General features: G+C 34.3%; 9 protein-coding genes across 15 annotated transcripts in view; 3 read left to right on the forward strand and 6 right to left on the reverse strand.

The window, feature by feature from the left end:
- The window catches only part of LOC111054970 (liprin-beta-2), a 192,933-nt gene extending 156,504 nt beyond the window's left edge, over positions 1–36,429 (reverse strand). For all 3 annotated transcript variants that reach the window (XM_039424869.1, XM_039424868.1, XM_039424866.1), the window contains exons 1-2: positions 36,226–36,429; positions 32,693–32,798 (exon numbers count right to left, since the gene is read on the reverse strand). In XM_039424869.1, coding sequence (XP_039280803.1) covers positions 32,693–32,798 — 106 coding nt within the window. In that variant the 5' untranslated portion in view covers positions 36,226–36,429. The remainder of the gene's footprint in view (positions 1–32,692; positions 32,799–36,225) is intronic.
- Positions 36,430–39,417: 2,988 nt separating this feature from the next.
- Positions 39,418–112,838, reverse strand: LOC111054972 (transmembrane protein 198). 2 transcript variants are annotated; one of them, XM_039424870.1, is made up of 7 exons: positions 112,236–112,838; positions 72,696–72,912; positions 66,001–66,111; positions 62,289–62,507; positions 53,918–54,196; positions 52,762–52,901; positions 39,418–43,853 (listed from the first exon to the last, which is right to left on the reverse strand). In XM_039424870.1, exons 2-7 carry the CDS (start codon positions 72,901–72,903, stop codon positions 43,677–43,679), a joined length of 1,134 nt encoding a protein of 377 aa, XP_039280804.1. In that variant the 5' UTR covers positions 72,904–72,912; positions 112,236–112,838; the 3' UTR covers positions 39,418–43,676. The 2 variants fall into 2 exon arrangements, with proteins under 2 accessions (XP_039280804.1, XP_039280805.1); XM_039424871.1 differs by having other exon boundaries at positions 112,436–112,835.
- A 464-nt stretch (positions 112,839–113,302) lies between these two features.
- LOC111054479 (caspase-8) lies at positions 113,303–125,260 on the forward strand. 3 transcript variants are annotated; one of them, XM_039424873.1, is made up of 7 exons: positions 113,303–113,458; positions 115,248–116,290; positions 118,168–118,384; positions 120,601–120,738; positions 121,350–121,529; positions 123,188–123,353; positions 125,159–125,260. In XM_039424873.1, the coding sequence occupies exons 2-7, from the start codon at positions 115,259–115,261 to the stop codon at positions 125,238–125,240; spliced, it is 1,815 nt and encodes a 604-aa protein (XP_039280807.1). In that variant the 5' UTR covers positions 113,303–113,458; positions 115,248–115,258; the 3' UTR covers positions 125,241–125,260. The 3 variants fall into 3 exon arrangements, with proteins under 3 accessions (XP_039280807.1, XP_039280806.1, XP_039280808.1); XM_039424872.1 differs by having other exon boundaries at positions 113,311–113,477; XM_039424874.1 differs by having other exon boundaries at positions 113,311–113,371.
- Positions 125,261–125,758: 498 nt separating this feature from the next.
- Positions 125,759–148,790, reverse strand: LOC111054478 (vacuolar protein sorting-associated protein 26C). The gene is made up of 6 exons (XM_039422919.1): positions 148,529–148,790; positions 144,828–144,971; positions 142,798–143,028; positions 133,429–133,645; positions 129,640–129,765; positions 125,759–126,175 (listed from the first exon to the last, which is right to left on the reverse strand). The coding sequence occupies exons 1-6, from the start codon at positions 148,601–148,603 to the stop codon at positions 126,096–126,098; spliced, it is 873 nt and encodes a 290-aa protein (XP_039278853.1). The 5' UTR covers positions 148,604–148,790; the 3' UTR covers positions 125,759–126,095.
- A 397-nt stretch (positions 148,791–149,187) lies between these two features.
- Positions 149,188–176,046, forward strand: LOC111054482 (aspartate--tRNA ligase, mitochondrial). Of its 2 annotated transcripts, XR_005570939.1 has the most exons (11): positions 149,189–149,586; positions 149,939–150,120; positions 153,847–153,948; positions 159,139–159,210; positions 160,127–160,193; positions 161,852–162,021; positions 164,534–164,632; positions 166,315–166,571; positions 167,833–167,962; positions 171,391–172,871; positions 173,031–176,046. XR_005570939.1 is itself a non-coding variant. In XM_039424875.1 (10 exons), the coding sequence occupies exons 1-10, from the start codon at positions 149,493–149,495 to the stop codon at positions 172,507–172,509; spliced, it is 2,292 nt and encodes a 763-aa protein (XP_039280809.1). In that variant the 5' UTR covers positions 149,188–149,492; the 3' UTR covers positions 172,510–176,046. The 2 variants fall into 2 exon arrangements, 1 of the variants encoding a protein (XP_039280809.1); XM_039424875.1 differs by having other exon boundaries at positions 149,188–149,586; positions 171,391–176,046.
- Positions 176,047–177,713: 1,667 nt separating this feature from the next.
- On the forward strand, positions 177,714–200,166 carry LOC111054483 (sodium channel protein Nach-like). Its single transcript, XM_039424877.1, has 10 exons — positions 177,714–178,135; positions 179,581–179,781; positions 182,042–182,198; positions 183,102–183,253; positions 185,167–185,266; positions 187,217–187,493; positions 189,349–189,402; positions 192,058–192,142; positions 196,661–196,752; positions 199,758–200,166. Exons 1-10 carry the CDS (start codon positions 178,014–178,016, stop codon positions 200,141–200,143), a joined length of 1,626 nt encoding a protein of 541 aa, XP_039280811.1. The 5' UTR covers positions 177,714–178,013; the 3' UTR covers positions 200,144–200,166.
- Positions 193,206–194,451, reverse strand: LOC120350610 (alpha-crystallin A chain-like). The gene has a single exon (XM_039424878.1). It carries the CDS (start codon positions 194,312–194,314, stop codon positions 193,727–193,729), a length of 588 nt encoding a protein of 195 aa, XP_039280812.1. The 5' UTR covers positions 194,315–194,451; the 3' UTR covers positions 193,206–193,726.
- Positions 200,164–226,905, reverse strand: LOC111054485. Its single transcript, XM_039424876.1, has 8 exons — positions 225,833–226,905; positions 223,223–223,832; positions 220,713–220,978; positions 217,029–217,206; positions 214,037–214,190; positions 211,757–211,865; positions 204,948–205,222; positions 200,164–201,903 (listed from the first exon to the last, which is right to left on the reverse strand). Exons 2-8 carry the CDS (start codon positions 223,746–223,748, stop codon positions 201,663–201,665), a joined length of 1,749 nt encoding a protein of 582 aa, XP_039280810.1. The 5' UTR covers positions 223,749–223,832; positions 225,833–226,905; the 3' UTR covers positions 200,164–201,662.
- An 823-nt stretch (positions 226,906–227,728) lies between these two features.
- The window catches only part of LOC111050565 (zinc finger protein 264), a 73,738-nt gene continuing 13,108 nt past the window's right edge, over positions 227,729–288,358 (reverse strand). The window contains exons 3-20 of the mRNA XM_039422920.1: positions 285,703–285,843; positions 284,114–284,231; positions 280,995–281,229; positions 278,195–278,394; positions 270,817–271,021; positions 267,137–267,243; positions 257,660–257,781; positions 255,888–256,029; positions 253,417–253,594; positions 252,414–252,574; positions 249,337–249,514; positions 248,334–248,494; positions 244,174–244,313; positions 241,950–242,219; positions 237,865–238,128; positions 233,938–234,105; positions 231,705–231,836; positions 227,729–228,742 (exon numbers count right to left, since the gene is read on the reverse strand). Of these exons, the coding sequence (XP_039278854.1) occupies positions 228,590–228,742; positions 231,705–231,836; positions 233,938–234,105; positions 237,865–238,128; positions 241,950–242,219; positions 244,174–244,313; positions 248,334–248,494; positions 249,337–249,514; positions 252,414–252,574; positions 253,417–253,594; positions 255,888–256,029; positions 257,660–257,781; positions 267,137–267,243; positions 270,817–271,021; positions 278,195–278,394; positions 280,995–281,229; positions 284,114–284,231; positions 285,703–285,843 (3,075 nt within the window). The 3' untranslated portion in view covers positions 227,729–228,589. The remainder of the gene's footprint in view (positions 228,743–231,704; positions 231,837–233,937; positions 234,106–237,864; positions 238,129–241,949; positions 242,220–244,173; positions 244,314–248,333; positions 248,495–249,336; positions 249,515–252,413; positions 252,575–253,416; positions 253,595–255,887; positions 256,030–257,659; positions 257,782–267,136; positions 267,244–270,816; positions 271,022–278,194; positions 278,395–280,994; positions 281,230–284,113; positions 284,232–285,702; positions 285,844–288,358) is intronic.

Consider the following 288,358-nt stretch of genomic DNA (forward strand, 5'->3'; position numbering starts at 1 on the left):
ACTCGTCACAAACACATACCTATCTAAATAACGAGACCATAGTTTCAGTTGTTACAACGCGTACCTTCATTTCAGAATGATATTGTAGTTAAAAAGATCGACAATTTTTCCATGTGTTTCTTAATAAATTGAGAATGAACTTGTCACAAACACTCATCAAAATAACGAGATAATAGTTTCAGTTGTTACAACGCGTACCTTCATTTCAGAATGATATTGTAGTAAAAAAGACCGACAATTTTTCCATGTGTTTCTTAATAAATTGAGAGAATGAACTTGTCACAAACACTTATCAAAATAACGAGACAATAGTTTCAGTTGTTACAACGCGTACCTCCGTAATACCGGGAACCGATTACGCAGCCCTCGAGAACATCAAACTCCATCATCATCATCATCATCATCATCATCATCATCATCGTCGTCGTCGTCGTCGTCATGGATTGATCTTTTCGAGCCTGTTCCGGCGTACACCTCTTTCTCGGTCTATCTACATCAAACTTTCGACTGAAAATTAGCACTAATAGCCAAAGTATAGCATCATCCTGTTAAATCCTTCTCCACGATGAAATCAATTGTTCTTCAGCTGATAGCTGACCACGTAACAGAGATTTAACCGATAACAGAGATCTAACCGATAACAGAGATTAGCATAACAACGGCCTTTCCAAGATAATCCTAAAATCGAACCAACAGTGCCAACCAATCTAAAACAAACTCGAGTTTCCATGAAAAGCGAAGGCATGATGTGAGAGCCAATCAACAGCTACAGAGCGAGATTTAAACCAACAGCGATGCTACGAATGTAACCGCCAACTCATTAGTCGTCCTATAGAGAGAGAGATTCAGCAGCATTCGTCCAATGGGATGCATTGAGGTACCATATAAGGAATGCTGGCGGTTTAAAGTTAATATCACTGTAGAGTTTCAAAAGAGTCGCTCGTTTCAAATGAAGGTACAACTTCGGTGAGACTCACTTTCATCTGTCAGTATAGGTTCAATGAGAAGCATTGATGCACTTCCTATAAGGAATACTGACACAGGTGAATCTCACTATGATGGCATACTGCTTGGTTTCAAGAGTGGCTTTTCTCACAGATCTCTTTCACTGTTCCATCTCAAAAGATTTCTTTTCGGTCTTGATTTAGCGCAGTCTAATTTTAGCAGAATCAATAATCATCATAAAGGAGAATTTGAAAGTAGTTTCAATACAGTGACCTCTCAGGCTGGCCACTAACGACAGGACATGCATGATGAACATGAGTGTACATTGTTGTGTCATCACAGCGAAATGCTTCGAGAAAATTTTGAGTGACAGTGATGATGATTATGTTGTTCGCCGATCTAGATAGATAACAGAAAGGGTTGATAATTTTAATAATTTGAATGAAATCGACTTATTACTATCCTTGCCCTATTACCATAGGTAAGGAAAGTAATGCTTTCCGAAAAAAATTAATCTACCCAATTTCTAAATTTCTATACGTTTCAAGGTCCCCTGAGTCCAAAAAAGTGGTTTTTGGGTATTGGTCTGTGTGTGTGTGTGTGTGTGTGTGTGTGTGTTGTGGTGTGTGTGTGTGTTGTGGTGTGTGTGTGTGTGTGTGGTGTGTGTGTGTGTGTGTGTGTGTGTGTGTGTGTGTGTGTGTGTGTGTGTGGTGTGTGTGTGTGTGTTGTGTGTGGTGTGTGTGTGTGTGTGTGTGTGTGTGTGTGTGTGTGTGGGTGGGTGGGTGTGTGTGTGTGTGGTGTGTGTGTGTGTGTTGTGTGTGTGTGTGTGTTGTGTGTGTGTGTTGTGTGTGTGTGTGTGTGTGTGTGTGTTGTGTGTGTGTGTGTGTGTGTGTATGTATGAGTGTATGTGCGTCTGTGTACACGATATCTCATCTCCCAATTAACGGAATGACTTGAAATTTGGAACGTAAGGCCCTTACATTATAAGGATCCGATACGAACAATTTCGATCAAATGCGATTCAAGATGGCGGCTAAAATGTCGAAAATGTTGTCAAAAACAGGGTTTTTCTCGAAAACGGCTCCAACGATTTTGATTAAAGTTATACCTGCAATAGTCATCGATAAGTTCTATCAACTGCCACAAGTCCCATATCTGTAAAAATTTCAGGAGCTCCGCCCCAACTATGCAAAATTTGATTTTAGATTCTCAATTATCAGGCTTCAGATACAATTTAAACAAACAATTTCGAGTGGAAAAGATTCAGCATGAGAATCTCTACAACTAATGTTCAGTAACATTTTCAACTAAAATTGAAAATAAGCTCGAAATTCGAGAAAATGTGATTATCCAATTGCAAGCTGTTGGCAACTGTTGATTCTATTAAATGATTCACTATGAAGAGATAGCACACCTCGCGTGTCTTCAGCGTTATTGCCCTGTTACCAGCTGGCTCAAATATTTGAATAGTAGACTTGAGATGCGCGGGAACACTAGCGTTAGGTGATCAATTTTCATAACGGCAAGGAAAGTTGTGTGAGTGCGCTACACCAGATTTTTTTCAATAAGATTGACAAGATGCCTTCTTTTACTGTTCGTGAATGTTGTTTCCCTTTTGATAGCTTTAGGCAACAAAACATTGACAGGATGGCTACAAGATATCCTGTGAGATTTGAAATTCTACTTATTTACAAAAAAACAATCTTAAGAACAATATTATTAAAACTCTACAGCCTAAATTGAATTTAATAAACCATACAACTAAAACAAAATTGCACTATAATTATTATTGATTACGAAAATTTGTAGGCTAATCTCCACTCAATTTGGTAAACAAAACTTGTGTTTTCGGAATCTACTTGGATTTTCTAAGTCAGGCGGCTCAATGCCACCCTGATCTACTCTAATCTGTCGTTTCGTAACGTAACATTAGTTTTTGTTGGTGAAATCAAATTTCTTAAACTTTCGTTGAAGTCATCAGTTAGTATCAACTGGAGATTACTAAGCGAAGCATTAATGTGATTTTGGTGAAACTCACCCTTAAGCCAGTTACACACACATCGATTTTTGTTCGTACGATATTTTGCAGTCCTTATGAATTCTATCAGATTAAACGGAACTTGACAAACATCATCTGTTTGAAATCATCTGTTTAATCTAATAGAATTTATAAGGATGGCAAAACACCGTACGAACAAAAATCGATGTGTGTGTAACTGGCTTAAGGGTGAGTTTCATCAAAATCACGTTAATGCCTTAGTGTATTATCCTCATCGAATCAATATCCCTCATAGAACTTATCAATTTTTTGAGACATACAACTGACGGAAAGAGACAATGACATGCAATGATACACATCTTCGCCAGAAAATGAGACTCACTTCAAACTCATTCTTATGGATGAAACATCGATGCTTCTCATTCTACAAACGCTGACGGTCTCACTTCACGTATCAGATGATTGGATGGGCGGAAAGTATTCTCCAATGGATTGAAACGACACACCGACAACAGCCGCGGATTAATGAAGCGCCAAACCTTCCATCAGCAAAGACAGGAGCGCCAGATTTAATTAAAACGGCTGCAAATGGGAACGAGGTGGAGTGTGAGAAAGAGAGAGTGAGTGAATAGGCCTAGGCTACGGGTGCAAACGAGATGGTAAGAGAGCATATGAGACAGACCACCTCAATGTGTGACTGACTGTAAGCCTATATAAGTGGATGAGTTAGAATATAACCCTAAATAAGTGGGTGAGTGGGTGAGTGAGTAAGCCTGAATGAGTGATTGGGAGAGAGAAGTCCATATTAATAATTATCATCGAAAAACTCGTTATAGATGGCAGTAGAAAATGATCGTGCCAATAGCACTGGACAAAATCCCTTCTAAGTGGACGTCAATCCTATCCCAGTCATTAGCTGTGGAGTGGATCTTCAGTTTGCTAATGGAACATGGAATAATCTATAGGCCTTGTGATTAAAGTATATGCTTACATGAGTTGCATGTGAGATAGGTGAGTACTTATTGATAATTGGCATTAATTTTCAATATTTAAAATGCTAATATTCAATAGTAATGCAATAACTGTTTATTTATTTAAACATTGATAGATACAATATCATTCTAAACTATGAATGATTGGAAAAGGAACAACAGGCTTGTAGCCCAAAACTGTTTCTTTCCCAAATTTGAATAGAAATTGTCCTAAAAAGGTTATGTTTATCACTTCATAAGTTTTGTCCAATTTTGATTCCAAAATATACAGGATGATTCTCAATTATGGTAAAATAATTTATTAATACGTGAAGTCTGTGTTTTTCTACTTAGATTTTTTGCATATTTCAACTTTTTTCTTAAAAACTACTCACACTACAGCTTCCAGACTAGTTTTATTCAATTTTTCAGATATTTTTCCATATGAATCCAGCATAAGTTTTTCAAAAACTAGTCCCCAAACAATTCAGCATCGGTGTATTTCACCAGAGGAACTGAATTCCGGGCGAAATCTTTCACTCTGTATAGCTCGCTAATGAAGCGTTTATGGATATATGTTTATGAGAACTTTTTTCTTATTTTTACCTCTACTATCACGTATTAAATTATTTTACCATAATAAGGACTCACCCTGTATATAAACTAGGAATTTAGATAAGTTGAAAACCAAATTAAATGAAAATATTTCAATAACCATCACTGATAACTGATCTATATTCTAATAATTTGATTCTATGGTATGAGATGTGATATTTCTCCGTAATTGAAAGAATAAGACGTTGATATTGTCGATACCACTATATTATATTATTTATTCACAACTTAATTCATATTACAGAATCAGGTTTTATGGTAACACCCTACCACATATTCAGCTGAACTAATGTGTTTGTTATTTTTGAAGGAACAGGAAATTCAATTTTAGGTTATGTGTTGGAGTTGTATATTTTATTTGATGATGAATATTGTGGAAAATATGTGGAGGAAATGTGGTAGATAAAAAGAGCCAGAGCTGGATTTCCTAATAGGCCTGTTTCCCAATAGACCTGAGGGCGTAACGTCCTGGAGGGTACAGGGCTGAGAGTAAAAAGTGAGAAAAATGTAGATGAAAAGTAAATAGCTACAACTACCTAAATCTACACTGAACATAGCCAAATATATGTATTCTTCTGTGAAGATCAATCTATGTTAATCGTCTTCATTACTGGTTTTTCAAGTCCAGAACTGAAATAATTCTTCCAAAAAACTTAGTAATACCATAGAAAGACTACCAGCGTCATAAAGCTCTTTCCTGAGAAGCTTTATGGCGCTGGTAGTCTTTCATATTGTGCCGTTCATACACTCTTATCCAGTCAAAACAGTAAAATCGACAGTAATCGGCTTGAGATAACAGTAAAAGTTGCGACATAAACGCCCTATACCATGGGATATCTACTTACGCTATTGTTTCTCTATGGTAATACTGAATGAATTCTACCAAACATTAGTGATAATAATAGCAATGAGAAAATTATTCATGAAAATTCGAAGTGATAAATTTTTAAAATACTAAAACATATGTGATTTGCCATATTTTCCAGTATTCAATTCACACTTACTGTTTCCAATATTCAATTCAAATAATTATTGTTGCTGTAACAACAAAACTGCAGCTCTGATAGATCTTAGATTATGATTCTATTCTATATAAAATTGTATTGTCCTATTGGTCAGCTTATGCCTCGTTAATGTCTATAGGTGCGTACAGACTTTCGCTCTGCTCCGCAACCGAACGTCACTCCAGCAGAGCGATTGATGATCGACCGGGGAGCAAGAGTGGATCGACCGGGGAACGCGAGAAGAGCTAACATCTTCCGTAACGTTCATGATGGGTGCAACTGCCGAGCGGGGGCGGAGCGACTGCCGAGCGGGGGCGGAGCGACTGCGGTGCGATGGAGGAACGAGGGCGGTACGAGAGCGGAGAGTGCTCGGTGCGGGTTGGAGGCGCGTATATGTGTACGCAGCTTTAAACTTGACGCCCATCAACACCCACGATATAAACGAAATTGCTACTGATTTAACGACTAGGTTGAGATATGTGATTGAATGTATTATTTCTCCTACTCAAATTTGACAACAAGATTGTTACTTTCTCATAAGTTAGCTTGTGATGTTTGTTTATCTATCATTCTTAACTCTCATTGGTTGTTGCCATGCCAACGAAAATGCTACTCCACTATTGGTTAGTTTTTGATTGGTTGAATTCTCAGCAACTAAACTCCTATTGGCTGTTGTCAGAGCAGCATCTCTGCTATCCTAATGGTTAACAGCAGGTGAGCTCGTTCTTCCTTGCTGGCTTGTGATTCGCTAGGGGCGGGGCCAGGCCCCTCTCCAACATCTGATTCTCCGCCAATTGGAAGACATTCTGGGTGTAGAGATGATAAATGTCAGTGTGAAAAGGGTCATTCACATCGTGGAATGGTTTCAAGCATTCGACACAAAGGCCTCAAATAATATTTTTATAAAAGTTTCAAGGGAAGCAAGTAACTCTAACACTAATGAGGCTAAAGAACAGGAAAGCTATTGGCATAGGGGCAACAATATGCTGAATCCGCCCTGAATAGAACTCGATTTGATTGGACTATGGTGGGAAGCATCATGAGAAATGATTTTCAATCAACAATTCAGTGCAATTGAGCTACCAATCCATATGGTTCTGTTCAAAGATAGTTAATTATTTATTAAAAAAACAAAACAAATAAATTGTTATTTTTTAATTATTCAAGTTTAAATTCAATTTTTCAAAAATTCCATTATTTTAGTAGCCTACAATATTTGGAGTTAAAGCAATATTGATTATTGAGGAGCTCTCGACTTGAAAGCCCCTAACTCAATTTACTGCTTCAAAGGAAGTTCTCCCACAGGCATAAACAGGTTACAACACACAGGCTCATTGCAATATGCTTTAGTGAGATTCACTCTAAACTGACAGTATTCCTCATAGATAACAGCAGTGCAACCCATTCTAACAATGCTGACAGTTTGAAGTGAATCTCTCACTGTACCATCATGTGTTTCAACCAGAAATGAACTTCAGTTAAAAGCCACGGGAAATAAATTACTGTACCACCTAAATAGATTCATTACATCCTAGCACAGATTTAAGTTGATTATTAAGTCTATGATCCTAGATAATATTAACAACTGTTCAGTCTAGCAAAGACCAGACCACTTTGATATACAATACGCAATTGAGACAGTAATTAGTGAGTGGATTACTCTAGAATTACAAAGGTTTATGAGGGAGGTACAATGCCCGAATTAGATCACTGTCTATCAAAGGAATTATTTGATATCCATGGAGTATTCTATTACCAAGCGGGTAGGAGCATATCGTTAAATATTGACAGAATCTATTCCTTTGAAATATAAATGTATTATCCAACCAAATTTTATAAGAGGAAATTGTAGCTGTTTCGTTGGCCAGTTTGTTATTAATCTATACTCAAATTATCAGGGTGAAATTATTGGATGGAAGAGAAAGATGAGAAGGGTGAGGGGGTGAACAAGGAGGAGAAGAGGGAGGAAGGAGGAATAGAAAATTTCAAAATTTAGTATTTTGAATTGAACGAATAATAGGCTACATTTAAAAATTAATTTTGGAGCAGCTGTGAGCAGCTGTGTTTTCACAGAAAACATTCATTCATAGGACATAATAATAATGGGCATAGATTTATACAAATTCAAGTTCATTCAAACCAAATGTTAAAAATCTGGTGTGGCGCACTCACACAACTTTCCTTGCCGTTATGAAAATTGATCACGTGACGCTAGTGTTCCCGCGCATCTCAAGTCTAATATTCAAATATTTGAGCCAGCTGGTGACAGGGCAATAACGCTGGAGACACACATGAGGTCTGCTATCTCTTCATTGTGAATGATTTAATAGAATCAACAATAATTTGCAATTGAATAATCACATTTTCTCGAATTTGAAGCTTATTTTCAATTTTAGGTGAAAATGTTACTGAACATTAATTGTAGAGATTTTCATGCTCAATCTACTCCACTTTTTGTTTCAATTGTATCTGAAGCCTGATAATTGGGAATCTATCTGCATTGATTGGGCGGAGCTCCTGAAATTTGTACAGATATGGGACTTGTGGCAGTTGATATAGCTTATCGATGACTATTTTAGGTATGAATTTGATCAAAATCGTTGGAGCCGTTTACGAGAAAATCACGAAAACCCCTGTTTTTGACAACATTTTCGCCATTTTAGCCGCCATCTTGAATTGCATTTGATCGAAATTCACACACACACACACCACACACACACACACCACACACACACACACACACACACACACACACACACACACACACACACCACACACACACCACACACACACACACACCACACACACACACACACACACACACACACACACACACACACAACACCACACACACACACACACACACCACACACACACACAACACACACACACACACACACACACACACACACACACACACACACACACACACCACACACACAACACACACACACACAACACACACACACACACAACACACACACACACACACCACACACACACACAAAAACCAGTTTTTTGGACTCAGGGGACCTTGAAACGTATAGAAATTTAGAAATTGGGGTACCTTAATTTTTTTCGGAAAGCAATACTTTCCTTACCTATGGTAATAGGGCAAGGAAAGTAAAAATCTGGTGTGGCGCACTCACACAACTTTCCTTGCCGTTATGAAAATTGATCACGTGACGCTAGTGTTCCCGCGCATCTCAAGTACTATTCAAAGATTTGAGGCAGCTGGTGACAGGGCAATAACGCTGGAGACACACATGAGGTCTGCTATCTCTTCATAGTGAATCATTTAATAGAATCAATCATTTAATAGAATCAATAGTTGCCAACAGTTTGCAATTGGATAATCACATTTTCTCGAATTTTTTCGAGCTTATTTTCAATTCTAGGTGAAAATGTTACAAGACATTAATTGTAGAGATTCTCATGCTCAATCTTTTCCACTAAAAATTTTTTGTTTAAATTGTATCTGAAGCCTGATAATTGAGAATCTAAAATCAAACTTTGCATAGATGGGGCGGAGCTCCTGAAATGTTTACAGATATGGGACTTGTGGAAGTTGATAGTTCGCATCGATGACTATTTTAGGTATAACTTTAATCAAAATCGTTGGAGCCGTTTTCGAGAAAAACCTGTTTTTGACAACATTTACGCCATTTAAGGCGCCATCTTGAATCGCATTTGATCGAAATTGTTCGTGTCGGATCCTTATATTGTAAGGACCTTACGTTCCAAATTTCAAGTCATTCCGTTAATTGGGAGATGAGATATCATGTACACAGACGCACATACACTCATATATACACACACACACACACACCACACACACACACACACACACATATATATATATATATTATATATATATATATATATATAATATATATATATAATTATATACAGACCAATACCCAAAAACAACTTTTTGAACTCAGGGGACCTTGAAACGTATAGAAATTGGGGTACCTTATTTTTTTTCGGAAAGCAAATAGGGCAAGGAAAGTAAAAAAATTAAGATTGTTTGGATATCAAACCAGGAACAAAATTAAAGATAGAATTTCTGCTTCTCCCGACTTACAATACAATATTGATGAATTCATAATCAATATAATGTGATTTCCGGCTCAAAATTTTCTATTCTATTCAGGCTTTTCATAATTTTCAGTTCATTTCTCTCTTAATCTTGGTTCATCTTAACTATTTCTTGATACAAAATTTGTTGTTGCTCTCGTGGATTTATTGTAAAAAATTGATCATTTAAAAATATGACTCTCATGATCAATATTTTTGGACTGGGTGTTGTTAAAATTGTAATAGGAACTCTGTATTTTAGACTTGAGCCAGTAGATACTTTCCACAAGTGATTTTACTTATTGTAATTTATATTATAATAGAGGAAAGAACTGGCTTATACACGTACGGGATAGGAAATTCACGAATGACGCATCATCACGTCTGAACTACTGGACTGATCAACTTGAAATTTTGCTTAAAGATTGTTCATTTACCTAGAATGGTTAAAGGTCTATTTTCAATTCTTCAAGATCCTTGCGGAGCAAGGGTTACCAGCTAGTAAATAAATAAATAAACAATGATTAATACATTGCATTGCATAATGCATTTCTCACAAATAGTATCGTTATTGCAATCAAACCTCAATAACTGCTTTCCAAACCCTATTCTACCAAGGAGTTCACAACAGAAATTTCATAATTTCTCCAACGCTTGCATTTCAGCACGACCACAGATTCATAAAAAACCAAAAATAAAGAGAAAAATAATGACACTATGTGCAGAGTTATACTACAAGAGAATAGCACAATTCAGAGGAATGCGTTCACAATAGGTGTCACAGATGAAGGGGGAAATGAAGAAGGGTGGAGGGGATGGAATGAAGAGTGGAGGGGTGGGAATGAAGGGTGGAGGGGTGAGAAAGAATGGTGGAGGGGATGGAATGAAGAGTGGAGAGGATGTAATGAGGAAGGGTGGAGGGGTGGGAATGAAGGGTGGAGGGGAGAGACCGAAAGGTGGAGGGGTGAGAACGAAGGTTGGAGAGGATGTAATGAGAAAGGTGGGAGGGGGGGGAATGAATGGCGGAGGGGAGAGACCGAAAGGTGGAGGGGTGAGAACGAAGGTTGGAGGGGTGGTAATGAAAAAGAGTGGAGGGTAGGTAATGAAGGATGGTGAGGATGTAATGAGGAAGGGTGGAGGGGTGGGAATGAAGGGTGGAGGGGTGGGAATGAAGGGTGGAGGGGTGGCAATGAAAGAGTGGAGGGGAGGGAATGAAAGATGGAGGGGTGGGATTGAAGGTGGAGGGGTGGGAATGAAAGGTGGAGGGGTGGGATTGAAGGGTGGAGGGGGGGAATGAAAGGTGGAGGGGTGGGAATGAAGGGTGGTGGGGAGGAAACGAAGAGTGGAGGGGGGAATGAAGGGTGGAGGTGATGGAAAGAAAAAGTGGAGGGGATAGAATTAAGGATGGAGGGGAAGAAGTGAAGGGAGGGGAGGGGGTAGTTTAAGGGGTAGAAGTGTGGCATAAAATGAGTAGAAGAAGAAAGAAGAGCTGATGGCTGAAGGCTGGCAGTCTGAATCGAGGCGTGGCAAAGAAAGAAAACGCCGAAGGGGAATTTCGTATCCGGAGTGCAGAAAACGGCAAGGCGTTTTCCATTCTCTGGTTGGATTCACTTCATATTGGCAGTGTTTCTCATATAATAACACCAATGCCTCCCATTTGACCAATGCTGACCGTCTGGAGGAAAGCGCTCACTACGGTCTCTTCAGGCCGGAGCAGACAGAAAAGTGTCAGCGGTGGTTGAATGGAAATTATTGGTTTTGGATGTTAAGTAATTCTGACAGTTTGAAGTGAATGTCAGTGGAGTCTCTCAAGGCCAGAGAAGAAGATGAAGAAGAAGAAGATGATTATGATGATGATGATATTTGATGATTATTATGATGTCGAATGATGATGATGATGATGATGATTATGAAATGATGATGATGATGATGATGATGATGATGAAGAAGAAGAAAAAAGAAAAAGAAGAAGAAGAAGAAGAAGAAGAAGAAGAAGAAGAAGAAGAAGAAGAAGAAGAAGAAGAAGAAGAAGAAGAAGAAGAAGAAGATGGAGAAGAAGAAGAAAAAGAAGATCATGATGAAGAGGAGACAAGAAAAAAGAAGGAGAAGAAGAAGAAAAAGATGGAGAAGATTATGATGATGAAGAAGAAGAAAAAAGAAAAAGAAGAAGATGATGAAGAGGAGAAAAGAAAAATAAGATGAAGAAGAAAAGCGTATCTGCATATCTGTTAAAGCAGCGACGGCTTCTGTCTAAGGGACTGACTATCCGACAGCCTCGTTTTAATCAAGTTTCGCGGTGAGTGAGGTAAGCTGTGGGAGGAGGAGGAGGAGGAGGAGGAGGATGAAATGTTGGAGGGACAGGAGGGCGTGGAGGAGAAAAGGTGGAGATGGCGGTAAGAAGAAGAGGTGGAGTTGGAACTGCAGTACGGTGAGGATGAGAAGGAGGGAGAAGGAATGAGAAGGAGAGTAGGTGAAAAATGTAGGGGATGTGTGGAAAATAGGGTGAAGGCAGAAGAACATAGGAGGAGGAAGAAGGACGAGGGATGGGTGGAGTTGGAACTGGAATAAGAAGGAAGAAGAAGAGGTAGGGGATATGGAGAAGATAAGGTGAAAGTAGAAGAACATAGGAGGAAAAATTGGAGGTAGAGGAAGGGGTGTAGTTGCAACTGGAGTGAGGGAGGAGGAGGAGGAGGAGGGGAAATAAATATGAAAACAAACAGGAAAGGATGAGGTGTTGCAGAAGGAGGATAATATTTTTTGACAGAATTTTTTTTCGAAATCTAAGACATAACCTCATTTCGACTTTTAATGTTACCTAAATTTGGGAGAGAAATAGTACAAGGTATTCTTAGTTTTTCTCTCTCGATCAGTGCTTCATTGAAAAAAAAGAATGAATAAAGAATAAAGGATTTGGAAGGAAGAGAAGGAGGAGGATCAAGGAACAGCAAATAGAATGGAAAGTAAGAAAGTAAAATTAATATAAAAGGACTTGCTACTTTTACCTTTTGTGTAGTTGAGAAGTTGATATTGTGGTAATTATTCATATTGAATGAGAAAGACTAAGAAATTGACAATGGTGTAATAATCGAAACCGGTCCTTCTAAGTATCAATAAATATGTGGTTTTTTGACAATTTCTTAGTCTTTTTCATTCAATAAAAGGAGATGCTACTTTTACCTTTTGTGTAGTTGAGAAGTTGATATTGTGGTAATTATTCATATTGAATGAGAAAGACTAAGAAATTGACAATGGTGTAATAATCGAAACCGGTCCTTCTAAGTATCAATAAATCTGTGGTTTTTTGACAATTTCTTAGTCTTTTTCATTCAATAAAAGGAGATGATGGTAATAGAAAAACTCAAAAAGGAGGAGGTAGAGATCGAGGAGGATTGAGAGAAATGGACGGTAAAGTGAGAAAAGTGAATAGAAAAAAAGAAACTGATGTTAAAAGGAAATCAAGAAGGAAACGTGAGGTAGAAAAACATATTTAAGAAAGAAGATTAAGAAGGAGGAGGAAGGAGATGAAGGAATGAAGAGAGAAGAAATAGATGAGAGAAAAAGTATAGCATACAGGAGGTGAGACAGAAGGGGGAAAAGGGACAAAGAAAAAGAAAAAGAGAATACTTAGTGGAAGGGTGAAAATTAAAGAAAATAGAGGTAGAGACAGACTGTGAGGAAGGAATTTAGAAAATGTAGAAAACAAGTGATAAAGTAGTATAGCCTCGAAGGAAAATTAGGGTTTAAAAATAAATCGGGGAGTTATTTTTATTTAAATAGAAAGGGTGCGAGAAACGGAGGGTTGACATTGGTGGAAATAACAGAAAAACAGAGAGTGACATGAGATACGAGGAAGAAATACCATTCTACATTACGGAGGAAAAATGATAAAGAATTGTAATAACAGCAAATCATGAGGCACATTGAGAAAAGTTGAAGAAAAATTAAACGATTTGAGTGAAGCAGAGTAGAAGAAAGAAACAAGAATGACGTCTAGTGCAGTCTGTTCCTGCCAGTTTGGAAAAATTCCTGCACTTCAAAAGAGAATTCAGAATGCCACAGCTCTGTGCTCGCTCTCAACTGCGAAAAGATTCATTCTTCTTTCAACAAACAAAACAAAACACTTCCAACGAGAATAATAATTGTTTCGCCAGAAGAAAATCTATAGGCAAGACAACGTTTCCAAAATTAAAATTGTTCGCCAAAAGTTGAGATGATGGAGCGTTAGCATACTTGTTGAATCTATATCAAGATTTTATCACGTTTTTCTCAAAGTTTTTCAGGTTTTCAAATCAGGAAAAATTAGTTGAAAATGTTGATAAGTTACACACTACTATCAACTTATCGCAATTATAAATATCGGTGCACCGAGCTTCGCTCATTATTTATTTATTGATAAACAGAACACAATTCTTCAAAATAATTGGCGAAGGACTAACAGACACAGCCCAATACTGTTTCTTCCTCGAATTTTGATTTATACACTATAAATGGTCCAAAAAGTAGGTTATATTCCATACACTTGAATTCGGGTCCAATTTTCAGTCCAAATATTAATTGAAAACAGAAAAGTTCTAATTTAGATTGTTTACAAACCAAATTGAATAACAAAATAACGCTCACTAATCACTTAAAACTGTAAAAAATAATGATTAACTTTGAATATTATGATATACCATGTCATGTCAACAAATCAGATTATTTTGATCGAGTCTATAGAAATTTCTAGATTTCTGGCGAGATACGGGAAGCTGATTGATTACACAGCTGATCACCACACAGGCACAAGCACCTTCTGTTATCGACAGACGACGAAATTATCATCTGTTTTTCCAAGGATGAATTATCCTTTTCATGACCTCCAGCAAGTTTTCCCAGGGATGAGACCTGATGCAATCGAATTTTTATATCATAAACCTACTATGTTCCATATTTCGTGAAAATCGTTAGAGCCGTTTTCGAGATCCGTTGAACATAAATAACCATAAATATAAATAACCTGCTAATATAAAAATATATACAGAAATTGCTCGCTCAATATAATAGGATTCTTCAACTAGTTAGTTGGTAGAAGTATAATCTACTTGTTTTCATCCTTGTTAAATCAATACAGTATTTAAATAGAGTATATTAGAAAAGAGTAGAAAATACTGATTGTAATTAAGAAAACAATTACTAAATACCAAATAAGTAATACAAGTCCTGAAATAGTAGAATTGCACAATAACAGCATTGGTGACAAAGTAGCCTACTGTACTCATCGTTCCGACTCCATTAGGCTAATACATATCATTCTCAACTATGAATAATTGGGAATGTAACAACAGGCTTAAAGCCCAAAATTGTTTCTTCCCCAAATTTGGATAGAAATTATCCAAAAAAAGGTTATGTTTATCACTTTATAAGTTTTATCCATGTTTGAGTCAAATGTTATTGTAGATATGTACAGTGTGCGTCCCGTAGCTATGCCTCCATCACTTTGAGACGGCATATAGACAAGGTATGGTTACAGAATACAGCAGAATTATGTAGGCCTATTATACAGGGTGATCTGAAAAAAGGTGCCCATACGTCGGGGCCTGATTCCTCTCATCAAAAGAAGAAAAAGTCCTCATTAACATAGGTCCGAAATTGCTTAGTGACCAAGTTGTACAGGGTGGAAGATTTCAGTTCCCCTGCCGAAACATTGCCCTACGGGTATTTGTTGGCTGTTAATTGTAATTGTTTTGTACTTCTTCTTCTAGTGCGTCTCCAATCGGAGGTTCGCTATCAGCACAGCAATCCGGATCTTATTCACTGCCGATCGAAACAAGTCTTTGCTGCTGCAGTCAAACCAATCCCTCAAATTTTTGAGCCAGGAAACACGTCGCCTTCCAACACTATTTCTGTTTTGTACTATTGTAGTCTAATAGACAAATTCTATTTAGCTCTCTACTTTTCATGCGTTTTGTATGTAATTAAGGATTATTTTTTTTCAAGGTTGCGTTTGTCTATTATAGACTTATTCTGCATCTTTCTCTTCGAAATTAAATTTCATACAAGTTCTGTAGAAATATATTTTGTGTTTATTGTACAGTACATTTAACATAATAAATCTGCTTCAAACATTAAAGAAACTTGTTTTTCGGGACCAAGTTTATCTTAAAAAAAGACCACATATCTTAAAAAAATTACTGTAGGTACAGGTCTGGAAACGGGTTTATTCAATTTTTCAGTTCATTTTATATAAAGTACGCTAAATTGTACATCTTAATTAACAGCCAACAAATACCCGCAGGGCTTCGTTTCGGCAGGGGAACTGGAATGTTCCACCCTGTATAACTTGGTAACTAAGCATTTTCGGACCTATGTAAATTAGAGCTTTTTTTCTTCTTTTGATGTCAGGAATCACGCCCTGACTTATAGGCACCTTTTTTCAGAGCACCCTGTATAAGTTTAAATACAATTATGGTATACATATAGGCTTATACATGCATTTGCAAGTGTAAATGCAGTATTATAGAAGTTTTCTCTGGTATGTTTTGCGGGGTAATATTCGCGGCTTTGCAAACACATCAGTCTCCAGAGACCCTAGACTCTATTACTATATGGAGGAAGCTCCCTACAGATGTTCCTTGAAGAAAGCTCCCTACACAGAGAGATTCTTCATGAATGATAGAGTTGCAACGTTCACCAACAACGGAAAGAGCATGTTGAAGGAATGTCAGCTGATAGGCTCTGTTGTGCTAAAAGGACGATGTAACTCCAAAAAGCTCCTTATGTATCTTTTCGGATGCAACTCGTTGCTTTAGAGAAGATACAAAAATCTGTTGCTTATGGAGAGATATATTTTCAAAAATGTTCAATGTTTTTGAACAGGTAGTAGTGTAGTCTAGTGGACCTCCGCTGATAGGCAAAGCTACAGGACCCGGACTGTATATGGTATATATTATATGTGTATCATAAACGGTCGGGTATGCCGAGGTGATAAGCAATTTCGAGATTCTACGTTTATGTAATAATTGTAGGTATGTATATGAAGTGGGGTCCCAATCGACCGAATCTCAAACGACCGAAAGTGACAGGATTCCCATCCAGCCGAAATAGTTATTTGTATATCTAGAGTGAAAAGTACGACTTTTTCTCCCTGAGGGAAAAAGTTTGAAGCCCGAGGCGAAGCCGAGGGCAACAATTTTCCTGAGGGAGAAATAGTTATTTGTATATCTAGAGTGAAAAGTGCTGTTTTTTCTCCCTGAGAGAAAAGTTTGAAGCCCGAGGCGAAGCCGAGGGCAACAATTTTCCTGAGGGAGAAAAAACATTTTTCACTCGTGATATACACAACATTTTTCCTCCACCTACATTTTTATAAAAACTGCTAATAAAATAATTTTTAAAAACGTATGTGACCAAACAATGTGTTACAACATAATCTAAAAAGTAAACAGAAACAGCTGGCTTGTAATCACAGTTCTCCTCCGACAGCACTATCTGTCGGCTAAAGTTGTAACAACAATGACAGCCAAAACTACAGCTATGATGTAGTTCCCGTTTCAAATTTGATTAGTTAATAAGTAATATTCGTTGGCTGATATTTTGAATAACATGGAATGAAAGAAAAAATATATACATTTTTTTTAGTATAGTGATATGAAGTTTGTAATCATAATTTCAGCATACAAACATAAATTTTATATATCGATCTGGTTGAGGTATGGAATTTAGTTGGTTTAATGACTACTCTATATGCTTCCTCATCTGAGCTTAGACCTTCTGACCTATTCCAAATGTAAGTTTTTAAAATAGAGATGCTTCCCATGTTATTTAAATGGATTCACTTTTACTCCCTAGGGAGTTTTTCTGTTTTTTAGTACCTAGAGCGAAAAAGTAACACTTTAGTATCATGTTTCAGGGAGTAAAGTAAGTACTTTTGACAGTAGGTGGAGGAAATAGTTATTTGTATATCTAGAGTGAAAAGTACGACTTTTTCTCCCTGAGGGAAAAGTTTGAAGCCCGAGGCGAAGCCGAGGGCAACAATTTTCCTGAGGGAGAAAAAGTATTTTTCACTCGTGATGTACACAACATTTTTCCTCCATCTACATTTTTTTATAGAAACTGCAAATAAAATCATTTTAATAACTTACGTATTGGTGACAATTTTTCCTAACAACATAACCTAAAATCTAAAACCTAAAAACTGGCCCTCTGATTGGCACTGCCGGTTGCGCTATCTACCGGCTAAAGTTGTAACTTTAAATTATATCAGCTGGGTGTTTACCAAAAATGGCTGACTCCAGTTCACGCGGTTCAGATTTGAATAAATTGCAGATCAAAAATATTTGTTGGCTGGTATTTTGAATAGAATTAGATATTTTAAAAATTGTATAAATTTTTATCGTCTACTAATATTAAGAATATAATATCATACAAACATATATTTCATGAGTTGATCAAGTTTCTGGTTGTGGTATTGAATTCAGTTGACTCAATGACAGACACCTCTTTATGCTTTCTCATCTGAGCTTAGACCTTCTAACCTATTATAATGTAAGTTTTTAAAATAGAGATGCTTCCCATGTTATTTAAATGGAGTCACTTTTACTCCCTAGGGAGTTTTTCTGTTTTTTACTACCGAGAGCAAAAAAGTGGCACTTTAGTATTATGTTTCAGGGAGTAAAGTAAGTACTTTAGCCAGTAGGTGGAGGAAAAAGTATTTTTCGCTCGTGATGTACACAACATTTTTCCTCCATCTACATTTTTTTATAGAAACTGCAAATTAAATCATTCTAATAACTTACGTATAAATTGGTGACAATGTTTCCTAACAACATAACCTAAAATCTAAAACCTAAAAACCGGTCGTCTGATAGGCACTGCTGATTGCGCTATCTATCGGCCAAGTGTAACAATTATGTCAGCTGGGCTACCAAAAATGGCTGACTCCAGATCACGCGGTTCAGATTTTGAATTGCAGAATGCAGATCAAAAATATTTGTTGGCTGGTATTTTGAATAGAATAAAATATTTTAAAAATTGTATAAATTTTTATCGTCTACTAATATTAAGAATATAATATCATACAAACATATATTTCATGAGTTGATCAAATTTCTGGTTGTGGTATTGAATTCAGTTGACTCAATCACAGACACCTCTATTACGCTTTCTCATCTGAGCTTAGACCTTCTAACCTATTACCATGTAAGTTTTTAAAATAGAGATGCTTCCCATGTTATTTAAATGGAGTCACTTTTACTCCCTAGGGAGTTTTTCTGTTTTTTACTACCTAGAGCGAAAAAGTGACACTTTAGTATTATGTTTCAGGGAGTAAAGTAAGTAGGCTACTTTAGACAGTAGGTGGAGGAAAAATTCATTTTCACATTTGGCCGAATGCTTTCGGTCATTTGTGACAAACTAGAGAAATTTTCGGTCGTTTGGGAAACCTATCACTTTCGGTCGTTTGAGAAACCTATCACTTCAAGTCGTTTGGGAAACCTATCACTTTCAGTCAGTTGGGACTCTCGACACTTTCGGCTCAATGCGACAAACAACGTTTTCTGTCGATTGGAAAAATTCTTGAAAGTTTTCGGTCATTTGGGATTCAGCTGAATGAGAAAGTTCCAGTTTCAATATTTCATTAATTCTGTCGAATGGGCAAAAGTAGTTTTTCGGCTGTTTGGGAAAATATAGCGTTTCGGTCGTTTGGTATACGGTAGAGTAGAGTATGAGTACGAAAATACGCAAGGTAATATATACATGTATATTCGAGGGCAACGACCGGACTTGTTCTGAAATATTGAGCAAGTAAATAATTTCAGAGCCCTGCTATGTATACGTACGTCACACAAACATACAAACACATTTCAAATCCTACTAATACACATAGTAACAATACACAACGTCTGCCGTGCACTGGTTTTGATTCGCACTAAATGATAAACTGTGTAGCCGTCAATCAAACTCCACCCAACATATTACTCTACCTATGGATAACTCATGTAGTCCAAATCTATCTAAACTCAGTCACAACTCTACCTATAGATGTACAGCTCTACAGTTCGCTTACCTATACAGTTCTATGGATGTAAAGCTCTATAGTTCTCATACCTATAGTGAGGTCCATGTTATAATGGCAGTGGATAAAGATAAAAGAATAGCGATGCCGATTCTCTGCATCAAGTAATTATATTTTTACACTGTCAAAAAAAAATTGCATCGTTGTGGACCTAGAAAAGGATAGTACCACCAGCTTTGTTGAATGATAGACAAGGATAGCAAAGCCAAAGTTGATCAAATACTGTCATTATAACGTGGACCTCACTATATACAGTTCTATGGTTGTACGACATTACAAGGTTAGCAGACAACGTTTCATGTGCAAGTCAGTCAATGGAATCAACCGATCAAATTCAGTTAGTCTAGGCTATCATAGATCGGCTACCGAAATAACAATGATTTTGGTGAAATTCACTTCAAAACGGTCAGCATTGGTTGAGTGTAATGCATTGCTGTCATTTGCAAGGAACGCTGTCAGCATGGAGTGTGGGAAACTAAGCAGATTGATCCACTATAGTGAAATCCACTTATGACTGTCAGTGTTCTGTATATATAACATTCATGTTTCCCATTCAACCAAATGCTGACAGCTATGTATACAACTATAGATAAAAAGGCTGTGCAAAGGCTAAAAAAACTTTCTACTGGTGAGAATTTTTTTCATTTCCTGAGAATTTCTTTTTCCTGAGAATTTTTTTCATTTTGATAGCTTGATAATATAGAAATCGAAAAATGTCACCAGTGGATTTTTTTCTCTAGCCTTTACACAGCCATAAACTAGAGTGAATCTGGCTATAGATCTATTTTAATTCAGATCTAGATAATTTAATAATTGTAATAAATAATTTCTGATGGAATTATTCAAGTTCATGACTAGTAGGAAGAAAGGGTAACCACTTAGGCCGAGCGAATCTCAATCAGTTTAAATCAAAGTGTAGAGGTTTTCACGGGACAAGTGAACACACCAAAGAAAATGATGAATTCCCACATATTATCAGTCACGGAGTCCGTGTCCGGTTCAGTACAAAATTCTTCTCCTGAGTTCTGATTGGACTATTCCCACTCCATCCGGCCTTGCGTCGATGCGTGCATGAATGATTCCTTAAGAACTTATGTGAAGAGTATTTTCACTGAACCGAACTCCGACACTGGAAGGAGATTGAGATGAAGGCCAAGATTACGATGGATCGATGACGTAGAGGCTGACCTGAGGCAGATGGGCATCAAAGGATGGAGAAGGAAGGCACAGGATCGAGATGAATGGAGAGGCGCATTACGGGAGGCCAAGACCCTAAATGGGTTGTAGAGCCAAGGAGTACGTAAGTAGTAAGCACTCGGACACTGATACTCTTCAAGTGGGAATCCGGTTTGCGCGAAAAAATTAGTAAACTTTCGTACATTTAACACTGGGAAGAATGGAACTTTAATAGGCAATTCTAATTTAATAGGCAATAAAAATGTTGAATAGCTGGTTACCGTCCCTACTTGTAAAAGTAGGGTTTATAATAGTGAGTCACAAACCGGGTGACCCAGAATAACGGGAACATTTAAAAACGCCATAAAACATTAGTGGGAAGGGCAAAAATGATTTTATTCAAATTAATATAAAGTTCAAGACTTGCCATTTGAGGATTATTAGTAACATCTATCACTTTTTGACAATTACTTCTTCAAGATGGCTTCCTGCACGAATACACTCTTGAAATCTGTGTTGAGACTCCTGAACGATTGCTGCAACATTTCAGCTGGGATATTGTTAATTTCATTTTTGTTATACTTATCTGAGAAAGAATAGTGCTGAGAAACAGAAACCATTACCTGCTGCTGCTCGAGCTACTGCATTCTAAACATGACCTAGCCCGTAGCGCCTAGTTCATAACAGAAAGACCCTTCGAGCTCAAATAGAATAATAAAGGCCTAAAGTATAAGATTTCAGATGAGTTCTTATAACTTGAAACTCCTTAAATGAGTTCTTTAATTATTTGATTTGTAAATTATTAATTATTGAACTCAGATGCTTTTAGGACTCAGTAGGGTTCTAACATACTCGACTGTAAAGAGAACATATGATTTATTTACAGTACAGTATGCTGTAATGAAATTAAAATAATAAAGGCCTAAAGTATAAGATTTCAGATGAGTTCTTATAACTTGAAACTCCTTAAATGAGTTCTTTAATTATTTGAGTTAGTATATTATTAATTATTATTTAACTCAGATGTTATTAGGACTCAGTAGAGTTCTAACATACTCGACTTTAAAGAGAACATATGATTTCTTTACAGTACAGTATGCTGTAATGAAAATCACATATTTCTTTTTCTGAAAACAGCTGTTTACCGGCTTGATTTGATGCATGACAAAAAATATTGTACGTAACTTGTACGGTAACGTATTTATCGCATTCGTATGATAATTCTGCACTCAACTACGTTTCGGGCTGAAACAATCATACTTATGCGGTAAACTATCGTTACCGGACTTCTTGCGTAAAGTACTATTTGAATTATCTGTTATCATCCAACCACAGTTATTGGTCAAGTTGTGAAAACGTTTGATTTGAGATAGCTCCACAAACAGAAAATTGCAGGTGGACAGATCATGGGACCAGGAAACGCAGATTTTGCAGCGATCAATGAGGAATCGTCAACACAGATTTCAAGAGTGTATTCGTTCAGGAGGAAGCCATATTTAACAAGTAATTATCAAAAAGTAATAGATGTTATTAATAATTCTCAAATATCAAGTCTTGAAATTTACATTAGTTTGAATAAAATCATTTTTGCCCTTCCCACTAATGTTTTATGGCGTTTTTAAAAGTTCGCGTTATTCTGTGTCACTCTGTATTTAAAACTTTCTGTCCCTATCCCTAACCATACTACTGAGAAAGAATATTGTTCCGTACAGGAGGACCGTACTCATTTATTTACCCAATAGCAAGCCTGGACTATTCAAACACAAACGCTGGGAAAAAATCAATCTAATTCGAATTTGAATACGGAAATCGAGTTGAGGAATACGATGGAACACATGCAAAAGAGAAAACAATGTAAAATAACATGCTACCCCTACAGTAACCGTAGGTTCTATTTATGATAAAGGGAGAGAGAGCGAAAGAGTCATGAAAATGTGAGGGGTTGTGGTTCTGAGAGATAGACTATTAAATAGATAGATATTGAGCCTACTAAATAATATCTATCTAAACTATTCTATCTAGAATATTCAAATGTGACTAAGTTAGGGAGAGAAAAGATAAGAGAGATTGTGAGGGTGAGTGGGCTATTAAAAGGCAACTTTTCAAGGAAGAGAAGATAGAAGGGTGAGAGAGAGGAGGAGGAGAGATTGATTGATTGAGTACTTTATTTATGTAGATTATACACTTATATACAATAGCTTACAATACAGCAAAATTATAGATGAATTTACATAATATAGACTAAGAAAATAATTATTGAACTGTATATGATATGAAAAAGCAATTTGTAATATAATAACTATAGATAATAATCATATTGTTATGCATCTACATAAATTGGCGGAACTTTGGACATATCAATGTCCATTCTTCGGAAAGAATATTAAAAATATCCTCCCCACTCAGAGAGAGAGAGAGAGAGAAAGAGAGATAGTGTGTGACGCGAGATAAAATGCGTAAAAAATAACTTACAATAAGATCTAAATTCAGTTGACGGTGTTCTCTCGATACACGCATTCGTCGGTGTTGACTACCACACGTACGGTATGAAACATTTTTTCACAATTCTAATTAACTACTTTATAGAAAAAAAACACTCATCGATAACCACGAAACAGGCCTGACGTGTGACGCCGTTTACAGGAAAACTGCTGACGCTAAATGACTGAATGACAACACATTCCATTACTGGTCTCCTCTCTCTCTCTCTCTCTCTTTCTGTCGCTCTGTCTCTCTTAGTTGGGGACCGATCGAAAAAGGAAATTGAAAGGGGATAGCGCCTATCTGATGCTGGCTGACATTTTACTAACTGACGCGCGACTCACAACAATCAGCTGACGGCGCGTTTTTTAGGAAGCGCGCAAAACGTACACAGACAGTCTGCAAATCAAACTAAAATACCTCAAGATTTCATGCGATTCAGAATAAAAACTCGGTTGTGAAGAACTTTCTTGCCTACTTGAATATCAGTACAATTTTAGTAATTGACCGAGCGAAGTGAGGTCTAAGATTCAAGTCGACGGTTTGACATTCTCTTAATGTTTAAATGTTTATATGTTGCGTATTTACGGCGAAACGCGGTAATAGATTTTCATGAAATTTGACAGGTATGTTCCTTTTTTATTTGCGCGTCGACGTATACACAAGGTTTTTGGAAATTTTGCATTTCAAGGATAATATAAAAGGAAAAAGGAGACTCCTTCTTTCGCCAATATTAGAGTAAAAATCAGACTATAGAATTATTCATCACTAGCCGTCAGGCTCGCTTCGCTCGCCGTATCCGTCTAGCCAGAGGGCGCCCCCTGGACCCCCGACTGGATCGTCCGAGAATGAGATCAGCAGGCTCGCTTCGCTCGCCTGCATTTTCCGTTTGAGCATTTTTATCATTTGGTAGGACGATCCAGTCGGGGGTCCAGACTAAACGTCTGGCTAAACGGGTATGGCGAGCGAAGCGAGCCTGACGGCTAGTAATATAATATTCCCAGGAATAGCTCTGATTGAAGAAGCAGTGCCCAATCAATTTTTCCGCGATAAATGAATTTCAATCTTCAACTTGGTGCCAACCTAACAAAGTCAACTCAACTTAATGCCAACCTGACAAAACTATTAATTTAGTTACCAGTTAACAACTGTTTCGAAGAGGTACTCTCTCTAGATTATACTGTAGTTCTATATTAACATATGGTATGAGCATTTTTCAATTGAGGCACTTAGAACCAGAGGGATGTAAGTGACATTTTCTAATAATATGAGTTAAAATAGCAAAATGCGAAGATGAAACATATATTTATTTGGTGGCAAAAGGATTTAAGTGAACTAAGTAACAGATGCTGCATTCTGGTGGAGAAAAGAAATACTACTCACAGAAATGGCCCATCAGCTGAGTGGAAGAAGGATGCAAGCATGCTTACATCTCTTTGGTTCCAAGCAAACCCACGTTCAGCTGATATTATTGTTGCTTCAAGTTGACTTTTTACGTTTTTTAAATATTTTTTGACTTAATTGAAGTTTAATCTCTAGTATTTGTATTTCGTTTTCAATTTTTCATCTTTTTTGACATAATTACAGTTTTTTTATTCAAATTAAGATTTTTTATAACCAACCCATAATAGTCTTGTCTTTCAAAGCCAAAGGGGTGTAAGTTACAACTTGGAAGAAAAAAGATGTAAGTGCATGTAAGTTTTTTTTAAAATCATTATTATAAAAACAAAAAAATTGTCAAACAAATATTAATTACTGTAAGAAATAGAGGAAAAGTTTGTAATTATCTACCTAATTTTACTTAATTTTTCTCATTATTATGGAATTTTATATTAGGCTTCAACTTTACAGGCTTTTTTCTCAAAACTTGGTTTGGATCACTTACATCCCTTTGGTTCTTACATCCTCAATTATAATTAAGAGACTAAGAAGAAGAATATACATGCTAAAAGACGAACTTTAAACCCTTAAAAACCACCCTTAGAGTTAAAATATTGCCAAAAGATTTCTTAGTGCTCCTCTAAAGGGCCAACTGATCATACCTACCAAATTTGAACTCTTTTGGTCCAGTAGATTTTTAGTTCTGTGAGTGAGTGAGTGAGTGAGTGAGTGAGTCAGTCAGTCAGTGAGTGAGTGCCATTTCGCTTTTATATATATATAGATAGATAGAAGATAAATCAGCTGACAAGTGATTACACAGATGTGTGGAGAAGTCAGTCCATTGCTGTATTTCCATAAGATCTATACTATAGTTTCAATCAGGTACTTGTGGATGAGAATATTGCGTGAGGTCTACTGTTCACAGAACTACTAGTTAATTGCTGAGCAAGTAAAAAATGTTTAAATATATTTCAATCTAAAAATCGTTCATAAATACGACCCTGAAAATTTCTTAGGCCCGGTTTCTAAGACGCTTATTCAATTTAATGAAACTATGAATCATTGATGAATAGGTTTGATGGACCGCTTTAATTATCCAGCATCATGCTCTCTGTTGAATTCCTTCTTTAGGAGCTCTCCACTACACAAAGGCCCCGTTGCACAACAGCTGGTTAAATTTTAACCGTGATTAATTTCACGAGAACTAATCAGAGAAGGCGTTTTGAAAAGACGGCTTCTCTGATTGGTTCTCGTGGAATTAATCATGGTTAAAATTTAACCGGCTGTTGTGCAACCGGCACATAGTCATGTAAATAACAGATCCAATATTATATAAAATCTCTGTCATTGGACAAGCATTACTTCATTACGTAATATACAAATACAATAACATAAGTGATTCCTATTCAAACGAAGCTGACGGTTTCAAATCAAATCAAATCAAAATCCATTTATTGCCAAATACAAATTACAATTTGTATAGGCCATGTCATGAGAAAATTATATAAATCATTACATATATAATCATACAACATAGAAACAACAAGAAATCATCACATCAATTCTTAAAAATTCTCCATATTGAAGGCAAAATATTCATCATTGTTATAAAAACAGTTTCTTATTAGAAAATCCTTATTTTTAAGTTTATATTCACTCACTAGTAAGCCTCTTATATGTAACTGTAACTGATTATAAAACCTAAATGCACAAGCCCTAAAACTAATATGACTAGATTTATACCGACAATATTCGTTTCTAAGGTTTCGAATTTCCATCTAGCTGTTTTCCCTGTTGTCAATATTTGCAGTAGCAGAAGTCTTCGGGGTGAATAACAGCATTTAATTTGGATTTTCGTTTAATCATAATTATTAATTGGATAGAGGGTGGATATTCCAATTCATAATTTCACAATCTATATTCATTTCAAACTTGGTTAAACTTGGTAAACATTCATGCTATACATGAAATTATTGCTACCAGTTACAAGTCAATTTCACTACAATTTCACTACAATAAAGATGGAATCAGATAAAACTCAAACAATCAACAGTGACCGTTTGCACAGCGTGAATTGCTCAACAACTCTAACCAAGCCAGAGCTCTAGCAATATTTATGAAACCACAATTTAAACAAACCTCGCAGCTCAAACTTCATAGCTGTACACTAAATACAAATCTGGATTAAATTGGAAACAGATTTGATCGAGTAGAAATTTACACGTGAACGCTCGAGGCGTTACATATAACGAGGAACAATGATACTGTAATTAAAACACAATAATCATGTTTTAGACTCACCAGGTCTGAACTAGATTGTTCAGAAATTGGATTTGACAAGTGATTAGTAATTGAAGTTTCAACCTAAGTTTTCAACGGAGGGAAAATTGAAGGATAGCTCTAGATAACACAATCGTGCCGGTCGCACAAAAGCCGGTTAAATTTTAAACCTGATTAATTTCACGAGAGCCAATCAGAGAAGCCTATTTTTCGAAAAAGTCGTCTCTGATTATTGGTTCTCATGAACTTTTATTTTATTTTTTTCTTATTTTTTATTGTGCAAAATACTACAATCATAATATAATTATGACATTGGAGGAAAAAATAGGCTGAGCCTGTACTATTTCTCTCCAAAAATTTTGATAAAAGTTAATGTTGTCCAAAGTTTGAGGTTATGATATCACACACTGCTTCTTTACTTGATTTTCGATCCAGGAATAATATTTGAAGATTTTGAATTATGAAGGTTGACATAATACTTCAAATGAATCACAGAATGTATCACAGTGAATAAAAACCTTTAGAAATATTACACTTACTTGAAAAATTTGAATACAAAATCACAAACCTACTCACTATTAGTAAGTTAAAGCTGTAACTAATCAGTATTAAAATTTAAACGGCTTTTGTGCAACCGGGCCAAACAATCTTTATGACTATTTTTTGATCAAACATTAAAATTGAAAAAGAAAAACTATAAGGTTTAAAAATTAATTTAATATGAACTGCCGAAATAATATAAATTCTAGACAAGGATCAAGATTGATTGTAATCTGCTGCTTTTATAAACTGAGCCAAGAATTTACAACAATAATTTAGATTAATCGGTCACTTTTTTAATTTTTAAGATTTCAGTTATTTCCGCCAAATCTAGTAATCAAACAGAAAAATTTTCTCTTGCCTTTTATTTATATAATTTAATTCATTTAAAAATGAGTTCATTCGGATCTTTCAATGCGTACTAAGTTACAATTTTTCAAAAATGAGAATTTCAAGAAAAAATCAATTTTGAAGAATTATGGCCTACAGAGAAAAATTATCAATATTTATGGATAGTTATCAATAGATTCGTAGATCAAGAATAAAGTTCAAGCAAAAGGGACTGATGCAAATAAATATCCAAACCGGAATCCCAGACTACACAAAAAACTTTTGCGGCATATTCAGTGGAATAAAGTAGCACTTTAATTGATTGCACTTTGTGTTGAAAAATACAGCCAAGTTAGTGACCCTAGATAAGTTCTAAGTGCAAGCTCAAGATATCAGGGACAGTAATTACTTATGAAAAGTAATCATATGGGGACAAGGCAAAAACCAAGTAGCTTAAATAGAGCTCCAGGTGGGTATTTGAAGATTTAATTCATTTTTCGAAATAAAAAAAAATCAAATAATCTTTTAATTCCGTTAACTACTTCTGTTCAATCCAATAATTTTACGTTCTGTTTGATTTTGTTAAAATTGAGCTCAGTTAAATACTTGAACGGCTGTCTTTTCAAACCTATCATGTTATAATAAGGTTCAATCTGTTAAGTTAGTATTTCATAGGTGAACATGGTTGTAACGTTTCCTTTTCCACCGCTTTCTGTAGTGGATAGTTGTATTCAAGTCATCCCCCTGTATCTGATCTAATATTAATTGTTGAATCACGTTGAACATGATGAATTCTATCTCAAATATTTTTTCCCATCAAGCAAATATAATAAATTTGACAATACAAAATCATCGTAATCGAGATTACGAAATGGAAATATGGAGAAATGGATATATCCATTTCCTTTCCTATCCTATATCCTGGATATAGGGAGGAATTTATTGCTCATAGTTCATTATATTTCTTCATTGACTACAAACATCCCTAGCAGTTTGGCAACGGTGCGGAGTTGGAAAAGAATAGAGCTATCTGCTCTGTCTAATGACAGACAAGGATGACAAACCAATGTTAGTCAGATTCTGACTTTGAAACTTAAATCTCACCATGCCCAGACCTTTCGAATACGGCTCAAATGTTAATTTTCGTATAAGACTGGACAAATTAATCATCTAGACATGAAAAACAAAAACCAGGAAGCATTACATAACCTATATTATAAAGCCTATACTTTAATGTATTGTAAAACCTTTGATTGACTCTAGTCATTGCTCAACTCATGTGTTCTATTGATTTTCAGTCAAAGATAAACCTGAATATTTGAAAATACTGTAGCTTATCTGATCTTTGCTTTCTATTAGTTGAGTCATTACTTTTCATAAAAATACGGGCGAAAGTTTTACGTGACAACGACTTTGAGTGGGAAGTAGTGGCGCAGTCGCAGGAGATTGCTTGCAGCGCCTGCGCAGGTTAACTGCTCCGTTTCACTCTCTCTCCAGGTGAATGCCTTCGGGTTGCTGTTGCTGCTGCATTGCTCGCCACTGCTCCTATTCGTGCTCTTTCCAGACGACCGTGAACCGAAATGAACGCTCTCACTCGCTCTCATTGTGAGCGCATAACGCGGAGCGTAACGCAGTTTCTTGAAGTGTCAACCGGCAAACCAATTTATAAGACGTTGTCACGTCAAAATGTGAGAGCTCATTCAATACGGGAGCATTATTCCATAATTATGAGACAAGATACAGGCGAAACTTAAGGGACGATGCCCAACATACGATTCTATATGAGCGAGGTGTAAAAAGCTCTGGTATAAGATTATATAATACAGGGTGATTTTTTAGTCATGTTACCCTATTTTTAATACATGGTAATTTTTCCCTAATAAAGGGAAATTTTGTTTTGTTGCACGAAGTTGGTAGCCCTACTCACTCAGTATACACAAGGCAGTGCGAGTTTATTATCCTTAAGCTGTGTAACATTTTGTGATGATTCCGGTCGTGTTATGAACAGAATGTATTTTACCATAGAACAACGGGTTTTCATTCTGAAACAATATTTTGCTAAGAAATCGATTACTTTTTGTGGGGCTACATTAAGTCTGAGGTCTTCAAAAACAATCCTCACAATATTGATGAACTGAAAGCCAATATTACAGACTTAATCACGAATATTTCCAATATAACTCTGAAAAAGGTTTCTGCTAATATGGTGAAAAGAGTCCGAGCGTGTATAACCTCAATGGGTGGACATTTTGAGCATATGGTGTAATAATTTTAAGTAACTAAGAAATGTGAGTAATAAAATATCAATTTTCTTTTGTAAATAACAAATATTATTTTTTTTATTAATACCCAAATTTCCGTTTATAAATTAAATCAAAAATTGGGTAACAGGACTAAAAAATCACCCTGTATATTGCCACGACGTCTGAAGGAAATCACAGGTACGGAGTTTAGAGCTCAACTGAAGAGGGAGTTACTGGATATATCTCCATATTCGAGGGGAGGAATTAATTGCTCATTATGAGCAACGTTTGGGAAGTTAGGTTAAAAAATATTAAAATAGGACTAGTTAGATAATGGACTTGAATTTTGACGAATCCGCATGCCCCCTCCATGGGCGGTCAATGGATGATTGATTAATAATAATTATAATTACTCTAGAGAGGAAGCAGCTAAAAACTTTACAAAGTTTGTGAACTTAGACAAGTTTGTTCCAGGTTTCCAGACACATGTGAAAACGGTCAAGAATTATTTTCAATCAAAAGACAACGCCAAAATAATTGATGGTGAGATTCACTTCAAATTTTCAGAATACCATAGAGATAACATCAATGGTTCGCATTCAGCTAATGCTGACAATGTTTGAAATGTATTCCACTTCTCACTATAGTAGAAACAAGTTTATTTTATTCATTTTTTTAGAGTTATTTGAAAAGTTAAGAAGCTAAATCCATGTAAATTAGTTCTACACAAGATTTTCCAGACATAAACCTAGTCTTGGGTTCATGGAAATTCAGATCGGCCTAAACTGTAATGGTAGTTATTCAACCGCACCGATTATAATTTAAAATCTAGATTAATGCATGGAATAGAACTCAAATCACCATACTACCTAGCTCAAATTATCTATAGGAATTTGCCGGACGTTGTCAGGGAGGCTGAGGATTGCAGCGACGTGGTGTATAAAAGTAGGTTGGCTTTTTGGCATAGGCTGGATTGGAACTGAGGAACTGCTCCATTCACCGTACATCTAGTATAACTTACCAGCTCAATTTAATTAAAATATAACTTTTTCGCTTCATTGCTGGTCTTAGGTTCCCTTGCTCTCCCACTTGTAAATTTATAATCAACTCTGCTCTGCTATTGATCACGTATTTTTTTGAATAAACTATAAACTGCAGTTACATTTACTTATATAGGTTGTATAGAACATAAAGTTAATAGTTCATAGCACAGATAAAGATACATGTTACTCTATTTTCATGCAAGAACTCTCCCCCATTCACAGACGTAGGTTATAGTCTTCTTGGGGAAATTCCACGCCATCTATATACTAGCATTAATGTAATAATGTATCATTTTCTATTTCAATTGATGTATTCTATTTATAATTGAATTTATGAAATTTTACATTTTTTGTAATGCTATGTGGAAAATAAATTGATTTGATTTGAAAATTTTCAGGACGAGTCAGCAACGGGGTACTGCATGAATTAATGCATCCATTGTAATGCGTTAGTACACAAATCTACGAACAGGTCCTCAAAACAACCTCAACGAGTTTAATAATTTTCAATTTTTCTTGTAATCAAGATACGCTAAAAATGGCACCTATTTCAGACGTGAATCAATCTCACTGTAGTATAAGGCTCAACTCACTCTTACGCGACTCGACTCTAGTCGAAAGCATGCGTTTTCAAATGGTGACGTCGCGGAGACTAGAATCGACTGGTCTGAGTGTCACCATTTGGAAACACATGTTCTCGACTAGAGTCAAGTCTCTTCTCGACCTGAGATGCGTAAGTATGACTTGAGCCTTAGTCATGAGTCAAATGTCAAAGTCTAAAAGAACTGAGTCAAGTCAAGTATCAAAAACGTTTAAGAATAAAAACGAACATAGCTAGTAAACTACATAACCATTAGTTTATACAAATACTTTTTGTGTAGTTGAGAAGTTGATATTGTGGTAATTATTCATATTAAATGAAAAAGACTAAGAAATTGTCAAAAAACACAGATTTATTGATATTTAGAAAGACCGGTTTCGGTTATTACACTATTGTCAATCTCTGATAAACTAAAACTAAATACAAGAGCAGCAGAATTTATACTAGTAGGCGAGTACTGCTATTGGTCAAGGGCATGAACGCCTGCCATTGGCCCAGCTAGACAAACTCCTCCCACTCAACGGTGTCACAAAATGGCGGCTTAAGCAACAGACTCTCCATGATTACAAAATTTACTTTCAGTAAAAAATAAGAACCAAGAAATTATCTTTCACTTGTTTCCTTGGTTCTTATTTTGTACTGAAAGTAAATTTTGTTATCATGGCGAGCCTGTTGCTTAAACCGCCATTTTATGACACCGTTGAGTGGGAAGCGACTGTCTAGCTGGAGCAATGGCAGACGTTCATGCCCTTGATCAATAGCAGTACTCGCCTACTAGTATAAATTCTGCTGCTCTTGTATTTAGTTTTAGTTTATCAAAAATTGACAATAGTGTAATAACCGAAACCGGTCTTTCCAAGTACGGTATCAATAAATCTGTGATTTTTTGACAATTTCTTAGTCTTTTTCATTTATACATGAACCACATGATAAGAAACTTGTTAATTTCAACTCACCCGATATAATGCCATCCATTTGCTGCAGCGCCGCCTCGAGAAGTTTACTAGCTTCAGTATGCGGACTATCAAGCTCCGCCGCCGTTTGATCCTCTGCTTTGCCCATCTGAGGAAAATATTGCAACCAAAAATGTATTTCTTACTCTGCCATGTACATATAGATGTAGTACATAAAGTTTTAGTAAGTGTAGTTTAAAAATGAAAGTAACGGGTGACCCAGTATAGCGGGAACTTTTAAAAACGCCATAGAACAAACGTGGGAAGAGCAAAAATGATTTTATTCAAACTAATGTAAAGTTCAAGACTTGTCATTTGAGAATAGTTAATAACATCAATCACTTTTTGACAATTACTTTATTTAAATGGCTTCCTCCTGAATACATTGTTCAAATCTGTGTTGACGATTCCTCAGAGATCGCTGCAATATCTCATCTGGGATATTGTGGATTTCATTTTGAATTTGTTTTAATTTTTAATTAATTCAAAATTATTGATCAAATTGTGAGCGAAATCCACACTACACGTCAGTGTTAATGGCAACTATGCGAGTGAGTATTGTTTGGTAACCGTGTAATCGATTAGGTTGCGTTTCCTGGTCCACGGATCTGTCCACCTGCGATTTTCTGTTTGTGGATCTCAAATCAAACGTTTTCACAACTTGACCAATAACATTGGTTGAATTATAACAGAGAATTCAGAATGGAATTAACAAAATCCCAGTTGAAATGTTGCAGCTATCATCGTTCAGGAATCTCAATTCCCAAATCCCATCTCCCATGAATCTCAGGAATCTCAAATCCCATTTCCTGGTCCACGGATCTGTCCACCTGCGATTTTCTGTTTGTGGATCTCAAATCAAACGTTTTCACAACTTGACCAATAACATTGGTTGAATTATAACAGAGAATTCAGAATGAAATTAACAAAATCCCAGTTGAAATGTTGCAGCTATCATCGTTCAGGAATCTCAACACAGATTTGAAGAGTGTATTCATGCAGGAGGAAGCCTCCACCAATAAAGTAATTGTCAAAAAGTGATATATGTTATTAAAAATTCTCAAATGGCAAGTCTTGAACTATACATTAGTTTAAATAAAATCATTTTTGCCCTTCCCACTTTTGTTTTATGGCGTTTTTAAAAGTTCCCGTTATTCTGGGTCACCCGTTATTATATAATATGACCGGAAATCTTGTGTACATCAATGCGGGATGAGTGAATATGACAATTTCCCTGACAATCGACTGTGGTGAAGAATAAACTAAACTAAGTGTTGGGGACTCTAAAGTCGCTCCCGAGTCAATAATGAGGTTCACGTTATAATTCCAAGTTATGAAGCCAGACACAACTACTGTTCATTCTTTCTTTTCAATATTCTTCTTCACTTTGTTATGTGGAATAAGTTGGAATTAATAAGCACACTTCAACAATACGATCTTCTTTATTTACAACATAACAAAATTGGTTCTAATCATTTTATTATTTAATCATTGAAAAATATATTTTCTTGATTAAATATTTCAAATTAATATTTATTTTACAGTTTTGAGCACCAAGTAGAAGGAATTTTGTTATCAATTCGGATCTTAATCTTTCTAAATTCAAAATTAATTGTTTCAAGTGTTTGTGTTTTGTTTCAATGTGGAAATTAGTGAAGAATAGGAAAGTCGCACATAACCTTTATTTGGACAATTTATTTTATGAAATTGGGATGAAAAGAAGTTTTGGACTGAAGTCTGTTTCTTTGTCCTTAAGTTGATTGTAAATGATAAATAAATAAATAATGGCAGTATTTGATAAACAGTGGTGTTGCTGTCCTTGTCTATCATTCGACAAAGCAGATAACGCTATCCTTCTCTAGATCCGCAACGTTGCCTGATTTGTTTCTCAACAATGTAGAAATATAATTAATCAACAAATTATTAAATCTCAATAAATTATGGAAATTTATTATTTAATCATTGAAAAATATATTTTCTTGATTAATTTCAACAATAATTATCAGTTAATATTACATCAAATATACCGGTATCACTTATCTTCTATAGAAGGGCATTGGCAACGTTGTTATACTATCTTTCTCCTCTCCACTGTCGTTATAACGTGGACCTCACTATAGCACTCATTCCGTGACGTGGGCAAGTCATAATTTATTAAGATAACTGTTCCGATATATGACCCCAGTTTTAGCAAACGTTAATAATAAAATTATCGAGAGTGTGGATGCGGTATAATACCTAACAGATAATTTTTTGATTTGAAAAAAAATATATATATATAATTTTGACGAAATTAGTACTATGATAAAACTGGAACTTGGTTTGTAATAATAAAAACTAATATAGCAATTGTGACTGTAATGCCAGCGCCACACTCTCGAAGTCCCTTTCCAAACGTCTCGCTGTGTGCGGGCGGAGTGAATTCGAGTTGCCATCCACAATAAAGCGCTAAGTTGGTCAAAATTTTCACGCACTTGGCAAGAGTGTGGATGCTGTATAATACCTAACAGTTAAATGTACACCAAATACACAAGTAAAGTAGAGCGTTAAACAGTAAAGTATGCTTCAGAGTAGTATGTCTAAATCTGATTAACCACTAACGTACAGACACTCATTCTGATTCTGGTCATATTCTGAGTTTGTTCGGTAGATGTGGTACGTGGTGGGGCATTGATACATGGAGATCAATGGGCAAACATATTTTTAACAATCTCCTTCAGCTAGACTAAATTTAATCTTGGACAAGATTAAATCTTCAATTTAATCTTGGTGTTCATACTATCAATCGGTAGCCCAAGAACTGCTAGAATGTACTATGAAGACAAGAAGTACCTTAGTTAATAAACTGTGATGAAATCAGTAAAATCAAATAAAACTATCTTAGTTATTAACAATTTATTATGATAAATAATACGGTTTAGAGTGATAACTGTTAGAATATACCTGTTAGAATACCTATACGGTTCCAAAGTATGAAAGTATCAACAAAAGGATGTCTAAATCATACTACTTATTTACTTCCCAAAATCAAACTAAATTTAAATAGGATATTTATAGCTAGCTATATGTCGTCCTTTATTTGTTGAATTGAAACTGTTAACTGTGCATAGTCTTTATATTTTATCAGCTTTAATAAATGTCAAGAGAAATCTGTTACAACATAATGAAAGAGGTTCACTTCACGGGTTTAAAATTTACAAAACAAATAAAAATTATTTGGTATATTGAGAGGTGAAATATCACACTATTTATTGAAAAATTAGTGGCAGAATTAAAAATAATAGACTTACAAGGTGCATTTGAACGTAACTAATTCATTGGAAACTGTAGTGAAACTTCAAAATAAAACTTATAACTTTTAATGAGTTACTGGTATTGATTGGCATCATCAGTTTTAGAATGTTTGGAAAACAGTTTAAATTATGTAATTCTATTAAAATTTTTTGTTTAAACGGTTGGATATAAATAAGAAAATAATATTTCTTAATAAAAACTAAACCTTCAAAGTTTTGTGAGGTTAACATCCTTGTACTTACCTCAACACTTTCTTGATTAGTTTTGTTGCGCTAAAAACCGAGTTGTTTTACCGAAACAATTACAAACATCGAGTTGATAACTTACAATAAATTATTTTATCATTTTTATTTTGAGAGAAAATTGAAAAAAGTAAACTAAGTTACACCCACAATCACATTCTCAATAAACACACACACACACACACACGAAAAACTTCCCAACTTGCAGAACAATAAAGTCACTGCCTTCAAGATATCGTATGCTTGCAACAGGTTGTCAAAACTTTATCAAAGTTTTATATTGTAATAGAATCCACAAACTCATAATTATTACAATTACTTATTCTTATATTGTATAGTTATTCCTTTATTACTTACCAAATTCGCAATATCAAGCTGAAATGCCATCATAGATTCATAGGCCATGATGGGTCGATTGTTTAGCGCGCTTTTCAAAGTTTCAAACCAAAAGCCCAAAATTTCCAGTACGGTACTGTAGTCTTAAAAGGTTTAAATTATTTCTCAATTTTCTTAATCATTGATATATATTATATTTATTGTGGATTTTGAACACATGGTATTTTCTAATTTGAATACAAATTACGATTAATGGAATGGATAAAAAATTAAAATCACTCAAACACTCAGGAATGATGGTAGGTAAAAAGAACAAAAGGAACAATAATAATGTCTCCACATTGGCGAAATTCAATCCTAAGTGTAGAGGTGAGATTTTATATGTTTCAGTGAATAACTATTTGAGTGAAACATCTCATTATAACACAACACTTGTTAGGCCAATCCCCTCTATTCAGTGAGTTATTCACTGAAACATGCAAAGTCTTACTTCTACTCTCAGATCAGAAAAATCACTCACCTTCAAATGCTTATAACTCAAGAATAAAAGTGAATTTAGCCAATGTGATGATATTATTGTTCCTCTTGTCAAGTACTATCATTCCTCAGAGTTTGAGCGATTTTAATTTTTACCATTATTGCAAAACCTCATGATGGTTATTTAATTTATGGATTTCTTGAAAAACGCAAATCTCACAGATTTGGTTGATATTTGGGTCATGGATAGAGACACCTAACAAGTGTCATGCTATAATATTTTATAAAATATTACAAAAATGTTCCAATTAATGGTGATTTGAGAGTGATATTTTTTATTTTTATTCTGTTTTCAACCTTCAAAATTCTTAGTTTGTCGTTGTTTTTTAGTGAAAATGGACTAGATTTTAGAAAAGTGAAACCATAACCCTATTTCGGACTTTTAAAATGTTATCTAAATTTGGGAAAGAAATAGTACAAGGAGTATACTTAGTTTTTCTTTCCCAATCAGTGCTACTTTGTGAAAATTAAAAATAAATAAATAAAATAAAATAAAATATGATACATTTCGCTACAACATAAAGTCTTTTCTCCACTCATAGATAAGAGAAATCACTAATCTTCAAATGCTTATAACTCAAGAATAGGAGTGAATTTCACCAATGTGATGACATTATATTGTTCCTCTCGAGAATTACTATCATTCCTGAAAGTTTGAGCGATTTTGATTTTTAACCATTTTTGCAAAAATCCATGTTTATTTAATTCATGGAGTTCATTGAAAATGCAAATCTCCCAGATTTGGTTGATATTCGGGCTATGTATATAGGTTGATACAACAAGTGTCGTGCTATATATGAGACGTTTCAAACCTAAAATCTTATCTCCACTCTCAGTTTGAGCGATTTTAATTTTTGCAAAAATCTATGATTCATGCATTTCATGAAAAATTCAAATCTCCAAGATTTGGCAAACAGATTCGTGTTTCTCTAATAAAGTAAATATCACGCCGGTATGATTCCTGCCTCAACTCTACCATGGACAATGTCTGGGTATCTAAGCGTGCCAACAAAATCTATACTACAAATGATTAATTGCTAAATTCACTAGAAAATGGTAATTCACAATAAATGAAAAAAGAGACTATGATGATCAATAATAGTTTTATTCTCATCTTTGTACAATATATTGCTCACTTTTGCCTGAAAGAAAAAGCTGGAGCAAGGTATTGAATAATTCAAGATTATCGTTTTCACTGAATACCAATAAATAACATATTTCTGAACAATACAAAATTAATATGCATGCATGATGAAAACAAATCGGTCAGTTTTCAACAATATTATCAGACATTAGATGCCATCGAAACAATGGTGTTATTGATTCGGTTTAACTGAATTATAATAATATTATGTTTCAGAATAAAGAAGTTTCTAAATCCATGCATCATAATATACAATCGATTTATCTTATTTTGTTCTTCTCTTCAACAAAATTACAAGTGTTGACAATTCAAAAATCGAATAATAATATTCTATGAATTAAGAAAGCACACTACAATAATTGAACATACAGTCTCACATAAAATACTGTGTTTCATGATGTAAAAACAATTATTTGGCGATTAATTAAAATATTAGCAACGATAGTTTTCGCTCAAATTTATAAACGAGTTCATCTGACTAGATTTTATTCTAGATGGAATGCTTGGAGAAAGGAAACATCTACCATTAACCAAGTATACTGAATACATACAATTTATCCTTGAATAAATCAAGGATCACATTTGACAAGCCAGATAGCGGTCTGTCAAGCAAGAAGCAAGGATTCATCAAACACAAAAAGGTACAAGCACTGATACATTTTTCATCATTTGAGAAGATAATGGAGAGGATAAGATGACATTGGCATTATGTTATCCCTTTTAAATGAATTTTTGAAACATTACCTACCAAATACAGTTTTTCTTCAAAGGTTATTGTCAAAATTCTTATAAATGTTGTAATCTATTCAGTAAATTATAATTGGTCAAAGTAGAAACTAGAACAAACCTTGTTTATAATTATCTAGATCTTTCTTCTAGGTAATAATTGTTGGCCGGAAATGAGAAGCTAATACAAGGCTACTTGAAAAATTGTTCAACCTCTGATCAATAAGAAAATGAACAATGTTTTTTTTTTTTAAGAAATATTGAAAAATGTCAATGGAAAAAGTAAGAATTGCATGTTTTACAAAAACTAATATGAGAAAAAGCTTTACAATTATAGCGACAAGCTGTACTGTAATTCAGAATTGAACTGAATCATACAAACACTTATTAGTTAATTGAACTGTTTGGAACTATATAAACTATTACTTTTCCAATTCTCTATATAAAAATCACAGATAAACAATTAATGAGTTACATATTATAACTTGTACATAGTAAAATATTTAATACCTATTTACATTATTATATCATATACACAACTTGCATACAGATTATTATAAGAATACATCCATAAATTCAACCCCATTACACAACCTGCCTGCCGCTTAAAGATTCAATCTCCGAATTACAAAAAATAAGCTATATGTGATGTGCTGAAATTAATAAAATGAACACACTACTCGAGGTTGGAGAGTAATCATAAATTAAATTGGATATAGTCGACGTATTATGTGGAAAATCGTGTTCATTACAAAATGATTTCAATTCAAAAAGAACAATTTAAATAATTACATTTATTAATTCAAAATAAACAGGCCGTTGTGCCTCGATTACAAATAATTCAACAATTTTGTATACAATGATAATATCGCACAGAAAATTCCAAGTCCGTGTAAAATAAGTTGAGACTTGGCTCTCCATTCGAAGAAATTGCAGGGTTGCCAAATGGTGTAAAATTGCAACAATCTCAAATTTCCAATTTAACATCTGAATTGGATGTAGAATATCATTCCTGATATCCCAGTAGTGTTAAAAAAGTTTTAAGGTTGAAGGATTAAAAGGAAATTCAACTCTCTGAATAAAAATTACACAGACACCAATAGAAAGGAGACATTCTCCCCATTATTTTGATATAAGTCTTACACATCACGACGCCCCATGATTCTGAAGGAAGTGACATTCAAAAGATAAACATTGGATGTTTCCAATTTCATCAAAAAAGTGGAATTTTCTATTAATCCTTCAACCCTAAAACTTTTTTAGCACTACTGGGATATCGGGGATGATATTCTACATCCAATTCTGACGTTAAATTGGAAATTTTACACGATTTGCCAACCCTGCAATTTCTTCGAATGGAGAACAAGGTCCCAGCTTATTTTACACAGACTATAAGTTTACTACTGTATCAATATTGAGTTATTAAATTAAGAAAACCAATATCGAATAGAAAAAAATATTTACTTTTTTCAAGATAACAAAAATTGATGAAAATAACGATACAACAAAAAATGAACAAGATTTAAAAATCGATCGTGTTCTTCAATTTGTGATTTCATATACAGTAATCCAGTGCAATTTCAGCATAAACACTCCATCAATTCCCACTTTACTGAAATCCGTATCGAGATAACATATCACAATCACAATTTTCAACAGCTTGGATTGGAATGATTGTCAAATAATTTAATTCATTAAATAACTAAAATCGCACAATAGTTGCAAACAATTGGAATAATTTTTAAGGAATAAAATGGAAAATCTTAAAGAAACTCACAACTATGAATAGTTTGAATCTCGGAAAGTGGTTGTGAGACTAACACGACTTCTAGCAAAACAATAACTAACATTGTAAAACTAATTAATACACCGATTTTCAATCATAAATCACAACAAAAGCATGAAGGTGATGCATAAAACACATGTAACAGAAATGACATTAACTACAATAAATAATGTCTAAATTATATAAAATAGCATTAGGTTACTAGTAGAATCAGAATAATTGTGTCTTTGTATGCAGAGATCACGTTCGGTCTCCAGAGGAGTAGTATTTGAAATCGACAATTTCATAATAGATTGTGCTAAAGAATTTTTAAAATAGTGTACAACTTGAAATTCATCAACTTGGATGAGCGCTGAAGAAAAAATTGGGGAACATAAAAGAGTTATTTTTAATAATTAATACCTAACAATTATTGTTAGGTACGTATTTTTGATTTGTTCAAATTGGAATCAACAAATAGTAAACTAGTTCACTTAAAATTAGGTTTCTTCAATTTTCTTTTGTCTGAACTGATCGTTATTTGTGCGATTATTCATTTCAGAAATTAGTTTGCTCTTCCAGTCATACATTGCTGAGAAACAAACCCCACAAAAGTTACAAAAAATAATAAATTCAAGGCTTTTAGGGAAATTACATAATAGGACATGTCATACTTTCAAAGAATAGTACCGTAATATTAATATGTCTAACAAAAATAATTTACCTTATCAAGGTAAGAATCAGTCATTTCAAAGATAATGGTACTATCAATGAAAAAGGTTGAAAATGGAAATACAACATAATGATTTGAAATTGAAGATTAGCACCATGAAATTAAAAAAATACAGTACATTTCAACTGAAATATAATTAAATCTGTCTTTAATAATAATTTAGGAGTAGGGGGATTATTGAATGAATAGTCTTGACAAAGTCTTGTATAACTTATGAACTTTCGCATATAAATTTCACGAATAGATCTTACAAACTTTAGCACAATCATAGATTTCATGTTTACTCGATAAATAGAGCTTATGAAATTTCAAGTATGAATTCCATGAATAGAACTGATGCGCTTTTACATATAAATTCCTTGAATAATCAAAAGTAGCAGCAAGTATAATCACTAGGTAAAATGGCAGTATAGAGTACCAAATATCTGTATAATAGTGATTAAGGATAATTATACATGAACATTATTCTTTACAAAACATGTTTTGCTTGAAATCGTACAAAAATCAAAAGCCTTCCATTAAAGACAATAATCTGGGAACCATCCCACAAAAAAATTGGCTGCCCTGGGCTAAAAGGGCTATCTATTTTCTTGGCAAAACAATGAGTTTTGAAAAATTTGAGCTCAATATTCGAGAAACAAATAACCTAGGTTTGGCTACTGAAAGTTATGAGCAGTAATGGTTTGCCCACTCCAATTGTCACACAAAATCGTCGCACATTTTGTTTTGAAACTAAAAGTTTCAAACCAGATTTCTTCAAAGCGCCCCGAAAAGATTTACAACCAACCACAATCACAGTCACGTTTTAGCACCACAATTATACGCGCAATATAAATCCAATCACTCATTGTTTTCCTCTGAGATAAACATTATTATTAAGATACATATTTAATATAATACAGCTACAACTATTTATATATATCCATATAAATAGAATGGACTTGAAAATACAGTATTATCATCACAAGTGTGCTCAATTATGTGCGAGCTGTCTACGTCACTAAAATAAATAATATATTCAACACAGCACAGTCACGGTATGTAGTTGAGTCACTCTCATTTACACGACATCAAATCAGGGCCCCAGGGCCGTATGCCAATCAGTTTTAGCTGAAAAGAATTCTGTACCAGGTTCAGCTAGAATCAATATTAGATAATACACAAAGTTTGGCTTGAAACAGTAGTTTAGTTAAACAAGTATTACTTGAACTGACTTTGGCTAAAATAAAAATGTAGGTTAGACTAAACTCAGTTTGGATTGAACAAAAATCTTGTTAGAACCAGGTAAAGCTTGAACCAAGTTTAGATTATACACACCTAAAATGAGATTGACTGAAGCTAATTGCCAATTTCACCAAAACGAAAACTAGGTTTGAACGGCAGTCGGTTCTAAACCAACAAAAAATCATATTAAAAGTCCAGTTTCAAAGTCTGCCTATTTCAAATGTCTGCTAACCTGGTTTTCGTTTTTTTCTGAAATCAGACGAAGTATGGCTTACACCAAGTTTAACTTTAACCAACTTTGGCTAGTCAGATGTAGTTTTGATACCAGGTTTGACTAGTCAAAGCAAGTTTGAATTGAACCAGGTTTTACTAGAACCAAATGACTAAAACCAATTTTGGAATAAGCCTTTGGATAAAACTAAGATTGGGTTGAAACTAAGTTTGGCTAAAACTAAGGCCCAAATTCACCAAAAACGGAAACTAGGTTTGTGCGAAAGTTGGCTCTAAGTTAGATGATTTTGAATTGGTTTTGTTATATGATTTTTTATTTATTTAGAATCAACTGACACTCAAACTAAGTTTTAGTTTTGGAGAATTCGGTCCTAAGTTTAGGTTAAAACCAAGTTTGACTTGAACAAGGTTGAGATCAATCCAAGTTTAGTAAAACCAAGTTTGGAATAAACCAAAGATTTAGTAAAACTAAAATTGGGTTGAATCTGAATATTGAGATTAAACCAAGTCTAGATATAACCAAGTTTGAATGAAACTAAGTTGTAATTGAACCAAGTTTGGATTAAACCAAGTTTAGATTAAACCAAGTTTGGATTAAACCAAGTTTATATTAAACCAAATTTAGATTAAACCAAGTTTAGGCTGAACTAAATTTAAATTAAACCAAGTTTAGCTTAACCCAAGTTACGGTTGCACATAAATCGGCACATTCTGAGTGTTAACAGACCAACAACACATGAGTGATGGAGCCGGGACTATCGATAGTGTATGTCGTCGTCATGCGGATATGGCATGTTGGAGTTGGGGTGGTGCTCGCCAGGCAATATGGTGAGATGTGTGGCATCCGACTGCAGGGTTGAGCTCTCCCCTCCATTGCATCCGTTCCCCCCTGGACCAGAAATCACTTTCCGCTGAAGAGCCTGTACGTAGTTCTGAAAACAAAACATTGCAAATGTTAGAAAATCGACACAAAATTACACTGACAATCCAAATGAGCAGACTAAACTTGTAATAAAGAAGAAGAGTATATATGGAACTGCCCTGTAGATTTACTGTGAAATTTTGCCCACTTGGGCGAGGGTTGCAGTTAAATTTTGACTTTGATAGTTTCCGTTGACAGTTCGTTCAAATCAGCAGTGATCATGTTATTTTTCCCTTGCTTGCTGCAATTTAAAATGCCCAAATTGACTTGAATTAGAACTTGTTGACTGGTGCTTATGGAGACGTGCTTGGGATAAGGAAGAGTATATATGGAACTGCTCTGTAGAATTGCTGTGAAATTTTGCCCACTTGGGCGATGGTTGCAGTTAAACTTTAACTTTGATAGTTTCCATTAGCAGTTTATTCAAATCAGCAGTGATCATGTTATTTTTCCCTTACTTGCTGCAATTTAAAATGCCCAAATTGAGTTGAATTAGAACTTGTTGACTGGTGCTTATGGAGACCTGCTTGGGATAAGGAAGAGTATATTATATGGAACTGCCCTGTAGAATTGCTGTGAAATTTTGCCCACTTGGGCGAGGGGTTGCAGTTAAACTTTGACTTGGTAAACATTTGATAGTTTCCATTGTCAGTTCATTCAAATCAGCAGTGATCATGTTATTTTTCCCTTGCTTGTAGCAATTAAAAATAAATACCCAAATAGAGTTGATTTAGAACTTGTTGACTGGTGCTTATGGAGACCTCCTTCCTATTATGGGCGAAGCCTAATGATTACTTGTCATCTCACACATGTGACACTTGGTACTTATTTATAAGCAGACGGTGAGACAAATAAATTGAAAAGAGAAACATTGATGAAAAAAAACATGACATATCATCACAGTATACATACGGGGCCGCGGAATTGGAAATATCTGGAACTCAAAATGTCAATGTTAAATTAATGTCCTATGCTTGAAAACTGTTGCTGGGTGGAACTCCGAATATTTGACAGACAGCGGAATTGGAAATATCCGGAACTCGAAATATGTTGCTAGGCGGAATTGGGATTATCTGGAACTCAAATTATTTGTTTGTCACATGGCGGAATTGGAAATATCTGGAACTCAAAATATCGGTGTCAAAGTGGGAGTACAAGTAATGTGTTTGTGATTGAGAAATGGTTAAAGTCTGACTTATTTTCTGGAATGTTAAGGACTAATTAGCTGACTTAGCGTAATATTCATAGCTCATTATATATTACTTTTGGACGGAAATATTGGACTTGAACTTTAAACAGTAAAAACAACTTGGTTGTATATTGGTTTATCAAATAATAGTCATGTACATATTATGCAAGTTTTCAAAACTCTGTTATCTGTTTCAAACAAGACTGACGACTGTTGATGAATTTATTTAAGGTTAACACTATATAGAATACGGTACTTCATATTTGTTTCATCACACATTTACACAGTCTCGCTAATAAAGATCGATATTGTGATATATATTTCCAATTCCACATACTTCCAATTCCACCAGCTGACAAGATATTTTGAGTTCCGCCGGTCTGCACGATATTCGGAGTTCCGCCTGTCAACATATTCGGAGTTCCATATATTTCCAATTCCGGCTAGCTGCAAGATATTTTGAGTTCCAGACATTCCCAATTCATGCGACCCATACATACAGTATGGAAACTCGGCACAAAAATCCGCCATCTTGTTAGAAAGTTCCGCATTGTAATAGTATTGATGGGAGGTTCTTTACTGATCCGGATCAATTGATCTCGTTCACTGCCACGAGCCAATCAAAATACCAGGATTGGAACTTTCTAACAAGAAGGCGCAGTCACGTGACGTGTCTAGTATTTGTGCAATGTAATAAGCATTGGTTGGATAGGCGTTTGATTGATAGTTTCCATTCTGTATCTATTCTGTGGTATCATGTAGAGGTTTGAAGGCGTTTACATCTCATGAAACACTCTTATTATCAATATCTTTTATATCAATATCTAATACAATTTGGAAAGAAAAAAATATTGACAAACAGGTCTAGATGGTTACATAAAGCTTCGTTTACACCAAAGTTATTAACAAAATGTTTGTTTTTCCATCCACATAGATTCTATTAGATTGAACGGAACTTGACAAACACATATGTTCATCATGTGTATGATAGATTATGTTCAATCTAATAGAATCTATAAAGACGGAGAAATAAACATTTTGTTAATAACTTTGGTGTAAACGCAGCTTAAGTTATTCATAGTCAGGAAACTAGAACTGACACACAACGCATCTCAAAGCACAAAGTCTAATAGCTCACTCACAAAAAATAAAGACATTAAATATAAATAAAAATATAAATCTGAGTACGCTTTTTAAATTATTTTGTCACGACATGTTTTAGCTACTAATGCCATTATCAAGTGATTGGAAAATAAATAAATAGTATTGCAAAATTCTTATTTTTACTTTCCTTGCCCTATTACCATAGGTAAGGAAAGTATTGCTTTCCGAAAAACATTAAGGTACCCAAATTTCTAGATTTCTGTACGTTTCAAGGTCCCCTGAGTCCAAAAAAGTGGTTTTTGGGTATGTGTGTGTGTGTGTGTGTATGAGTGTATGTGTGTGTGTGTGTGTGTGGTGTGTGTGGTGTGTGTGTGTGTGTGGTGTGTGTGTGGTGTGTGTGTGTGTGTTGTGTGTGTGTGTGTATGTGTGTCTGTGTACACGGTATCTCATCTCCCAATTAACGGAATGACTTGAAATTTGGAACTTAAGGTCCTTACAATATAAGGATCCGACACGAACAATTTCGATCAAATGCAATTCAAGATGGTGGCTAAAATGGAGAAAATGTTGTCAAAAACAGGGTTTTTCGCGATTTTCTCAAAAACGGCTCCAACGATTTTGATTAAATTCATACCTAAAATAGTCATTGATAAGCTCTATCAACTGCCACAAGTCCCATATCTGTAAAAATTTCAGGAGCTCCACCCCATCTATACAAAGTTTGATTTTAGATTCCCATATCAGGCTTCAGATACAATTTTAACAAAAAATTTTTAATGAAAAAGATCGACCATTAAAATCTCTACAATTAATGTTCAGTAACATTTTTACCTAAAATTGAAAATAAGCTCAAAATTTGAGAAAATGTGATTATCCAATTATTGCAAACTATGGGCAACTGTTGATTCTATTAAATGATTCACTATGAAGACCTCGTATGTCTCCAGCGTTATTGTCCTGTCACCAGCTGGCTCAGATCTTTGTTTATAAGAAGACTTGAGATGCGCGACAACACTAGCGTCAGGTGATCAGTTTGTAACGGCAAGGAAAGTTGTGTGAGTGCGCCACACCAGATTTTTTTATCATAATGTTAGTATATTCATATGATTTTAAAAACTAGGACTGTAAATTTTAGATTTGAATATACATGATTCATGTCGAAACATGTCGTGACTAAATAATTTAAAAAGGGTACTCAGATTTATATTAATTTTCATTTATATTCAAAAGTAGCCCTAAAGAAAAAAATACATTAAATATAAGTATGGAACACAGAAAAATAAACTAAAAATAGAAGATAACAATTATATTTTTATCCCTTTTGAACATGGAATCAGCTACCCAAAACTATAGAGATTACTATCAAATTTTGAAACGGTGTGTTCTAAAATTCTGATCATCTCGTTCTTATAAACGTTGTGGAAAGAAAATACTTGATCAATTCAAATAGTATTGGATTTTTTTAGTATGATGCCCACATAAGTCCAATAATTGTACGTGGGTGATGGTGGATTTATGAATTGACCTCAAGTTCTAGCATGAAATTTGTAGATGGGTTGCTACATAGCACTGTAAAAGATCAATTATATGAACTTTAAACCAGAAAACTGGGAAAGCAGACGCTTTCAGATTACTCGAAATATTTCCTCAATTATATCAAATCCTGGGAATTAAACAGAACAATTAAGCTAATTAACAGAACAAAATGTTAATAACTTAATCCTTATAAATTCTATTAGATTGAACGGAACTTGACAAACACAATGAGCGATATGAATAAAACCAAAGCATATGCTCATGAGGATGAGCATGGAGCATAAGGTTTTGCTCATGAGCATTAGGTAGAAGCATAAGCATTTGCTCATTTTTATATGAATAAGCTTTACCTTACACTCTTACCTTATGCTCCTGAATTCTGGAGCAAATGCTCAAGTATTTTAAGATTTTTCATCAGCTGATTCGACTTTGTGGCCTTACTTTGTTTTTATAGCTAACGTAAGCGCTAAATATGCAAGTATAGACACCGCTTGTGTTTGCGTCGTCTGCTCTGTTCTCTATCCATGAATTGTGTTTTAGATTATGAGTTATGAATTTTGAAATAACTGCGTGAAAAAATGTCACCTCTATAATAATTTTCAGCATAATCTTATAATCTGAATAGTCTTCTTATAGTTGTCTACACTCTCATCTTCTTAAATGCATATTTCCTATTCTGTGATAGCTATCTTTATATCGGATGGGTATCTTTTGTAGGAATAATGGTGATATTATTTTTCATGGTTGAATCTAAAAAGAGTTTTATAGTCCTCAACTGTTGGTTGTGATCGTATCTGGCAGAGTTTCCTCTTACCCACACGAATTAGTTGAGCCATTTTACTATGAGTAAAAGGTGAAAAGCTGCTCCAGTGTAGACTCACCTTTTGTGAAGCATTTGCTTCAAAAGTTGAGCAAATGCTCTAGTTTTTATTCATACACTTTTGAGAATAAGCTTTTACTTTTGAGCAAATGCTCAAACTATATTTTGATGAGCATGACCAAAAGGTTTTGCTCACGTTTATTCATAGAAAATGAAGCATATGCTCCATATTTTAGAAGTATGAGCAACTGCTCAACTTTATTCATATGGCTCATTATGTTCATCATGTGTATGATAAGTTATGTTCAATCTAATAGAATTTATAAGGATTAAGTTATTAACTTTGGTGTAAACGCAGCTTAAGTTGTTTACTAACATAAGCAGCATAATACTTCCTTGTGCCTTCAGACAATAATTCAATAGGAAGGATAAAAATAATTTAAGTAAATTACAGACCACCATTAAACGAAAACGTTTCGCTAAGAAGAAAAAGCAAAATAAACAAGGATAACATTTCAATAAAGACACGCCTAGAGCAAGACAACTACTCAGACTCATGAGCAAAATTCACAATACAGGAAACATCAAGAGAATGAAAATATGTCAACAGATCGAGAAATAAAGTAGCCTACACCTTGAAATAAATTTTGCAAAATATACTAAACAACACACGAAGAAATGGAACTTCGTCTGATAATAAATTTGTGAACTCCTAACCTGGGCTTCACATTGACAGCTTCATTCAACTGCCTTGAGCCACCCACTAGGCACGGATGGCTGAAAAAATCATTTCGATAATAATTTGGTCCATACTGTAGGCAAGATTTTGCTTTTTAGAACAATAAATACACCCAAAAACTTCAAGAAAAACTCCAAAATGAACTAACAAAATGCTGTACTTCCAGTTTTTATTACGAGATTGTTATTTAAACTTGTTGATTTATAGCCAGTGCAATGACTAATTTGTAAAAGTAAATTTGAATAGCTTTTTGTTGGTGAGGAGTCCCCTGCGGGAGGTTCCACCTCGTCTGCTTATATAATTTTAGCCGTCAATGGGCCTTATGACTGTCATACTTCAGCCGGGACCGACATTTATTTTTTTTATTTATACGTTTATTATTTAATTATTCGGTATTTCCGGCTGATTGTCCTAGACCAAGCCGTAAGCTATAGTGTGAGCAATATTTTAATTAATACTTCTTCTAAATAAAAATGTTGTTTTTTTTTCAATAAACAAGGTTTTATCTCTATCCATATCTCTTTAATAATTTATTCAAGTCTCACAATAAAGGTGGTTCGTGCAACCGTGTCAAGATGGTTGGGGCTGTTAGCGATATCAAACATACTTATTTTCTTCATAGGTATCCTATACTATTAAACGAGCAATTTCTGTTTATATGTTTAGATGTTTATATATCTGTATGTGACCGGATCTCGAAAACGGCTCTAACGGTTCTCACGAAATTTGAAAGAAAGTAGGTTTATGATATAAAAATTCGATTGCACTAGATCTCAACCCTGGGATAACTCGCTGAAGGACATTAAAAGGATAAATATGTCCTTGGAAAAACAGCTGGAAATTTTGTCGTCTGTTGATGATGGAAGTGAGTGGGCGAGTGCATGTGTTTGGAACTGAGATAAAATTATGACTCAGCTGTTGAACTTTTGTAATCATTCTTTTGTAATCAGTGCCGGTTAAATTTCAATCCTGATTAATTCCAGTAGAACCAATCTGATAAGCTATCTTTTTGAAATGGTCTTCTCTGATTTGGATTAAAATTTAACATGCTTTTGCGAGAGAAATTTTTGCATTCCTCTGGGAATTAATCTCAATCCACTGTGATCAGATAGAACCTTTCTGTATGAACTATAAATATACTAGTAGTTCTGTGAACAGTAGACCTCACGCAGTATTCTCATCCACAAGTACCTGATTGAAACTATAGACCTTATGGAAATACAGCAATAGACTGGCTTCTCCACACATCTGTGTAATCGCTTGTCAGCTGATTTATGATGACTAATTCTACATTCTGATTTTTACTCTAATATTGGCGTATGAAGGAGGCTCCTTTTTCCTTTTAAATTATCCTTGAAATGCAAAATTTCCAAAAACCTTGTATTTACTTCGACGCGCAATTAAAAAAGGAACATACCTGTCAAATTTCATGAAAATCTATTACCGCGTTTAGAGAAATGCCAAACCGTCGACTTGAATCCTAGACCTCACTTCGCTCGGTCAATTATAATTTCTTCTTTCGTAATAAATTTTATATGCTTTTGTACTCCATAGCGGAGCTCGGTGCCCCGATATTGACCCTGATGAATCGTGTAGCTATAGCCATACAGTTAATATAGTATATTGCTATTGCATAGCTTGTAATGCTATCTATATAGCGCTGTAGCCTGTAGCATATTTTAATGAACAAAGATGTTTGCACTATGAACTGTTATAATTATATATCAATGACATCAGCCTACTAAGCCTGCTTGAAATAAGTCTACTAAACTATTAAAAGAATCAAGCCTAAACATATAAAATTAGAAGTTTGTTTAATCTTCAAGGCAGCCAAAGAAAGGGTGTATATTCGTAAGTGCGAGTATTTCAACTTAATGTTTATTATATTATAGAATTATCAACACATTTAAAAATAATATTTACATAATGCCATTTAAAAGCCAAAACCTATCCTTCCCTTTTAATGATTTATATATAATTTATATAATATTTGCAATATTATAATCTAACTGAACAGAAACTTTCAGGTTATGTAAATTATAGTGAACACCACGTTATAATGACAAGCAAAGTCGCCGGGTCTCTTAAATTGACTCCATCTTTGCCACTGAGTGTACCAAAGACCTTATAGATGCATCTCTTTACACAGCTGTTACTCAATTCATCCCATTAAATTTGATCTAAGTTAAGTTGGTGTATCACAGATTTTTAAATTAGCCGCCATTTCTGGTTTGTATGAAAATATAAATCTAATCTCAGTTATGAAAACAAAGTTTAGAATCAAAATATGAAAAAATATATTTTATTGATAAATTTAATTAATATGACATGAAATTGATTATTTTATCAAGGACATGGAAACTAAAATTACATCAAATTTAATGGGATGAATTGAGTAACAGCTGTGTACACTCAGTGGCAAAATGCAGTCAATTTAAGAGACTCGGCAAAGTTTTTCTCCTATCTTTCTTCGCTGCCATTGTAACGTGGACCTCACTATAGCTATAGCTTGAAGTAGCAAGTCTTGCCCCATTATGACGTCACGCATCCATTTCATGTTGGCTTCAGAGGTTAGACTTTCCAACGTGTCTATTCTATAACTGGTCTAAGATTACAACAACATACTTATTACCATAGCCACCTCTAATAAAAGGCCCTGGCCTACGATGTTGCAACGTCGCAGAGTAGGATAGAATCTAATACATGATTGATGAAAAAATTGAAAAGAATACCAGCTGATCTTTTTCACCAATCATTGTATTAGATTCTAGGCCTACACTGCGACGTTGCAATATCGTAGGCCAGGGCCTTGTATTAGAGGTGCCTATACTACCCTGTACTATTAAACGAGCAACTTCTGTTTATATTTTTAGATGTTTGGATGTTTAAATGTTTGTATTTCACCGGATCTCGAAAAAGGCACTAACTATTCTCAAGAAATTCAGAACATAATAGGTTTATAATATAAAGATTCGATTGCACTAGGTCTCATCCCTGAAAAAACTCATCTCATCGCTGAAGGACATTAAAAGGATAATTATTATTCATCCTTGGAAAAACATCTGATAATAATTATTTCGTCGTCTGTTGGTGATGGAAGTGAGAGAGCGAGTTCATGTGAGTGGGACTGTGTCAAAATTATGACTCAGCTGTTGAACTTTTGTAATCATTCAATCAGGTACTTAGTGCCGGTTGCAAAAAAGCCGGGTTATTTTCAATCCTGATTAATTCCAGTAGATCCATCTTTTTGAAATGGTCTTCTCTGATTTGGTTCACGTGAAGTTAATCAGGATTAAAATTTAACCGGCTTTTGTGCAACTAGGCCTTTGTGAGGGGAATTTTTGCATTCCTCTGGGAATTAATCTCAATTTAATGTTATTAGATGGAACATTTCTGTATGAATGTTATTATAATTAATTCTTTCGTAATAAATTTGATATGCTTTTGTACTCCAGAGCGAAGCTCGATCCCCGATATTTACTATAATTTTGTCAATATGCTTTTGTGTTAATTGAATGGGGGTAACTTACCTGACTAATAACATCGCCGTGGGCTGTTCGTATTTGGTATAGGTAACGATACTTCTTCTGCCTGAGTTCGGCCCTCTGTTCGCGTGTGCGCACCCTCACCCGGTTGGGATTCGTGTGGTGATGTCTCTTCACGTGCACCACTGCAATACATCAAAAACACCAACATCAAACACTATTGCGAGCGGATCAAATAAAATTGAAAAACAATTCAAATTCATTAACATTATTGAAAGAAAAGTTTCTAATTCCTTGCCCTATTACCATAGGTAAGGAAAGTATTGCTTTTCTTAGGCCAAAATACGCTCTTCCGAGTACGTTTGACAATTGGAAAAATAATTTCAATTATTTCTGGGAAACTTTCTCGCTTTCACCAAAACTTTCGCTTTCTAGCATGTCGAAAATTTCATGTTTTCTGCTCGAAATATCTCGACATTGACGAACATAATCATCAATTAAAAAATAACTATAAGTCGGATAAAAATGATCCAGACACCAATAGAAAGGAGACTTTCTCCCCGTTAATTTGATATAATGTTTTATTACGCATTACGACGCTCCATGATTCTGAGAGAAGTGATATTTAAAAGAAAAACAGATCTTCTCGATGTTTTCAATTTTATCATAAAAGCTAAATTACCTTTTAATCCTTCAACCCTGAAGATTTTTTTAGTACTACTAGGATATCAGGGATGATATTCTACATCCCATTCTGACGTTGAATTGGAAATTTGAGAAAGTTGCAATTTTACACGATTTGGCAACCCTGTAATTACTTCAGATGGAGGGCCAAGTCTCAACTTATTTTACACAAACTATAGATAGAGAAGGCTTGCAGTGGTGTATTCTCAAGGCGGCTAGATGCGAAGCCGAACTAGGTTTAAGAAAAGCCAGTTCTTTCCTTTATTATATTATAGATAACCCTTTGGTAAACATGAAAATTATTAATATGAATTTACTATCCAAGTTGTCAGACTTAATGTCTATGACTCGTAGAATGATGGTTTTTTTTATTTTTGAAAGGTAATTTTCAAATTACTGTGTGGGGGGTTGATTGACCAGGTCGGAGAGCTAGTTCAAGGTAAGTGTTGAGGCTAGGCCTCTGAAGGCTTGTGTCCAGCAACATTTTTCACAGCAAATAAATCAGTGTTGTACTTACACTGTTGGTGATGTATGCCTCGCCCAGTGATGGAGCACTGTACGACCAAGCCGAGCATGACAAGCGCCGGCCAAAAGCCAAGTATCAGCCAGCCAAACCAGCAGGGCTCGGAGGCGGCAGAAGCACTGGAGGCGCTGGCAACACTGGAAGCGGCACTCGACCGCCTCTGCACCACCCGCCCCCACAGCCAGCCCACCATCGCCAGGTTCTCCACAAAGTAGTCCATGACGCCAGACACGATAGCACCCCCGTACACGCATGTGCCGATTATCGTCAACACTGCAACAAAATCACAAACATTTATTTGAAAAAACTCAAGATTGCAACACTGAAACGTTATTTTTTCAATCTCCGATTGGCCATAAATAATAGGCGAATGTAAACCGTGTCCCACGGAGAGGTTTACACGTTTGATTTTATATTACGTGCCCATTCATGCACAGAACTTTTTTAAATTTTACACAGTTTACAAAGTAGGTTCTGAAAATAATCTGGGAAAATTTCAACACCCTAACATTCGTAGAAACAAAAAGGCGGCATATTGAAAAACGATACTTTAAGAACATTAAAAAGGTATATTTGGTTTTATAAAATAATTTTATTTATGCACTTAAGGACAATATGACTTTCAAATAAAAAACTAGAACATAGACTAATAAAGAACATTCAAGTCCAAAATCATTCAAATTCAAATGATTTGTAAGCTCTTACAGAAACTCCGCAGTTTTCGGAGACGTTCCTTTCTATTGATCGTTTTAGTTCCTCATAATAATTGTAAAGTGTAAGTTACCTACTTGAAAAGATACTGCATTATAATACTCATAGGTATTTTAGATTTTATTACCTATAGGTATATTGTCGCTTGTTATTTATCATTAATTCTAAAAGCTAAAATCTTTACTTTTCTATGATTTGTCTTTATTCTTACAAGTATAGAATACTCAATTGTATTTGGAACTCGCTCCTCACTCACAGGCATTTGCCCATATGAGGAGCCTTCTTCACATTTTATATTGTATATAATATATATATTGTATTTTTGTAAGAGAAGAAGAAAATGAATCAATTTCAATGGAAGCTATGGGTATAAACTTTTTCCTTCAAGTAACCCCATAAAAAGAAGTCACAAACAGTTAAATCTGGTGATCAGGGTGGCCAATCTAAAAAATCACTTCCACGACCAATCCGACGGCCATGAAGTTTGTCATTTACTAATTGCTTGACATGATTTGCAAAATGAGGTGGAGCACCATCTTGTTAGAAGATTGCTTGATCCATTTCTGGTACTATCAAATGAGCCAAGACTGCAGCAACTAAGTAAACAAATCAGATAATAACTCATAAAAGTAGTTTTTATAGAAAGTGAATTGGTAAAATTTTCAAAATGCCGCAATTTTTTTCTACGTAGGTTAGGGGGCTGAAATTTTCCCAGAATATTTTCAGAACCTACTTTGTAAACTGTAAAAAAGTTCGGTACATGAATGGGCACGTAATATAAAATTAAACGTGTAAACCTCTTCGTGGGACATGGTGTATAAAAGAATCAGTTTTCACTAAACGTTACTTATGAGTATTATTCAACTTAATTTCCGTGTAGGTTGAGTCATTTATCATACCAGTGGACCAGCCTACCAAAACCCTCTTCATGAAATTCTGCCGCTAAATGAGTTCAAGTGGGCTATGACGTTGTTGTGGAGCTTTTAGCTAGTTAAGGTGCGTACAGATACACGCGCCCCGAACATGAGCAATTCACTTTTAATCAGCTGATTATATCTGTATTTTTACAGAAACGGTAAGATACAGATTGATATAAAAAGCTTGGCATCAGCTGTTTAAAAGTGAATTGCTCATGTTCGCGGCGCGGAAATCTGCACGCACCTATAGAGAGCTCTGCCCTCAAAGTCATGACTTGAGTTTGTGGAAAGGTTCAAGTTAATAGTGGCCAAGTCAGGTTTGTATGGTGAGTGTTCGAAATAACACCTACCATTTGATTTGCTGGAGAAGCTATTTGGTTACACCAACACTGTAAGACCAATTGTCATGGATTACAACGATTCTGGAAGATATTTCAACTGACGTCTTTAAATTTCCAACCCCATTCACGCACAATATCATCACTCGTCACTTATAACGTTTCCTGTGCAAATTCGAATGATTCCTCGTTAGATTTCTGCCAAACAATTGGCATTTGCTTGCAAAAACAATTAACGCTACGCGACTAGCACTTGACAGCAGATTCAAGTGAGGCGGCCATGTTTCGGGATCTATAACTCGTCAACAGTTGACGTTCTGGCTGCACCGATCGAAAGGCGATTGGTGGGGATGACAGAGTTCTGTAAAATTCATTCCTCTACCACCTGTCTATGCCTTATTATACAGAATTATAATATTATATATTCAATTTATTGTTTATCCATTTGTAGGAAGATCATTTTTCAACCTTCGAACATATAAAGAGTGAGTCATATGTAAGGGAAGTCAGCGGTTAGACACCGAAGTGGTAACATGTAGAGAGTGTTTAATAGTATTTCAGTAATAGTATACATAGTTATAGTAGTGTCGTTTAGTGTAGTTTAGTGTCGTTTACTATATTCAATAGAACAATAGGTTTGCTTACGCTGGAAAAATAGAGCCGGCTGTGAGTGGAAGTAGTACGCATGTGCGCGCTCGCGTCCGTACGTTCGCGTCGCCTGCCGCGGTCGGTCACCTCGCGAAAAACCAACTGGCGAGAAAAAACTGCTGAGCCGTCGTAATAGTTATATTAATCAGAATAATGAATGGAAAGGAATGGAAACTAGTTAAACCTTCGACTTTCTTAATTCCAGAATTTGAAGAAGTTGAAGATAATAGCTGCAATTCATCACCACCACCATCAATCACCATGAATGAAGGAGATACATCACCAGAAAAATTCATTCAACCAGACCAGCATAAAACTCCGGCAGAGCAAATACTATATAATGCATGGAAGGAAGCTGACAATAGGATGCGAGTAGCAGAAAGTAAAAACAACATGTTTGAAAAAAAACTGGAAGAACTTCAAATCAAGCTGTGTCAGTTAGAGAGCGCTAATTTCAACTCGGCCCCTGCAGCTTCCAACAATTTGAAAGTTGTAGAGAGTGGTAAGTCGGATCAACACCAATCAACAACAATGAAGAAAAATCAACCAAAAGGTGGAAAATCTGATAATGTTAAAAATGCATCACGTAGTACTAGTTACTGTACAGATGAGGAGGAACTTGCCAAGGAGACGGAGTGGATGAGAGTGAAAAATGGGAGATCTAAGAAGAGGAAGCTGAATACTTCACTTTCGCCTCCATCACAAGAAAAATCACCTCCACTCTATTCAAGAAATAAGCGAAATGCTTCTTCAAATAAAGAGAATAAATCGAAAGATGACACTGGACATGAACAGTTTTCCACCAACAATCAACAGTCAAATAAAATTTTGAAACCACCACCCATCATAATATACAATATTAAAAATTATCAAGTTATCTATAAGATTCTAAATAAAAAAATGGAGAAAAATTCTTACAAGGTGACTTTACTGAATAATGATAGTCTAAAACTCAATGTTAACACAGAAGAGAATTACAGATTAGCTACGGCAGTGCTGAACGAAGAAAATATGAATTGGTCTTCGTTTGAAAACAAACAAACTAGACCTATTAGAGTAATTGTTAAGAAATTGCATAGCACTTGCGATCCAGGTGATATAAAAGAAGAACTTCAAGAGAAAGGATTTAAAATTCTGGATGTTGTAAACATACTGCAGTGGAAGACTAAAGAACCACTTCCAATTTTCATGCTCACTTTTGATAATTCAGAGAATATAAATAAAATTTATGAAATCCATGCAATCATGGGCATGAAAATTGAGGTTGTGCCAATTAAGAAGCCGAAATTCCTACCCCAATGCAAAAATTGCCAAGCCTGGGGGCATACTAAAAAATATTGTAGGAAAGATCCCAGGTGTGTGAAATGTGCCGGTCCCCACCTTACCACCAGCTGTACAAAGCCAAAAGAAGAAAAAGCAAAGTGCTACAATTGTGGAATGGAACATCCAGCTAATTATAGAGGGTGTCTAGTGGCACAAGAACTGCAAGCACTTCGGAATAAGAAGAAACAACCAAAAACCAATGAGGGAAATAAAACTACTGTGCCTCAAAGGGTATTAAGAGATGCTCGAGTTATTGAGAATCAGTCTTATTCGGATAGAGTAAAACAAGTCCCAGTTAACAAAATGAATGAGAAAACCCAACTTATATCGCAGAGCTTAGGTGAAGATTTAGGATTGAATATAGCCTCTCAACTCCAATTAATTCTTGAAAAGCTAGTTAGGCAGGAGCAATTCAATAAAACAATTCTTTCTAGACTAGAAAAACTAGAAAATACTACAGTGAAAGAAAGCACTTACAAGAAATATGGAAGGTAGATTTAGAATAATGACATGGAACGCCAACGGTATATTACAGCATAAAGATGATCTATTGGCAATTCTAATTGAACAAAAAATTGATGTTTGCCTAATTTCAGAAACACATTTCACAAAGCAATCATATTTGAAAATGAGAGGTTACAAAATATATCATGCAGTACATCCCCAGAACAGTGCTCGTGGAGGAAGTGCGGTGATGGTTAAAGAAGAATTAATTCATCATGAGTATAAGAAAATAGAATTGCAAGAGTTCCAGTCGATTTCTGTAAAAGTGAAACTTACATGCCATTCGAGTGGAATGATAACGATCGCAGCTGTCTACTGCCCTCCTCGATTCAGCTTAAAGAAACCAGATTACTGTGATTTTTTAAGAAATTTCACAGGAAAATTCATCATCGGTGGAGACTTCAATTCGAAGAATACTAGATGGGGCTCGAGACTAACCACAACCAAAGGGAAGGAGTTACAACTGGCCGTTGATGAATACAACTGCGAAGTACATTCGACAAGGAAGCCAACTTACTGGCCAACAGATAGAGCTAAGATCCCAGACCTGTTAGACTTCTTCATCACAAAGTACATATCACCCAACACTATAGAGGTTGAGGAAGAATTTGATCTTAACTCCGATCATTCACCAATTGTCCTTACAATCCATAGCTCTGCTGTGAAAAAACCCGGAGCACCACAACTAATAAATAAATATACAGACATAGAATCATTAAAGCACATGATAGAAAATAAAATTGATTTAGACACATCTCTACAAACGACTGAAGAGCTGGAAAATGAAGTACAAGAGTTTGTAACGAGCATTCAACAATCTGCATGGGAAAACACTCCCCCACTTCAGAGTAAAATTAAAGGTAATTGCTACCCCCAAGTAGTAAGAGAGCTGATAGCAGAAAGAAGAAGAGCTAGAAGAATCTGGCAAACGACAAGAGATCCAAGAAGTAAAATAGAACTGAATAGAATTACACAGAACTTGAGAGGAGCAATACATGAAATAAAACAGCAAGAGATTAACACTTACCTGGAGGAACTAAGTAATGAGGCCAGTACCAACTACTCACTATGGAGAGCGACAAAGAAAATAAAGAGACCAGTGGAATAAGTGGCACCAATAAGAAAAGAAGATGGAACATGGGCTCACAGCAGTAAGGAAAAAGTGGTTTTGTTTGCAAACCATCTTGAGAAAACATTTACTCCTCATGATGATAGAGTGCTCAATGATGGAATAAATGTAATCATACAGCCAAGACTTTTGGATAATATCCCTCCAACATCGCCAAGAGAAGTTAAAAAAGAAATAAATAATATGGCAAAGAAGAAATCACCCGGATATGACCTCATAACAGGAGAAATACTTCAACATCTTCCTAGAAAAGCAATTGTGAAATTGAGTCATATTTTCAATGCAGCTTTCCGTTTAAAGTACGTGCCAAGTTTATGGAAAGTAGCCGAAGTTATAATGCTACCTAAGCCCGGAAAGTCACTAAATGAAGTAACCTCTTATAGACCAATATCACTCTTACCGGTACTATCAAAACTTTTTGAAAGATTACTGTTGGCAAGATTAAAACCAATTCTACAGGATAAACAACTTATACCTTCTCACCAGTTTGGATTCCGTAGTAAACATTCAACAATTGATCAAGTACACAGACAAACAGATGTAATAGAAAGATGCCTTGAGGAGAAAAAGGTATGTTCTACTGTCTTCTTGGATATTGCCCAAGCTTTCGACAAGGTTTGGCATGAAGGCTTGTGCCATAAATTAGAACAAGTCCTACCCGCAGCATATAGCCAATTATTGAAGTCCTACCTGGACGAGAGATATTTCAGAGTGAAGCTGGATGATGAATACTCTACACTAAGGCAAATTAAAGCTGTTGTACCCAAGAAAGTGTGCTAGGACCAGTTTTGTATACACTGTACACTAGTGACATTCCAAAGCCAGCAGGAGTCACTATAGCTACATTTGCAGATGATACTGCTATTCTCTCAGTCGCAGAAGATATTGAGGAATCTACAGAAAAGTTACAAAGAGCAGTTAATGAAGTAAACACATGGACAAATCATTGGCTAATTAAACTAAATGATACCAAGTCTGTACATGTGAATTTTACTAATAAAAGAATTCAATATATTCCAGTATATATAAATGAGAAAGTCATTCCACATGCTAATACTGCCAAATATTTGGGTATGACGCTGGATGTCAAGCTCAAATGGAAAGCACACGTCAAGAAGAAAAGGGAAGAACTAGGAATTAAATTCAAAAAGATGTATTGGTTGCTGGGAAGAGGATCCAGGCTGTCCATATACAACAAGATTCTACTATATAAACAGCTACTGAAACCAGTATGGACTTATGGCATTCAACTTTGGGGCTGTACTAAACCATCCAATGTACAAATTATCCAACGATTTCAAAATAAGGTACTAAGAAATATTGTTGACGCTCCTTGGTACATCAGAAATGCTGATCTTCATCGCGACCTTCAATTGGAGACAGTCACGAAAGTTATTGAGCACTTTGCGGCCAAGCATGAAGAGAGACTCCACCAGCACGACAATATAGAGGCAATCCAGCTGCTTGATGTTGATAGTCTGGTCAGGAGGCTCAAAAGAACAAAACCGCATGAGTTAGTGAAGTGAAATTTGTGTTGTGAATTGATGGCTTGAAGCTGGTGTTAGTGATAGTGAAATGTTCATCCCTTCAAACCAAACAAATTATTATTGGCCTACTAAGTTGATTGTATGAAACTATTTTATAGGATACAAACTAGACTAAGTAATTGTAGTCAAAAACTAGACAAACTGAATCATAGGATGAGGTTTGAAAAAGTCCATTTAGTAAAATTAGGATAAAATAAATAGCTTATTAGTCTCAGACTAGGTGCTAATTTTTAAATAAAAAAAAATGTAAGGGAACCCTTCAATAAGTTGGAGACTGTTGTAGATATAATACTGTAACTTTCAGGATAAGTTATTGGTCATATTCTCTACCTTTTGACGTACAACTGAATTTCAACCTCTCATAAGGGGGTGACTTAGGGGCTGTAATTCGAATATTTTAAATGTAAACACCCATTGTGTAGTACATCATTTTGAAGGCCTTTTTAAAACAAGAGAGATGGCATCGATAAGAATGTTCTATGATACTTGTATCCAAAATGGCGGCTGATTGAAGTTTTAGTTTTTAAGGAAATGAGAGATTGTAACTCATACATTTTGAATGTAAACACCATTGTATGATACATAATTTTAAAGGCCTATCTAAAAAAAGGAAGATGACATCAATAAACATTTTCTATGATAATTTTATCCAAAATTGCGGCTGATTGAAGTTTTAGTTTCTAAAGAAATAATTGTTCAAGTTCAATCAGCCGCCATTTTGGATAAAATATCAAAGACCATTTTTATTAATGTCATCTTTCTCATTTTGAAAAGTCCTTCAAAATTATGCATCACACAATGGGTGTTTACATTCAAAATGTTTGAGTTACAACCCCTCATTTCTTTAAAAGCTAAAACTTCAATCAGCCGCCATTTTGGATACAAGTATCATAGAACATTTTTATCGTTGCCATCTTCCTTGCTATAAAAAGGCCTTCAAAATGATGTACTACACAATGGGTGTTTACATTTAAAATATTCGAGTTACAACCCCCAAGTCACCCCCTTATGAGGGGTTGAAGTTCAATTGTACGTCAAAAGGTGGAGTATTTGACCAATAGCTTATCCTGAAAGTTGCAGTATTATATCTACAACAGTCTCCAACTTATTGAAGGGTTCCCATACATATGACTCACTCTGTATAGATGTAGTACATGAAGTATACTCTGTATATGATCGAAGGTTGAACAATGATCCTCATACAAATGGATGAACAATAAATTAAATTAATATATAAATGTTAGCTACCTTTCTGGAACTGCAAGTTTAGTATGGCAAACAGTAGTCCAGAACCAAGCAGTGATCCAATGACAGCGAGCAGAGTGGGTGGCTTGTAGTAAGGCTCAGAAAAAGCCAGCGCAGCAATTCCAAGCAGCAGTCCCGTGTGGAAGCCGGTCATGAACAAGCCTACGTACTGCACGAGCATCGTAATCAGGCCCAGCAGCAGACCGGCTGATAGCGCCACACCTGAAACAAACATTGACAATTAACCAGTTATTCTTGATAACTCAATACTAAAAATACTACAAACCCACGCACACGTCTAGAGCTCACCCTCAGCAAGAAAGAAAAAAAAATACTTGTAACATAAATCTTTAATTTGTGAATTTAAAGTTTGTTTCATGTTTTTACGAAAGTTTTATTATCAATCTATCCAAATTTAAAATTGTTTGTTTTATTGTAATTTATATTTTCAGATTGTGATTTGGTGTTGAAATTGAGATGGACATAACCTATGTATGAACGTTTGACAGTAGAAACATGACCTATTTTTGGGACATTTTATCAATTTATCAAAATTTGGGAATGGAATAGATTTGGGCCAAGCCTGTTGTTCCTTCCTAATCATATTTATATGATTTGTGATTCTTTCCACGAATAAATAAATAAATAAATAAATAATATTTGGACAATAAATTTGAAACTAAATTAGGAAATTGAAGAAGTTTTGGGCAATAGCCTGTTTTTTCTTTTCCGATCATTGTATTGTTTGTGCTAACTTAATAAATAAATAAATATCAAACTGGTTCCATAATTCGTACTAACCCTGTATAAATACATCTACAGAGTGGGTTAAACGTTTAAGAACGGCAATTTGCTTTGCAGTCAGCTTAAGGAGAATGTTTCATTTGGATTCCAATATCATTATCAGTCCCCGGCTTGGTAAGAGTATACTTCTAAATTCATTTTTATTTATTTATTCAATTATTTATTTAAGATACACAATTATTAATTAGAATAATTGGGAAAGGACCAACAGTCACAGCCCAAAACTGTTCTTCTACCGAATTTTGATTAATAGTTACTAGATTACTAGTCCAGAGAGAAGGTTATGTTTTCCACTTTATAAAATTTGTGTCCAGTTTACGGGAACGCGCCAACTAAGCTCCCCGTCAGTAAAGCTCCTTTTAAAACCACTCTCAAGGGGATCTACTGACGGCGTCAACTGAGCTCCTGAGAGAGCAGCTTCACAGACGGGGAGCCTGGTTGACGTCAGGGTCCGAGGAGCTTGGTTGTCGTCTATGGTCCCGACAACTAGTCCCCTCTGAACTAGTTGGGAATTTACTGTCGGGGAGTCTAGTTGACGTTAGCGTGCAAGGAGCTTCTTTTGCTAGTATTTTGCGTTGTCGTTCAAAAAAGTTTAAAGAATTTTCAGTGTCGAAAATGTAAATCATTGTTACATTTTAAGTTGTAATTTATTTATCTCGTTCTCATTCCTTTACTTCTTTGGATATTTTTCATGCAACATGATTCATATTAATTTAAAGGTGCGTACAGATTTACGCGCGGCGAACATGAGCAATTCACTTTTAATCAGCTGATGCCAAGCTTTTTATATTTGTATCTTACAGTTTCTGTAAAAATACAGATATAATCAGCTGATTAAAAGTGAACTGCTCATGTTCGCGGCGCGTAAATCTGTACGCACCTTAATGCTGATCTGCGTTATCTGTAGTTATATGCTATGAATAATTGAAATAATGAATTTGGTTTCACCTATTACATGATTGGCATACATTAATTAATAGTTGGAGCATTGTCATCTTACCAATCTTACCCTATTTGATCTTATTTTTCTGTACGATCACGACAACCAGACCCCTCATATCCAGCAGGGGATCTACTGTCGGGGAGCTTAGTTGTCGTGAGCCTGTGAGGAGCTTAGTTGTCGCCGACAACCAAGCTCCTTCGTTCTAGTTGGGGTGTCGAGGTGACTAGTTGACGGCAATGGTATATTTTGCCAGGGGATTTACTGACGCCTGTGATCAAAATAGCGAGGAGCTTAGTTGTCGGGGAGACAGGTTGGCGGCGACCCGGCGACCCTTTGCTACTGAGCAAACACTTATAAACAAAACATTTGAATTTAGAAAGATTGGAAAACTGATCAAACAACAGAATAACTTTTAATAAACTCTTAAAAATGTTAAATATTGACGAATTTGGAAAATTTTGATCCGAAAATTGAAAACAAACCTCTTCACTAAATTGAAAGTATTAATCATGCCATTCATATTCTTTCAAAAAAATGCCCAAAAGTACCTCTTTACTTTTGAAGATGACTTCAGAAAGATGTACCTACTCCCAGTTGGCATTCACAGCCTGTTATGGGTGGTGCAAGGTAACAAGATATTATTAAATACTTTTATTTCCACCGATAAATGCATGGAACTTGTGAATGACATGTATTCATCATGACATTTTTGATCCTGCAAGCATAAGTACTTCTTTAGCATTTATTAATTGCATCAAAAAGAGGCGCTCTCATTCACCGATCTAACCCTGCTTTCTGTATTGTTGTGGAGGTCATCCATAACAAGCCTTTGAAACTCTGGGCCCTGTTTCATAAAACGTATAAGTCATGTAATACAGGAGAATCACCATTCCAATTACATGCTCAATATAGCCGATAAAATCAGCTGTTCCTGTATTACAGGACTTCTAAGTTTTCATGAAACAGGGGCCAGGAATCAGTTTTCAGAAAAGTCTATGAAATCTTGGATAATGTCAGTGATTTAGTTTTTAATGTTTTTTTTTTCAAGTTCATGCATTGAATACAGGGAATACTTCGCCAGATAAGAGATTCTGAAACTAGTTTGGTGGATTTTTCCGTGATAAATTTAATTGACGAAAGGTTTGAAATTATCTATTTTATTACCAAGGGCCGTTTGCACAGTGAAAGCTTATACTGAACTAGCCGTCAGGCTCGCTTCGCTCGCCATACCCGTCTAGCCAGGGAGCTCCGCCCCCTGGACCCCCGTAAAAAATGAGATCAGCGGGCTCGCCTCACTCGCCATATCAGACGATATAATATTCCCAGGAATGGCTCTGATTGAATTAGCAGTGCCCAATCATTTTTTCCGCGATAAATGCATTTCAATCTTCAACTTGGTGCCAATCTAACAAAGTCAACTCAACTTAATGCCAACCTGACAAAATTATTAATTTAGTTACCAGTTAACAACTGTTTCGAAGAGGTACTCTCTCTAGATAATAGTTCTATTATTACTATTATTCTATTATACTATTAACATATGGTATGGACATTTTTCAATTATAATTAAGAGATTGGAATAAGAAGAATATACATACTAAAAGACGAACTTTCAACCCTTAAAAACCACCCTTAGAGTTAAAATATTGCCAAAAGATTTCTTAGTGCGCCTCTAAAGGGCCAACTGAACATACCTACCAAATTTGAACGTTTTTGGTCCGGTAGATTTTTATTTCTGCGAGTGAGTGAGTGAGTGAGTCAGTCAGTGAGTGAGTGAGTGCCATTTCGCTTTTATATATTATATAGATTCAATCAGCTGTTGGCTTAAACTCAAAATGAATCACATTATACATAATGAAACTTGATATAGATTTAATCCAGTTTAAGATGAAATTCAGTTTAAACTGGCACTGTGCAAACGGCCCTTAGATTTTTATCAAATATAAGAATATTCATCATCAGACTTACCAACATTACAATAGGGTGGCATCATTTTGTCTTGTATGCAGATCAGGTAGACAATCCCAGAACCGAACACAAAACCAGTCAAAAACATAACAGCCTTAAAACAACGGTAACCTGTAGACACAGAAATTAGATGACAATGATACAATTGAAACATTTTACTTCTATAGATACTTATTGTAATGAAAATTGCCAATACATAAATCCATTCATCACGTTATTCTTACACTCGTTCATTGATGTAAAATTCAACAATATAAATCTATAATATGATAAAGGAAATAATTGGTACGTACGGGATAGGAAATTCACGAATGACGCATCATCACGTCTAAACTACTGGACTGATTAACTTGAAATTTTGCATATCCTATACTATTAAACGAGTAATTTCTGTTTATATTTTTAGATGTTTGTATGTTTGTATTTCACCGGATCTCGAAAACGGCCCTAACTATTCTCACTAAATTCATAACTTAGTAGGTTTATAATAAAACAATTCGATTGCACTAGGTCTCATCCCTGGGAAAACTCGCTGAAGGACATTAAAGGATAATTATTATTCATCCTTGGAAAAACAGCTGATAATAATTATATCGTCGTCTGTTGATGATGGTTCATGTGTGTGGGACTGTATCAACATTATGACTCAGCTGTTGAACTTTTGTAATCATTCAATCAGGTACTTTAGTGCCGGTTGCAAAAAAGCCGGGTTATTTTCAATCCTGATTGATTCCAGTAGATCCATCTTTTTGAAATGGTCTTCTCTGATTTGGTTTACGTGAAATTAATCAGGATTAAAATTTAACCGGCTTTTGTGCAACCAGGCCTTTGTGAGGGAAATTTTTGCATTCCTCTGGGAATTAATCTCAATTTAATGTGATTAGATAAAACATTTCCGTATGAACTATGAATGTTATTATAATTTCTTCTTTCGTAATACATTTTTATGCTTTAGTACTCCAGAGCGAAGCTCGGTCCCCGATATTAGATTCTTAATTCACTGAGGATGGTTAAAACTATTTAATTCTTCAAGATTTCTTTACGATAAGTTTTCAGTTTGTCATGTTTTTAATTACACTAATAATGATCTAATGAAGACATTACATAATATATTTCAAAGTAATGATATGATATAAGAATAATATTTATTCACACCATAGTTATATGAAGCTGATTATATATAGCTAAATAAGCCATGAATGCAACTAGGCAAAAATGTTTGTTTAGGCCAGAAATCGAACCCTGCATCTCCAATTTTACAAATAATACTGTCTGTGAACATTTAAGGTAGGCGCACACAGATCGTCATCGGACGGACGGCACGCATCGGACGGATCGGATTATTAGATTTGATGCATTGTTTTCAATTGGAGTGCGCATATCTATCCACATCGCACCTGTGCGTCCGATGACGATCTGTGTGCGCCTACCTTAATCGAAACACTCAATGAAGAATCCACTGTAGACTACATGTAATTATCTACAATTAAAAAATCCTAGATTACATTTTTTAATTATTAGTTTTCTAACTGATTGACAGTAAAATTGAAGATATCAATTTGATTGAAAACTAGATACAGTCAACTGAATAGAATGCTGAAATTATTTTAGCCTTGACGTTCAGATACAATCATGCAAAAACTGACAAGATGAAAATAGAGTCTGGTTTCAATATCTGACTCGCATACATGGTTACAATTCAATTTCCTCTCGTATAAATTACCAAGTATCAGAACAGTTTGACAGACACTTTGAGGGCTGGAAATAATTCAGGTGCAACAACTGTATCTGTGTCAAGAAAACAGATTCGATTTGTGGTTAATAATAATTGAGAATGGTTGATCAAATATTTATCGACATTTTCAATCGATGAGCATTGTCTAGACAACACAACAGCTGTTGTCTCATGGACTAGATTACCTCAAAAGTGGTTTAGTTCATTCATTATAATAATCTACAGTTGGTTTAAAGTGGCAGTATTGTTTCGGACTATGTGTAATCTTATCTAAATTTGGGAGAGGAATAGGACAAGATTAACTTATTTTTCCTCTCCCTATCATTTTGATGATGTACTTATTGTATGAATCAATAATAGTTATTTGTATATCTAGAGTGAAAAGTACTGTTTTTTCTCCCTGAGGGAAAAGTTTGAGAGAAAAGTCAACAATTTTCCTGAGGGAGAAAAAACATTTTTCACTCATGATATACACAACATTTTTCCTCCACCTACATTTTTATAAAAACTTCAAATAAAATAATTTTTTAAAACGTACGTGACCAAACAATGTGTTACAACATAATCTAAAAAGTAAACAGAAACAGCTGGCTTGAAATCACAGTTCTCCGTCGACAGCGCTATCTGTCGGCAAAAGTTGTAACAACAATGGCCGCCACAACTACAGCTATGATGAAGTTCCCGTTTCAAATTTGATTAGTTAATGAGGAATATTCGTTGGCTGGTATTTTGAATAACATGGAATAAAAAAATTTTACATTTTTTTAGTATAGTTAAATGAAGTTTGTAATAATTTTAGCATACAAACATAAATTTCATATATTGATCAAATGTCTGGTTGAGGTATTGAATTTAGTTGGTTTAATGACTACTCTATATGCTTCCTCATCTGAGCTTAGACCTTCTAACCTATTACAATGTAAGTTTTTAAAATAGAGATGCTTCCCATGTTATTTAAATGGAGTCACTTTTCCTCCCTAGTGAGTTTTTCTGTTTTTTACTACCGAGAGCGAAAAAGTGACACTTTACTATTATGTTTCAGGGAGTAAAGTAAGTACTTTAGACAGTAGGTGGAGGAAAAGAATAAATTATTGTGTTTGAATGAAAACCATCTCTCTAAAAGCTACGAGCAAATGTTACCCGTGCTCTGCAACGGTCTGTTAGAAGCAAAAATAGATGGATTTCCATGCTGGATATTAAAAATACCGGGTGATTACAAATGAAATAGACAACTTCAATAGCCTGTACAAAATTAAACTGGTGTATTTCAACATAGTAAGTGATATAGGTTTGTAGGGAATTTCTTAAAGTTTATGTTGGTAGAAAACTTTAGAAAACCCAATTTCGTATCCCTTACATAAATAAGCCAATTCTTCCATTTATAAATAGAATAGATTAATTTTATTTTTATAAGATGTTATTCATAAGGGATGATGACAGTTATTATATATTTAATAATTATTATAAATTAGGAATTTGCTTTTTGGGATGTATTAGATTGTTTTTTTTTAGATTTATCAAAGTTTCAATATATAGCTTTTCACTATAGTTGGAAACTAGTTTGTATTAATGTTAGGTGTGTTAACAATGCATCAGTCATGGATCTAGTTGTTTCTATTTGGGATCAAACTCTATTGTGAGCTCAAAGATTAGTTCAAGACAAGACATAACAACAAAGTGAATAACATTCCTTCATGAATGCTTACGAGTAGAATAGCTTGTCTTCAAACAAATAATCAAAGTTGAACGATATTCGATAATATATTATCTCAGAATAACAAATTCTAAGACAATTAAGACATGTTCATTGATTGAAAAATGTGATACATGAGACCTGAAACACATGGTCAAGAGCCTTTCAGCAGTTTTGTTCAAATGCAATAAAGTAGTAGAATTAATTTCAGTATTGTAGCCTATAGCATGGGAAAGATAAAATTACTGATTATGAGACACTAAAGAATAATTTTAAAAATAGAATCATAGTACCCTTTAAAATTTATAAAATAATAAAATAAGAATACAAATTGTAACGTAACTACTAGTTTCGGTGATCAAACGATCTTCAGGTTATGAAAATAAAATACATTTTCAAATGTATAACTATAATTCTATTTTATAAATATATAAAGTAGCCCTGGATTCATACATTTTAAAGAATAATTTTATTCTAATGATTCAATTTACAGTATGAAGAATACGATTTTGTATCAAATGCTTAATGAAATACTTCATACACACTCCATTGCATAGATATCTATTGTATAAGTCAATAAGTTTTCTCCATAATAGAAAAATATAAACAACATTTTTCCCTAATGAACTAAACGCTAGACGCTATTTTGAATGCCTTCATATGAATTAAATTATTGAAAAAAGTGTTAATATGGAACAGTACATATATTGTTTATTATTTTATTAATTCAATGATACACAATTATTTTTTTAATAATTTAGTGGAGGATCAACAGGCACAGCCCAAAACTGTTCCTCCCTCGAATTTTGATTCATTAAAATAATCCAGAAAATATGTTGTTTCCTCCACTTTATAAAATTTTGTGACCCAAAATTTGAAACAAGAAATTTTCAATTTAAAAAGATTGAAATCCAAATTTATAACAAAATTTCTCTCACTTAGAAATCGAATTGTAAATATAACTGTATATATGGCTACATAAATCAGAAAAATATACTTAGTTTCAAATTTTATTAATATAGTTATTTCCAGGGCTTAGTTTGTGACGGCATGTCTTGGAAGAAGAGGGACAGAGATTGCCATTGCCATTATAATTTTATATTTCTTTTCTACCTTGATAACTTTTCTTTTTTTAAAGTTGCTGTTTTTAAACCTATTTCATTTCATTTATTTATCGTCACATTACATCAATTTTTGAGTAACACTCATTTGACTTGTGACATGTCAATACTAGAACAAAATTATATTTAAAAGACTTAGTTCTAACTTCTTGAAAGTAAAATAAATAAATACACTTTATGATGTATCTCATCAAATTCACATGGGAATGAAAGTCACAAAAAGTTAAGTTACACTCTGCAGCCCCTTTTCACAAATTAAAATTCGGCAGCAGAGTATAGGGCTTTCTCTACTAGCATTTTTCTGACTGTTAGTTTGAATTTGTTTATTGAATCTAGATTTCTGATAGCTGCAGGTAATTTATTAAAATAACGTATTCCAGAGTAGAATGGAGTTTTTTCTAGAGCTGTGTGTCTATGTACTGGAAAAGCAATGAAACTACTATTACGTGTATTATACCCGTGATTATCTGTGCAGAATTGAAATTTATCTAAATTCTGTTCAACAAAAACCAACAATTGATAGATAAAAATAGATGGCAGCGTTAGAATGTTTAGGTTTTTGAAGAATGCTTTGCAAGAATCTCTTGATCTCAATCCACAAATGACTCTTACTATTTTTTCTGGATTATAAAAATTTTACCGCTATCAACAGAATTTCCCCAGAAAATGGTTCCATAGCTCAGATATGAGTAGACATATGCGTAGTAGACGGCCAATAGGGTGCTTTTGTCTAGTGTGAGAGAGAGAGGGTGAGAATTACAAAATAAGCTTGATTTAGTTTTTTTGCAAGGACCTGAATATGCTCCTTCCAAGTGAAACTCTGATATATTTTAAGCCCCAGGAATTTTGTTGAAGAGGACACTTTAACACTGTCTTCAATTATTGGAAGATGAACTCTGTTCACTGCTGTTTGATAACGAGCAGAGCTAAATTATTATAGTTTAACGATAGACTGTTTGCTTTAAACCACTTTGACATTGCTGACATTGCACTTTTCAATTTACTTGCAAGAGTGATGTGATCGGGGCTTGTTGCCAGAGCAGTTGTGTCATCTGCATACATAATTAATCTTATATCAGGTGCAGCACTTGTCAGATCATTAACATATACTAGGAAAAGCAAAGGTCCTAGTACGGATCCTTGAGGGACTCTATTTGGGACTATAGCATATGAAGAAGATTTAGCGGACACATTGTTGTGAACACATTGTTGCCTATTATAAAGGTATGAGCTGAACCATTTTAGAGCGGTGCCATGTATTCCATAAAAGCTCAACTTTTTCAGTATATCTCGTGATTCACACAATCAAAAGCTTTTGACAGGTCACAGAAGATGCTAGCAGCATGTTGCGACCTGTCAATCGCATGCGACATAACCTTGACAAATTCATAAATTGCACCTACAATGTCCTTGCTCCTAAGGAAACCGAACTGATTCTCATTCAATAATCCATTATTTTCAAGATGAGCAGTCAACCTGCTTGCGACAGCCATTTCATATACTTTTGAAAATACAGATAGTATTGCTAAGGGGTCGAAAGTCCTGTGGATCTCCCTATTTGCTACTCTTATAATAAACCATTTCAATTTTTTATTGAACATATGCAAATTTGATGGTAAAAATACACAAATAATAGCTTTAAAATCAATCTAAACCCGAGTTTTAAAGAGTTCGAATTTCAGGTCCCCAGGTCCCGCCCCTCCGCACCGCAACCTTTAATTTTACAAATTGAGCACTGGTTTCAGTCCACTGGTTGGTCCACATTCTATCCTACAGCAACAAGACTGTGAACCTGATTTTTCAAGTGAATTAAAACTAAAAGGTAAATATTGGATTGAGCTCAATGAAATCCATTTAGATAAGATTCTAAGGTGGGGTTAGGCTCAGACTCAGGTCGAGAAGAGACTCGACTCTCGTCGAGAGCATAATGTTTTCAAATGGTGACAGTCACGGAGACTAGAGTCGACTGGTCTGAGTGTCACCATTTAAAACACATGCTCTCGACTAGAGTCGCGTAAGTGTGAGTTGAGCCTTAATGGTAAAATTACCCAGGTACATTTTTGTAGTAAAAATTCAATTCCAAGTCCTACACAAAATTTACAGTAGTTTATGTAATGTAATAGTATTGTCTTGATTGACGACTTACCAAACAAAAAGTAAATAGTGCCGAAGAGCAGATACATGGCACATGGCACAGCTATGACGAGATCGATGTGGCTGTGCCGGTCCTGATGGTAGCAGGGGTCGAATTTGGGCTCAATGCCGGGTCCCACGCCCCCTCCTGCACCCCCGCCTCCTCCCACGGTCGCATTGGGGGGGCCAGCCAGCACAGGCACCAGTTGGCCGGCCGACATGCCTGCCACCTGCAAAACATAACAACATTAAAAATCACTACTATAAAAACATTAATTAATTGAAATTCATAAAAAACATGGATTATATTTTTTAAATAATTGAAAAAATTTGTTTATTTCATGATCAACATATTTAGTTAACAAGTGTATACTGTATAATTTTCTGCCTTATACAATAAATTAATGAACACCTAAGGCCCGCCGCAAAGTAGACCCACGCTAATCCACGAAAAGCAACCCACACCGTGGGATAATTTGTAAACCATTGCTAGGCTTCTCTAGACATCTGTGTAATGCACATGCAATGAATAATTCACTTGTCAGTTGATTGATTATGAATAATTCTATAGCAATGGTTTACAAAACATCCCACGGTGTGGGTTGCTTTTTGTGGATTAATGTGAGTCTACTTTGCGGCGGGCCTAAGGCACTTGGATACCTTGATGATCTCCAATCAGTAAATCTTAAATCCAAATTTTTATGATTCAAAGTTGTTATCGAATAACTTCTTGAATCAATTATTCACTCCTGCACCAAGAAATATTTTCGAAAAACTTACACCACAAAATATTTGAATACAGTGACAAGAAATACCTTCATGAGCTTCAAATGCATTAATAAACCTTACAGAAAACCTTACTATAGCCTATAACAAAATACGAAAAATCATACCAACTACGAGCATTTTAATTTGAGGCAACATCAGCAACGGAAATATACTGTAGTGAAATTCACTTGTGATTGACAGCATTCATTATCATCCATTATCATTGATTCCCATTCAATCAATTAACTAATACCATAGAGAAACAATAGCGTAAGTGTAGATATCCCATGGTATAGGTAACTTTTACTGTTATCTCAAGCCGATTACTGTCGATTTTTACTGTTTTGACCGGTTAAGAGTGTATGAACGGCACAATATAAGAGACTACCAGCGCCATAAAGCTTCAAGGGAAAGAACTACGTGGACTATCGGTTTGAGATAACAGTAAAAGTTGCGACATAAACGCCCTATACCATGGGATATCTACATTTGCTATTGTTTCTCTATGACAATACTGACTGTTTGAAGTCAATCGTACTATAGCAACATTTAACCCAGCATTGAAACCTTTTAGGCCCGGTTGCACAAAAGCCGGTAAAATTTTAATCGTGATTAACTCCACGAGAACCAATCAGAAAAGTCCCCTTTTAAAAAAAGCCTTCTCTTATTGGTTCTCGTAAAATTAATCAGGATTAAAATGTAACCGGCTTTTGTGCAAGCATAACTTATACTTTATTTATTTATTTATACATTGGTACATACAATATCATTCTCAACTATGAATGATTGGGAAGGAACAACAGGCTTGAAGCCCAAAACTGTTCCTTTCCCAAATTTAGATAGAAATTGTCCAAAAATAGGTCATAATGTTTACACTATAATTATTTATAGTGATTTAAATGATTATTTGTATTTATTTATTGTATTTGTTTATTGGATTATATTATATGATTATTTGCATATGACACATTTCAGTTTGTTCCACAAAGTCTTCTGTCATTATGGTATCCTACACTAGGGTGGAAGTAGTCATGTTTATGGTGTTTTTTTTCTCCAGAAAAAAGCTATGAGGATAATAGTGGGGACCACTTTCAGGGGACATTTTAAACCGTTATTTGTTTCTCTTGGAATATTAACGGTTTACAACCAATATATTCATGTTGTTGCCCAATATATACATAAAAATAAGAGTAAAATGAACACAAGAGGTATGGTTCATTCATACAACACCCGCCAAAGACAACAACTTGACACCCAACGTACACTATCAACTAAAGTACAGACGTCCCATCACGTCTTGGGAGAAAAGGTCTACAATAGATTTACCAGAGTCAATATAGTTATTTGTGCAACTAGTGCGCAAAGTGACAGTTTGCTGCACCGAAAGAAACGTTTAATGGTTTGTTGAGTGCAGCAGAGGAACTTTGCGCACGTATTTCACATTAAGTTTTTCCTACAGTTACCATTGAATATGAAAAGTGGGTAATTATGGGTAAAATTGCCTGAAATCCATCAAATGTAAATCTGTGTAATTTTATTATTAATAAATAAAATAGAATGTAGTATGTGTGTTTGAATGGATGTGTGCTGTCAACTGCTGTCATCCACCACAGTCCACCCCATCAAGATTCTTATAACGTGCACCACCACACTATACCACAGTTACCAACTTCATTTTGATTTTGCTGCACTGGTGCTCCATATAACCTACTAACTATTTTGCGTTGCCATGTTGCAAATCTGGAGTGCAGGAAAAATTTTCCCGCACCAGAGCGGAAAAGTGATTCTTTGCGTTCTGTAATCAGTGCAGCAATGGCCACTTTTCAACGTAACTGTAGGAAAAAAAATTATCCAGTCTCTTTGTTCGGCAAAACACTATGCTCTGATCTTCTGCGTGCAAACCCCTTCTATCTTTGGAGGAGTTTTTCATACATTCTTTATAATAAATTAAGTGTTAAGTGTTATGAATATTTTATATTGACGTTGCTGATGACTGCATGGCAAAAGAATAGCAAAAGAAATAAATCAATCTATCTATCACTTCATGATTTTAGACCGAGTGTCAACTGTCAAGCCAAATTTCAAGGCGGTGAAAGAAAGTAGGCGACTCTATTATAAACAAGAACCACACAGTGGTTATAACGATTGATAACTGTATACTGTGATTCACTCTAGTCAGCATTGGTTGGATGGGCATCGTCGATGTCATTTGTAAGGCATGCTGACAGTTTGAAGTGAATCTTAATATGTTGAGTGACAACTTGGATAGCAGGGCATTGACTTGATGTGATGTGATAAGTGCCGTCGGGACTTGACTTGATATTAGTATTCCACCATATCGTTCCCCATACCTACCAGTACAATTCAACCTGTTCCAAGCTTCCAATAATAGGCCTAGTAGAGTCTAGAGCACACACTTTATTGAGGTCGTCCAATCCATTAATAATATATTGTAGTAGACTACTAATATTTTACTTCACTGAAGTTCTACCGAGGTAGCCTCAGAGAGAATACATCCTATACTCACACATCCTATACTCACACATTCTATACTTACAGAGAGAATACATCCTATACTCACACATTCTATACTTACAGAGAGTATACATTCTATACTAACAGTGAGAATACATCCTATACTCACACATTCTATACTTACAGAGAGAATACATCCTATACTCACACATTCTATACTTACAGAGAGTATACATTCTATACTAACAGAGAGAATACATCCTATACTCACACATTCTATACTTACAGAGAGTATACATTCTATACTAACAGAGAGAATACATCCTATACTCACACATTCTATACTTACAGAGAGTATACATTCTATACTAACATAGAGAATACATCCTATACTCACACATTCTATACATACAGAGAGTATACATTCTATACTAACAGAGAATACATCCTATACTCACACATTCTATACTTACAGAGAGTATACATTCTATACTAACATAGAGAATACATCCTATACTCACACATTCTATACATACAGAGAGTATACATTCTATACTAACAGAGAGAATACATCCTATACTCACACATTCTATACTTACAGAGAGTATACATTCTATACTAACAGAGAGAATACATCCTATACTCACACATTCTATACTTACAGAGAGTATACATTCTATACTAACAGAGAGAATACATTCTTTATATTCTGTACCGAATTCTATTATATTAAGCGAGCAATTTCTGTATTTATATATCTGGTTATTTTTATATCTGGTTATTTTTATATCTGGTTATTTTTATATCTGGCTATTTTTATATCTGGCTATTTTTATATCTGGTTATTTATGTTTAACGGATCTCGAAAACGGCTCTAACGATTTTCACGAAATTTGGGACATAGTAGGTTTATGATATAAAGATTCGATTGCTCTAGGTCTCATCCTTGAGAAAACTCGCTGAACGACATAAAAAGGATAATTCATACTTGGCTGAAACAGCTATGGATAGTAAAAAAGTGAGTATGTGAAAAATCAAAATATCGCATCCCCGAAATTCATAAGATGACGAAATTCATAAGCTGTGAAATATAAACACGATCATTTCAGAGAATTGTGTTCTGTCATGGCTTACTTTAGATCTATCTATAGTAGGCTGTGGTTCTGTTTATCAATGAATAAAAATAAGCTCGGTGCCCCGATATTTACTTCTTACGTCGATGGACATGCGCAGCAGAGCAGAGAAAGCATACAGCGGAGGGATACAGAGGCGCAATGTTGCCGTTTTGAAGCGGTCAGTGTTCTAGTGACTTAATTCATGTGCTCATGCTACACATGCGAAGTTTCCTGTCTGAAAGCAGTCAGACGACTGACAAATTGGCAACTGCGCTTCTATCAATTCTGCGTGTATATATTATTTTGCTTATAACTATTTCAAACTTAATTTACTTTTTGTTATAAGCTTGCTCATAGGAACTCTCCCCCATTCACAGACGTATAGTCTTCTTGGGGGATTCCACTTTTCAATAATGTTACAATTTTAAACAAAAAAGTGAAGTAATTTATCTTTATATCTATTGTTTTATTGTTACTTAACTATATTGTACAAATTTGTAATTTCATGTGGAAATAAAATTGAATTGAATTGAATTGAATCTATGACTCTATTAATCACTGTAATTGGCTGATCTCCCTCCATTTCTCTGCGCTGCATATTCCTCTCCAAATCTGAAGTAAATTTGTAGTCACAGGAGTCCTATACTCTCACATATACACTCATTCCACACGTCCATTCTGTGCTCTCTGGGTAGCTTGCAATTATATTGATGTCTGATGGTTTTCCATTATTAATTTTTTTTGTTCCTGAAGAAAACATCAGACTGTCGAATGTTTCATTTCCAATAAACATATTCAACACTATTAGCCACGAAACAATGTTGAATTATAATTCACTTTCAATTTGTCGTTTTTGAGCAGAAATATAAACTATAAATATATGATAGTAAAATAACTAGAATAATCTAAAATAAACTAAAATGAAGTTTGTGGAGACCTAAAAATTTTGGATATAATTTTCCTAATAGTTAGGCCATGTTATTTTCTACTGATTGCTATTCTTAAAATATGTAATTGAAAGTGCTATTTTTCTATGTCTATGTTTCATTTGAATATTACAATAGTGTAATAGTATCCCTCTAACTGTAAGCTATTTGAGGGATATATAAAAATAATTCTTTACATACAATAAAACAATAGTTCTATTTCTTAATTTACCTGATTATATTTCTTCATTTTTTGTAACTGATTGTTCTGTTTAGTCCATTGCACTATAACTTGACTTAACTTATAAAATAGGAAAAGACTTTGCTCGGAAAGCGACAATTAACAAGATAATCACTTTGGGATATTACCTAATGTTATTCACTCTGACACAAAATATTTATTAAATCATAATATATCTTCATTGTAAAATTAAAATTATTTTAAACTCAACAAAACATAATAAATAGTTAATGAAAAAATACATAATAAACTCGAATAAACACAATAAATGAAACTTAACTCATTTCCTGAAACTAATCAAAATTATTTATCCTTATGAAGTGCACTTCAAGTTTTGTTTGAATCACATTTTTACTCTGTAACATTGTCAACTCTAATGGCAATGAATTTAACAGAAATGGGATTCTGAATTGATTTGATAACAATTTGGCTCCATATTATAATAAGTGATTAAAATTACCACCGTGAAAAAAAGGAAGTAAAAGTTGGAATTAGAATGAATTTTATCTTGCTGATGGTTTTCAAGACATGGCTTTTAAAAATGAATACAGTTGATGGTCTCCTGTGTGTTGATGGTTATCTTTTTATTAGTACCTAATAAAAAGTAGGTGAGAGTTGATAAAACAGGATTTGGCAGCTATAGGAAAATTCACTTTCAACTGGCAGCACTCGATGATAACAATACTGATGCTTCCCACTCCACCACTGCCGACTGCCGACAGTTTCAAGTGAAACCGAATGAAAAGTAGCTAATTGCAATTCCAATAAGCAATTACTACGCGTTACGATTAATTTTCTAATCTACCGAGTCGCACACAGCAAAGAAATCATTCAATCAAGCAAGTTAAAACCATCTGCAACTGGTGAAACAGCTACACGACAGACAATTTTTCAGCATTGTTTTTAATCTAGTTTCGAAAGTAACTACTGTACCTGCTTTTCTCAAATTTTCAAACAGATTTTATTATTTCTTAGAATAGAATAGAAAAACGTTTATTAAATTTTTTTTGTGTAGTTGAGAAGTTGATATTGTGGTAATTATTCATATTGAATGAAAAAGACTAAGAAATTGTCAAAAAAAACCACTGATTTATTGATAATTAGAAAGACCGGTTTCGGTTATTACACCATTGTCAATCTCTGATAAACTGATCAAACTGTTTATCAGAGATTGACAATGGTGTAATAACCGAAACCGGTCTTTCTAATTATCAATAAATCAGTGGTTTTTTGACAATTTCTTAGTCTTTTTCATTCAAAAGTTTATTAATTTAATAAGCTATCTTTTAGCGAACCTTGAAAAGGGTGCTTGACAAGGTACCATATACAAAAACATGTAAATTCAAATATAAATACATAATATAGGCCTATCAGTGAACGTTATTTTTACAAGAATTTACTCAACAGTTAATATTATCATGATATTAACGAATTAATTGTTGGCTCAGTTCTCAAAAAACTCAAAAGTGTTATAATTGACCGAGCGAAGTGAGGTCTAAGATTCAAGTCGACGGTTTGGCATTTCTCTTGTTTATATGTTGCGCATTTACAGCGAAACACGGTAATAGATTCTCATGGAATTTGACAGGTATGCTCCTTTTTTAATTACGCGTCGACGTATATACAAGGTTTTTGGAAATTTTGCATTTCAAGGATAATATAAAAGGAAAAAGGAGCCTCCTTCATACGCCAATATTAGAGTTAAAATCAGACTATAAATCAGGTACTTGTAGATGAGAATACTGCGTGAGATCTACAGTTCACATATCTACTAGTAAACTTCAAGTGTTATGAAGACAACTACAAGACTTGTCCTATTTCGGACTATGTGTAACTTTATCTAAATTTGGGAGAGGAATAGCACAAGGTTACCTTATTTTTCCTCTCCCTATCATGATCATGTAGTACTTATTGTATGAATAAACGAAGAATAAAAATAGATGAAGAGTGTACAGTCAAGCTGAACTTACATACAAAAAAGTATAACGAAATGGCTTACAACAATACAATCCATATTAGTCATGAATTATATTATGCTACATCTTAAGTGTAAATATTCAACAAAATGTTTAAATTTCTTTTCAGTAAGCGCTTATTAACAGACTCAGCACAATTATCTTGGTAAATCATTGAACGTTTTTAAAGCTGTTAAAAACCATTAAAGTGTTTCTAGCTAAATTATTGAAAGTAAATGGTACAACATACCTCTCATTCCTTAAATCATGCCTATTAACTTTCATAACTAAATATTTCTTACAGAAGTAATTTTCTAAAATTAAAGTAAACAGAAATATTTTTTTATATTCAAAATCTCGCATCAATTCAAAAGGTTTTCATATGAAATATCTTTCTGAGAATTGGTGACCAAACGTAAAATCTTCGTCTTTACTGAAGATATTGTCCTAAGATAAGCATTGCTAGCAAATCCCCAACCTTGCAAACCGTATCTCATAACGGACTCTCCCAAGGCTATATACCCAACTGGATAGGGTTGAATAATTATACTACCAATATGACATTTGATAAATTGAGTGATAAAATTAAATTCGTCATGATTCACAGAAAAATTAGCGTTCATATTATGCTAGTCCAGTTTATTAGTATTTATTTGTTCATTTTATTTATTTATTATTATTAGCACAAGAAAGCACTGACCGGAAAAGAAAAACTAAGGATACTCATTGTACTAATACTCTACCAAATTTAGATAACATTTTATATTGTATAATAAAGATAGATGGCCTATTGTTCACTAATCTATCTACCACTATCATGTTGTACCAAGATGTTATACCGTTCATAAAAAACGTTCATAATATGCTATAGTGAGGTCCACGTTATAATGGCAGTGTTTGATTAGCAATGATATTGATATCCTTGTCTATCATTCAACAAAGCGCTTATCTTTCTCGCTTTGCTCTGTTGCCAGATTGTCTTTTAACAATGTAAAATTAATAGTTGTATAAAGTATAATATTGTATCCAACAAGCATTGTTACTAAAAACATTAAGCAATAGTTTTTCCATTTTCACGTTCTTGAACCAGGTATTGTAAATGTTCCCACATAATCTTACAGGATTTTTTTTTTATTGTATAATTTCATGTATTCCCTTTGTGAAATATTCACTTCATGATGGCCTCAAGATGTCACAGTGGTTAATTGGATACTACTTTGTCATATAGTATGTACTATTCTCAAGTTTTTAATTTTTTTTTTGTAGCCTTTGAGACTTTTGTATATTGGTGTAATACGTTCTTTAGCTCTATTTAATTTAGTTTGTATATCTCTTCATAATTGACTAGAATTGAAGCAGAATAAGTCAACCGCAACTCACTCCCAACACACAAGGAATCTTATGTTGGCAGTGCCGAATATTACATTGATAATATTATTTTTGTGCAAGTTACAATCAATGTCTATTTGTAGGTAATTGTATATTGCATACTCTAATGATTGTATTGTATATGTACAAATATTTGCATGTGATTTTTGGCGATAAATTCAATTCAATTCAATAATTAATGAACAAAATATATCATCTTAATTATGTAAATACATTATGATATAATTGAAAAAAATGATTTCTTGCTTAATACAATTTAATTTATTATTTCAAAAGAGAATGAACAGTTAAAGGTGCGTACAGACTGTAGCTCTGCTCCGCAACCGAACGTCACTCCAGCAGAGCGATTGATGATCGACCGGCGAGCAACAATGGTTCGACCGGGGAACGCGAGAAGATCTACCATCTTCCGTAACGTTCATGATGGGTGCGTGGGCGGTGGTTCGATGGTGGTACGAGGGCGGTACGAGGGCGGTACGAGGGAGGAGCGTGCTCGGTGCGGGTTGGAAGCACGAATATGTGTACGCAGCTTAATATTACATCAATAAACCTGTATCAGCTACCGTCTGTAGAAGACAGTACAAGAGTACAATAGAAGAGTACAAGAGTACAGTACAAGTACAAGACAGAGGATCGGCAACGTTCTTCTATCTCTCTCCCACTGCCATTATAACGTGGATCTCACTATAGAACAGTTGACTATAGTGAGGTCCACGTTATAATGGCAGTGGATAAAGATAGAAGAATAGCGATGCCGATTTTCTGAATTAATTAATTATATTTCTACACTGTCAAAAACATAATTGGCATCGTTGTGGACCTAGAAAAGGATAGTACCACCGGCTTTGTCGAATGATAGACAAGGATAGCAAAACGAAAGTTGATCAAATACTGTCATTATAACGTGGACCTCACTATAGTATATTATACATTGGTCTATACTATACACTACTATTGTGTCGTACCATATAGAGAAAAGATAGCTTAATACGTTATTCCATGGTATAGGACGTTTATGTCTCAGTTTTCAATGTTAAACTCAAGCCGATAGTCCTAGTAGTTGTTTTTGGTGGAGCTATGTGACGTTGCTAGTCTCTCATACTGTACCGTTCTGGTTTGACACTCTCACCTCAACAAAACTGTAATAATAAACAATAGTCGACAGTAATCGGCCTGAGTTAAAACAAAACATTTTACTTCAAATTTGGAACATAAACAACCCATACCATGGGATATGCTCTCCTTTCCCTATGGTAGTACCATCGTGAACTAGACTAGACAAGAAAAAAATCTAGTTGATAGGCAAGTCAATTACATCATCCACCATAATCGTATTAAGGCGTTCTCACACTACGCAAGTGTTTACCTATCTCTATTTAACTATTGTCTATTTGACTATGCTTGTGTATACTCCAGTTGATGATCTATTTAACTATCAACACAGAATACACATATTTGATACATATGTAAATACAGTGCATACAGTAAGGTCCACGATATAATGGCAGTGCAGAAAGATGGGAGAACAGGGTTGCCGAATCTCTGTATTGCCACTGCCTTGTGTCGAGGTTGAGTGGTAGAGAGGATTTCAAAGTCACAACTCCGCCAAATAAATATTTTTTCCTTTTATTTTCATTTTTATAGAGGATAGCTGATATCTTATATGTAATTACGTGTTCATTATTGTTTAAAATAATCAATTTTAAAATTAATAAAAACAATATAAAAATCTTGTAGTGCCCTTTATTTAAAAAAAAAACTTTAAAATAGTTCAACAACTAGTTTCGACCATAACTTAGGTCATTTTCAAGTTGAAATGTGGAAAATAAATAAATCAATTCTATTTTATTCTTCAATGATTGAATAATAGACTACATTTTTATAATTGAGATTAAAAATTTAATGATTAGTTATATCTCTACATTGTTGAAAAACAATTTGGCAACGTTGCGGAGCTAGAAAAGTATAGCGTTATCTGCTTTGTAGAATTATTATCCTAACAAGCATAGCAATACCAATGTTAATCAAATTCTGCCATTATAACGTGGACCTCACTATAGGATATTCGCTTATCTCTGCTTTAGCATACCTAGTGTGAATATCAACAAGCTAAATGTATGATGATATCCACTTGAAACAGTCAGAATTCCTTATAATTTCCATCAATAGTTGTAACAATGCTGACGGTTTAAAGTGAATCTCACTGAAGTGCAGGTTTAATCTTGAGTAAAAATAGTAAGTGATTTATTTGACACTAGCAGATAACCCGTGCTCCGCAAGTGTCTAATTAAGAACCTTGACAAACTGAAAATTGGATGTACTGAAATATTAAAGAATTTAAAATAGGCATATAACTATCCTCGGTAAATTAAGAACCTATTTATGCAAATTTTCAAGTTAATCAGTTGAATAGTTCAGACGTGATGATGCGTCATTCGTGAATTTTCTATCCCGTAAGTGTATAAAAGCCAATTCTTTCCTTTATTATATTGTATATTATAGACTAGCAGATAACCCGTGCTCCGCAAGTGTCTAATTAAGAACCTTGACAAACTGAAAACTGGACGTACTGAACTATTGAAGAATTTAAAATAGACCTATAACCATCCTCGGTAAATTAAGAACCTATATGCAAAATTTCAAGTTAATCAGTCCAGTAGTTCAGACGTGATGTTGCGTCATTCGTGAATTTCCTATCCTGTCCATGTATCAGCTAATTCTTTCCTCAATTATATTGTAGATTAAAGAGGATATCAATATTGAAATATGGATGACAACCTTAATTTTAGGACTAAGACCAAAGATGATATCAATTGAAATATGGCTACCAAGCCTCATTTTAGGACTAGGACAACGGAGACAGTCTTGGACAGTGCTGACTGAGCACCCAGTCTGGCCAACCCCCGCCGATAACTCCCCATCGCAACAGTCAACTAAACCGACATCTGGTTGAGAAGCATCAACTATTTGAAAGCCAAATACCCTCAACACCAAACCTCGATCCTTTATGCAAACAGATCAATAAGGATCAGCCGCTGTTAGCCGTCTGATCAACAGGAGCACAAAGTTGGCAATACTGACCGAGAGCGAGAGAGAGGGTAGTAGGTGTAGGGTGGAAAAGCGAGAGAGAGGGAAGGAGGTAAAGGGTGGTGAGGAGCAGATCAATAACACGTGTTACATGGCAATGCGTCTCACCTACCAAAATAGACTCTTTGTTTACATTTCAATATTTGCAACAGACAATTACAGCTCAATGCGATTCATCAATTATTTTGAACAGAATTTGTTGGAAACTAAATGCAACTAATCCCAGTGTACTTGACAACTTTCAAGTTATACTGTTTTTTATGAAGAGGCGTTCTAGTCGAATTATTGACTGCATATTGTCATAGAGAAAGCCATAATATGCTTCCCCGCTTCCTAATATAAAATGAACAAATGAATTTATTTCCTCCTCAAATTACATAACATAGTCTAATAGATACTAACTAGCAGTATAGATATTAACTACTATCACAGATGTTTAGTTAGTCACAAAAATAATAGATGGACACTATACTACAGATACTAACAACCAGTATATAAACTAACTACATTAGTTGTAATAAATCAAAGTTAAATCCGTTCCATTGATTTCGAGGGGAAAATGCCTGAAATCTAACTGGAATATTATTATTGATTCTCAGTGAAAAAATCAATTATTGCTAGAGATCTTGTTCTTTGAAAATAGCTGTTTCGATCAAATCATTGATTACATTCCTATTCTATCTTCAATGAGACGATAAGATCAATAGTTACAAAATAAGCAAAGCATGACTGAAAAATGACAAACATAAGTTAAATTTTTAGGTATTATTAGTCGCAGTAGTGTGAATATATAGAACTTCATTCAATAATATGAGTAATTTCAAAATCATTATAATGAGTTTGGTAGCACTTGATATAATTGATATTATACAAGACGTGGATTGATAAGTAACCGAAATAGATGTATATAATACCATAGAGAAACGATAGCGTAACTAGATATCCCATGGTATAGGGCGTTTAAGTCGCAACCTTTACTGTTATCCCAAGCAGATAGTTCATGTTGTTCTTTCCCATGCAGCCGTGTGACGCTGGTAGTCTCTCAAATTGTGCCGGTCCTACACTCTCACCCCAACAAAACAGTAAAAATTTACAATAATCAACAGTAATCGGATTGAGATAACAGTAAAAGTTGCGACATAAATTCCCAATACCATGGGATATCTACTTACGCTATTGTTTCTCTATGATAATACTCAGTGAAGTGAAGAATTGCTTCAATACTTCAATAAAAACTTCAAAACTTCAATAGTGAGGGGCGAGGGAGTCTACACTTTAACTGTCAGCATTATTTGAATGGACAGCATTGATTCTATTCACAAGGAATGCTGACAATTCAATGTGAATTTCACAAGCGAGAAACAGTTTTGGGCCAACCCAGTTATTTTCAACCCAATTATTGTGAAATGATAGACAAGTGAATAGATCGAATAATAGAAGTAAATTCAAAGGAAATCGATATGAAATGTAAAGTTTCATCAGTGAAATCGAAGTAGTCTAGTGCTGGGGGTGCAGTATGCAATCAACCCCTATAATTCTCTACCAGGAAATATTAGACTAACCACCCAACCCCTCCAATCGCCACCTCCCCCCACCCCCACCAACTTATTTACGTCTCGCCAGAATTGCACCACTTAGGTAATCGCTTCCATCTATCGATTTTCCCAGAATAAATTTCAGACAATTTGAACACACCAATTGACCCTGAATGGCATCAATTAAAATTGAATTTAGATTATGACGCAGACAGTATTTCCCAAGGGGTGATAGGGTGACTTTTGTCTGTGCCCTGTCTGTCGTTATACTGGGATTCATGTAGGGATATTATTTATGTGGCATAGCTTAGGCTTAAGGCTGTGCAAAGGCTGAAAATAAACTTTCTACTGGTGATATTTTTCAAAGTTTTTCTATTTGAATATCATCAAGCTATCAAAATAAAAAGGTTTTCTCAGGAAAACATTTTTTCCCCCATCATTAATTTTTGAAATATAAGTGCCTAAAGTTTAAATTTTTGGGACAGAACGTTTCAAATTCGGTAGGAGATCAATCAATGATATTTAGAGGATAGATTTTACATGGTATTGTTGATTGGATAAAAAACATTTTCGAAGATATCAATTTTTGAGAAAGTTATTCAATTTAACAAAAATAACGCAATGACTTTCTCAAAAATTGATATTTTCGAAAATGTTTTGTTTTATTCAATCAATCCATGTAGAATTTATCCTCTAAATATCATTGATTAATTTCTTACCGAATTTGAAATGTTCTGTCCCAAAAATTTAAACTTTAGGCGCTCATATCTCAAAAAGTAATGATGGGGAAAAATAATGTTTTCCTGAGAAAACCTTTTTATTTTGATAGCTTGATGATATTCAAATCGAAAAACTTTGGAGTTGTTTGATATTTAAACATTGGACTCAAAAATTGATATTTTCGAAAATGTTTTGTTTTATTCAATCAACAATACCATGTAGAATTTATCCTCTAAATATCATTAATTTCCTACCGAATTTGAAATGTTCTGTCCCAAAAATTTAAACTTTAGGCACTCATATTTTAAAAATTAATAATGTAAAAAATGTTTTCCTGAGAAAACTTTTCATTTTGATAGCTTGATGATATTCAAATCGAAAAACTTTGAAAAATATCACCAGTAGAAAGTTCATTTTAGCCTTTGCACAGCCTTAAGCCTAAGCTATTTTAGCTATGCCACATAAATAATATCCCTACATGAGTCGCAGTTAACGACAAACACTTCTGCATGGCAGGGTTCTCAACTCAGGAATGGACAGTCTCACACAGGGTGGGATAAGCTGGCATCTGTGCGTAAATGCATTCTGCCGCCCTTTATGTGAACAATATGAGATTCATCAATGAGAATGAGTAAAAAATAACAATTACCAATCCATGGAAAATCATTATTAAACGAAAATCCCAACTAAATGCTGTAAATCACCCCGAAGACTTCTGCTACTGCAAATATTGACAACAGGGTAAACAACTAGATGGAAATTCGATGAGCGCTACTATTCAAAAATTATTTGTCAGTCTGGGAAATAATAATTTAATAATAATTATTCATTAATTAGCATTTGAACAAATGCAACTTCCAATTTATTTACATATGAATCCATGGAAATCTACACTTTTCATCAATCAAATCAAACCCCTATTAAAATGTAAATCATAAGCATCTACTGTGTTTCACTTGATTGTTAACTTGTCTGAATATAGGATAACGGACAGCGCAACTTGGTCTTTAAAAATATTTATTTAACGAAACACAAAGATACATGGTGACAAGCTGACGGATCGTAGTAGAATGATAAGAGGATTAAGTCTCGCACACACACATCGATTTTTGTTCGTACGGTGTTTTGCCGTCCTTATAAATTCTATTAGATTAAACAGATGATTTCAAACAGATGATGTTTGCCAAGTTCCTATTAATCTGATAGAATTCATAATGACGGAAAATTATCGTACGAACAAAAATCGATGTGTGTGTGTGCGAGACTTAATTCTCTTATCATTCTACTACGATCCGTCAGCTTGTCACCATGTATCTGTGTGTTTCGTTAAATAAATATTTTTAAAGACCAAGTTGCAGGGCTTTACGGTAACAGAGGTTTAAATACACTATTTTCCTCCACCTACTGTCTAAAGTATTTTATTCCCTGGAACAAAAATAGTTAAATGACACTTTTTCTCCCTCAGGGCTCGGCTTCGCCTCGGGCATCAAACTTTCCCCCCAGGGAGAAAAAGCTGTATTTTTCACTCTAGATATACAAATTGCTATAGCTATTGCTTACTCAACAGTTTCCTAAATCTATTTATTTGTCTTTATATAGATATAAGGAACTTGGGACAACATTTTTATCAATTCTTTCAATCAATCAATATTATAATAAATAGTTTGTAGCAGCCAACAACTAACACACTGGAAACAGTTTCCTAAATCTATTGTCTTTATTATAGATACTAGCCGTCAGGCTCGCTTCGCTCGCCATATCCGTCTAGCCAGCGGGATCCGCCCCCTGGACCCCCGACTGGATCGTCCAAAAATGAGATCAGCGGGCTCGCTTCGCTCGCCTGCATTTTTCATTCGAGCAAGCTTCATTCCATAAGAGAGTCAAAGTACTGAGAAAACGCAGAAAAGCTGAGAAAAACGTTGGAAAAACGCTAATTTTGGGCGTATCTTTGGCGTTAGGCTATTTCAAATTCCTTCTAACACAACATTATTACACCCCAGCTGAGCTTCTGTAGTAAATTTGAAGATTTTCTGTTCATTTGTTCTCGATAAAGCTGAGAAAGCGCAAAAAAAACGCTGGAAAAACGCAGATTTTGGGCGTATCTTTGGCGTTATTTCAAATTCCTTCTAAAACAACATTATTTCACCCTAGCTGAGCTTCTGCACTAAATTTGAACAATTTCTGTTCATTTGTTCTCGATAAATCTGAGAAAAAGCAAAAAACGCTAATTTTGGGCGTATCTTTGACGTTATTGCAAATTCCTTCTAACATAACATTATTACACCCTAGCTGAGCTTCAGTACTAAATTTGAACATTTTCTGTTCATTTGTTCTTGATAAAGCTGAGTAAACGCTAAAAAACGCGGGAAAACGCAGATTTTGGGCGTATCTTTGGAAATGCTTCCAAATCCGTTCTTAGAGCGCCTCTAAAGGGCCATCTGAACATACCTACCAAATTTGAACGTTTTTGGTCCGGTAGATTTTTAGTTCTGCTAGTGAGTGAGTCAGTCAGTCAGTAGTGAGTGAGTGCCATTTCGCTTTTTTATAATTATATAGACTGTATAACCAACTTGGGACACTTTTTTAAAATAATTCTTCCAATCAATCAATATTATAATAAATAGTCTGTAGCAGCCAACAGTCATTCAGTGAGTGAGTGCCATTTCGCTTTTATATAATATATAGATGACCAACTTGGGACAACATTTTTTTCAATTCTTTCAATCATCAATATTAAAATAAATAATTTTTAGCAGCCAACTAACACACTAAAAACCAGGTAATTTATTACACCTGTACAAAGTGAACCATGTTTTCTTCCCTGCAAATAACAGACAGGCAAAGGACGTACCAAGCGTGATATCCTATTTTTTTTGTAATACAATGAGTAACGGAAAAGCTTATAAAGCACGAACATCGTACACATCTACAGTTACTGTCAGCAGTCCCAATAGGATAACATTAATGCTTCCCATTAAACGAATACTGACAATTCAAGTGAATCCCACTGTAGCGATGTCTTCCTTCACACGCACCCAACTCGACGTTCACAAAGAAAAACGCGCCTATTGTATACCTGTACATTACATATTTTATACATCTATATACCGGTAGTGCCTTCACTAACCCAACCTTCCCAGTCGATAAATGAATTCTGTGTCCGATTGAAGCAGCTTTGATGGTCGTTGACGTTTAAAACTGATTTTATTGATGCGAGTTCCTGAACTGGTTGAAACGTCAACGAAATTATTTAACAACGAACTAGATCGACCCCCCTTGAAGCAGCACAAGGCGTCCCGGGTTTTCTACAGATTGATGGTTCTGTGGTTCTTCAAAACAAATAAGAATAAAACCTCAACTCTTTGGGCCGTTTGCACAGTATCAGTTTAAACTAAATTTCATTTTAAACCGGATTAAATCCATATCATCGTCTTGTTTGTTATAATATGGTTCATTTTTACTTTCCTTGCCCTATTACCAAAGGTAAAGAAAGTATTGCTTTCCGAAAAAGTTTAAGGTATTTTTGTTTGTTTTTTTACTTTCCTTGCCTTATTACCATACGTAAGGAAAGTATTGCTTTCCGAAAAAAATAAGGTACCCAAATTTCTAAATTTCTATACGTTTCAAGATCCCCTGAGTCCAAAAAAGTGTTTTTGGTTATTGGTCTGTATGTGTGTGTCTATGAGTGTATGTATGTCTGTGTACACGATATATCATCTCTCAATTGACGGAATGACTTGAAATTTGGAACATAAGGTCCTTATGCTATAAGGATCCGACACGAATAATTTCGATTGAAAGCAATTCGAGATGGCGGCTAAAATTGCAAAAATTATGTCAAATGGGGTTTTCGCGATTTTCTCGAAAACGGCTCCAACGATTTTTGATCAAATTTATACCAAAAATAGTCATTGATAAGCTCTATTAACTGCCACAAGTCCCATATCTGTAAAAATTTCAGGAGCTCTGCCCCATCTATGCAAAGTTTGATTTTAGATTTCGAATTATCAGGCTTCAGATACAAAGTAAACAAAAAATTTCAAGTGGAGAAGATTGAGCATGAAAATCTCCACAATTAATGATCAGCAAAATGTTCACCTAAAATTGAAAATAAGCTTGAAATCATAGCCACCTCTAATACAAGGCCGCGGCCTACGATATTGCAATGTCGCAGTGTAGGCCTAGAATCTAATACATGATTGGTGGAAAAGATTTAAAAAAATACCAACTGATCTTCTTAACCAATCATGTATTAGATTGTAGGCCTACACTGCGACGTTGCAATATCGTAGGCCGCGGCCTTGTATTAGAGGTGGCTATGTTGAAATTCGAGAAAATGATGCGATTATTCAATTGCAAACTGTTGGCAACTTTTGATTCTATTAAATAATTCACTATGAAGAGATAGCAGACTTCATGCGTCTCCAGCGTTATTGTCCTGTCACCAGCTAGCTGGCTCAGATCTTTGAATAGTAGACTTGAGATGCGCGTGAACACTAGCGTCAGGTGATCAATTTTCATAACGGCAATGAAAGTTGTGTGAGTGCGTCACACCAGATTTTTAGTTTAAGCCACCAGCTGATTGAATTCAGTTTAAGCTTTGACTGAAGAAACTGCCCTTAGTGAGGTCCACGTTGTAATGGCAGTATTTGATTAACATTGGTGTTGCTATTGTAGTCTATCATTCGACAAAGCAGATAGCGTTATCCTTTTCTAGCTTTGCAATGTTGCCAGACCGTTTTTCAACAATGTAGAAATACAATATTAATTAACAAAATATATAATCTCAATTATGAAACTTTTTTATTCAACCAATGAAAAATATATTTCCTTGTCGAATAAAATATAATTGATTTTAAACAAAATGAGCAGTTAATATTACATCATATATATATATCGGTATCAGCTATCCTCTAAAAAAGGCAGTGGCAAGGCAGAGAATTGGCAACGTAGTTCTCCTATAATTTCTCCACAGTCATAACGTGGACCTCACTATATGAAGTAAGCCCTAAGGCCCTTTCAGGGACTAGGGAGTGGACAAAGTTCAAGGGTTTTATTTGAAGAAAATGCATTATTAGAAGGCTATAGAGCATTAGCCTATAAGATAGATAAGGATAAATATAGAGATGGTTAGATAGACATGAGGATAGAAGGAATTGTATATGAAAAATATGGTCAATAGTAGATTGGTTCAGGTATTATAAAACGGTACTATTGTATATTATAGTGAAGATAAGAAACAGTTCAATCATTGCATCAGAAACCAGTCAATTCAACTAGTTCGTTAATCAACGTCAACTCAAGTTTCTTCAGTGCGGAATTGAACCAAACCAACTGTACCAAGCACGATAAAAGCTCTACTCTAGACTATTGGCAGACCCAATAATAATATTCACGGCTTATATTCCTAGAAAATGACATCACGAAAATAGCACTGACAATACGACTGCAACTAAAGACGAATAAGTTAAAATCTAATAAATTTGATTATATTACAGTACTACTAGGCCAACAAAGCAAATATTAGCATGATTATATATATATATATATATATATATATATATATATAGCAGTTTTAGAGAAACCGACCTAGTAATAATCTCTTAGCCAATCAATAGTTGTCTCGAACAATTGTTAGGATGTAGGCTACTAAAGAATTGTAAACTGGAACTAAAGATTAATAAATTTGAAATTCCTTCTACATGGAGTACGGTGATTGATTCAGCAAAATTATTCTTTAGGCATTATACAATAGACTATGATATTGTCTCGAACAAATTTATTTATTTATCACATCGTGTACAAATACTTAACATGAGTTAAGTTAAATGTTGAGTGATATGGAGTTGTTACAATGAAACAATATAGTATTTATTTATTAGGATACTTGAAGGCCCGGATGCACAAAAGCCTGTTAGATTTCAATCATGATTAAATTCCACGAGAATCAATCAGAGAAGGTTTTCTGAGAGGGGTTCTTTGATTGGTTATCGAAGCATTTAATCGGTATTAAAAATTAACAGAATTTTGTGTTACCGGGTTAAAGTATCTTATAAAAATGTTGAACAATATTATTACATTAGTGTAGGATAATACAATAATATTAGGGGTACTGCCTAAATAAAAGACAAGCTAATTAAATGTCTAAATTGACTTGAAAGTCATGCTTTGAATATTGAACCAAGATTCAATATTATACTTATTAGTTATCAATATTATTTAGACTGAAAATATAATCATTTCAAGCAAGATCCAGTGTTGTACTGCCAATCCCATATAAAACCTATTACTTTACTTATTTAGACTGAAAATATATTAGTTTGACTTAATTTTACAAAAAAAATCATGGTGGGTTCAAGACTCGTAGACATCAACATTAAATTTTGTTCATTTTAGTTGAATCTATTATAACTGGCAATTATACATCACAATACAATAAGTATGGTGAGTAATATCATAGAGAAACAATAGCGTAATAATAGCTTATGCTATTATTTCTCTATGGTAATATAAATACCAACTTCTTGCTGCTTGAGGATAAGTATGGTAAGCAATATAAATAGATATTTTTTGTTGGTTGTGAAGACAAATCCTTCCATATCGTAGTACTTGGCAACAATAATTATTATCATCTGAGTCAGTAGCTCTTTGAAGACAACTAAGTAAATATGTAAATTTAGTCTATTGCATCAACTTGGAGAAAGTAATGCATTGAATTTGAGCCAAGTTCTATCTAAGCCAAATAACAAATAATAGTACTGTATTAGTACAGTTTATACCATGTTGTTATCAGTATTGAAGTTCAAGTTATGTTATCTCAACAAATAACTGAAGTTTAATAATATTGTCACCGTACAACAGATTTCCAACAAAGTGTGCTCAAATGCAACGTATGTAAATATTGTATTTTACATATTAAACGAATGTTGTCCATAATATCTATGTTTTAATGTTCATGAGTTGAAGATATAGTTTTAGTTTTGAAGTTATAGTTTATCTTATTATATTAAAGCTGCAAAGACAAAAAATTCACAGCCAATACGGCTGATTGTCACGGAGAACCCCCCTCAAAATCTGTTAGACAACACACTGGATTTTTAAAGATTCGCGGATGGATAAACATGGTAAATAATTATCCATTTATAATGTAAACACAATCTTGAAAGTTACTAAAGTTACTAGAACAAAATTCAAATTCACGAAATAGTAAAGATTGAAGATTTAAAGATTGCACTTCATGAGCCTAAAGATAGCGTGAGTCATTTGCTAGGAATTTCATAACCAAGCCTCTTCACCTAATGGAACTGCACTTGATTTTCAAGTGCTAGTCTACGATCTGTTGACTAATTTTCAAATACAGGCGTTTTATATGCTGCAAGGTCTGATCTATCAAACTATGATTTCATACGGAAGAGAGCTCTTGACCAAGAAAACATTCAACAATACCAATACAAAAATTATGTTTATTTTCTATTCTTTAATGGGTCAATCTGGGTGGATAAATTGTGATGAGAAATCCAAGAGTTTAGAGAGAAAACATTTTATTAGAATGACTTTCATCAATAGCTGATAATGAGAGAGCTTGCCTTTTCAAACAAATATTATACTGTAGTTGGATAATCTTAATACCGTACCTTATCTCATAGATTAGCTAGCCAAACAGTCAGAAGAGGGTTCTAGACTTTATACAAGAAGCTATCTGTTTTCGATACTAATTCAAAAGTGTGTTCCTGAGCTGAAGTTTTGCACCGTGATTTAAAAACTGTATATAATTATTAATAATTTATTAAATATTTTTTCGATACACTAATCGAACTAGATTAACAATATTAATTTGCTATCCAATTTTATCTAGAACGTACGAATTCAGAATAGAAATTTAGTCATAAACATGACTTAGATAATTTATTAAAAAAAAGTACACAGTTTGTTAAAGATTTGCTAGCATCAAAATCTAAACTTGAGATAGTTTCCACGAATGGATAGAAAATTTAATAAAAAATAATTCCATAGTAGGTACCCTTTTGTTTTTAAAACTTTTTTATATGATAGAAATTATTGCATAGCATTACTATAGAATTAATTAAACAAATCAAGTTGCCCTATTGAAATACTTAATTATGGAATAGGAAAAATTTAGGATAAGAAAATCAGTTTCCTTTCAATCATCATAATATCATAATTATTCTAAAGATTAGAGTTGGCAACCCCGTACGTTAATTATTATTTTGTAAAAAAAATATTGATTTGTTTATTGGTGGTTTGATAAATAAAAATAAAAATATTAAAAATACTGTATATTGATGAAATTAAAAAAAAAATATATAAGTATATAAAATACTGAATATTGATTAATAAATGAGAATTCTCTGCTACATGATGAATTTCGATTAAATTAGTCTGTATTGGGCGGAGTTAGACTTGACATTATTTTCTACCACTTAACCTTGAACAAACAATGATCAATCATAATCAAAATTTTTCACAAAACTAATAGTCAGCATTTTTATACTAGCGGCCACGTTCTCAGTCAACGAAACTATTATTCTGTGAAACGATTTTTATTCGTTTATGTTTCTAATGTAAAAAATCTGGTGTTGTGCACTCACACAACTTTCCTTGCCGTTATGAAAATTGATCACCTGACGCTAGTGTTTACGCGCATCTCAAGTCTACAATTCAAAGATTTAAGCCAGCTGGTGACAAGACAATAACGCTGGAGACACACGAGATCTCTATCTCTTCATAGTGAATGATTTAATAGAATCAACAGTTTGCAATTAAATAATCACATTTTCTCGAGTTTCGAGCTTATTTTCAATTTTAGGTGAAAATATTACTGGACATTAATTGTAGAGATTTTCATGCTCAATCTTTTCTACTTGGAATTATTTGTTTAAATTGTATCTGAAGCCTGATAATTGAGAATCTAAAATCACACTTTGCATAGATGGGGCGGAGCTCCTGTAATTTTTACAGATATGGGACTTGTGGCAGTTGACAGAGCTTATCAATGACTATTTTAGGTATAAATTCGATCAAAATCGTTGGAGCCGTTTTCGAGAAAAACGCGAAAAACCCTGTTTTTGACAACATTTAGCCGCCATCTTGAATTGCATTTCATCGAAATTGTTCGTGTCGGATCCTTATATTGTAAGGACCTCAAGTTTCAAATTTCAAGTTATTCCGTTTATTGGGAGATGAGATATCGTGTACACAGACACACATACACTCATAAGCTGCGTACACATATACGCAGGTCATGTCAGAGGCCCTGAAATTGATCAGTTGCGACCTGAAAACTCTGACACCAGACCTGAGCCAGCCAGGTCACTCGAATATTATTATTACATATACGCACTTCCAACCTGCACCGAGCACGCTCCGGTCTCGTTCCTCCATCGAACCACAGTCGCCCCGCCCACGCACCCATCATGAACGTTACGGAAGATGTTAGACTTCTCGCGTTCACCGGTCGAACCACTGTTGCTCCCCGGTCGATCATCAATCGCTCTGCTGGAGTGACGTACGGTTGCGGAGCAGAGCGAAAGTCTGTACGCACCTTTACACATGCATACAGACCAATATTTTAAAACCCACTTTTTTGGACTCAGGGGACCTTGAAACGTATAGAAACTTAGAAATTTGGGTACCTTCATTTTTTTCGGAAACCAATACTTTCCTTACCTATGGTATCAGGGCAAGGAAAGATAAAAAACCTAACATGTTTAATTACTTGATTATTTAAACAATTTTAATTAATTTTCAGTAAAGTATTGAAAAACATCAATTTTGTTTCATTAGTTTCCACAATTGGAATTTCAACATCAAGTATTGTGGAAGCACTTAAATTGAAAGCATCCTTTCTTTTGTAGCGCTTATGCTTGTAGTAAAAGTGTAACACTATCCTAAAAAGAGCTCTGTGGAGTGTATCAGAACCGGTATTGTGAAATTCACTTCAAACTGTCAGCGTTCCTCATATAATAACATCAAAGCTTCCCGTTCAATCAATGCTGACAGTATAAACGTGAATGTCACTTTTAGTCAACCGGATTATGAAGTTTCTCGTCAACACACAAAGTAACCAGTATAATATCCTGTATAATAGATAGTATAGGCTACATATCAGAGTTGCATCAGAAAAAAACTAGAATAACAACTTGAATATTATTGACAGGGGCTCATTTCCTGTCAGTTCTCCCCTACAAGCAATTAGAAATAAGAATGGGGCAAGGAACTCGCTTTTTATTACATGGTGGAGCTCTGAAGGAAAAGAACACAAATTGAAGCCTTCTTAAGACTTGAGAGCAGCAGCAGGTTGAACAGACCTCTCTAAATAGATACTGGGATAAATTATTAATTAAATGAATAAAATATTATAAGTGAACAAAAGAAACTACGTTGAGGTACCGAATTAAACAACAGTAATAAGCAATGTCAACTACTGGTACTCCTCAATATTTATACTTGACAGAATTATATATTAATATTTAAATAAAATAATATTATTATAAGCAAGCAACCGAATAACTGGTTGTGATACACAGGTTAAAGTAACAACCTGTAATGATTCAATGTTTTCTACTAGTGACTGAAGTCTTATTTTAGATCATGATTGTTACAGCAGAAACTTGATTAACGACGGAATTAAAGAGTTGATTGAGAAATGATTAGAGCATCGTAGTCCAATTCATAAATAATAATAATATCGTGTGACCTGGCTGGCTCAGGTCTATTGTCAGAGTTTTCAGGTCGCAACTGATCAATTTCAGGGCCTCTGACATGACCTAACGACTGCTTTTTAGGCAGCCGGGACAGACGGCTTAACGTGTCCATCCGAAACACGGGAGTGGCCCGAGATACATATCTTGCCCGGGCTGAGATTCGAACCCGGGCCTTTGGATTACAAAGCCAGCATCTAATCCACTCGACTACGGCCACTCCAGTCCAAATCATGGAGTAAGTGAACTAACAATAACATATTTTAGTCAAAAGGTTGTAGATTTCATCATATATCATCTATAATTTCAATCATACACTCAAATTGTATTGCTTCATCAATACAAATAAATTCACATTCTTACTGCTGTGAATGTATACATTGAGCATTATATAAATACACGATACTGTTTTACCGGCACAGGAAAGTTTAAATACAAAATGCTTTCATAAAAAACAATTGATAGCTCTTCGGCTGTTCGGCTTTAGATATGGCTGTTCGGTACACTTTTTTATTTAAATTGGATAATCTTTTTCAATATAATTGTTAAGATCATTATAAGAGTGAGAAAAAGTGGCAACTGAAATTTTCAAGTGGTCTAATAAGCGAATCATGGGTTGTTGAAGTTGCTAACTCCGATTTCTTTCCAGATCATAAACGGTTTCGACTATATTAACAGAACTTATCTTAAAAATTAAAAAAAAGTATCTTTCCAAACTAAAACATTTTATTCCCCACATCGTTCATAAATAAAAAAGTAACATTTTTTTAAATTCGATAACTTGTTTATTTGTGCATAAATCGCGAAAAAATGCATATTATAACGAAGCCAATGTTATACTGAATGTATTGAAAAAAAAATCCAATGGAAAATTCGAAACCGTTTATGATCTGGTGAGCCACAAATGGTGACCACGTGCTCTCCTAAAATTTAAAAATTGTAGATTTCTGTTATTTGGTGTAACACGTGCTCTGAACATATTGTATTTAGGAATATGAACGCTCGAAGAGCTAGAATAATAAGAAGAACCGTTTCTCAAAACTATTGAGAATGCATTTGAATAGCCTACCTAGACAGACGCTGGGGCATTATTCTTTTCAAAATAGTTTGAGACAAAATCATTCTGTCATAGAAACTTGCTAACAATATATGATAACAGTAACGTCAGTCACAGACACGTTTACAATAGAAACCACATGGCCCACTGTGTTTTGTGTCAACCCTTGTATATATCTATAGCATAAGTTGAGGGCAGGTAAATGAAGATTGTGAATAGCGATATAGATATATAGTTAGGAGAGAAGTAAATATAGATATGTAGTTTTCAATGTAACCACGTGGTCAGCATATGCTACAATTTTACCACGTGGTCAGCATATGAATATTATTGAAGCAATTATTTGATGATCAGTTATTTGAATGGTGATTACATAAAACGATAAACATGATATATGAGTAAATGTATTTATAAACTAGGGCGTGAAGTAGATTAGGCTATATGTATAAAGTATTCAACAAATATAATGTTATATAATAAATTATAATTTAATAATTATTATAAGCTAATTAAGTTAGTTGAATCCGAATTCATAGGCTAAGGACAAATTTGTAGATAGAATAAATTAGGGATATTTGATTGAAACATGTTGACAATGAGTATGAGAAACCTGCTTAATTAATTAAGTAGTAATTGATTGGTATCTTATTAATTTGATTTATTCAACTCAATTGTAATGATGTACTGTATGACATTGTATTCTGTTCATTTCATGTATTTATTATTGAAGTATTTGCCATATTAGATTTATAAGATTGATTACTGTATTAATCAAATCAATGCATTCAATTGTCAGTATCCAAACTTTAGAGTTTAAATATTGATAAAATATATGATATCATTTGTTTTAATAATGAAGGGGAGCCATATTTTAAAATGATATAACATAATAAACATTATAGTTAATTCAAATTGATATTTGAATTCAATTTGTAAGCAGAATATTAGCTGATGAGTTTGAGGGTAGGCGGAGCTAGAGGGCGAAGGGTGATGAGGGGTGGAAAATCGTGGTGCTAATATATATGCAGGCAGACCCTGTCTTGCAAGTTAGTTGCAGTTAGTGGCAGTTAGTTGCTGTTTGTTGCTGTGAGTCTCTTGGATTTTGGACAGTGTTCAGTGTAGGAGTTAGTTTTTGGTTTCAGACTTCAATTATCCTATAGGGAATTGACTGAGCCAGGTAAAGATTGTATTTAGAATTTTCAATTTTTCTCATTTCAAATCCACACCACCCCACCCTAAAAAGCCCAAATAAGTATATCAAATTTTATAGCATTATAGTAAAGAGCAAACTTAATTATTACTTCTTTTTAAATTCATATCTAAAGACACAATCTTAATTAATTTCTTGAAGCTTACAGTTGAAATTCTCTTCTAAGCACAAATAATAGGTTTTTAAAGCCAGCCTCCCGATAATATCTTGAGTGTATCATACAATCAATTTTTACACAATTTGTGTTTAGTTCAACTACGCAGTAAATAAATGGTTCTCTTTTCTGTGGTTTAAATAAATCGCTAATCGAAATTTATAATTTTTACTAATTTGGGAGAGGAATATTAGAGGGTTCGTCTGTCTTTCTTTTCCAATTTTTTTATGATAAGTGATTTTGTACAAATATTAATAATGAATATATACAATATACAATATAATATATACAATTTTATACAATATCTATTTTGTATAAATAAATGAATTATCAAGAACAGTGGAGCTCGGTCTGTACGCTCTATATGCGGATAGTTTATGGAAAATATAAAATAATTTTGACATGCTCTATGCAAAACTGTTACTATACGGTAGTATTACTGTAGGAATAAAGTAGTAAATAACTATAACTAATTGGTCCCGTTTACGGTGCTATAGGGTTAGTGGTTCTGTGGTACTGTATATCGTATTTGTTGTTGGAGCTGGTTTACAATTGGCGAGGTACAACGACAACCTGGATATTAATTTAAATTTCAAAGTGATGCGATATCAAATTACACACAAAGCACTTTCCCACATACGAAAAATACCGAAATTCAACATTTACTCCATCCATGGAGAACAGTCAGACCTAGCTTTGTTCGACTTGCTAACAAACTTGCCCCAACAAGCTGAGCTTAATGATGATGATTAATTAAATATTCAAAACAACAACAACATGCACCTACTCTACCGAGGTCATAACAGTTCCACCACGCAAGCTTCACTGGCATTGTTCAATATTATGTTTCAATTAAACAGATGAGTTCAGTTTTATTTAAAATTCAGTATCCAATCAAGGTTAATAGGTACACGTAATAATATTTTACACAGATGGTAACGAGATAAAACTGACAATTTTTACCAAAGATAAATTGTATCATCAAAATATATCATTCATAATAAAAATTATTGTAAAAGATGATGATGATTTCGAAATAATATTTCGAAACAAAAATTCACCTTGTTCTCTATAACTGAATCATGAATACAATATCCTACAGTATCAATACAAATAAATAAAAATAAATTGATGATGTTGTCTGAAACTTGTCCTTTGCTTTTCAGATACAATGTTCATGAACTCAATATTATTTGAAGGTCATTGGCTATTGAACACATTTCACTTGGAGAAAGTTTTCAAACAATGCAAAGATTACATTTAGACCAGTTTTATTCAAGACAAAGTTTATAGATTTATAAATTCTAGATAGCCAGGAAAAATGTGTTTCTCCTCTGTGATAAATTTCTAAATGGGATGAAACATTTAAGGCTGAAAATAAACTTTCTACTAGTGATATTTTTCAATTTTTTTCAATTTGTATAGTATAAAGCTATCAAAATGAAAAGGTTTCTTAGGAAAACATTTTTTTCCGATCATCACTTTTTGAGATATGAGCGCCTAAAGTTTAGATTTTTGGGACAGAACATTTCAAATTCGATGAGAGATAAATCCATGGAATTTAGAGGATGGATTCTTCATGGTATATTTGATTGAATAAAACAAAAATTTTTGAGAAAGTCATTCAATTTAAAATGACTAAAAATAACTTTGGTTATCTTTTCAAAAATTTATATTTTTAGAAAATGTTTGTTTCATCCAATCTACAATACTGTGAAGAATTCATCCTCTGGATTTCATGGATTTAGCTCTTACCAAGTTTGAAATGTTCTGTCCCAAAAATTTAAACTTTAGGCGCTCATATCTCAAAAAGTAATAACAGAGAAAAATGTTTTCCTGAGAAAACTATTTCATTTTAATAGCTTGATAGTATACAAATCGTAAAACTTTGAAAAATATCACCAGTGGAGAGTTTATTCTTAGCCTTTGCACAGCCTTAATGGGGAGTTCGATCCTGTGGGATTACAAACTATCGATCTGAAACTATCGATATCAAACTAACGATCCTGTGGGATAGGTGTCAAATTATGAAATACGATAACTGAAAAAACATCAATAAATAAATGGTGAGTTGATCAAAAGAATATCCAATGTTCTACCGAGCTCATTTCGCACTAAATTGCAAAAGATTAGATCATAGAATGACATAAAACGACAAAGAAATTTTGCTTCACATGATCCAGAAGAGTGATCATAAGTGTCAGGGCTAATTTCAGGTAAATTGAAACCACCAATAATATTATTGAATTTTAATTAAGTAAGCTATTTAAGGATTCAATGTATTCACAGAGTTGGTTAGCTAGGAAATTTGAAGTGCAAGTAAAGGCATGTTCCTCCAACTTCACAATGTTGAAAACATCACAATGAATATGAAGATGTTGGAGAAAAAGAAGTTTAGTGTCAAGTGTTGAGGTAAAAGAAGTTTTACTTATTTACTTCAAGTGTTCAAGTAAAAGAATATCAAGTGTTGAAGTAAAAGAAGTTTTAAGCGATTGCCTATTTCATATATCCTGAATAAGTTATTGCATTTTTTGCCTTGCTCAATAAATGAATAAGGAATAGAATGAGAGCTTGCAAATCTGAAGAGTCACCTAATAAACAAACGTGGCAAAGAAGGTACTTTAATAAAGGAATATTATAAATGAATACCTAATTAGATAAATTACCAATAGATATAACAATTCTTCAGATTTATCGGATAAATCTATTCTTCTATTCTATTATATGAATAAATTACAGAGAAATCGTTTTTATTCTTCCGAATTAAGCTACTCTAGTGTTGGTTTACATCATTGTCAACAATTACATGTTAAGTTACAACCAAAACTATTCACCACAATCGCAGTCAGCCATGGATTGAGAACTTCAATATCAAATTTCTTCTGCTACCAGACCACAGATGTCGATACACAGACCAAGAGGTCGATACACAGAGGTCATCAACTTGTTCAACAATTCTTTTCCAACTCACACTAGTTGTGTAAATATGTTGTTAATTGATTTGAAACAATTACAACGTGAACTTATTCACTTCATCAACTTATTCATTAAATGTCTTTCCCAACTCACACTTGTTGTGTAAAATAATATTTTGTTAATTGATTGGAAACATTTACTACGTGAACACTAACAACAGAGAAACTTCAACAATATTCTTCAATGTCTACGCCTTTTTCAACAGGAATCCAATCAACAATAATCATGAAATAGCACACTGATCTCGACTATAATTTGCTATAAAGTTTCAGAATTTCGCAAATCAATACTGGTGAAAAAAGTAACAAGTTTTTCCGTTCCTACAACAAGGACTCACAGTCAGAGACTCAGAGTATAGAATGTAGATTAAAGAATGAAATTACATTCTATACTGATCTCGACTATAATTTGCTATCAAGTTTCAGAATTTCGCAAATCAATACTGGTGGAAAATTAACAATTTTTTCCGATCCTACAACAAGGACTCACAGTCAGAGACTCAGAGTATAGAATGTAGATTAAAGAATGAAATTACACTCTGCTCACACTTCAATTTAACATTTTCCCAGGTTCATTGTTCATGTAACCTTCAACTTGTTTTGATACAACAATTTTATTCTATTTGTTTCTTATTTCATCTTTTCAGGAAAGGACAACTGATGACATAATAATTATAAGTTGGGGTTGAGATAAAATCAATTAAAACCGTTTCAATTCTTGTTGAAAATGTTTTAAATTTGTTGCATTTTCCTACTATCGTCATGAAGTACATGATTTGCAAACGAAAATTTGACAATCATAGGTGATAACTTTGATGTTCATTATTAACTTGAACAATTTAATATTTCGTTACAAAACAGATACATTGAATTTTGAATACATAGACACATAAACGGTGACCAACCTTTTATAAATTATAGTGCTTTACCAACCATTCTAGACTGAGACCTAATGTATGTATCTATGCATTAATGTTTTTATTGAAATATTACTAGGAATTTTTATAACAAATTTAACCAAGCTATATAAAAAATGAGTGGGCAGCGATTTGATTACTGACAACATTTATTTCAAATTTTGTCAAACATTTCATAGATTACTCAATCCTAGTTGAAATAGATAACCTAGGTGTAGGGAGCAAACAAATTGGTGACATCAGTTCCAAGTAAAAAAAACTCAACTACACTTTACTACTGTGAATTCGTTCAAATTGATGTCAATTGATAGGATCAAGCTATTATATTGCAACACGGCCTGACAAAAGCCTAACAACAGCTTTTTGCCAGGACTAAAATTGTCTATTCTGTATCCCACGTCTACCTTTCTATAATTTCAACATCAAATTGTATAACTTTTATACCTACTGGTAATTGATGAGGAACAACAAATATTTGTATAAAATTTAATACATAATATAAATACGCCTATATTACCATGAAAATCAGACTATAGAATTATTCTTCATACATACAGCAAGTTTGCAACAACAATAAATTATCATTATGTTTTACCACTAACTTGAAAATTAAGAGCAAACAATTCAATTCTATACAGGGTGATTCAGAAGTAGTGTCGAACATTTTAGGGTATTGTTCCTGGATGATAGCAGACTACAAATGTCGTATTTGAAAAGAATTAATTTCTCTGTTATTCTTTGACCGATCTTTATAAATAAGGTATCCTTGAAATCTTGATAAAATTTGCTAACTTTTTTGTCTCTTATAATTTTCTGTAAAGTGAACAGTTTTCGTGAAATTTGCCATAAAAACCTTAAAATGGCCGCCATTTTGGGAATATAAATCAAAGATTTTTATTTATTAAAGTTGAGAATTTATAACATAAATATTCATGACAAATTTCAGATCAATACAACATTTCGTTCTTGAGATAAAAATTCCTAAGTGAAAAAAACAAAATGGCAGCTACAAGGATAACTGCTGAGTTTTGGACACTTCAAATACGACATTTGTAGTTTGCTATCATCAAGGAACAATACCTTAAAATGTTCGACACTGCTTCTGAAACACTCTGTATATTTATGAAATTAATGAATATCTACTTTCTTGGTTAAGGGCTACTCATATTTACATAAAGATTGAAAATCAAAGTGGGTACCCTTTTTCTAACATTATTATATTTCTCACAGTATGTTTCGAATTTTAATGTCATTTTCAAGTTTTAGGCTAATGTCATTAAAAGTGGAATATGTTGTAAGAAATGAAATAAAGTTGAAAAAGGGTACTTGGAGTTTTTTTTTAAATTAATGAACATTATCAATTATGGCTTGGAAGCTATGGTATACAATGCTGTTAAAAAGTATTATTGATGGTCGTTGCTTATGTACTCAATAGTAGATTGTTTGTTTTTGCTGTATGTGAGAATTGTTTCTTTTGAATAAATTGTAAATAATTTAAATAAATAAATTTCAATTTCAGTTCCGGTTGAAATATGATTCTATGGCCCAGTTGCACAAAAGCCGGTTAAATTTTAACCGTGATTAACTTTATGAGAGCCAATCAGAGAAAGCGTTTTTGAAAAGACGGCTTCTCTGATTGGTTCTCAAAGAATTAATCACGGAAAAGAGTACATCCCTGGATGGAGTAGTGAATTGAAACAGCTATATGAGGCTTATCTGGAGACTGAGAACCCAAATGTAGCTACAGAGCTCCTCCTTTGTGCAACCGGCACAAAAAGTATTTATTTAGTTTTGTATAGTACAATTTATTTGTTGAATTTATCAGTATACCATATTAATTTCATAAAATTATTGCATTAAAAGTAAATTTGTATGGCTTTTATTGGTGGGCCGTCAATGGGCCTTACGACTGTCATACTTCAGACGGGACCGACAGTTTAACGTGCCTATTCGATAACACGGATTATTGCATTAATACTTTGTAGTTTTTCAGAAATTATTGTACAGCCTAAACATACATAATCAAGTGATAACTGTATTTAATTTTATGTCAATAAACGGAATTTTCGCTGGGGAGTGGAGAACGTATGCTTCAAATTGTTATGTTCATGTACATAAACTTCTGACCAATATCTCGATCCCCGACATTTCACAATTATCAATTAAATAACACAGAAGCAGGTAATGCATTTATGTCTTTGAGCATGACTACTACCTGAAATTAAACAAGGACTGTGCACAGGAGTAATCAAATTAGAGTAGGGAAATAGAGGTAGGTTGGCTATATATGCACAAAACACAACACAAAACAAACAAAACTGCACCTAGCACACTGACAACTATATATATATATATAGATAGGCTATATACTTATAAATAAATGCACCAAGCACAAAAAGAGCAATCACATTTTGATTCTGACTTCTAACACCGAAAAGAACAAATACAGATGGAACTATATATTTCTATTGTGAGAACAAATGTATATATTATGAGTATATATACAGATGAGACAAATTTGAAGAGTGCAACGATACCTCAACCCCTCCCACCCTATGATACATTCACACAGCATCAGTGGAATAGATTCGCGGCGGCGACATACATATATACACAATATACATACAAATATACCATGTAGTAGGTGGGGTGTTGTATTGAAAAGACGGCGAATATAAGTCAACTTGACCTATTTTCTGGCGCGCTTTGACTATTGCATAACAGACGACAGGCAAGGCGTGAAGTAGTCTTTAGAGCTGATGAAAAAGAATGCCACCTGAAAAGGTAGTATGCAAACGAGGTAGTGCAGCTGTATTGATGTTGGCAAAGGTGTTGAATGTCAGTTCTTTTCAGTTTCCAAAATTCTCTCAAAGCCAGGTTTCATGAAAATTTAAAGGCTTCAAATACAGCTTATGAGTGCGCTCTCTCACACTACAAACATGAACCTATTAGCCTACACTGTTCACGGTACTATACACGTGTAGTGTAAGGCTCAACTCACACTTACAAGACTCAGGTCGGGAAGAGACTCGACTCTAGTCGAAAGCATGTGTTTCCGAATGGTGACACTCAGACCAGTCGATTCTAGTCTCCGCGACTGTCACCATTTGAAAACACATGCTCTCGACTAGAGTCGAGTCTCTTCTCGACCTGAGTCGCTTAAGTGTGAGTTGAGCCTTTGTGTGAATATTTACATACATTAATGTTTTAATAAAACTGATATCTGGAGAAATATTTAAAGGATCTATAGTAAGACCTTTTTTTAAAAGTTTTAAATATAAAATAACAGATTAAAACACATATTAAATTGTTATTTTATATTAAACACTTTTCAAAAAGGGTACTATGAAGTTATCTTATAAATAAAAGATGTAGCAATTTGAAAATGTACATTTAAAGAATCTATAGTGAGATTCTTCAAGTATCCGGTTGTAAAGTCAACATCTGATATCAATGACATGCTATCCTTGCCTGTCATGAGACAAAGCTGATAGATCCATCCTTTTCCAATTCCGCATCGTTGCCAAATCGTTTATAAGCTATGGAAAAATAGATTAATAAGATCAATATAAATATTTAATCTCAATATTGTCAATTATGAAAATGTTTTATTATCAAATCATGAGAATTTATATATTTTCGTGGTGAATAAAATATATTTTTGATCATTATTAACGAGAATCAACAGACAGTATCAGATGAGATTTGCCGTGGTAGCTTGAATCTACTATATCTATCTACTTTAAAAGGCGGGGGAAAAGAGAAAGTGGCAACAATGCCTTCTTATCATTTCCACTGACTTTATAACGTGAAAGAATAAAGAAATAATTGGAATAATTTATTGCATAACAATATTTTGTTATGTGTTGAATAAAGAAGATCGTATTGTTGAAGTGTGCTTATTAATTCCAACTTATTCTACATAACAAAGTAAAGAAGAATATTGAAAAGAAAGAAGGAACAGTAGTTGTGTCTGGCTTCATAACTTGGAATGCACGAACGAAACAAGAGTTACAGAGATGCAGTCTACTCTGAGATTATAATAAAGATTAAATTAGGCCTAATGTTGAATAGTTTTGATAAGAATGTATGTAAATAAACACGGAATATTTTTATGGAAGAATAAGAAATATTCTGTTTCATGAAGTTTTTTTGTATTCTATTAAAATTTTACATGTCTAAAAAGTTCAATATTCAACTTATAATAGAAGATAAACCAGAGAAAATAGTTTAATACTATTTTGTCTACTAGTTTATTCAGAAAATTGTCGACATTTCTCAAAAAATTCAAATAAACAGTAGGCTACAAAACCTACTTTAAAAGTTGGAAAAAACATATGTAGTACGACCTATGTAGTTGGAAAAAACATTCCGACTCCATAGTGAGGTCCACGTTGTAATGGCAGTGGAAAAAGATAGGATAACAGTGTTGCTGATTCTCTGCCTTGCTAGATTATATTTCTACATTGTTAAATAATGTTCTGAGCTGGAAAAGGATAGCGCTATCTGCTTTATCTGCAGATAGACAAGGATAGCAACACTAATGTTGATTAAACACTGTCATTATAACATGGACCGCACTGTGCGCAGGTGCTTTCAGCAAGGGGAAATTACCATCTGCTTGATTTCATGCCACAATAATTATCAACTCCACCAGTGAATTGAAGAACCCTGTACTAACAGATGGCTGAGTTCCGACTTAGTAATTGGTTAAATTGTATACATACAGGTGAAACCAACATTCTAGGATAAAAAAGAAGTTTATTCCAGAATCAAGAGTAGAGTGACAGTTGAACAATGTGGAATATCTTCTAATTAATCTGTAATTAGAAATTACAGTAAAGGTGAGGTATTTAAAAAAAAATCAACTTAAATCTTTATAAAAATCTTGTCTCGTTACTTCTATCTTAGCTACCGTATATTTCGAATATAGCCTACATCCTATAGATACTATTAAACGAGCAATTTCTGTTTTATTTATGTCTGTATGTCACCGGATCTCGAAAACGGCTCTAACGATTCTCACGAAATTTGGAACAAAGTAGGTTTATTATATAAAAATCTGGTGTGGTGCACTCACATAACTTTCCTTGCCGTTATGAAAATTGATCAACTGACGCTAGTGTTCCCGCGCATCTCAAGTCTACTTTTCTAATATCTGAGCCAGCTGGTGACAGGACAATAGCGCTGCAGACACACGAAGTCTGCTATCTCTTCATAGTGAATGATTTAATAGAATCAACAGTTTGCAATTATTGAATAATCTTATTTTCTCTAATTTCGAGCTTATTTTCAATTTTAGGTGAAAATGCTACTGAACATTAATTGTAGAGATTTTTATGCTCAATCTTTTCCACTTGAAATTTTTTGTTTTAATTGTATCTGAAGCCTGATAATTGAGAATCTAAAATCAAACTTTGCATAAATGAGGCGGAGATCCTGAAATTTTTACAGATATGAGACTTGTGGCAGTTGATAGAGCTTATCAATGACTTTCCTAGGTATTAATTTGATCAAAATCGTTGGAGCCGTTTTCGAGAAAATCGCGAAAACCCCTGTTTTTGACAACATTTTCGATATTTCAGCCGCCATCTTGAATTGCATTTGATCGAAATTGTTCGTGTCGGATCCTTATAGTGTAAGGACCTTAAGTTCCAAATTTCAAGTCATTCCGTTTATTGGGAGATGAGATATCGTGTACACAAACGCACATACACTCATACACACACACACACATACAGACCAATACCCAAAAAACACTTTTTTGGACTCAGGGGACCTTGAAACGTATAGAAATTTAGAAATTGGGGTACCTTAATTTTTTTCGGAAAGCAATACTTAGTTCCTTACCTATGGTAATAGGGCAAGGAAAGTAAAAATTCGATTGCACTTGGTCTCAATCCTGGGATAACTCGCTGAAGGGCATTAAAAGGATAAATTCATCCTTGGAAAAACAGTTGGAAAAGTGCGGAGCTAGAAAAGGATTGAGTTATGTGCTTTGTCTAATAATTGCAGACATTGATAGCAAATCAGGTGCTAACTTTATAAGGGGAATCTCACTATAGGTAGGTAAACCCAAACACCTACATGTTTGGAGGGGGCGATTAGGTAGGGCGGCAAATTGTATGTAACCTAGGGGCGACAAATATTCACCAGCTTCAGGTCATTGATAAGGAGGAAACTGTCTTGCTAAACAAGCCTTATGTATGTTTGTTTCGTGTATTATATGTTTTTGACGCCATCGATCCCATATTATGGGTAAAGGATGCAATCTAGGTATAAAAGGAGCGACCCATCTATGCTCTGTCAGAGTTGGAGGATGAGCCGCTTTTCCCCGCCAGCGGTCCTAGCAGCCAACGACCGAAATGAAATTGTCACTGACGCAGTCTGTCAGGATGTACCCATTCAAGGACCAAGACAACAGGTATCAAGTAAGTTTAATTCCGCTTCTGGCGCCACATCAAAATTGGTGTGATGCATGGAGTAACTCAAGGATCAGTTCCAGCCACCCTGTTGTTCATACTGCTTATGAACTACTTTACAAGCAGTTAGGGTACAGTACAATAGACGACACGAGTCATTTCCATGTGGGACAGTCAAGGGAAGAGTTTGCCAAGCTCATTGAAGAAGCTAAGTTGTGGTTAGTAACAAATTTAAGTGATAAGGATAAAACAAGCATTCTAGTTTAGACCTACTCATTGAAGAGGTAAACAGCAACATCAGAACCAGTGAATCTGCTACTATTCTGGATGAAATGTTGGAACCTGTCAATATTATGTTATAGCCTTTATCCCCTTGGAAAATTGGGACAAATTTTTCAACACAACAGCCTATCACTTGCTTTTACAGAGCCACATAATCTATTAAAATTGCTCACTTCTAATCCCGCATCAGCTGTCAACGTTTGTATACTTACTTACTTGTATACAATATACTTGTATACTTGTAGTGATCCCACTGGAAGCCTTTACAGCCGTGGTCGTCAGTTTTGCTGTTTCTCTGAGGATAGAGTCCTAAGAAATAGTGATCACTACCTGCTACTTTTCAGTGGATTCTCACAATGTACAGTCAGTATGTACCGTTCTTACTGATGTAATTACATGAAGTAAAATCAGGATACACACTATACACTATGCTGCCAAACTGGAGTGGAGATACCCAGAAAGCAGACTTGCAGCATCTTAACAACAAACGCTAATTCGTTTTTTTAACAGCCTTCCCTAAGAACAATACTATTAAGACAAACAGAACTCAAGATTCTATACAATTAGCTTTTTTAGGGTTGTGTGGCAGAGAGGACCTGGTGTCCTAACTACGCCCTAATAAAAGCAAATAATCAATCAATCAACCGTGAAAAACAAACTCCAGGAAAGGTCACTCTACTCACCTGGGAAGGTGATTGAGTAACCTCTATTTTGGGGACCTATACAACATGGAGGTTATGCAGGTTATTTTTACCTTTATTTTTATACCTTTACCTTTTTTTACCTTATGATATAGGAAAATTTTTGATACCAACTACATATCTGAATATCCCAGTCCTTGGCAACGATTCTGAGTATTCAAGATGACCGTTTTTACCGACAAAAAACGCAGCACTAACATTTATATTTTTTCTAATGAAAAATTTGCCAGTCTCTTCACAAAAATATTGTATTTTATATTTTTGCATGTCAACGAAATCTCTATAAAATTTACATTAAAATCATAAATTGATAGAGGATGAGAAGGAAAATTGTAGCACAGTTGCATAGGATGTGACAACTTTCATCTGATGGTGATATGACTTTTTGAACTTGCCTATTACTATAAATTACATACGGTAACTCTAAGTCCTAAGGGTTATACAAAAATAAACTTATTTTTAATAGCATGTTTTTTCATTTCTAAATATTTTATAATATTCCTATCATCAGGCACACCGTGAATCTGATTGGTACCGTAACATTATTTATTACTGGAAATATATTTGTAAATTGAGGTAGGCTACAGTATTGTAGAATATAATCAACTTATACATAAATAGAAGTTTATAAATGTATCAACAGACACAATACAATAATACAGTAGGTTCTGTTTTACTCCAACATTGTAATAACTATTATAATATAATATTATTGTGAATGCCGGAGTTTTTCACTCTCACTTATCATAAAACAGCTGATAATGAATGATTGCATTCTGGGAGTCCCAGATAACCTTATTCAACAATGAAAATCCTGAAAATACATAGTTGACAAAAAATTGATTGATAATATTGATATTTAACAATAGTGTACCGTATAAATGGTACCGTACTCATACTCACGTTTTCTTATTTGCATAGAACTATGCCAGCTTGCGATGAGTAATCAACAACTTCAGACCAGTCCGTTTCAATTGTAATTTTGTCAATAAAGTAAAACATCTCTTAATTTGTTCCACAGACTGCTCAAACAAGAACAAATAACATGAATTTGGAAACTGATCCAGCAACAATATTGATCATTGAACACACTTTTGACCTACCTCTACATTGAACACAACACTGTAACTTCACTCTGCACTAAACACTGTTCGGGCTTCGGTTCGGAGTTGGACTGCGGACTATTCTAAATTCTGAGCTGAGCAGAGAAGCCGATTCCAAACCCGATAAAATGTAACTCGATTTGATTCAACCACTCGACCACCAACAACCAAGAACTGAGAACTGCAACTGAATCAACACTCAACTCAACCTCAAAAGCAAAGCACCGACTGTGAAGTGAATCGAGAGTCGGGACTTGACTGATCGACAAGATTTTGATTTTGATCGACTATCGGTGTGGCATACGGTCATGTTCAAAACTGAATAAAAAACTTAATTTCAACTTACAATAATTGTGGACAAAACTTTACCATTTATAATTATTATTAAATTTAATTATTAATTTCCAAGTTCTTTTCGATTTTTATAGTTTTGATTTACAAGTGATATCGATTTAAGATGTGGATCGGATGCTGAGCGATCGATTGAAAAATATTAATCATTTCGATGTTGAGCTTCGACAATCGACAACCTATCGATACCCAAATCAGCATTAGAATCGACCACTACAATTAGATATATCGGAGTGTAACTATCGATATATCGATTGGCTCATAGAGATTGTATCCGATATCAAAAACTTTGAAAACCTCAGAAAAACAAGTTTTGAAAATTTTATAACATCGGGGTTAGAAATAATATCTTGAACTCCGTATATGAATAATAGTATTCCGATATGAATAATTATTCAATATTGAACAAATCATCAAAGTAATTGCAGTTCGAGACAAGAAATATCGATAACCAAAATTTTGACATTCTTGTTGCATAGAAATGGTATCGATATTTCATATCAACTACGAAATAACCTCACTTTCTTCTTGTCTGTCGTCTGTGTATTTGCTCTTATCACAATAAATATAATCATACAAAAAGTGGTTTGTTTTCAATTTTATTATAAGTAGCATGGTGTACTTTAAAAATGGAATAAGTTTAACGATTGTATTATGAAACTAGATTTATTAGTAAGTACTAATGCTTTTAGTAAGTTTGAGTTTCATATTATTTATTTAAACTAGTAGAGTGGAAGTGACAAGGAAAACCAAAGTTTTTTATTATTGAATAAAGTACGCATCATATTTTCAGTAACAAAAATTAAAAAGGCATTACTCTTGAGGAGAGAATTGCATTATGCTTGGATAAATTAGGTTACTATGGAATAATAATTCTGAATTTTGAAAAATTGATACCTGAATCCAAAGAGTATTCCAGTAAAAAACCGTACCGTACGGCACTCAATTGATTTTTTTTATTAGGACTATATTATTTATGTTATAATTTTTAAACTTTAAGGAACTGCACGATACAGTACTATAGAAAAGTACATGCCTATATTTTCAGGGGAAACTTGTGATACTTTTAAAAAACTTATTTAGGTATTCAAAAAGACAGCTTGCTTTCCATTACAATGACAGATCATCTAAACTTGTTAAGAGAATATAATGTCAACAAGAAGAATATCATTGAGCGTGATAATAAGATAATTTTTGATGAATGTTCTTGGCCAAAAAATGTCAAGACCAATTACTTTACATGAGAAGACCTAGCAAGGATCGAGTTCCAAAAGAGTACTACATTTTGGAATGCTTGGTCTTTTTTCTCAAAAATGCTGCACTCTTTCATCCCGAGTACATGTGATTAGCAAGAGTGGAAAATATCCAGGCTGTCCGTCGCCCTGGCAGAAAAGACCTTCTGTCTTATCTCAACGGTAAAACTGACACGTCAGCAAATATTGACAAAAGTGCCGATTGCAAGATTTCTTGGGTGAAGGAGGAACAAATTGAAGCTTTTGAATCCGAGGATCCCATGCAAATAAAGGTGGAACCATATAATTCTGTGGAAAATGTGGCGCTCAATGATGAAGTCAATAGAGAACCCGATAAAGCTGTTGAAAAAGTAACTTCCGAAATTCCCGCTGAAGTTGAGAGAACCCCCTACAATACAGATGTGACACCTGCAATTCCCACAGAGATTAAGAGAGAGCCTAATGAAGATATTGAAGAAGTGACACATAAAATTCTAAAAGAAGTCAAGAGAGATCATAATGAAACAGTGACAGTTGGTAGCCTTGCACAAATAAAGAGAGAGTCTGATGAAGCTACTGAATCAGTGGCAAAAAAGCTATGTTTTCATTAGAGAAGATAATCCCGGCCCGGGCAAGATATTTATCTCGGGCCACTCCCATGTTTCGGATGGACACGTTAAGCTGTCGGTCCCGGCTGCCTAGCAAGCAGTCGTTAGGTCATGTCAGAGGCCCTGAAATTGATCAGTTGCGACCTGAAAACTCTGACACCAGACCTGAGCCAGCCAGGTCACTCGATATTATTATTATTATTATTAGAGAAGATTGAAGTTGTTCAAACATAGCAATTTTAAACAAGTTTTTTTGAGAAGAATAATGTGATTAATTTTTATATGAGAATTTTGAAATATTTATCCACCATTAGATAGAAACCATGACAAATGCTACTTGGCATAGTCTAGAATTTTATTGGAAAAGTTATTATTAAAAAAAGTATTGATAAAATGCGCTTCAATTAAAACTATTCAGTTCTTATAAAATAGCCTACATTAGTTTATATTGACAATTTACTATAGTTACATTGAAAAGGAATAATGCTATCTCATATTATTTAGAGGATCTTTGTGTTGTGGGAATTGAGGCTACAGTAAAGATACGCCAGCACTGTCGAAAAATATAGAAAATAATAATTTTTTTCTTTTCTACTTTAAAATACTGTAACAATTTTTTAGATTATGGTGAGATGGATCCACACAATGAAATAAGCAGTACTCATCTACAAGATCCAAGTGGAAAACAGATGGACTACCCTTCACATGGAGGAAAATCGCAGGAAAATTATTGTTCAATCCGTTTCAGTCAGGAAAAACTGACAGAAAATATCACCTTGGATGTCATAGAACTTGTGGAGAAAGACATGGACTTTAACGATATTGTGTCTCTGTTGTTTCTTGTCAGTGAAGAACAACATTCCAAGTATATTTTTCAGCGCATCGCTCAATTCATCAAAATCAAATCAGCAAACCTTGATAGTTTAGAAAGTGTGAACTACAGTCTTCTTTTGGATTGGTGCTTATCTAATCCAAAGAACTGGCGGATGAAAATTGTTGAAGCTCTAGGGATTATTGAGTGCTTCGATATACTCTCAAAACTGGGCTACAAGAAAATAGATGTTATGGAGCACTTCTTACCGGATGATACTGAGTTCGCCATATGCATTCCACTACTAAAAAAGAAACTCTACATTGAGTTATCAAACTCTCCAATCTCGGAAATTTTGTCCCTCTATGAGTGTCTAGAAAAGGATGGTGAAAATTCGAATGATATATTGTTCCAAGATTCATTTATAAATAAGAACTACTTTGAGTTTCTGCTCATTTATCTGTCATCGGAAACATTGGTCAGATTTGACGATCATCCAGACTTGAAGTTTTTCATAAATTTACTTGAAAAAGCAAACTTGCTCAAATTGAAACATATATTTGAAAATTATTTATCGGAACATGAGAATTTAAGTGAACATTGTAAAACAAATGAAAACTTGAGCGAGTCTTCTCCTGGATATAATAAGCCATACACTAAAGACTCTTCCAGTATAGATGAAATGGGCAAAGAGGAATTTGGAAGATTAGGAAACGCAGAAAGGATAGCTGTTGCTCATGACGATTCTGAATTGAGCTTTTACAAAATTGGCAATCCCGAGGATCTAGGCATTTGTCTGATAATCAACCAGAAGAATTTCACAAGATTAAGAGAGAGAGATCCTAAATATCAGGTGAGTCTATCTAATAAGTTAATAATCTTGAAATCGTTTTTAAAAGTTGGATTCGTCATTGAGCTGAGAGTCGAAACATAGGTAGAGTGCAGCAGCGAAGGTAGCTGAGAGTTTTTAAGTAGTGCATACTATTACATTAAAATGTGACAGTACATGATGATGCTGCGAAGGTAGGAGAAAGTAGAGATACATTTCAAACATGCATTATTACTTTCCCTGCCCTATTACCATAGGTAAGGAAAGTATTGCTTTCCGAAAAAAATTAAGGTTTACAAATTAATTGTAAATTTCTATACGTTTCAAGGTACCCTGAGTCCAAAAAAGTGTTTTTTGTATTGATCTGTATTTGTGTGTGTGTGTATGTATGTCCGTGTACACGATATCTCATCTCCCAATTAACGGAATGACTTGAAATTTGGAACGTAAGGTCCTTACAATATAAGGATCCGACACGAACAATTTCAATCAAATGCAATTCAAGATCGCGGCTAAAATGGCGAAAATGTTGTCACAAACAGGGTTTTTTGCGATTTTCTCGAAAACGGCTCCAACGATTTTAATCAAATTTATACCTAGAATAGTCATTGCTAAGCTCTATCAACTGCCACTAAAATAGTCATCGATAAGCTCTATCAACTGCCACAAGTCCCATATCTGTAAAAATTTCAGGAACTCCGTCCCATCTATGCAAAGTTCGATTTTAGATTCCCAATTATCAGGCTTCAGATACAATTTAAACAAAAAATCTCAGATGGAAAATATCGAGCATGAAAATCTCTACAATTAATGTTCAGTAGTAATTTTCACCTAAAATTGAAAATAAGTTCGAAATTCGAGAAAATATGATTGATTATTCAATATTGCAAACTGTTGGCACCTGTTGATTCTATTAAATTTATTATTGTCCTGTCACCAGCTGGCTCAGATTTTTGAATAGTAGACTCGAGATGCGCGAGAACACTAGCGTCAGGTAATCAATTTTCATAACGGCAAGAAAAGTTGTGTTAGTGCGCCACACCAGATTTTTCATTTATTAAACATGCATAGGAGATATACATACATTATTCAAACACTTTCAGCTAACCTTCTCTGAAACACTTTATCTCGCCGCTCCACCAAGTTTTGACTCTAATAATCCCTACAATAAATTTGAATCTTTTGAAGCACCTATTCTATAGAACCATAGCACTACATTAAATATTCAATACTATGATAAAATCTATAAGTTTTCAGTAATAATGATGACGTTAATATCAATTAAAATTTGATATAAAAGTTAATATTAATTGATGTGGAAAAACTTGATAACACTATCTTAACAAGCCTTAGGCCCGCCGCAAAGTGGACCCACGTTAATCCACGAAAAGCAACCCACGCCGTGGGATGTTTTATAAACCATTGAAAATGAAATTTATTCATTGCTATAGAATTATTCATAATCAATCAGCTGACAAGTGGATTATTCATTGCATGTATTACACAGATGTCTGGAAAAGCCTAGCAATGGTTTACAAAACATCCCACAGCGTGGGTTGCTTTTCGTGGATTAGCGTGGGTCCACTTTGCGGTGGGCCTTATATCGCGAATGTTTAGGTGATTATTTTCACTGTAGATTATTTATTTTTTAGATCGCTTTGTATAGCCGTCAATTTTATATCAATAAAAAATTGTGGAATCAGACAGATTTTCAATTTTAACCACTAGCAATTCTAAACGCTAATTTTAATGTGTTTCTGTGTTTTGAAAGACCTCGAGAAAAAGAACGTTTTTTTATTTACATTCCTTTGAATTTGTTGTTTTTTCTGTTGTAATTTGTATTGGGTTTGCAGTTTATTTTCCACTTTTTTCCAATTCTATTTGTTTTGTATTGGTTCCAGAGAGTTGTAAGCGAGAACTTACTAGTGGACCGACATGGCACTGAAAGAGACGTTGAGAGGTTGCAGGAAACTTTCAAGCATTTCAAAGTTTCAGTTATTGTTGAGAATGACGTGCCCCACTCGATGATTGGCAGTTGTATAAAAGACACAATAGATACCGATTTCAAGCAACACCATTCGGTATTTTTCTTAGTCATCCTGTCACATGGAGATCAAGGTGAACTATATTTATACAGAGCGAGTCATAAGTATGGGAACCCTTCAATAAATTGGAGACTGTTGTAGATATAATACTGTAACTTTCAGGATATGTTTGTTATTAATCAAATACTCTACCTTTTGACGTACATCTGAATTTCAACCCCTCATAAGGGGTTGACGTAGGGGTTGTAACTCGAATATTTTAAATGTAAACACCCATTGTGTGGTACATCATTTTTAATGCCTTTTTAAAACAAGAAAGATGGTATCGATAAAAATGTTCTATGATACTTGTACGCCAGGCCCTCACAAACACAGGCTTAAGCCTACATGTGAGTCTCTCACAACGTAAGGGTGTATATAAATGTACTGTAACTGTACTGTATTATTTGTAAATTTTGAGAATAAATTGATTTGATTTAATCATTTTCCATGTTTTTCTGATACAAGAAAGACTTAGGAGTTGTAACTCGAATATTTTAAATGTAAACACCCATTGTGTGGTACATAATTTCAAATGCCTTTTTAAAACAAGAAAGATGGCATCAATAAAAATTTTCTATGATACTTTTATCCAAAATGGCGGCTGATTGAAGTTTGAGTTTTTAAAGAAATAATATTCATAAATTTAAATCAGCCGCCATTTCGGATAGAAGTATCATAGAACATTTTCATTGATGTCATCTTTCTCGTTTTGAGAAGGCCTTTAAAATGATGTATCACACAATGAGTGTTCACATTCAAAATGTTTGAGTTACAACCCCTCATTTCTTTTAAAACTGAAACTTTAATCAACCGCCATTTTGGATACAAGTATCATAGATCATTTTTATCGATGCCATCTTTCTTATTTTAAAAAGGCATTTGAAATTATGTACCACACAATGGGTGTTTACATTTAAAATATTCGAGTTACAACTCCTAAGTCACCCATGATGGTTGAAATTTTTTCTTGTTATGAGGGGTTGAAATTCAGGTGTATGTCAAAAGGTAGAGTATTTGATTAATAACTTATCCTGAAAGTTACAGTACTATTTCTACAACATTCTCCAATTTATTGAAGGGTTCCCATACTTATGACTCACTCTATATATCTAGCAGACATGGCTATTATTCTTGTGTAACACATTGGTAAATTCATTAAACTTTTATACTATGACTAGAGTGCATAATCGAACGTCAAGAATGAGATGACCAAACGTCTTTGAGATTCATTATACATATGAATGATTCAAACGTCCATGATTCATTAAATGATCAATCGTCTTGTAAGATAACATTAACATCAACATAATCTCGTTCATGAAACTTTAAAATTGTAGAACTCAATCAACTCATTTTAAATTTGATCGTTTGTATAGTCTACCTTGTAATATTTTATCTATTATTGAAAAAGTCTATTGCTTACATTTTTTAATGTTGTTTTATGGTCAATAAAATTCTTGAATCATTTGAACCAGTATAAACATAGAAAAAAGATATCACTAGAAGATATCCCTTGATATAGTGCGTCTATGTTCCAATTTTCAATGTTAAAACAACCAACAGTCCTAGAATGTTTTCGTGAAACTATGTGACACTGTTAGTCTCTCATACTGTGCCGTTCTTACACTCTCACCCGGCCAAAACAGAAATAATAGAAGGTAGTCGATAATAATCGGCTTGAATTAACACAATATCAGCTTGAAATTTGAAACATGAACGAACTGTACCATGGGATATCTTCTTATGATATCTTTACTCTATAGTATAACTCACTTAATAAAAATTATTGTTTGAGGAAATAAAGGCCAACCCTGCACTATTTCTCTCCCGAATATAGATGAATATCTTTGGGTGAAGTTAAGTTAGGTCCACTGTTTAGACCACATTTTAACAGAAATTGAAAAATTGATTTACTAAAATGTATAATTTGAAAAGATTATGTACGAGATAAGATTGTATTACACTTGATAATTTCGTAATGAAATGAGTGCGTGGGTGATTCATGAGATGATCAAACGTCCATGCCTACCGATGGGATTCGAACCCACGACCAGGAAGAGTACAGTAGGCAGAAGTTGACCAGACCACTACACCAACCCGTATAGCCAAAATAATAGACTCTAGAAATCAAGAAATATAATCTAACCGAAACCTCATTATGATATTGGTATAGTTTTATAATATTGCGATATCATTAGAGTTGTTCAATCTCATACGATATTAATATTGGCATTAATTTCCTTTCAGGTATTATCTACGGAGTTGACAGTATACCAATTGCTATAAGTTCGCTTGTTGATGCGGTGCTAAGGTCATATGATAAACTAAAAAACATACCCAAAGTCATTATTGTTCAAGCCTGTCAAGGAAACTTGCCAAACCCAGGTAATTTTTTTTCAATGATATTTTCAATTAATGTTGTTTCTATTATAATTATATTTTAATTTTGTATAAATTAAAAATAAGCTTATTATTAGAGTACATTACTGTATTGTAGAAGACATAATATAGAAAACATAATTTCGAACAATATGTGAGCTCACTTACCCAATGTATTTGCACCCCACTCTAAATTTAATGTATTACTACGACACCTGCTCTAGAACATGGGTTTCCCATAGTTGAGTAGGTTAATTTCCGAAAAAATGCAATTTATTTATATTTGTAGCATATTTCATATAGGCTATTGTATTTTTGAATATTGTGTACATTTTATTGATTAGATTGCTCATTTGTATATTAATGGAAATAAAATTTATTATTATTATATCCTTGGGATCTATTTCATAAAAACTTTCTATTTTTGCAACACAGAAACTACAAGTCTTCTAGTCTTGTAATTATTTATGATTTGTTACGAATAAACCTACAGTTTTACGTGAGTTCCAAACCAATTATTTTTATAGGCCTATAGTTTCAAATACATTCAGCTTTCAAGTATTATTTTAAGCTTGTAATTTAAGCCACAATAACAGGCCAAAATTTATCGATTGCAGTTTTGGAAACTGACGGAGGAAGCTGTGCAGAAACAGTTGCTACTCAACCCAAGTACACTGCGATTGGTTCTGAAAAGCAGGACAAAAAACAGGAGAAAGTTCGGACCGCCTACCATGACGATTTGTTGATGTGCTTTTCGTCAGTTAGTGGATATGAATCTTACCGTCATACCAGAGAAGGTAAAACATATATTTTGAATTTTCATCAGCAAGTAATGAAAAAAATTCAAATAACAGACAGATTCACAAACAAAATTAACAGATTACAAGTCGTTATATGTTATCTTTTTATAAGCAATATCGGTGCACCGAGCTTCGCTCCTTATTAACTTATTGATAAACAAAACTCAATTCTTTAAAATGGGGAAGGACTAACAGGCACAGCCCAAATCTGTTTTTTCCCCGAATTCTGATTTATACACTATAAATATTCCAAAAAGTTGGTTACAGTATGTTCCATACACAGGTCAAATTTTCAGTCCAAATATTTGAAAACAAAAGTTCTAATTTAGATTGTTTACAACATTGAATAACAATATAACACTCACTAATCACTTAGAACTGTAAAATAATGATAAACTTTGAATATTATGATATATACCATCTCATGTCAACAAATCAGATTATTTTGATCGAGTCAATTAAAATTTCTAGATTTCTCGCGAGCTAATTGATTACACAGCTGATCTCCCACACAGGCACAAGAATCTTCTGTTATCAACAGACGACGAAATTATCATGTTTTTCAAAGACTGAATTATCCTTTTCATGTTCTTCAGCGAGTTTTCCCAGGGATGAGACCTAGTGCAATCGAATTTTTATATCATAAACCTACTATGTTCCAAATTTCGTGAAAACCGTTAGAGCCGTTTTCGAGATCCGTTGGACATAAATAATCAAATATATACAGATATACAGAAATTTCTCGCTTAATATAATAGGATAGAGAAAAGATAGCCTAAAGCCATGTCCACACTGAAAAAATGTTCGACATACATGTTCGGCAAACATGTTTGTTGAGGAGCTAAGGGACAAACATTTTAAAAAGTTTGAACAATCATTGTTTGTCAAAAAAAAAAAATTACTGTTTTCCAAACATTTTCAGTGTTGACAGCTGTACAACATAAACCTGTTCTTCTCACTTACAAATATTTTGATTGGTGATGCATCCACACTGGCCACGGACAAACATTGTTGGTCAAACATAATAAAATTTGCCCAAACTGTTTCAACAAACATGTTTGTCGAACATTTGTTCAGTGTGGACACGGCTTTAGAAGATATTCTTCGGTATATTTCACTGTTAGCTCAAGCCGATAGTCCAAGTATTTATTTTTCGTAAAGCTATGTGGTAGTCTCTCATACTGTGTCGTTTCTTACACTCTCACCTGGCGAAAACGGTAACAATACACAGTAGTCGAAAGTAATCGGCTTCAGTTGACAAAAACTCGGCTTGAAATTTGGAACATAAACGACCTATAACATGGGATATTTTCTTATGCTATCTTTTCTCTATGTTATGAGTGAATTGAAAGCCTAATTCTTCCAACCCACTCCATCACTAAGGGTGTGTGCATACAGTGAGCAGCAATGCGTTCCGAGTTCTTGGATTCTACATAAATGACAACTTTAGAATAAATATTGATTTCTATTCAGAATAAGTTCTATTAGAATAATTTTAATTAAATTTAAATAATTTAATTTATATTCTAAATAATTTATATTTAGAATAAATATTATGGTAGAGTCGTGGAAACTATAATTGGGGTAGGCCTACTGCTTAAAATATTATGAGTGATTTTAATTTCAAAATTTTCATGACAAATTGCTATTTCCAGGTTCGAAATACATTCAAATTCTATGCGATAATTTGATGAAATATGGACACAACGATGACTTTCTGAGCATATGCACACGAGTCAATAATGATCTCAAGAAGCTGTATGTTCCTATCAAAATTGATGATAATGTACTATTGCCATCAACACAGGTGTCAGAAACAAGGTAAGAAATAATAATATCTATATAAATTTTACATGCTGAATAGTTTGAATTGACTAAATAATCTTCAAGCGTTAAACATAATATTGTGCCATATGAATAAAACCAAAGCATATGCTCATGAGCATGAGCATGGGGCATAAGGTTTTGCTCATGAGCATTAGGTAGAAGCATAAGCATTTGCTTATTTTTATATTTTAATAAGCTTTACCTTATGCTCCTAAACTCTGGAGCAAATGCTCACGCATTTTAAAGATTTTTCATCAGCTGATTAGCCTTTGGGACCTTACTTTGTTTTTATAGTTCACGTAAGCGCTAAATATGCAAGTAGGAGACACCGCTTATGCTTGCGTCGTCTGCTCTGTTTTCTATTTATGAATTGAGTTTTAGGTTGGTTGAGTTTAGAATTTTGAAATAATAGCGTGAAAAAATGTCATCTCTATAATAATCTTCAGCATAATCTTATAATATCAATAGCTTTCTTATAATAATTGTCATCAATGTCTACACTCTCATCTTCTTAAATGCCTATTTCCTATTTTGTTATGGCTACCTTTATATCAGATTTATATCTTCTGTATTTATTCTTTTGTAGGAATAATGGTGATATATCATGGTTGAATCTAAAAAGAGTTTTATAGTTCTCAACTATTGGTTGTGATCGTATCTGGTATAGTTTCCTCTTCCTCAGACAAATTAGTTGATCCATTTTACTATGAGCAAAAGGTGAAAAGCTGCTCTAGACTAGACTCACCTTTTTTGAAGCATTTGCTTCCACAGTTGTGCAAATGCTCTAGTTTATTCATACAATTTTGAGTATAAGCTTTTACTTTTGAGCAAATGTTCAAACTATTTTTTGATGAGCATGAGCAGAAGGGTTCGCTCACGTTTATTCATAGAAAATGAAGCAAATGCTCCATATTTTAGAAGTATAAGCAAATGCTCAACTTTATTCATATGGCACAATGCATTTTCTCATTAATCTTTGATATTTTTTCTTTGCAGTGTAGTTTATGATTTTGAAGACTTGAAAAAATGGGTACGATAAATCATATAAAAAAACTAAGCTGCTGCTTATCGTCAGTTAGTCAAGTTTTTATCCGTCTCTTTCAGAGTAAAGGTTAGACCACATGAGGCGTTTTTCAGTCGGATAGACAGGACAGGAAGCTCTCCGATTGGCTAGACAGAAAGCTATCTCGAGACACAATCAGCCAATCGCCTGAAAAACAGTCTAATGTTGTCTTACCCTCAAGCTTCTATAAGAGTATAGTCAAATTACAAAATATCCTATTGATATCTTGATGAGATTGTGTAGTGTGGAACGGAAAACGATACAGAAGTATATGATTTGAAATTAAACAATAGAGCACGCTTAATGTTGTTTCATCCTCAAGCTTCTATAAGAGTATAGTCTAATTACAAAATATTCTTTTGATATCTTGATGAGATTGTGTAGTGTAGAACGGAAAACGATACAGAAGTATATGATTTGAAAGTAAACAATAAAATTTAGTAACAAAAGTCTATAGTCAAACTCATTTCAAAATTACAGCATGATATACTGTACACCAATGTCACAACATGATCAATGTATTTTCAACATTGATATCTACATTTATATCTTGATGAGATTGTGTAGTGTAGAACGGAAAACGATGCAGATGTATATGATTTGAATTTAAACAATAGACTACAAAGTTAGTAACAAAAATCTATTGTCAAACTCATTTTTCAAAGTTTACAACTTACAGATGATATTCTGTATACCATTGTCACAAAATAATCAATGTATTTTCAATTTTTTTCAGCTCGTGTCTACATAAGAAACTGTTTTTAGTACAACCATGGAGATCCAATGTTCCAACGTATACTAACAGACCAATAAGTTGAAATAAATTTCTAAAAATTGATCTAGTATCTGTTATTTACATGATTCACACTTCTGTATGCGTATTTAGTTGAAAATGAAGCTTGATGTACTTCCAAATTCTAAAAATCGATTTTATACTATTGGGTACAGTATAAAATAGTAATATACTATTGTGGCTATTTCATTTAAATACAAGAACAGATCATGTACAATGTTTAGGAAAGGACTACAGGCTGAGCACAAATCTGTCCCTCTCGAATTTTGATTAATAAAAGTTACCAAAAATCTGGTTATATTTACACTTTTATAAAATAGTCCAATTTTCACTCCAAATGTATTTAAACATTTTGGTTCCTATTCTCTTCTCCATATCATTTCTTAGGCTCAGTTATACAATAAATTCGTAATTATCATGTTCTTTTGATGTTTTTATAATAAAGAAGTTATCAGCACAATATAAAATAATCAACCTATCAATTCGAAATTGATCTCAAATTCAATGAATGGATCCCAAACACAATTTGAAATAGACGCGATCATTTCAATATAAATATAATTTATATACAAATTAATTACACAATGAATAACAATATTATAAAAGTAAATTAAAATAATGATAACAAATCTTACGGTTCTCATTGGCTAGTGCCCATTGACAACTTACCTTCCCATGCTTATTTTTTCAAATTCACTGAATAATAAACTAAGATTCTGTAGAGAAGATCGAGTAAATTTCAACTGTCTCACATAGACAGTATTATAGGCTTTCCATATTTTCGAGTTGATATTAAAATCCAGCTTCATATCAATTATTGCTGTCGAATCATGATGCAACAGTATTTTATGGTTTAGTATCCACGTCCAACTGCCTTCAGTTATCTGACCAATGTGATTGGGAAATTTTCTGTGATGATATGTTCATCTCCAAAAATGATAACGATATTCACTTCGAATTCTGAAATATCAAAAATACATCCATTAATTAGTTGGTGAATATAAAAGTTACAGAAAAAATTATTAAGAAATAGTAATCTAGACAAAATGATTAGTTAGAGATTAAGTAAAAGATGAGATGACATGATTGAAGATAAGAAATCTTTAATTGCCAGTAAACATAATTATACAATGCAGTAATAGGCAGAAGTCACAATACAATAGAAGTAACAAAATCATAACACTGGCGGACGTAACAAAACAATAAAAGGTACCTAGTGACAACACAACAAACAACTGAACCAACCTAATACAGTCAAAGAAGAAGAAACAAACAAAACTGACTAAAACACTCAAAACTGTACCACAAGTGTAATATTATCTCAATATAGCCCAACCTATGACCTATGAACAAGACACATACAAACTCTAACTCTGTTAATAGTCCAGACAATGAATGCTCAAAAAAGAGTATAGAGGGAAAAGTTTGAAGACAATTTTTGACCCCGCAGTTCTGTTTAGGGTAGTGAGGAGGTAAACATATAAAAAGTTATAAATGTAAGGAAAACATTGAAAAATGCAATTTTTAAACCATCCTCATCCCTTTAGCACAAGGGGTAGGAATGGGGACTTTTGATATGTTCACCCCCTAAATGGTCCCAACAAAGCTGCGAAGTCAAAAATTGTGTTCAAAACATTCTCTCCGAATTTTTTTGTCAATTGGTCTATTTTTGCATAACTCAAGATCTCACACTCAACACTGAAACTGCTGCAACAGTCGTGGGGATGTGCGTAAACTTGTGAAATGATATATCAAATTGAAGAGAATTTGATGCTCTATAAGTTCATGATCAGCATGGATTTTTCCCATCGATATTCAAAAAGTTATAAGAGCAAAAAATTGAAGGAAAATGTGTTTTTTCAAAAATGTCACATCTTTTAGAGCGGATATCTCGAAAAGTGAAAGAGATATAGAAAAAGTTGTTAGATCAATATTGTACGATATTATGTAAGCTTCAATTTCTTATCTAATAGTCATGTCTGAAATGCATAATTTTCGATTATATGCGAAAAACAAAAAAATGGTACCTTTAAACTACCCCCACCCCCTTAGCACAGGGGTAGGGGTGGGGACTTTTGATATGTTTACCTCCTCACTACCCTAAACAGAACTGCGGGGTCAAAAGTTGTCTTCCTAACTTCCTAACACCTCGTTGACTGGGCTATAAACATTAATAACAGTATCACATTCAAGAAATTTTAGGGTCACATATTTTGAAGCAGCCAAGGAGTTTCAAAGCACAAAAATGAATTCGACAAGAATTAATCTCGCCATAAATGAAAGTGTACTGATCCTTTACATGTATGAAAGAAATTTAAGGCGACCGAACACAGCAGCAGACAGGCGGAGAAACAAATCAAACTTGTGCATGCAGACGTGCAGACATATACAGACAGATAGACGAAGTTGTTCGTTGCAACATTCGAACACTTGGCGAGAGATTTTTCCTACGTCTGTCTCCTGCTGTGAGCCGTCGGCTTTAGAGTAGGCAATAAATGGGAAAGTATTGATATTATAAGATTGACAGAATTACAGGACTTACAAAATTGATAAAGTAGAAAGTATCAATGGTATTTTTTATAACGCTATTTCAATACCAGATTGGATAAGGAAACACTTCAATAATTGATCGAGCGAAGTGATTGACCGAGCGAAGTGAGGTCTAAGATTCAAGTCGACGGTTTGGAATTTCTCTTTATGTTCAAATGTTTATATGTTGCGCATTTACGGCGAAACGCGGTAATAGATTTTCATGAAATTCGATGTTCCATTTTAAATGGTGCGTCGACGTATATACAAGGTTTTTTGGAAATTTTGCATTTCAAGGATAATATAAAAGTAAAAAAGAGCCTCCTTCATACGTCAATATTAAAGTAAAAATCAGACTATAGAATTATTCATCATAAATCAGCTGTCGAGTGGATTATAAATTGCATGCCATGACGTATGCAATTCAATATCTCAATGTAACTTGGTAAAAAAATCTGGTGTGGTAGATTCACACAACTTTCCTTGCTCATTGAACTGTAAGCCCCATTCTCAAATGAGAATAATTTAGGGGAATAACATAATGACGATTGGCGGTGCAACATATTTGAAACTACGATCAGACTTCTATATATGCTTGTGTATATATAATTGTTTTCAGAGAACTTTTTCCTTTGTGTAAATTTTGAAATTCGATGATTTTTTTAAAAGTTGTCAAAACAGCTGTTCTACAGATGAAATATCTCGACTATGTGTTCTTTTTATGAACTGCTCTACCTACCTTCCTCATGCACGAGAACGAGGTTACAAAGTCCATTTCTCAAGGATGGGGTGGACCCCACATTAGTTTCCCAGAAAGGAGACTCATGCCAGTTGATAGAGCTGATAAATAACTATACAGGGTATGAATTTGAAAAAAATCGGTCAAGGCATTTTTGAGAAAATCGTGAAAAACATGGTTTTTTAGTAATCATCCGCCATTTTTCTCAAGAATATTACGAAGCTCCTGCAATTTTCCCAGGAATGAGTCTCATGCCAGTTGATAGGGCTTATAAATAGCTATCCATGGTAAAAATTTGAAGAAAATCGTTAGAGCCGTTTTCGAGAAAACCGTGAAAAACATGTTTTTTTAGTAATAATCCGCCATTTTTCCGCCATTTTGAATTCAATTTTATTGAATTTCTTATTGTCGAATCCTCATGGTATAAGGACCTTAAGTTTAAAATTTCAAGTCAATCGGTTGATTAGGAATGGAGTTATCGTGTTCACAGACATACACAATTGGGGTACCTTAATTTTTTTTGGAAAGCAATACTATCCTTACCTATGGTAATAGGGCAAGGAAAGTAAAAATCAGCAGCTGTGTAGACTATTAATTGCATGCCTCATTGAATGCAATTTTTATGCACTATTAAATGAACGATTGATTGCGTGCAATAACGCGTGCAATTAATAACTAAAATAACATAGTATTGTCTCTTGAACTTTTTCTGCTTTGAACTCGGGCTGTCCTGTTGCCAGTATGTCTTGAAGGAGATTAGATTTTGATGTTAGCATTTTTGATACACCAACCCCAACAGCCATTAGCCGTTTTCACACTGATATCTCGCCGACACGACATACAGACAGGATTTACTCTAATGGACAGTATAAGAGGAGGCTGCGGTTCATAACTGTGCGAGGTCTACTGTTATAACTATTAGTATTTTATATATTTTCAACGCCATTATTTTATAAGTACAACTATTCTATTCCACGATTCTGTTTCAGAAAGTGTTCAGGAAGAAATTTGAAAAAAATATAATTCCGAAATATCTTCATAACATGGAACAAACTATTCTTTGAAGAACGCAAGCATTTGGTGTCATTTCTCCATGGCTGTTTAATTATTATTCATTAATTTTTATGGAGTTTTAGATTGATGTGTTTCTACTGACCTACTTTGAAGTTACTGGTTGTGAGTGTGGGACAAGTAAACATCCTTGGGAAAATCATGTAAACGGGTATAGCCAGTCCTCTCACTATGTTACCTTCCCCGATTTGGATCGTTTGAATCTCAGTCACTGAAAAGTACAGGAATATCACAAATTATTACAGGCTTCTCAATATATTTTGAAAAGAAAATTATAGGAATTTCACAAGTTTTAGGAACATGTACGGTATAAAGTATTATAAACAATCATTAAGTATTGGGAACTGAAAAGCATTAGGAATAATTATTATAAAGTATTGAGAAATGTAATGGATGAAGGAAGGATTGCCAAATGTATATGGAGGGAAAGAATATATAATAGAAGAAGAAAAGGAAGGCCAAGGAATAGATGGACAGATGACGTTGAGCATGATTTGAGAACATTTGGAGTTCGAAACTGGAAAAGGCAGGCGGTCGATCGGGAGAGATGGAGAGGCTTTGTGAGGGAGGCCAAGGGTTGTAGCGACCTGTAGAGCTAAGAAGTAAGTAAATTGAGAAATGTAAACTATAGGAATTCACAAATTATTATTAAAAGTTTCATAACATATTTTAAAACGAAATAGTACTTAAAAGATGAGTTACATTACGTCAAAAAGGAAGCTACTTTGAATACAGCATGATCAAGAGCAACTCAATTTCAATATGATATCAATTAGAACATCACTCAAATGCGTGCTATTTTTAGTAATAAGAGGGCCTATTAAGTTACTTTGTTCTTAGGCTGGTCACACACCGATTAGTCAAGACAAGACTAGTCACGTTTAGTCACAATACTTCACATAGTTGCTCAAGGAGTCATGTCTAATTGCAATGACTGATCAGTGTGTGTTGCGTCATAAGCAGCAATGTGAAGTATTGTGACAAAAAGTGACTAGTCATGTCTTGACTGACTAATCGGTGTGTGACCAGCCGCAAAGGATCATGCTAATATACGGGTGTCATTCATATTGTCTGGTATTTCAAATATGCAAGTATTTCAACTTTTCCTTATTTATGTTTATTATTTAAAACTAGCTTGTAACCCATGCTCCGCAAGGGTCTTATTAAAAACTTGACAAACTGAAAACCTGACGTAATAAAATCTTGAAGAATTGAAAATACAGTAGACCTATAACCTGTCAAACATAATTTTCCTATCCCGCCAGTTCTTTCCTTTATTATAGTGTAGATTATCAAAAACAGAACCTTTCAGGATATGTTCATGTTATTTTATACACAAGACAATTTTAGAACTGGCAGATTCGCGGAACTCCCCACGCGAAGACTTCATCACGAGAAGGTCCCTGGTTTTCATTGTTGGCATTGGTTTTCAAATGGGAGCCAGGGGCATTCTCGTTATGCGTGTGCAACACATTCACAGTAAGTACTTGTACTTATGTAAATTACGAAACAATCCTTGTTTACAGTTTACATTTGAATGGACACAGCTTAAAAATAGTCAAGTCTAAATAAAATTAAAATGGATACTAGCAATTACATGGTGCAATAATTAAAAATATCGGGGTACCGAGCTTCGTTCGTTATTCATTTTTTGATAAACAGAAGACAATTCTTTATAATGATGGGGAAGGACTAACATGATCAGCCTAAAACTGTTTCTTCACCGAATTTTGATTTATACACTATAAATAGTCCAAAAAATAGGTTATGTTCCATACACTTGAATTCAGGTCCAATTTTCAGTCCAAACATTTGAAAACAGAAAAGTTATAATTTAGATTGTTTACAAACCGAATTGAATAACAAAATAACACTCACTAATCACTTAAAATTGTAAAATAATGATTAACTTTGAAAACTATTATGTACTCTAATTTAGAATGATATACCATGTCATGTCAACAAATCAGATTATTTTGACCAAGTCGATTAAAATTTCCAGATAATATTTCTCGTGAGATAAGCTAATTGATTACACAGCTTAAGATGATTCTGTCTCTCTCACACAGATCTTCTGTTATCGACAGACGACGATAAATATAAAAATAAAATATAAAAAATATATATTATATTTATATAATATAAATATAAAATATAAATATATACAGAAATTGCTCGCTTAATATAATAGAATAATAATCATAATAATTTTCAAGTACTTAAAGAGACTGTTATTGTTATTTCATTTGGTATTCAATCTTTATGAATTAAAAATTGCTTGTTTGTGAGTGTTTGTTCAGAAAATTGACCTCACGAAATTGGTTCACTCCTTCGTCCTTTTAGAGGATACAACAGGATCTAAGTACACGTACATGAGTAGAGAATTTGTAGTGATTTATCCTCCAGCTGACAGCTCATTTTAAGGTTGGCCTAGTTGTGGCCGTGTTTGTCATGGTGGAAAAACACAGATTTTTGAAAACACAGGTTATTGAAATACAAACGATATAGCAAGACCCTGAAAATTTTGGCGGCCATCTTTTTTCCGAGATGTTTGCCTGTGATTTCGACTTATCATCATCACGATCCTTATTATGCTAGACCTAATGAAGAAATTGAGACATCTTCCACGGCTGTTACCAAAAAATGACCACTGAATGCCATTTTGCGCTCGGACTATGAGTTTTAATCTATCTTCATATTTTTTTAGCAAACTAATCATTGAGGAAAAATGCTTCAGTGAACTAACTGAAATGAATTGCCAATATGATTTTGACAGAAGATTTTGAAATAGATAGTCACGATATCAGGTTAGAAAAAAACCGAGCGTATGTGAAAGCCTTTTTTTGGTTTCTTTTTCCTGGCGTTTGGTGCTACGCGGTTTCTATTCGGTACCAAATTCAAACCGAATTACCGTTTCACACTTATTGGAATTACCCAAAACAGAAAAGAAAGCAAACCGAATCGAACCAAATGTGTGTGGAAGTAGCCCCGCTCTATAAACGAATTTGAACCTGATGGAATTTATTTGTGTCAAGTGGACGTTCAGTTCTATGCGGTTTCTATTCGGAACCGAATTCAAACTGAATCTCCGTTTCACACTAATTGGAATTACCCAAAACAGAAAAGAAAGCAAACCGAACCGAACCGAATGTGTGTGAAACTAGCCTTATAATGTTAGTTTCAGAGACTTCAAAATAGCAGGGTTCGTTTTGTAAACCGACTCCGTTATTTTATGTGGTTTATCCTAGGTCAGCCAACACAAAAGTTGATCATAATGATAATTATGAACATTTAAAAATAGGTTTTGGTCATAGTCATTAAATTTCAGCTGTTTTCCATGCATGAAATCAATCCGGTAAACAGCTGTTTGCAGAAAAAATAAACATATGATTCTCATTACAGCATACTCTACTGTAATGAAACCATAATATGTTTTCTTTACAGTTTGAGTATGTTTCCTAGTTCCGGAATAGGAACAGCAAAACTGCTACAAAAAACCACCTCCAGCGCTCCAGGTGGAAGTTTTGTCAACTTCCACAAAATTCCTGATTCGGAACTTGTTAGCTAGGTTGTTTATAGAATGCATGTAGCATAGCCACCTCTAATACAAGGCCCCGGCCTAAGATATTGCAACGTCGCAGCGTAGGCCTAGAATCAAATACATGATTGGTGAAAAAGATCAGCTGGTATTTTTTTAAATCTTTTTCACCAAGCATGTAGTAACGTCAGCACAAGCAGGTAATGTTTTCTATTTCTCAATTATTCTTCTTTAGATTATTAAGACAAAAAATAGTGTACGTTACTTGGACGTGAATGTTTTTTGCAGTGCTCGAATGAAATTCTAGTCTCGGCTAACGCCTCGACTAGAAACATCATTCTCTCCTGCAAAAGACCCCTTCCCGTCTATAAAGTAGTAAGCTCACCTCTCCGGTAAAAGGTTTCGATATTTCGCAAACGGTGGCATCAAGCCTTCCGGTTACAAGAAATCTAGGAACTCGGCTTCGGTCGTTCACATTCTGCAACGATTCTGGAGTGATGGTGAAGTTGACTGATGTGTCCTTTTTCGGTGCAGCTGGAAGGCCTGGTTGCTTCTGTTCAGTAAAAATAAAGAAAACTGTGTTAGGAATTATCCATTCAAAGCCATTTCCAATGAGACTAAACCATTTCTCATTGTCTTTGAGCTGAAATAAACTTTGCACTCAGAATGCTATCATGTGCATTCTAAGAGCCTGTTCACATGACAGCGATTTACGCTCGGTTGACCAACCGAGCGATTGCCAGGTATAGGGAAACACATGGTGCCGTACACATGCAACGCTCGGTTTTTGTAGTCGCCGGCGAATCGCGGCGGTTGTAGTCTCCAGTCCAACCGCTCGGTTGCCGGGCGAGTCGATATACTAGAGCAGGCATGAGAGCGTACACATGTATTCAGTCAACCGAGCGGTTTCGAGCAGAGCAGTTCATATAGTGCACATTCTATTACAATTTCAGTTCAATTAAAATGTATTCTATTACAGTTTTCAGTTCAGTTATGTAATATTACATTTTTCTTCTCACATTGGAATCGAATCTTCAATTCGAGATCTATGGAACTTTATAGTAAATGTCAGAGTTATCAATAGACGGATAAACTTTTTGATGGAGAATTTATTATCGTAAATGTTTGTTGCATTGTTCCATAATGTCACCGAGGCAGGGTTAACAAATTACTGGATAAACAGTTTATTTAAATAGAATATATATAAAAAATTTTAAAATAACATTTTCAAAATAAAGTTTTATTGAGAACAGATGTAGAATATGAATTCTAAACTTGTAAATTATAATATTTTGGTGACGTGTCTATAATGTTGGAGGCGTTGTCTTCGTGACTGGCAACTTGTGTCTTTTTCCTGTTCGATCTTCTTCTGAAAAACATGGCTGGCTGTTGCTTGTATAATTTTGTGCTCTGAGTTATTGTCTGTTTAAATGAATTTATTAATGTTTTAGATTGAATTTTATATAAATTTTTGTGCAAAATTCGCTATTAGTGTAGTAAAGCCAATAGCCACTGTGTTTCAACTGTAAACTAGATAAGTATTTTAGTTCGTAGTTACTTGAAATCATTAGGCTTGTAAGTTATTGTTCTTTGTATATTTCTGTGTTTTGCCAAAATTTTCATCTGAAGATTATAAGTAAATTTGCTCTGAAAACTGGATTTCTCATTCATAGGCAATAGATCCATTCACAGTTTATCAAGAATCTATTTTATTGGAGCCGACAACTTTCCTTAGGTGATAGGTGTTAAATGCTAATCCAACCGTTTAAGGAAAAATTGGTAGCACGGCAAATGGTACCCCTGGTGTGGGACTCAAACTACAAAATATATCCCTGGTTATAAAAAATTATTGGTAGGATAGATATCTTGATAGGTTGTGAATGGTATACTGCTGAGTGGGAAATCGGTTCAAGAGAGATCAAGTCCTAATGAATATATTATCTGTGCAGACTAGCAAAATGGCATACAATATGAAAAATATTAAAAATGATGATGAGTTAATAGCTGCCTTAACACAACTGTTTGATAATTTTAAACAAGAGCAAAATGCTAGGTTTGATGAGCAAAATGCTAGGTTTAATGCTAGGTTTGATGATATGAAGCAAGAATTTGCTGAAACATTGAGTGATAATCATGAAAATGAAAACAAATTGAAGCAGGATGATAGTAGTGTTAAGTTACAAGATCAACTCATTCAAGTTTCTGATAATGTAGGCCTAGTTACTGTTGTTGAAAAAGTCAACCATAGTGAAAGTGTAGAATTGAGTAAAGAAGTAGGTAGGGAGTTGTCTTCATTGAAAGTCAACTATCAAGAAAGTACTATTGCTACATTGAAGGTTAGGAAAACAGTAAACAAATCAAATGTTTCTATGGATCAGATTACTACATCAAAAGTTAGGAAGATTGTAAATAAAATGAATGATTACATGAGAAAGGTTTCTGTGGAGGTTAGGAATAATGTCAACAAAATGAATGTTGCTTTGAGTCAAGTTGATGAGTTCAACTTTCAACTGAGAATTGAAAAGGTGTATGCTATGCATTCTCAAGTGAACATGACGAACTTTTGTAGGCAAAACTGCTTGGTTGAAACAAATGAACATATGAATAAAATCATGCTATTGAAGAAAACAAAACGCAAAGTCTCCATTGATGTATTAGTATTCAAAGGTTGTTTCAAGTTGCTTATTTATAAGATGATGACAATGAATCACATGATGGAAGGGTATTCCCCAACACACAATGATTAGGAATCCTGTGTCATGCCGGGATTCAGAATAGCAATGACCGTAAATACTACGTATGGTAAGAGTCCATAATTGTATCTTTTTTCTTTCCTGTAGCCTATTTTCTTGGCCCTTAATCTTTTCAATTTTCGATTCTTTCCTGTCTTTGTGTAATATTCAGTAAATTTCTTCTATGATGCATATCTTAACCAATCTTGTCCATAGTCATTTAAATTTGTATTTTCTCTGAAATAATATTAGAAGTTGAAATAGTAGCTTATTTTCCTAATCTTTAATTGTTGATAAAACTTAACTTTTCCAAAATCTATCCATAGTAGTGTAAATAATTGTTTGCTTGTGGTATATTTTCTCATCATGTATCACTTATTTTGAAATGTGTGTTGTTTTAGGGAACTTATTACCCATAATTAATCTTTCTCTTCTTTGTATTGTTTTAGGGAATTTATTTACCCAGTTTTCTTTTTCTCTTGTTTGTATTTTTTAGGGAACTTATTTACCCAGTATTTCATCTTGATCATCTTTGTATCATAATCTTGAAATGTTTATACTTATTATACAGTCTTTAAATTTTAAATTATTTTAAAAAATAATTGATTTAATTTAAAACGTTGTGTTATATTATCAATTGAAATGAGTTAAAGGCTAAAATTTTTCTAAAGTGTTTTGTAATTGATATTTTTTTTCAAATTTTAAAAACTGTTTGTTCTATAAATTTTGATATGATTGATTATCGTTTGAAATGGATGCTGGAGTGTATGTAGAATTTTTAGTGGGGTTTGTTGATTAGAATTTTGCTGGTATGTGATTGTTTTTTGAGATGGAAACCCATTATTGCCTAAAGAAGGAATAACAGAGGTTATGACTTAGAGAGGCAGTAATGAGATAATATTTTTTGTGTTGATTATTTATGTTGATTGCCATAGATGCAAAATGATGATTAATTATGAATATTGTTTGCCTTTGAAGCAAAATATTATTGATGTTTTGAATGGTTTCTTGTTTAATGATTGATAGTAAAGTTTTGTCATGAAATGTAGTTTGTGTTTAGAACATTGAAGAGTCGAAATAAACTATAGTATCCAACAAACGATGATTAATAATATTAAATAATTTGCTTTTTATACAATTTTTGAACAAAATTAAAACTAAATAATTTTGAAACCCTGAATGATAAATCATAAATGTGAAATGAACATGCTATAAATGAAATGTTATATTAAATAATAATGAAATGCAAATATATTATGAAATGATTGAATAGAAGACCAAATGTCTGAAATTATTGAAATATGTATTGAAATTAAATTTTTGTTGTGTTGTTATGATGTTTGTTTTTTACAATTTTGATAATGATACAGGGTGTTATGAAATTATATTTCTATTTTGAAGAATGGATTAAAATGTTGATATTTGAACAGTGAATAGATGAAAATGATTTTTTTTTTTAAATTTATCATTGATATGTCCATATTTCACAATTTATGTATTGCTGACTGTATAATAGGATGTTAACAAATTTCAATTTTATATAAATTTAAAATAATTTTTATGTGTATTAGATTGTATGGATAGCCTAATCAAGTTTTTCTTCTTAGTTTATAAGCATTTTAAGATAACAGGTACAGCACAGACATTAACATTGAAATAGTTATCATGTGAATCTCGAAATCAGTAACAAGTGAACGCCATGAAGAGTGTTAAGAACATTTGGGTGATTTTCGAACTAGTGTGACATATCTACGCCAAAATCAACGCTGCGGCCTACACCAATAACTACGCCAAAATCTACGCCGATGCCTGTGCTGATGCCAACGCCAATATCTACGCCGATGCCTGCGCCGAAGCCAATATCTGCGCCAATGCTGATGCCAACAACAAAAATCAATGCCAATGCCTGCGCCAATGCCAATAGCTACGCCAATGCCAATAGCTACGCCAATGCCAACAACAAAAATCAATGCCAATAGCTACGCCAATGCCTGCGCCAATGCTGATGCCAATAGCTACGCCAATGCCAACAACAAAAATCGATGCCAATAGCTACGCCAATGCCTGCGCCAATGCTGATGCCAACACCAAAATCAACGCCGATGCCTGTGCTGATGTCAATGCCTGCGCCAATGCCAATGCCTGCGCCAATGCCAATATTAACGCCGATGCCAAAGCCGACACCAAAGCATACGCCAATAGCAATGCCAATGCTTATTGCTGACTCTGTATCTCAAACTTCAACACTACTGCATTACCTGGAGGTAATTGCCATCCATGTTCACATTCACAACTTTGAATTCAGAAGAACAGTCACAGTATCATGAAAGAATTAATTCAAAAAATCCTCTCCTAAATTATTCCTGTATGCAGAACTCTAAACCTTGAAAGCTGAAAATATCAAAAAAACCAAACCTTACCTAAATTAATCCTCACCTAAATTAATCCTGTATGCAGCGTCTATCTCTTTTCCAAAAAACAATTACATTGTCATTTCAAGCCTGAAATGTACATTGTATAATTACAAATATGATACAAAATTTATGTGACTCTGTATTGAATTTGGAATGCAGCCGTCTACTACAAACATGAAGCAATGCTAACTGAGATGTCACCGGTATCAAGTTTGGAATGCAGCCGTCTACTACAAACATGAAGAAATGCTAACAGAGATGTCACCTGTATCGAGTTTGGTATGCAGCAGTCGACTACAAGTATCAGCCCAACACTACGTGCATCCAGATCAGCCCAACACTTAACGTCATCACATTGGAGTCACACTTAACTGAAAATCATACTGAGTGCCTTAACGGACTGTTTTCCAAAATGTGCATCAATAAAATCAACCGCGGCAATAGTGAAAGAAATGAACATTTTTTGATTTATTGAAATTTTATGTGAAAATTAAATGTAACAATTCATCAATTCATTTAAAAAATAAATAATAATAATAAATTTTCCATTCAACATAAATAATTTTTTTATGCAATAAAAAATTAAATTTTTCTATCTATTAAATTTATGTGCAATTTTCAAAAAAAAAAAAAAAACTATTCTTTACATATTAAACTTTCTGTTGAGATATTTTTCTTTAAATTATAAAGCTAAATCAAAAGTAATATTGATATTCTATATTTTGAAATATTGTTTGGAAACATATAACAAACGCTATTGATGAATTTTTATAATAATTTTCAATTATAGGGTGACATGTATTGTTTTTCTAGAAAAAATTGTTACTGTTATCAAATTTAAATTTCAACAATTTTCATTAGGGTCAATGTAATTTTTTCTTTGAATTTTCAAACAGTAAAATTTTTTTATGTCAAGAGGGGGGTATTTGTAATATTACATTTTTCTTCTCACATTGGAATCGAATCTTCAATTCGAGATCTATGGAACTTTATAGTAAATGTCAGAGTTATCAATAGACGGATAAACTTTTTGATGGAGAATTTATTATCGTAAATGTTTGTTGCATTGTTCCATAATGTCACCGAGGCAGGGTTAACAAATTACTGGATAAACAGTTTATTTAAATAGAATATATATAAAAATTTTAAAATAACATTTTCAAAATAAAGTTTTATTGAGAACAGATGTAGAATATGAATTCTAAACTTGTAAATTATAATATTTTGGTGACGTGTCTATAATGTTGGAGGCGTTGTCTTCGTGACTGGCAACTTGTGTCTTTTTCCTGTTCGATCTTCTTCTGAAAAACATGGCTGGCTGTTGCTTGTATAATTTTGTGCTCTGAGTTATTGTCTGTTTAAATGAATTTATTAATGTTTTAGATTGAAGTTTATATAAATTTTTGTGCAAAATTCGCTATTAGTGTAGTAAAGCCAATAGCCACTGTGTTTCAACTGTAAACTAGATAAGTATTTTAGTTCGTAGTTACTTGAAATCATTAGGCTTGTAAGTTATTGTTCTTTGTATATTTCTGTGTTTTGCCAAAATTTTCATCTGAAGATTATAAGTAAATTTGCTCTGAAAACTGGATTTCTCATTCATAGGCAATAGATCCATTCACAGTTTATCAAGAATCTATTTTATTGGAGCCGACAACTTTCCTTTGGTGATAGGTGTTAAATGCTAATCCAACCGTTTAAGGAAAAATTGGTAGCACGGCAGTTAGTTAGTAGGTTCAGTTTAAGTTAGTTTGTAGAGGATCATAGTTCATAGTAGTATCCAGTTCAGTTTAAGTTAGCTCGTAGAGTATCATAGTTCATAGTAGTATCTAGTTCAGTTTAGTTTCAAGTAGTTCATAGTAGAAATATGGAAGTAGGCCTAGAATCCTTTGACACTGAATTGTTTATCGATGAAGTGGCGAAAAGAAAGTGCATTTGGGACATGGAGTGCTCGGATAACAGGAATAGAGTTCTGAAAAGGTCTGCTTGGCAGGAGATAGCCGACATTTTTTCAGAGTAGCAGTTCACAGAACCAAAAAACAGCCTTAGGTATACAAGGGCTGGAACCTATATAGCTAGGGCTATACATAATTTCATTATGAATTTTTTTTTTAATAACACCAGCATGATTATATTTTACATACAGTAATTGACCGAGCGAAGTGAGGTCTAAGATTTAAGTCGACGGTTTGGCATCTCTCTTAATGTTTATATGTTGCGCATTTACTGCGGAACGCGGTAATAGATTTTCATGAAATTTGACAGGTATGTTCCTTTTTTGATTGCGCGTCGACGTATATACAAGGTTTTTGGAAATTTTGCATTTCAAGGATAATATAAAAGGAAAAAGGAGCCTCCTTCATACGCCAATATTAGAGTAAAAATCAGACTATAGAATTATTCATCATGAATCAGCTGACAAGTGATTACACAGATGTGTGGAGAAGCCAGTCTATTGGTGTATTTCCATAAGGTCTATAGTTTCAATCAGGTACTTGTGGATGAATATACTGCGTGAGGTCTACTGTTCACAGAACTACTAGTATGAATAATGTAAGAAGCAGTAATATTAGAGTATAGTGATAAAGATTGAGTACATAGATGTTGTACTAATTATTTATCATAACCGAGCACAAACCGCTCATGAAACGCTGTCATGTGTACGAGGCTGGCAAATCGAGCGATTTGCCAACCGCGCGACAGCCGAGCGTAAATCGCTGTCATGTGAACAAGCTCTCCGGACGGACTCAAAACTGCGCAGTTTTCCGGTCCACACGCAACGTTTTGTCTGCAACGTCTTGAACTGCGGAGACAAAACGTTGTGCAAAACGGAGCGTCTGGACCGGCCTTAAGGTGTATGAAAAAGCAAATTCGAATGGCTTTTATTGGTGGAGATTCCCTAGCGAGGTCCCACCTCACCTGAATATATAATTTAAGCCGGCAATAGGCCTTACGATTGTCATACTTCAGCCGGGCCCATCCGATAACACGAGAGTGACTTGTTCAAAAACTTTTGGCCAAGAGCAGGGTTTGAACCTGGGATCTCTGGACGGCTACGCAAGCACTCTATCCACTAAACCACGGATCACCACCATATAGAATTTATTTATCATTTTACAAAGGCGACTTTCTATAAGTAGAATGCGGTTTAGTGACATTTGTTTTGATCTGTCAGCATTGCTTGAATGGGGAGTATTGATCTTATTTATGAGGAATGCTGACAGTTCAAGTTAATCTTACTAATGAAAAAAGAAAAGGGTGATCTAGAATTAATGAATAAGGTAGCTTCAAATATTTTCATACTCCGATGATCAAACTGTGTTCAATTTTTTATTTGAAGATATAAATGATGGAATGAGTGAAATACTAGCCAATTATCAGACCAATCTGGATAAAATTAATGTTTAAGCATCTTCGCTTGATAGTTTCGGTTTTAAATTTCATTTTAAAAATAATTAGACATGTCAGATGAATTATTAAAAGCAATATAAAAACATGAAGTACCCTTTTATTTAAAACATTTATATTTAATTAAAAACATTTTAAACCTTTAAATATAAATGTTTTAAATAAAAGGGTAGTTAATGTTTTTGTATTCTTTTTAATAAAGTAGCCCAGACAAGTGAAATGATTTTATGTCAGATGAAGTTTTAATGTAGTTTATCCGAGAAAATACTTTTATGTAGCCTAATAAAATAACCATCAAATAACTATTCTTATCTTATTTGGCAGACTGTAATATGTAATCGATCATGGTGATAAAGTTGAACAAAATTTGGAATAAAAAATGCACATTTAAAAAATTATATCGTAGAAAGTATGCTTAGAAATTTTTGTACACTGGTGCTGGAGGTAGTGCTTTAGTATATTTCATTACATATTGAATGCTTTGAAATTGTTGTGAACCAATTTCCCTGAAAATCATGATGGTGACAATTTCAAGTGTTTTCTCATGAATAATAACATAACAAATTTTTATTAGAATATTTTTATAAAGAATATATTTATTTATTTATTATTTTTACAAGAAAGCACTGACCGAGAGAGAAAAACTAAAGCTGCGTTTACACCAAAGTTATTAACAAAATGTTAACAACTTAATCCTTATAGATTCTATTAGATTGAACATAGCTTATCATAGACATGATGAACATATGTGTTTGTCAAGTTCCGTTCAATCTAATAGAATCTATAAGGTATAGCCTAATCTATAATCTATACTTTGGTGTAAACGCAGCTTAACAATACTCCTTGTACTATTTCTCTCCCAAATTTAGATAACACTTTAAAAGTCCGAAATAGGGTTATGATTTCACTCTTCTAAAGTTTAGTCCATTTTTAAAAACAACAAAAACTGAAAATTTTGAATTTTGACGGTTTTTTATGTTAATATAGACAATGTATTTTGTTCAATACAAACAAAACTATTATTATTTTCATAACTAAACTGCAGTTCAATGTGTTATTATAAAAGTTTCCTAACTTCAACTAATTTTCTGAGAAAAAACTGTACAACTTTTTCTCAACAAAATCTCAATAATTGATGACAAGTTTCTTACCCTGTACTCGACCATTATCTCTAGCGTTCTTCCATGGTCTTTATGGAGGAAGTTTCGCTTCAAGTCACAGTGCAGGTTATATTGAATATTGATGAATACACCATGATAAGTTTCATACAAGCGTCTATTGGCACACGCTTGCAGAGGCGCTTCAAACGGTATCTCAGTTTTACCTGCTGGCATTTTACCAGCGCTGGCTATCTCCAAAACACTCGAAACAAGATTGATTGGCTGCAAAAGAATTCAAATTCATTCATTATTCATTCAGAATCACACAACTTTTAGAAAAGTACTAGGATACAGGCTCAAGCCCAAAACTGTTTTAATTTTTATACATTAGTTTTCAAGTTTTCGAAATGTTAGTTTAGTTAGTCAAGTTTAGTCCAAATGTAGCTAAGGGAATATGTCACTCTCGAAATTAGAAAATTCAAAAAATAGAGCTTCGCTCGCCTTGGGGCTCTGACCCCTGGATCCCTGGCTGAATCATGCAGAGATGGGAACAGCAGACTCGCTTCGCACGCATGCATTCTTCATCTGAGCATGCTTCCTCCTGTCAAATACAATTTTTTAGGATGTTTTTATTCACCACATGACAGAGATCACGTAGGAAAACGTCGATTTTCGTCGTATCTTCGGAAGAAATTTGAAGTCCTTCTAACATTAAATTTCTAGAACCTAGGAATCGGGCGTATCTTTGAAGTCATCTCAAGATAAAAACTTCTTGATCCTAGCTGAGCTTCTGTAGCAAATTTGAACATTCTATTTCCATAAGCTCTTGAAAAAAGTGAGAAAACGCAGAAAAAACACTAGGGAACGTCAGGAAACCGCCTGTCTTGGACGTATCTTTGGCATAATTCTGGAGTCTTCTGAAGGCAAAGTTTCTAGACCCTAGCTGAACTTTTGTACCACATTTGAACAATTTTTGCAAATTAGTTCTTTAAAAATATATTCATGGCTATAACACTAGAGGAAGGAATAACATTTCAGTTGAGAGACATAGGCTAAGTGTATTTAAGAAAACACCTACTTATAGGGGACAAAAGTTTTTGCGAAACTTCCGGCTGATTTGAGAAATATTGTTGAAGAAAAAAATTCAAAACAAAACTATATTCTTTTCTCAGTGAGAAGGCTTTCTATGAGGTTGACGGATTCTTGTTAGAGTGAAAAAAAAATATTATCATAATCTTGCAAATTCAATGAATTGTTAAATGTTATTAGAGTTTTATTTTAAGATTGATATTTTATGTTATTCTGTTATTTATCTGTGACGTTTTTCAACTCTATTACATTGTTTTCGTTATACTTTTGTTGAAAGTAAAATATTATTATTAAAAAGCTGAAAAATTCTGAAAAATCACAGATTTTGGGCATCTCTTTGGAAATTATCATAAACCCTTTCTTAGTGGTCTCTTGAAGGCCAACTGAACATACATACTAAATTTGAACGTATTTGGTACAGTTAATTATTGAGTAGTAGTATTTGGTTATGTTGATTATGAATGAGTGAGTGAGTGAATAAAACATTGCCATTTCGCTTTTATATAATAATATAGATTTAAAAAAATGAGACTTAGACACTCATTCATCAAGAAATAGAATAGAATAGAATGACTGCCTTTATTTTATACCTGGGAGGGCGAAGTAAAGGCGAAATAAAGGTAGCGCATAACGAGAAGACCCCTGGTTGCCATTTGAAAACCATTGCCAACCATGAAAACCGGGGACTTTCTCGTTTTGTGCTAGTTATACGAGTAGTATTTAAAATAACAAAATATTACTATTTTATGCATTGATTAGAGGTCACTGTGCTTCCTCAAAAGTAAGGTTGTATATTAGTATAATAGTAGGCATATATATACTAGGGTGGTATTTTAGTAGTTAGTAGATAATTAGTTTACAATTTTAAATAAAAAATTTGAATTAATATAAACCCTACAAATACAGTGTACTTAATTCAATTTAATTTTCATTCAATCCATGACCAGTCTTTACACTGGATAGATGTCGTCTTATTTACTGAATGTACTTACTTTTACTGAATTGTAAAACGCTTCAAATATTCCAACATTTTTCGAGCTAAGCTGTAGGTTCACTAATCCTTCTACTGTCAAATCGATACCATCGTGTTTCACATCGTTTTTACATTGGAACACCACCACTCCCGAGATTACATCCTGAAAAATAAAATGTCATCATTGGAGAACTTTATTAAATATTTATAAACGAGAATATTATCGTTTGATAAGTTTATCATGGTATAAGTACTGTAATAACTATTTCAAAACATGGAAGAGGGGTTGTATGGGTTTTTTATACAAATCAGTAGGCTAAGTAGGCCTATATGTGTCCTGGAGCAGACTTTCTTTATCGATAAATTTTCGAGTAGGTTCACTGGCACAGATTCCTTAAAATTCCTGGGTATCATGCTTTGCCTCAAACTTAAATTGGAAAAACACATTGATTATACAGCCGGTAAACGCAGTAAGGGATTATTTGTCCTGCGTAGATTAACTCACATAGTGAATCATGAAGTTTTAATGAGAGTCTTTTATGCTCACGTCCATAGCCATTTAGCCTAGATGTGATTCAGCTCTGGGACATTTGTTCGGCAGCTATTAAACTTTTTAAATTACAGAAGAAGGCCATTAAAATAGTTTGTCAGGCACCACCTCTAGCAACATGTAGGCCACTTTTTCGTAAAATAGGCGTCTTGACTCTCCCATCTTTACATATATTCACTTGTTTGATGTACATGAAAAAACCCTGAATGAATATAGTCGAAATAGTGAAATTCATAATTATACAACTAGAGGCAGGTTAAATATCAGAATTGATTCTCACCAATATGCAAGTACACATAGGAATTGGAGAAATATGTCTATCAAGTTATTAATGAGCTTGCCCCTGAAGTAAGACTATTGAGTATCTCACTATTCAAATCACACATAAAATGATTACTTACAGGAAGATGTCTTTATTCTGTTGGAGAATTTTTTGAATGTCTTCAGTGTTTAACTGTAACAGCTTTGTTGTGACTTGTGTTGGACCCCGTTTTAATAACTACTATTTATCAATTACTGCTATTTATTACTATTTGCCAATTTTGTTGTAAACATTTTTTTACTGTTTTTAATTTTATTGTATCTTGACGTTTGTCACAACACTTTGTGTTTCATGACAATAAAGGATTATTGATTGATTGATTGAACAAAAGTTAAATTAACTTACATTATTACATTTATTATGATTCACAGTTGTACTTACCTAATTTTTCCTAACAAGAATTGCTATTGTAAGCTTCTCTTGAAAGGAAATGTGATTTCATAAGTAGTTTCATTATTTATGGAATATTTAGCTTTAATCTTCCATGAGAGAACATGTATATGAAATTGAAACCGGGAAACTGTGACGTCAGGCAAAATAGAATCGACCATACAAAGCACTGATCAGATAGTATTAATAAGATAGGCCTACCTAATGTCTGACATAATTATTGATGACTAGCAGGTAACCCGTGCTCCGCAAGGGTCTAATTAAAAACTTGAACTACTGAAATCTTGAAAAATTCAAAATAGGCATGTAACCATACTCGGTAAATTAAAATCAATATGCAGTATTTGAGAAGTCAATGTCCAGTAGTTGAGACATGAAGATAATTTGACATATTGGGTTATTCCTGTTCGAGACCCTAATGCTTGTGTTTTACTTCGAGAGAAATCACATTTTCTCTGATGCACAGCATGGCTTTAAAAGTCGAAGATGCACGTTTACAGCTGTTTCAGAAATGATCAATTATATCGTTGATGCCTTTGAGGAGAGGGACCAAGTTTCAATAGACTTCCACTGCAGGTGCAAGAGTTGAATGAAAAAGTGTTCTGAGAGAAACTGATTAAAAGTGACTGAAAAGGTGATTGTAAGTTTTGTCAGTCTCTTTGATCGGCCATCTTGAGATAATTGTATTATTTGAACTTTTGTGTTTTATTAATCGACAATGTCTATCCAGTATATGCACTGGTCACAGACGGAAGAAAATTGATTTGAATTGAATCTTGTGCAAGTGATCTCAGCTAGGCCTTTGATTGTGTGTCTCATGGAATCCTTCTAAATAAGCTTGCTAGGTATGGACTTGGTGGTGGGGTGCTAGTAACCCTGAAGTACTACTTGACTGGAAGGAAGCAGATCATTTTCATTGAAGGTGCTCTATTGCAGCCAATGCAGGTTGATCTTGGCGTACCACAGGGATCGGTTGTGGGCCCCCTACTTTCCGTGATCATGATCTTGGGCTCATGGACCTGATCTTGGTCTCCTTAATGTTTTCTGATGACACCATAATCTTGTCCAGAGGACAGACGTTTGAACAGGCTAATTTGCTGGCTCAGCCGGTTTTTGATGAAGCCAAGTTGTGGTTTGAGAGAAATATGCTCTGCTTGAATGAGGGGAAGACTCAGCATCTAGTCTGTGAGCTTCGCAGTCTTGGTGACTCAGCTCATAAATCACCAGTTAAACTCATGGGATTTGCTATTTATTCAAGTTAGCATGGGCAGGCCACATTGAAGGAGTTTGCACCAGACTGGCATGGGGAGTCTACTTACTGCACTGACTCAGAACCCTCCTCAGCAGGGAAGATTTTGTGATAGTGTACTTCGCCCTTTTCCATTCTTATATTTTGTATGGACTCCTTCTGTGGGGACATGTGGCGAGTTGCAAGAGTGAACACCTCAGCAGGGAATCGTAAGCACTGTAAGGCAATCTTTGTTGAGCTGGACATGCTTACAGTTTTCAACCAGTATACACTGTCCAGTCTGCTGCATGTCAAGAGCACCTAGGGCAGTCATATGCTGAGAGCTGATCTCAATGCACATATCACAAGGAGGAGACTTCACATTGATATACCACGCTGCAGAACCAACAAGAGAAAGGACTCCTTCCCTATCTTTGCACTGCGTCTTTACAATGACCTGCCTGTTAATGAGAAGAACATGCAGGATATCGCTTTTAGAAAACGATTTGAGATCTCGCTGAAAAGAAAACCATTCTACTCAGTGAAGAAATATTTTGATGCGCACAAGGAAAGTATAGTTTGACCTGCCATCTTTTTTTTTGACCTCAACTATCCAGTAGACTGGTTATGGATGTAGGAGGAATTAAGGAATTCCAGTCTCAAAAGTAAACGTTTAAGTGACGATTAGACAAAAGCCGGTTGAATTTTAACGGTGATTAATTCTAAAAGATCACAGAAGCCGTCTGTTTCTTGACGTCGGCGTTTTTGTCGCGGCTTGTCCCGGTTGGACATAAGCCGGTTAAATTTCAACTGAGATTAATTCCACCAAAAGAACCAATCACAGAATCCGTTTGTGAAATTAATCACGGTTGAAATTTAACCGGCATTTGTGAAACTGGGCCTTAGATAATTATTTTTACATATCGACGAGAATTTCGCAAATTGTACAGTGTAAAAATACTTTTAAAATTAACTACGATAGCATGAATTCAAAATTAGATTTTTAGTAATCTTGAGATGAATAATTAATCTTTAGATGATTAGTAATACAAGATAATTATATCATTTAATTTCAAAAAATTACTGTTTTGAAATATTTTGTACATCATCCCATCAAACTTGACATACCCTATCCGATATCTAATAACTGCATAGCAGTGTAACTGAACCCCTCTTTATACTGTAAAATGTTATAAAAATTAATAGATTCCATCAAATTTAGGTACTTACACCTTCATGGTAAACTTTACTACATTTTTTTACTTTGATGTCCAATTCAATAAAATCATCGTCTTTGAAAAACATGGTGCCGAATAATCACTGACAGCAGACACTAACGATGACGTGTTTTAATAGAGGAAAATACCTCTTAAATAGTAGGAAAAATTGTTTCTGTCCTAAATTGTAAATTTATGCAACTTAAAAATTACCATACCTAGGAATGTTGTTGCACTTGCACTAACCTAAATTTTCAACAAAAACACAAGATGACAAGTTCATCTCGATATCTCAAATCTCAAAAGTCGAATCTTCATCGAAAGATCGAAGCATCAAAGATCAAACTATCGAAAGAGGAAAATGATCGATTTTCCTCCTTCCATGAGATGCTCATAAGCTACGTGTATCCTGATAATGATGTTACTTTTTGCAACGCGTTGCTCAATAACAAAAACAAGTATTTCTGTGCAGCTGGAGTACTCTTTGCGTTTATCATTGTTTTTTTTTAGTTTAAAAATTAAGATTTTCTATCCATTTCAGTTTTATTATTGATATTTTAATGTTCAATAATTGAACACCATTATTTGTATAATTTAGAGGTAACCACTTACGAGATACGCGTATCATTAATTTGCAACGTTGTAAATGGTTTAGGGGTGTGAGTGAAGCAGTGAACGCGGTAGGCAAATTTGGTGGTGGTGGTAAATATAAATAAAAGTGATAAATTACTCTTGGCAGTTTGCATTTATATACTCTGAAATAGCACTAAAGTTTACAAAAATGTTATACAGTCTTACGTCGTGAGAATTTAATTATCATTACGTTGTTGATTTTGCTTTACATTCATGTATTTTGAAGTAATAGTCGTATCTAGTCACGTAACTACGTAGTTACTTTATCGATAGGTTATGTTTTGATTCTGCAGAAGCGATAAAAATAGTGTTTACCGGTGACTATTTTTCGAAAAGCAGTAAAAATGAGTACTTCTCTCTCAATTATGTTGAGGAAGGGACATAGGCTATTAAATAGAGGAGCTTCAAACTATTTGTTTGGACGGAGCATCATCACTGGTAAATATAGATTATATTTTAATCAATTATTTACTTGATCCACTTGTAATGATTTACAGTTTTTTATTGCACATTATAAGGTAAATGTGTAGCCTTGATACCTCTAATTTCAGTGTCATTTCTAGCCCTATATTTCATCTACCTGTACTATCTACAAATTTATATTAACTACGTCGAACTTATTTAACCATTGACCTATTATCTTTTACATTGAAAGAATTATTTTCATTCCCACTGCCAGTAGCTAAAATTTATTTTATCGACTCGAATTTTTGAAATGTGAAACTTCTAAATGTTTCAGAAATTGCAAACATTAGAATAATAATTTAAAATGATGTGTATTTTCTTGCAGAAACGTTGCCGCTTAGCGCATCGGCAAAATCCTCGGAAAGGACACACACTTGTAACGAACTGAGTCTGGCACTTGTTGGACAGCAAGTTGCACTGTGTGGTTGGATGCAGCGAAAAGCAACACCACAGTTCTTGGCTTTTCACGATGGATACGGCCGAACTCAACTAGTCATTCCTGAAAATGTGCGTAAATTTACCTTCTTAATACAGTATGTCTACAATCTAGGCAGAGGTGAAAACACCCCACCCCCCCCCAAGTGCAAGGATGCATCCCCCTGAATATCACAAATTTTTGAGTACCAACCTTCCAAAACGTCATCCTTGCAAAAAAGGTCTTCAGACGTTATATTATATTAAGGGCAGGTCATACCAACGTCTGCTAGCGGTAGCGAGCGAGCTCCCGCGGAGGTAGTTTTTCTGGAAGCAGTTCACACCAAAAAACGTCCGCCAGCGGTAGTTTGGTTTTGTTCTTGTTTTGATGAGGCTGGTTCTCTAGAAGTGGGGGAAGGCCGGCAACCAGAGTGAGTCTCGGTATTCTGCGCATGCGCTACAGATGGCGAAGTTCTGGAGTTCGCATTTATGTTATTAGATTGTCCAGGTCAGAGCGAGCTCACTACCGCTAGCGGTACTCCCACTAGGAGACGTTTCAAAACTTCGCCTGGCTCGCGAAGTGAAACTACCGCCGAGGTACTACTTCCGCGGTAGCGAGCTCGGTGTGACCTGCACAACTTAATAACATGGAAGTTTTTTGACTTCGCTAGCGCCGCGGACGCGAGCTCGGTGTGACCTGCCCTTTAAACACTGCTAAACATTTTTTGGGATCCCCCTATAAAATTATTTTGAGCCCCCACCCAAGAATTTGAAGGACACAGTCCATGTTCTCGCCATCCCCTCCTCTGTGGGCACCCATTATATAGTGAACATTTCAAGTTCTTCACTGAAACAATTTTCAGCTAGCTATGTGACAAATTTGAGAGGATGACCGCGAGCAGTATCCCTAAAATTGTGATGCAGGAAAAGCTCCGCAATAAAAGACGAAGAGGGAGACCCCGAAGCAGATGCTGGTTGGATGAGGTGTTGAATGACGTGAGGAGTTTGAGAGTAAGGGGATTGAGAGGCATAGTCAATGATAGAGATGCGTGGAGATTGATAGCTGCGGAGGCCAAGGCTCACCATGGGCTGTAGTGCCATACACGAAGAAGATGTGACAAATGTATTAGTGGAATTGATGCCAGTACAAATACAATGCTAGTACAAGAAATAGTATTAAATTGTCAATTGAGTCATCTTTCAAGATCGATGCATAATGCATTATTGTTTATTGTTTTTGAAGGGACGGATTCAAGGATCTAAAGGTTCAAAGAACCCCACACGTCAACCGAAGCTTATTGTGTTCCCAAGTAGTATGTTAGTTAGTAAACCAATACCTATGTCCTTTACAAGAACCAGGAGTTTTTCCCTTTACTAAAATTCCATTCATCACCTGGTTGCAATCCTTATCGTAACCCAGTGTGATATGCTTGGCAGCCTCTTCAGACTGAAGAGTCATCGTTACCTACGTGAGTTCCACTCCTGGCCTTCTTTGTAGGTCCTTCCGCTGAGAGAGGGGCGGCCAAGTTGCCTCTAGGGCGCCCGGCCACCCTTGACTTAACCTCTTGACCCACATCTGTGCCTGGTTTTTCACCCATCACTGGTCGAGTTTTTTTTCTTTTTGCCCCTCCGAAACTTCGCAGGGTCAAAAGCCTCACCTCTCCCAAGAAGTTTTGCCTAAATGGCCGCCCTTCTTTGAGCAGTGGTGAGTTTTGGCCTCTCCACCCACAAACTCGTGACCTACGTGAGTTCCACTTCTAGCCTTATTGTAGGTCCTTCCGCTGAGAGAGGGGACGCCAAACTGGCTCTAGGGCGCCCGGCCACCCTCGACTCAGCCTCTTGACCCACATTTGTGCCTCGAGTTTCACCCATCTCTGGTCTCTTGGGTTTTTCTTTTTGCCCCTGAAACTGCCCTGATGGGGCAGATCCTGTGGATTTGAAGGCAAGCAACTTCTGGAGTTGCTTTGAGATTCATTATAGTCGCCTCCTACGACAAGCATGGATACTGTGGGTGAATTCTGGTTTTCAACACATTCTTGAGTACGATGATCGACCCACAGGGGGCATGCACTATTATAAGGCTCTATCCAACAAACAAATTACTTATATTATTGTCTGACTAGTCTAGCTGGTATTAGATTTGAATTTTGATTAAATAGCATTATTCAATTGAAATTGGTATTACTTGATTGCTCAAGTCAATATCATTCTATGTGCGTTTAAATGAAATAAGATGAACAATGATTCATTGTTCAAGTTAATTTAGGATATTCGGTAAATTAGTTGTCAAATACAAGGCTACTTTCCAATTGCCCTAAAATGGCATTGCTTATTAGAATATTGAAACAATTCTAGGTCTTGTTGAGTAATTTTATGAAGGTTGAAATTGAATTGAAATGAAATTAAGCTCTGGAGCAAACTTTATTTTCTTTCTCAGTCAATATTGATCACTTAAAAAAAAAATATATTCGTGAATAACATAATCAAATCAGTATGAATACCGTATCTTTGAATTCAACAATGAAGTGAGTCAGACAAAGTCAGTGTCAAAAAATTTTCTATGTATTATTTATCTATATCCATTTATTGTGAACATATAAAATTGTATTTGTTACATTCACAGTATGTTACCGTATAATGGTTATAAATGATTGAATCAATAGAAAAAAACTTTCAATCATTATTCATCTGTGTAATTACTTTAAAAAAGTATGGCATTGAATTATGAAAACATCAACTGAGATAATTTTATTTTCTAAATTCGTTTCAAGAAAATGACATGCATTAATAATTGAATGTGGTTTTTCATTATCACATCATTCCAACCAGTTTTCAGTTAGCTTAACGAAACGAAAACTATTTTATGTCCTTGAATCTAATTATCAACTTTTTTCCTTGTTCTCTGACACCATAACTCAATTTTCACCGGCTAAATTTGACTGATCCGTTGCAATAAACATGCATTATCCGTAATCTAAAAAAAAATAGCTAACGAATTTCAAATATTTCGAGGAAGAGTTGATCAAATATTTCCGTAATTTGTTGACACATTGAGGAAACATTTATTAGAGGAAAAGTATTTTGATAAAAAATTATATTCTTATTATATTTTTTATTTATCTCTTTTGGGCTACTTGATATTTTTCAAAAATATAACTGACGATAATTTAAAAAAATTAAGGGTACCAGTAAATCCATTAGAAAAAGATCTTATTCTGATTTATAATTGTTGCTGATGCTTCAAATAAAGCATAGATACTTAAATTTATTGAATTGTCAAGCAAAACAAGTGTTCTGAGTAGGCTACTGTATCCTGATTATATGCTTCATTTCCGATCGAATCAGAAATCACACCGATTTTCGAATAAATATTTTCCAAACATTTACAAGTGTATTCAGGAGTATCTAGTCACTACTGTATATTAAAAGATTAAAAGGAGTATTGTTCAAGAAAATTCTGATTCTAAGATATGATATTTCTCTGTTGCATATCCATACTTTTTCACTGTTAAAATTAAAGTGTTAAAATTAAACTTGAATTTAAAAAAACACTTATGGAGTGAAACTGCACTTACATTGGTAGTTACGATCGTAGACATTAGAGTAAATTCCTACAGTCTGATGATGACCAACAACAGGTCGAAACAATCGTCACTACCAATGTAAGTGTTTTTTTTTGTTTTTTTTTTTAATTCAAGTTTTATTTGATAATAACAACTTTTGAGTAGGTAGTCTACCGGCGTCTAATCCTGCTTTACTAAAAATGATGTTACTATTTGGTGAATGACTATAGAATATATTATGTTTTTTCTTTCACAGAACGTTGGGTTATTGAAGAAACTTGAAAATATTCATGACAGTTCAGTTGTTATGATAAAAGGATTGGTTTGCAACTCTCAAGTACATCAAGTTGGATTGAATGTAAGTATATTTTCAATTGAAATTTATTCTTATTATATACTATTACCATTCAAACAGACCTGATTGTATCAGAGATTGTAAACAGATCATATTGTATAAGAGATTGTAAAGTTACCAGATTGTATCAGAGATTGTAAACAGACCAGAGTATCAGAGATTGTAAACAGACCAGATTGTGTCAGAGATTGTAAACAGACCAGAGTATCAGAGATTGTAAACAGACCAGATTGTATCAGAGATTGTAAACAGACCAGATTGTATCAGAGATTGTAAACTAACCAGATTGCCGGTCGGGATGGTCAAGTGCTAAGGAGCGTTACAAGCTTTGGACTGCTAGCACCGCTTGGTTCGTGGGTTCGAATCCCGCCGATGGCATGGACATCATACCTTCTTCTTCATCCATTACCCACATTTGTAGGATCGATGGCAGCATAATCTCATCAATTCACCCACGCACAAGCAAAATGCTCATGTGGACATCAATCACAATAAAGAAAAATTGTATCAGTTTTCCGCTTTTCAACTTTCAACTGCTTTTGATAATACCTATTATTGTTATACCTTATCGGGAAATTTTCTTAAATATTCCAACTTGTCAGCCTGTAATAAATCGATTATATGTGACACTGATAAATAGTCCAAATTTTTTTATCTTGAAACTGTAGTAAAAAATCTTGATCATTGGAAAATAATTATGAACTATTACTAGCGTATCTAAACACCTTTTAGAAAATAATCTCATGTCCTGTAATAAATTTTGATTATGTGTTATAAAACTGAGCTCTGCTTTAGAAACGAAGATTTTTTCATGCTTATCGTAACCTTTTTTATGTGATTCCTTTCAACATTCTGTTCGTAGAGAAATAATAATTCTATCTACTAATAGCTTATAGCTCGATGTCGCTTTAGTAGGCTCATCATAGTTCTGATGATTAAATATTTATCCATTCCATTAAAAATTATTCCTTGTATATTCAATTCAAATTCAAATTTATTTATTTACCAATTCAATAGAAATTCACAAAATAACACTTATCAACTAATATACATTGGTGTGGCTGGAAAAAGAAGCCTTGAGCTCCAGCCACGAGTTCGAAAATATTCTTTAAATTATTTGTACATTTGCCGGGATAATATTCTAAAATACAAACTAAAAGATAGTAAACCAAAAACCAAAAATATGTATAAATAAAAACAAAAATCAATTCTTGAATACAAAAATCAACAAGCCCAATAATAGAAATAGGTAGGCTAATATAGAAATTATAATAATAATAATAAAAAAAAAAATCTTTTTTCAGGTAATCAAAAAAAAAAACCAAGTTTAAATTGAGCGTGTTAAAAACAAGTTATAATTATAGTAATTTAGTTTTCGATTTTAAAAAAGTAATTCTCTTTTACCCAGGATCTTATTTTATTTAATTTATTACTTGTAATTTTATCCCTAATGAAATCGTCTGGTATTCTATTTATTAGCTTATCGCTCTGGAACTTGAATTGATGATTGCTGGTTGTCAATGCAGTGAAATTTATACTGTAAGCACTTACACTTGCTGGTCTTAAATTGTAAGTGACATTGCGTTGAGTAAATAGATTTTTATTTATGAATATAATTAAGTTTGTTATGTACGTTTGGCGAAGCGTTGGTAAGTTTATCTCATCAAATATTAGTCTGCTAGGATAGCGTCTTGGTCTTCCTAGCGCAGCCCTGATGATATGCTTTTGAATAGTAAAAAGTTTATTGAAATGGGTGTCAAAGGCTGCTCCCCATACTTCTATATTGTAGTGGAAGATTGAGTGAGCATATGCATTGTAAATTGTTCTGAGAATGTTCAAGTCTTTCAATTGATTAATTTTGTAAAATATTGTAATCAAGTATTTTAATTTATAACAAAGATTTTGGATGTGAATGTCCCATTTAATATGCTGATCAATCGTAATTCCTAAATATTTCATTGACTTAACTCTTTCTATAGTTGAACAAGTACAGTTGGGAGTGTCGCAGTTATGATTATGTATTATTAGTTTTAAATGTTCTGAAGGTTGACCGCTTCTATTAGGCGAAAAAGTTATATATTTAGTTTTTATTGTATTTAATGTTAGAATATGACTTTTTAACCACGACTTGACCACTGAGAGACCGCGATTTGCACAGTTGAATGTTTCATCCCAAGTTGAGCCAGAAAAGATTAAAGCAGTGTCATCGGCAAAAGATAGAGCAATACCATTCGGAATGCGTAGTTTCAATAAATCATTCACATAAATCAAAAACATAAGAGGCGATAGTACAGTGCCTTGTGGCAGACCATAATCTTTAATAATCTGGATATCAGTTTCCAAAATTTGGGTTCGATCCTTCAAATAGCTTGCGAATAGTTTTTTTGCTATCCCCCTTATTCCACTATTTTCCAACTTGTTTAACAAGATAGAATGTGGTATTGTATCGAACGCCTTCGCTAAGTCACAGAATACAGCAAGTGTTTTTTTATTACTATTGAAATTTTTGTCGATTATACTTGTCAAATGTAACACAGCATCCTTGGTAGATTTACCTTTTTGGAATCCATACTGATTGCCCTCAATAAATTTATTTTTTTCAAGAAAATTCAACAGTCTTGCTTTTATAATTTTTTCCATGATTTTAGACAAGTTGCTGAGTAGACTAATAGGTCTATAATTTTGTGGATCATCAAGTTTATTGGATTTAGGAATCGGTTTTATTAAGGCTACTTTAATTTTCTGGGAAAATATCCTAGTAGAAAGCATCTATTAACTATGAATTCAAGAGGACAAACAATATAGTTTGAAATTTTCTTTAGACATATGCTACTTATGCCATCCGCACCTGGAGAAGAGTTTGGTTTTAGCTCATGAATGTATTTATTTATTTCTGTAACATTGGTTGGGCTTAGAAAAAAGCTATGTAAGGTTCTAGGTGAGATTGTTTCGGGAATTTCAATTATATTATTTTGAATTAGGTTTTTAGCATATTTCCGGCCTATGTTGCAAAATGTTTATTTAGTACGACAGCTTCAATTCTAGCTTCAAATTCTTTAGTTTTGGTTTTGGTAATTTCTTTTATGCAATCCCAAGTTTTCTTAATATTACCTTTATAATTGAGAAACTTTTGATTATAGTATTCAATTTTTGCTTTTTTGATCAAAATGTTCAGAGTGTTTCTATATCGCTTATATTCCTCCTTCAAACTAATATTAAATGGTTCTTTAGTCAGTTTCCTATGCATCTTGTCTCGCTTTCTTATAGAATTAATAATGCCCTGACTTATCCATGGCTTCAGTGGTTTTCTTTTATGAGGTATCTTAAAAGATCGTGAGCTAAGTTTAATGTGGTCCGTGAGTGTATTTATAAAAGCATCCACTAACTCATCAATGTCTTCAGTATTGCTATTAAATATCTTATCCCATCTTTCTTCTTCTAAGCTACGACATAATTTTTCATAATCAATTTTGACTATATCATTAGTCGATGAAATACTCTTAGTTTTTATGTTATTCTGATTTAAATGGATAGTTGTGCAAAAATGATCAGTAATATTTGATTCGATTACAGTTGCTAATATGTTTTCAGGATTTATATTCTTATCTTTGAGAAATATATGATCAATACATGTCTTAGTATTATTTTGAATTCTTGTTGGTATATTTATGTAGGATTTGAATCCATTTAAATGAACAGCACTCAAGTATTCGTTCGTTAGATTGCAATTTTCTAATAGGTTTAAATTCATGTCTCCTAGCACCAAAAATGTATTTCCATTATTAGTATTTTGCAAAAGAGAGTCGAAACTGTTTATGAAATCAACAATATTAAGTGAAGGTGAGCGATAGACAGACAACAGCGTATACTTCTTATCTAGAAATGTGAATGTAATTGCAATCGAGTTAGCTTTATCTATTTCTAAATCAATCAGTTCGAAGTCTATGATGCTATTGTCAATAAACAAGCAGATACCATCGCTTCTTGAATATTTGGATTTTTTATATATAGTTCGGTATCCATCCATAATAAAATTACATTGAGAGTCCTCAGTTATCCATGTTTCTGATAAAATTATCACATGAAATTTTGTTTCACACTGGTATATGAAGTAGTAAATGCTTTAGTGTTTACAAGTTTGTGTTTCTTCAATGGTTTCAAATTTTCTTAAATAACTCAATATTATTCATTACGAGTGGTAATTGAGTAGAATATTTTTAATCAATTTATTAATTCAAGCCATCTAAATTCAAAATTTATAGTTTTCATGTTTTTTTTTTAACTAAAATTTTATAAAAATTGTACACGTGAAATTCAAACCTTATCTTGGACTTTGTCACCTATAAATTTGAAAGAAAAATAGCACAAGGACTACCTTATTATTTTATCCGCCAATGTTATTACATTAGTGTCATTTGCAATGTAAATAAATAAATAAAAGATTAATTAACTTATTTTGATTGCAGTATTATAGATTGATCGCAAACATGTAACTATTGTTCATTGTATTAATCTTATAAAAAACACACAATTTACAATACAATTATAACTTCTCTTATCTCAGATATATTTGTAATATATTTATAATAAATTATTCTAGTAAATTACAGTTTTTTATAGTGTAAAACAAAATATTTGAAATACAGTATCAAATAACATATCGTTTTCAAAAAACTCAATATTGGAGTGTTACCTTTGAGGCTCGTAGTTCATTAGACCACCAGGCCGCCAGTGGAACACTACTTAGCTACCATTGGCGGTCGTATGTAAAGCAAGCTGAGACACCAGGATCGGATCACCCGTGTGAAACTCCAGCCGGGTCGCTTGAATCTGGTGTCCTGATTGGCGACCCTAATGTAATGAATGCTATAAGAACTATTGCCCCGCAACTCGCTTCAGACACTTGGTGTCTCATTGATGGCTAAATGTGATAATACGAATTTAAGAACTAGCCTCGGATAGTTGGTGGCCGAGACTGGTGGCCCAATTTAATACGAGCTTAGGAACTAACCCCGCGACTTGCTCAGACACTTGCTGTCTCACTGGTGGCCTAATGTAATACGACGAGCTTAAGAACTAGCCTCACGACTTGCTCAGACACTCCACAACCCACTTATGTTATACAAGTCTTACATTCATAATAAATTTTGTTTTTTAATTAACAACCTCTAAAACTCTATTTAATATTTTCAGAATGGATCAGCCGGATTAGAAATAGCCGTCAGTGATGTATCTGTGATCGATGATGATGCCCTGCATCATAAGGTAAGAATATGTTCTACATTTCGATCAATTTCATAAAACAACTCAATTACAAATTAATAAACCCAATCAAATGTTTAATGTTTAACTAATCACTAGAGACTCTTGAATAAATATAATAGAGCTTGCGGTTAAATTTACATTAAATACCAAGAAATAAAAGAATCTATATTTCAAGACCCTGTAGTTGACACTACTTATTGAAGGAATTTCTTGGCAATTCCTTCCAAATACTATTTATGGGAAATTTAATCGGTCTACAGATGGAAATTATTGAGATATTGAAATTATTCAAATGCTAATGAATTAATAATTATTATTAAACGAAAATCCAAATTAAATGCTGTAATTCACCCCGAAGACTTCTGCTACTGCAATTGACAACAGGGTAAACAGCTAGATGGAAATTCGATGAGCGCTACTATTCAAAAATTATTTGTCAGCCCGGGAATCGAACCCAGTACCTCCTAATTGCCGGCCAGGAATGCTAGAGGTAGGAATAAACTTGTCTTGAAGTTTTGTCACTATGCAAATACTCAGAAAACTTTCTATTACATTTCTCTGAATTTTTTCAATGCCTGGCCTGAGAATATAACAAATTATCATTAAAAATATTCAGTAATAGAGTTAAAAGATTTCTGTTGATGAATCCAATTTATGAAATAGAAGAGTTCTATGACGTAGTTAACAATATGCTTGATTAGCAACTAGGTATTCTTATGAGTGAACTAGTCATAATGAGTGTGTTTTACTTATATTGTTATGGAAATAAGTAAATTTTTATGTTTTTAATTTAATGTTATGATTTCATGCTTGTAATTATGATTAATTTAATCTATCATTGACATTGTAATTCAATTGATGTTCTCAATTAGCCGTTGCAATAAAATATTTTGACTTTTTCAACGTTTCTTCCCAGTATAATGAAGATAATAACAACGATGAAGATGCTCCGACCACGCAGAATCCGCATGCACCCATTTCATGTAAGTCTTAAAAGCAATGCAATCAACATTTCTATAGTATCTATTATGATATTACATGTTATTTAATAGTACATTAAACTGAACTTTGGTGTCGCTTTCTAATGAAATCTTCTCAATCGGACAAAAAGAATATCCTTGGTTTTTATGGAAGTGTTCACGCATCGAAAGAATGTTCGGCAGACAAAATTAACCGTTTCAAGCGCAAATGAACTTGACTGTTTCTGTCGTTCACTCTGCCGTACTTTAAGGCCGGTCGCAGACGAACCACTATCGCATGTGGGATGTGGGACCGAACACCACTGAACAATAAAACTAACGCAGAGAGACTTTTACACTACATTCGAGAAAACGCGCATTAGTGCAACAGTTTTCAGATGTTTGTATCCGACTCTGGTGTTTCTGTCAGATGTTTTTGTCATACAGCTGTTTTCAAAGTCACAGCGACTGGGATTGTGGTACAGAAGCTAGGGGAAAACAGTGGTACGACAATCGCATACTATAGCGCAAAACGCCATCTAGAAGTATCTGTGCCACTGCCATGCCTGCTAATGTATTCCATATGCGCTGCGTTTGTTGACCGAGCGAAGTGAGGTCTAAGATTCAAGTCAACGGTTTGGCGTTTCTCTTAATGTTTAAATGTTTGAATGTTTATATGTTGCGCATTTACGGCGAAACGCGGTAATAGATTTTGATGAAATTTGACAGGTATGTTCCTTTTTAAATTGCGCGTCGACGTATATACAAGGTTTTTTGGAGATTTTGCATTTCAAGGATAATATAAAAGGAAAAAGGAGCCTCCTTCATACGCCAATATTACCGTAAAAATCAGACTATAGAATTATTCATTATAAATCAGCTGTTTACTGGACTATAATACTACCCGTTCAAAAACATCGAACATCTTGGAAATGTATCTTTCCATCAACGTTAGTAGACAGTTGACTATAATACTACCCATTCAAAAACATCGAACATCTTGAAAATGTATCTTTACATCAACGTTGTAGACAGTTGCAGCCAGACCTGATAACAGCGCTCACACTCACATTCCAGGACGACACGTCGAGGTACGATAGGACAGAAAGCTCTTTGTTTATTTAGGATTTTTCTAGACATTTTAAATTGATAATTTATTCATTAATTTTTGAGAAAACATATCAACAGATCAATGTAACTTACTGAGCGCGAGGTTTACTGTTCACAGAACTACTAGTGGTACCATAGATGGAAAATAATCGCTCCCACTTCCCACATGCGATAGTGGTTAGTGATTCAATGATTTTTATTTAAGCCAAAGTACATCAGTACATAAGCCAGGTCACATACAACATTCATTTTAAATAAAATACAATAAACCATATCAGATTACAATGTCAACTTTTAAAAAGTCCAGTGTCTAATTGTCTTTTTGTGATGACTATTTTCATTATGTCCAACGTATATTGATAATATAATATGTCCACTTCTATTACCAATATAATACATTATGTTTAATTTAATGTATGTTACCAAAGTAATAAAATATTAGCTATCAAATAATGTTTGACTATCAGAACAATGATTGTTTTTCGAGTGATCGCTACAATGTAACCACTTCTGAATTCTAATGAACCAGTTTGAATGATAAGAACTATATATTTTTTATTACCTTTTTTCAGTTCCTGGCGTGAATATTTACACTGAGCGAACACACACGTGCGGTGAACTGCGCGGCTCGGACGCGGGAGCTGAGGTTGTTCTCTGCGGATGGCTGCAGTTTTTAAGAATGAACAAATTTGTCACCATCCGCGATAGCTATGGTGTCACACAGATATTGATACCCGAAGAGGTTGGTCCGATTTCGTTTTAAAACTTGAATCACTTTCTAATAGGTTAATCCACTCTTTGCTGAGGGTGATGCCACATAGGCCGGTTACAGAGCTCGACCGACCGTCAGTGCGTACGTCAGTCGCGCTTGTCTTTTCCATAGAGATTCCATGTATCCGTATAGAGCAGGACTGACCATGCGTTTTACAATGCGTACGAAGACCATCGATCGAGCTCGTGCGCATCCGTTCCATCGGTCGACTGAAGCGCTATTGAAGCAAATAGAAGCTTTCAGAGTTGTACTGATTAGTAGCCCGATCGCACCATACTATGATTGAATGACACCTCTGCCCGACAATGAGCTGATATTGAATTGAATAACATAATGAATGAATTCAATTAATAAATATATAATATTTTATATCAGAATTTTTCTATACATATCTTCATCTATTTCTAACTTTCTTATTAGAAAAAATTGTATATTATTATTATCTACGGTACATTTATTTGGTCTGTAGCTTAAAATGACTGCAAGTCTTTTCAATGGTGATACAGTAGCTCGAGATAGATTTTGAAGTTTCAAGTTGCCTTGTAGTTTTGCAGATAACTCATAAAAAGTTTTTATGAACATTTTGAAGTAGTTAAAAAATTCTTATTATATTCGGTTGTATTGAAATTCGAAATCTGCAACTAAACAATTTGTAAACGTGTCCATTTTGTGAGTCAGATTAGTTTGTTCGTCAGGAGAGCTCTGAAACTGAAAAGCTGATGTATGGATGCGTATGGTCAGGCTGGTACATACGCACTGACAGTCGGTCGAGCTCTGTAACCGGCCTTACTCCAGACTTGTGCGTTGGTGATTGGACCATGATGATGGCATATTTAGCCAATGTTAACTTTAAGAAGCCAAAGCATGAGTTTGGCTTTAGTTCAATACTTAATGTCTCTCTGGTAGAGGGTTACTGGAAAGGATATTTTGAATATTCTTTCTGAAGAATAGACATTGATATGTCCAAAGCTCCGCCAATTTATGTAGATGCATAACAATATAATTATGTATAGTTATTATATTACAAATTGCTTTTTCATATCATATACAGTTCAATAATTATTTTTTTAATCTATATTATGTAAATTCATCTATAATTTTGCTATATTGTAAGCAATTGTATATAAGTGTATAAGCCAGTATATATTGTAATATACATAAATAAAATACTCTATCAATCAATCAATCTCTCTCTCATGGCTGTGCTCCTATAGCTTTTGCAGAGATATTTGCCCAAATCCGATTATAGTTAACAGAGGGTAGAGGAGAGAAATCTATTGGTGAAATTTGTTGAATACATGTTGATATTGTGAAACTTTTCCATTGTGAGAACACTGATTGAACGTGGAGTTGACAATACAATTAGTGTTCTCAAATGCTTTTTAAAGTTTCTATAATATTGCTTTGTTAGTGGATATGTATTTTTGTTCAAATCGAGAACAAACGAATAACTAGAATGCAGCATTATTATTTCTAAGTACTCTTCACTCAATTAGCCGACATTTATTCTCTCAGATGTCACAGACATTTTGGAGAAAATCAGTTTTATCAATATTATTGTGTTAATAAAATAAGTTAAGACTTGAGCTTAAGGGTAACCGTCCACTGGAACCGTATTCAACCGATCCGTTCGGCCGTTGGATCGGACTAATCTGCCGGCCGTTAATTCGGCCGTCCTTTGGTACCGTTTACGTCAGTCTAGTTCATTAGTTGGCTGAACTATTGAGTATTAAATAAATACTGAATTAACTACTATCATAGCCACCAACATTTTTCATAAACAATGATTATATTGAGATTTTGAAAATTGAATAAACAAATATCCACTTAATTCATTACAATAATCTTACCTTCAGATCCTATATTTGTTCAAGTAATCTTTGTCTACAGATTCCTTTGAACACCACTTGCTCTTGAACCAAACTTATCAACTTTTCATTGTCCATAGTTAAAACTTTATAAAACAACAAATTCAAAAAACAAAAACAGACAAGACTGTGAAACAATTTTGAGGTTAGGATGATGTTTTCTCAGCTCAACTTCAGCCGGATAGAGCCGGAAAATCCCATTCAATTCGGATTGAAAACTTGATCGACTGGAGACGGCCGTGCTCGGACGTATGAACTGTTGCAATGGATAATCTCTAGCTTTCTTCGTTGGGGGATCGTTCGGACGAGTTCGGTAGTTTTAGGCCGATGCTAGTTAAGACGAAAGCGGTTCCAGTGGACGGCCCACCTAAATTATAGAAAAAAATCAAGTGTCAGTTGAAAGTTACCTCTCTTCATGTATTTTCTATTCAATTTTTGTATAAGATCATGTTTAATATTCGAAGTAATACTGTTATTACTAAATTCACTAATACTATATACTAATTACCAATATTTCGTGAATATTATTGATATTAGACCTATATTTTGTCAATGTCGGTTGCTGAAATTGTTTCATTCAGTAACTTATTCCAGTAAATTCTATTTTTTTCCAGCTAGCAGAAGAGGCTCAACTTCTAGTAAAGGCTCCGATGGAGAGTATAATTCGAGTTAAGGGTGTGGTTGCTACAAGACCACCTGCTGAGGTTTCTCCTGTAAGTACAGTTCTAATTTATTTATTACTCATTCATTCATTCATAATCTCATTCTCATTCACTCATACACACACTCATTTATTCATTCATTAGAATTATTATTAATTTAGAATGACGTGATGCATAGTGCAAAAGCTCTGCTCACTTGAGCGGTGACAGTTATCCTTATACTAGTTATTTATACTAGTTAGTGACTTAACGTACGCTTGTGTTATTTGTGTGTAATTTATTATGTAGTTTATCAGTTTATAGTTGTGTCTAGTTTTATTCCCGTGTGTTATAGCGTTATAAAAAATAAAGCTCAGTATAAATCGCCTCAGGTGTTTTATTAGTATAGAAACCAGCAACAATATTATAATAATCCTTATATCAATTCAATTCTATTGAGCCTAACACTTAACAACTGGTAATGTATTGAAAAATACAGAAAATCAGAGGAGCTTACAAAATATAGCACAGCTCTTAACAGTTATAATATTTTATCTATACTTTCCAAACAAATAACTCTTATTTTACAGTTGAATTGTCGGAATTGGTAATCAAGAGCTCGACGGCCTTCTTAGGAGTGAAACAGGAAGAAGGGCTGGGTTGGGGGAACAATTTGATAAGATTGAAAGTAAAATAGCGAGTGGAATTTTTGTCTTGAGGAATTAAGGTAAATTAAATAATAAGACTATTGAAGTCGGTCCATCATTGCTTGGTGGAGACACATATTAATTATTCAGTGGTCCTATGGGGAGCTAGAGAGAGTAACCTATGGCCTTGGGATCAAATATTTTTTCAAATCCGAGGCAAATGATCGTTTCTCTCATTCTTGTTCCCTATGCCCAATTGCCCTATGTATTGTTCCATAATTGTGGAAATGTGCGCTAGCTCTGAATTCAACATTGTTCTTATCCATGTAACATACTGTTTCCAGGATATACACGTTTGATAGAGGGAGAATTTTCATCTCTTTGAAGTACGGTCTGCAGCTTGAGCGTACTAAATTTTACCATTTTTCACTACTAAATTTCATTAAAATTTGATAGAAATTTGAGGATGAATAACTTTGAAGTACGGTCTGCAGCTTGAACGTATGGATTCTTCAACAACCACTCTTGGCTTATTGAGTGGAGCAAAGGAACTTTGCGCACGTATTACACGATAATACTCCTATAATCATATTGCAAGATTATGCATGTTAGAAGAAATACTATGACTAGAAATGCTGATTCGCATGGATACAATACACGCAATAGAGGAGACTATGCTTCACTGTATCACAGAACGGATCTTTTTGAGAAAAAACCAATATGGGCCTTAAATTTATTATTTAAACAGAAAAGCTCTTTGAAAAAAACCAGCATAAGTTATATGGGCCTTAAATATATATTCATTAATAAGTTTTACAGCTTTTACAGTTTTTATCAGCTTCTTACTCATTTGGAAGATTGTGAAGATGTCGATGTTTTTGAAAATGAGTTGAAAAGTTTTTGATGCTTGGAGTATTCTATACCTGTGAAGAGTTTGTGTGTAGAGAGGATTCCTTTATGTGATTTTTTCTTCTTTTTTTGTATTACTGTATGTTTTTTACATTTTTGACAATTCCTATACATACTCTGATTAGAGTCTCTGGGAAGCTGTAGAAAACAAACTCATTACATCAATATGTGTATTCAACTAATTATTTTTGTGTGTAGAAAATGGCGACGGGCGAAATCGAAGTGATCCTGAAAGAGGTGGCCGTTTTGAACGAGGCGAAATGCAAGCTGCCCGTCCAGGTGCGCGAGTTCAACAGAGCAAAGGAGCACGTGCGTCTCAAACACCGCTACCTCGATCTGCGCTCGCCCGCCATGCAGAGGAATCTGCGCATGCGCAGTAAGATGCTAATGCGCATGCGTGAGTTCCTAGTTGATCAGCGGGAGTTTGTCGAGGTGGAGACGCCGACTTTGTTCAGGTAATCAATAATTTAATTCATTAATTTAATCATCAGGACTCCTGTTCTATACTGATAAGTGAGATCCATGTTATAATGACAGTATTTAATTAATATCAATGCTACAAAGCAGATAGCGCTATCCTTTTCTAGCTCCGCAACGTTGCTAGATCTTTACTTTGCTTTACTTCACTTTTCTGTTCGTCACAATTATTAAACTGCATTAAGGGAGCAACGATCCCGCAGTATATGACACGTCAAAGTTTAATCTAATATAATACTACCATTATTCACATTTCAACACAACAGACAATAGAACACAACAGATTTCACATAGCATACAGTAATTAAACATTAACCAACAACGAAGTCCACTAATCTGTAAGGACACAATACAATAAGGAATTCCCTGAGTGCTCTTTAAACTCCTTGAAGCCCTCAATTTCTCTTATTTGAGATGGAATTGAATATTTTCATTCCCATATAAAACGGGCCACTCTCCAGCAGACTAAGTCTATGATGTGGGTAAACAAATCCTCTAATCTTAGTCTTGTATTATGGGGATGACACCTGTTTCTCCTCATACATCCGTCTATTTTTGAAAACGAAGATTGCTAGATCTAATATATAAATAACAGGAGCCGTCAGCAATCTCTTTTCTTTAAAATAAGGTCTGCAAGAACGCCTTGTATTAATATTTTTTAATAATGTAGAAATATAATCAATCAACAAGATATTTTATCTAAATTATGAAAATGCATCATTCAATCATTAAAAAATATATTTTCTTATAAATAAAATTCAATAGATTATTTTAAACGAGAATAAACATTTGATATTACATCAGTTATACCGGCATCAGCTATCCCCTATAGAAGGCAGTGGCAAGGCAGAGAATCGGCAACGTTGCTGTCCTATCTTCCTGCAATTATAACGTGGGCCTCACAATAGTACCATGTGTTTAGTTTCTATCTAAGGTGTTTACAAACTAACAGAGAGCTTCAATATCGTTTCTATACTTGCAAGTTTGATGGTAGCAAGTTTTCAAAAGTCACACCAGTTGAGTCGAGCTCAGGCCACAAACTCAACTTCTGTCGTAAATTTGTCAACATTTTTAATAAGGGTGATTGATATAAACAATATGAGAACATTATTCAAATCCTCAAATTAATATAAACAATATGGATAATATGGGAATATTATTCCAATCATCAAATAAGAAAAAAGTAATTTTACTCTATTGTACAAAATTATAAAAAATATAAAAATGTTGTATGTTCAGGCGAACGCCAGGTGGCGCTAGGGAGTTTGTGGTGCCGACCCACTCTCAGGGCGAGTTCTTCTCATTAGTGCAGTCACCACAGCAACTCAAACAGATGTTGATGGCTGGAGCTATCGACCGATATTTTCAGGTAAATCGATCAAATCAAATCAATTACAGTATTATTATAGAAAAATACTAGAATCCTTTTTACATAAACACAACTATTTTCGAGCACAAAATACTCGACACCTGAAAATGTCATAAGTGCTCGAAATTAGTTATGTTTATACAGGGTGTCCCACGAAAGGAGTAACAGCCGAAGACCATGGATTCTACATTGAATTTGCTACAAAAAATGTTCAGTTAAATGTTCTTATATCGACCTTAGTTTTCGAGATATATAGCTAGAAAACTATTAGTCAAAATTCAATTTCAAGAACATGGTTAGAAAGAGGAAGAAATTTCCAATAAGATTCATATAATTTGTTCCTTTGTTTGACGTTTTTGAACTTTTTATGAGTGTTTAAACTGTTTCAAATTTGGCTTTGAACTCGACGAATGTACTTTTTTCAACTTTGAACGCTCATAAAAAGTTCAAAAACGTCAAACAAAGGAGCAAATTATATGAATGTTATTGACAATTTCATCCTCTTTCTAACCATGTTCTTGAAATTGAATTTTGACTAATAGTTTTCTAGTTATTGACGTTATTCAGAAATATCGAAAAATCTAAATATCTTGAAAACTAAGGTCGATATAAGAAAATTTAACTGGACATTTTTTGTTGCAAATTTCATGTAGAATCCATGGTCTTCGGCTGTTACACCTTTCGTGGGACACCCTGCATAGAAAGGGTACTAGTAATTTTTTATAATAATTGAACATTAATGTAGTTCTATCAAAATACTTGATTTGTCAATGACAGCATAATTACAGCAATATAAAGGAAAAAAGAATGAATACAGTAGTTTGAGAAATTGATTGTATGGGAGATGTTTTGGTATTACTCCAAAATTAAAATAAAAATGAACTCTTTTCATTTAAGATTACAGTACTGTTTTTTAGATTACGAGGGTCATTTCTTTGTCTTTGGGGTCATAATTTTGTGTAGGAATGGTCATGAATAAAAGACAATGTATGTAGAAGAATAATTTTTTCACTAGAAGTTACTTGCACTTATAATTATTCTTCAACTTGTGAAGGTTGAGGCATTTGTCATATTTGTGAACCACCACGGTATATAGAAGAGGACGGTAGGTGTCACGCGCATGTTTGTGCTAAATTTCCGGTGTAGCTGACGTCATTTAATATCCAATCATCTGTTTTTAACAAATAAGTTTCATAAATTGTCAATAGGTGTTAAAACCACGGTTGGTGGCGATGACGCAATCAAGCTGGCTGGCCACTGCGCACACATTTCATGACCCCCTACCGTTTTCATCTAAATACCGTGTACCAGCCTACCAAAACACTCTTCATAAAATGCTGCCGCCAAATGAGTTCAAGTGGGCTATGACGTTGTTTTGAAGTTCCTCGTTAGTATGGAAGCTCAGCTCTCAACGTCATGTCTTGAGTTGGTGGAAAAGGTATAAGTTACTAGTGGCCAAATCAGATCTGTATGGTGGGTGATCGAAATAATCTCATTTAATTTACTGACGAAGAGGTTAGGTTACACCAGCACTGTGAGGCAGGAAGTTGTCATTGATCACAAAGATTCCGGAAGTCATTTCAACTGACGTCTTTAGTTTCCGACATCATTCACGATTCACGCATAATATCATCACTCGTCATAACGTTTCCAGCGTAAACTTCAATATAATTCTTCGTTAGTTTCATGCTGAAATATTGGCTTTAGCTTGTAAAAACGAATAACGCTACGCAACGAGTACTATGTTTATGTTTTTGAAGGGACGGATTCAAAGATCCAAATGTTCAAAGAACATGTCAACCGAAGCTTATTGTGTGTCCCAAAGTATGTTAGTTAGGCAAACCAACTTCCGTGTCCTTTACAAGGTCCAGGAGTTTCTTCCCTATACCAACATCCCATTCCTCACCTGGTTGCTTACAGCCAAACAGAGCCCTTTTCTATCTCCAAGACTTTCACAATCCAGTATGATATGCTTAGCAGTCTCTTCAGACTGATTACAAAGCCTAAACATCTGGCTTTCATTTCTGAGTCCAATTGTGTGGAGATGTTTCCTGAAGTGGCCATGTCCAGTTATCAGGGCAATCACCTGCTTGACCTGACCTCTACCCAGACTCACTAGCCAGCTGGTGAAGCGAGGGCTTGCGTCTGCCAGCAGCCTTTTGCCAAGTGGTTGACCAGGGTGACCCTGCCATTGCTGGTGATGTAAGTCCCTGGACCATTTACTTATTGTGTGGAAGGCAGTTGTTTTGCTTATGCCACAGCAAGGCTCTGGGCTAAAGAATGGCATACTGGAACCCCGCTTAGCAAGCTCATCTACACGCTCGTTACCTCCTATGCCTACATGGCCAGGCCATGTAGTGTACTTGGTGGGAGACTTGACTGAGGCTGTTGACGATCTGATCGCACCGCATCACAGGGCGTTTGATGGGGATGGCAAGCTGTTCAGCTCTGTGAAAATCATCCCCCTACCGCTTGTCAGTGTCTCATGGTATGTGATCGGAGGCTGAATAAAGATGACCCTCATACGAAACATGATCGACAATAACCGTCAAACTATTTGAACAATCAACATTGAATACATATACCGATCCAGCGATCTAATGATCAATAAAATTTAGTCATTTTTTGTCGTCGAAGGTGACCTTTGGGGTAACCGTCCACTGGAACCGTATTCAACCGATCCGTTCGGCCGTTGGATCGGCCGAATCTGCCGGCCGTTAACTCGGCTGAATATGGAACCTTTTACGTCAGTCTAGTTCAGTAGTTGGCTGAACTATTAAATATTGAATAACTACTATCATAGCCACTACAATTTTTCATAAACAATGATTATATTGAGATTTTTAAAATTGAATAAACAAAAATCCACTAAATTAGTCTTTCATTACAATAATTTTACCTTCAGATCCTATTTGTTCAGCAATCTTTGTCCACAGATTCCTTTGAACATCACGACGATGATATCTTTTGTCTCGCATATCCCACAATGGAACATGCTCTTTAACCAAACTTATCAACTTTTCACTGTCCATAGTTACAACTTTACAAAAAAGAGCAACTCCAAAAAACAAAAACAAACAAGAATGAAACAATTTTAGGTTAGGAACACTTTGTTGTCTCAGCTCGACTGAGACAACAAAATTCCATTCGATTCGGATCGAAAAATTGATCGGTCGGAGACGGCCGTGCACGACCGTATGAACCTGTTGCAATGGACGAGCATCTATTCCTTTCTTTGTTGGGGGATCGTTCGGACGAGCTCGGAAGTTTTCGGCCGATGCTAGTTCGGACGAAAACGGTTCTAGTTGACGGCCCACCTTAGGCTCAACTCACACGCGACTCTTCTCGACTTGAGTCGCGTAAGTGTGAGTTGAGCCTTAATGTTGAATGAGACCACTTGAAATAGGAATGGTTGCGATGTGTTGCAGGTGGCGAGATGTTATCGGGACGAGTCGACGAGGCCGGACCGTCAGCCGGAGTTCACCCAGCTCGACCTCGAGTTGTCGTTCACCGACCGCGAATCGGTGCTTGCTCTCACAGAGGACGTTCTGCGATTCGCCTGGCCCGACACGTTTGCGCCGCTCGTCACGCCGTTCCCACGCATCACCCACCGTCAGGCCATCGATCTCTACGGCAGCGACAAGCCGGACACCTCATTCGACAACTTCATTCAGGATTTCACTGATCTCACCAATCATCAACCGATTGTCCCGCGTCTCAAATGCCGGGCTCTAGTCATATCAGATGGTGCTAAAAACTACACTACTTCAGTACGAAACAAATACGAAGCATTCTCGCGTACCACCTACCCCGATATTAGATTCCTCGCCATAAAAATCACCAACGATTGGGAAACTGTTTTCAAGAAAGCTGTGCCCTCCTGTGAAGACCCGACTCTACTCCAGCAACGACTAAACTTCAATGTGGGTGACCTAGTTTTCGTAGCCATTGGGGACATTGATAGGGCGTCCACGTTGCTGGGCAAGTTACGCCTCGAGTTTGTGGAACCCAACTTGGAGGAAAGTTTCAACTTTTTGTGGGTGGTAGATTTCCCCATGTTTGAAGTCGACGGGGAGGGAAAGCTGGGTTCGGCGCATCACCCCTTCACTCAACCCCACCCGGAGGACCTCCATTTACTAGATAGTGATCCCCTGAAAGTGCGTAGTCTTTCCTACGACCTGGTGTTGAACGGCTGTGAGGTGGGCGGTGGATCTATACGTGTACACAATTGTAATCTACAGAAATACATATTGAAAGATCTTCTACGTGAAGAAACAGACCGCCTGCAACATTTGTTGGATGCCCTAGAGTCGGGATGTCCGCCACACGGAGGGTTGGCGCTGGGAATCGACAGGCTGATGTCGATTATGACCGGGTCTGAGTCGATTCGTGACGTCATCGCGTTCCCGAAGGGCGTCGACTACAAGGATCATCTGTCGGGAGCTCCGTGTGACATCTCGGCGGAGGATCGCAAGTATTATCACTTACCTGAGGTGTCTGTGGCCGCTGATAGTCAGCGGTTGGCTAAAAAAGTTGTGGAACAGTAGACTGTTCCAAGTTTCTTGTAAAAAATCGGCCCAGAGTTGACGTAATTAGGTCGATTCAAAAGTTCAGTATTTGTAAACGCTACTGCAGGCTATAGAAGGTGCAATCGACATTTCATAAAAACCTTGTTGAATAGTAGACTGTTGAAGGTTGTAGTGAAAAGGTCGGTTCAGTATTTCTAAACGCTACTCCATGGTAGAGAGAGTTTAGGCACAAGAATAAGGTCCCGATCTGTAAACGCTACTGCAGGCTATAGAAGGTGCAATCGACATTTCATAAAAAACCTTGTTGAATAGTAGACTGTTGAAGGTTGTAGTGAAAAGGTCGGTTCAGTATTTCTAAACTCTACTCCATGGTAGAGAGAGTTTAGGCACAAGAATAAGGGCCCGATTTGTAAACGCTACTGCAGGCTATAGAAGGTGCAATCGACATTTCATAAAAACCTTGTTGAATAGTAGACTGTTGAAGGTTGTAGTGAAAAAGGTCGGTTCAGTATTTCTCAACGCTACTTCATGGTAGAGAGAGTTAATTCACAAGAACAAGGGCCCGATTAAGCAGCCAAATGTTTGATCATACATTTACGCATGATTTTTAACCAACTTTTATCAAAGGTTTGTTTCTCCATTGAACCCGTGTTGAATCGATCAAATTATGTGTTTACTATACACGATAAAATATCAATGATCTGATGTATGGTATGACCGTGTGAAGGGTTCCTAAGGTTGAAATTGTAGCGGCATATGGAGAGTTTAGTGACTTATAGCCTCCTAATCAACCCATGACCATGGGAAGGGTCCCTAAGGTTGAAATTGTAGCGGCGTATGGGGAGTTTAGTGACTTTTACCCTCCCAATCAACCCACCTACGTTAGCTTCTGTTCGAGTTGTACAGAGTATTGTGAAGTTTCTTTTTGAAAAGTGAATTTTTTTAAATAAAAAATTGATCTGACTTACTTGAACAATCACCATTCTTTTGAGCATTCAAGTTTAATGTTTCTTTTTTTGTATAAGATTCATTTCATTTCAAGACTTCAGGCCTTTCCAACCAAGACCTAACCTTATCAAGTAATTTTGGAAAAGAAGCCTTATATAAATGAATTTCTAATAAGGGTTTGTATACACAAATATGTTTCTAAAACAATCAAATTCATTGATATAGAAATGTAAATTGAATAAATACAGTGAAATAAAAATTCAATAACGTGTATTCTTTATTGATTCATACAATAAGTACATCATCAAAATGATAGGGAGAGAAAAAATGAGATAACCTTGTGCTATTCCTCTCCCAAATTTAGATAAGGTTACTCATAGTCCGAAATTAAGTCTTATAAATAGAAATAAAAATCTCAAGTGATATCACTTGAAAATGGCATGAGTATTGAAACAAGTTGTGATGAAATAATTCAAAAAAGGGTACTGAGATTTTTATTTATATTTATATTACAAGAGTAGCCCTAAACAGAAAAGAGGTAGTGTTCACTTCACAAAATTTTCGGTTCTTAATTATTTTCACAAAGTAGATAATAATCAATAATTTTCAATCGGTAACATACATTCAAAAATGCATAATTTACGCTAGAATGTATTAGTCCTGTATAGATGCTGTACCAAAATACAGATTCTCAATGTTGTATTGTATGTTACCAATATTCACAATCCTCTGTACAAAACATTATATTAATACAATGTGACTTATTGTGCAATATTATTCCCGATGTACCTTCTTAGGTACAATAATAATTATGTAATTTTGTAGGATAGAATAACTATAAACTATTTGACAATAACGTTCCTCTGTCAGGCCAGTTTTTATGTATTGTCTTGTCTAGTAATTGCATAGATTGCTATGTTGTTAAAGACAGATTATTCAAATTATCCCTCCTTTTATTGTATAATCATTGATGATCAGGTTCTCATTTACTTTTATCTATCATCCTTTTCATCTCATATTTTGTAAGCATTACAAAAATTTGTGACAAAATGCTTAAACATTTCATGACATTATTAATGCAACTATATAATATGAAATACATTAATATGTTAGCAGAAGTACTCTGAATTCCTTTGAGCTAGAAGATTGGTGCAATGTTTAGCCCATAACTTTCAAACATAATTAGAGTACTTTCTGTAAAAAATAGGTTACAATTTTACATTATTATCTCATTGTATAATGTAATAATAGAACAAGCAAAGAAAAGTACAGTACCGTCAAACCGGCTAACTTGGGACAGTAGTCTAACTTGGGACAGTAGTCTAAATTGGGACAATTAAGCCTTTTCCCTCCAATTCCAACTTACCAGCTGTCTGTGCAATTCATTCCGAGTTCTGGCATTGTTGATTTGTTGGGAACAAATCATTGAAAATATGTTTTGAACATTTAATTAACAGCTAAGATACTTTTTTAACAGTAATAACAATCTACTATTTCTAACCCAGAAATTGAACCTTTAATAACTTCTATTGTGAACACTCAATTATTTTATCAATAATTCAATTATTTCACAGTTGAAGTATTTTTATTATGAATATGAAACCTATTATTCAAAATCTAATGTCGCAAGTTAGCCTTCAACCACTCAATTGTCTCATTACAGGCAAATCATAATGGTGTCTCAAGTTACCCAACCTTTGCGGGTAACTTGGGACACCATATTTTTTTATTTTTTTCAGAGCAGGTTGGAATAATAATGAAATTGAATGTATATAATTGAAGTATTATTGAAGATCTAAGTTTTGAGCACAGGAGAAATAAACTATTATAATAATAATGGAATTGAATTCCAAGTCAAAGTTGAAAACTGTCCCAAGTTAGACTACTGTCCCAAGTTAGCCGGTTTGACGGTAACATATTATTTTCTTGTTCATACTTTCAAGTACCTAATACCGTATAATTGAAAAATTTATCTTCATGAAAAATTTCCATGATCTAATGTGTCTATCTAGAATCTCTTCCATCCATAACAATTTAATCCATTTTCATAGTTAGCATTAGACTACACATTGTTCTTATTTATCCATTTTTGAAAATAATAGATATTAAACAATGTACTGCATTTTTGGTAATTTACTTCGACATATGGTGCACTTGTGGTCATGAAAAACCAACAGAATCATCATTATTATACAAATAACAAATACAAGTTCAATTATTATAATTCTTAATGTTTTGTTTGTGATATAATATCAGGCCTAATTATACACTTGTATATTGCAGAATTTTTGGCGTATTGCAGTACATAGTAATAAAAAAATTAAGTCATCAATATTGATTACCCTAATTCAATTTTATAGCATTGATTACAAATATTTCATCACAATATTATATTCCATATCAATAAAATAATGATAAACTTATATAATATCAATATTGCATAGGCTCATTCAGATTGATAAAACAAAAAGACAAAAAAAATATTTTTAGAAAGTTATTTCTAAAAGTTAGTTTTGGGATAGTTGTAGAGATTGGATGATATTTTTGGTATTTTCAATGAGTGATAGATAATATAGTCAATAATTTGGGATTACATTTGGATTTGAGTAAATATCCTGTACAAATAACCTATCATTTGCTTAACTAGTCTAGTTGAATATGCACTCACATAATTTATTATCCCTTCCTATGCCTTTATCTCAGGAACAATTTGTGATTCAAGCCTTTATTTGGCATTTCCTTCCCATAGTGTTTCTACATTCTATGTTGAGCTAAAATAGGAGTGCGATATTTTGAGAGTAAAAATATTATCCTGCTACATTTTCACTTGAATTTTTTCTTACTACTATTGACTTTTTCCAATACCTTACAGTTTCTTACTTTCTACTTATTCCCAATTTTATTCAATACATTTTTTTAAATATTCTATAACTCTGCTTAGAATTAATGAACTAAACTCATTACTGAAATATTTACATTTTAAAATATTGTTTATATTATTTTTCTTTACTTTTGGCTGTATTTCTTTTCTTACGATAATTATTTGTCAATATAATTATGACTTGTGTGTTTTAAATGTTGTGAACAATTGAATAATTATAAAATTCACTAATAAATTCTACTTAGCATCCAAATAATGGAATAATTCTAGTGATTACTTGCAAAAATTCTAATACATAGTATATAAACTATTCCGGTCTTTAGCACAAATTCATCTAATTACATTAGGTACGTTAGTCATTGGATTTGAATATATGAAAGTGCATTTATTAATAATTAATTTTATTCCAGTTGATTGACCATTTATGTACCTCTAAGTTTTTATTGCCATGATTTATTGTGAAACCTTTTTTGAAAATAGGCATTGTCTCTGAAGGTGAGTGATAAATTTCAAAATTTAGGTTATTTTCCTTCGGAACATTTCAATGTTCAAATTGAGTTTCATATTTTTCAAAAATTACCAAAATTTTGTATAAAGTATCGACGTTTTTGACAGTTTTTTTGTTTTGTTTGAATGTTGGTAAATAATGTTGTTGAATAATATATGATATTTTATTCTAAGCTTAGTGTTATTATTGTACCCATTTTGATGATATATCACTGAACACTTATGAAATATATATATTATTTCGATTGGAGCTTCAGAAGCCCAGTTTCAGAGAGTGGTAGGCCTACGTATGAAAGATAGAAAATGGAATGGAGAATATTTGCTGAAAGTACAAAGTTCTTGGCAATTGAGTTAAGTTCATGGTTGCCAACATTTTTTGGATTGGCTAAACAATAAATTACTATTTAATGTATGTATAGTATTGATTTTGATTGTGTTTTGCCAATAAAAGGTATCGTGCAAAAACTGAGATAAGAATCTGATACCGTATACCTTTCATCTACAGTGAAATTCGCTTGAAACTGTCACTAGCATTCCTTATAAATACAATCAAAGCTATGCATTAAAAAAATGCTGTCAGTTTGAAGTAAATCTTAGTTTGATGTACTGAATCGATTTGAAGCTTCATTGCGTGACAACTGTGATTTATTTTGTGAACATTTGGTTTCCATATCAATTCCATTCTGTCAACAAACAGAAAGACTATTACCGTAAGTTATTGTGCATTGCGATTCTACAAATTTAAAACAGTAGTGGTTCTGATTCTAGAGCTAGCTCAGGGTTCAGTAGCTTTCACCTTCTAAACGACGACAAGAAACTATAAGAAATAAACATTTGTAATACATTTTTTTATTATTAAATCATTAGTTAATTAATAATTATTGTGTTTCTTATTTACTGTCTCGTACTATTTCTGTTATTTGATTCAGTCAAAATCAAATCAAGTTTTATTAAATGATATCACTTACATGACAAATTCCATTATACAAATGATATTACAGATCATTGAATATAATACTGTTTGCTTAAGAAAAATCTTGTCTGCGAACAGGAGTCAGTTTTGAAACTATTTTTTATTCATTTAATACACAATATTTATTCCTACTAGGATATATGGTATGTCTACTAAGACATACCTAGGAGCTATTTTTTAATCAACCAATTTATTTGAGTTGGAAATTGAAAAATGGTGGGTAGCTGGAGTTTGCTGCCACTGAGCTGGAAGCGTCAAGCCAAGGAGTTTTTCAATAAAAGCACTCTTCATGGCGTGCGTTACATTGCCGAAACTGAGAGGCCTATCTATGAGAGGTGAGATGAACATTTACTACTGATATCCATATTTATATTATAATCAAAGACCTTAGTAAAATTAATAGTTTCCCTGGTTGTGGGATATATACCACCAGATAAGGAGGTGTGGAATTTTTATTCGAAGAATTTAATATAAAAAAAACAATTACACAAAATATTAGATAAATTACAATTACATACAATAGTTAGTTACAAAAATTCTTATAATGTGACCTCTACTTGTTTAGTTTTTTTCTGTGTGGAAATTGACCTACTCCACTATGGCGTACCATGTTCTAGAGTAGGTTTTGTTTGTTTTTTTTTGTGCGTATTAATTATTAGTAGTGTTAAGTAAGTCATTAGGTGGTTAGTTGTTGTTTGAAAATAATAATGTTTTCTATGTTCTGTCTTCCTTTGCTCATCAACCAATTGTGTACTATTGTTTTGAACTTTCTATGATGATCTGTTTAAAGTTTGCAGGAAGTAGATTATATAATTTTGGTGCTAAATGATTGAAATGTCTCTGGTATAGTGCCTTCCTTGCAACATTGGTGATGAGCAGATTTCTGTATCTGGTGTTGTGGTTGTGGTTTCTGGTTTGAAATGTTGTTGAATTCTTGTGTAATCTGCAATAACATTTGGCAAATAATGTGCAAGCCGTCTAGAATTTAAGTTCCAAGTTCGCATTGGCGTACATTGCTGTTTGACATTGGGGGGGACGTACTGGGCGGTCCGGGGAGCTTGCTTCCCAGTCGAGGGAGTCTGGGGGGTGCCACCAAGCAATAAGACTTTTTGAAAAAAAGCTAAAGCTTTTTAAAATGATTGGTTTGAAGCATATTTTACTTCAAACCCGTTTTAAATCCTCTTATTCGGCAGTGGTAAATGAATAAAATGCTGAGTTAAGCTACTTGTTTCAAGTCTTACTAAAAAAAATCATTTACAAAAAAACCAGCATAATAAAACAGCATTGGTTGTATATTATTTGTTTTGATTACCAAACAAAGCAGGATAGATAAATAACCATACAAAGTTGTAATTTTCACTTGATAGCTAAAGCTGTGTTACAAAGCATAAGCTTAAGCCATGTAAGTACGTATGTAGTAGTATGGATCTCTGTAGTATGGATGCATTACCAACACATTATTTAACGTGACTAACGCTTGAAAAACTGAGAGTTCAGTTGAAGACAGAACTGGAAGACAGTGCTTTTATTCGATTGAGGAGTTTTTCAGTTGCTTTGGTTCACGGTGGTTTTTCGTAGACCTTTGATAGTATATATGTTACAATCTGTTTTATAAATGCACAATTTAAGTTGAATAATTTAAATGATTGACAAGTCCATATACCCCTTTGAGAGGAGGTCAGTGGCTGCTAAATTATCTATCTATCTAATTAATCCCATAATGCCTTGTTACCTGTTCCCTTACTAACTTAATAAAAAGTAAAAAATTGATGATTTTCAGATTCATCTGGCTGTTGCTGACCTCCACCGGCGGTGTGATAACGATGCTGATAATTCTTTCGCTATGGTCGAAATTCCAGACGAATGCGACCATCACAGGTTTGGACACCGACTTCCACAACTGGGACGCGCCCTTCCCCGCCGTCACCATTTGTCCCCACCATCCACTCAATGACACCAGGGTCAGCGACTACATCTACAGGTAACCAATCAATATTCATTCATCTCAGAATTTCATGGACATATTTCATCCGAAAAATATTCGTATAAACAGTATTGTAAGTGCAAAGTGCGCCAGAGAAATTCAAATTCAAATTTTATTTATTCAAACTCACAATATTTACAATCAGAATCAATAAGAAAAACAAAAACAAACAGCTCAGTAAGATAAAAGAATATTAATAGAAGATTAATAGAATAAATACTGGTATGTTCTATTAGAAAGAAATTTGTAAATTGGAATAAAAAATACTACTAGTTTTAAATGCATGAATAAATGGAGAAAGAAAAGACTAGCAACCATTCACTCTCACATTCACTCACCTTGCACACTTTCCAATAACAGCTCATCTTACTAATGCTTATTGCAAGCCACCAAAATTACATTTAAACTATGAAATAACATTAAATAAGGATTCGAAATGGTCAGGCATAAGACCACTGAACCATCTAAGAATTCTTTTTTTGATTCTGAACCCTCTTGATTTCATTTGGTATGTTATTAAAAAACTTGGGGCCAAGAAATACAAACGATTTCTGGAAACAAGTGGTATACGATTTGGGAAGTCTCAGTAAATCAGCTGTCACTCTCCTAGTTTGATTGCTGGGGACATCCCTGAGCAACGTATGGGAAACTCACTTATTTGAAAAAATCCCACGCGGTGAATTGGTCGTGTAGAGTGGCAGGAGGGGTCGCATCTGGAGGAGGAATTTCTCAAATTTATCCTCCCTCAAGTAATTAGCCATCATGCTCTGGTCTAGAGAGCAGCGGGCCTTCGCAGTTGAGAGCTTCTTTTCTAATGGGTCGATCACTTGTTGTTGCAAAGCAACGTGTCTTCCGTGCTCGAATTGAAATTCCTTCTCACAGACTTGTTCCTGGCCGTAATTCAGTTCTGTCGTGTATTAAATCATTTCGGGAGTGTGGAAGTGTAACTAATCCCAGAAATGGACTTCAACGAACCATCAGAACTCCAGAAGATATCGAAAGAGTGAGGCAGTCAGATGTGCGTTCTCCCCGGCGTTCGGCTCGCGAACACGCAGCTGCTATGGCAATTTCTGACTCCACTGTTCGACGAATTTTCCATGAAGACCTTCAATTTCATCCCTATGAATTGGTTGTTGTTCAAGAATTGACTGGACGCGATTTTGTTGCCCGTCAAAATGCATATGATATGCTGATTGACAACCTTCCTGAAGACGCGGTCATTTTTTTTTTCAGTGAAGAGGCTCATTTCCACATGCGTTTCTTTTTCGATTTTTTCTTAGGGTTATTTGAAATCCCTGGTTTTTGTCGATCGACCACGGACCATGTCACACCATTAACAAAATGCGCGACACCATTGCCATCATACCGATTGATATACTGCAACGATCAGTGGACTTCATCAGTGTATGCGCAATGGGAGTCGCCATCAATCACTACCTCCGTAAACGGAGGTAGTGCATTGATCTGATGTCATTTTCAAGAATGCATGAAAAAAATTGGAATATTATATTCTCATATAAAAAAATATTAAAACAATAACTAAAATACTTTTGTTTTTATTTACCTTTCAAATAAGTAAGTTTCTCTGGCGCACTTTTTAGTTGAAGTAAGTACTTTGAATTGGGTGCATATTTTATTGCAAAGCCAGTAAATTTGATTCATTGAGGGGCATTTACATTGGTCAAGTTTACAAGATGAACAAGTTTCATCCGAAAAAATACTATTCTTGTAGAAATCAGTATTGCTATTAGTTGAATTGGATGCATATTTTATTGCATGTCAATAAATTTGATTCATTGAGGTGCGTTTACATTGTTTGAATTGGAAACCTTATTGCAGCTTTCGCGAAATTTCTATTCTTTTGCATAGTCCAATTGCATTAGTTTATTTCCCATCTCATCCATTTCTAATCTAATTTCCAGGGACCTTCCGTCCTTCCGTACCTATTTAATAATAGTTATTGCTACTGTATTTTGATTTAGGTAAATCGTTTCGAGCAATCATTCTTGTATGAATCTTCATTTCTTTATTCATACTGTCATAATTTCTGCATATTTAATTCTTTTGCATAGTCCAATTGCATTAGTTTACTTCCAATCTCATCCATTTCTAATATAATTTCCAGGGACCTTCCGTATTTAATAATAGTTATTGCTATACAGTATTTTGATTTAGGTAATTCGTTTCGAGCAATCATTCTTGTATGAATCTTCATTTCTTTATTCATATTGTCATCGTCATGGTTTCTGTTTCATAGAACTTTTCCAACACCGATCGATGAAGACAAGCTTCTCTACTACAAACGATTTGTGACGCAAATTGCAACCCTGTCTTACGCCAATATGGAGAATATTTCTGAGTTTGCTGGAGACAAAACACTGCCGCAAGAGAATCTTAGAGACATTTTGCCTGAGGTAATGCGGAACTGTTACTATTTTCAACTTTAAAATAGTTTTGATTTCCAATAAACCAATTGAATAAAATGTATAACTTAGGTATTGAACTATTACTACACAACTGAATATGAAAAACATGCTTTTCAATGAATTTCTGATCAGTAATTATACTCTATATTTTTATGGGAGTGTTCACACATTGACCGGATGAAAATTTCGCTGCTTAAGTCAACTCTAGTCGATCTGGCGTAATAATAATTTATGATTTTGATTTCCAATAAACCAATTGAATAAAATGTATAACTTAGGTATTGAACTATTACTACACAACTGAATATGAAACCATGCTTTCCAATGAATTTCTGATCAGTAATTATACTCTATATTTTTATGGGAGTGTTCACACATTGACCGGATGAAAATTTCGCTGATAAGTAATCTCTTTCCCTTTCCATGCGTAATTAAAATTTGCCCGGTCGCTCAAATTTTACAATAATTATCAACCAAAACATTTTTTTTCATAAGAACCAATATGGCATTATTTTTCTGCCAAGCAAAGCATGAAAAATTAATTGGAAAGTGGGGCTTTTAAAGATACATTCAAATATTTGGAGATATAACTCCAATGAATACCAAATAGTGAGGATGATTTACAATTTTGAAACTATATAAATTAGTACTGTGGAAACAAAATAAATACGAAATAGTAGGCCTACAGGAAATCGAATGAATACCGTAATTAGTACTGTGTGGAAACAAAATAAATACGAGTGAGTGTAGGAAATCGAATAAATAATAATTAAATCTTATGAGCTACTGTACGGTATGTAGAATCTGAAAAATGGTTCAGTACCTCCCAATTTTGACAAAATTGTTTAATAAAATGATTTCTTGAAATTATTATGTCTTGAATATCAACAGGTACTGATTTCTTGCGAAAGCATTATCTCCGATTGCCAGTGGAAAGACAATCCATATGAATGCTGTGAAGGCTTTCTGCCAATCAGAACAGAGCATGGCTTCTGCTATTCCTTCAACTGCTTGAAAGTAGACACTGAAATGTTTACCGATAGGTAAGTTTCGCGATAAATGTGATTTAGTTCTTGTTTTGAGGTGTGAAAATAGTTCAGTTCAAAAATATATCACATATAGACGGGATACACACTGGTGTCGCAAGACACGCGTCTTAAGAAGCGTTAACACATTATGAACTGTAAGTATAAATTGAAATATTAGGAACAGTTTTGGGATTAAGCCTGAGGTTGAACCTCTGGGATTGTTTTTGTGATACTAATTTTAAATCATGGAATGAATAAAATGAATACAAATTGAGATACAAATTGTAATTTCCCTATTAATATACTGTTAATGTCAATGATTATAATAATATTGAGAAAATATTTAGCAAACGTGGTTTACTACAGTATTCAAAAATTTATGGATGAAGAATGAGGCTTTTGGGAGGGTTAAATTGTAATGTACATTGTAGAATGTGAAGTATATATATATATTACATTACATTTATTACATTCCTTAATCACAACATCAAATTAATGATTGGGAGAGAATCAACAGGATAAACCCAAAACTGTTCCTCTCCCTAATTTTGATAAAAATAGTTCAAATGAGGTTATGAAAACACTTTTATAAAGATCACAAAAATTTACAGTCCAAATATACATTATACTAAAACATTTGTATCTCGGTTGATCAGAAAGATGAAACAAATTATTATTACACTTGAAAAGCATTAATAAATTGAAAAATATTAAAAAACTTGATAAATTTGAAGCCAGAAAAATCACAAAAACATTCACTATCAGCATTTGTATTTATTTGTATTCTCTTATTATTTGACAAATAGTCCTTCTTGACGATTTCCTATACTCTTTTAAGAGTCTCCAGGAAGAAAATTTAATCAAAATCCCGGAAATAGATGATTCAGAGTGATTTGAACTTATGCTAACAGACTTCAATTATTTTTCCAAGTTTTCATTTTTATCACATTTTATTATTTCATTTCATTGTTCACGTCACATACAGGCTATATTTATTGCATGACATGCAACAGCTATTATGTGAGTATTATAAAAATGTACGTTGCACTCAATGTTTTCTAATTTCTGGATATAATATTGCGACCACAAGTTGAAACTATGAAATCCGTGCTGTACCATAGAGAAAAGATAGCATACGCTTTATGCCTTGTTGTACCGTATCAGTTCACTAACTAGATGGAAAAATTTTGTATCTAAGTCAAAAATAGATTAAAGGTTTTTTGTGAATAGGAGCTATATTTATCATCCTATATTTTATTTATGATGATGGATATATGTAGAAGAACTAGAAATTTCAAGATGCAAAATAAAAAATTGATAAGACATTTTTTAGTGAATAGGAGCTATATCTTTACTTTACTCTACTTTTCTTGTACGTCACAATTATTAAACTGCATTAAGGGAGCAACGATCCCGCAGTATATGACACGTCACAGTTCAATCTAATATCTACCATCCCTCATATTTCAACACAACAGATCCCACATAACATACATCAATCAAACATTATTCAACAAGGAAGTTTGCTAACCTGTACGGACACAATACAATAAGGAATTACCTGAGTGTTTTTTTGAACTCCTTCAAGCCATCAATTTTTCTTATGTGAGATGGGATTGAACTAAATATTTTCATATCCATATAAAACGGGCCACTCTCCAGCAGGCTAAGTCTGTGGTGTGGGTAAACAAAACATCTTGTATGATGGGGATGACTCACCTGGTTATCCTCATACATTCGTCTATTTTTAAAAACGAAGATTGCTAAATCTAATATATAAATAGCAGGAGCCGTCAGCAATCTATTTTATATATTTAGGTGGTTGGATACATGTGAGGGAAACTAGACATTTCAAAATATTGAGTCTCATTTTTGCAATCTGTGACTTTCAATACAGAATGATGAATTTTATCGTCGGTTTTTTGTAGGAAACAAGTGGCACCTGAGACTACACAGTTCATCTACGAGACAGACACTAAATGGTCACTAGTCTTCAATCTGAATAGACCAGAGAAAGAAACTGTGAAGGTAAGTGCAATAAACATATGACAAATGAAAATTAAAGGATTAGAGAAAACGTTATGAGTAATAATGTTGTGCGTGAATGGTCTCGGAAAATTAAAGAAGTCAGTTGAAATGACTTCCGAATCGTGGTGATGCTTGACAACTCGGACAGGGTGTCCACTGAATCAGGTTCAGAAAATTCCCGTACATTTCCCGGTTTTCCCGCCCCGTGGACAACCTGTCGGACTCACAGTGGTGCAACCAAAAACAGCTTCTTCAGCAAATCAACTGGGATAAAATTTCGATCACCCACTATACAAACGTGATTTGGCCACTTTTGTAACTCAACTTATACCTTTACCCCAAACTCAAGACATGATTTTGGGGGGTAGAGCTTCCACACTAACAAAGAGCTCTAAAACGATTGCCCACTTAAAATCATTTGGCGGCAGCATTTTATGAAGGCGGTTTTGGTAGGCTGGTCCACTGGTATGGAAAATTCCTTCACGGCAATAATCATGACGAATAATGAAGTGAGTTTCTGTTTGGCTTGAAAATGTGCAATACCAGCACGAAACGGACGTCGCCACATCAAAGAATGTGAGTGTTTTTTCACTTCAAAGTTTTATGAAATATGATAGTAAATAATAGTGAAAACTAAATGGATAACCAACAAGAAATAATCAAGACTAATAATCATGAAAGTTGAAGAAAAAGAATAATATCGTGTAAAGAATGGTCATCATAGTTTTATTTTACATAATGGAAAACCCTTCAATCCTCCAACTTTTTTTGCACCACTATTCTTTTTATTTTGTCTTATTGTGATTGTTGTAGAAGTTTGCATGTATTCTTTTTGTTAATTTGTATTATAAACTTGTAGGTGTGTGTGAAATATTGAACATTGATGAGGAATATCCTTTGAGAAGAAAAATAATCACAGACGTTTAGTCTTGGGGGAATTCCACGCCATCTGTAGATTAACATTAATGTAATTAATGTCTTAATTCAAAATTTTGCATTTTGCAAATAAGCTTCAAACCTTAAAGGAACTTGTTTTTCGGGACCAAGTTTTGCGTATTTCGTCACATATCTTAAAAATTACTGTAGCTAATAATGGTCTGGAAACGGTGTTATTCAATTTCTCAGTTCATTTTACATGAAGTACGCTGAATTTAACATCTTAATTAACAGCTAACAAATACCCGTAGAGCAGGGGAACTGAAATTCAGACGAAATCTTTCACTCTGTATAACTTGGTAACTAAGCATTTTTGACCTATGTTAATTCAAATTTCAAATTTATCTATTCCACACTCATAAATACATATACATAAATCAAACAACGCTCTTCGCTCAACATGACAATACAATCCAACCAAAGTGTAATAATAATAAACAGTAAGTGAAAAAACCACTGGCATAAGATGACTCTTGCTCGCTAGTGGGAGTAGGAGATGAAATTGTAATACGCTTAACTTGATTTAAATTGATTTAGCACAGAAGCAAATATTTATACAGAATAGTAAATTATGGAACGAAGAATCGAAACAAAATACAGAACAAAAAATAACTTAAAAAATTCTCTCGAGTTATCTTAATATACTATAGGCCTATAACTATGGTACTCTCTTATTCATAGATATAGTGATCCATAAATATAGTGTAAACAAGGTATATAGAACGCATTTCATGGTAAATGGGAAGAGGGAACATCATAATATTCTTATAAAAACAAAAAAAATCACAAAATATTTAAATTAAAACTTTGGAACTCTACACTCTAATTGGAACTTTTTTCTTCTTTTGATGTGAGGAATCACCCCCTGGCTTATGGCCACCTTTTTTCGGAACACTCTGTATACATTCGTCTTTTATTTAAGATCAATCGGAGGTTGAAAAAATGACCATCGTATATAGGAGTAGATTGACTTAATAATATAGCATAGCTAACCTGATGTGGTTTGACGCACAGGTATTCCTGCACTCGGCCGAAGACTATCCGTCCTTTGACCTTGAGCCACAGCTGGTGTGGCTGGGCCAAATCGCCAAGGTCTTCTTCTCGTCCAAGGACACGTATACAACGGACAACGCGCGTCAGCTGAGCATCGCGCAACGCAAGTGCATCTTCGCGGACGAACGCCACCTGCTCACCTCACCCAAGTACACCTATGTCGCCTGTATGCTGCAGTGTCGTATGCAGAAGACCATGCAAATGTGCGCCTGTGTACCGCACTTCTACGCCAAAATCGGTAATGCGATTCTCGCCTGAAAAGCACAAATGATATTATGAGAACAATTATTGTTTGTTATGATTAGTGATTTTTATTATAGTCCATTTAAAACAACCCCCGACTTTAAGGGATATGCGGAGCAGAGAATTGAGTGAGATCAGCCAATTATTTACAGTGATGAATAGTCATAGTAAGAATCGCAGTTGCCAAGTTGTCGATCAGACTCAGTCGATGCAGTGCTTTCAGAGAGGAATAAAATGAATTGCATCTCCGAGATACAAATTGAAATTTCCCTACCGTACTGTTTATGATTATCTAGGAAATAGATAATTCAGAGTGATTTGAACTTATGCTCACAGACTTCAATTATTTTTCCAAGTTTTCATTTATTAGCAATTTATTATATTATTTTATTGTTCACGTCACATATAGGCTATATTTATTACATCACACGTAACAGTTATTATGCGAGTACGGTATTTCAAATGTACGTTGCACTCAAGGTTTGTCATAGAAAGAATCGCAGTTGCCAAGTTGTCGATCAGACTCAGTCGATGCAGTGCTTTCAAAGAGGAAACTCTGATCAGCACATGTCTAGTAGGGGCTATAGAGCTATAGACCTACTTCAGTCGCTACTGCAGAAAGCGGTCAGGCTTTTCAAGTTCTGAGGTCCACATATTTTCTATTAATAAAATGGCGCTGCAGTATTTGCTGTCCAATTTCACAGATTCCAGAGAGCCTGTGAGCTGATTAAGATTAATATGATCCGCAAGATGATTATTATGATCATGCTAATCATAATGATTATGACTATTGTGATCATCATGACAATGTTTGTGATTATCATGATCATGATGAACAGTGAAGGATAACAATGCTACTGAGTTGCACCAAGAGAGATAAATTTGAATCCTTGGTCATTTCTATCCAAAAAATATCAATCATTCAAGGTAGTTTATACAGAGTGTTCTGAAAAAGGTGCCCATAAGTCAGGGCGTGATTCCTCTCATCAAAAGAAGAAAAAAGTACTAATTAACATAGGTCCGAAAATGCTTGGTTACCAAGTTATACAGGGTGGAAGATTCCAGCTTCCCTGCCGAAACGAAGCCCTACGGGTATTTGTTGGCTGTTAATTAGGATGTACAATTTAGCGTACTTTATGTAAAATGAACTGAAAGAAACGGTTTTATCCAATTTTTCAGTTCATTTTACATAAAGTACGCTAAATTGTACATTTTAATTAACAGCCAACAAATACCCGTAGGGCTACGTTTCGGCAGGGGAACTGAAATCTTCCACTCTGTATAACTTGGTAACCAAGCATTTACGGACCTATATTAATTAGAACTTTTTTCTTCTTTTGATGTGAGGAATCACGCCCTGACGTATGGGCACATTTTTTCAGAACACTCTCTTTATTGATTGTTGCAACTCTGCATGAACCAATTATCTTGCATTTCAGAGAATCAATTTCAATCAAGAAGTGATTCTCCAGCTGGAATTTTCGGACCAATACCTCTCTTTTCTTTAATTATTTATTAAATTCATGATCCAATGAGAAATATATTGTAAATAACAATATTTATTTGTATAAATCACAATATCATAGATTCATCGTTGATATTCCTGCGCAGGAGTTAGTGCCCATCCCCCCAATGGTCCATGTCGCAAAATTTGGTATCCATTTAGGTACTTAGAAAACTGTATATTGAAAAATCCCCCCATTTTCCCCTAGTTTTTTCCAAAAATCCCCCCCAAAATTCAGCCTCATGTCGCAGCTTGCGACATCAAAACATGCTGTGGGCACCCCTGTTCCTGCGGATAATTGTTCTTGCTTTTCTTAATTATTTGTTGATTTTTCTATATTTTGCAGACGGATTCCCCTTTTGTAACTTGACTGGACTATCATGTCTAGCGCAAAATATGAGTAAGTTCAAATTTTCAAAAGTTTTTCAATTGTAATTTATATAATACTAATATGTAAGGCAACAAATCCTATGTTATTATTAGAATGTACATTCTAAGGCTAGGCGCACACCAGTTAGTCAAGACAAGACAAGACATGATCAGACACGTACAGTCACAATACTTCACATTGTTGCTTATGACGCAACACACACTGATTAGTCATTGCGATTAGACATGTCTTCATAAGCAACTATGTGAAGTATTGTGTTTGATCATGTCTTGTATTGACTAACTGGTGTGTGCGTAGCCTAATTCAATGTAGAATGTTCATGACCTATATGCTAATTGAGTACGGTATTCATTATTCGAAGTATAGCCTTGTCTTTAAATTTACTAGTATAATAATTATGAACACTAAATTATACCGTATATGGACTGCAATGATAGATTTTAGAATTGAGTGTATTTCTCAAAATTATTCTCATATCTAAATCTGTTTAATATCTTATTTAATCTTCTTCTTCTCAGCCTTTTCCCATGCAGGTGGGGTCGGCGTTTTGGGTCAGTCGCTTCCAGGATTCTCAGTCCTTTATATCTTAAAAATAAAGGCAGCTATTCTATTCTATTCTATTCTTGGGCTTCGTTTGGTGTTAGTCCCTTCTCTACAAGATCTTGAGCGATACAATATTCCGATTTCTTCCCAGGTGCCACCCCCTCTTCCTAGTGCCTTCGACATCTAAGTGGTCGATCTTTCTTCCCACATAATCGTCCTCTCTTCTCTTCACATGTCCGTACCACAGCAGTCTAAATCTTCAATGTCAATATAAAATAAATTGTCAGACATGTTTTATTAATAATCTAGAAAATTTATTCAACTAAATTTCGGAAATTTCTCTATGTCGTGCGCTAAAATGTCTGTAAAGTGATGAACTGAACTCCAAAAAAAATGTAATCTATGTCTTAACAATTTAGTAATTACAATTAAATACATTACTAACAATGACCACACAACTTGTCAAAGTGGTCATATAATTTCCAAAACTTAAAATGAATGTCAAGTGAAATTTATGATGGAAATAAAATTATTTATTTATGTTCAGCTAACGTCGGTCTTTTTGGTTATCTCTATTTTGGAATGTTGATCCAATTAAGGAAAACATACCGTAATTTCTTTCAACTAAAAAATAATTCCATTTTCCAATATTACAGTCCGATTGAATAATTTTAAAAATCTATAAAGGAATAAATATTTACACGCAGATATGAGCTTAGCAAGCTAAGCCCATCATTTGTGGGACTGTCTAACCCTGTGTTGAAAGCCCAGCTTAGGCAGGCATCGGCTAAAGTTGTCTTGTGTCCCCGAAATATTTACACTCTCAAAACTGGGTGCATAGGCATACCCATCAAACTGTCAAGAGTTCCCCAAGAGTGAATATGGGATTCTCAGCACAGAGAGCCTGCTTTAATCTATGCATGATTTGAAATTTTTTTTCAACTTGAAAATGACCTGAGTTAGGGTCGAAACTAGTCGTTGAAATATTTTAATAAGTTTTTTAATAATAAAGGGTACTATAAGGTTTTTATATTGTTTTTATTAATTTATACAATAGTAGCACATGTGAGTAAAGTGTTTTTATTGAAAATGGTATAAACGCCTTATAATGCCTGGTATAAAAAGGTACAGGCTCCAGATAGACTGCACTGCATCCTCCCACCTTGGAGTGCCAAAGGTGGGATTAAGTAGTGTCCCTCCTCTCCAAATGGGCACTTATCAGGCTTCCAAATTTTAAGATTCGGCAGATTGCTGTACTTCAACTTTTAAGGCTGTGCAAAGGCTAAAAATAAACTTTCTGTTGGTGATATCTTTCAAAGTGTTCCGATTTGTATATCATCAAGCTATAAAAATAAAAAAGTTTTCTCAGGAAAACAATTTTCTTTCGATCATTACTTTTTGAGATAAGAGCGCCTTAAGTTTAAATTTTTGGGACAGAACATTTCGAATTTGGTAAAAGATAAATCCATGAGATTAAGAGGATAGATTCTTTATGGTATTGTTGATTGAATAAAAAAAATCTTTTGAAAAAGTCAATTTTTGAGAAAGTTATTTAATTTAACAAGAATAACTCGACTAAAAGTTATTTTTGGTCATTTTTAGTAAATTGAATAGCTTTCTCAAAAATTGATATTCTCATGAGATTCTTGTTTTATTCAATTAACAATACCATAAAGAATCTATCCTACAAATCTCATAGATTTATCTATCAAATTTAAACTGTTCTGTCACAAAAATTCAGACTTTAGGCGCTCATATCTCAAAAAGTAATGATCGGAAAAAAATTGTTTTCCCGAGAAAACTTTTTTAATTTTATAGTTCGATGATATGCAAATCGAAAAACTTTGAAAAATATCACCAGTAGAAAGTTTATTTTTAGCCTTTGCACAGCCTTAAACTGTCAGGTTGGAAACATATTTAGAGCAGTGAAGGTAGCTTCAAACAATTGAATGTATAATATAGATATGTATTGAAATGGGTCGAAACTACTATTCGCCACCATTTAATTACATACTATTTAATTCAACACCCTCTCTGAAGCTTGAACCTACCTTGCCACTCCACTATGTTTCTTCCCATATAACTGCAACAATTTTATAAATTAATTTAATTTTTGCCTAGATGAGATCAGCAGAAGTCTGGCGTGTCCTTGCGAGCTTGGCTGTGCCAATACCGTTTACGAGGTTGAAAAACTCATTGATGCTGTGTGAGTTTTCATAAAATTCTAAGATAATTATTTTTATCTGTGTGTTTAGACTCTTTAGTATTAATTTGATTGTATGGTGAAGAAATGTTGTGGTATTTTTCCATAATTGAAAGAATAAGACGTTGATGTTGTCAATACGATTATATTTGTTTAAAATTAGGTAGTTCCGCAGAAGATGCGGTAGCTGTTACCATGAAACCTGGTTCTGTAATGTAAATTAATTTAGAAAAAATATTGTAGTATTGACAACATTCACGTCATTTTCTTTCAATCTTTAGTACGGTACTAATTTATAAATTATTATATTTATATATTTATCATGTTAAGGCAATAGCTGTTTTTCTTTTCCGACTACTGTATTGTTTACTCTATCCAATAGATAAATACATTTATTTTTCTGAATGTTTTTTTCTCAATTACTGAGAAATGCATTAAACGATTAAACAAACAAGAAATGCAATTTGAAGATTTCCACTTTAGCTGAAGCCTAGTTTTCTTGTCATTAATCAGATAAATTCAAATAATTTTCAAAAATTCCATAGTCAAAACAGCTTTGCAGAATTTCTTAAAATTACATGGTTTTATCAAATTGGACTCTTTCCTGAGTGGCTCCATTTCTGATAAAACAACACAATTTCAAGAAGTTCTATCAAAATTCATAGAAAATGTTCTATGGTAATGAGGACAAGAAATATTTGAACGGTGGGAATTCATTTTACAACAATGCTTTTCATTTAACTTCAGTATGTATTAGCTTTTAAGTGCCGCTCACAAAACCGTTCAGTGTAGAGAAGCGCATTCAGATCCAAGTGATGAATTGAATATTTTGAAATTTATTACACAAATAAACATTCAGTTTTGGTTTGGTTTCAATGCAAATTAATCGTTAAAACGTTTATTAGTTGTGAATTATTGAATTTATTTGGTAAATATTGTGTGATTTAATTCAAAATTTAACATTGGTTAAATAAAAAGCACTGTTGTTATAAGTAGGCCTAATGCTGATAGTTTCAAGTGATATTTACTACAATCAAAAAAAGATCAGGAATAATAATAATTCAAATTTGAACTAGATATGCTCTGATTTATTTAATACAAAAACACACTTATACAAAAATATCACAAACTAATTGATATAGGAACAAAAATAACAAAATCAGTCAAACATTTTTTGGAATTGAATTGAGTCTTAGAGAAAAAACTGCATTAAAGTCAACTTCTTAATACATTGAAAAAATGTGTTGTGCCCTTCTATAATAAAGATTGGTTCAAATTATCTAATTTAAAAAGTCCTGTAGTTGAGAATTTTTAAAAGTATCATAGAAACAACTATAACTTGAACTCTTTATTCTTATGTTTCTCAAAAATTGATTCTGATTGGTTAATTTTAGGTGAGATTTGTTGGAAACAATGTTTATCTATATGTTATTAGAAATGCTAATACTCACTGAAATTCTAGATCAATAATTTTCCTTGGGTTTCAACACTAAATCTCCATACACAGACGAGGTAGCTCAACACTAATACTGGGGAATACATGGTGACAGTCTTTTTCTTCAAGTCCTTTCAAACACTCCTTACTCCTTAGGTCTCCATCTTCTCCTGCTTGCCATCCTTGGCTGACTTGGCTCCTTCCTGGGAAGTCTGTTGTTTCAGAGCAGGCTGGTTAGTTTTGACGATGGGAATCGCTCTCTCGTTGTTAGATTTCTCCACCTTCTTGGGGGCGACCAACGACAAAATTCCATCCGAAGACAGTTTTGACTCCAATTTCTCCAGATCGACGTTTTCCGGCAGGGTGTAGCGACGAGTAAACTGACGAGACACAAACCCATGCTTGTCTTGGCGTTCTTCATGCTTTCCCTCAATGATCAAGTCATTTCCCGTTAGTTTCACAGAGATTTCTTCAGGTTTGAACTGTTGTACGTCCAAATTCACTTTGAAATTGTGCTTGTCGGCCTCAATAGTTGAAACACCGCTGTCTCCTGAGTGCTGATGTCTCCATGGACGCAAATATCCGGAATTTAGAGGAACTGACATCAAACTGTAGGACGGTTGGCGTCGCAGAAGATCATCGTTCAGCAATCCAAGACCAAAATGTTGGTCGTAAATTGATGGAGATGGGTTGTACATATCCTCAATAGCTTCACGAAGGATAATCGGTAGCAGAGACATGATGACTAATATGTAAAACTCACTGGAATCTCACAAAAAGACACTTATCACTCACTTGTAGCGTTTGTTTGTATCAACTGATGAAGCATCAGCTGTTGCCGGTGCATTTATAGGTTAAAAGAAGTTTCTAGAAGCTAGTAGAATGTGGGAGCGGAATGGTCCAATCACAGAGCAGAAATAGGCAAAGCTTAGCTCCTATTGGTTGGTTGGGTGATTGTTATCGACCGGCGAGTTTCAAACTGATTCCAGAAAGTTCTAGGTTACTCTTTCCTTTAAAAATAAATAGTTTTACGATGATAATAAATTATTGCAGTAATTAAAATGAATAATTTGTAATTTTAATATCTATTCTATATTTTTCATAAGAATTTTGGATGAGACTAGACTAAAAACTTTGAATTATCTGAAAGTTTAGCGGATTTCGATAGAATTTATTCTAGAAGATTCTTTCCATATTGAAATCCTCTCCATGAGAAACTTCTGGATTGTTCTTTGCTCCAGAAATTATGATATTTTTTATTTTTTAAATACTTTCAACAACTAAAAATGTTTGTATTCAATTATTTAATATGTTGATCACAAAATATCAAGTAAAATTTGACTTGGAGAAACGAAAACTCAGATTTTTATAGAATTTTCTGTGTTGTTCTAGAAGGTTCTTATCATGTTGATATTGGTGAAAAATCACGTTCACCTTTGCATAATATGCTTCCAGAATATTCTGAGCCAATTCTATTTTGTTTTTTGATTCTCCTTTTATGAGTAAATAGTTAAAAAAAAAGTCATGGACCCATACAGTACGGTAGGCCGATGATAAATAAATATTATAAGTAATTTATTATAACTGTTGAAGGGTATGTTGGTCTGCTCCACCTAGTCGTGTTATTTAGCATTCTATTATATAAATGCTATGAAATAAAAAATTACAACTGCAATCAGGATATGCTAAAAATTGGTTTCAACAGAAATGTTTATCCATCGGTGTTTTTTAATTTTTCATTTTCCTCTATATATTCTCTGTTTTCTACATTCCCTTGAATATTCTCTTGAATTTTACATAATTATATATTCTGCAGGTCATAATACTAGCCAGGAATTGGAACCTACATCTAAGATCCAAATGTTACAAAATTAACATAAAAAATAGAAATATTATAAATCTTCCTCAATATCTACTGAATAAAAATAAAAATTCTATAAGTGCATGATCGCGGCTCTTCAACCTTCTCCCACCTTATGTTAAATCCATAAGATTGAAAAGTTTGTTTATTTCAAAATTAAAACACTTTTACAGAAACCTTATTACTACACAATTTCAAAATCTTTCAAGAATTTAAGATAAATAGTCTTTTTGAGGTTTAGCTCTATGAGCAGTTGATCATACAATGGTCAAAATTCGACATCATTATATTATGGGTGAAGCACTGATTTGAAAATTCCTCAGTCAATCTCAATGGACTATTGGTTATTGGTTTATTATACATGTCATGGATTCATGGATAGTGACGTGCACCATATCGACAAAAGTCATACACTTATAGAAAAACAAAATACATAAAACACAATAATTGTACATAATAGAACAACTCTCCTCATAACATAAATAACTTATATCAAAGACCTAGACAACATTTATAACTAATGCAACATATTCAATGGTCGAAGATATACTTCGCCACTCATAAAACATTTCTCCAATAGCCAACATTTTAGATTAGTCTTGAAAGAGTTTAGGGTTTGAGCAGCTTTTATATTCTGGGGTAACCAGTTAAATACTTTTTTGCCAATGTAATTTGGGTTGTGCTCATAAAACCCTGTCCTGTCCTGTTCGACTCTGACTATGCCCCTGTATGAATAAATAAATTTATTTCCTCCTCAAATTTCAAAAGTAGAATAAATAGTATCTTGAAAATTATACTGATCACGTATCCAGTTGTTTGATCAGATAGTTGTGGTATCTTGTATTGTGTTGATGAACATCCACACCTGTCATCCAATCATCTTTCATTTTATAAGCAAAAGATTGCCAGATGGTACAAATAAAGACTAAAAACAGTCAAAATTCTATTATCTTTGAATAGCGATCTACAGGAGAAACGGGGTAGCTTCCTAAATATGATTCTTAGTAGGACTCTTTTGGGCACGGAAGCTAGAGGTCTATCTTGAAGACCATTCTATAGTGAAGAATGAACTCAATTTAATTAAGTATGCATTGTCTTAGATAGGGAATCACTTGGAACATGTTCTTAAAATGAAACCTATCACAATATGTGTCTGATTAAAAAAATACAATTTCATGATTTGCTCCACGTTAACTGAAACTATACAGTACTTATTTATTTTCAGAGGGCGAGAAGAAACGTTGGAGGTTGGGTTTGTATCCTGGCCCATGGTAAGATATAAAAGAGAAGTTCTGTTTGGCTGGGTCGATCTACTTGGTAAGTGGAATGAAATATAAGAATTATAATTATACAGAGTGTTTCAGAAGTAGTGTCGAACATTTAAGGGTATTGTTCCTGGATGATAGGAGACTACAAATGTCGTATTTGTAGTGTCCAAAAACTCAGCGATTATCCTAAAAGATGCCATTTTGTTTTTCCACTTAGTAATTTTTATCACAAGAACGAAATGTTGTATTAATCTGAAATTTGGCATGAATATTCAAGCTATGGATACCGGTACTCAACTTTAAAAAATTAAAGTAAAAATTTTTGATGTAAATTTTCAAAATGGCGGCCATATTAATTTTTTGATGGCAAATTTCACGAAAACCGTTCACTTTACAGAAAATTTACAAGCGACAAAAAAGTTGGCAAATTTTATCAAGATTTCAAGGATACCTGCTTATTTATTAAGACTGGTCGAAGAAATAACAAAGCATCAATTCTTTTCGTACTGCATGTATGACCATGAACAAACAAGATCTGAAAAACATTGTAAAATCAGCTGGATGGCCATATGGAGCTATACCGAGTTTCAAAGCTTCAGCCTGAATACAATCATAAAGAAACAATAGCTTGAGTAGATATCCCATAGTATAGGGCGTTTATGTCGCAACTTTTACTGTTATCTCAAGTCGATTACTATCGATTATTGTAGATTTTTACTGTTTTGTTGGGGTGAGGGTTTATGAATGGCACAATATGAGAAACTACCAGCTTCACGGGAAAGAAATACGTGGACTATCGGCTTGAGATAACAGTAAAAGTTGCGACATAAACGCCCTATACCATGGGATATCTACTCAAGCTATTGTTTCTCTATGATACAATTTATTGGAATTGAAAATTTAATATTGATGTTTAATTGGTGAGAAGTGGTCATGTATGCAGTACGAAAATAATTGATTGCTTTGTTATTCTTTGACCAGTCTCAATAAATAAGGTATCCTTAAAATCTTGATGAAATTTGCTAACTTTTTTGTCTCTTGAAATTTTCTGTAAAGTGAATGGTTTTCTTGGAATTAGCAAACACAAATTTTAGATGGCCGTCATTTCGAAAATGTTTTATTCTATTTTTTTAAAGTTGAGTCTCCATCCAAATTTCAGATCAATACAACATTTCGTTTTTGAGATAAAAATTACTAAGTGGAAAAAACAAAATGGCAGCTATAAGGATAACCGCTGAGTTTTGGACACTTCAAATACGACATTTGTAGTCTCCTATCATCCAGGAACAATACCCTAAAATGTTCGACACTACTTCTGAAAAACTCTGTAGAATTAAAATTATAATATAGATTTATATTCTTAGTACCCTTTTAGAAATATTATTATTCTTTTTATTTTTCTTTATATTTATATTACAAGTAGCCCTATACAGAAAAGAGATTTATATTCTCATTAGTTAGTCCTCTCTACTAATCAACTTACGGTATATCAAGTGTTCAAAAATATGGTAACTTCAAGCTAATCCATAATTTTGAACGTATAATGATCAAAATCATCTCCAAGTATATACCTACCTTTCATTAAGTTCACCTAATTGCAATAGAGTGATTTTCAAGACCACTATCTAAATTTAGATTTCAGCTGGAAGTTCAGAGAGCACAAAATGCTTGATCCCATAAAACAGACCAATCCATTTTTCAAATTCCTTATTATGAGTTAAACATATTACAGTTTTCCAGTGTTTCTTCAATCAAGATTGCTTATTAATTGATGAATTAATCATTGAATAATTTGATTATTGAGAGATGCACTTCTAGTCTACGGACCACTTTCATGATTCTTTCTGAATAAGATATTGGGAACTTTTCAATAAGTCAACAATCCTCACAAATAGCAAATTCTTTCCAAATATCTTAATCCTGGAAAAATTTATAAAATGAAGAATATTTGCAATAAAAATATTTGAACTATTTACAATATGCGACTAAATTCAGAAATATAAATTTGGGCAATAATTGTCCAGATTATCCTCAATGCTTCCCGTTCAAACAATGCTGACGGTTTAAAGTGAATCTCACTGTACTGATTTTCTTCCCTAGACTTTCAGTGTAGTATTGTAATAGTATTATCATAGAGAAACGATAGCATAAATTGTTTCTTACGCTATTGTTTCTCTATGGTATTATTTATAATATATTCAGTAAGCTTTCCAAAAAATTTAAGGTACCCTAATTTCATGTTTTCTATACGTTTCAAGGTCCCCTGAGTCCAAAAACATTATTTGTGTGTGTATGTGTGTGTGTATGCGTGTGTGTGTGTCTGTGAACACGATAACTCCATTCCTAATTAACCGATTGACTTGAAATTTTAAACTCAAGTTCCTTATACCATGAGGATCCGACAATAAGAAACTCAATAAAATTCAATTAAAAATGGCGTATAATGGCTAAAAAACCATGTTATCGAAAACGGCTCTAACGATTTTCTTCAAATTTATACCCTAGATAGCTATTTATAAGCCCTATCAACTGACATGAGTCTCATTTTTGGGAAAATTGCAGGAGCTCCGTAATATTCTTGAGAAGAATGAATTTTGTTAAATTTCTATCACGATTTTCTCAAAAATGACTTGACCGATTTTTTCAAATTCATACCTTATTTATCAGCTCTATTAACTGGCATGAGTCTCCTCCCTGAGAAACTAACAGGGGGTCCACCCCATCCTTGAGAAATTGACTTTGTAACCTCTTTCTCGTGTGTGAGGTAGGTAGGTAGAGCAGTTTATTCAAAAGAACACATAGTCGATATTTTATTTGTAGAACAGCTGTTTTGACAACTTTTAAAAAATCCTCAAATTTCATAATATTATTATTCAAACAAAGGTAAATGTACTCTGAAAACAATAACAATAGTATAATCGTAGTTTTATTATTTAGCCGTTAATCGGCATAATGTTATTCCTCAAATTATATTCGTTCAAGAATGAGGCTTATAGATCAATGAGCAAGGAAAGTTATGTGAGTGTACCACACCAGATTTTTATACTTTTGCAGTATCTTTTGGCGGAATAGCCGGCCTATTTCTGGGCTTCAGCCTGGTGAGCGGCATTGAAATCATCTACTACTTCACAATCCGCGCCGCCTGCATGGTCAACAGCGATGACGTCACTGAGGAAACCTCCACCACTCCCCCTCCGACGCCACCCCCACCCCGCGCTCCTATAGGGGGCGACAAGGACAGACGAGCAGTCACTAAAGGGTCGCTGAAGAGCAACAGAGACAGCAACAACATATTCTGGCTCAACGATCAGCTGATGATGAAGCAGCAAATGGCTCTGATGCAGTCGACACAGAATAACCGGACCAGGAATAACAGATACACTTCGCGCATGAATCGCAACAACAGTGACAATCTGTATTCAATTCCTTACTTGGATTGAACTGAAAATGAAGAAGAGGCTGCTGTAGGATATTTATTTATTAATAATCATTACATCAATTTTGGGAATAATCCCATTTGAGAGGTAACTTGTCAGTACTAATACTATTACTATAATCACAGCCTACTATAGATAGAAGGCCGGAACTTGTTCAATATGGCAATGTGTGGTTCAGGCCGACCATGCTTCATTTGATATGCATAGATTCATAACACCATTAGAAAAATTGTATTTTTTAGAATCATTTGTTTTATTGTATATTGTGAAATCATTTGTATTTGTTAGTAGTGATAGTAAATATTTGATTTATGTCAATAATGTGATTATAAGCCCACAAAGATAAATGTAAAGATAGATAAAACTATTGCTATTGGATATCAATTCTTCTGTGAATTTTGTTGTATACTATTATGCATAGATATAATTGAGTTAATGAACAAAGTTGAATGAATTATCATTATTCCAGCAATTTATTCTTTCAATAACCAATTAATTCATTATTAATATGAATTATCACTTCTCTTTATAAGGCTACTTTGAAATTATTAAAACATGATATAAATCTTCAAGTACCGTACTCTTTGTATTTTTTTCTTCCAAAACAAGACTAGTTCCAACTCATCTAAAGCCATTTTTCCTAAATAAAAAGAGATGAGTTGAAACAAGTCTTGTTTTAAAAGAAAAAAGAATAATAAAGGGTAGGGTACTTGATGATGTGTTTTAATATAAATATTGATAGATATTATAGGGAACAAAAACTAAATGGTAGTAGAATATATTCCCTTTGATAGATATTATTGAACTATCATTACGGTGTATAGTTAGTTATAGATGCACAAAAAGCAAATGCATTAAATTCAGAAGTTTCTTAAAAAGAAGACAATATTCGACTTTCATATTTTTATTTTACATTTAGAAGGTACTATTCAATACTTTTATCTATTAATGAAATACATTTGAACATTAAAATTGCTCGTAGGAAATACAGACACATAAAGTAAGTACAGTGAAATATATTGCCAAGCTAGACATTATACGTTGAAACTCCTAGAACTAAAGTTGAAATAAGTCTATCAGTTAATATTATATATGTTTTTACTATCATTGAATTGAATTTCTCAGGATTGGTATTTGATGAAGGGCATAAAGCTGGTAGTTAATCGGGAATCTACCCAAGTGAATTCAATTTGCTCGGCCTGAAGCTGAGCTTGACTGCGACGTTGCCAAGTTGTGCGTTCCAGCCTTTATCTAAAGTAAGCCATGCTATAATACATACAATCAAAAAAGTAAAATATTTATTCAGGAAGTGTCAAGTATTATTAAGGATGGTAATGATATAATTATATAAAAATCAATTTTCTTGTGAATAAAATTCTGTGATTGCGTATAGGCTTTTCTCTAATAACATATTTTTGACTGCCTACTTGAATAGAATGACTGATTCAATGTTTCGAATGTTTATTGGCAGCCTATGGTACTTTTCCATGATGAAAACACAAATTGAAACTGGTTGACAATTTCAATTTGTGTTTTCAAAGTGGATAGTCTTTTTGCGCTGTTTTCTGTGATGCACCAACTCCATGATGAGAACGCAAGTGGCCAGCGAATGTCCAATCAGTAGCAAAGCGACAACGCCTTTCAGATTCTGCAAAGTCAGCGCTTTGAAGCTGGTGTCGTAGAAATCGCGCCGACGCGCTGACAGAACCTCGTCTTTGTGTTTTGCGGCCAGGTCGTTAATCCAGTATATCAGAAGGCCTGAACTGCAAAATGCAAAGCACAATGGGGTAATAATCAGATTAATTTGACATTTTCAAGTGCCTAAATTCATTAGTGTAGTTTTATTCATTAGAAAGCAAATTTAACATCAAATCAAATCAAAATTATTTCTTCCAAAAATATCAGCATTTAAAAATGATACATTATTTATTTTAAACTTAATTTCATGAATTATATTAAAATAAAACACACCCTGAAATAAATATTTGACTTAATACTATAAAACTTGAAACAATGTAGGTTTATGAATTGATAATAAGTTACTGTAAGGGAAAAGCTTACATAGGCAACATATTGCCTGTGCGTAAGCTAGAGTTGAGTTAATATTAAGATACTTGTAGGACAATTTAAAAAGTAAATGAAGGTTTTAAAACTAAAATATTAATTAGAGAAAAAGCTAAAAAAAGATAAGATCGATAAAAGATGCAGAAATTTTAAAGAAGCGGCGAACCAAAAATCAAAATCTTTGAAGTTTGAAGAGGATCAATAAATGAAAAAGTTTATATTATATAATTATAATAGCATGTTCCAAGCACCAGTCGAATTGATTGATTGAGTACTTTATTTATGTAGATTACAATATATACTGGCTTATACACTTATATACAATAGCTTACAATACAGCAAAATTATAGATGAATTTACAAAATATAAATTAAGAAAATAATTATTGAGCTGTATATGATATGAAAAAAAGCAATTTGTAATAACTATAGATAAAATAGATAATATTGTTATGCATCTACATAAATTGGCGGAGCTTTGGACATATCAATGTCCATTCTTCGGAAAGAATATTCGAAGTATCCCCACGGGATCCCTACGGCAACGACAAGCGAGACGGCAAACTGCTCGTCGACCTCAAATAACCAATTTTTGAGTTTTTTTGAAAATTGAAGGAGAAGCAACATTGAAAAGATTACTCTGGTTGGAATAAAGTTGAAAGTTACGAAACAAAATATGTGATATATAGAAGCAATTTGTATTTGAAAAAGATCTAGTTTGTTGGATTGTGTTAACACCGACATTTGAAGCGTACCTGGTATTATGAGTGTGAGCAGTTGGAATGAAAATAGAATTTGAATTTTTATAAATGTATATTAACAGATCTTTGATGTATAATTTTGTACATTGTTTTCAAATTTTAAATTGGATATTGTTGTAGATATAATACTGTAACTTTCAGGATAAGTTATTGGTCAAATACTCTACCTTTTAACGTAAAACTGAATTTCAATCCCTCATAAGAGGGGGGGGGTGGATTAGGGGTTGTAAATCGAATATTTTAAATGTAAACACCCATTGTGTAGTACGTCATTTTCGAGGTCTTTCTAAAACAAGAAAGTTGACATCAATAAAAATTTTCTATGATACTTTTATCCAAAATGGCGGCTGATTGAAGTTTCAGTTTTTAAAGAAATAATTGATAAAGTTTATTCAGCCGCAATTTTGGATGAAAGTATCATATTGATGTCATCTTCCTCGTTGTAAAAAGGCCTTTAAAATGATATCACATAATGAGGTGTTTACATTCAAAATATTGGAGTAACAACCCTTCATTTCTTTAAAAACTAAAACTTAAATCAGCCGCCATTTTGGATACAAGTATCATAGAACATTTTTATTGATGCCATCTTACTTGTTTTAAAAAGGCATTTAAAATGATGTACTACACATTAGCCCATATGAATAAAAACAGAGCAAATGCTCATGAGCAAGAGCATGGAGCATAAGGTTTTGCTCATGAGCAAAAGGTAGAAGCAAAAGCATTTGCTTATTTTTATATGAATAAGCTTTACCTTATACTCTTACCTTATGGTCCTGAACTCTGGAGCAAATGCTCACGTATTTTAGAGATTTTTCATCAGCTGATTCGCTTTTGTAGCCTTAGTTTGTTACTTTGTTTTTATAGCTCACGGAAGCGCTAAATATGCAAGTAGGGTGCACCGCTTGTGTTTGCGTCGTCTGCTCTGTTTTCTATTTATGAATAGAGTTTTAGGTTAGTTGAGTTTAGAATTTTGAAATAATAGCGTGAAAAAATGTCATATCTATCTTCAGCATATTCTTATAATATCAATAGCCTTCTTATAATCGTCCACACTCTCATCTTCTTAAATGCCTATCTTTATAACAGGTAGCTAGCTATCTTTTGTATTTATTCTTTTGTAGGGATAATGGTGATATATATCATGGTTGAATCTAAAAAGAGTTTTATAGTTCTCAACTATTGGTTGTGATCGTACCTGGTATAGTTTCCTCTTCCTCATACGGATTAGTTGAGCCATTTTACTATGAGCAAAAGGTGATAAGCTGCTCTAGACTATACTCACCTTTTTTGAAGCATTTGCTTCAAAAGTTGAGCAAATGCTCTAGTTTATTCATACAATTTTGAGCAAAAGCTTATACTTTTGAGCAAATGCTCAAACTATTTTTTTGATGAGCATGAGCAAAAGGTTTTGCTCACGTTTATTCATAGAAAATGAAGCAGATGCTCCATATTTTAGAAGTATAAGCAAATGCTCAACCTTATTCATATGGGTGTTTACATTTAAAATATTCGAGTTACAACCCCTAAGTCACCACCTTATGAGGGGTTGAAATTCAATTGTATGTTAAAAGGTAGACTATTTGACCAATAACTGATCCAACTCATTGAGGTCTCCAACGGCATACGTCTCATTGTAGTCTTCAATGGAGGGTTCCCATACATATGACTCACTGTATGATAGAATAGAGTTTTCATATTATCACATCAACAAGTAGCCTACATAAGACGCGGGGAAAAGGACAACAGATTTAATCACAAAACTGTCCTTTGTCTAATTTATAGGACATGAAAATAAAAAATATAGGTTATATATGATAGAATAGAATAGAATATTATTCATTTAGTTCAACAACAATGCAGATTCATAGGGCCAAGTCACACAAGGCGTTTTTTCGCCTGGGTGGACAGGAAGCTCTCTCGATACGTCAACCCAATCATGCCGTGCCGACTGAAAACCTCCTCATGTGGCTCGGCCCTTACCTGGCAACACGCATCAGCAGGCGATCCATGACAGGCGTGTAGGGCGAGTGTCGTCGCAACGCGAATGCAATGTCGTACTGCTGCAGGTCGTCAGGCACGGCACGGTAACGCCTCCGTTGCAGCAGCGACACGTTGACGGCAACGTCTGTCTTGATGAGAGTGTCCTGGACGGTTCCGACCACCAGGGCGAACTTGTCGTCTGTCGCCAGCAGACGGTCAATTTGTGCCTTGGATAGCAGACGTCGCCGGTCAATGAACGGCTGGTGTTCAGCTTTCTACCACACAAAAAACAATAATGATTATATCTCTGTAATGCATGAACATACTATCCCAGGTAAACTCAAAATTATAATTACAATCCCCTTTTATGATTGTAGTGAACTGTAGTCAACAACTACAATCATGATTGACAATGATTTTCAAATTGAGGAGATGGTTTTGCCATGCAAAACGTTTCCGACAATCGATAGCTGGCTTGCTGATAAGAGCGTCCCTTCCTCGTTAGCTCAACAGATTAGTTATCCGTTCAAAATTATTTACCTTAATATTAGATCATTGCGACAGAATTTTGACGAACTTACTGTAGCTATCTATAATGCGAATATCGATATTATTTTGTTATCAGAAATCAATATCGATCCTGACCTAAGTAGCCTTTTTCAAATAAATGGTTATAAAGCTGTATACAAGTGTGCTCCAAGCAGATTTTATCATGGCCTTGTTGCTTTTATAAAAAAATATATTAATTTCAAGGAAGTATCTGTCAATTTTAGTTCAGAAAATCTAGAATATATTATGCTGAATTTCAATGTTAATAACCTGACTCTTAATATAATAAGTTTGTATAGACCACACAGTTTCCATAAAGATAATTTCATTACTGATCTAGAGCAGTTAATTCTTGAGGTTGATGATACAGCTAATCTTATCATTATCGGTGATGCGAACCTAGATATTCTTAAATCCAATGATCAATTTGTACAGTTATATGAATCAATGCTTTTTTCTTATGGTTGCAAAAAAGGTATTTCTGCTGTCACAAGAGAAGAGCTCAGACAAAGTTTGCTCACTCAAACTTGTATTGATCATTTATTCCTACGTCTAAATAGTAATTTTATTTCTCATACCGGAGTCATCAATGTAAAGATCTCCGATCATTATATCATTGGTTGCAAAATTCATTGCAACCCACAATCGAAACCCAATCATGACCAAAAAGTATTCAAAACTATCATAGATAAGAAAAAACGTATATCTTTATTAAAACAAAGTGAATGGAATAGTTGTCAATTACTTTCCTCTCCCAATTTGGTATATGAAATGATTAAATTAAATTTTGATAGTGCAACAAAACAATCTGAGAAAATTATTCGTATTAAAACCAATCATTCCAATGATTTTAAAAATAATTGGATGACATATGAACTATATAATAAGCTTAAAATAAGAGATATCTTATTCAGGCGTTCCAAAAGCAACCCTACGAATACTGTGTACAAAAATGATTATCAAGTTTATAGGAACAAACTCAATAAAGATATCACACTTGCTAAACGAACTTATATAATAAAAAGCTTCAATGATTCAAAAAACAATATCAGGAAGAAATGGAAGTGTATAAATGGTATTTTAGGACGACCATCTGACGTCTCAGATAGTAGAATCCTTAAAGACTTCTCTCACAAATTCTCAAATCCAGACCAAATTTGCTCAGCCTTCGCGGATTCTTTCATAACAAATATTAGAAATACTTCCCATTTATGTCCAATAATTCTTGATGACTGTTTCAATCCCACCTAATCACAACTTTTATCTAAGACAAGCTACTATTCAAGACATTAAACAAATAGTTCATGAAATGGATAAAAACAAATCTCCTGGATTTGATGGTATAGGAGTATTGGAATTGCAAACCCTTGAAGACTATCTTTGCACTCCTCTTTGCCGCATGATCAACCTATCTATTCTAAAAGGCATTTTCCCCGACTCCCTGAAAAATTCAATAGTTAAACCAATTCATAAATCTGGTGCACGTGATAACTTCAATAACTACAGACCAATCTCTAAATTGTCAGTACCAGAAAAAAAATTTCAAAAATATTTATTAACACAATTAAATAAATACATACTCCAGAACAATATTATTTCTAATTATCAGTATGGATTCCAAAAAGGAAAATGCACTGAGTCACTTCTAGTAAATTTTACACATAAAATAAATACTCTCCTGAATGACAGATATCATGTTCTTGCGCTATTCATAGATTATTCAAAAGCATTTGATACACTTAATCATAGGATACTTCTTGAAGAATTACTTAATATTGGAATTACTGGTAATGTATTGAAATTGTTTGAGAGCTATTTGAGTGATAGACACTTCATGGTTAACCTAGGGGGCAATCACAGTGTGTTATATAAATGTGACAATTTTGGAGTTCCGCAGGGAAGCATTTTAGGTCCCATTTTGTACAATATTTATGTGAATTCAATTTCCAAAGTACTCAGACATGGAGAAGTATTAATGTATGCTGACGATACAGCTCTGATTGTTGGACATAAGAATTTAAAAGTGGCTGAACAATTAATACAGTTTGATTACAACAGAATTCTGAAATGGTCCCATGACAGAAATCTTATAATCAACAGGAAAAAAACTGTACTAATGCACTTTAAATCTCCACATCTAAGATGCAACGTAAATCCAACTGTATTAAGCCACGACTGTCATTGCCTTCATGCGAATGCTTCTCAGATCTGCACTTGTCCGTCTCTTACTTTAGTAAATAGTACCCGTTACCTTGGCATTATAATCGATAGCAGCCTGAGATGGTGTCCTCACATAGACTACATTTCAAAAAAACTTCAAGCGCTTAACGCAAAAGTCTTTTATTTGCATAAAAATATCACCCCTGATTGCCTATATATGATTTATAAGTCATTGATGGAACCAATAATTAGATATGGCATTGAATCATGGGGAAGTGCAGCCGATTATCTTTTATCTAGAGTTGAACGAATACAATCAAGAACATTAAAATGTATAACTACCAGAATTCCTGATGTTAATAATATTGATCCATACAACCCACGTAGCTTACAAATATTCTATTATACCTTATCTCCCAAACATTTCTATCTTTTCAAAATTGTAATACTCCACAAAGAAAATTTATACTATAGACTCCTTGCTCCTCCCTCACCCTACAATTTAAGATCTCCGTCAATATATGTAGTACCCAGATTCAATAATATTTATGGTAGAAGATCCCTACATCATGTAATTCCCTACTTATTTAACAGACTACCTCCAAATATTCGTGATTACTCTAAGAAGGATGTAATGTTGTATCTCAATAATAACAGCACAATCAATTTATAAAACTAATAATATTACAAACGTACACATAATTTAAGAAACGTCAAGTTAAAAAAATGACAGTATATGCTTACATTATTAGAATTTTTCAATTTTTGCTGGCAGAAGTTTTGAAATTTTCCTTTTATTGTCACTGCCGCCTGCCTCAACGATAAAAATGTACTATTACTTGTGTAAAAAAAATTCTCCCTTTTCCTTATTATTTCATTCCTTTCTAATAAATTTTCATTTTTCCCTTTTTTTATTAATTCTGTATCAAAATCTGATGTATATTTCTTATTTTATTTTTTCATTTTGCATTAGTTTTCTTTCATTTTTTACTTAAAATCTTTGAAGTGTAATATTTATTTTGTCTAAGTTTATTTATCTTTTGTAACTCATTTTTTTCCTGTAACTGGGCACCCGCCGAAAAACCTTTGGGTTTGGCAGGACCCTCAACTGTTTGTATTGTGAATAAAAAATTTTGATTTTGAGGAGAGTTCATCAGTTCGTCAATTAGGTACCTATTTTGACCAGTACGTGTGAGATATTGAAAGAAATGGGAGTCGAGCCATTCAGACGTCAAGTTTTCACAGCTTCAAGTTCTTGTTGCGGCCTGATACTTAGTCAGTTAGGCCCGCCGCAAAGTAGACTCACGCTAATCCACGTAAAGCAACCCACGCCGTGGGATGTTTTGTAAAACATTGCTAGGCTTCTCCAGTCATCTGTGTAATACATGCAATGTATAATCCACTTGTCAGCTGATTGATTATAAATAATTCTATAGCAATGGTTTACTAAACATCCCACGGCGTGGGTTGCTTTTCGTGGATTAGCGTGAGTCTACTTTGCGGCGGGCCTTACACCGTTGCACACAGGTTGGGGATTAGGGAGAAGTTGGTTAAAGGTGAAAGGTTAGGTTTGGTTGGGATCTAGTCTCAAACGGGTATGCTAGTATTATTTGGAATTATTCGATAATCTTAGAATTAAATATATGGTAGTGTATCCACTGGATTTTTTTAAAGCAACAGGAACTTGATTTACTGAAAATTGGACGTACTGAAGTTGTCTACCCGGGCTGTTTCTTGATCATATTGAAATATTGATGAAGTAATAATAATAATACTGAGGATGGTGCCTACTCAAGTCTTGGGATTGTGCGTGGGTAATGAGTGAGAGGGATGATGATGAGAGATGACTACGTTTTAGGTAGACGGTTTTACCCTTAGACATTCAAGTTATACTGTGTATCAAATAGAAATAGAAGAATAGGAATACAGAATAAGGCACAAGTTATACTGTGTATCAAATAGAAATAGAAGAATAGGAATACAGAATAAGGCACAAGTTATACTGTGTATCAAATAGAAATAGAAGAATAGGAATACAGAATAAGGCACAAGTTATACTGTGTATCAAATAGAAATAGAAGAATAGGAATACAGAATAAGGCACAAGTTATACTGTGTATCAAATAGAAATAGAAGAATAGAATACAGAATAAGGCACAAGTTATACTGTGTATCAAATAGAAATAGAAGAATAGGAATACAGAATAAGGCACAAGTTATACTGTGTATCAAATAGAAATAGAAGAATAGGAATACAGAATAAGGCACAAGTTATACTGTGTATCAAATAGAAATAGAAGAATAGGAATACAGAATAAGGCACAAGTTATACTGTGTATCAAATAGAAATAGAAGAATAGGAATACAGAATAAGGCACAAGTTATACTGTGTATCAAATAGAAATAGAAGAATAGGAATACAGAATAAGGCACAAGTTATACTGTGTATCAAATAGAAATAGAAGAATAGGAATACAGAATAAGGCACAAGTTATACTGTGTATCAAATAGAAATAGAAGAATAGGAATACAGAATAAGGCACAAGTTATACTGTGTATCAAATAGAAATAGAAGAATAGGAATACAGAATAAGGCCATCACATTGCACCTAAATTAGTATTCTAACTAGAATTAGTGCACCTGACGATTAGAAATATAAGATTGTTATAAATTACATGAAATATTTTTGAAATGTTAGGCTTCATAGTAATGTAGAATGTGTACTTCGATAGTCATCACAATAGTAGAGGATTAATGACAGTTAAAGAGCGTTTTTCCCTTTTCCCTCTGAGGGAAAAACGCTCTTCAGCTGTCATTGATCCTCTACTCACAATATTATTGTGAGATTCACTCCAAACAGTCCAAGCAAACCTTACAAAGGACATCGATTGAAACTCCAGGCACAAATGTAGGTCAAGAGGCTGAGTCGAGGGTGACCAGTTGCCCAAGAGACAATTCGGCGACCCCTCCTTCAGCGGAAGGACCTACAAAAAAGGCCAGGATTGGAACTCACGTAGGTCACGAGTTTTTGGGTGGAGAGACCAAACCTTACCACTGCTCAGGGAAGGGCGGCCATCTGGCAAAACTTCTTGGGACAGGTGAGGCTTTTGACTTTGACCCTGCAAAGTTTCGGAGGGGCAAAAAGAAAAAACCCAAGAGACCAGAGATTGGTGAAACTCCAGGCACAGATGATGTGGGTCAAGAGGCTGAGTCAAGGGTAGCCAGGTGCCCTAGAGGAAACTTGACGACCCCTTCCTCAGCGGAAGGACCTTCAAAGAAGGTCAGGCGTGTAACTAACGTGGGTCACGAGGACCAATCAGTCTGAAGATACTGCCACGCATATCACACTGGATTGCGACAAAAACCAGGTGATGAATGGGATTTTAGTAACTTATAAAAAAAACTACTGGCTCTTGTAAAAGATTCTATATTGGTTTGGTATTGGTTTGCCTAACTAACATACTACTTTGGAACACAATAAGCTTCGGTTGACACGTGTGGTTCTTTGAACCTTTGGATCCTTGAATCCGGCCCTTCAAAATAATAATAATAAGAAGGACATCGAGGTTTCTCATTGAACCAATTATCGAATTAATTGAATGGGAAACATTAGCGTTATATGTAGAGAATAATGGCTAATTTAAATCAACTATTCGTAATATTGATTGTTGATTGTCTTTCTGTTGTGTGTTAATAAATTTGAAAGAATTTCTCATCTTCAATAAAGAGCCTCAAACGCTTTGTGAATTAAAATTCTGGCAACTTAAAAAATCTTTGATCATTTGTTTATTTAAATGGAACTTTTAAATTACATATATTTTTTATCTTCAATGTGATAAGGCTGGGGGCACACCAGTTAGTCAAGACAGGACAAGACATGATCAGACACGTTCAGTCACAATACTTCACATAGTTGCTTATGAAGACATGTCTAATTGCAATGACTAATCAGTGTGTGTTGCGTCATAAGCAACTATGTTAAGTATTGTGACTAAACGTGTCTGATCATGTCTTGTCTTGTCTTGACTAACTGGTGTGCGCCTAGCCGAAATTAATATCCATCTCTAATGGATGATAAATATTGTATAGGCCTACTCACATATTGAATGAGGAATGCCGAAGGTGGATAAGGCTTTCCCCAGTAATAATTGCCTTCAATCAGCTGCTGAATGGTTGAAACTCCACCAATCACGTGTGGTGTCAGAAGTCTAAAAAATTATAAAATGAAATGGAGAAGAAAATAATAATAATTATTATTATCTTTTTTTTGTTAGGGCTACTCTTGAATAGAAATAAAACATAAAAATCCAAGTACCCTTCAATCAATTTCTAAGTAATCAATTGATTCAATTACTTGATAATGGCATCATGGCCGAAAAATGTCGTAAATAAACAATTTAAAAAAGGTACATAGATTTTTATGTTTTATTTTTTAAAACGTATAAATTCAGGGCTACTTTCTTGTAACTGATTGCAACTCTCACCAGCGGGCAAGGCTTAATCCTTTTGCTGGTGATGCCAAATTACCATTGAAAAGTATCTAATTAGGATTTTGGTATTATGTCGGCCTATGCTTCATTTTTATTTTATTATTTTATAGCCTACTTTTGATTATAAAATTATGTATTTACTTTTATTATGTTTTGAATATGTATTTATTGTATGGCAAATAAATGATTTGATTTGATTTGAATTATGAAATAGAATTATAGTACACTTTAAAATTAATAAAATTATAAAACAAGAATACAAATTGTATTTTATTTTATACTTATAATGTATCACCATATAGAAAGTATTAATGAATAAATAATTGTGCTAGGCTATTTTCCAAGTCTTTCATTCTCTACAGTTGTGTTTTGAGTGATGTTGTGGTACTTTTCCATAATGAAAACAAAAATTTGGATTGTCAACGTTTTTATAAAAAGTGGTTGACAATCTAAATTTGTGTTTTCTTTCCTTTCATTCTTAAAAAAATTTGGCATTAGTAATAATTAATGGTATATATCAATCTTTAAATGAGCAATTTCCTTTGTGAATTTCTAATAAAACACCAGTCTTGCTTTCCATTGAATTTTTGCTCTGCTAGGCATTAATGGAATACCACTGATATGAATAAACCACTTTTAAATGTACAAAACATGATTTTAGACTCAAAATTGGACAAAACCTATGAGGTGACAAACTATTTTTGGACAATCCAAATTTGGGAAAAGAACAGTTTTGATCTTTAAGCCTGTTGTTCCTTTCCCACAATCATAGTTTCGAGAATGATATGTATCTATCAATGTATAAATAAACTACCGTTAAATATAAAAATTTATGAATGATACACTTGTAGTTCTGTGAACAGTAGACCTCGCGCAGCTATAAACCACAGTCTCCTCTAATACTGTCCATCAGAGTAAATTCTGTCCTGTCCTGTCATGTCGGCGAGATATCGGTGTATAAACGACTAATGGCTGTTTGGCTTGTTGTATCGACAGTGCTAATAATTTGATGTAAACAGCTATGCTAATATCATCAAAAGCTTACCGAGTTGAAAGCAGAGAAAATACTATGCTACTCAAGTTATCATGCCTCACTGCATGCAATTAATAGTCCACACAACAGCTGTTTTTTCATTAAGTTACATATTGAGATATGGGGCCAAATGAATTGAGCATTTGCTTCATTTTCTATGAATAAACTTGAGCAAAGCCTTTTGCTCATGCTCATCAAAAAAATAGTTTGACCATTTGCTCAAAAGTAAAAGCTTTCGCTCAAAATTGTATAAATGAACTAGAGCATTTGCTTAACTTTTGAAGCAAAAGCTTCAAAAAATGTGAGTCTAGTCTGAAGCAGCTTATCACCTTTTGCTCATAGTAAAATGGCTCAACTAATTCGTGTGAGGAAGAGGAAACTATACCAGATACGATCACAACCAATATTTGAGAACTATAAAACTCTTTTTAGATTCAACCATGACACAAAAGAATAAATACAAAAGTAACATATCCAATATAAAGATAGCCATAGGAATAGGAAATAGGCATATAAGAAGATGAGAGTGTAGACGATTATGAGAAGGCTATTGATATTATAAGATATGCTAAAGAGATGTAATATTATAGAGATGAAATTTTTTCACGCTATTATTTCAAAATTCTAAACTCAACATACCTGTCAAACTTCATGAAAATCTATTACTGCGTTTCGCCGTGAATGCGGAACATAAATATAAACATAAAAACATTAAAATATATAAACATAAAGAGAAATGAGAAACCGTCGACTTGAATCTTGGACCTCACTTCGCTCGGTCAACTAACGTTGAGTAAAAGAATGAATAAACGTATCAACTAACGTTAGATATACAAATAAATACATGTATACATACCGATTGAGTATATAGCTGGTGTAGCTGGTAGTGATGACAAGTGAATAAAATTGTATCATAAGCAAATAGGCGGACTTCCTTTTCCAATTCGGAGCTGAAGACAGCATGTGAATGCCCAGTATTTCCATTAGACACGAACTAAGTCGGAAATATCCTGTATTAAAAGTATATAATTAATTCATTAGCTTGTCATTAATTTATATACAAATTCTACTTCAAAAAATTACAATTCTGTGGTCAATAGCCCATAATGAAATTATAATCAAGTAATGTCCTCCGGAACGCTGGGCAAAGATATGCACCGAATGGATTCCGCGCGACAGAATAAGAACGAGAGGGCGCCCAGCCAATAGATGGAGGGACGAGATCGCTCAGTGTGTAGGAGATATGTGACCGACAACAGCCAGGGATCGGAGAAAGTGGCAAAGAATCATGGACAATTTGTAAATATATTGTAAATTTTGTTATTTTAAGATGTTTTTTTTATTTTAGTAACTGCCAACCAAAAATTACCTCAATTGAGAAGCTTTTGTTCATTTAATGTATGCCAATAAAGCTATTAGTATTATTATTATTATGTCATCTAGTTGACTAATTAAGATAAAATGAAAATCAAGAAATCCTATCCTCACTCACAGACACTCTTTTTAGGCTAGGAGTATTATTCTTATTTTTGATCAGCATATTTTATTTTGTTTTTGAGAAGAAACATATTTCAATTAAATACAGATAAATTGGCCTATCCTAAAGTCAACAACACAAAATACAGTGAGGTCATAATATTATCATTTCAATTAATATGTTTTGATTAACAATACTAAGTATAATTAATTTAATATTTGAATTAATCACAAGCTTTAACAATAATTATTGTTATCTTTGTTGTATAACTTTAATAAAATCAAGTCAATCTCTATCTGTTTTGAACCTTTATCAGTATATTTTGTTCAATATTACAATATTTGAACATTTTAAACAGATTATTGTCTTCATGTCTTCTTCTTTTTTTTACAATGGCATCATCATGGCCGAAACATGTTGTGAGTAAACAATTTTGAAAAGGGTACTTAGATTTATATTCTTATTTATAAACAGATTATGTATGTTTTAATTATTTCTTCTACAATTACTCAGTAGGCTAAGTTATAGTTTGTCATAATATTTCAATATTTGAACATTTGAAACGAATGACAAATAATGTTAAAAATTTCATAAACATAACATAGACTGAAATAATTACATTACTCTGCGGAATAAACTAAAATAATTTGTGATTTTTTGAAGTGGATTTCATTTGTTTTCAATGTCATTATTAACATTTTAAAGGTTAATACTGTAGTTGGTTTCACTTTGTCTAACTCTTGAAAATGAACTTTTTTACATATATTTTTCAAAGTGAGACAAAGTCACCCCAGCCCCTGGTTGACATTGTCTAGTGAGACAAAGTCACCCCAGCCCCTGGTTGACATTGTCTCTTAATTTCAAGAAAATATATCTTTGTTAAATTTGAGAAAAATATGAACTTTATATAATGAAATGAAAAATACTCTTCAAACATTGCAGAATACAATAAACAATATTGCAGCTAAAAAATTCGACTGAGTCATTTGTTAATATTGTAGAACCGTTCCATAATTGAATAAAAACACACATATGTTGTCAAATTCGACACTGTTTTCTGTGTAGACACTGTGTTGCAAACTGTGTAGAATTTGACAACATATATGTGTTTTTATCCAACTCAAGTATTGATTGCAAACGGTTTAAAATCTCAACTCCCCAAAATTGGGTCAAAGTCACCCCGGTCTACCGGTACCGTACATGACTTTCAACAAAATGCTTGCTTTTGATTAACAATACTAAGTATAATTAATTTAATATTTGAATTAATCACAAGCTTTAACAATAATTATTGTTATCTTTGTTGTATAACTTTAATAAAATCAAGTCAATCTCTATCTGTTTTGAACCTTTATCAGTATATTTTGTTCAATATTACAATATTTGAACATTTTAAACAGATTATTGTCTTCATGTCTTCTTCTTTTTTTTACAATGGCATCATCATGGCCGAAACATGTTGTGAGTAAACAATTTTGAAAAGGGTACTTAGATTTATATTCTTATTTATAAACAGATTATGTATGTTTTAATTATTTCTTCTACAATTACTCAGTAGGCTAAGTTATAGTTTGTCATAATATTTCAATATTTGAACATTTGAAACGAATGACAAATAATGTTAAAAATTTCATAAACATAACATAGACTGAAATAATTACATTACTCTGCGGAATAAACTAAAATAATTTGTGATTTTTTGAAGTGGATTTCATTTGTTTTCAATGTCATTATTAACATTTTAAAGGTTAATACTGTAGTTGGTTTCACTTTGTCTAACTCTTGAAAATGAACTTTTTTACATATATTTTTCAAAGTGAGACAAAGTCACCCCAGCCCCTGGTTGACATTGTCTAGTGAGACAAAGTCACCCCAGCCCCTGGTTGACATTGTCTCTTAATTTCAAGAAAATATATCTTTGTTAAATTTGAGAAAAATATGAACTTTATATAATGAAATGAAAAATACTCTTCAAACATTGCAGAATACAATAAACAATATTGCAGCTAAAAAATTCGACTGAGTCATTTGTTAATATTGTAGAACCGTTCCATAATTGAATAAAAACACACATATGTTGTCAAATTCGACACTGTTTTCTGTGTAGACACTGTGTTGCAAACTGTGTAGAATTTGACAACATATATGTGTTTTTATCCAACTCAAGTATTGATTGCAAACGGTTTAAAATCTCAACTCCCCAAAATTGGGTCAAAGTCACCCCGGTCTACCGGTACCGTACATGACTTTCAACAAAATGCTTGCTTTTGTTTAGCCTGTGACATGTAATTTAATGAATTGAATAATTGAAACATATCAAACGGATAACAAGCATTTTAATTGTTTAATCTAATAATAAGTGATAACTCACGGGTTAGCCTGAACGATGGACACTGTTTAGATATCTGTGCGCTTGTGTAGAGAAGAGATGCTTGCAGTAGGAAAATGGCACCAATGCACAGCCAAACAGTCGGCTGGAATTCGGTGAACGGCGACATCCAACTCCACTTCAATTCAGCCAGTCTGCGTACCAGAAAACAATTTTTCTCCTGTGAAAAAAAAGTATAAAAATGCACATTTATATTTATTTATTTTGTTGTTAATGAATCATTACAGCCTGATTCTAGTATATTATGCACTACTACAAAATAATTTGGTTGTAAGAGGAACGTCAGTGGTTTAAATAACCTTGTCATGTAAAACTTATGAAAACCTTTTCATGTGAAGATTACGAAAACCTTGGTAGTCAGTGGTTTTAATAACCTTATCATGTAAAGCTTATGAAAACCTTTTCATGTGAAGGTTACGGAAACCTTGCTCTTCAGTGGTTTGAATAACTAGTATATAATGACACCAATTATTCAACGAGAATCCTAAATAAATGCTGTAAATCACCCCGAAGACTTCTGCTACTGCAGACATTGACAACAGGCTTAACAGCTAGATGGAAATTCGATGAGAACTACTATCCAAAAATTAGTTGCCAGCCCGGGAATCGAACCCGGGATCTCCCAATTGCTAGTCAGGAATGCTCACCCTTACACCAAACTGACAATCTCTGGATAGCAGCGCTCATTTTATACGAAGCCATAGCAGCCAACCAGTTACAGATGGAGTTCCATCTGTAAATGACATTGGGTAATACGGCAAGGCAGAACATCCGAAAGGATCTCTCTGCCGATAAAAGCCATAAGAGTAAATAAATAAAAACTGGTTTGAATAACCTTGTCATGTAAATCTTATGAAAACCTTTTCATGTGAAGGTTACGAAAACCTTGGTAGTCAGTGGTTTTAATAACCTTATCATATAAAGCTTATGAATACCTTCTCATGTGAAGGTTTACGAAAACCTTGGTAGTCATTGGTTTTAATAACCTTATCATATAAAGCTTATGAATACCTTTTCATGTGAAGGTTACAAAAACATTGATAGTCAGTGGTTTTAATAACCTTGTCATGTGAAGCTATGTTGAACTTATATGAGTTTTGAGTGATGAAGTGATCAAATGAGAGGAATATTTTAATTAGAAATAAATGAGAGTAATATTTGATTATGAGAGCGAGAGTGAGAGACGGAGAGTTTGCGAGAGTGCAAAAATTATAGGTTAACGACTAACGAAACTGGAGTACTGTTCCACTCTGAGTTCAAAGAGTGACTGAAACCCGGGAGAATCGAGCCAGGCAGCCGGCGGGCGTCCTATCTGGCAATGATAAGATAAGCTGCCGCAACATACCCCACGCCTTGATCCAACGGTTCAACATATATGAGGAAGGTAAGACCAGAGAGAGAGTGAGAAGACAAGAGTGCTGGTCAGAAGTGATAAATAGATTCTCAAGTCAGCAATGGCTACTCAATCCACCACTGTGACATGAGAAGTGAGTGTAGAGTAATTATTCGAGAGGGAGGCGAGATACCTTGACAGCTGGACGAGAAAACACACCGTGGCTGTTTCTAACGTCTACTACTCGCATGATGTTGTCCTTGCCAGGGTGGGTTTTGATTATTCGGCCAAGTCGCCATGATAGTGTAGTTGAGTTATCGTCATGGATAACAACGAGGTCATCTACTGAGAGATTTTGTTGAGGTGTTGTCCATTTAGATCGCTGTTGTAGGGTGTGGAGATATTTGGTGTTCCACCGTCGCCATATGAGCTGGGTGAAGCGCTGGAGTGCCTGCCAACGTCGAAGAAGATTGAGCTGGGTAGTTTCAAAGTTTTCTTCGGGAAGAGCAAGGAGAGGTCTTCCTATTGTGCTATTGTGAAGAGGCTCGGTGTGAGTGCTTCCAGATCAGCCGGGTCTGACGAGAGTGGTGTGAGCGGTCGACAGTTGAGAATCGCTTCGATAGCTGTGAGTAGAGTCTCCAATTCTTCAGCAGTAACAATTTGTTCTCCTAGGACAAATGTTACTATCTAGGACAAATGTTACTACCTAGTAACAATTTGTTCTCCTAGGACTCGAGTGAGGTGATGTTTTATACTCTGAATGCATCTCTCCCATAAACCAACATGGTGAGGAGGAGCTCGAGGAGGTATAAAGCTGAATTTTATACCATTTTCAGAGGAATATTTTAGAGTTGATAGAGAGTTTTCTAGCTCCCTAAACTCCCTAAAGAATTGAGAGAGTGAGCGGACGGCTCAAAAAAAAATTGGTTGCATTATCTGAGTAGATGATGATGATGATATGATATCGAGTGACCTGGCTGGCTCAGGTCTGGTGTCAGAGTTTTCAGGTCGCAGCTGATCAATTTCAGGGCCTCTGACATGACCTAACGACTGCTTTTTAGGCAGCCGGGACCGACGGCTTAACGTGTCCATCCGAAACACGGGAGTGGCCCGAGATAAATATCTTGCCCGGGCCGGGATTTGAACCCGGGCCTCTGAATCATAAAGCCAGCATCTGATCCACTCGACTACGGCCACTCCTTAATCTGAGTAGATAAAATATGGTCTTCCTTTTCTAGAGACGAATCGAGTTAAAACAGCTACGTATGCTTCCGAAGATAAAGCAGAGACCATTTCAATGTGTACAGCCTTAGTTGTACTCCCTTGCCGCCGACAACCTTTACAAAGAGGTTTTCATAGAATATTCAAGAGAAGGATTTACACAACCATCACATAACAAGGCTTTGCATGGAAAGGTTTTTAAAGTATTTACATGAAAAGTATTCTATGACCAGACAAGAGAAAATTAACTGAATTTTATAATAGTGCAATCATAACCACCTTTTGGAAAAATTTTGAATCCGTCCAAATTTGGGAGGAGACAGTTTTGGGTTCAGTTTGTTGTCTTCTCACGATTTTTAGGGCCAGACCACATTAAGCGTTTTTTCAGGCGACAACCCAATCAGCCAATCGGAGAGCTTCCTGCCCTGCCAACTCTAAAAACGCTCAATATGGTCTGGTCCTTATTGTATAATATTATGATTTTTGTGGCTCTGTTAACTTATAAATACAGAGTGTTTGAAAAAGAACTCCTTAGTTTTAGGTATAAATTTAATGTGAAAATTATGGAAATCTTCACCAACAAGTGCTTACAATGAAAGAGAGAACCTTAAAAGTTTTAAGTTTTGTTCAACATCAGTACACTTCAACATGGGATCCTTTTGTTGCCCTGCACACGTCGAGACGATATTCAAGTTCTCGCCATGTATTCACCAACAAATCAGGTGTAACTGTCCCAACCGCCGTGACGATTCTTTCCCGTGAATGGTTTATGTCTCGGATTTTTTTACTGTACACAACATTTTTTATGTTTCCCCAAAAGAAAAAGTACAGAGGGGTTTAGTCCGGGCTTCGTGGTGGCCAAGCAATTGGACGAGCTCTCCCTATTCACCTTCCCGGAAAGCGAGTGTCAACTGAAGGAACTGTTCCCTGGCGCCGTCTTAGGGTCAAGCAGGTCTGCTAACTGAAGGGGGGGCAAAACTTGGACAGTTGCTGAATCAAACACCACAAACTAGGATAGTGTATATCACTTTTTACAGATTCTATGACACATCATAACTAGGGAGTTCTTTTCCAAACATCCTGTACATAAATAAAGAAATACATTTGCTCACCTGTATCAGGGACAAAGTCAAATCGACGAATCTCGACTGGGGGTCAATCTTCCACACGCCACAGAAGCCGATGTCAACCCGCTGTTCCCGACTGCGCAGGCGCTGAGAATGCAGAATATTGCCGATGATTCCCCCACTCCAGGTTCCATTCGGCAACAGCACTCCCCACTTGTTGTTCTCGTCTATCAGCATTGCCAGCTCGTACGTGAAATTCAGTCTTCTGCGCATCTCATTGAATATGGCCAACTCCAGACCGTCATACATCACTCCAAAGAAAAACATTCATCATTGAATCTATTCATCTATCTATATTATAATAAAGAACATAACTGGCCTATACATGTAGGGGATGGGAAATTCACTAATGACGCATCATCACGTCTGAACTACTGGACTGATTAACTTGGAACTTTGCAAAAATGCTTGGCTGTCTTAACACTGGCCTGATAAGGGAATTAAAATTTGTTATAAAAGTTTGTCAAATATTTATGATTTGATATACGGTAATAAGTTTATATATAATATCCTATTATATTAAGCGAGCAATTTCTGTATATCTGTTTATATTTTTATATCTGGTTATTTATTTTCAACGGATCTCGAAAACGATTTTCACGAAATTTTGAACATAGTAGGTTTATGATATCAAAATTCGATTGCACTAGGTCTCATCCTTGGGAAAACTCGCTGAACGACATTAAAATGATAATTCATCCTTGGCTGAAACAGCTGAGACTTTCGTCGTCTGTGGATAGTAAAAAGTGAGCGAGTGATTCTGTGGAAAATCAAAATATCGCATCCTCGAGATTCATAAGCTGACGTATAGCCAGCTGTAAAATATAAACACAATTATTTTAGAGAATTGTGTTCTATTTATCAATAAATAAAAAAAACGAGCGAAGCTCGGTGCCCCGATATTAGGTCCTTAATTTACAGAGAATGGTTATAGGCATAGGCATACTTAAATTCGTCAAGGCTTCAGTAAGTCAATTTTGTAGTTTTTAATTGGACCCTTGCAAAGCACGGGTTACCTGCTAGTCATTAATATCAAAAGCTATTAAAATGATTGGTAATTTTCCATTTAGGGTGTGTGAACAAAGAGAGCAGTTTGCGTGAAATACCATCACGTTCAAGCTAAAAAATTGGAATGAATTACGTAATTTACTTTTCTTAGAAACCCAATCCGTCAAATCACTTTTTTATATTAAAAAGAACGACTAGCAGTGAGAATTTTTTACAATAAATGAATTAATCACTCACTGTGACAACGAGATCTTTCGGCGGGTCCGCCATCTTCTTGGTTGTCATTTTGTTTTTCCAATAAAATTAATTATCATCAGATGAAGAGGCATTATCTTGTAATATTGATTCTTGCTTAAAATTAATACAATAACCCAATACCTTCAATTCTTTAAATGATTAGATTTTTTTACAGATAAACCAGTAATCAATCAAGTCCTGACTATATAAAATTAGTTTTATTAAAACAATAAATCTGTAGAGTACATCCTGGGTAACCGTATACCAGATAAGGAGCGTATTAGTTATTAAAAAAAATCTGGTGTGGCGCACTCACACAACTTTCCTTGCCGTTATGAAAATTGATCACCAGACGCTAGTGTTCACGCGCATCTCAAGTCTACTATTCAAAGATCTGAATCAGCTGGTGACAGGACAATAACGATGGAGACACATGAGGTCTGCTATCTCTTCGTAGTGAATGATTTAATAGAATCAACAGCTGCCAACAGTTTGCAATTGAATAATCAAATTTTCTCGAATTCCGAGCTTATTTTCAGTTTCAGGTGGAAATGTTACTGAACATTAATTGTAGAGATATTCATGCTCAATATTTTCCACTTGAAGTTTTTTGTTTAAATTGTATCTGAAGCCTGATAATTGGGAATCTGAAATCAAACTTTGCATAGATGGGGCGGAGCTCCTGAAATTTTTACAGATAAGGGACTTGAGGCAGTTGAGAGAGCTTATCAATGACTATTTTAGATACAAATTTGATCAAAATCGTTGGAGCCGTTTTCGAGAAAATCGCGAAAACCCCTGTTTTTGACAACATTTTTGCCATTTTAGCCGCCATCTTGAATTTCATTTGATCGAAATTGTTCGTGTCGGAGCCTTATAGGGGAAGGACCTTAAGTTCCAAATTTAGAATCATTCCGTTAATTGGGAGATGAGATATCGTGTACACAGACGCACATACACTCATACACACACACATACAGACCAATACCCAAAAACCACTTTTTTGGACTCAGAGGATCTTGAAACGTATAGAAATTGGGGTACCTTAATTTTTTTCGGAAAGCAATACTTTCCTTACCTATGGTAATAGGGCAAGGAAAGTATAAACCTGAGTAGCTTTCTAATAATAGAGCATCTACATCATAAAATTGCTTTCTAACCAAATCAATATAATAAGGGGCAAAACTGATATTACACATGAGCCTGAGTAGTTTTTATTACAATACTGAAAATAAGGTGATGTAAATTACCTGATTTATTATTGACCGTCTTGACGAATACACCAACCGGACAATCAAACGTAGCCACCCTCAACAATTTCTCCTCAAAATTCGGTAGTTTCATGGTAGTTTTATTCTCAGGCATGCGCACAGTTTTCAAAGAGACCACTGAAAAGTGTCTATTAGCTGATGCGGGAGAGCTCAGCTGATAAACACTGCTATTGGACACCAGAAACGCATCAGCAAACGCGAAAATGTCGAAAATCTCATCCGCGGATGCTTCTTCCAGAAACCACAACTGAATCTCCTCACTGTCTACGATCAGTGTTACCGTGCTTCTTCTGTCTGCTTTCTGCCGGAGGTCGTCTTCGAAATCACCAGGGGCTTCTTCACCAAGAAGTACCAAGACTGACCGACAGAGATCGCCATGTGGCTCGTCACTAGGTAGAGTCACAGCCAAGTTCAGCTTGAAAAGAATCTCCACCACCAATCTCAATCGAAATTCAGAAAAACTGTACTTGTTTTCAATTTCCACACAGTTTGAATTCGAGAACATTTTCAGAAACAAGTCGCTATAGTTTTCGTTTTGTTCATTCAAACTGCTGGATAGGTCTAACAAATCCGAGAGTTTTCCTGCACTCTGTAGTAAAAAATTTGAAGAAAGAAGGTAAGTTAGTGAAAAAATGTGGTAGACATTTTTGTTCAAAAACATGACGTCCACTAATAATACTTGATACTAATACTACTATAAATTATATCAAGAAAGAAGGTAAGTTAGTGAAAAAATGTGGTAGAAATTTTTGTTCAAAAACATGACATCCACTAATAATACTTGATACTAATACTACTATAAATTGTTATAGAAATATAATTGAATATATTGAAAATTAAAGTTAATATTAAATAATATGTAAAAATTACTTTTTAATCCAATAAATTTGAATTGAAACTGACATTCAGCAAACACTTGGAGGGTGATCAGATCTGAATGGATGAAGCACTACCCCAATCAATTACTAAACATTTATTAGTGAAGTAGTTTTCACCGCTATCTTATTCCAATATTGTTATTTGCTTGTGAAATTGAGCGTTTTAATGACATCCCACAACAAAATCTACAAGTTGAACTGATAGATCAATCCATAGCAATTATTGATTTGATATGTTTGTAATAGAGTTTGGAGAATCACCGGATCAGATAATGGTCATAATTTTCTCGGGTAGATTCAAAGAGTGGAAAATAGCTTCTTGATGTATTACTAATACATTGAAAATATTTGGCCTATGTTTAGTGGAGCCTTTTGAAGATATTAAACTGGAATTCTCAAAGAATAAAATAATGTTTCTTCAATCTTTACTATTATATGTTCATCTTGGAAGATTCAGTCCACTAATGGCGGAATAATCCCACATATCAGTATATGCATACCGTACGTATCCGGTACAGTGAAGATATTGTTCTCATTAGTTGTAATTATCATAAAAATATTATAATCACTATTCACACTCAGCCCAGCCGAGCAAGTATAAATAGTCCAATTTACATTTTAACTGTATATCACTAGTGGTATCACTAATTATACTGATATCAGGGAATCCTTATCAACATATAAAATTTAGTTCTTCAAATTACAATCAGTGTATTCTATTTTTATACCTTTACTAATTGTTCTACTAATCACAAATCTTTCTGTGGGAATTACACAGGAAAGTATCCTGAAAAATTAAGCTTTTTAAATCATAAAACTGATTTTTAATCAAGCGCTCTTGTATAAAAGTTGTACAAAATTACATTTATTCACTATCACTACTTACAAAAACATGTTAGAAATCCTATTATGTCCTGTAATACTTGAACAGCTGACAATAAGAAAACATCACTAGATGGAAATCGGAATAGATAATTAAATAAATTATACGATAACTAATAAAGAGTGACTCCTTCAACACTGATTTGATTCAAATATGTTGAATTTATTTGCATGATTTCAATTAAAAATAGTTCTCAATCTTCAATAAGATCTCATATTTTTAGAATATACAATCATTTTAATAATATAATACTTTCTAAAAAATTGGGTCAATTTTATATGCGATATACGCTAAATCAAAGTCTTGTATTCTTCATTCAGTAGCTTTCCAACTTAAAAAATATATATACACATTTTAATACAAAACAAGAAATATTCGATTACGATATCACAAAAAAATTAAGCTATAGATAATAGGCCTAATCATATTATAAGTACTCCAATAGTAAGGGGCCAATATGTACTAAACGTACAAGAAAATTTATAATATACATTGCTTTATAAAATTAAATAAAGTCTATGCATAACGGTCATGCATATTAAGAGATATAAATGAATGATGTATTCATATTTATAATTCAATTTATATTGAATGACTAAGTAGGTAGATAACATATTTGCTACTACCAATATTTGAAATTGATAGTGATAAAATAAAACAAATTTAGTACTCTTGATAAGTAGCCCTATATTTTGAGATATAGATCAAAAGCAGCTCAGGATGTTAATAATCATTTAAAATTGATAATATGACAAATAATGATAATTAATTATTTGATAATAATTAAATAATTAATAATTATTAATTGATAATTATTTCTTCTCTTGCCTTGATTCAGTTGGAAATATGGCAATGTTCCACTGAGAACGGTCTTCGGCCAAAACACTGATCTGCGAATATTTAAATGAATGAGTAATTAACCTTAATTCTACCTTATTGTAATTTCAAGAATTGAAATTATTCAAGTCCGAAAATAAAATAATTATTCCAGATACGAAAATTAAGTGTCGAAGCATTAATAAATGATTTCATAACCTGTTAATACTCTGGAAAATATTAACTTTCTATCAAAGTTTTGGAGAGAAATGGTACAGGCTCAGCCTAGCTTCTCCTCCATGATTATACTTATGATTATAGTGTTTTGTACGATAAATGAAATAGCTATACGGGCGATTCAAAAAGGACTTTACAACTTTGAAAATGCATATAAATCTTATTAAACAAGGTACAGAGCTGGTTTTGGTGTTGTTTTGAAGGAAAACACTCCAAGTTTTGACTCGCTTAGTCCGCTAATGCCTGGTCGCGCCGCACAAGCGGCAGTTACGCCTTCACTGGACCCTAGCGTGCTAGCTGTGTGTTTTGGTTTGAAAAACGGCATAGTGTACCCTGATATGTTGCAAACATTTTTGATACGATGAGGATGACCGAAAACGAAATGTTTTCTTTATGGAAGATGGCGCATCACTCACACTATCTAACTGACGTCCGGGATTTTCTTAATGACCGCTTTCCAAATCAGAGTGGATGCACCAATTGCATGGCCCCCTCGTTCCTCAGACTATCACTGCTGGATTTTTTCTTGTGGGGTTTCATAAAAGATATCGTGTATGTACCTCCTTTGCCAGCCACTCTACCTGAACAAGGAGCAAGGATTTGCGCTGTTGTTTAGCAAGTTACGCCTGAAATGCTAGTTCGAGTCTGGGAAGAAATCGACTATCGATGGGATGTCTGCAGGATAACCAACGGAAGTCACATAGAAAATCTTAAGTTTAAGGTAAAAAAACTTGAAGTGTTTTCCTTTAAAACAACACCAAAACCAGCTCTGTACCTTGTTTAATAAGATTTATATAAATTTTCCTACACATACCTTGAAAAGTGACCATTTCTGCACTGATTGCAGGCCGCAAAGAATCACTTTTCCGCTCTAGTGCGCAAAGTATTACTTTGCGTATTCCAGATTTGCAGCATGACAACGCAAAATAGTTATTAGGTTATATGGAGCACCAGTGCAGGAAAATCAAAATTAAGTTGGTAACAATGTCTGTGGTTAGATAAGAATCATCAATGGCTGTATGGCTACATATTTATGATAAAATCCCAATCTAGAAATCCAAAACAATAATAATGTTCATCTAAATCATAATTAAATAATAACTTCTCATCATTTAATAATAAATAATGTTTCTTTTCTATTGACAGTAATAATTATTTCAATTCCAAGCAATGAGAAATGTAGCAAACACACATTATGAAATTGAATTTTGAGGTTAAATAATTACCGTTCGTAATCCATGTAAATAAAATTAATAAAACATCAGAATATACCACAATAAAATATTTTCTGTTGTCTATGTTATTTTATAAATATTTTTTAAAGAATATACTACAATAAAATATTTTCTGTTGTCTATGTTATTTTATAAATATTTTTTAGTTTACTTATAGTATTTTTCGGTAATTTGAGTTAACCATAAGTCTAAATATCTATATCCTGTTTTTAGCTGGATGAAACGAAGTTAGGAACAATTATTTCCACTAGGTCGCGCGCTTGTCGGTTCAGCCATTTTGCAGTCATCCCAATCAGCTATCAACATTGTTGTTGACGTGTATTTTGAATGTGAATTTGTTCTATCTGTATTCTTTTCTGATTTTTGTATAATTATAAAAATGAGAACTTTTGCTGAGAATTTTCAACTTCAATAATGGTTATTCATGTAATTTTGACAAACATATTTTATTTTGAATAAAATATTAAAATTGTTTGAATTATCAATTGATGAATTAATAATAAATATTAAAATAAAAATTAATGATAGAATAATTAATAAACCAATTTGATAATTCAATAAATGATAAATAAATAAATTGATATTATTATTAATACTAATAATGTATATAAAATATTGAAATATAATCAATTGTATATTTTATATACAATTATAAAATATAAATTTTATACTTATATACTTATACTTATATAAATTTTATTTATCATTCATTATTTAAAATTATATATTTTTTTATTTAAAAATTGATTGGTTGATAAATTATTTAGAAATTGAAAACTATTTACATTTGCAAATTAACTGGTTTATTTCAATTATTTATTGAAATAAATTTTCAATTGAATTACTAATTATATTTTATTTTAAATAAATTCAGGGAATTTTACCCATAATTAATCACTTTTCATATTCAATGGTAACTGTAGGAAAAAAATTAATGTGAAATAGTGCACAAAGTTCGTTTGCTGCACCAAAAGAAACCTTTATTCTGCACTCGCCTACGGCTCGTGCGTAAACGTTTATTTCGGTACAGCAAACTGTCACTTTGCGCACTAGTTGCACAAATAACTATTTCAAAGTTGTAAAGTCCTTTTTGAATCACCCGGTATGTACAATTCAAATCAATATAATATAAAATCTCTATAAAATAAAGCGTATCACGATGAAAAAAAAAGCAAACAAGATATTAGAAGCTTGTTCTTTTTTCCCAATATTGCAATGTTTGAGAACTAATAAATAAACGAATATGAATAGAATAGAGTAAAAAATTCAAACTGGAGGTTAGAGTTGGTGTCGATTTCTAGTTGATATTGAGATATTCGGCAGGTATTTGCACCGAGGTACTGAAAGATTCCAGCTGGTCTTTGTTAGAGCCGTTCTGAATCATAAACGCATACGTAGCTGGAATATCTCCTTCAATGGTGGTGTCCAGTTTACTTGCGTCCCCATTCATCTGAAATTAACAAGTTTTTATTCAAAATAGAAATCTAAGAACAAAAAACGTAAATGGAATAATTTAGTTAAACATATTGTCGATTTTCTCCATGATGAAATGAAAGGAGAACATTTTTATATGAGGGGTATTCACACAATATTGGAGCTGTCTAAGGCCCATTCATCTGAAATTAACAAGTTTTTATTCAATTCAGAAATCTAAGACCAAAAAACGTAAATGGAATAATTTAGTCAAAGATGTTGTCGATTTTCTCGAAAGGAGAATATTTTTATATGAGGGGTATTCACAATGTTGGAGTTAGCTGGCTAAGTCGAGCTATTCGCTAACTCCTGCTATTTAAGTCTGTGTTAACTCAATGCTATAGTAGTACATTGGGAAAAAAATAGCAGATAGCGCAGGTTTGAGTCCGCTAACTCTATCTAACTCTGTTAAAACGGTGGCCATTTTTATTTTGGTCATATTTGGTAGCAAAAGTGAGTTTATAAACTTTGAGTTACACAAATTATCCGCTTGGACCGCTATTGCAGTTAGCTAATAGCAAGGTCTATAAATACAGGTCGACACTCATGTCCCTTATGGAGCGGCCATTTTATGGGGTCTCTATGGCGGTACATTTGAAAATCCAATCTAATTCAATTTGCTCGTAACAAAATTATGCATTATAAAAACAATATTCTAGTTCAGATAATATGTGAATTCAGGTTTAAAATTTTTTTAATAATTAAATTTCAATAATAAACGCTTCAATTATTCATTTATTTATTATTAAAAATTGTTCTTATTCTTGTAAATGTGGATTATGATTCATAAGGCATTGGGACAAGACAAAATATGCGAGGCCAACTTCAAAAAGAGTTTCAAGTTCCCAATCGATTAAATCTAAAAAATCAACAATTCAGTTCCTAGTTGGAATCTAAATATTATTATTCTGTCGGAAAAATTTATTTTACAATTCAAAGCCAAGCAATATTTTTTGAACAATTTATAACAAAATAACACATCACGCTGTTCAATCTATGATGATAACAGCTGATAAATTTGAATATTGGCGAACTAGAACCTCATAAAATGGTGATTTAGCAATGCATCAAGGGATTGTGTCATGACCTGTATTTTATAGACCTTGGCTAATAGCAGATGGTTCTAGATGGGGCGTTCACAATCCACAGTTATCAAATAGCAATTTAGCTGGCTAAAACAACATTGGGGGTATTCACAATGTTGTTTTAGCCAGCTAAAGTGCTATTTGATAACTCTGGATTGTGAACGCCTCATCTAAAACTATCTGCTATTAGCTAACTGCAGTAGCGATCCAAGCGGATAATTTGTCTAACTCAAAGTTTATTACAACTCAAAAGTAAGATAATCATATGTCTACCGTTTTAACAGAGAAAACTAGAGTTAGCGGACTCAAACCTGCGCTATCAGCTATCTCGTCTGTTGATTTTTTTCTAACGTACCACTATAGCATTGAGTTAACACAGGCTAAGCAAATAGCAGGAGATAGCGAATAGCCAGCTAACTCCAACATTGTGAATACCCCTATTAAGTACATCATGAAAATGATGTGAAGAGGAAAAATAAGGTAACCTTGTGCTATTCTTCTCCCAAATTTAGATAAGGTTACACATAGTGAAGATGAAACCATAGGTTCCTATAGCAGACAGCTGTGATTCAAGTCATCCCGGAGACCCGTCATAATATTCATTGTTGATTCTTAATAATATGAGCGCTCATAAAAAGTTCAAAAACGTCAAACAAAGGAACAAATTATATGAATCTTATTGGAAATTTCTTCCTCTTTCCAACCATATCTATAAAATTAGATTTTGACTGATAGTTTTCTAGTTATTGACGTTTTAATGACGGTAAGGGTCTCTTCGCACACTACGCTAAAATACGTGTTTAGAAGACGTATCTCCGAATATGGGAAGCTACGCTAAGCTGATGTGAACGGGACAGATACGTAGCTCGGATCTAACATTGGGAGATAGGATGTATTTCAGCGTAGCTAGGTTTGAAGAGACCTTGGGCCATATGAATAAAGTTGAGCATTTGCTTATACTTCTAAAATATGGAGCATATGCTTCATTTTCTATGAATAAACGTGAGCAAAACCTTTTGCTCATGCTCATCAAAAAATAGTTTGAGCATTGACTCAAAAGTAAAAGCTCATGCTCAAAATTGTATGAATAAACTAGAGCATTTGCTCAACTTTTGAAGCAAATGCTTCAAAAAAGGTGAGTCTACTCTGGAGAAGCTTTTCACCTTTTGCTCATAGTAAAATGGCTCAACTAATTCGTGTAAGAGGAAACAATACAACAATCAAAACGATCACAACCAATTGTTGAAAACTATAAAACTCTTTTTAGATTCAACCATGATATACCATTATATCATTACCATGATATCATCATTATTCCTACACAAGAATAAATTCAAAAGATACCTATCCGATATAAATATAGCCATCACAGAATAGGAAATAGGCATTTAAGAAGATGAGAGTGTAGACTATTACAAGAAGGCTATTGAGATTATAAGATTATGCTAAATATTATTATAGAGATGACATATTTCACGCTATTATTTTAAAATTCAAAACTCAACTAACCTAAAACTCAATTCATGGATAGACGACCAAACACAAGCGGTGTCTATACTTGCATATTTAGCGTTTACGTGAGCTATAAAAACAAAGTAAGGCCACAAAGGAGAATCAGCCGATGAAAGATCTTTAAAATACGTGAGCATTTGCTCCAGAGTTCAGGAGCATAATTACCTTCGGTAAAGCTTATTCATATAAAAATGAGCAAATGCTTATGCTTCTACCTAATGCTCATGAGCAAAACCTTATGCTCCATGCTCTTGCTCATGAACATTTGCTCTGGTTTTATTCATATGGGTTATTATTTTTATCTCTTAAAAAACGAAAACGGTAAGATGGTGCACAACTGACCAGTGAATCAGGCGAGACCTTGATGATGTAGTTGCTGCTGGTCTTTGCTTCCAAAATAGCCGACTGATACGAGTCCAGAGTAGCCGCCCCCACCACCCCACCCCCGTCCACGCTGCCATCATCCAGGCCCACCTGAAACGCAACCCAAACAAAACTATTACAATCTAACTATTCATCTCCAAATTATTACAGCAAAATAAAAAATCTGGTGTGGGGCACTCACACAACTTTCCTTGCCGTTATGAAAATTTCGGCAAAAACCGCTTCGTGTGTCTCCGGCGTAAGAGTCGAGTTTTCGAAAATATAATTTAAAATTATTCATCACCTGACGAGATCAATTCTCTTCAATATCTCTTCCAGTGAATGATTCAATAGAATCAACAGTTGCCTCTCTCATTAAGCTTGCATTTGAATAATCACATTTTCTCGAATTTCGAGCTTAATTTCAATTTTAGATGAAAATGTTACTGGACATCAATTGTTGAGATTTTCATGCTCAATCTTTTCCATTCAAAACTTTTCGTTTAAATTTTATCTGAAGCCTGATAATTGGAAATCTAAAATCAAACTTTGCATAGATGGGGCGGAGATTCTGACATTTTTACAGATATGGGACTTGTGGTAGTTGATAGAGCTTATCAATGACAATTTTGGGTATAAATTTGACCAAAATCGTTGGAGCCGTTTTTGAGAAAATCGCGAAAAACCCTGTTTTTGACAGCATTTTCGCCATTTTAGCCGACAAAACTGATGGAAGTTTGGCCTGAAGCTCAACGAGGTGAGAATCAGTCTTGGCGATTTACTTGCTTACAAAATGATGAAAATAAAAACAATAAGAAACATTATAAAAACAATTGTAAACATAATTATCAAGGAAAAACAAAAGATCTTATCCGACAACAAACAAGAACTATTAATATAACACTAATACTAATTGACAATAAATTTTCAAATTTGGTTCACAGCTGAGGTCAAAAAATGTTGTATTGGAGGAGTTTTGAAATAACGCCAAATATCCGCTTCGTATTCAGCGGTTTTTAGCGTTTCCTAAGCTTCTTCATTACCCAATTGACAGAAAATGTTCAAATCTGGTACAGAAGTTCAGCTAGGGTCTACAATTTTTTCATTGAGCCAAAGAATCAAAGATATGTTTTACAGCGTTTTCCTGAGATTTTTTAATAACTGAAATTTTGTCTTTAACCTATTAAAATAATAAATAAACTAACGCCGACCTGCAATTCGTTGTTTTTCAGCGTTTTCCAAGCCTTTTAAATAACTAATTGACAGAACATGTTCAAATCTAGTACAGAAGTTCAGCTAGGGTCTAGACGTTTTTTTCTTGAGAGACGTTATTGAGCTCAAATTCTGTGACATCACACAATTTCTCTTCACAATTTGTACAATAACTATAAGGAATTTAAATAAAACTCCAACTGATTTGAATTCATGTTGTTAATCTCGATATGCTGGAATTTTTAATTACGCTGGTTGATGCTTCTCTTCAAAGATGACATCAACACACTAAATTCCCAAAATAAGAAAAACTGAAAGAAAAAACAAATTATTGAAAATTGTACATCTTTGGAAAAACTATAATGTTGAACCATGCAAATTTTCAAGTCAATATATGCTTCCATTCTTGAGATTTTTGTGAGCAGAGAACAGGAAAAATGCTGTTTTTCAGCTTGCTTAGTGCATGTGAAGTAGAATCTTAAGCCAAAGATTTAGGCTGTTTTACAGCCTTTTCCCGAGATTTTTCAATAACTCTTAAATTTTGTCTCTAACGTAATAAAAGAATAAATAAACAAACAAACAAACACTGACCTGCAACTCGTTGTTTTTCAGCGTTTTCTACGCCTCTTAAATTACTAATTGACAGAAAATTTTCAAATTTGGTACCTACAGAAGTTCACCTAGGGTCTACACATTTTGTCTTGAGCGAACTTCAGCTGCGTTTACACCAAAGTTATTAACAAAATTTTAATAGCTCAATCCTTATAGATTCTATTAGCTTTACAAACTCATATGTTCATCATGTGTATGATAAGTTATGTTCAATCTAATAGAATCTATAATTATAAGGTTATTATCATTTTGCTAATAACTTTGGTGTGAACGCAGCTTTCGAAATTAAGCCAAAGATAGGCTGTTTCACACCGTTTTCTGAGATTTTTTCCAGAACCCTGGAATTTTGTTTCAAACGCAATAAATGAATAAATAAACAAATAGTGACCTGCAACTCATTGTTGTCGTTGAGAGTGATGTGGAAGGGGTTGCCATGCTCGTCGGTGAACTGCAGTGTCGTCGCATCCTTGGCCAGTCCCCCCTCCACGACGCCCTCCGCACCATCCACGCACTCCCCCACCGCCAGTACTCCGGGCATCAGGTACTTCTCACATACCTGCAATTAAGATAAGATAAGATATCAATTTATTCAACACAGTATATCATACATGTAATACAATAAACAGTTGAACATCATCATAGAGATTAATTTGAAATAAACTACAGAAAGAAACCATACGGTGGGCCTCCCACGGGAACCGATTTCGTCCGAACTAGCATCGGCCGAAAACTATTGAACACGTCCGAGCGATCCCCCAACAAAGAAAGCCATAGATGCTCGTCCATTGCAACAGGTTCATACGGCCGTGCTCGGCCGTCTCCGGCCGATCAAGTTTTCGATCCGTATTAAATGGGATTTTCCGGCTCTATCCGGCCGAAGTCGAGCTGAGACAACATCATCCTAACCTCAAAATTGTTTCACAGTCTTTTCTGTTTTTGTTTTTTGAACTTGTTCTGTTTTATACAGTTTCAACTATGGTCAATGAAAAGTTGATATGTTTGGTTCAAGAGCAAGTTGGTATGTTTTGTTCCATTGTGGGATATAAGCGAGACAAAAGATATCATCGTCGTGATGTTCATAGGAATTGAAAATTTCTTTATTCATGAAAGAAATCATGAATCTGTGGACAAAGATTGCTGAATGAATAGGATCTGAAATAGAATCTTTATCAGAGAATCTGATGTAGAATCTTTTATCAGTATTTATAAATAGAACTAGACCTTTTACTGAACTAGACTGACGTAAACGGTTCCATATCGACGACCATATTCGGCCGAATTAACGGCCAGCAGATTGGTCCGATCCAACGGCTGAACATATCGGTTGAATACGGCTCCATTGGACGGTTAGGCTACAACGATTAAATATGTAAATTTTAGAAAATTATACCGATATAATTAATGCAATGCGCTTATACTTGTATTTATACAATAATTTGTAATTGATAATATACAACTTGTAAGTGCCAATATCTACTAGCTATTACAGAAATTTATAGCTCTATAGTATGATTCATGCCATCAATCAAATATTGAATCAGCTCTTTGTTGTATTGTACATTTGATGTACATGAGTACATGATAAAATATTGAATCAATCATCAATTTATTTTATTGTACATACAATGGATGAAACAACACTTCGAAAAACAAATAACAAAAGTTAGAATAAAGTTAAAAAGTTGTGGTTTTAATCGATATGTATCGTGGTTACTAAATAAGTCATTATCTATATTATAAAGGAAAGAATCGGTTTACACATGTACGGTATAAAAAATACACGAATGACGCATCATCACGTCTGAACTACTGAACCGATTAACTTGACATTTTGCATAAAGATTCTGAGATTATCGAAGATGTACATCGGCTTATTTTCATTGTTATTAATCAATTAATTCTAATTGAATAATTAGAACAAGTTTATTCTATCTGTGTTTCAAAGTTTACGTAACTATAAAAGCTCGACAATACAGGCCCAACTCGAAGTGAATCCGTAACTCATTTGGTAGTGCGTGCAGCCATAGCCACCTCTAATACAAGGACGCGGCCTACGATATTGCAACGTCGCAGTGTAGGCCTAGAATCTAATCATGATTGGCGAAAAAGTTTTAAAAAAATACCAGCTGATCTCTTTCAACAATCATGTATTAGATTCAAGGCCTACACTGCGACGTTGCAATATCGTAGGCCGCGGCCTTGTATTAGAGGTGGCTATGGTGCAGCCCATGAATATACGACATATATTAAACTTATCTATTTTTGTAGGAAATTTTCAACACTTATAAAGATTATCCACTTTATTTTAAACAAAACAATGAAGAATTATTCTAATCTTCATCTTTTTTTCTTTAGGACTACTTTTGAACATAAATAGAAATATAAATCTGAGTACCCTTTTGAAATTATTTCGTCATGGCATGTTTCGGCTACTAATGCCATTTTCAAGTGATTGGAAAATAAATAAATACTGATGGAAGATTCTTTTTTTTTATCACATTTTAGTATATTCATATGATTTTATAAACTAAAAAAAATAAGAATCTTCCATCAGTATTTATTTTTGTCATAGTCAGCTGTTTTCCATGCATGTAATCAAGCCGGTAATCAGCTGTTTGCAGAACAAATAAACATATGATTCTCATTACAGCATACTCTACTGTAATGAAACCATGTTTTCTTTACAGTCGGGTATGTTTCCTAGTTCCGAAATAGGAACAGCAAAACTGCTACAAAAAAACCTACCTTCATCGTTCTACTTTAGTCAACTTCCAAAAAATCCCTGATTTGGAATTTGTAAACTAGGTTATATTTATAGAATGCAGTAGCTTCAGCACAAGTAGGTAAAGTTTTCTATTTCTCAATTATTCTTCTTTAGATTATTATGACAAAATAGTATATTACGCTACAAGCACAGAAAGTTGGTGTTTACGGTATAAGGATAGTTTTCCGGGCAAGGCTTGCCGAGCCCGGGAATATGTTAAACGAATACCGTAAACACCTTTCTGAGAGAGTCGCGTACGATATTTTTCGCCACACTACAGGTGACGCCTAAAAGTTAGGCGGTTTTGTGGGTCTCTTGTGCATTCCAACAGCTGATGTTGTCAAAAAGGGTTTTCATCTAGCTTGGCTTAGGTGATGATTTTTAAATCAAAAGAGACAATAAATAGATGCATTGCATCAGCTGTGAGTAGGTTACACCATGTGACCCACGAAGCCGCCTAACTTTTTAGCATCAGCTATATAAGAATAATAAATTGAATAAGAATGTTTTATGAGAGGGGGGGAAACTTTGATGTATCATTATATCTCAAGAACCAGACGTCGTAGGGTACTCAAAGTGGGGTGGAATTTTCCGATCTCACCCTCCTGAACACAATGCACCATATGGCACAGTTGTCCAAACACATTTTCAAAAAGCGGCCGGAAAGGGTACTCTTTCCGGCCTTAGCCGGAAAGAAACCTGTTCTGACATCAGACGAGAGTCGTCTGCAAACAATGTCTTTCAGATCTATGTAGGGACTGGAAAACAGCTGCTTTCTGTGCAGTGTGGCAAAAAATAGTGTACGTTACTTGGACGTGAATGCCTTTTGTAGTGCTCGAATGAAACATCATTCTCGTCTGCAAAAGGGCCTTCCCGTCCTTGTGACGTAAGATACTATTTTTCCAATCACTTGAAAGTGGCATTAGTAGCCGAAACTGTCGCGACGAAATAATGTAAAAAGGGTTCTCAGATTTATATTTATATTGAATGAAAAAGATTAAGAAATTGTCAAAAACCAAAGATTTATTGATACTTAAGCTGCGTACACATATACGCGCCTCCAACCCGCACCGAGTACGCTCCGCCCTCGTACCGCCTTTGTTCCTCCTTCGCACTGCAGTCGCTCCGCCCCCGCTCGGCAGTCGCACCCATCATGAACGTTACGGAATATGTTAGCTCTTCTCGCGTTCCCCGGTCGATCCACTTTTGCTCCCCGGTCGATCATCAATCGATCTGCTCGAGTGACGTTCGGTTGCGGAGCAGAGCGAAAGTCTGTACGCACCTTTAGAAAAACCGGTTTCGGTTATTACACCATTGTCAATCTCTGATAAAATCTGAGTTAACAATGGTGTAATAACCGAAACCGGTCTAAGTATCAATAAATCTGTGGTTTTTGACAATTTCTTAGTCTTTTTCATTCAATATGAATAATTACCACAATATCATCTTCTCAACTACACAAAAAGTTATATTTATATTTTATTCTAATCTTTTATGTCCAAATTTTCGCCGGTGCAAAGCACATATGATAATATGATAAGTGGTGATTACCTTGCCACTGGGATCGGTGGGGTCCTGATAGGTGACATAAATGATTTGCTGCACATCGCTATCAGCAGCCTGAGTAGTTGTCACACCCCACAGATTCTCAGTGCCAGTAAACTCTATCGTTCCCCCTCCCACTTCCACCACCTCCTGATCCACCGCCCCTCCTCCTCCTCCCTCCTCAGCGAGCACCAGTCCTTCTCCTCCTCCCTCCTCAGTGAGCACCACTCCTCCACCACCTCCCTTACTATTCACTTCACGTTCGTGCGCCTGGAATTGAAAATATCAATAAATTACAACAAATATTTTCACAATAACATGTTGGCATTAATAATATCGTAAGGTTCGCTGTCAGCTCGACAAATTGAAAACAATAGAGCAATTTTGCTCACGCCAATATTTTAAAATTCACAGAGATGGATGAAAAGTTTAAATAGCTAATGTCAGGAGTACCTGGAAATCTATATGAGATAGAGCTCTCTACCTGATCTAAGATTGTAGAGCACAAAACTACAAAGCCCAGAGGGATTTTGAATTATACATCTAAATGGTAACAATCGGAAGATATTGTTGATGAAAAACTAAAATTCATCAAAATTGATTTTTTCTTCAAATTTCACTCATTTTTGAAAACTCAGTTGGAGATAGAGAGTTCCGAATGATTTCATTATATTCAGAATTTTATATTCTAAAAAAAGGCAAGAGCAAATTTTTCTGTCCGATTACGAGATTTGGCAGAAATAGCTGAAAACTGGAAAATGAGCCGAAAATACGAGGTTTTTGGGCCACCCTGCATCTAGCACAAGGAAATTTTGCCACTAACTAATAGTGAAAACCAGACTATAGTATGCCAGTTAGGCTAGGCGCACACCAGTTAGTCAAGACAAGACAAGACATGATCAGAAACGTTTAGTCACAATACTTCACATAGTTGCTTATGACGCAACTAACATTGATTAGTCATTGCAATCAGTTACTCGACCACTAACTTTACTTGTTAAAACCAGACTATAGTATGCCAGTTACTCGACCACTAACTTTACTAGTGAAAACCAGGCTATAGTGCCAGGGTCATTAATGATAATAATAATAATATTATTTTCTTGTCAGTAGGCCACGAAGGCAAGAGACAACGTCAACGAATGTACATTAAAATAAATAAACAGTACCTGACTGTTACGTAATACTATAATATTCATGACACTCTAATCTCCGACAAGAAGATAAATCAAGAAACATTCATTTTTCTACCAAAGAACTCGTCCAGCTTATAAAGTGGGTTTTTTACCAGCCAATCATACATCTTTGCCTTGAATATATTGAGAGGCGCAGTTCGGAGTTTAGGTGGCAGCTTATTAACAATTTTTTAGCCAACAATCTCAAAACTGTTCAATGAATTTGACAGTCTCTTATGTTGAATATTAATATGCCTATTGTTCCTAGTGCTATAGGAATGAACATTTTCTCTGGTTTCATACCTGTGCAGATTTTTTTCCAACAATCTCAAAACTGTTCAATGACTTTGACAGTCTCTTATGTTGAATATTAATCTGCCTATTGTTTCTAGTGCTATAGGAATGAACAGTTTATCTAGTTTCATACCTGTGCAGATTTTTTCCCAACAATCTCAAAACTGTTCAATGACTTTGACAGTCTCTTATGTTGAATATTAATCTGCCTATTGTTCCTAGTGCTATAGGAATGAACATTTTCTCTAGTTTCATACCTGTGCAGATTTTTTTCCAACAATCTCAAAACTGTTCAATGACTTTGACAGTCTCTTATGTTGAATATTAATCTGCCTATTGTTCCTAGTGCTATAGGAATGAACATTTTCTCTAGTTTCATACCTGTGCAGATTTTTTCCCAACAATCTCAAAACTGTTCAATGACTTTGACAGTCTCTTATGTTGAATATTAATCTGCCTATTGTTCCTAGTGCTATAGGAATGAACAGTTTCTCTAGTTTCATACCTGTGCAGATTTTTTTCCAACAATCTCAAAACTGTTCAATGACTTTGACAGTCTCTAATGTTGAATATTAATCTGCCTATTGTTTCTAGTGCTATTGGAATGAAAAGTTTATCTAATTTCATACCTGTGCAGATTTTTTTCCAACAATCTCAAAACTGTTCAATGACTTTGACAGTCTCTTATGTTGAATATTAATCTGCCTATTGTTCCTAGTGCTATAGGAATGAACAGTTTCTCCAGTTTCATACCTGTGCAGATTTTTTTCCAACAATCTCAAAACTGTTCAATGACTTTGACAGTCTCTTATGTTGAATATTAATCTGCCTATTGTTCCTAGTGCTATAGGAATGAACAGTTTCTCTAGTTTCATACCTGTGCAGATTTTTTTCCAACAATCTCAAAACTGTTCAATGACTTTGACAGTCTCTAATGTTGAATATTAATCTGCCTATTGTTTCTAGTGCTATTGGAATGAAAAGTTTATCTAATTTCATACCTGTGCAGATTTTTTTCCAACAATCTCAAAACTGTTCAATGACTTTGACAGTCTCTTATGTTGAATATTAATCTGCCTATTGTTCCTAGTGCTATAGGAATGAACAGTTTCTCCAGTTTCATACCTGTGCAGATTTTTTTCCCAACAATCTCAAGACTGTTCAATGACTTTGACAGTCTCTTATGTTGAATATTAATCTGCCTATTGTTCCTAGTGCTATAGGAATGAACAGTTTCTCTAGTTTCATACCTGTGCAGATTTTTTTCCAACAATCTCAAGACTGTTCAATGACTTTGACAGTCTCTTATGTTGAATATTAATCTGCCTATTGTTCCTAGTGCTATAGGAATGAACAGTTTCTCTAGTTTCATACCTGTGCAGATTTTTTTCCAACAATCTCAAGACTGTTCAATGACTTTGACAGTCTCTTATGTTGAATATTAATCTGCCTATTGTTCCTAGTGCTATAGGAATGAACAGTTTCTCTAGTTTCATACCTGTGCAGATTTTTTTTCCAACAATCTCAAGACTGTTCAATGACTTTGACAGTCTCTTATGTTGAATATTAATCTGCCTATTGTTCCTAGTGCTATAGGAATGAACAGTTTCTCTAGTTTCATACCTGTGCAGATTTTTTTCCCAACAATCTCAAGACTGTTCAATGACTTTGACAGTCTCTTATGTTGAATATTAATCTGCCTATTGTTTCTAGTGCTATAGAAATGAACAGTTTCTCTAGTTTCATACCTGTGCAAATTTTTTTTCCAACAATCTAAAAACTGTTCAATGACTTTGACAGTCTCTTATGTTGAATATTAATCTGCCTTTTGTTCCTAGTGCTATAGGAATGAACAGTTCTCTAGTTTCATACCTGTGCAGATTTTTTTCCCAACAATCTCAAGACTGTTCAATGACTTTGACAGTCTCTTATGTTGAATATTAATCTGCCTATTGTTTCTAGTGCTATAGGAATGAACAGTTTCTCTAGTTTCATACCTGTGCAAATTTATTTTCCAACAATCTAAAAACTGTTCAATGACTTTGACAGTCTCTTATGTTGAATATTAATCTGCCTTTTGTTCCTAGTGCTATAGGAATGAACAGTTTCTCTAGTTTCATACTTGTGCAGATTTTTCTTTGCGTGTATTGAAACAGAATATATATACAGAGTGTCCCACCAAGGTTGTAACAGCCGTTGACCATAGATTCTACTCGACATTTCTGACAAAAAATGTACAGTAAACTTTTTCCTATCGACCTTAGTTTTCTCTTTCCAACAAGACCCTTGAAATTGAAGTAGGCATATTCTGAAAATATCGAAAAATCGATATATCTCGAAAACTAAGGTCGATAGGAAAAAAGTTTACTGAACATTTATTGTCAGAAATGTCGAGTAAAATCTATGGTCAACGGCTGTTACAACCTTGGTGGGACACCTGTAACCTGTATATAGATTAATTACTGTCAAAATTCTGCTATTTACAAGCAGTGGCCTGCAGTGTTCTAAGGATGAAGAGGCAGTGGTAATTCTAAGGGCCTTCTTTTGCAGAAGTAGAATATCGCCTATGTGTGCAGCCACTTGCGTTGTTGTGATATTTCAAATTAGGCTTTAGGATGTTACCTTGCGATGCTTGGCGAGGTTGGAGCAGTCAGAGAACAGTTTGCCACAATAGTTGCACTGGTAGGGCCGCTCGCCGGTGTGCAGGCGCATGTGCTTCTTCATGGCATAGTGTTCGCTGAATTGGCGCGGGCACAGGTGACACGTGTACGGCTTCACGTTGGCGTGTCGGCGCTGGTGACACTTCCACGTGTCCTTGTGCAGAAACGTCTTCCCACACGTGTCGCACTTCCACGGCCGCTCGCCCGTGTGGCGTTTCATGTGCAGCTTGAACTAAACAACAAATCATAGAAAATAGATTGATTGAACTCCACTTTTTCAAATTTTTCCAACATATTATTAGTGGTTCAATTTCAACTTACCCTTTAATTACATTTAATATCGGGGGACCGAGCTTTGCTCTGGAGTGTAAAAGCATAGGAAATTTTTAACGAAAGATTGAATTTATAGTTAATATTTATTTATTCATTTTCTCAGTTGTAAAATTATTTTTACAATTATATGAAGAGGCACAACAGGCTTATGCCTAAAACTGTCCCTTTTCAAATTTATACTACAGTCCAAATCAAAATCTAGGTTAAGCTACTATCACTCATCAAAATAACAATTTATTCACACTTCAAAAAACAAACACTTCATTAATTACAAATAGATATACTATGCATTCGATTTAGAATGATATACTATGTTTGCTACAATATTTGTTAATATACAATGTACTATTCTACACTAACAGCATCTAGTTACTATTTTGGACTTTCTGAAGTAAACATGTTTTCTAAAAAAAAAAAAAATAATGAACGAAATTAAGTTTTTCTTGCTGAATTCTTCTTCTCGTGAGATCAGCTGAATGATCCTACACATGCACTCGTTCACTCAATTCCATTACGACAAAATTTCCAGCTGTTTTTCCAAGGACGTATATTTTATCCTTTTAATGTCCTTCAGCGAGTTTTCCCAGGGTTGAGACCTAGTGCAATCGAATTTACATATCATAAATCTACTTTGTTCCAAATTTCGTGAGAATCGTTAGAGCCGTTTTCGAGATCCGGTCCCATTTAGATATATAAACATCTAAACAGAAATTGCTCATTTAATAGTATATTACTCAAATAATGTAAGACTCAAATCAAACTGTGACTAGATGACGGTTAGATTCCACAATAACCCAATGCGAGAAGCCGATCTCGGCTAAATTTAATAAATCTACAGTCCGGATCCTGTTCCTTTGCCTGTCGGCGGTGGGCCACTAGACTATAATACTACCCGTTCAAAAACATGGAACATTAAAAAAAATGTATCTTTCAATAAGCAACAGATGCACTTCTGTATCTTCTCAAAAGCAACGTGTTGCATCCGAAAAGATACACAAAGAGTTTTTTTGGAATTACGTCCTTTTAGCACTGTTTACAGTTCAGGTGCTGTAGCTGTGCCTTACGGCTTATACTTGAAAATTTTCAGTGGAAGCTCATTAGCTGACATTCGTTCATCATACTCATTCCATTGTAGGTGATATAATTATGTTGCAACTCTCTCATTCATGAAGAATCTCTGTGTCTAGCGAGCTTCCTTCAAGGAAGCTCTGAAGGGAGCTACCTCTATCTAGGGTCTCTGAAGCTGATATTTTTTCAAAGCCGATCCCCACATACGTTTTTTGCCTGTATTCAGCTGATTATATCTGTATTTTTACAGAAACGGTAAGATACAGATATAAAAAGCTTGGCATCAGCTGATTAAGCTTGGCATCAGCTGATTAAAAGTGAATTGCTAATGTTCGCGGCGCGTATGTCTGTACGCACCTCAATAGAAAATATGTGGGTGATTTGATGAGATGATCAAGCGTCCATGCCACCGACTGGATTCGAACCAGGCGGTGCTAGCAGACCGAAGTTAGTATCGCTCCTAACTACTAGACCAACGCCCCCAGCAATTGTATTGATTGAAAACCAAGATTTAATTATAGTTCACAATAAAGCCTACAGAATCAAGTTGTGATTTTTAGGTACAATAGGCTACATTCAAATTTCTGTTTGCTAACTTTTCAATTTGACAGATAAAAAGAAAATTGAACCAGAGAGCTGTGATATTTTCAAGATAATTTCATTATTACCCACGCACAAGTCGAGTTCCGGGGATCATCCCGCAAAAAGTAAAAATAATATATTGAAAAATTAATAATGGTGAAAAAATGGAAGCTACTAAAATTTAAAGTGGATTCCGAACTGACCTGTGAGGATGTGGTGAATTTTTTATCGCAATAGACGCAGCTGTAGGGCTTTTCACCGGTGTGAATGCGAAGATGCTCCTGTAGGTTTCCCTTCTGAGAGAAAGCCTTCTTACAAACCTCGCACTGGTAAGGCTTTTGACCTGCAATAACAAAAATTCACTAATTACAAAATAATAATTTATTATTTTTAATATAGTAATGATCATTATAGTGAGATTCACGTTTTCAAGTCAGAGGAGCTAGCTCTGATTCAAACCATCCCGGTAACTCTGGAACAATATAATTGTTGACTCTTGTTGATATTGGTTGCGTTCAAAGCCACTGATCAATTCCATCGTGTTTTATACGTTCAGTAAAAACCATGATCACAGATGAAACACAGAATGGAAAGTCGGCTAGTATCCTGACGCCAAAATCCGCCATCTTGAAAGAAAGTGTAGTATTGTAATATAGCGGTAATTTTAATTTCTAACAAGATGATGCAGTCACATGTCGTGGTCTTGGTGCACTCAATCTAACCTTCCATTCTGTATGTATTCTGTTGCTGAACGGTTGCTCATGAGTCATTACTGACAGATGTTTCCTCTGCTGCTTATATTATTTTGTAAAGAAAACTAGAACCTAACCTATCTCATTGTATAATCAATTAAAAAGGAAAACCATCAAGAGATTGGAGTTGTTTAAGATGATGTCACCTGGTCATATGGGACATATATATGAATCATATATTTATCTCATATTGATCAGGATTTTAGAGTTTCAAATTGTAAAGTTTAATGAACAGTGTTTTTGTCTTTGAACAATTTTTGTCATCGACAGAAAGATTGTTTATTTCATTTGTTGTCAAAATTATTGTAGCTTCTCTTTTGTTTTTGATAACAAACGTGCCGCTTGTGCGACTGATAAAAATATGTATTTGGAATGGCTTCCATGTTTGGCATTGACTGAGTTATATATTAATACCCAAAATTTTACTTTTGGGTGTGTGAGCTCGTTCGATAGGACTGTGAGTAAAAGTCCGGCTGTTCTGGTGAAAGGGATAGATTTTGTTCTTGTTTTATAATACAGTTTTCCTGTCGCAGTTTAAAGAGAATTGTATTATTAAATAGGAAGGGATCTGAACCCACTTCATTAGATCAGTTATTTTGATTTTTAATTAATACTTAACGTCGCGTTAACCAGAGGATGCCAAAGTGGGAAGCCATTTTCATAAAGGTAGGTGACTACTGAGTCATTGTTTTAAATTTTCCATAACCACAACAAATGAATCCTCACTAGCAGCAAAGCGAGTAGCCCTTGAAATATTCATCTGATTATTATTATTTCTAATTATAATTCTAATTTTGTACAAATAATTTATTGTTTTGTTTTAAATATCAAAAACCTGTACGATCTTTTCTTGTTTTTCATTTTCCCACCCTTACATATTCAGTGAAGGCACATCTTGCTTACATATTTGGTGGAGGCTTCTCCCGCCGTCCATATCGTGCTTACAATGCTTTGGATCATATTGTAAATGTTATTGAATTTATGTAATCATGCATTTCTGTGCTCCCAAATACATTATAATGGAGTCCATTATAATCGTAAAAAACCTCGTATTCAGCCATTTCTGTTTACGTTTAGCTACTCTACGTTCTTTTCCATCGGTAGAAAAGTACGATGAGTTGATTAGTGAACGAACTGGATATGACGTATTTTTTTTTCTTATCAGACCAAGACCTTGAAGAGGTATAAACCCACAATGCCTATGCCTTCTCAATTAAATTAAATAGGCATATGCCTATGCTTACTTGAAATTGAAGGCTGCCATTGAGGTATTTTAGCGCAAGATATTATATAATATATATTTTTTGTAATATTATAAATTAAAAAAATCTTCAAGATCTTTAGTATCTAATAATCTTACAGGTTGTCCCCTCAATGGCCGATTTCAATTCCAAGTACACTAGCGCTCCATGTGAGTCTATGCATTTTAAGGTCTTTGAGTTAGACCAAACGGTGCCTCATTCAGAGCCACGTTCACTCACCGGTCTCATCGTTCACTCACCGATCAGTGGCTTTGAACGCAACCAATGATCAATCACATATTATAAAGTGAGCATATATATCTTATTCACCAAGAAAATATATCTTCTAATGTCATGATTTGATGTCAATAAAAATACCTAAAATTCAGTTCAAACACCTCTATTTTCTCCTTTCATCAACTGCTTTATTATTATTTATTATTCAATTATTTTATCACTTACAAAGTGAAGATTTTTTATTGCAACCCAAGTCGGCCATTGGCTAGTCTTTGGTACATCTCTATTACTCTATTATTATTATTAAAATGATTGTGCCTTCAAGAAGATTTATGTTGCTCGTATATAAATGCTTTCAGTAATCTCTTTTTGTATCTATTGCCCTTTTTCAATTTCTCAATTGTAAATCACTTTTGCTGGAAAGTTATCGAGAGGCAAGCATGTCATTTCTTATGGGGCTTATAGAGCAAACTTATAGATCTTATAGAGATGTGGCCACACAGACGACTGTTATATGAATAGCTTATCAACTGCAATCAGACGACATCTGACCTCGTATTTTCTGACATTAGAATTTTTTTTTTCAATTCAAAAAATAATTTATTTCGCACAACATAATATTATTACAAAACATTGTACCAGCTGAAAATACAAAAAAATACTAATAAAATTATATGTTTTGCATTAGAGGACAAAAACATTTCTCCCATCATAACGACGAATCATCATGAATTGGTGTAATTTATCCGAAAATGACACTGTTATGCTATCAGATATGTCATTAAGGCTCGTACTGCAATTGCCTTTCTATGTTTGTATCAAATAAATAAAATTGCTTATCGGAGCAACACTGTGGCTATGTATAATAAGGCTCCAAGGGTTACATTAAGGGGCAAGTTATATTTTTATTAGAAATGTGTATACAGGGTGTCCCAAACTTCGGGAATAGGTTCTAGGGAGCAAAATAAAAAGAAAATGTAGAATAAGTTTTTCCCTAAAACGCTTCGTTTACGAGATATTCGCCATTTTGTATTTTTTACAAAATAATTTTCGTCTTCAAAGTTTTTCAACCGATCGCTATAAAAATCGGTAGGTATGTTCAAATAAGAGATGAGAACGGTGATTGATAGAGAAATTTTCCAAGAACAATTTACCAATCACCGTTCTCATCTCTTATTTGAACATACCTACCGATTTTTATAGCGATCGGTTGAAAAATTTTGAAGACGAAAATTATTTTGTAAAAAATACAAAATGGCGAATATCTCGTAAACGAAGCGTTTTAGGGAAAAACTTATTCTACATTTTCTTTTTATTTTGCTCCCTAGAACCTATTCCCGAAGTTTGGCACTTTAAGTTTGAAGAAAAAACTATTTTATAGAAAATACAAAATGGCGAATATCTCATAAACGAAGCGTTTTAGGAAAAAAAATATTTACATCTTCTCTTTGTTTTGACCCATAGAACTATTCCCGAAGTTTGGCACTTTAAGTTTGAAGAAAAAACTATTTTATAGAAAATACAAAATGGCGAATATCTCATAAACGAAGCGTTTTAGGAAAAAAAATATTTACATCTTCTCTTTGTTTTGACCCATAGAACCTATTCTCGAAGTTTGGCACTTTAATTTCGGGACACCTGAATTTTTAGTAGAAATGTGTATATTGATTGTATCGTTTTCTATTTTGAATTGAATAAAATTGTTGTTTTGTTTTTCTAAATTATGTTTTATCATTGTTCACACATGAATATACACTTGTACCGCAATGGCCGTATAATACTTTGCTTGAGTTTTTAAAATAGCAACTATAGTATTACTATTATATAGTATAATATTATATATATATATATATATATATATATATATATATATATATATATATATATATATAGTATAATATATAATATAATAGTATACTATTATATAGTATTTAATTTATGTAACTAAGATTCGTGATACTGGCTGTGCCTATACAAAATTGCTGCCAGTTTAATTCTAAGATAGAGAGAGATTCTTTGTAAAAATTTTGTTATGCAGAAGAACAATAAATTTCATTTTCATTTCCGTCTTTTTAAAATTTTAATTTTCAGATAATTGATTGATTGAATGAGCGACAGTTGTCTCCGCCTTACCGGAATGCCACCTGTAGTGCAACACAAGGCTGGTCTTGTAGGCGAATTGTTGACCGCAGATCTCGCAGAAGTGCGGCTTCTCACCTGTGTGTGTCGACTGATGACTCAGCAGATTCGCCTTCGTCTTGAAAGTCGCCTGGCACGTCTGACACTGGTGTGGTCTGCAATCAGAACCAACAAAATTCTACTAGAATTGCGATTTTTGTCAATTTCCATTAGAATTATCAAGAGAATAATATCGAAGTTCCAGAAAATATGTGGCATGATCCATAGAAACCTCAAGAATAAAACTAGACAAAAAACAAGAATAAAGTTATATAATACTAATTAAATGAAAAAGACTAAGGAATTGTCAAAAAAAAAACAAAAAAAACAGATTTATTGATACTTAGAAAGACCGGTTTTGGTTATTACACCATTGTCAATCTCTGATAAACTAAAACTAAATACAAGAGCAGCAGAATTTATACTAGTAGGCGAGTTCTGCTATTGGTCATGGGCATGAAAGCCTGCCATTGGCCCAGCTAGACAGTCTCCTCCCACTCAACGGTGTCACAAAATGGCAGTTTAAGCAAAAGACTCACCATGATAACAAAATTTACTTTACTGTATTATATAGGTATAACTTTGATCAAAATCGTTGGAGCCGTTTTCGATGAAATTGCGAAAACCCCTGTTTTTAACAACATTTTCGCCATTTTAGCCGCCATCTTTAATTTCATTTGATCGAAATTGTTCGTGTCGGATCCTTATATTGTAAGGACCTTAAGTTCCAAATTTCAAGTCATTCCGTTAAATGGAAGATGAGATATCACAGACACACATACACTCATACACACACATACAGACCAATACCCAAAAAACACTTTTTTGGACTCAGGGGACCTTAGAAATTTAGAATTTTGGATACCTTAATTTTTTTTGGAAAGCAATACTTTCCTTACCTATGGTAATAGGGCAAGGATAGTAATAATAGGTGTTGCACTGTTGTCCCAGAACGCACCTGTCATCGGTGTGCACCAGCTGATGCCGGTGCAACAGCTGTTTGTGTTTGAACGCCTTGCCGCAGCGGTCACACACAAAGCGCCGACCGTCGTTGTGTTCGGCCTCCTTGTGGTAGACCACAGAGCTGGGGTGGTTCAGGCGTCGGCCACAGATGTCGCACGGGAACGCACCACCACCTTAGCAAAGCAACACATACAGGTCAACCAATCAAATGCCATACAACAGTACAAACAGTTAAACAAAGAACCTAGAATAAATTAGAATAGATGGTAGTACCTGTGGTTAGTACCTACATCAAATCAAATGTATTTATCCTTAATGATGGTTACAAAGTTAGAAACTTTAAGTATAAAATACATAACAAGTAGAGTTGACAACATAAATAAAAAGTTTAAAAACACATAGACCTTTTAATTTTTGGGGAAAAAGTGATAGTGTTTACATGGAACGTTTCCACTGTGTGAAGCAACATCTTAAGTAAGCATTTAAGAGTGAAGTAAAAAATAGGCTTCTCGCTCGCGATTTTATACAGACTCCAGCAAAAAAACGACATCGAAGATAATTCAATGGACATTCAATAATCCAGTGAAGCTCTGCTCCCTATGCAACTATTGATTCCAACTATTGATTTCCAATGTTAAGGAGTTGTATTCTGAACTAATCTTGGTGAAAGACAAATTCACAAATGTATTGTTAAATTTCAAGTTTTTTCTCTATCTCTTTATTTTTAACTGAAAAAGAATGTCAACTTTATTTGTTTTCAAATCAAATATCATGTTACTTACTCCTCTCCCCCGGACGGATTTAATCCATGGGGTATTTCGCCGGCAGAATAATATTAACGTTTTGGAAGTGCACTTGCTTGTAATGTATTTGAATATCAATAAAGGCTTTTATTATTATTATTATTATTATTATAAATTAAAAAAATCTTCAAGATCTTTAGTATCTAATAATCTTACAGGTTGTCCCCTCAATGGCCGATTTCAATTCCAAGTACACTAGCGCTCCATGTGAGTCTATGCATTTTAAGGTCTTTGAGTTAGACCAAACGGTGCCTCATTCAGAGCCACGTTCACTCACCGGTCTCATCGTTCACTCACCGATCAGTGGCTTTGAACGCAACCAATGATCAATCACATATTATAAAGTGAGCATATATATCTTATTCACCAAGAAAATATATCTTCTAATGTCATGATTTGATGTCAATAAAAATACCTAAAATTCAGTTCAAACACCTCTATTTTCTCCTTTCATCAACTGCTTTATTATTATTTATTATTCAATTATTTTATCACTTACAAAGTGAAGATTTTTTATTGCAACCCAAGTCGGCCATTGGCTAGTCTTTGGTACATCTCTATTACTCTATTATTATTATTAAAATGATTGTGCCTTCAAGAAGATTTATGTTGCTCGTATATAAATGCTTTCAGTAATCTCTTTTTGTATCTATTGCCCTTTTTCAATTTCTCAATTGTAAATCACTTTTGCTGGAAAGTTATCGAGAGGCAAGCATGTCATTTCTTATGGGGCTTATAGAGCAAACTTATAGATCTTATAGAGATGTGGCCACACAGACGACTGTTATATGAATAGCTTATCAACTGCAATCAGACGACATCTGACCTCGTATTTTCTGACATTAGAATTTTTTTTTTCAATTCAAAAAATAATTTATTTCGCACAACATAATATTATTACAAAACATTGTACCAGCTGAAAATACAAAAAAATACTAATAAAATTATATGTTTTGCATTAGAGGACAAAAACATTTCTCCCATCATAACGACGAATCATCATGAATTGGTGTAATTTATCCGAAAATGACACTGTTATGCTATCAGATATGTCATTAAGGCTCGTACTGCAATTGCCTTTCTATGTTTGTATCAAATAAATAAAATTGCTTATCGGAGCAACACTGTGGCTATGTATAATAAGGCTCCAAGGGTTACATTAAGGGGCAAGTTATATTTTTATTAGAAATGTGTATACAGGGTGTCCCAAACTTCGGGAATAGGTTCTAGGGAGCAAAATAAAAAGAAAATGTAGAATAAGTTTTTCCCTAAAACGCTTCGTTTACGAGATATTCGCCATTTTGTATTTTTTACAAAATAATTTTCGTCTTCAAAGTTTTTCAACCGATCGCTATAAAAATCGGTAGGTATGTTCAAATAAGAGATGAGAACGGTGATTGATAGAGAAATTTTCCAAGAACAATTTACCAATCACCGTTCTCATCTCTTATTTGAACATACCTACCGATTTTTATAGCGATCGGTTGAAAAATTTTGAAGACGAAAATTATTTTGTAAAAAATACAAAATGGCGAATATCTCGTAAACGAAGCGTTTTAGGGAAAAACTTATTCTACATTTTCTTTTTATTTTGCTCCCTAGAACCTATTCCCGAAGTTTGGCACTTTAAGTTTGAAGAAAAAACTATTTTATAGAAAATACAAAATGGCGAATATCTCATAAACGAAGCGTTTTAGGAAAAAAAATATTTACATCTTCTCTTTGTTTTGACCCATAGAACCTATTCTCGAAGTTTGGCACTTTAATTTCGGGACACCCTGAATTTTTAGTAGAAATGTGTATATTGATTGTATCGTTTTCTATTTTGAATTGAATAAAATTGTTGTTTTGTTTTTCTAAATTATGTTTTATCATTGTTCACACATGAATATACACTTGTACCGCAATGGCCGTATAATACTTTGCTTGAGTTTTTAAAATAGCAACTATATATTATATATATATATATAATATATATATATATATATATATATATATATATATATATATATATATAATATATATATAGTATAATATATAATATAATAGTATACTATTATATAGTATTTAATTTATGTAACTAAGATTCGTGATACTGGCTGTGCCTATACAAAATTGCTGCCAGTTTAATTCTAAGATAGAGAGAGATTCTTTGTAAAAATTTTGTTATGCAGAAGAACAATAAATTTCATTTTCATTTCCGTCTTTTTAAAATTTTAATTTTCAGATAATTGATTGATTGAATGAGCGACAGTTGTCTCCGCCTTACCGGAATGCCACCTGTAGTGCAACACAAGGCTGGTCTTGTAGGCGAATTGTTGACCGCAGATCTCGCAGAAGTGCGGCTTCTCACCTGTGTGTGTCGACTGATGACTCAGCAGATTCGCCTTCGTCTTGAAAGTCGCCTGGCACGTCTGACACTGGTGTGGTCTGCAATCAGAACCAACAAAATTCTACTAGAATTGCGATTTTTGTCAATTTCCATTAGAATTATCAAGAGAATAATATCGAAGTTCCAGAAAATATGTGGCATGATCCATAGAAACCTCAAGAATAAAACTAGACAAAAAACAAGAATAAAGTTATATAATACTAATTAAATGAAAAAGACTAAGGAATTGTCAAAAAAAAAACAAAAAAAACAGATTTATTGATACTTAGAAAGACCGGTTTTGGTTATTACACCATTGTCAATCTCTGATAAACTAAAACTAAATACAAGAGCAGCAGAATTTATACTAGTAGGCGAGTTCTGCTATTGGTCATGGGCATGAAAGCCTGCCATTGGCCCAGCTAGACAGTCTCCTCCCACTCAACGGTGTCACAAAATGGCAGTTTAAGCAAAAGACTCACCATGATAACAAAATTTACTTTACTGTATTATATAGGTATAACTTTGATCAAAATCGTTGGAGCCGTTTTCGATGAAATTGCGAAAACCCCTGTTTTTAACAACATTTTCGCCATTTTAGCCGCCATCTTTAATTTCATTTGATCGAAATTGTTCGTGTCGGATCCTTATATTGTAAGGACCTTAAGTTCCAAATTTCAAGTCATTCCGTTAAATGGAAGATGAGATATCACAGACACACATACACTCATACACACACATACAGACCAATACCCAAAAAACACTTTTTTGGACTCAGGGGACCTTAGAAATTTAGAATTTTGGATACCTTAATTTTTTTTGGAAAGCAATACTTTCCTTACCTATGGTAATAGGGCAAGGATAGTAATAATAGGTGTTGCACTGTTGTCCCAGAACGCACCTGTCATCGGTGTGCACCAGCTGATGCCGGTGCAACAGCTGTTTGTGTTTGAACGCCTTGCCGCAGCGGTCACACACAAAGCGCCGACCGTCGTTGTGTTCGGCCTCCTTGTGGTAGACCACAGAGCTGGGGTGGTTCAGGCGTCGGCCACAGATGTCGCACGGGAACGCACCACCACCTTAGCAAAGCAACACATATAGGTCAACCAATCAAATGCCATACAACAGTACAAACAGTTAAACAAAGAACCTAGAATAAATTAGAATAGATGGTAGTACCTGTGGTTAGTACCTACATCAAATCAAATGTATTTATCCTTAATGATGGTTACAAAGTTAGAAACTTAAAGTATAAAATACATAACAAGTAGAGTTGACAACATAAATAAAAAGTTTAAAAACACATAGACCTTTTAATTTTTGGGGAAAAAGTGATAGTGTTTACATGGAACGTTTCCACTGTGTGAAGCAACATCTTAAGTAAGCATTTAAGAGTGAAGTAAAAAATAGGCTTCTCGCTCGCGATTTTATACAGACTCCAGCAAAAAAACGACATCGAAGATAATTCAATGGACATTCAATAATCCAGTGAAGCTCTGCTCCCTATGCAACTATTGATTCCAAACTATTGATTTCCAATTGTTAAGGAGTTGTATTCTGAACTAATCTTGGTGAAAGACAAATTCACAAATGTATTGTTAAATTTCAAGTTTTTTCTCTATCTCTTTATTTTTAACTGAAAAAGAATGTCAACTTTATTTGTTTTCAAATCAAATATCATGTTACTTACTCCTCTCCCCCGGACGGATTTAATCCATGGGGTATTTCGCCGGCAGAATAATATTAACGTTTTGGAAGTGCACTTGCTTGTAATGTATTTGAATATCAATAAAGGCTTTTATTATTATTATTATTATTATTATAAAATACATAACATAATAGTTAGATATACAGTAGGTAGTATAAGTAAATTAATTATATATTATATAAGGAGGGTCCCTGCAAGGTTAAGAAAACTTGAGCGTAGAGGCCAAGTGTTGATTTTTTAAAATAAATTAATATGAAATATAAACGATTCTTAGATCAAAGACAATTAAAAGATTTTTACAGTATAACAATGTGAAAACTTTAATATCCATTATAATAATGTGGTAGTAAGAAAGGAGACAAATTATGAAGATATGCTGAAGAAGAAGACTTGATATAAAAACATGAAGATTTAGTTAATGGGAATAGGAAAAGCCAAGGTGTAGAGTTCAGTTGATAAGAGACAATATGACAGAGTTTAAATCGGTACGAATCCAAATTTCTATACGTCTTTCAACATGCCCAACCGGCCTGGATGTGATGAAATTTTGTGGAAAACTGTTGAAAATCCTTTCACAATTATACACATATTGTTTTCTGCAAATGGTTAGATCAGTAAGGGGACATTCTACTCTTACGCTTTGAATATTGTATGGGTTTGGATGGTGATAAATGATTCTGAATTCCTGTTTATTAATAGAATTGAGCTCTTAACATAAAGCTGTTTTTAGAGTGAGAACGCACATTTCTTGGAAAAGCTCGGCACTGGCAAGGCAGCTCTAAGAATATGTTTTTGGACAACAAACTTGAAAAATATGTTAAAATATGAAAAATGTTATAAATCTAAAATATAATAAAGAATCGACTAATACACGTACCGGATAGGAAATCCACGAATGACGCACCATCACGTTTGAACTACTCAACTGATCAACTTGAAATATTGCAAATAGATTCTTAATTTACCGAGGATGGTTATAGGACTATTTTAAATTCTTCAAGATTTTAGTACGTAAGTTTTCACTTTGTCAAGTTTCCAATTAGACCCTTGTGGAGCACGGGTTACCTGCTTATAAGCTCTTCACTCAGAAAGCGAAATCATGAACTCCAAGGTCTAACGTAATCTCTAAACTCCAGAGTCTATTCAAGACCTCAACTACGTTAACGCTCTGACTCGGATAGCCAATTTTCTGACTCCAGAGTTTAAAGCCAGTTAAAGTCTAGAACTTAGCTAAATCCCGAGCTCGGAAACTGACCCTTAATATTAAAATGACCAAACTCAAAAAATTCCTTGCATAGCTGGTTTAACATTCGTTTTAGGTGCTCACGGTACACAACAGTCGACAAGCATTCGGCCATGTTTTCACCTTACAGTTTTCGAATATCTTGGCAATAGTTAGCCCCGTAGAAACATCTTCTCGCACAGCTGGACTGGCCTCGGACAATATTGGCAACCACTTGATGACAATATTGTCCTCGGAAAATTGTCTCGCCAATTGGCATCGTATAAACTAGGCTTTATTTATCTACTACAAAGCACCTATTTACTTGTCATCGGATTACTTTGAAAAAGAGAGGTTAGTTTAGGTTAGGTTGGGTTAGGTTAGGTTAGATTAGGGTGGGTTAGGTTCTAACAATAAATATGATGAATGAATGGAGTTGTACCTTCTTGACTGGTCTGATCACCCCCACCACCCTCCTGGTGAGTGAGTATGTGACACCGCAGACTGTTCTGGTAGCCAAACCGCCTGTCACAAATTTCACACTTGTACGGCTTCTCCAGTTCATGCACTACCTTTGTGTGATTCTGAAACATTCATTTCCAAATCACAATTACTACCTACAAAAATCTACATTCTACTATCAATTTCCAAATCATACTATTCATTCATCCATTTATAGTTATTTATTTATTCTTACGGCTTTTATCGGCAGAGAGATCCTTTTATATGTTCTGACTTGCCGTATTATCCAATGTCATTTTCTATCAACACTCTAGTTTATAGGTTAATATCGGGGACCGAGCTTCGCTCTGGAGTACAAAAGCATAAAAAAATTTATTACGAAAGAAGAAATTATAATAACATTCATACAGAAATGTTCTATCTAATAACAGTAAATTGAGATTAATTCCCCCAGAGGAATGCAAAAATTTCCCTCACAAAGGCCCAGTTGCACAAAAGCCGGTTAAATTTTAATCCTCATTAACTTCACGTGAACCAAATCAGAGAAGACCATTTCAAAAAGATGGATCTACTGGAATTAATTAGGATTGAAATCAACCCGGCTTTTTTGCAACCGGCACTAATTAGGTACCTGATTGAATGATTACAGAAGTTCAACAGCAAAGTCATAATTTTGACACAGTCCCACACACATAAACTCGCTCACTCACTTCCATCGCCAACAGATTAGGTACCTGATTGAATGATTACAGAAGTTCAACAGCAAAGTCATAATTATGACACAGTCCCACACACATAAACTCGCTCACTCACTTCCATCGCCAACAGAGACGAAATAATATTATTATCAGCTGTTTTTCCAAGGATGAATAATAATTATCCTTTTAATGTCCTTCAGCGTGTTTTCCCAGGGATGAGACCTAGTGCAATAGAATTTTTATATTATAAACCTACTATGTTTCGTGAGAATCGTTAGAGCCGAGTTTTCCCAGGGATGAGACCTAGTGCAATCGAATTTTTATATTATAAACCAACTATGTTTCGTGAGAATCGTTACAGCCGTTTTTGAGATCCGGTGAAATACAAACATAATATAAACATCTAAACAGAAGTTGCTCGTTTAATAGTTGGGCTCTTCATGTTTTCTAACTAAAAATTTGAACTTTAACTTCCTGAGTTTTCATTTTATAAAGTTTAAAATCAAGCTACTGCTTGTCTTGCTACTGCCTTCTACAGAAGGCACCGGTATATTTGATGTAATACTGACTGTTCTTTTTCGCTTAAAATAAACAATTTTATTTTATTCGTCAAGAAAATATATTTTCAATGATTTAATAATACATTTTCATAATTGAAATGAAATATTTTGTTGGGTAATTATAGTCTATTAATTGATACATCGTTGAAACGATGATTTAATAATAAATTCCCATAATTGATATGAAATATTTTGTTGGGTAATTATATTTATACGTTGAAAGACGATCTGGTAACGTTGCGGAGATAGAAAAGACTAGCGCTATCTGCTTTGTAGAACGATAGACAAGGATAGCAACATCAATGTTAATCAAATACTGCCATAATAAGTTGGATCTCACTATAGTAATATACAAATTATAGAGATGAATAGCATAAATTAATGGGAAATATGTCATTGAAGTGCTAAGATACTTGGCACTTTTTGATTATTTATATTAATCATCTAATACATTTTTTAGAAAATGTTTGTTTAATGGAGAAACTGTTACAAACCTCAAGATTTTGTTTGGTGGAAAATGTCTTATCGCACTTGCGGCACTCCAATTTGCCCCCCACCACTTCCGCTCCGCCGCCTAGGTTCTCTTTGCTACCTTCCTCGATTTCCTTTAAGATATCTTCAAAACAGAACAACAATAGAAAATAGTTACAAACACTAATATTATTGCCAATTCTCCTTCATTATTATACATAATATACGAGGGCCATTCAATAAGTAACAAGACAAATTACTAATTTTCCAAAACGGCTAAATTGATCCATATGAAACTTCCAGGACATGAAGTTGGCAACCTTGCGATGACATCTGATCAGTTGTTCCATCGTATTTCGTAAAAATAATCGCAAATTGACTCAGTAGACGATGGCGAGTCCGCTTGAGAATTGCACCGTGGAAGAACAACGTGCTGTGATCAGATTTTTAGTCGCAGAAGGTGAGAAAGGTAGTAAAATCCACAAAAGAATGTTAAAAGTGTACGGAGACCATTGTTTGAATCGTTCAAACGTTTTCGCCCCACTTGGATGTAATGAGCTGGTTTACATGCGTCATATGGAGGCCGAAAGTGATTGTTTTCGGACCAGGCCGGTTAAATTTTTACGGCCCTAGGGCTGTAAAATAACCTTGAAGTCAGCTGATTCTGATTTGATGTGAACGTGTTTACAAAATAGTTAATGAAACGGAATCAGTTTATGCTTCTAGAATTGAATAAAGTATTTTGCAATAAAGATACTATCATTTTATGTGGATGAATGAAATACAAATAAGATATTATAAACTATTCAAATTCAATTTTCAGAGTATAATATAATCTACTCTCAAACCTCATTGTACTTCGTTTATCACGAAACCTGGTGGATAATTTTGGAACTACTTGGGCAATATCCATGGTGCTGAACGTTTTTACAAATAGTTTATGAAACGGAATCAGTTTATGCTATGCTTCTAGAATTGAATAAAGTATTTTGCAATAGATACTATCATTTTATTTGGATGAATGAAATATAGATAATATATATATATATATATATATATTATATATAATATATATATTATTATTATGAACTATTCAATTTCAATTTTTCAATTTCAATTTATTAAAAACACACAAAACAAGACAAAACAAAATTACAAAGATTTACGAAACAAATAAAACACAATAAAATGTTACAAATATAAAAAAAACAATGGGCTTAGTGTTTCGGTATGTTGGAGAAGAGAAAAAAGAGAGGAAGGTACCTAGCCAACTATGGTTTCCCATGTAATAGGCAGGCAAAGAATAGAAGAGAAGTAATGAGGAAAAAAAAGGAAGGGAGAAATGGGGGGAAGGAAGAAAACAGAGGAATAGGTACTCAAAATAAAGGTAAGCGAGTCCACTGAAAAATGAAAAAACTAATGAAAAAACAATGCTGGAGCAGAAATCTCGAGTCATATATTATCTAAATGGAAGAAAAAATTACTGTATGTCCAGTTTTTTATATCCAGTTTAATTTTTCCGCTGATCTTATTGTCCATGAGAAAGTGATTTGGAATGAGGTTTATTACTTTAGTACCTATGTAAATTAATTGCCTCCTTATACATTCAATATTAGTGTTATAGGTTACATATTTGTTAGCAGTGGCCCTTAGATTATAATAATTAAGAGTAGAGTTTATTGTGAGAGGAAAATCGGATCTATATTTTATTAAGTACTCAATTACGGTTTTTATGTATAATTGACGTATAGTCATGACCTCAAAATCACTAAAAACCATATCCGTTGGATAGAGCCTGGGTTTGCTTAATATAGTTTTAATTATCAGTTTTTGTGCTACAAATAATTCAGCAATATGACAGTTGAAACAGCCTCCCCAAACAACTATGCCATACTGCAGAATTGACTCGACTAGAGCATGATACATCATTTTCAGGTGGTTCTTATTAAGAAATCTGTTAACTTGGTAAAATTTAAAAGATAAATATCTAATTTTTCTACATATGTATTTAATATGAACATCCCATTTAAGGTTTCCATCAATTATAATTCCCAAATACTTAGTATTATTGACTTTTTTAATGGTGGGACAATCACAATTACCCAAGTTTAAATTGCACTGAGAATGGAGTCTCAAATCTTGATTCTCGTTAGGCTGTCCCACTCTATTTGCAGAGAAAGTTATGTAATTAGTTTTTTCAATATTTAAACTTAAGGTATTCTTATCTAACCACTTCTTAATTAAAAGCATATTATTTTCAGCTATGGTATGAACTTCGTTCCATGAATTACCGTGAAAAATAGCTGCAGTATCATCTGCAAAGGATATCACAGTTGAGTTTAGAAGTCTTAAATTTAAAAAGTCATTTACATAGAGTATGAAAAGGATGGGAGAAAGTACAGTACCTTGAGGAAGACCATAAGAAGTTAAGTTAGTTACACTAGATTGATCATTTATGGTTAGGGACTGGGTTCTATTACTCAGATAGCTTTTGAACAATTCAAGCGAGACTCCTCTGAAACCATAGGATTCCAGTTTATTGAACAAAGTATTATGAGGTATTGTATCAAAAGCTTTGCGTATATCCAGGAAGACCGCAATAGTTTTCTTATTGGAGTTTATTTTATCAGATAAAGTATTTATGAACTTTATCAGAGCGTCAGATGTACTTTTACCATTTTGGAAACCGAATTGGTTCTTGTTGATTATTTTGTTAAGATTCAAGAAAGAAACAACTCTTGACTTTATTAGTTTCTCCATTATTTTAGCAAGGTTGCTGATAAGACTAATCGGTCTATAATTACAGGGATTAGTCGGGTCACCTTGTTTGAATAGAGGTTTTATTTTGGCTGATTTGAGGTGCTCGGGAAAATATCCCTCCTCAAAGCATCTATTAAAAATGAAAGCGAGAGGTTGAGATATAAAATTGGCTATTTTCTTCAGCGTAATATTACCTAGACCATCAATACCAGGACTGCAGTTGTTCTTTAGATTTTTAATAGTTGCCTCAACTTCAACTGGGCAAGTTGGTCTCATAAAAAACGTGTTATCGATCTGTATTGCAGGAAATCGATCACCAGTATTATCAGGGATATTGATAGTTTGAGCTTGTAATTTACCAACATTTGTGAAATAATTGTTGAGGGAGTGAGCATCAAGTTCAGTGCTCTTTTCCTTGATACTGGCCTCACCTATAACTTCGTTTATGCACTTCCACAACTTCATGCTGTTGTTATTACAATTTTCAATTTTCCCTTTATAGTAGACTTCCTTTGCATGATTTATGATCTTATTCAAACCATTACGATAAGCCTTATATTCATTCTTCAAGATATTGTTATTAGGATCTCTTCTGAGTCTACAATGCATTTTGTCCCGCGTGATTATTGATCTTATGATGCCTTCAGATATCCAGGGCTTCAGGGGACGAAGTCTGTTAGGTATCACTTTTACCTTCTTGCATTGATTGATGAGACTGGTCAAACGATCGACAAATTTATCCATAATAGTGTCAATGCTTCCATTCACAGTATAGATTTCTTCCCAATCCTCATTCCTTATGCGTTCCAATAGTGCATGATAGTTGGTTCTAGTTATGTATTTATCAATACGTTTCTATTATCCTTATTGATAGGAACCTTCACCAAGTTCAGTACAACCGCGTAGTGGTCAGTTATGGTTGTCCTGAATATAGCTCTTTTAATGGACATAGAATGGTTGCCTGAATCTTTATAAAAAATGTGGTCAATGCAAGAATTTGTTGTGGTTGTTACTCTGGTATCACCAGTTATGTAAGACTTATAGCCATTACTATTGAAAATATGCAGATAATCTTGAACAGGAACACTAGTTGAATGTGTATTTATATTCATGTCTCCCGCCACACATACATTTATTCCATTAGGAATTTTACTGATTTCATTACTCAGACTATTAAGAAAATTATCAATATTTTGATTACTTGGTGATCTATAAACCCCAATCACCTTCACAATAAAATCATCAATTCTTAAGTCAGCACTAACTACATTGGCATCAGTAATATCGAGTGAAACTTCATTGAATCTTATGCTATCTTTTATGTACATGCATAATCCATCACATTTATTCTGTTTAGTGTACTTATTTATTGCCGTATATCCAGGAATGTTGAAAATGAACGGCGTATCTGCAGTCAACCAGGTCTCAGTTAATATTATAATGTGAATATCAGTTTTCAATTCATTGAGGCAGCAAATAAACTGATCGAAATTAGCATTCAAACTACGTATATTCATAGACATAATATTGAAACACTCAGCATCCTTATTTCTGTCTTCGTGAAAGTGATAGTTCAAATAATCGTCGATTACATCTGTTTCATTTTCTGTTTCTAAAATATTAAGAACTTCTTCAGTGTCACTCATAACTTATATCATCAGGTCCACTTCTCTTTTCCTTGTTCCATTTAACAAGCCCCTCACTATCTATGAATTTAAGTTTCTTAATTAGTTTGTCCACAGCATCATCTACCAGACTGGTTGTTAAATACCTGAAAGTTTTATTTTTATATATTTTAGCATTTTCGTTATCAGTGTTTTGAAGTAGGGTCCGTAATTCAATCATAGAGTTTATGAATGCTTCACGTTTATTATTACCTTCGAAGAATCCCACAGGGTACTCAACTCCCGGACTATCAGATAGCTTAGGTATATTAAGAAAATTGATTTCACAATAACCTCGATAATAAAAAATAAACTTCAAATCTCTAGCTCCTATGACAGTACTCAAGAGTTCAGTGGCAGGAATATCAAAATAAGTTTCACCCAGATTGTTAAAAGAATCAATTCCTACAATCAAAGGGTAATTGAATTTACTCCAATCATTTATTCTATTCAAAAGATCAATAAGTATCCCATTTTCACCATCATTTAATATGAAAATAGGAATCTTCTTATCAGAAAACAAAACTCGTATACAATTTGAATCCAGTAACACATTCAGGTGATTCCATTCTTCAAGAGAGAAATATTTTTTATTTCTAAGCAGAGAGAGACCTTTGGAAGTTTTAATATTATTTCCTATTTTTGTAAAAGATATCATAACATCAACCCTCTCACCAAAATTATAAACTAGACTTATCTTACTTTTATCAGTATTAGTTGTTACGTAGAAACTATCAATTTTGTTAAGGATGGAATTTAAAGTAATTATTTTGTGTTGGGTTGATTGCTTGATTTTACTATCACTATTATTTTTATTTATCCTTAGTATATTAAATATTTTTCTTTCAGATTCCATAATCAGTTCTATAAATTATTTGTTGTAGCGCTTTTTGATAGGAAGGGCACTCTCTGTCACCTACTTTGTGATCGAAAGCTTTTTTATCATTGCGGCAATTTAAACATGAGGGCTTTTTGTCTCTATTAGGGCACTCTTTAACATCATGTCCTGTAGTGGAACAGTGAGCACAGGTGTTTTGTGCTTGAGTGCAATGCTTACTGATATGTCCAATTTTTTGGCACTTGAAGCAACGAGAGACGGCAACATAGTCTCCAACTCGGCACACCCTCCAATCAATACCAATCCGCGATTTGTTAATAAATTCTTTTCTTAATTCACCAGTGCACTCCACTACCCAGTGCACGGTGTTTTTGTTTTTCGGTCCTATTTTAAAAATCGGCCTGAAGTTTTTCAAGAAATTTTCCCTACTCAATGACGATGACTCGAGATTTCTCTCAAACACATCGTTTGCCAATTCAGCAGCAGTTATATCTGCAGCGACGCAAATTCAAATTCGATTTTTAGAGTAGGATAGAACCTCCAACCTAAACTTCCTAAGTCGATGACAACAAGCATTGTTGACGATGACATTCAGATTGGCCAAATTTCATGTGTGCTAAAACAGTTGATCAAAAAACTTTTCATTATTTGTGTTTATTATTCAATGATTAAAACATTTATAATAATATCATCTTATTGTCATTTGAAAGAATCAAAAAGTATAAACTCAACCTTCCACATTATTGAACATAATCGTTTAGGTTATTTAGACAAATCAGAATAAAAAATAAAAATACTTGGACAATTTCCTGATATTCAGATTACCTCAGATTTGCTAGAGCTATGACCTTCTACTTTTGCTTTCGGAAGTGCTTAATAAACAATTATTCTTATATATATATATATATATATATATATATATATATATATATATATATAGTTTATTTTTCTGTGTGGCAAAAAATAGCGTTCGCACCACGGACAAAAATGTTTTTCCGGCTCTCAATCTTTTCTAGTCCTCGGCCTACGGCCTCGGACTTGAAAATCGATTTCGAGCCGGAAAAGTCTCATTTTCGGCCCTAGGTGCGAAATATACTATTACAAATGGATAAAACAGTTTCAAAGTGGCTGTGAAAACGTTTGTGTCATTCAACGCAGTGGACAAACAGTCAAAGTTGGGACTTCCTCTCTCGAATCTATTTGTTAATTTGGTATATCACTGTTGAATTTATAAGTGGAAAAGTAAAAAGTTGGAGCTGTCCATAACATTATTCACAACAAGCTGCAGTACAACAAAACTTGTGCAAGATGGGTGCCTAGACAACGCACGGACGCTCACAAAGAAACCCGGCTTCAAATCAGTCAACTGTTGAAAAATCGGAATGCTACTAAAGGAGAATGTTTTTCAAAAGAATTGTAACGTGTTATGAAACTTGGATCCACCACTATGAGCCAGAATCAAAACGACAGCCAAATCTGATCACAGCACGTTGTTCTTCCACGGTGCAATTCTCAAGCGGACTCGTCATTGTTAACTGAGTCAATTTGCGATTATGTTCACGAAATACGGTGAAACAACTGATCAGATGTCATCACAAGGTTGCCAACTTCATGTTCTGAAAGTTTAATTAGGATCAATTTAGCCGTTTTTGAAAATCAGTAATTTGTCTCGTTACTTATTGACCGAGCGAAGTGAGGTCTAGGATTCAAGTCGACGGTTTGGCATTTCTCTTAATGTTTAAATGTTTATATGTTTTTATGTTGCGCATTTACGGCGAAACGCGGTAATAGATTTTCATGAAATTTGACAGGTATGTTCCTTTTTAAATTGCGCGTCGACGTATATACAAGGTTTTTGGAGATTTTGCATTTCAAGGATAATATAAAAGAAAAAAGGAGCCTCCTTCATACGCCAATATTACCGTAAAAATCAGACTATAGAATTATTAATCATAAATCAGCTGTCTAGTGGACTATAATAATACCCGTTCAAAAACATCGAACATCTTGAAAATGTATCTTTCCATTAACGTTAGTAGACAGTTGCAGCCAGACCTGATAACAGCGCTCACACTCACATTCCGGGACGACACGTCACGGTACGATATAGGACAGAAAGCATTTATTTAGGATTTTTTCTAGACATTTTTAATTGATAAATTATTTATTAATTCTTGAGAAAACATAACAAAAGGTCAATGAAACTCACTGAGCGCGAGGTCTACTGTTCACAGAACTACTAGTTTAATGACCCTCTTAATAACCTATAAAACTTCAGTTTCGTGTTGATAACATAACCTACATAATATTTGGACGATTTAAGACAAAACTTAGAAATAGAAAAAGTGTTAGGTAATAGCCTGTTTTTCTGATTATTGTAATGTTTACTCTATCCAATAAATAAATAACAATACAATCATCTTAGGCAGTATAGCTGCAAATGTTTGGTTTTAGCACAAAACTGCAGTACTGCAAGTTGAATGATAAAATGCAATCAACATTGAAATCTGTCGTTTTTAAGCCTGGTTTATACGATGCCAATTGGCGAGACAGTTGTCTTTGGACAATTATTGTCATCACGTGGTTGCGGATTGTCGGAGGCCAGGCCAGTTAAACGAGAAGATGTTTATACGCTGCCAACTATTGGCACGTCAGTTGACAGCTAAACATGTCCGAGTTCTCGTCATCTGTTGTGAGTAAACAGCTGAACTGGCAAAACCAAGACAGCGCTACTGGCCTACACCGTTCACACGGCGACGACACGCGACAATTGTCGCGACAACTGAGATTTCGAGTGGTGGGGGGCTCGCTGGGCCCAATTGACTGTCTACTACTGGAGACAGTTGAATTTCGAGCCAATTGTCGGGACAGTTGGCAAGACAATTGGCCTGAAGTGTTTAGACAATAACTTCTCCATAATTATTGAAAAAGACTTATTTCAATCAGTAATTTAAAAAAGACTGATTTCAAATGTCGATTCCATTCTAGTTTTTGAATTTGAGCCTCAAATTCAAAAACTAAAATGGAATCGACATTTGAAATCAGTTGTTTTTAAATTACTGATTGAAATAAGTCTTTTTCAATAATTATGGAGAAGTTCAACAATACCATCATAATAAACATATCTTTGTCTGAATTACTTCAACTACCAAACAGTAAAATATGGGTTTTGCTATAAATAGGAAAACAAAGAGGCCAAGTTCATTTCTTAATCACCAGTACAATTTAGAATAAAACTTTTGTACCAAGGTTTATAGAAACCAGGTCAAGACACCCGTCTTCCTTACGGAGCGGCCATTTTGTGTCGTTTTTTGGCGGCACATTTCAAAATCCAATCTAATTCAACTTACTCGTAACAAACTCATGCATTATGCATTTTAAAAACAATATTATGGTTCAGATAATATGTGAATTCAGGTTTTTAATAATTAAATTACAAATTGTTCTTATTATTGTAACATATAGATGTTATAATTCATAAGGCTAACCTCAAAAACAGTTAAAAGTTCCCATCAATTTAATCTAAAAATCAACAATTCAGTTTCTAGTTGGAATATGAATAAATGTTATTCTGTCGGAAGAATTATGCTCAACTGACACCTACGCGACTCAGGTGGAGAAGAGACTCGACTCTAGTCGAGAGCATGTGTTTCCAAATGGTGACAGTCGCGGAGACTAGAACCGACTGGTCTGAGTGTCACCATTTGGAAACACATGCTCTTGACTAGAGTTGAGTCTCTTCTCGACCTGAGTCGCGTAAGTGTGACTTGAGCCTTAATTTTATAATTCCAAGCCGAGCAATATCCCATTTTTAAAAAGAAAATTGCTAATAACACATCATGTTATGTGTTAAGCTACAATGATAACATCTGATGAACAAGTTTGAAAATTTTTGAACAAGAACAACACAAAATGGCCGTTTTGCAATGCATCAAGGGATCGTGTCATGACATGTATTATAGGCCTTGTTTTGTACAGTAATTTATGAACTACAGTGAATTTTACTGTCAGCATTGGTGTTATTTGTAAGGAATACTGAAAGTTTGTAATGAATCTCACTATAAATTATTTATAAATAATAATATAAATTATATTATTAATGACTATTCGATTTATCGCACGATGAGACAGACAAGGTTCTTAACTAAATTGAAATAATTGATAGAACACGTTAGTTCTACCCAATTCACCTAATGCTGTCAGTTAAATGTGAATCAGACTGTGAACAGTAGGCCTACCTTCTCCGGTGTGACCAGTCATCTTCTGATGGAGTTCGAAATTCTCTTTGGCAGAGAAACGTTTTTTGCACTCGACACACTCGTATCTTATACCCGTATGAAAAGATCTAAAAAAAAAAACGATCACACATTACATATTATTAAGAACTGCAAAGAATCACCAATAGTTTGTAGTCCTATCATAATAATTAAAATATAAAAAAATGATTTTTTTTCAATCAAAATTTTGGAGATAAACGGTACAGGCTCAGCCTAGTTTTTTCTCCTAGATCATAATTATTTTATGACTAGAAAAACCCGTGCTCTGAAAGGGTCTGATTGAAAACTTGACAAAGTGAAAACTTACGTACTGAAATCTTGAAGAATTTAAAATAGTCCTATAACCATCCTCGGTAAATTAAGAATCTATTTGCAAAATTTCAAGTTAATCAGTCCAGTAGTTAAGACGTGATGATGCGTCATTCGTGAATTTCCTATCTCGTATGTTTATAAGCCAGTTTCCTTTATTATATCATATAGATTATAGTGTTCTGTACCAAAAATGAAATAGAATAAATGATTGATTAAAATAGAATTAGAAAGAAGAATAACAAGTAGAAGGAATGCTAGTGTAACAGAACAGCTCGATACCTTATGATTAAAATAATAATTTGTGGATTATACTTGGTTTAAGCTTGTGGTTTAAATAATGTTCGCAAGGCTTTTTTGGTGGGGGTTCTCTTACGGGAAGGTCCCTCCCAAAGATATATTTCAGCCGTCAATGGGCTTCACATCTGCTATACTCTAGCCGGGGACGACAAGATTAGTGTCCCATTACACAATCAATATCGGGGCACCGAGCTCCCCTCATTATTTTTATTTATTGATAAACAGAACCATGGCTTACTTTAGATGAAGGCTGGAGCGGACAACTTGGCAACGTCGCAGTCAAGCTCAGCTTCAGGCCGAGCAAATTGAATTCACTTGGCTAGACTCCCGATTAACTACCAGATTTATGCCCTTTATCAAATACCAATACTGAGAAATTCAATTCAATGATAGTAAGAAATATATAATATTAACTGATAGACTAATTTTAACTATAGTTCAAGGAGTTTAAAGTATAATGCCTAGCTTGCAATATATTTCACTGTACTTACTTTCTGTGTCTGTATTTCCTACGAGCAATTTTAATGATCAAATGTATTTCATTAATAGATGAAAGTATTGAATAGTACCTTCTAAATGTAGAATAAAAATATGAAAGTCGAATTTTGTCTTCTTTTCAAGAAACTTCTGAATTTAATGCATTCGCTTTTTGTGCATCTATAACTAAATATACACCGTAATAATAATCGATAGTTCAATAATATCTATCAAAGGGAATATATTCTACTACCATTTAGTTTTTGTTCCCTATAATATCTATCAATTTATATTAAAACACACCATCAAGTACCCTACCCTTTATTATTCTTTTTTCTTTTAAAACAAGACTTGTTTCAACTCATCTTTTTTGTTTTAGGAAAAATGGCTTTAGATGAGTTGGAACTAGTCGTGTTTTGGAAGAAAAAAATACAAAGAGTACTTGAAGATTTATATTATGTTATAATAATTTCAAAGTAGCCTTATACAGGGAAGTGATAATTCATATTAATAATGAATTAATAGGTTATTGAAAGAATAAATTGCTGCAATATGGATAATTCATGCAACGTTGTCCATTAACTCAATTATATCTAGGCATAATAGTATACAACAAAATTCACAGAAGAATTGATATCCAATAGCAATAGTTTAATCTATCTTTACATATCTTTGTGGGTTTATAATCACATTATTGACATAAATCAAATACTTACTATCCCTACTAACAAATAAAAATGATTTCACAATATACAATAATACAAATGATTCTACAAAATACAATTTTTCTAATGGTGTAATGAATATATGCATATCAAATAAAGCATGGTCGGCCTGAACCACACGTTGCCATATTGAACATGTTCCGGCCTTCTATCTATATAGTAGGCTATGACAGAACACAATTCTCTAAAATGATCGTGTTTACATTATACGTCAGCTTATGAATTTCGAGGATGCGATATTTTGATTTTCCACAGAATCACTCGCTCACTTTTTACTATTCACAGATGACGAAAGTCTCAGCTGTTTCAGCCAAGGATGAATTATCCTTTTAATGTCGTTCAGCGAGTTTTCCCAAGGATGAGACCTAGTGCAATCGAATTTTTATATCATAAACCTACTATGTTCCAAATTTCGTGAAAATAGTTACAGTCGTTTTCGAGATCCGTTGAACATAAATTAGCAGATATAAAAATATAAACAGATATACAGAAATTTCTCGCTTAATATAATAGGATATGATATATGTACTTATATCAAATCATAGATATTTGACAAACTTTTATAACAAATTTTAATTCCCTTATCAGGCCAGTGTTAAGACAGTCAAGCATTTTTGATAACTATGATCGATAAGACTCTTGTTCGCACACAGGCACCACGGCAAATGTGAAGAATATTCTTTCTCTGTATGTTGATTACTATTATTTAAACATGTTTGTATCATTCAAGAGGAAATAAATAAATTTAAATTGATAATATAATAACAAATAGCAAATTAATAACATATAAATAATCTTATGCCCGGTTGCAGAGTCGTTACATAAAATCAAACATAGCTATGTGAGACATAGTTTAAAATCACTGACATAAATGGTTGGTCGTTGCACAGTCATTTGTCGAAGCCCATTTAGCTATATCTCGAATTAGCATCACACTGCAGCTCTATTCACTTTTTTCCGTACATGCTTTTATCCAACCAATGTCTTGGCATCGGCGAAAGTTTCAATCGACATTACTGTGAACAGACCTAAAAGACTTCACATAAAATTGATAAACCATATTATGGCAAATCTTGGCTTTTGGGGAGATTTCTCACCATATTTAGCGATAATATTACAGATGGTTTTTAATAAACATCTATCAAAAAAAGCTATCACCTCTAGAATGCATTTGGCGAGTGTAGATATTGGATTTAACAGCACGACTTCGGGCCCATAACTTAAATGACCGTTTTTAGCTATTGGAGACATAAATAAGCTCTTTTTGACAACTCTGCAACGAAATCATGTGTTTTTAGTTGCATGGGAGCTATAGTTTACTTTGACATATGTGCAACGAAAAGTGGAGTTATGGCTTCTTAAATAAGTTGAATGCCTGATTTTAACTTCATGTGACGATTCTGCAACCGGGCATTAGACTGTCAATAATAATAATAATAATAATAATAATAATAATAATAATAATAATAAAAATAATAATAATATCGAGTGACCTGGCTGGCTGAGGTCTGGTGTCAGAGTTTTCAGGTCGCAACTGATCAATTTCAGGGCCTCTGACATGACCTAACGACTGCTTTTTAGGCAGCCGGGACCGACGGCTTAACGTGTCCATCCGAAACACGGGAGTGGCCCGAGATAATATCTTGCCCGGGCCGGGATTTGAACCCGGGCCTCTGAATCATAAAGCCAGCATCTGATCCACTCGACTACGGCCACTCCAGACTGTCAATTATTTGATGTGATCGATCAAATATCTATGATCTGATATAAATAACTGTGTAATGGGTCCCTTAGCCTAATCTTTGCAAGAAAAGTAACAAGTTGACTAACTTGTGATAGCGAAATTTGCCGATATGAATGAAGGTGCGGCCGCATATCTCGCAAAAGAAGCGCGGTTTGCGTCTGCGCCGTATGCGTCGCTTCTGGTTTTGCCAGCGTGCCAGCCGGTTGGCATTCGCATTTGCCAGTTTCTTGTTCACAATTATCAGCTCGCCCATGTTCTGGCCGTCGACAGTCTCCAGGTGACCAATCACCTCTGCACAAAACAAACAACATTTATCGAATGCAATTCAATTTATTCACAGCACACAAAAATAACGGGTATTTGGAGGTATAAAACTTTAAGAGCAGCCCTGGGAAGACCGAGAATGTACCCTAGTAGACTACTATTTAAAGAAATTGATTTACCAACATTGAGACAAACATACGTAACTAACGCAATTCTGTACATTAATAAAAACAAAGACAAATTCACTACTCGGAATACACCATATCTAATACGTCCAAATGTTTTCAATACCTACAATAACCTATTCACTAGACTTACATCTTGCAAACACCAACTGTCCTTCTATTGCCATAGAATAATAAATTGTCTACCTGAAAAATTCATTCTAAATAGAATTACTAAGTGTTTAATTTATGAAATAAGAGAGTGGGTATGTAGGAAAGTTTACTTCGGACTTGAGATTTCAGAAGATTAATTGACTTTTTGTTCTAGTGCTTACATTGTTATATTGTACATACATTTATATTCTAGTGTTCATATTGCATATTGTTTCTTCTGGTACTAATTAAATTGTCTTAGACATCCATCCTAATTACTTTTAAGATTTTTGAACTCTCTTCTAGAGCTCAAGCATTAGCTTTTCTGGGAGAGCCCATTATTTCAATATTAAAATGAAAGAAAACATTCGTTGAATATGTTTTTAAATTATTTAAGATTATAATTAGTTATAACATTACAAGAATGTTTTTGTTTCACTTGTTTGTAAAAAAATTGCAATAAATTGATTTGATTTGAAATTGCAATAAAACAACAATGGATTATTCAATTGAGGAGCACCATTCCAAAACCTGCTAAGTCAAAAACATAATTTGTTGGCAAATTGGGAAAAACTGATGCTGAATCACTGTATGCTCTGTGCCAATGAAATCTCGCTGGAAGTTAATTCATTATGAGAAGAATGATATCATAGCCACCTCTGATACCCCGGCTTACGATATTGCAACGTCGCAGTGTAGGCCTGGAATCTAATACATGATTGGTCAAAAAGATTTTTAAAAATTCCAGCTGATCTTCTTCACCAATCATGTATTAGATTCTAGGCCTACGCTGCGACGTTGCAATATCGTAGGCCGGGACCTTGTATTAGAGGTGGCTATGATGATATGTATTATTTTCAAAGGTGTAGGTGTTTTTCAATTATCTAACCATTTTTTGTATAAATAAAACTGCACTTGAGCAGTAACTTGGCATGGATTGAAAAAAAAACGATTAGTTGCATAGCCACCTCTAATACAAGGCCCCGGCCTACGATATTGTAACGTCGCAGTGTAGGCCTAGAATCTAATACATGATTGGTGGAAAAGATCAGCTGGTATTTTTTTAAATCTTTTTCACCAATCATGTATTAGATTCTAGGCCTACACTGCGACGTTGCAATATCGTAGGCCGGGACCATGTATTAGAGTTGGCTATATGATATGTATTATTTTCAAAGGTGTTTTTCAATTATCTAACCAATTTTTGTAGAAATAAAACTGCGCATGCGCAGTAACTTGGCATGGATTGAAAAAAAACGACTAGTTGCATAGCCACCTCTAATACAGATATTAGAGGTGGCTATGCTAGTTGACTTGACAGGTTTTGGGAAAAAATTAATGTTTGAATGGTGATTACAGCTTTAAGAAGCAGGTTTTGGCAAGAAACACACTAGCAAATGATAAAGTCATATGTTTCGATGAGATTATTATAACCTGAAAAACAGAAATCAGAAAAATTGACTTAGCAGGTTTTGGAATGGAGCTCTTCAATCGACATCATTTTTTTTCCATCGAAAGTTAATCTTGAGACATTTTATTTCAAATATGGTTTCTGGCATATGAACGCCACTGCAAACGCAACGGCTGTCTCGGATGTAGTCCAATCTAAACATCCAGTTTTCCAACATGTGTGTCCGTATATCGGCAACAACACGGCAAATGTGTTTTGAATTGTAAATTGAACGTATAATTGAAGAATGTTAAGAGACACATAGCCTAGCTACATTTGGACTGTTGTATAAATTATAATTGGGACCGTTTTGGGATTATAAGCCTGTGGTACTCTTCTGTAAGTTGTGTAATTCTGGATGATCAAATAAACTAGTAGTTCTGTGAACAGTAGACCTTGCACTCAGTAAGTTACATTGACCTGTTTTTATGTTTTCTCAAAGAATAATAAATAATTTATCAATTTGAAATGTCTAGAAAAAATCCCAAATAAACATAGAGCTTTCTGTCCTATCGTACCGTGACGTGCCGTCCCGGAATGTGAGTGGGAGCGCTGTTATCAGGTCTGGCTGCAACTGTCTACAACGTTGATGGAAAGATATATTTTCAAGATGTTCGATGTTTTTGAACGGGTAGTATTATAGTCAACTGTCTACTAACATTAATGGAAAGATATTTCAAGATGTTCGATGTTTTTGAACGGGTAGTATTATGATCCACTAAACAGCTGGTTTATGATGAATAATACTATAGTCTGATTTTTACTCTAATATTGACGTATGAAGGAGACTCCTTTTTCCTCTTATATTATCCTTGAAATGCAAAATTTCCAAAAACCTTGTATATACGTCGACGCGCAATTAAAAAAGGAACATACCTGTCAAATTTCATAAAAATCTATTACCGCGTTTCGCCATAAATGCGCAACATATAAAAATTTAAACATTAAGAGAAATGCCAAACCGTCGACTTGAATCTTAGACCTCACTTCGCTCGGTCAATAAATAAAAATAAATTTTGTCTTTCAAATGGTCACGTGTTTGTGACTTATCCGCATAGACTAATGACACACATAGTCCCACAGAAAGTGGGACTAGCGGTATTAAATCACTAGATCTTGGAAGCCAATTCAGAGGTTCAAAACGTGAAATTAGCCGGTCACGAAACGTGTCTTTCAATAAATCAATTGTGGCACGAGCTGTATCACATGTTACGCCGTCTTGTTGGAGCTACAGCTCCTTGACATTATGGTTGTTCAATTCAGGAAAGAAAAAGTTGGTAATCTTCAATAAAGTAGATGGTCACAAATGCAATTTCTGTGCTCGATGGCGGATGGTCTCATTCGGCTCTCCCTCAATGCTACGCTCTACAGTAGCAATTACTTCTATACGCACCGTACGGTCACAGTATACATACAGTATGGAAACTTGGCTAGTACCCTGACGCTAAAATCCGCCATCTTGTTAGGAAGCGCCGCATTGTAATAGTATCGATGGCAGGTTTGGATCACTTTAATGATCCGGATCAATTGATCTCATTCACTGCCACGAGACAATCAGAAGACCAGGATTGGAACTTCCCAAGGTCACGTGACCTTTTTATTATTGGCGTCATGTAAAAAGCATTGGTTAGATAGGCGATTGATTACAAGTTTCCTTTCTGTACTTATTCTGTGGTACGGTGTCTCTGGGGAAGGGAGTAATCAATAAAAGTAAACGTGGAGCAAAAACGTTCCATAGTTAATCGAATTAACTGCTATGATGGACGATTTTGTCGACGATAAAATGGATGTAGGGCGCGATACGTATTCTGCATAGAAGCATTATTTTCGAAATAAAATTTCACTATTTGCAAGAAATGTTCAGGGATGAGTTTATTCATGATGAATTGCCAAACAAAACTGCGAATAAACAACTGTTAGATCGGTCACCATCTTGAACAGTAATGCCAACTTAAAAGTTCTATAAATATTCCACAAACCTCTCTCGGTCTCAGGCAGTACCGTATCGCGCATGCGTTAGTAACGGTTGTTTCCCGTTCCATTCAGTCAGTTCTTTGAATGTAACGTTCTTTGTGATGATGGTTACCGAGCACCGTAACTGGAGCCGTCATTCCATTTTGATGGGGATATTATTATCTAATGATGATTTATCATTAAATTCGATATAATAATCAATATATTATCATCATTTCATTCAATAAAAGAGAGAATACTTTTCAATAATATAATTAATAAAATATAATGGTTGTTATTTAACTAATGTTAAAAAACACTATAACTAAGTCAGCATATTGTCATTTCAAAGCAAAAACCCAACCCCTAACCACCCCTTTTATATTTAAAACATTAATAAACATAAATCTTTGTAAAAACCCGTAATCCCTTCCAGCATATTGCAATTTCAAAGCAAAATCCTAACCCCCTAACCTATCTTTTCACCTTTGAAATATCAAAAACCATAATTTTACCTGTTTCCTAGCCCTTTCTAGCATATTGCAATTTTAAAACAAAAACCTAACTTAGCCTTATGGAACATTATTAAATATAACTTGAAATAACCTAACCCCTAACCCTTTCACATTCAATACTTTGGATTCCAATGCAAAATCCTAACCCCCTAACCTATCCTTTCACCTTTGAAACAACAAAAAACATAAATCTACCTGGACCCTAGCCCCTTCTAGCATATTGCAATTTCAAAGCAAAAACCTAACCTATCCCTATGAAACATTATTAAATATAATCTAGATAAAACCTAACCCTCAACCCTATTTTGTCAATTAGTTGAATTTCTACATTGTTGATAAACGATGTGGCAACCTTGCAATGGGCGAAAGAGATAGCGCCATCTGCTTTGTTGAACGATACACAAGGATAGCAACACCATTGCAAATCACACACTGCCATTATAACGTGGACATCACTATAGATACTCAAAGAATACTTTTTAATAACTATGTGATAACTGTGACCGTTGCTGGCCGTTACTCTGTATCTGAGACAAAGAGAAGCTGCTAAATATTCCTAAAGTTCTATTCTAAATTTCTAGTTTATAAATATTTTGGACTCAAAATTGGACAAAAATCGTTAAATGTAAACATAACCTATTTTTGGACAATTTCTATCTAAATTTGGGGAAGGAACAGTTTTGGGCTTTAAGCCTGTTGTTCCTTTCCCAATCATCCATAGTTGAGAATTATATTGTAACCTATGTATCAATGTATACCTCTAAAAAAGTGGTCTAGCGGTGTTAAATCACTTGGAAGCCAAGGTTGAAAACGTGAAATATCCCTCAAGAATACTTGAGGGAATGAGTCGATTTTAGTAGGCTATATATTTATATTAATTGACGACGTTCAACTGTGTGCTTGTGTATTAGTAAGTACACTGTGTTAAATGAATTAAATATTTATCTATCTACAAACGTGTCTGTCAATAAATCAATTGTGGCATGAGCTGGGGACATGTTGCGCCAGTAATATTGGTTCAGTAATGCCAATTTAAAGTTCTATATCTCTAAAAAAACACCCGTTACAATGAGAAAAAGCAATACACAACAAAATAGAATATGCGGAACTTTTCTATAATCGAGTACACTGATATATGAATGCTTATTGTCATACCGTGACTATGCTTATTTTCAGACCTTAATATTGTCATACCGCATCTACTACATTTAGAACAAGCATGAATCCGTACCGGTTTGCGAGAAATACAAATTATTATTATTATTTGCTGCTTGAAGCCACAAAGTTTGAGCGGAGCTCAAGTGGCTTGCAGTATGCCAAGTTCAGGACTGGAGTCCTTTGAATGCAATGTAGCACTCCTCAATGGTATATAGATTAATTATTGATTGATTGATTGATTAGTTGCCTTTATCAGGGGCGGAGTTAGGACTCCAGGTCCTCTCTGCCCACAACCCTTTATATTACATACACATGAATACTATGATAACAAAATCAAGATTATAATAAATTAGAAAAATGAACAGAAAATCTAAACTTCAAATTGATAACTAATACAGAATAAATGAATTTTGAATAGAGAATCGAAACTATGCTTATGAAAAAAGTCGATGATAACAATGAAATTTAGAGCTAGAATTCAACTAATATGTATAACAGTTAAACACAAAATAAAATGTGAAATAGATGAATTCAAGACCAAGAATAGAAAAAAAGATTAAAATCAAATTACAGAATGTAACTTAAGTATCATTCACACACATGCACACAGTTAAGAACAATAATTAGACTTCCCAAGATTTAGAATGAGAAAAAGCAATGGCACTTTCATTCAAGATGGTATATAGATTAATTGATTGATTAATTGCCTTTATTAAGGTCGGAGCTTATTAAAATAAATAAATATTTTTAAAGAAACTGGACTAGATTGAAGCTGGGTTTTTGTTTGTGCGTAAATGCCGTCGTCGACCACAACAGGGTGATGATCTCAGATTGGGTAGATTTCAATTTGTCTAAATAACAGACATAGAGTCCGCGAGATATAACATGAACTTTTGACTGCCACCACATGAGACTCAACTCAGATTGATTTACGTTCACTTCAACATTCTTTACACTTACTTATTTATTCATCATTCACAATCAACTTGAAGACAAAAAAAAAACAGACTACCTACTGTACAAAAATTATTTTTAAATTCATAAAATAAATAACCTTTATTTAAACTGGCCTTTTGAATGCAGAAAAAGAGGGGAAGATGGATGTGTGAGAGACATTCCCGCCCCTACATCCCTACCACGCCAGCCACTCTTTCACCGTTTTTATCAACATTTAATCAGATTTTTATGGAAACTCTGGATTGAAAGTGTAACAAATCTTGGTGCAAATCTTCGTTTTCAATGTTCTCCTTCAGTCTTGGCGTATTGCAGTACATGTGAAAGTGAATCTCGCTATATCAAATCATACTATTTCATTGAAGAAGGCTCTTGAAATCGTCGAGAGTATTGTAAAAGGCAAAATTTAACAACACTTAGAACATCAAGGGCCGCTTTCCAAGCTCGGGATTTAGTTAAGTTCTAGACTTTAAACAGCTGGGGACAGAAAATTGGCTTTCCGAAGCTGTTTTTCCAAGGATAAATAATAATTATCCTTTTAATGTCCTTCAGAGAGTTTTCCCAGGGATGAGACCTAGTGCAATCGAATTTTTATATTATAAACCTACTATGTTCTGAATTTCGTGAGAATCGTTAGAGCAGTTTTCGAGATCTGGTGAAATACAAACATATAAACAGAAATTGCTCGCATAATATAAGAAGTTATTTGATCAGCTGTTTTAGCACACTTGAAATTTGGACAATATGAATGTCAACAATGCTTGTCGTCGTCAACTGCGGAAATTTACGCACAAACTAAAATGCACCTTAAGTTGTCATAGTATAATGAAAATATTATCTGCTTAATTCTGACCTCTATCGGGAGCTACGGCATTCACTCTGTTCTTCATTGGATCATCTTCGTCGCCAACATTGGCATCGCCCTCTCCTCCCCCTACTCCTTCTCCACCACCATCTGTCCTATATATTGATTCATTCTCGTCTTCTCCGTCAGTAACGCCTTCCTCTTTCAAGATACGCTCCAATTCCATTCCTTGCACGGCTTCTCTGAATCTGAAATCCATTAATGACAATAAATTCATTGGTGCAAAGATAGCAAAACTTATTGAAATACTAACGAAATCGAATATGAATTGGAAAAAACATTAATACGCATTACTGAAAATAAATTCACCATGAAACATATTGAAATAACAAGAAAATCAATGTATTCTTTTTCTTATTTACGGGCTACCTGTATTTATATAGAAATTAAAAATAAAGTAGGTTACCTTTTTAATATTCACTCTTTAATTTTTCCCACATGTTTCAAGTTAAGGTACGTTTTCGTTTGTGCCGTAAATACAATCTAATAACAAATATGTTCATACGTCAAAATGGTTGAAACCTAAATCAGGGTTCCCCAGGGATTGGTGCTGGGCCCCATTTTGTTTTTACTTTACAAAAACGATCTGCCTAGTTACTTGTATCCTGCAAATGGTGTTTTATATGCTGACGATATAAGTTTATAATAATTATGGTCCAAGAGTGAAATTGGTATGAAGATTGAATGTGAAATAGCATTAAAAAACTCGACGAATGGCTCCAGGCTAACCTATTAGCACTTAATTATAATAGGAACAAAGCTCTTGCATTCAGGTGTAACAAGAATGAAGCATTCGAGGTGAATAATCATTGATTGAAAGAGTAGATGAAGTTAAAAATCTTGGAGTCACCATAGATAGTGAATTTTCATGGAAATCCCATTTAGAATATTTGAAAAATAAATTAAACTCTGCTGTATATGTGCTTAGGACAAGAGTGAAATTGGTATGAAGATTGAATGTGAAATAGCATTAAAAAACTCGACGAATGGCTCCAGGCTAACCTATTAGCACTTAATTATAATAGGAACAAAGCTCTTGCATTCAGGTGTAACAAGAATGAAGCATTCGAGGTGAATAATCATTGATTGAAAGAGTAGATGAAGTTAAAAATCTTGGAGTCACCATAGATAGTGAATTTTCATGGAAATCCCATTTAGAATATTTGAAAAATAAATTAAACTCTGCTGTATATGTGCTTAGGACCATGAAAAATCTTCTAGATATTCAAACTTTGAAAGAGGTCTATCACGCGCTATTCCATTCAAATATGGCATATTGCATATGGCATTGCATTTTGGGGTAATTCTACGGATGTTCAAGTTGCAGAAATGGGCAATTCGCGTTATGGTAGGAGAGTCAATGAGAACTAGTTGCAGACCTTTTTTAAGCAATTAGTTGTATAGTTTAAAAATGCTGGAAGCAATTTGTAATATAAAAAAATGAGTCGATGTTTAAGAAGGGTTTTATGATACATTCCTATGAGACAAAACACAGACATGTACTCTGGGATGAAACACATAGTAATGCTTTATATGCGAAAGAGGTAACCAGCGTAGGTATTCATCTATCCAATGCATTGCCAACACATTTAACCTGTCAAACGCTTGAAAAACTGAGAGTTCAGTTGAAGACAGAACTTGAAGGACAGTGTTTTTATTCGATTCAGAAGTTTTCCAGTTGCTTTAGTTCACGGTGATTTATCGTAGACCTTTGAGAGTATATATGTAACAATCTGTTTTATAAATGCAAAATTTAAGTTCAATAATTAAAATGATTGGCAAGTCCTTATACCCCTTTGAGAGGAGGTCAGTGGCTGCTAATATTATCCATCTATCTATAATGCCAAAGTCAACCACGGCAGGTTGAGGATCTCACATTGGGTGGATTTCAATTTGTCTAAATAGCCTAATAGCCCAGTCAATAAAGGTTTTTCGGTCCGAAAATTAAATAAAAGCTGAATCTCTGAATCTCTCACTATCGATAGAATCCTCCCAGAGATCAGAGATCTGTACAATATTTAGGTCCTAGAATTTACAATAAAATCCGGCAGATCGCAAAGGACGAAATAAATATAAATAAATTTAAAAGAGCAGTACGGAATTGGTTATATGATACTGGCATTTACCAGACCGCGGAGCTCATTGTAAATAGGATATAGAATGAACTACTGTCTTCTTTTATTCTAACTTTAATAACTAACAAACCTTTATAACTAAAATTACTAATAATTACATTTTTTATACATGTTTTAGAAAAGAATATAATTATAGTCACATAATAATTGGAAATCTAAAATCAAACTTTGCATAGATGGGGCAGAGCTCCTGAAATTTTTACAGATATGGGACTTGTGGCAGTTGATAGAGCTTATCAATAACTATTTCAGGTATAAGTTCACAAAACAACAAAATCGTTGGAACCGTTTTCGAGAAAATTGCGAAAACCCCAGTTTTTGACATCATTTTTGTCATTTTAGCCGGATCCTTTTAGTGTAAGAACCTTATGTTCCAAATTTCAAGTCTTTCCGTCAATTGGAAAATGAGATATCGTGTACACAGACATACATACATACATACACACACACACACACACACACACACACACACACACACACACACACACACATACATACATACAGACCAATACCCAAAAACAACTTTTTTTGGACTCAGGGGACCTTGAAACGCATAAGAATTTAGAAATTGGGGTACCTTAATTTTTTCGGAAAGCAATACTTTCCTTACCTATGGAAATAGGGCAAGGAAAGTAAAAATCGAAATAATTCACCTGAGCGGAATCTGCCGTTTGCGCCTGCGCCGTCCATCCGCGTCATCCAGCTGATCCTGTTCCGTCAGCTGATCATCAGCTGTTGTCAGAGGCAGCGGCTCGTCAGCTGAGTCAGCTTTGGCCACCACCTGTTTCCGCGGTCGTCCTCGCTTCTTGCGCGGTCTCTCCAGCCCGGCGGCTCGCAACACCAGGCCGTGGTCCTCTACGAATATATTTCCGCTTCCGCTCTCCAACACTAACAAACACAATTTGAACATCAAAAAGTCGAGTCTACAATAATTGTATTTCTTATCTTAAGGTGCGTACAGACTTATGCGCCGCGAACGCTCTTCATCTAGGTGAACACTTGTAATATTACAATATTACAATACTTTGACACTTTTAGAATTTCAAATTGGGCGCTGTTATTGTAGATCGATTTAATCGAACACAAAATATCGAACATCGATCTTTTCTTCAAACATTCGATATCCATTCATTAGTTATTTGGTATATAAAATCCATTTTGGTTTAATAAATTATTAAAATACATTTGAGAAATATAAATGTATTATCAAATCTTAAAATTATATACAGCAATGACTTAGAACTAACCTAAATTAATTAAACTCTAAAATATGTGTTTTATTTGATGCAGTTAGCAATGCAAAACTAATTGTTTTGCATATCCGTTTTCTTTTTTGACTTGCTTTTTCTTCTTCCATGAGCTGGTCTCTTAAAACGTGCTCGTAATAATGTCCTTTGATAAATTTATTTCAAAGTTTTATTTCTGCCAACTTCTTGAAACTTATATTAATTTTGTAGTAGATGTAAACTCAGTGAAAGCAAAATATGCTATGAGTTCTTGTTTTTCTCTTGGTAATTTTTCTGTAATTCCTAATTTATAAAATGTCTTTCAAACTAACCTTTCGAGCACATTGTATGATTTTTCATGCATTAACGATAATTCTGGATTGTTGGTATGGTGTTTCTTTATTATTAGTATGATAAGGTTTATCGTTTGTCATGTTCGAGCTCTGTAATATGCTTGAAGTGTTTCCTATTAAATATTTCTCAGTCAGCCAAAAGGCTTTCAAGTCATTATATTTTCCCTTCTCATATTAGAATTAGTTATGTTGGGATAAATTTATACAGGGCTACTAATGATTTATATAAAAGGAAACCGATGTCTTATCCAACACAAGTTTTGGCCCAACTGTCCAGTACAGTTTAATCACCGAAACACCTCACACTTTTTCACAAGGAGGAGAGCAGAGTCTCGACGTCATAATAAAATGACGTCATGGATACTTATATCGATATCCAAGTTGCTTAGAATCGATAGTTTGTTGATTTGACAACTATACTTTGATCATTGTTGATTGGCAGTTGCATGTTGCAAGAGTTGGTTATGATTGTTTAGTTATGGTGCTGAAAGTGGATTAATAATAATGCGTTATGTAAATTGTGAAACATTAAACAACGTACTTGTTAAATTGAGAGACCATGAAGTGGCATTTGGTTCGAAATATTTATTTATTTATTCATATACAAATACAATCCAGGTAAAAACAACTGGCATTCGACCAAAACTGCTCTAAACCTTAATTTGGAATACACAGTCTAGAGGTTATGCAAAAATGTTATTATTCTCGTGAGATTAATCACGATTAAAATGTAACCAGCTGTTGTGCAACCGGGGGCCTTAACTAGTAAGTTACTTTAAAAGAACAAAGATTTAAAGCTTCAAATATTTGTTTTTTTAAATGATCTGTCAGTCTTGTACAAGACTGAAAGATTGCTACGGTAGTGACTTTACTATAAAAAGTAAGCTAATTTATGAACATGATTGTAAGCTTTTCAATTTAAATATCAGAAATTCATAAAAGTCGCTCTGCTAACTAGGTACTAAACCACGGAGTACATACAGTGATACAACAGTATTCTGTGACTAAGCTATGGATATCAATATATGTATCCATGACGTCATACTTATCATGACGGCGAGACTATGCTCTCCTCCTTGAGAAAAAGTGCTCACCCTTCATCTGCTGTTGCTATGATTATTATACAGAGTGTCCCAGGAAAGGTGTAGCAGCCAAGGACCATGGATTCTACATTGAATTTGCAACAAAAAATGTCCAGTAAAATTTTCTTATATCGACCTTAGTTTTTGAGATATTTCGATTATTCGATATTTTTGAAAAACGTCAATAACTAGAAAACTATCAGTCAAAATCTAATTCCAAGGACATGGTTGGAAGAAGGAATAAATTTCCAATAAGATTCATATAATTTGTCCCTTTGTTTGACGTTATTGAACTTTTTATGAGTGTACAAACTGTTTGAAATTTTGCTTGAACTCGACGAATGTACTTTTTTCAACTTTGAACGCTCATAAAAAGTTCAAAAACGTCAAACAAAGGAACAAATTATACGAATCTTATTGGAAATTTCTTCCTCTTTCCAACCATGCCCTTGGAATTAGATTTCTCGACTACGTTTCGGGCAGAAACGATCATACTTATGCGGTAAATACGTTACCGTACAATATTTTTTGTCATACTTATCTGAGAAAGAATAATATTGCTGAGAAACAGAAACCATTACCTGCTGATGCTCGAGTTACTGCATTTTATAAACATGACCTAGCCTGTAGCGCCTAGTTCATAACAGACATACCCATCGAGCTCAAATAAAATAATAAAGGTCTATATTATAAGATTTCAGATGAGTTCTTATAAATTGAAACTTCTTCGATGTTTCAACATCAACTACGTTTCGGGCAGAAACAATCATACTTGAATGCGGTAAATAATCGTAACCGGTACTATTTCATGATGATTTTCAATTATTTTAAAAATTGTTGGCATTCTGAGCATTCTGGCTGAACTTGGGGTCGCTGAGAACGAATCTGCAATCAGAATTTCACTATCATAAATAATAACCAAAAACCCAGCTGCTGATCTTCCAGCTACCGTTAACAGTCATCCTGCAATGCGGCTGAAAGACTTCCAGTTCAGACACACCCATCTCAAATGACAACAACGCCAAGAGAAACCATCCTGCGGAGCTAGGTCAAGTGAGCAGAGCTCTTGCAGCATGCAACACGTTTCTTAACGTTGTTTAATTTGGGTTACCTTGGTCAAGCTGAAGACTGTCTAGTTCCTGTAGGTTGGCAGCACTGACATCATCTGCATTTACGTCACTACTTGCTTGCAATATGGCTGCCGCAAGATCGAACCCAGCACTGCTGTCCTGTTATAAAAACAAAATTATTAATCAAAACCCTGGTTTATAATATTTATCCTAAGTACAATAAAACTATTGTACAATATTTTCTTACAATTAACTCAAAATTAATAACGTTATACCGGGTGACCCAGAATAACGGGAACATTTGAAAACACCATAAAACATTAGTGGGAAGGGCAAAAATGAATTTATTCAAACTAATGTAAAGTTCAAGACTTGCCATTTAAGAATTACTAATAACATCTATCAATTTTTTACAATGACTTCTTCAAGATGGCTTCCTCCTGATGGCTTCCAAATACACTCTTGAAATCTGTGTTGAGATTCCTCATTGATCGCTGCAGCATTTCAGCTGGGATATTGTTAATTTCATTGTGAATTGTCTGTTATGATTCAACCACAGTTATTGGTCAAGTTGTGAGAACGTTCGATTTGAGATAGCTCCACAAACATAAAATCGCAAGAGGACAGATCATGGAACCAGGAAACGCAGATGTTGCAGAGGAATCGTCAACACAGATCTCAAGAGTGTATTCGTGGAGGAGGAAGCCATCTTAAGGAAGTAATTGTCAAAAAGTGATAGATGTTATTAATAATTTTCAAATGGCAAGTCTTGAACTTTACATTAGTTTGTATAAAATCATTTTGCCCTTCCCACTGATGTTTTATGGCGTTTTTAAAAGTTCCCGTTTTTCTGGGTCACCTGTGTTTCCTCGGTTTGTATGACACCAACGCTGCATCACTTATTAACCTGTAATGTTGCACAACTTTTGAATACACCAAGGATGGTTATAGTCCAATTTTCATGCTTAGAGAATTGAATTATTTGTTCAATGAATAGCAATTGTTCAGCAGTTGATTATTGGCAGATTCCACACATTTGGATATGCAAACAAATAACAGCCTTTACGGTAGTGGGACTGAATTCTACATCATAACCAGTAATAAAAATTTCTTGATCCCTCCTCCCTAACACCGCGGGGGTGTAAGTTAAGCCAACTGAGGCTCTGTAGGTGACAAGTAGTCAGGGTGACACCTTGACGCCAGCGTGCAAGGTGTCATGTTGACGTGAGCCATCCCCGTCTACTTGTCTCCTTTCTAAGGAGGTGACAACTAGTCGGGGGGACACTTTGACGCGAGGGTGCGAGGTGTCAAGTAGTCGTTTACGGTCATGACTAGTTGGCACCTTTGGTCCAGTAGGTGTCAACAACTTTACGGCAATGGTATATTTCTAAGAGGGTACAAGTAGTCGCCTATGGCCAAAATGACCAGGTGTCAAGTAGTCGGGGTGACACTTAGACGGCTACCCATGTTATTAATATTCTAAAATGGCAAGTCTTGAATTTTAAATTAGTTTGAATAAAATCTAATGTTTTATGGCGTTTCCAAATGTTCCCGTTATTCTGGGTCACTCGGATGGTATATTAAGTACTGATTAGTTGGAATTTATTATTAGCAACAAAATCTCAATTACCTGTATGTCGAGAGTGACTTGATTTTGATTGGAGACTAATTCAGCAATATCAGCAGTGGTCTCAATCAGCTGCGGTCTATTCTTCGATATCAGGAGTGATTGCTGCTGCTGCTGTTTCTCACGTCTTTTTTCTCTGATCAACTGCAGTAGAAATGAAGGATGATCTTAAATAGATTTTTATTTAACCATTGGATACTATTTCCACGTAACAAGTCCGGTAACGATAATTTACCGCTTAAGTATGATTGTTTCTGCCCGAAATGTAATTGAGGGCAGAATTATCATACGAATGCGGTAAATATGTTACCGTACAAGTTATATACAATATTTTTTGTCATACTTATCTGAGAAAGAATAATATTGCTGAGAAACAGAAACCATTACCTGCTGCTGCTCGAGCTACTGCATTCTATAAACATGACCTAGCCCGTAGCGCCTAGTTAATAACAGACAGACCCTTCGAGCTCGAATAAAATGATAAAGGCCTAAATTATAAGATTTCAGATGAGTTCTTATAACTTGAAACTCCTCAAATGAGTTCTTTAATATTTGAGTTAGTATATTAATTACTCAGATGTTATTAGGACTCAGTAGAGTCCTAACATACTCAACTGTAAATAGAACATATGATCTCTTTACAGTATGGTATGCTGTAATGAAAATCAAATGTTTTCTTGTTCTGCAAACAGCTGTTTACCGGCTTGATTTAATGCATGGAAAACAGCTGCAATTGAGTAAGTATGACAAAATAGTTATTTGTGCAACTAGTGCGCAAAGTGACAGTTTGCTGCACCGAAAGAAACGTTTACGCCCGAGCCGTAGGCGAGGGTGGTAGGCGTAGGTGGTTTGTTGAGTGCAGCAGAGGAACTTTGCGCACGTATTTCACATTAAGTTTTTCCTACAGTTACCATTGAATATTATTTATTTAGCGTATGGCATATACACAACACATTTATGATCACAAAATTAGAAAAAAAAAGAAAACAATAGAAAATTCATATATAAAACGAATGAAAATATCTTAGTCACTTTTGACCTGGAAATTAGAGGCATGCTTCCAGGGTATTTAAGTAGGCTATTGATGCTGGTTTAGCCACCAGGAAATCTTCATGTGCACCCGTGTATGCTGATCTGGGACATTCCTCCACTATGTGTCTCACAGTCTGGACTGCTCCACACTCACAGAAAGGGGAGTCAGCCTTCCCCCACTTATGCATCAGATAGGCACATCTACCATGATGAGTTCGTACCCTATTCAATGCCGACCATGTTTTACGAGGCAAATCGAAGCCTGGTGGCCTTTTGGCTACAAATGGGATGTTAAAGTTCTGCTTTGCTGACCACGCTTGTTGCCAGGCCTCAGTTAAACGGAAACCTGAATCTAAGGCTGTAATTGCCGTCCTAACCGGTGGCTTACGAGATTGCAGACGGCTCTGATTGGCATCTTGTATATCCTCATGTATTGGCAGGCTTCGATTTTCCTGTATCTTCTTGTACTCTCTAGTAAGGGCATTCATGCGTCGAAGATTTGGGGGTGGGATGTGACTCAACACCGGGAGCCATTCCACAGGGGTAGATTTCAGAACACCACCTATCATTCTCATTGAGTTATTTACCATTGAATATGAAAAGTGGGTAATTATGGGTAAAATTGCATGAAATCCTTCAAATGTTTTTCTGTGTAATTTTATTATTAATAAAAACCTTAATCCTAAAATCCTAAAGTCCTCGTTGTCCTTGGTTATAATATCTAATTAATAATTTGCGCGTTGTGCTTCGTTGCACCTCTGCTCACTATAGCAGCCACAGCAGTCATTGTTACCAACTTCATTTTGATTTTGCTGCACTGTTGCTCCATATAACCTACTAAGTATTTTGCGTTGCCATGTTGCAAATCTGGAGTGGAGAAAAGATTTTTTCGCCACACTTGGATGTAATGAGCTGGTTTACGTGCGTCATATGGAGGACGAAAGTGATTGTTTTCCGACCAGGCCGGTAAAACTTTACGGTCCTAGGGCTGTAAAATGACCTTGAATAACAGCTGATCGTGTCCGATCTCACAAAAATCATAGAGAGATAATCTCATAACGACTGTAATAATCTATATAATTATGTATCGTGAATCGCGGTATCATGTCTATAATATATTTTATAAATTACTGTTTAATAATTTAATATTTATTATTGTGTTTTTAATATCAAACAATGAATACAATGGCTGCATTGTCCATTGTCAGAAAGGTACGTATCGCAAGTATTTAAAAGTGAAGAATCGAATTTGAAATCAAAGTACAATAATTGTATCAATATAAAGTGAGGTAGAGTAATAATTGTTTCTTTTTTATTATCGAATTCCACTTCTTAATGCAATACAATCAACTATAATAACAAGAAAATACAGCAGAGATCTGAAGTTTAAGGTAAGCCTACTGGTGAAACTCAGCCTTGACTAAAAAATTCCTAGTAATTTTTCCGTAATTCATTATTAAAACTTTTAGATAATTTTTCTTTAATATTGAACCATATAGAGAAAACATTAGGCCCACTCAAGAATGAATCTTCGAATGTTTTCTCTATGATTTCAGAGCAATATTTTGTTGTGAAAATGCCGGCAAACCGGCTTCAAATTAATATGCCGCTATACACTATATTATAG

The sequence above is a fragment of the Nilaparvata lugens genome, chromosome 3, assembly GCF_014356525.2.
Source record: "Nilaparvata lugens isolate BPH chromosome 3, ASM1435652v1, whole genome shotgun sequence".
NCBI classification, from domain to species: domain Eukaryota; kingdom Metazoa; phylum Arthropoda; class Insecta; order Hemiptera; family Delphacidae; genus Nilaparvata; species Nilaparvata lugens.

Bases quoted from the DNA above. Each gene is read 5' to 3' on its own strand.
- LOC111054972 (XM_039424870.1), bottom strand. From the start codon at position 72,903: ATGTCGGCCGGCCAACTGGTGCCTGTGCTGGCTGGCCCCCCCAATGCG. The intron at 62,508-66,000 runs GTAAGTCTGATG...TGTTTGTTTCAG, and splicing joins GCCACCCTATTGTAATGTTG to GTGTGGCGCTATCAGCCGGT. The intron at 54,197-62,288 runs GTAGCTAACATT...ATTTTGTTGCAG, and splicing joins AAACTTGCAGTTCCAGAAAG to TGTTGACGATAATCGGCACA.
- LOC111054479 (XM_039424872.1), top strand. From the start codon at position 113,441: ATGAAACTAGATTTATTAGTAAGTACTAATGCTTTTA. The intron at 120,739-121,349 runs GTAATTTTTTTT...TATCGATTGCAG, and splicing joins AGGAAACTTGCCAAACCCAG to TTTTGGAAACTGACGGAGGA. The intron at 123,354-125,158 runs GTAAGAAATAAT...AATTTTTTTCAG, and splicing joins ACACAGGTGTCAGAAACAAG to CTCGTGTCTACATAAGAAAC.
- LOC111054478 (XM_039422919.1), bottom strand. From the start codon at position 148,603: ATGTTTTTCAAAGACGATGATTTTATTGAATTGGACATCAAAGTAAAA. The intron at 143,029-144,827 runs GTAAGTACATTC...ATTCTTTTGCAG, and splicing joins CGTTTTACAATTCAGTAAAA to CCAATCAATCTTGTTTCGAG. The intron at 129,766-133,428 runs GATGTTTCTAGT...TGTACTTTTCAG, and splicing joins GGTCTTTTGCAGGAGAGAAT to TGACTGAGATTCAAACGATC.
- LOC111054482 (XM_039424875.1), top strand. From the start codon at position 149,493: ATGAGTACTTCTCTCTCAATTATGTTGAGGAAGGGACATAGGCTATTA. The intron at 150,121-153,846 runs GTGCGTAAATTT...TTTCTTTCACAG, and splicing joins AACTAGTCATTCCTGAAAAT to AACGTTGGGTTATTGAAGAA. The intron at 159,211-160,126 runs GTAAGAATATGT...GTTTCTTCCCAG, and splicing joins ATGATGCCCTGCATCATAAG to TATAATGAAGATAATAACAA.
- LOC111054483 (XM_039424877.1), top strand. From the start codon at position 178,014: ATGGTGGGTAGCTGGAGTTTGCTGCCACTGAGCTGGAAGCGTCAAGCC. The intron at 179,782-182,041 runs GTAACCAATCAA...TCTGTTTCATAG, and splicing joins GTCAGCGACTACATCTACAG to AACTTTTCCAACACCGATCG. The intron at 185,267-187,216 runs GTAAGTGCAATA...TTTGACGCACAG, and splicing joins CAGAGAAAGAAACTGTGAAG to GTATTCCTGCACTCGGCCGA.
- LOC120350610 (XM_039424878.1), bottom strand. From the start codon at position 194,314: ATGTCTCTGCTACCGATTATCCTTCGTGAAGCTATTGAGGATATGTAC.
- LOC111054485 (XM_039424876.1), bottom strand. From the start codon at position 223,748: ATGTTCTCGAATTCAAACTGTGTGGAAATTGAAAACAAGTACAGTTTT. The intron at 211,866-214,036 runs GTATGTATACAT...ATAATTTTTTAG, and splicing joins ACCAGCTATATACTCAATCG to ACTTCTGACACCACACGTGA. The intron at 201,904-204,947 runs GTAAGGGCCGAG...TGCATTTTGCAG, and splicing joins CTGCTGATGCGTGTTGCCAG to TTCAGGCCTTCTGATATACT.